Raw genomic sequence first — 288,358 nt, 5'->3', positions numbered from 1 at the left:
AGCACTTGAGAAAAATGTGTATTCTGTTGTTTTTGGATGGAATGTCCTATAAATATCAATTAAGTCCATCTTGTTTAATGTATCATTTAAAGCTTGTGTTTCTTTCTTTCTTTCTTTCTTTCTTTCTTTATTTATTTATTTTGCGGTATGCGGGCCTCTCACTGTTGTGGCCTCCCCCATTGCGGAGCACAGGCTCCGGACGCGCAGGCTCCGGACGCGCAGGCTCAGCGGCCATGGCTCACGGGCCCAGCCGCTCCGCGGCATATGGGATCCTCCCAGGCCGGGGCACGAACCCGTATCCCCTGCATCGGCAGGCGGACTCTCAACCACTTGCGCCACCAGGGAGGCCCTCCTTAGTTATTTTTATTTTGGATGACCTGTCCATTGGTGAAAGTGGGGTGTTAAAGTCCCCTACTATGATTGTGTTACTGTCGATTTCTCCTTTTATGGCTGTTAATATTTCCCTTATGTATTGGGGTGCTCCTATGTTTGGTGCATAAATATTTACAATTGTTATATCTTCTTCTTGGATCGATCCCTTGATCATTATGTAGTGTCCTTCTTTGTCTCTTCTAGTAGTCTTTATTTTAAAGTCTATTTTGTCTGATATGAGAATTGCTACTCCAGCTTTCTTTTGGTTTCCATTTGCATGGAATATCTTTTTCCATCCCCTTACTTTCAGTCTGTATGTGTCTCTAGGTCTGAAGTGGGTCTCTTGTAGACAGCATATATATGGGTCTTGTTTTTGTATCCATTCAGCCAGTCTGTGTCTTTTGGTGGGAGCATTTAGTCCATTTACATTTAAGGTAATTATTGATATGTATGTTCCTATTCCCATTTTCTTAATTGTTTTGGGTTCGTTATTGTAGTTCTTTTCCTTCTGTTGTGTTTCTTGCCTAGAGAAGTTCCTTTAGCATTTGTTGTAAAGCTGGTTTGGTGGTGCTGAATTCTCTCAGCTTTTGCTTGTCTGTAAACGTTTTAATTTCTCCATCAAATCTGAATGAGATCCTTGCTGGGTAGAGTAATCTTGGTTGCAGGTTTTTCTCCTTCATCACTTTAATTATGTCCTGCCACTCCCTTCTGGCTTGTAGAGTTTCTGCTGAGAGATCAGCTGTTATCCTGATGGGGATTCCCTTGTGTGTTATTTGTTGTTTTTCCCTTGCTGCTTTTAATATGATTTCTTTGTGTTTAATTTTTGACAGTTTGATTAATATGTCTCTTGGTGTATTTCTCCTTGGATTTATTCTGTATGGGACTCTCTGTGCCTCCTGGACTTGATTAACTATTTCCTTTCCCATATTAGGGAAGTTTTCAACTATAATCTCTTCAAATATTTTCTCAGTCCCTTTCTTTTTCTCTTCTTCTTCTGGAACCCCTATAATTCGAATGTTGGTGCGTTTAATGTTGTCCCAGAGGTCTCTGAGACTGTCCTCTGTTCTTTTCATTCTTTTTTCTTTATTTTGCTCTGCAGCAGTTATTTCCACTATTTTATCTTCCACCTCACTTATCCGTTCTTCTGCCTCAGTTATTCTGCTATTGATCCCATCTAGAGTATTTTTTATTTCATGTATTGTGTTTTTAATCGATGCTTGATTCATCTTTAGTTCTTCTAGGTCCTTGTTAACTGTTTCTTGCATTTTGTCTATTCTAGTTCCAAGATTTTGGATCATCTTTACCATCATTATTCTGAATTCTTTTTCAGGTAGACTGCCTATTACCTCTTCATTTGTTAGGTCTGGTGGGTTTTTATCTTGCTCCTTCTCCTGCTGTGTGTTTTTCTGTCTTCTCATTTTGCTTATGTTACTGTGTTTGGGGTCTCCTTTTTGCAGGCTGCAGGTTCGTAGTTCCCGTTGTTTTTGGTGTCTGTCCCCAGTGGCTAAGGTTGGTTTAGTGGGTTGTGTAGGCTTCTTGGTGGAGGGGAGTACTGCCTGTGTTCTGGTGGATGAGGCTGGATCTTGTCTTTCTGGTGGGCAGGTCCACGTCTGGTGGTGTGTTTTGGGATGTCTGCGGACTTTTTATGATTTTAGGCCACCTCTCTGCTAATGCGTGGCGTTGTGTTCCTGTCTTGCTAGTTGTTTGGCATAGGGTGTCCAGCACTGTAGCTTGCTGGTCGTTTAGTGAAGCTGGGTGCTGGTGTTGAGATGGAGATCTCCGGAAGATTTTCGCCGTTTGATATTATGTGGAGCTGGGAGGTCTCTTGTGGACCAGTGTCCTGAAGTTGGCTCTCCCACCTCAGAGGCACAGCACTGACTCCTGGCTCCTCAATTTGGGATGATTTGTTGTCTATTCATGTATTCCACAGATGCAGGGTACATCAAGTTGATTGTGGCGCTTTAATCCGCTGCTTCTGAGGCTGCTGGGAGAGGTTTCCCTTTCTCTTCTTTGTTCTCACAGCTCCTGGGTCTCAGCTTTGGATTTGGCCCCACCTCTGCATGTAGGTCGCCGGAGGGCGTCCGTTCTTCGCTCTGACAGGACAGGGCCAAAGGAGCAGCCTCTTCGGGGGCTCTGGCCCACTCAGTCTCGGCGGGAGGGAGGGGCACGGAGTGCGGGGCGAGCCTGCAGCGGCAGAGGTCGGCGTGACGCTGCACCAGCCCGAGGCGCGCCGTGTGCTCCCCCAGGGAAGCCGCCCCTGGATCCCGGGACCCCGGCAGTGGCAGGCTGCACAGGCTCCCGGAAGGGCGGTGTGGACAGTGACCTGCGCTCGCACACAGGCTTCCCGGCGGCGGCAGCAGCAGCCCCAGCGTCCCACGCCCGTCTCTGGGCTCCGCGCCTTCAGCCGCGACTCACGCCCGTCTCTGGAGCTCCTCCACGCGGCGCTCTTAATCCCCTCGCCTCGCGCACCAGGAAACCAAGAGGGAAGAAAAAGTCTCCTGCCTCTTCGGCAGCTCCAGAGTCCTCCCGGACTCCCTCCCGGCTAGCTGTGGCACACCAGCCCCCCTCAGGCCGAGCTCTCGCCGCCAGCCCCTGTCCTTTCACTGCGCTCAGACCGAAGCGCGAGCCCCAGCTCCAGAGCCGCCCGCCCCAGCGGAGGAGCAGACAAGCCTCTCGGGCTGGTGAGCGCCACTCGGCACCGCTCCTCTGTGTGGGAATCTCTCCGCTTTGCCCTACCCAGGTATGTGGGGAGTTTCTTGCCTTTTGGGAGGTCAGGAGTCTTCTGCCAGGGTTCAGTAGGTGTTCTATAGGAGTTGTTCCACGTGTACCTGTATTTCTGGTGTATCTGTGGGGAGGAAGGTGATCTCCGCGTCTTACTCTTCCGCCATCTTACCCGGAAGTCCCATTGGTAGGCCTTTGAAAGGGGCACCGTCACCAAGGCCTGACTGAGGCATTGTCTCGGCTAAGCCCGTCACCTCACGCAGAAACACTGCTTACCAAAGGGGCCTCACGGAAGCGCCTAGTTTCTCATGTGTGTTTCTTTTCATCCCGGTAGAAGGGGCTGCTACCCAGGCTACGTGTCCACAACGACAGTTGAGCCTGATGGGAAAGAATTATTTATCCTTTTGAAAGCTAGGATGCTTGAGGCCGAAAGACTGAATAAAAAGCCCTGCGCTCCTCACCTACTACACCCTGCAGGAATACCCGGGGAGGAACGCAGGGTTTCCTCAAAGAAAGAGCGTGTTTGCAATTTCTTGCTAGGAGCACATCCAGCAGTTGACTTCATCTAGGGCGAGTGTCAGCTGAGCGCCAGGCTCAAAGTAAGGTGCAGGAACATGGTGGTGGACGTGTGTACCACAAGTGGCATCTGTGCCTGCTGAGCACCCTCGAGCAACATGGGTCTTTGGGCTCTACTGTATGGGACGCAGAAGGCCGGGCAACAAAGTCTTTCCTCCATTGGAGAGCTAGATTTCCAGAGCTTGGAAGAAGCCTGAAGATCACGTTTCTAACCGGGCTTTGGGGCAATGCAATGGAGCCTCATTTTGTAAACCTGAGGCTCTTTGAGAGAAACGCCATGCTTGACCGGCTTCTCGGCATTCACACCTGACCTCTTGCTCCCGCAAGCAGCACCTCGACCCCAGACACAGTGAGAGAACTGTGCAGTCGTCCTCGGAAGTTTGCTAGCCCTTTGCAAGATATACCGTGACCGGGGGGAAACGAAGGCGTTCCCTTACTCGTGCAATTCAGGAGGGACACATGTTTCCCAAAGTGCTCTCAGGGAAGGGGGCCAGTGTGCGACCCGTGTCTCTTTTGGCTGCTCGGGCACTTCAGCTACATGAGCTGGGTGTCAGTCGTGAAAAGGGCGTCGGACGAGAAAAGTGAAATTTGGCCTGTTGGCAACCCAGAGAGCTGCGTCCTCAGAGCTCCCTGAAAAACAGTCCCGTCGCCTGTCTTGGATTCGCCATAGGAGTTCCCTGGGAGGCAAAGTGAGGCAGAGTGGGTTTTCTCGAAAGAACGTGGGTGCATGCCGTTCAGTGCTCGGAGCTCATCCCCAAGCCTTCTGGCTCGTGGTTAGGAAACCTGCCCACATGCTGCAAAAGGAAGGTCTGCGTGTGCCATGGCAAGTGTTGGAGTGCATTACGGTTCCCGAGAAGGCTTAGTGAATGTGCTGCTTTAACTCTGGTAGGCCTCTCAGGACTGCGAGTTCCCTCGCTCCTGGACCCGGCTCGTGGACGAGCACGGGGTCCCAAACGTGTTATCTGTGGCCTCCGAGCAACCTCCAGCCCCATGGGTCATTGCCTTCCACTCTAGGCATGCAGAGGGCACGGCACCACGCGACCTGCTCTGGCAGAGAGCCAGATCTCCACCTCTGGAAACCAGTATCAGGAACACGGTGGCGGACGGTGTCACGTGCAATGCTTGTCAGACTCCCAGCGAAGTTCTGAAATGCGCTGAACCTTACTCGCTGATTAGCATTGCTTCGACGAACTCCAAGCTGACGACCCCTTTACCTCAAGCAGAAACGTGACTTTGGAACCAGCCCGAAATGATGGACGCATTTTCCGAAGCACTGCTAGGCCACTGAACTTTCCAGTGTCGCCAAGGCCTGACTGAAGCACTGTTCTGGCTAGGCACCCCACCTGTCGCAGTCCCTCTGCTTACAAAAGTGTCCTCACGGGAGAGCCTAGTGTGTCGCATGGCGCTCTGGTCCCTGGGCAGAAGGTGCCGGTCCACAGGCTGGAGGTCCACGTAGAAGCTGGAGCCTGAAGGGTCAAGCATTATTTTCCCCTTTGGAAAGCAGGAGACTTGGGGCAGAAAACGGAAGGAAAAGCACAGGGGTCGCTCATCCTGGACACCCTGCAGGAATTCCCCGGGAGGAAAAGTGAGATTTCTCGAGAGAAACAGTGCGCCTGCCAGTCCTTGCCCGGAGCTCATCCAGCAGAGTACTTCAGCTAAGGCGATAGTCAGCAAAGGAAGGGGCAGGGTTACCATCAGCAGAGTTGATGGTCACAAGTTGACCCGAGGCTTTCGTCACTGAAGTGCTGTAATGCTGGTGTGCCTTTCACAAGTCTGAGGAGCGCCTCGTCGGCACCGTTTACCCAGGAAAGTCACTGTGTACCGAAAGTGTCGTCTGTGCCTTCTGAGCAACCTCCAGCCCCATGGTCTTTGAGCTCTTGGTATGCAGAAGGCCAGGCAACAAAGTGTTTCCTCTGTCAGAGAGCTGGATACCCAGAGCTTACAGGACTCTCCAGGCACACGTTTCTCCCTGGTCGTCCGGGCAAAGCAAGGGGGACCGCAGATTGTAAACCTGAGCTGCTCTGTGAAAGCCTGCGATTACAAGGCTTCTCGAAATTTATAGGGGACGTCTTGCTCCCACAAGCAGCACGTCGACTTCTGGTCCAGCTGGAGAAATGTGCTCTCATCCTCTGATGATTGTTAGGCTGTAGTGCGGCAAGGAAAGTCCGCATATGCCTTGGTCAGCGCTCGAGGGTGGCAGCTTCCAAGAAGCCTTAGTGAGTGCAGTGGCTGAATGCCGTTATGTACACTGCTGTATCCCAACCCAGCACAGCTGATGACAGTGATAGCCTCTATTGCTAGAGCAACATAGACAGAAAGATAGGTGATATCTGTCTAAGCCCGTGTGATCTGTAGTAACTCCTTTCACCCTTTTAACATCTTCACTTGGGAGTAACGAGTACTAGCCCACTCTCGGATGAGGAAACTGAGCCTCAGAGGGGTTAGCTGATACCCGTACAGGTAGCAATCCAGCAGTGCTCCACAGCCCACCACTCCCCACCACGCTCCTCAGCAAGACTGGCTCACACTGGAATTGCCCTTTTTACAGTTCAAAACCTCTGTGAGACAGATGACTCCCTCTGCCCTGTGCAGTTCCCCCACCATACTTGTCAGTAGCAATTGTGATGTAATAGCCCACAGGGCAAAGGCATTTTTCTGTGCTGGCATCAGCCCTCTGGGAGTTGAATGGTGACAGTAAAATGCGGTTCAGCAGGCTGAGCGTGGAGGTGTGGATGAGCACTGGGGTGGCAGGACCCAGGCTGGCCCAGAGCCCTGGCGCCCACACCCTCAGCCAGCTCTGTGCCCCTGTCCCCCGTCTCCCGTCGTCCCCCCACCCCGGTCCATAGTGCCGTGAGCCCTTCGAGGTGTGCCTGCCTTTACCCTAAGGCATGACTGTGGGTGGGAAGTTGGAAGCACTAGGGCTATGCTTAATTTGGGGGTGTTTTTTGTTGTGGTTGTGGGTTGAATGTGCTGTTGTTTATATCTACACGTCTCTTGGAGACCTCTCCATTAGCTAGAGAGCACTTTCTGGTAGTTAGCGCAGTTACTTGCAGGTGAAGTCCAAGGAGCACCCAGTTGGTTTCCCAAGAGCTGAGAGCGGGCGCCTAGGAGGACAGAGCAGATGTTGCACATAGTGTTGAGCTAGACCCCCCGTGGTTGAGAAAATAGTCTCCTTGCTTCCAGCAAACGCTGGAGGTGGGGGGGAGCCCCCTAACCCCAACTTTTGGGTTAGGGTTGAGAAAGTAGACTCCCGCTTCCAGCAAATGCTGGAGATGGGGGGGCGGGGTGCTGCTGCACCGGCCGTGGAGGGTGGGGCTCCGAGCCCCACCTGTGAACTTGGCATCATTTCCAGCACTCTCCCTTTGGGACCAGAGACGTCAAAAGACCCTCGTTGGTCCTCTAAGAGTTTCCATTTTGGTTTGGTGGCTCTGAGGCCTGGACCAAGGGGCACTTGATCCATACTTTTTTAGGCTAACTGGCCTTTGATTGCACAGGAAGCTTTGGGAATGTTTATGGTCGGATTTGTTTTTTTCTTCAAATGTAAATTTCAATATGTAGATTACACAGATCACCAGTGTTGATGCTGAACATTGTGACAAGCAGATAGATGAACACTTTCAACTTTGAATCCAACTTTCTGGGATTTCTCTGGGCAGAATTTTATTTTATTTTATTTATTTTATTATTTTTTTTGCGGTACACGGGCCTCTCACTGTTATGGCCTCTCCCGTCGGGGAGCACAGGCTCCAGACGCGCAGGCTCAGCGGCCATGGCTCACGGGCCTGGCCGCATGTGGGATCTTCCCAGTCCGGGACACGAACCCGCGTCTCCTGAATTGGCAGGCAGACTCTCAACCACTGCTCCACCAGGGAAGCCCTCTGTGCAGAATTTTAAATGTTGGGATGATGGCCCAGTTGGGAGATGTGGTAGCTTAAACCTTTTAAAATTGAAGGACAGTTTGCTTAACCAGATAAGGGTGTGGTTTGGGAGGGTTTCCCTGAAGTTTTGTCTTCAGCATTCTTGGTTATTTTCTTCTGCTTAGCCAAAGATACCATGTGCAGTATAAAGGCTGTCTGAGCTTTATGTCATGATAATCTGGTTCTGGAAGTTTAGAAACACACTCTGGCTTCAGATGCACGTTAAATAGATCACTTGCGTGGCCAAAGACCTCAAACCTTTCCCTCCTGGGAAAAAGGCTTCTATTTCTTAGGCTAAAACGCCAGTGTGCTTGTGCCTTTAGCGGTGATGGTTAAATTTTCTATGAATTGAATAAGTCATGTTTTTTAAAAAGTTAATGAGGCATTTAATTAATGAACAACGTCGGGCTTATGGCCTTTATGGTTACATTTTGCGGGTAATGGCATTCGGCTTATAGCCGCTGAACAGAGAGCTGTCCGACAAGAGCAGTTTGACTTTGCTGGGGAATGGCTGGGCTGCCCTTCAGACACTCCCGTTTATTTCTAGCGGAGAAAATAAACCAAGGAATGTGTTGCATCGACAGACTCGCCCCGCCTCTTCACCTTTCAGTTAGAGAAAGTGTTGGTGGCGACGGTTGCCATCCATTTAGAGGCCATCACCCTCCTAGCTAGGAGAGTGTAGTTAGCCCACTTGACCCCCAACAGAGAAGGCCTGAGGGATGCTCGTCACAGCTGGATTGCACCCCTCTAACTGGGGCCCTCTTGGGCCTTTTGAATCTTCCCAGCTGACCAGGTACCAAAGACCTGAGTTATAGGTCTAGTACTTCATGTGAATTGAACTTGGGGTTTAATATCTCTGGGCCTCAGTTTCCAAGTGTTGAATGAGGATAGTACTGCCTTCCTTTCCTGCTATCTCCTGGGTTCCTGTGGGTGACAGAAGACGTCCTCATCTGGGGAAATGAGAAGCACTGTGTAAACAGTGGGATCGACGTGGTTGAGTTAGGACAGCCCGTGGCAAAAAGTCTGACCTGGCCGTGGGGCTACTGCTGCCTTTGCTGCCATCTTCCAGGAGAAGAGAGTTGACTTACCCATCAGCTTGGACGGCCTTTCATTTCCGGGTACCCTTGAATCTGCCCTAGTAGTGATGAAGGTTTCCAGGCGAAGGCCGTGATTGTCACAGCAAATAAACCCTGGGTTGAGTAAATTGATCTGTGCACAGCAGTTGGTGGCGTCCAGACCTGATCCCAGAGCCACGTGACAGGGCCTCTCCCTGGCTGGGGCACACAACTCATTAGCTTGCAGCCGTCCACTCAAGTCTGGCTAGTGAGGGCCTGCTAAAAGAGCAGCAGCTTCATGCGGTATCCTGGATACCAGGGCTCGGGGCAGGTGGCCTGGGAGCCCAGAGGATTGTGGGCTTTCTGGCAGGTTGGGATGTAAACGGAGAAACGCATTCATGGGCGTGCCTTTTCTCTTCCTCCTCTTGTTTTGGAAGGGAGCTGCTGCAGTGACCTGAAGTAACAGGGCACCGATGGCCAGGTTTACCAGCATGCCCCATTAGGTTCACGTGGTAAGCAAATGGAACATTCTAGTTCGCTCCCAAGTGAGTGGTCACCTTTGATTGGCGTGTCCTCCAAAGGGTATAAAAGGTTTTACAGAACCCATCTCGCACTTATGGACGGCTAGAATGACCCCCGTTTTGGGTTTAACAGATGAGTTACCTGAGAGATGTTACAAGGAGGCCTGTTCTGACCCCATCCCATCCCCCCTTACCCAGCAGACCATGTGTTGGGCCACATGCACGTTCTGCCTACTCCCAGCTCTCAGAACCTGACAGCTCTCTGCTGGGCACGACTTACCCAGTATAAACGGTATAACGTGTTTTCTGGTGGCAAATGCTTTCGATGTGTCTGAAAACTTTCTAAAGGTAATAAAACATTGAATAAATTCCTGCTCTGCTTACTGGGAGTGGTTCATATTGATATTTTAACAAGCCAAAGAAATAAGGTTAATAACAGTGATTCCAATGCACAGTGTTGACACAGAACATCTCCGGGGTGGCGGGGCGGTGAACGCTTTATTTGATTCTTGAAATATGGAGGTTGCAGCCTGTGTTGTATCAGGTTCCTGTCATTAACTTGAGTAAATATGAAAATATTAGACTGATTCTGCCCCGAGAGGGTGGAGTGAGGCAAAATAGAGGGTGGGGTTATTGGAGGCATTTTGTGTCATTCCTCGAGGATGGAGGGAGAGAGCTTCTCTTTAACTCTACTTAACATACAGACAAGAGCATCTGAGGCCCAGGTTCTGATTTGGGGTCTTAACAGGGGGCGCGAGGATGTAGCTGACCTGGGTGTCCCTGCTTCTCTAAGCTGGGGAATGTTCTCCGGCTGATTTAAGCTCTCTTTAAGTGTTGGTCATCCATACTTTTATCTAAACTTGTGTTATCGTCCACTGCCACCGACTGAACAGACCCATCAAGTGAGAATGGTCTGTGCTTGGCAACGTGTCATCTAAGATGTTAGCAGCCGTGACACCTCTGTACTGGTCACGTTGGCCCCTGGGCTGAGGGCTTTCATCGCTATCCGAATGTGTCCTCTCAGCAGCCCTGTGGAAGCTTGGAGAAGTTCAAGGGTAACTTGCCCATGGCCAGGCCACTGGTGCAGCAGAGCCTTAGACAACACTGTCTGCATCTCCAAGCCCTTCTCACGCACTCTCGCCCCCCACCAGGATGCCTGCCACCTGCCCGCGCCATGGTGGGCTTTTGGCCCCAAGGATGTATGCCTTTGAAAGTGGGCACCGCCAAGCTATGGGGAGGTCACCCTTACAAGGTTCACTGTATGGTGGTCTGATGATATCTCCTCTCCTCTTCCCGTAGGAAGTGGTCTTGTACTGCCTGGAGAACAAGATTTGTGATGTGAACCACTGCGACAATGTGGCTTACTGTGCCCTGCATGAGGCTTGTGCAAGAGGTTGGCTCAACATCGTACGACACCTCCTTGAATATGGCGCCGATGTCAACTGCGGTGCCCAGGATGGAACCGGGTCAGTGGCGGTCTTGCTCTTGGCCTGGCCCTGCTGGGGCATAGGCAGTGGTTCTCAGGGTGTGCGGGGAACCCCAGAAGGAAAGATGGAGAGTGAGTGCCCTGTAAGCACACTGATGGCGGAGTCCTCTAGAATGGAATCGGACAGATCTTTCTGGCAAATTTACATAGAACTTTAAAACTCTGTGACGCTCTTATGGACAGAAGTCCCTGAAAATGTTGAGCCTGCATGAATAATCAGGGGTGTTCTCTTTTAAGACCCTGGACTCTTCACCAGCGTCTGTTGAATCTCAATCTTTAACATATATGTGAGTTGAAAGTTCCAGGAGTACAGACAGGTCCAGTGGCAACTGGCTTGATAGGACCTGCCGTGTCCACCCACATCCCCGGGCCTGGCCCCCACTCTGTCCTTGACCTCGGTTTATTGGCCAGAGGCCCAGGTCTGAGTCAGCCCAAGCATCTTCCTGGTTGTACCTGGGATGCCACCACGAGGCAGGGCACTGGGGCTTTCCTGACAGTCATAAAATTAGCAAAACCGTATTTGGTGGTTCATGGTTTCTAAATAGCATCCTTTCTGGATGGGACTGCGGACAGTGTTCCTGACCCCAGCGGACACGGGCAGGAGGACTCTGTACCCTCCTGAGAACTCGCCCTGCCTGTCGACTGCTTCTGGGCGAGAGGGTTGATCACTCATCTCCAAGTTGGTTTCAGGAGAGGTTCCACTTTGCCCCTAGTTTCTTTTACAAACTGCACTTTTGGGGTTTTGTTTGTAATGGTATAACAATGGTTTGTCGTATCTGCTTCCGTGATGCTGGGGTTCTTGCCCCCACCCCGCCGTACGTTACCTTCTTACAGTCTGTCACTATTGAAGTTCATTGGAAACGTTTTCATCGTGGCCTGAGTTCCTCCTTGGGCCATGCATTAAGAGAGATTTGCATTGAAGAATTAGGCCTGAGATGGTCCCTTCACCTGTCCCGTAAAGGGTTATGTGTTGAAATAACAGAGTAATTTGTCGCAGCGACCGTACACTCACCTCCTCAGTGAAATAGCGCGCCTATGAGGCTTGGCCGCACATACTCGATTTTGCCCCGTGTCCGTAGAAGCAAGCGTCGCGTGCACAGGTGTAATCCCCCGCACCTCTCCTAGGCCTCTCCACGATGCTGTCAAGAATGATCATCTCAAAATTGTCCGCTTGCTCCTCTCCTACGGTGCTGATCCTACCCTGGCTACGTACTCAGGTAGAACCATCAAGAAAGTGAACCACAGCGAACTTCTGGAGAAGTTCTTAACAGGTACGGCAGAGGTCAAGACACGGTCTTGTTCAAGCATCTAGACGGTGACTTCACAGCCTTTCACCTGGGTTCCCCCTACCCCCACCCCCCGTTTACTCTAAGTGACCCTTTACTGGGAAAAGCGGCCCAACGTTAGTCTGTCAAAGAAGAGATACATACTTTGAGTTTTGCAAGGTGGGGGGCTGGAAAACTCTTAGCTAGCCAGGCTAGCTTTTGTTTGGCAGGCTGGGGCGGTGAGGCGGGCAGTCCCTCAGGAAGGCGGGTGGACGCGTGGGGAGGTTTCAGTCAGATACCTGGAGGCGTGTGCGGTGGGACTTGTCAGGAGGTGACACCAGCCCCAGCGTGAGATGTTCCCGAACTCCAGCAGCATTTGCCTCTTACCAGCAGGCGTTATCTTGTTTCTCTCTCTCTCTCTCTCTCTCTCTCCCCCTCTCTCTCCAGACTGTTTAAATAACCTGCAGGCTCCTGACGACGGTAACCCCGGTTGCTCTTCGGAGTTCTCTGGCAGCTGTGTGTGTGGTGAGCAGCCTTGTTCGTTTCAGTTGGGCTTGTGGGGGTGGGGGTGGTGGGGGTGCTGTGAGCAGGGCTTGCTTGGGAAAGAATTTTTCCAGGGTCCTTTTTGGAGAACAGCTGGAACCTTGCTCCAGCTTACTGACCTCTCTCTTGTTTGCCCCCCCCCGGTTAAAACCAGATGATGAAAGTGGTTACGATGTTTTAGCAAATCCCCCAGGACCGGAGGACCAGGATGACAGCAACGAGGCCTATGGTGACCTATTGGAATTTGAATTTTCCGAAAGCCCCCTTTTGCCGTGTTATAACGTCCTGGTGTCCGTCGCTCAGGGGTGAGCGTGGCCAGCGTGTGGTCGAGAGCCAGCCCAGCTGCTCTATGGGGTGGCAGGAGTTAGAAATCCCCTTCAGCAGATGAGGGTGGATGGGTTGGGGGGTGAGTGAATTCCTCACCAAGTGTCCACCGACCTCACAGAATGCAGTAGAACTTTTCCAGAAAAATTTGGGGGGTGGGAGGGCTCCCCAGCCGACTGCCCTCATTGGAACACACCCCTAGAGCCCAAAGGACACGGGAGTCAGCCACTGCAATTACACAGTTTCAGTCACTAAACTCTTGGGGAAGGGATCCTCCCCAAACGGGTACCATAGGGGCCTTCCAAGGCACGTGAGGTCCACGGGACGATACTGATGTACCCTCTTCTCGTATAAGATTAGAGAAAGCCGTATGTGGCACCTGGGATCTTATGTGTCTTCAGATTTGCTTAGATCGAGTCTTGTCCCCACAGTCGGGCCACTGTGCCCCATGACCAACCCTTCGGAGTGAACACATCAGGAGACCTTGCTCTGCTGTGTGTTGACCCCGGTGCTTAAGGAGTAGCATCCTCCTTGGACCCTGAGGCTGGGAACGTGTCTGCCTTTGTGGTGACATTCTATTTGGGATAGAGATCATAAAGCGTGGCAGGGTATCAGGAAGGATTGTACCACCTCCCTTCTCGAAAAAGCCTCACTCCCGGCAGCATTGAGGGGTGGGTTGGAGGTGTGGGAAAGGAAAGGAAAGCCAGGTGACCTCGAGTGTTTCTCATGCTCTCTCCGTGAGGGCCGGAGGAGAGGAGAGGTCAAAGAGGTGTTTTGCCATCTCCCTTGGGTTGGCATACAGACTGGTTTTCCCCAGTGACTAGAACGGGGACGGGGTGCACTTACTTGGAGAGGGGTGACCTGAGTTGTGGCCAGAGCCAAGGCAGCACTGGGGAGGCCTGCAACGAGGCTCGTTCAGGGGCGCTGCTCCTGCTTTTGTCTAAGTTGGCTGATCCGCCCTAGGTGGTCTCTTAACACATGCACATGAGTCCAGAGTTCCCCCGCTAGAAGTAGATCTTCCAGGCTTCCCTGGTGGCTCAGTGGTTAAGAATCTGCCTGCCAGTGCAGGGGACACAGGTTCGAGCCCTGGTCCGGGAAGATCCCACACGCCACGGAGCAACTAAGCCTGTGCGCCACAGCCACTGAGCCTGCGCTCTAGAGCCCGCGAGGCACAACTAGAGAAAGCCCGTGCGCAGCAACAGGCCCAACGCAGCCAAAAATAAATAAATAAATAATTTTTTTTAAAAAAAAAAAGAAGAAGTAGATCTTCTAAGGACAGTGAGAAGTGGGGTGGGGGTGGGGTAATCAAAGTGGAAGCAGCAGGCCCTTTCACCGCCAGGAGACGGGTAGTTCATAGTTGGGAGCGCTTCTCATTTTGCCGGAAACTCAAACCACTGTCCTTTCTCTGGTGCAGGCCTCGTAACTGGCTGTTGCTCTCAGACCTGCTCAAGAAACTGCAAATGTCCTCCTGCATATTCCGCTGCAATTTCCCAAATGCGGAAATTGTCACCATCGCGGAGGCCGAGTTCTACCGGCAAGTGTCAGCAAGTCTCTTATTCTCTTGCCCCAAAGACCTGGAGTCCTTTAATGAAGAAAGTGAGGAGCTCTTAGATCTGGTGGAGTTCACGAACGAGCTTCAGACTCTGCTGGGCTCATCCGTGGAGTGGATCCTCCCCAGAGACCTGGACTCAGACGACGACTGGTGAGCTCGCCGGGGCCCGCCGTGTACAGTGTGTCATGGTGTTATAATACGACTATTTCTGTAAAGAAAAGACACTATGAGACACGACTCCAGTCGGAAGGACTTTGAAACATGTTTTTTTCTTTTTAAACTTTTAAGTCAGTTTTTATGAAGTTGTTAATAAAGTTTCTCTACTTTTCAATGTACACATGCTTTGGAATATGTTTGTTTTTACTCGGAACAATTTTTTCTTTTTTAAGGAGAAAAAAAAGTAAGGAAAAGGAGCTCCACACTTTGACTTAATTTCATACAAAGCTCCGATGACAGAGGCCATAACTGTTGAGAGTGTGGTCAGAACCGTGTGGTTGGTTTGGGGGGTTGAATTCGGGGAAGGCACTTGGCAACGTTGTAACTTTATGTTTTGTTTACAGAGTACCTGCTCAGGCCAGGTCAGTGCTATTGGATGTGATCCAGTAGTGTGTAATATAAATTCAAACCATATCCACACACAACAACTAATTGTATGAAATTTTTATATCCTAATTTAAAAGCTGTGAAATTAGTTTTCACACATCAAACCGGATTGTTTATATGTTTAAACATTTTATGCTCTTATTTAAAGAAGACTTTCAGCTATTTTTTTCTGTACCCTGTAAGATACTGAAAACTAACATAATATGTTGAGGTTGCTTGAAATTGTACATAAAACTAAAATTTTCTGAATTGTGTGTTTATGTTTGAAGTCTGTGTTTTAACTTTGTAAGTAAATTCTCTGCCTTTGTATTTATATTTTACAAAAATTTTCTTAAAAGGCAATAAACGTGTTGAGGAAAGGAGAAAATGGAAGTAAGTACCTTGTTTCCTATGTATTTTCCTAAAACATTACTGTTGTCACAATTTGTTTTAAAGTGGTGTTGATGGTCGGTTCCCTACAGCTAACTTTAGGGCAATTTATAGTCTCTATAAACTGAAACAGACTAGAGGATTTCAGGGGAGTGAGACTCTGAAGACAATTTGAAGTTTTGTCCTGAAAACTCAATTCATAGACATATATGTTGATGTTTCTCAGATCCTTCTCAACCTTATCTCCTCTGATGCCGTAGTAGGCTTTTACATTGCCTTTGACCTTGATGGACTACAGTAGCTTCATCATGGCCAACCCTTTATCTTTAGGAATACTTTTTCCAGAAACAGGACTTCCATTGTGTCACTTCTCCCTCCAGACCCCGTGTTTTTCTGTTACCTTTTAACATGAAGTCCAAACCTGCTTGGCCCAATAGTCAAGGCTTGTAGTTTTGACCACTCAGCTACTCTACTGCTCTTACTTCTTGCAGCAGTATCCCTGTTGGGTACTATCAATTTCCATCCTACATCCTTTTTTTTTTTTTTTTTTTTTTTTTTTTTTTTTTTGCGGTGCACGGGCCTCTCACTGTCGTGGCCTCCCCCATCGCGCAGCACAGGCTCCGGAAGTGCAGGCTCAGCGGCCATGGCCCACGGGCCCAGTAGCTTCACAGCATGTGGGATCCTCCCAGACCGGGGCACGAACCCATGTCCCCCGCATCGGCAGGCGGACCCCCAACCACTGCGCCACCAGGGAAGCCCCATCCTACATCCTTTTAATTCCTTCTTTCAGTGCAGAGTCTAGAGACCTGAAAACTACTAGGCTCCCTTGCCGCTAGGATTCTGAATGGTTGGTTTGGAAGGCAGAGCGAGGTAGAGGCATCTTCCTGTTCTGCTTGCTGCTGGTAAGAAGGGTTAGGGAGACATGCTGGCCAGTTTTAGTGACTCGATCAGCCTTCCAACACTGGTCTTCAGCTTTGTGGGTAATGAGACACAGTAGTGATTGTGGTGATGCCTGGATGACAACCTCAGCAGACTGTTCTTAAATCCAGTGGTTCTAGTGTCATCCCTGACTCACATTCCTCCAGCCCTCCCAAAGATTTTATAAGCATCTGATTCCTTGTATCAAATCCATCTGGGATCAGAATGCCCTTAGTGCTTTTCAGTCTTGCAATAAACCCTGAGAACACCTAGGCAGAGCAGACGGAAGGGGCCATGGAGATGATGTACTTGAGTGGGGTCATAAAGTATGCAGAGGGAGGGGACCTGCAAGCTCTGTGACCTGGCAGGTGGGAAAAGTGAGCCGTGTTTGGGAATGGGGAAATCCAGCACTGTCAGAGGTGGAAATGAGAGAGAGCACATTGTTGGTGAGCACCAAATGATGCTTGGGATGTATCCTGAAGACAAAAGGGAACCAACAGTGTTCTTGATTTACTAATTTTTTGATCATAAAAAAAATACACTTTCATTGTTTTAAAAAAAATCCCAGCATTTCAGAAATAGAGGTTCTTGTCATCCCAAGCCAACCCTTCCTCCCATTCCCCACGTCAGAGTTAAAACCAGTGTTCACAGTTTGCTGGATATTGTTTATTAGGAAATCATCTCAAACAACAGGAGAGAAAGACTAAATAGCAAGACCTTCAGAAACGATCGAAACGAAAGAACACCAGTGAGCCTGAACGTCTATAGATAATAAGGGGCTCCCGAGAGCCCAAATAAAAGCAGTGACAAACTCCAAGATATTTGGCTGTTTGTATTTGCATTTGTGCTGGTGGTACAGGGGGGGCCTGAGACCAACTGAGGTTCTATCCTGGATGAAGATCATTTTATTAATAAAGCCAAAAAAATAAGTGGGAGCCACAGGTTTAAGGGGTGCAGGGGAAGTAAGTAATGGGCTTGGTTTAGGACACATTTAAGGTTGTGGCCATGGGTAAAGAGGAGGTACCACAGGTGTAGACGCACGCGCCCCCCGCCCTCCCCCCCCCAACGGGAGCAGAGGGAGTGCACCCACTGGGTGTAGAGGGGCTCTGCACAGTGAAGCTATGGTATAAATGAGGTCATGCTGGCTGCAGCGGGCTCCCAGGTATAGATTCACTCATACTGCTTACCCAGGTGGAGAGGAGAAATATGGTTCTTCTGAAGGTGCCTCTAAAGGTCAAGGTCATTCCCTTTGTCTGGTCCTACCTCCTGGCTACAATGTGGTTGTGACTGCTGTAGCCACAGCACCCACCCTGGACCATGAAGCATGGAAGTCAAGCACTCAATGTATTTGGAGGAGCCTGGGTACCTGAGGACCTAGTGGCACAGAGCCACCATACCAGCCCTGCCCTGCTCTGCCTGCCTTTTTATGTTGGAGAAAAATAAACAGTTCTGTTGAAGCCACTGTTATTTTGAGTTTTTCTACGACTCCCACCAAATCTAATCTTAATATGCTTAGCATCTGTGTGTACTTGGGCATCTTCCTCTTTCAGTCTCATCAAATTGGCCCAATCGTGTAACAGCAAAGGGGTGAAAACACCCAAATCACCATCAGTCGGGCCCTGTCTGAAGTAACAGTGGTACATCTGCACAGTGGGTACTGTGCAACTGTACAAGGAATTGAGAGCTAGCTCTAAACTGCTTTAGAAATGGTTACCTCTGGGTAAAGAAGAACGAGCTGCCAGGAAAAGGGGTGGAAACTTCACTTCTCTGAATGTTCGTATAATATCGATTTGACTTTAGAGTTTACATAATTATAAACCAAAAGCAATGTCAAATCAAAAAGCAAAATGAAACTAACCTTAACTATCCAGTCGGAAGCATAACCACATGGAAAGGAACTACTTCAAGTGACTTTAAAACACAATAAAGTGATTGTATAATCCCTTGCCCTAAGGACAAAAAAGTACAGAAACGGTTTAGATTATTTTCACTAATCCTATCCTTGGCGATAATGTCAGCATTGTTGTACTGACACTGTCCTGTTTGTGTCGTGAGATGAAGCAAAAAGTGTTTGGCATGGTTGAGACCTGGGGTTTTTAGCATGGGAGAAGGAGCTACAAATACAGGATTGGTGAGGTTGAATAGAAAGTGTGTAGTCCTTGGGAACTCCCTGGCAGTCCAGGGGTTAGGACTCCATGCTTTCACTGCTGAAGGTGTGGGTTCGATCCCTGGTTGCGGAACTAAGATCCCGCCAGCCACGTGGTGCGGCCAAAAAAAAGAAAAAAGAAACGAAAAGAAATTGTGTAGTCCTGAACTTGAATTAGAAGTATCAGTATGCACTCATGATGAATTAAAAAAAAAAAAAAAAAAAGCCGTCGGGCTGGGTTGGAGGTTGGGAGACGTCCCCGGCCAAGTGCTCGGGGCACAGGCGGCTTGGCTGCCACGGGGGTGGCCTGAGAAGACCTTCCACTCCTGCCCCGGCTGCTTCTCAAGCCAGCGCCACCATCTAGGCCCTGGCAGCGCAGCCAGCCTTGCAAACAGACGGAATCCTGCCGGCCGTTCACTCGGGCCAGGCAGCCCGGGTCAGGTCGGGACAGGCCGGCTTCGGCCTCCCCTCCCCTGACTGGGCGAGGCCCCTCCAGGCCCGAACCGTGTGAGCCGAGGGCTGGAGGCCTCCAGCCAGGAGAAGGTCCTCCCGCCCCTGCGCAGCCCCCGGGGCACGGGTGTGACCCTGGAGCTTAACAAAGGGCCTTCAGAGCTCCTTTGGGCCTCGGGCTGGCGGAGGGAGCGGTGGGGCCAGGGGGAGAGGGGCGGTACGGCGGCCCAAGTGGACCCGTGAGGCCCCACGCCCCGCCGGGCTGGGTCTGCCGGGCCCGCCGCCCTCAAGGAAACCACCGAGGTGGCATTGCCGGGACCGCTGGGCACTCCCGAGGACCGTCCTGGGGTTCGGGCGGCTCGGAGGCCGGCGAGCCTCCTGCCCAGCCCCGCGGGCCCGGCTGTCGTGCCCGACCCAGCGCGGGCTCCACCCGAGTGCGGTCTTCCCAATAAAAGCTGGAATTCCCGGCTGGGCTCAGACAAAGAGGGACCACGGCAAATCGACGTCGCGGGCAAACCAAACCCAAGCCGAGTTTACGCGCGCGTCTGGGGTCACATAGGCGCCTGCTAATCCTCCCTACGCTGGCCGTCCCCGCACGGTCTCCTCAAGGGGGAAAAAAAAAGGGAAAGAAAGCATACCTCCCCTTGATTCCGCCCAGAGGCCGAGCTTCGCACTTCTTTCGGTTCAGTCTCTCTCAGTTCACTAGGCCCTGCGCCACCTTAGCAAACAGGGCTTAGAGGAGCGCAACATCCCTTGCTTCCGACCCAGAATGCAAAGCTACTCCTCTTTTTCCTCCACCATCCATCCTCTCAGGGACCAGAACTCAAAAATCTTTCAGAAATCCTCCTACCTGCTCAAGACATACTCTCTTCCCCACTCTAGATGCGAAGAAACTATAACCAGAAGCAATCTTAGTAACCAAGGGCCATCCACCCTTAGCTAGGCACCGTCGCCCTCAGTTTCCCTCTAGCCGAAGACACAGTATTTCCCAGTGAATGAGTGTGCGAATGTGGTTGTGTGGCCCACACTTCCGTGCCCTGCTCTGTCTCACCGGGCAGGAAAATCTTCATCAGGCATTGAGGAGTTTTTGTCATTCAGCCTGTGTATCTAAGCATGGATGTATGCATGTGAATGCTTTTTGTGTTTCCAAGTGACCCTCTTCACACCTTTAAATGGGCTTTTGTCTCTCGAACGAACTTACAGAAATTCTGCTCCAGTTTCCAGCTCAACAAAGTCTGGGATTTTCTCCTAGAATCTCGCTCTAGGTCTCAGTATTTGCATACCCATGTTTACATTCCTCGCGGCCAGTTCTTTCTCTCTTCTGTATCTCTTGTTCCATGTGGGCACCAGAGCCCAAGTGTCTTGATTTGTCTCTGCACATGTCATTCAGGCGCACATCCTAATCTGTGCATTCCTGTCTAACACGTACACCTCCCCACGACTTACATTCTTGCTTTGCCTATAATGGGGTTCGTTCCCAGACCAATATGGGTTTGCAGTTTAATGTAACTAGAGGATCCCCTAAGACTCCAAACCCTAAAAGGAAGAGGAGGGGGAAGGAGAGAGGAGTGTGACTAATGATTCATTTCTCTATAGGGTAACCCACCCACCAACTTCTACCTCAGGGAAAGAACGAGACCAATGCCTGCAGAGTTGTATTAAATTTTTAGACCCATTCAATGTTGACCCCATGGATGTGTATACAAATGATCGATCTTGTACACATCGCTGTCCAACTCCTGTTTGGAGGCTGCCTCCGTGCACATATCTTATTTGAACTCTCCACAAGTTCACGGTTAAAAGTGTTTTTATTTACATAGACAACTCAAGGACCCCTTTGCTCTCTCCGACGCATACCTGTACGCACTGGACAGGCATTTCAGGCTTGGGTCTTTGGTAGGCAACACTCTCGGTCACAGGCCCCACTGACTAAAGCTCTGAGCAGACCTTCACATACTGGGCCGCTGGGAACGGTAAGGTCTAACCTCTGCATCTCCCCAACTCAGTTCCTTAAGTGAGGGTGCCCACTGTGTGTGTTCACACCTTCCCCATTGAGAAGTATCGGGTCAAATTAGATCGCCTAGCAGCTGCGTTTGGTTCGTCGAAGAATCGAGCCCAATGTACCAGGATGTGAGACTGCATACACAGAAGAGAAAGGAAAACCCCAAGCCCAGACTCCCGCCTCCTCTCCCCAGGGGGCTACTTTGCCTCTAGGAATTTCTACTACACTCCCCACCCCCACTCTCCCTATCGTCTTTAAAGGGTTAAGAGAAACCCTCGCAGCCTTCCCTCCACCCTGGTCGCTGGGCCCGAAGACTCGCTCGCTCACGGGAGTCTGCCGCCGCCTCCGCGGCCCGCCCCCCCCTTCCCGTCCTTCAGCCGGGAGGGAGCCTGCATGCCTGTCTAGACCCGTCTATCACAGGCACACCAACAACACCCGCGAGAGCGTGGAAACCCTACCCAGGTCCCCCTGCCCGCACGGTTCCCGGCGGACAGAAAGCTGGAGCGTGACCGCGCCTGCAGGGTCGGGGTGGGACTCTACGGGCTCGGGCTGCCCCGAGCGCACAGCGGGTCCGCCCCAGCCCCGGCCCACAGCGCTCCCGCCGGCCCGGCTGCCGGGGGCACAGTCACAGCTCTGCGCGCTGGGCAGTCCTATTTTTATCTTGTCCCTCTCCCTTCAGTCTTTAATCTGATGCACAAATAACTGTTGAAACCAAGTACCTTTAGGAGTAGCAGCCCATAGGAGGGCAGGAAGCACGCTCTGGGGGTTCAGCTGGCCTCAGTGCGAGGCTGAGGGCCTCAAGTCCTAATAAACTCACACCACCTGCCTTTCCCTGCTTCCTCAAACTCCCACACTGGGAACATTTTGCTGGGAACACCAGTGGCTGGTGGCCTGGGCCAAGACCAGTGCGGCCCCGCCTCTCTGGTTTTCAATTTCCAGGTCTAACGGGAATTTGTGTGTCTGTTCACGGGATATCAGCCCTCCCCCACTGTTAACGTATCTCAGATGTCTACACTTTCTTCAGCGCTGTGATGTATGTGCTGGTGCAGAAAAGGGGGATGTCTTCTGCAGAGGACTCAAGGTCAGGAAGCACACGGCAGCTTGTTCAAGTGGACAGGGCACATCGCTTGTCCAGTCCCAACTCCCCGCCTCTGCTCCTGAACTAGACTACTTCCTCAAGCCGAAATGGAACTTTTCCGGCCCTGTCCTTTGAGCTCTCTGGTCTCCCTCAGTCAATCCCTGCAGAGCCTCACAATCATGAGGAAGCTTCTCTCAACAGCCGAGCTAAATCCTTCTCCTCCAATGCACTCATTTCTTCTTACCACCTTCTCAGACCTGGGGGCTCCTCCACTTGGTGTGCAGTATGGAATGAAGCAGTTTGACAAAGCTGCTGCCCTTGGGCACTCAGCAGGCTCCATTCCATCCAACCCCCTGCAGGGGATTTCAACCTCATCAGTCCCTAGTGTCTCAGAGGCACGTCTCCAGTTGCCCCTGGCAGTACCTGGCTGCTGCCTCCTCACGTTTTCCCCTCTCTTTGCTTGATCCTCCGTGCCCACTCCCGCCCTGGCCCCATCCAGCTGGCTTGGGCTGTGCTGACTTTGGCACAGGTCTGCAAAATTTCTGTGGCTCCCTGAATCCCTGCCCCTCCACAGAGAGCAGCCAGACTAACATCCTGCTCACAACACAGCCATTCCCCAGGGCCCACTCAGATGATGCAGAGAACCTGAGGCTGATGCAGCAGTGGGTGGCACCCACCACATGACAATCGTGCTTTATAAACATCCCTTATTCAAACCCATTCTGAGTCTTGCCTCTGAGATTCTGGTCACTGGGCAGGTCCCTATTTCTCTTCCTAAAATGGACACAGTCTCTGCATTTTCAGGGCAATTTACGAGTCCCTTCCCACACACTGATTTCACTCAATTCTCACAACAATCCTATGAGGCAGGCAAGACTGGTTTTAGCCCCATTTTACTGAAGGGGAAGCTAAAGCCCAAAGAGATTATGTGACTTGTTCAAGACCACACATGCAAGGGATGGTAGTAGGATCTGAAGCCAGGTTTTCCAGCTCCTGGTCAGAAGGGGCCGTCTGACAATGGGGGAGCTGATAGGCCTGGGTTCAAACCCTAACCCCACCGCTTATTGGCTGTGTGACTTGGGCAAGTTACTTAGCCCCTCTGAGACTCAGCTTCTGCACCTGTAACACGAGGGTGCCGCCCCCCTTACAGTGTTTTCGAGAAGCAAATGAGATAATGGACCTAGGGTATGCAGCAGGCACCCACTTAATGCTAGTCAGAACGGCCCACACCCCATATCCTGCCAAAGGCCTGTCAGAGCTTGGGATCTGTGAAAGCACCCTCACTCTTCTCCTGACACCCAGGCCCTCCCTTAGCATTCTGCAAACAGATACACAGATATAAGTAGGACAAAGCAGCTTCCCACAGCCAATTTTTCCTCAAGCCCTAAGCATACAGAACATTCTCACGAGTGGAGCTTTCAGGAACCAGTCTCCTCCCACATGGCCAGCCACCACCAGGCACTTCAACAGCAAGTCCAGTTTCAGACCAAGGCCACAGCGAGAGGCCAGCTGGGCCAGGGCAGGCCCATCCCCCTCTGATGCCAGTTCCAGTAGTTGGTGCTGATTTACAGATGTTTTCCTTACCACTTTCATATCATTATTTAATTTTTACGTTAAAAGCATTCATTTACTTTCTAATATTCACAGGCCAATTTTTCTTCTACCTCTCATCTCTACACCCAATATAACTGAGTTGGGTGGGAAACAACTCTAAGTTGTCTCTCCTTTGAGGTATGAGCCCACCTTTCCTGGCCCAGTCTCAGCAAGAACCTGGAGCATCAATCTTGAGAGGCTCAGGGCAGGAACTGGATTTCACTTCTGACTTCCAACTTATAGTCAGGGAAGAAATGGGCAAACTCATTTCTCCATGTCTTGGGAGTGCAGGAACTAAAGCTACTCATGAGATGGAAGACTGACCAGCACAGAGAAGTTGGTCTGGAGCAGAGGCATGGGCTCCGGAGTTACAAACCACATAATACCCCTTCCCACAACGAGCTTCCCACCTACTTCTGTCTTAGACTTTGGTTTCACTGACATTTTATGAAATGCCACGTGATTCAATCTTAGTTTCAGTGAAGCAAAATAACTCTCACATCAGAGCTACTCTTCAGTTAGGAAAACATATTTGTAGAATAAAAACCTGTAATTAAATCGCCTTTCATTTTTAAGCAGAGGTTATGGATGGGGCAAAAGGTTTTAACATCAAAAGAAAAACTTGCAAAGGGCCCTCGACACCCATTGTACAGGCTGTTAGGAGCCTGCTAACACTCAGGAGTTCTGCCCTGATGTGGACAGCCATTCCCGGGCCAGAGCAAGAGCCCTGAGCGAATGAAGGGTTGATTGCTGGCTGACCCTTGGGAGTTCTAGAACAACATACACAGCATACACGCACTTACAGGAGTTTAGCCAATCACACCTGGGATCCCTTGGGATGTGAGTTGAGTAGCTTTGACCAATGGGAAAGAATAAATGGCCTCAACCATAACAGACATGCCCCAACAAGAGAAATTACTATGCCTGCTAAGTTTGCCCCCACCTCCCCCATCATAAACATTCTTTTTGTTGCATCAACATTTGGGGTTTTTTTTTATTTTTTATTTTTTTTTATTTTTGCGGTATGTGGGCCTCTCCCGTTGCGGAGCACAGGCTCCAGACGCGCAGGCTCAGTGGCCATGGCTCACGGGCCCAGCCGCGCCGCGGCATGTGGGATCTTCCCGGACCGGGGCACGAACCCGTGTCCCCTGCATCGGCAGGCGGACTCTGAACCACTGCGCCACCAGGGAAGCGCTGCATCAGCATTTTGGATCTAGTACCTTCTTCAAGCCAAAATTGAAAACAGAAAAACAAAAAACCAGAAAGGTCTGAGAGAACTGGAAAACACTTCAGGTCAGATGGTAAAAGAATACCTTGACCTTGAAAATGGTATTTTCCTCCTCTTGTTGGGGGCTATGCTGGGTGGCATGTTTCCAGGGAATCTGGAAGCGTTTGGAGTCCCTATGTAGCCAGATGAGCCCAGGGTACAGGCCACTATCCACTTGGGCCACCAACCAGGGCTTCAGCCGAACTCTGCGGGGGTGGAGAGCCATGATCTGGGTTGGGGGGAGGGGGAAGAAATGGGGAGAGGAGAATTAGGCCAGCCCCTGGGAAAAGGTCCCAGCCACTGTTCCCATATGATAGAGCTACAGTTCCATTAGATTACAGCAAAGAAACTAAATACGGGAATAAACTGTGCCAGGTGGGGAAGAAAAGAAAACAGGTTAAAAGGTTCTTTTGATGCTTATTCCAAAGCCATTTATTTATTTATTTATTTATTTATTTATTTATTTATTTTTTTTGCGGTATGCGGGCCTCTCACTGCTGTGGCCTCCCCCGTTGCGGAGCACAGGCTCCGGACGCGCAGGCTCAGCGGCCATGGCTCACGGGCCCAGCCGCCCCGCGGCATATGGGATCCTCCCAGACCGGGGCACGAACCCGTATCCCCTGCATCGGCAGGCGGACTCCCAACCACTTGCGCCACCAGGGAGGCCCCCAAAGCCATTTATTTTTCATGCTCTAGCCAAATCAGACTTACCACGTAAGTAGATCACATTTCTTCTATTTAAATCCTGAGGCAGAAAAATAAAGAGATGATGTCATCCCTGCTGGAAAACAGTCCTTCCGCAAGTACCAAGGGAAGAGAAGAGAAATTGCTCTTTTCAATCTTATCTCAGGAGAAGGAAGAAAAAAGTTACGGAAATAGCAGGTATATAGGCAAGAACTTGAAGCATGCTCTCTTTTTAGACAACTAAGGTGAATGGGAATATTTTAGTAAGAAATGACACCATCAGGATGAGAGAGAAGTAGGCGAGGGACGGTCCCTGGTTCCAAAGTCCTCACTTACATAGATGAGCAGGCAGTGTATCCACAGGGATCTGAGAGCTGGGCCTCAAGTCAGTTTTCCTTTCTCTGGGCCACCCAAAGTTTCTGCACCAAAAAAAAAAAAAAATGCGGGGTGTGGGGGTCTGAGCTGGTTATCCCCACGACAATCCAGTGTCTAGGAGAAGGCTTGGGAGCACTGGAGACAAAGTGTAAGAACCCTGCCCTGTATCTGAGTCTGGTAAAGCTAAGATGCCCTAGAATGATCAAATACCACAGTTCCTAACCCTATAGAGTACTAAAGCCAGTCATAAGACAAGCTCTGTACTGCTGGGACAGCCTCCTCACCTGGGTCTGTTTACCTCCCCACAGAGGCTGAATTGAACTGATTGGTTGCTGGAGCCAGCCTGGGTAAAGTCTGCAATTGATTCTCATAAAGGGCATAGCGTAGCAGATAACATTGGTGGCAGCGGCCCGGCACTCACAGCGGGGAAACAAAGGCCTGCCCAGACTGGGTGCCTAAAGGAAAAAGCAGTTACCGGAGAAGTGTTTGCCTGGGGTGTTGTGTTTAGATTTTTTGGCGTTCTCATTTCTCTTTGTTTTTACTTCGGGTGAGAAAGACAGGCCTGCAAAAGAACGTTCATTCAACAAATATTTGTCCGTCAGCTACTGTGTGACAAGGGCGACATTAGTTACTAAACACAATGTTCTCATCAGACTCCCTGAAGAAATCCACATTGGAATTGCTCAAACATCCACTGACCTGAGAAAAGGAAGATAAATAAGTCACCTTCCCACCCAGAAAGATTCCCACCTGGATCGCGGTTCAGAACCCAAACCAGCTGAGTCAGCCAAAGGCTCCCCCGAAGGCTCCCCCTCGGAGGAACTTAGCTTAAGGGGTGGGTCCTAAGGCCACTTCTCTCCCCAGACAGGCTCCCAACAAATGGGAAAACTGAAACCCAGCTCGGTCACTGGCACTTTAAGAGCGAGGCAGGACCTGCTCTCACCTGAGCCTTCTGACCCAACTACCAAGTTCTGCAACTGAAACCTTCCCCCCTGGGGGCAGCTCACAGTGGGTAGGTGAGGTAGCACCCGGTACTCAAGTGCCCCCCACCCCCATGTTCTTGGCCTCGGTGTAGGTTGCTCTGTAGGACTGCAGAGTCAAGCTATCAAACCATGGAGAACATTTACCTTATAAGGAGGAGGGAATGCATATTCTCCCCAGGGCAAGTTCTAGCCTTCTCTTCCTCAGTCCTGGCCTGCGGGAAGGGGGATGGGGTAAGGGAAGAACAAAGAGAACAGGGAAATGGGCAGCAAACTGGTCCACCTAGTGAGGGGCTTTCGAGAATTTCTGTTGCAATATTGGTCAGTCTTTTGTCGAGGCCTGGCAGACACGTGAAATCCACCTCTTGACGGATCATGGACTTTGAAGAAAAGGGCTTATCCTAGTTGATCCACAGCACATCAAAAAAAAATTAAGGCAACCAGGCCAACGCAAGGAACTGCACAGAGTGCTGGGGAGGGAGAGGCAGCCACCCTTAGAGGTCGATGCCTAAGTTCTAGAGCCCTGTGTTCTCAGCATTCTCCCAAGATGGCAGTACACAGGAGCAACGCTGCCCCAGCCTCCTCCTCCTCTATGCCCCACCTCCATCACAGCTAACCCTCTCCACCTTCTGAAAGTCCACCGAGATCTCCTCCACCTGCCACCCAGCACCTAAGACTATAAGAACAGGCAGAGAGGCAAACTTTGGAAGCAACCAAGATCACAGAGAAAAATATCTAATTAGACATTCATAGGTTGCAATAGCAAGTAGCCATTAACATCGAGGCATCTGAAGAATGTTTACTGGATTTGGGAAAATGTTTAAATATGTACTTAAGGGGGAAAAAGGCATCATACAATATTGACTGTATAGTAGTATCTCCATCTTGTAACAGGACGCGCACTTGTGTACATAAGCACAGAGAATTTTTGAAAGGGAAACAAATAATACATCGATGCGACAAGAAGTTCTTAGTGGTTACCTGGTGATAGGACTGTGGGTGAATTCTTTACGTGTCTAAGTACTTTTATATACGATTCACATTTTCCTACAACGCTGTGTGTCGATTCACAACTTAAAAACAAAACACAACAAGTAGTATTCTTTTTATCCACAGGAAGCTAAGACATTTCTTGGTCACTGGGAGATATAAAAGATGATGGCCTTCAGCTAATGAAACCATGGTAACAACAATCCTCTATGTACATAGGATTAACAGTTTTTTCATGTGCTTTTATTTAATGTGTCTGATTTCATCCTCATAATGAAATGATCATTCCCATTGTTATCATCCCCATTTTACAGCTGGGTTAACTGAGGCACAGCAAAGTGTTTTATCTGGGGCCTGGACCCAACACTTCTCAGTCAGAGTGTGCTGTACCATATCCTGCCACTGCACGCAGCCTTCTAAGTCCCTCCCTTCTTCTATACACCAAGAAAGTAAATGAAAGACATCAACAAAGATCCAAGCAGCATGGAGGGCCAACGAAGTGGTTAGGGAGGAGACTGCATGACACCCACCCTTAAACACACCTAAACCAGAGTTCTCTTTCAGAACACTCTCACCACCCAAATCCCAATGCCCACAGAACAAGCTTAGCCTACTTTAACTCAGCTCTGGCATCTCTAGCTGCCATCACAGCAAAATTCAAAGCCTGTGTCTCCAACAGGTATTCAACTAGCCAAAGAACAAAGATTTAACCCACCCACTCCCCTCATACTGGGCACTGAGCAGGGACACTATCAACCTCCCCAACGCATAAACCACCCAATCTCACACCCCCATTCCAGGGAACAGGTCCCCTACAAACACCTGTACTCCACCTCTGCAGCCCCTGCCCAGACTAGTTTCCAGGAACACGGCCACCCCAAAGCCAAGATTCAGTCGTCAGTGGTTTTGCTCAGAGTAAAACACACACCCTCATTTCTTGCAGACAGGCCTCCGGAGTGGTCCTGCTTTTTCCCTTCCTCCTGGAGAGACCTGAAATGCCATCTTCCAAGTTCCCCAGTCTTTCCTCCGTTTAGTTTAGCCCTGTTTAGGGGTAAATTCTGGGCCTCTAGACATAATTCCCACACCCTGCCTCCCTGCTTGATTGAAGTTGGCGGCTGGAGAGGGAGCTACAGGGTAGAGGTGCTGCTGTCACCCAGGAGACAAACATCGAAAACTACTCTCCTGGGTCGGCATCAGCTTTCACCAACCCCTACTCAAACGCCTTCTTCCTCTCCCTTCCCTGGCTTCCACTTCTGACATCCACCAAGAGAGCAGGGCTGGGGTAGGGATGACCCCTTTACCACACAGCAGGCTCCCTGTAAACAGTGGCACCCTGGGCCTGCTTTCCAGTCAGGCCTGGAAGACTTTCCCCACTTCTCTATACCAGCCCTCCAGCCCTTTCAGGCGAAGAGGGCCTCACCCCCAGAGCAACCACGCCCGGTGCCACCCTCGCCAGCACGTAGCTTCGCTACTTGGAAATTCACGGGTGTCTCTCAGGCCCAGGGCAGGGGCCTGACTGTGCTAAACAAATCCCAGGAGAGGAAACAAACTGGCTAAACTTACTGGCCGGCCCGACACGCAATTTCCCAAAACACCCACCAAGGTCAAGCGCCGGCCGGCCTGGGAAATCCCCTCTTCGGGATCCAGGGGCCTGCGGAGCGGTGAGCTGGGAGGACCAGCGTGGTGGAGGAGCCTTAGCGCTCCCCGACGGCTGGTGGGTAGGGGCCCGAGAGCGTCACACTCCAGTTGGGCGGGAGGGAAAGGGAGTCGACAAAAGTAGGGGGTCGGTAAGGGCCCAGCGCCCCCGGGCTAGGACCGCCCGAAAGCTACCTGAAGCAGAGCGATGGGCACCCAGCCCTACAGGCTATCCCCAAACAAACAGATGTCCTTAAGCAAGCTTTCCTCACCCCCACAAACTCTGGAGGGGACGCTTCTTCACCGGCGGGCGTGTCCTCCCTCCCTCAAGCGAGGCTCCAGACGTTGGCGTCCCCACCTTTCTTCAATCCGGCTGCCAGAAGCGAACGTCCCTCCGAACCAAGTCTCCAGTTAGGATCACCCGTCGCCACTGCTCTCCTCGGCCGCTTGGGCAAGCAACACCTGGCTCTGCGCAGGTAGGGACTGCAGGCTCCGCTCCCGGTCCCACACCGGCCCTCACCTTACCCGCCCAGGTGAGCCAAGCTCACGTCAGCGCCTCGCCTCGGGACGCCGCGGACCCATCTGCCGTCCCCCCACGCCTCCCAGGTGTGGCCACGCCCCCTTGCGTTCAGGATTGGCGGGTTGCGAGAAATATGATACTCCGTGTTCCTGGGCAGCCCAGCACCCCACCAGCCCCTTCCCCACCGCCCTCCCCCGCTTCTAATCCGGGCTGAGAAAATTCCGGGACTGGGGTCCAGACCTGACCCCTTGGGGCTAGTGGTCTTCTGAACTGGAAGCGACTGGGAGGAAAAATAAGTCGAAAAGACTTAGATCTAAGTCGAGAAGGTGCCTCCCTTCCTTCATGCCCCATAATCCCCCTGCGATGTGGAGACAGTTAACTACAAATAAGGATTTAGAGATTCTGTGTTGGCCCTAATACCTGTGGGCCTGTATAAGTGGAGTGGGGTATGGGGAAGGGAGGGACTCGGGACACTTGGTCCCTTCTGAGGGAAGACCTGTGGCTTACAGGGCAGGAATTCTGCCTTCACTCTGCCTTTTACCCCTTTGACCCCGAGTGAGTTGCTTAGCTGCTCAGTTTCATTTCCCTCATTTATTCAATGAGAATAATAGTCCTGCCTTTCCCAAATACTATCAGGTAATGATTAAAAGCATGGCCTCTGGAGCCAACTACTGAGATTCAAATCCAACTCCATCAGTTACTACAGACTTGGGCAAGTTTTTTAAGCTGTCTGGGCCTCAGTTTCTTATCTGTAGAAGGAGGTAAATAATAGTACCTACCTCAAAGGCATGTTGTGGGCATTCAAAAAGTTACTTCATATAAAGTGCTTGGAACAGTATTTGGCACTTTCCAAGTGCAGTATAAATACCATTTTTATTGGTGTGAGGATAAAAAGTACCATATTGGCATTGCCTCATGGAAGAAACAGACATCTACTGTTACCTGAAATTCAAGGCCTGTATGTCCCTTAACAGGTGCTTGATAAAAGTTCTCTCACCTTTCCCACTGCAGAGAACTCCGATCCATGTAAAGTGCATGCTTACAGTGAGCTGTGTACTAGCACATGAGATGTGGAAGCACTAGGCTGTCACAGGTAAGAAGGGGCATAAGCAGGGTACTTAGGTTTTGGAGTTTAAAGCAATGTGTGAGAGAACGTGATGGAGTAGTGTTATGACTGAATTGTGTCCCCCCCAAATTCAGATGTTGAGGTCCTATAACCTGCAGTGTCTCAGAATGAGATCGTGCTTGGAGATAAAGTCTTCACAGAGGTAAGCAAGATGAAATGCAGTCATTAGAGTGCGCCCTAATCAAATACAACTTGTGTCATTCTTTAAAAAAAAGGAAATTTGGACACAGAAACAGATAGGCATTGAGGGAAGATGTTATGAAGAGATGCAGGGAGAAGACAGCCATCTTCAAGCCAAGGAGAGAAGCCTGGGACAGATCCTTTCCTCACTCAAAGTCCTCAGCAGGAACCAACGTTACAGACACCTTGATTTTGGACTTCTAGCCTCCAGAACTGTAAGACAATAAATTTCTGTTGTTTAAGCCAGCCAGTCTGTGCTACTTTTTTTGCAGTAGCCCTAGTAAACTAATACAGATGGGTTGGAGAGCTCCAGATTTGGTAATACTGTGGACTTGATTCCTAGTCCCAATTCAGCCTAGGGACATAGCTAGCAAAGGCCTGGGAAGGCAGCAAGGCCCAGATCCTGACTCAGGCAGCCTCTGTCTCAGTCACTGCTTGTGGCCACTCTTCCGTTCACTTAGGGGAAGGGAAGGGCTATCTCGTCAGCACAGCCAGCCTATTACTGCTGATGAGCTCACCGGACAAGCCATATCTTCCATCAGGCCCAGGGCTGGGCTCCTGAGACCAAGCAAACAGTCCACTGCAGGTATGTGTGATGGAGGAAGACCACCAGGAGAGTGTCATTTGAGGGGAGCCAAAAGCCCAATGGCATACGAGTATGAGTGCACACACGGACATTCACTTTTCCAGTAGCTGAAATTACCATAACTAAGGTGATTTCTTAGTGATCTTCTTTGGAAGACACATTTTTTTTTCTTCTGCTCTGTGTGGCTTGTGGGATCTTAGTCCCCTGACCAGGGGTTGAACCCTGGGGCCACAACAGTGAAAGCTCCAAATCCTAACCACTGGACCACCAGGGAATTCCCTGGAAGACACAGAGTTTAGAATCAGAAAATTCGAGCTGGGAGGGCCCTTCAAATCCTCTAGTCTAGGGATGAAACTGGCTTAGAGATGTTTGTTTGACCCACACGTTTTTTGGTTTTTTACTTTTTTTTAAATTTTTTGGCTACATTGGGTCTTCGTTGCTGTGCGTGGGCTTTCTCTAGTTGCGGCAAGCGGGGGCTACTCTTCGTTGCGGTGAATGGGCTTCTCATTGTGGTGGCTTCTCTTGTCACAGAGCACGGGCTCTAGGTGCATGGGCTTCAGTAGTTGCAGCACACGGGCTCAGTAGTTGCAGCATGCGGGCTCAGTTGTTGTGGTGCATGGGCTTAGTTGCTCCACAGCATGTGGGATCTTCCCGGACCAGGGCTCGAACCTGTGTCCCCTGCATTGGCAGGAGGATTCTCAACCACTGTGCCACGAGGGAAGTCCCCCACACAGTCTTTTAAACATTGGGAGATTTCACATAAACATCCAGATCCTTAGCATCTCTTGAAGAGTCAAATGCTCTGGACAGCCTAGGTCAGCATTTCCAACAGGCAGCAGCTGCCCATTTAGAGGGAGTCTACAGGTAGCAGTCAGGACAACCCCATCATATTGGATTCACTCATTTACTTTAATTTCCCGATTCTGTAGGCATATGAGTTTGCAACCTCTAGTCCAAATATCCCTTTTTTAAAGGTGAGAAAACTGAGGCCCAAGGAGGTCAAGTGATTTGCTTAAGGTCACATAGCAAATTAGCCACAAAGCCAAGACTAGAACCCAAGCCCAGAGCTCTTCCCACTTGGACCCTGTTCAGCACCCCAGCCAGACTCTATTCTGACTGTGCTGCACCGGTCGTTAATTTTTTTTTTTAAGTTACCCATGCATCTAGACACTGTCGATATTATGGTGAACAACTCCTGTGTCACCCTACTGAAGAATCAGTGAAAGGGAATAAAGCAGGAGGAATTAAGGTAGAGATCAGGAGGAAACTCCTGGCTCCTCAAATGATGAGAGCTGGCAATAGGCTACCCTGAAGTCTCCTTTGCTTGAGACATACCTCATCTGCTTGGTCTGAGGAATAAGAACATCTTGTGAGTCTCTGCAAGGGCTCTAGAGGAATCAGTTCTTCTATGTTCTCAAAAGAGCTCTCACGGGATTCAGACTTCCCCAGTGTGGCTTGAGCCTGCAGTGTTCCCAGCATTTTGCCCTCCGTCCCTGCTCAGGTGAGGCATTACTGAGTCACTTGTGAGTCTGAGTTTCAGGCAGTGGGATGTACGTTTGAGCACAGAGGCCGTGATTCATAACTACAGGGAATCAGGGAATTTCCCTCTCTGGCTCCCAGGCAACTCTTACCTGGTGAGGAGGGGTCTTTTTCACCACCCTGTGGCTTTGGTCTCTGCAATATCAAATATAGGACACTAAAGCCCAAAGCCCAAATGTGACCTAAATCCCACCCTCTTCTTGGCAGAGTAGAGGGCATGGCAACTGGAACCTTTCCCAATGGCTCGGTACAGTGGAGAGTGTTCCTGGAATCAGTGACAGCAAATAATCTCAGAGACTGGGCTGCACGTCAGTGGAGCTCCTGAAGAAGGGGTAGGGACTTCAAGCTAAACAATCCAATTCTGTGCTCTCTCAGAGGAACTCAGACCCCAGCCAGCCTCTGGAAGGCAATTCTGGAACCCACCAGGTCTACCCCAAGTCCTTTCTGGGCCCTGGCTTATCTCTGGCTCCATCAAGTGTTTCAAGGTACTGGGGCCACCGATGGGCCTAACACATGGCCTGAACAACAACCTAAATTGTAGTGCACATTGCTGTTGCCCCTTCCTCTGTCCCCTTACCCTCCATAGACTGCATCCCAGAATGCAATTCAAATCCTAGAATCACTGAGCTTTCTGCAACGGAAGCTGCAGCAGAAATCCATAAATGAATCTATCTCACTTTCCAACCCAGACAATGAAACAGACTTTGGCCTGGGACTTTAGGAGAATTCTCCACTAACGTGTTCAGAATTACTTGTTTCTGACTCTCTTCCACTCCTTGGACCAAGCTGAGCACTGGTAAGTGTTCTCAGAGAAGCAGCTTTCTTTATTCCAAACTTGGATCTGTATAAGAGGAGGAGGAGGAAAAAGAAGGCTCAGTAACTCCCTTGGAAGTACGCTGCCCACCTGGGGCCATCCCTCCAAACTTCTTCCCTTCAGCACCAATCTAACAGCCCACTTCCATCTCCCCTGGCAAAGAAAGTTGTCACTGGACCTGCAGATAAAAGAGCCAAACAAGAAGTTACAAGTACCATGAACGTGAGGGTTCATAGTCCTGATTTCAAATATGTTTCCCTGTTGGGACAGAGCAGTGTCCTGATTTTGACTTTGGTCAGCACCAAACTACCCATCCTTTGATTATCTATGGCTATGATATGAGATCGTGGATATGAAAGCTCTCTGAAATTGGACAAGTGCTGTGTGGATGGGAGGGCTTCTCACTGCTATTATCTGCTTTTTGTTTCCTCCTGTAAATCATTCTCTCCAGGCCTCAGTCAAGTCCTTGAGGGCAGCAAGGCACAGGCCAGACAGGAACTCCTGTAAGTCAGGAGCTCCTGGCACAGGGCTAGGGGCAGGGTGATCTGCACGAGCAATGGAGAATGTGTTGACTTCAGAAAAATAAGTTATCTGGGGATACAGGATCATTGGGGGTCAGTGAGATGAAAAACTGGACTTCTGTTCAGTAAGACTGATTGACCAATGTGTTTTATCATGTCTCCCTCCCCAGGCCATTCCAGTAAAATGACAATGAAGGAATAAAAAAAAAAAAAAGATTTTAACCCACAAGGTTAAGAGAGGACAAAAGCACAGGCGGGGAGATAAGATGGATGAAAGATTTCAACAGGAAAAATTAGGAGATGAAATATTATGTTAACAAAAATAAGGAGTGGGGAGGGCTGATATTTTGATTATAAAGCTTTCAGTACTATTTAATTTTTAAAGCAGATATATATAAAATTTAAGAAAAATATTATTATAAGTATTTTTTTTTTTTAAAGAAAGAAGCAAGAGCACCTGGGACTCAGGAGAGACCTGGGTGTCAGATCTTTCTTTGGTACTTGGTGACAGCAGAGCTTGTCACCGTCTCTGTCTGAGCCTGAGCCCCTTTATCTGAAGGAGCTGAACCACTGCCACAATCACCTTCTAGTTCTAACAGTTCCTAGTTCTACACGTAACTTATAGCGGCAGCACTGACGTCCTCAGAAGAACAACGTGTGCTTTGGAATTAGTCACAAGTTGTCTCAGATTTCCCCTCTTTCAATTCCTAGCTGTGTGAGCTGGCTGGGCCTCAGTTTACTCAGCTCATGCATGAGGATACTGCCTATTTCTCAGGACTGACAGAAGGAATCAATGAAATAAGTAAAGCAACAAATAAGTGAAGCAGCAAATGTATGTTTTCTCAACTGCTGCACCTCCCATATTTAGGCAAGGATCTGGCACAGTTCTGGTCACCAGGCATTGGTTTAATGAAAACCTGAAGAGTTCAGAAATGAGTCACTGTATTATTTATTCTTGGGGTAGGGAGAATGTGAAGCACCTCATTTCTGTTGATTGTATTAGGGGCAAGGTCCAAGTGTGGATATCAGAGCCTAGTGAGTAATTCCTTTGAGGAGAGGTAGCTAACTAAAGGGTAGACAAGGGAGGGCATGAATGAGAGGTTCTTTGACCAAGTACCCTCCATCCCTCCACCCCTCCACTGTGGGAACTTTCTCTTAACAGTGTCCACATACACAACCTCAACCTAGATTAGCCTCCTATTCCATTACCTGTCATTCTGCAGAAAAGGTAAAGATGGTGTCCACAGGGATTTCCTCTCTCTTGAGTGGCTCTGGACTGGCACACTGATTTTCCACACTATGGGCTGCCTTCCACACTAATTTCTCCACATCACTTAAAACTTTGGTTGCATAGCATTCAAACAGGTCATTCGATCTGGATGCTGCTCCTAGACACCTACAGCTCGACCCCCCTCCTCAATTCCCACAGTCTGAATCCCAATTTGTCTGAGTTGAACTGAGGCCTACAAGGTGACTACATGCCATGGAGGGTTAACCCAATCCAGGAAGAAAGGGAAGATGTACATACAGATATAAGAGTTCAGTGTTGATCTCGTGTAAGCCCTGACCACGAGCGCATCCGGGTCAAGATCAAAAAGGATTTATATCTTTTCTAAGACAGACCCAAACCAGAGCCCTGGGCCCATCCCACATGAGACACAAGCATCGTTCCTTCATTCTTCCTTCAGTAAATATTTATTCAGCGCCTCTTATATGCCAGACAAAATCCCTGCCCTCATGAAACTTACTGCCTCCTACTGTTTTCTTTTATTCCCACTGAAGCCCTCTGTTTAAACCTTCCCATGTGTATCCTTCTACTACTGTGGCCCCATCCTATCCCCTACCTTAATCTATCCTAAGCCCCTTTGTGAACTCTGATTGGTTTACTCCATCTGGTGATTTCCCAATGTTTATTGAATCAAGAAACTTGATTCACTCATCCAACAAATGTTTATTGCATGTCTACGATGCGTCAGGCTCTGTTCTAGGTGCTGGGGATACAGCAGTGAGCATGAGAAACAGATAAAAACTTCTGCTCTTAGAGTGCTTATATTCTAGTGGGGGAGATAGACAATAACCAAGATAAACAAGTACGACAAGTAAAGCATGTTAGTTGGTGATAAGTTCTAAGAGCAATAAGGCAACAGGTCAGGAAGTGGAGGGGGCGAGGGAGAAGTAAAATTTTAGATAGACTAACCAGCAAGAAGAAGACATCTAAGTAAAGATCTAAGAAAATGAAGGAGGGAACCCTGGGGATAGCAGAGGGAATATGGGTCCAGAAAGAGAGGCTGGCAAGTGCAAAGGCCCTGAGGTAAGAGCACACTTTAAAGGATGAGCAGGGAGGTCAGAATGAGACCCAGTGTCTGGCAGAGTGAGGAGAGAGGGGAGACGGTTGGGATGTGAGATCTGAGATCTAATAGCTGCAGCTTTTACTCTGATAGAGATAGGGGGCCACTAGGGGCTTTGAGCAGAAAAGTGACGTGGGGTGACTTGTTCTGCAGGATCACTCTGGCTGCTGTGTTCAAAATAAAGAGAAAGGAGAAAATGGCCAAGGAGGGAGATGAGTTGGAAGGCCCCTTGCTGGCCCTCTTCTGTTTGTCCAATCACATCTTTTACTATTCTGCTACCCTGTAGCCCTAACAGACTCTTCTTCCCTGAACACACTTGGCAGCGGCTGACCTATCATCCTTGATGAAGTGGCCTCCACTTCGAATAATAATAACAACTGGAATAATAGCTGCTACTTATCCAGCATCAATAATTCCATTCAATTTTTTTAAAGTATTGTCTAATTTCGCTTACAGACATTATTTCATTTAATGTTTATATTTTGTCCCCACTTATTGGGAAAGCTGAGGCTTTTTACAAGTTGCCACCAATTGGAAAGTCCCTGGGCCCAACCATAAGATAAAGAACACTTGATTCCCTTTTGGTCTCAAGTGGACCATTTGCATCTTTATGGGTCTCCAGACCATATGACCCTCTGGGCATTTCCTCACAGGAAGCCTGCAGAAAGGGAGAGGGAGGTGTTTAGGATGACCCTTAAATGTCAATATTAATTATCTGGAGAGAAAAACAGAAACAAAGGACATTTTAGGCAAAGAAAATAGCACTGCACAGGTTCAGAGGTACCACATGGGAGGGTCAGGAAACTGCAGTTTACTGGTGTGTAGCATTTATAGGGATGCATTAGGCAGGAAACAGATCTGGAAGGCCTTGAATGGAATGTCATATCAAAGAGCTAGACTTTCTCCTATTTACAGTGAGGGAACATTGAAGGGGTTTAGGTAAACAAACAAGTAAACAAAAATATTGTTCAAGCTTTAACAAGGTAAGAGTGTCCGGGAATGTTGAGGACTGTGTCTACTTGGAAAGCATGCATTCCTTGTAAAGGAAGCAGCCAGAGTTCTGGCTGATGGTTGCTGTACAGAAAGACAGGCCCAGTTTTGCCACTGGGAAATCTAGATTTTTATATAAATCTTCCAATTTTTTATATGTTTGCAACAAGTTTTTAAAAAATTTTGATTACGTATAAAATTTTAACTGTATATAAAACCCTGCATAGGAGCTGCCCTCTGGGGGCTTCTGCCTGGAGTATAAGTAAGCTCCAGGAGGACAGGGACTTTGTCTTATTTCCACTGTGTTCTCAGTTCTTGCCACAGAGCCTGGCACACAGTAGGTGTTCATACATGTTTGCTAAATGTATATGTATGTGTTAGTTATTAGTATTCGTATTGTACACTTGAGGAAACTGAGGCTCATGGAGGACAATAGATGACACGGGAAGTGGCCACACTCAGGTTCAAGTTCAAATCTCTGAACTTGGAAATAGACAAAATGTCTTGCAAGAAAGATGGATTGGGCTTCCCTGGTGGCGCAGTGGTTGAGAGTCCGCCTGCTGATGCAGGGGACACGGGTTCGTGCCCCGGTCTGGGAGGATACCACATGCTGCGGAGCGGCTGGTTCCGTGAGCCATGGCCGCTGAGCCTGTGCGTCCAGAGCCTGTGCTCCGCAACGGGATAGGCCACAACAGTGAGAGGCCTGTGTAGCGCCAAAAAAAAAAAAAAAAAAGAAAAGAAAGATGGATTAAGGTAGACTAAGAGTAGAAGAGTAGAAACAGCTCTTCGTCAGACCCTTACACCACCCCCATCCCCTATCCAGGATGTGGGGACAGCTCAGATGTCCTGTGTGTGGCTCCACTTGATTTTCACCCCCCTGGGAAACTTCTGATGCCATTCTCTGGGACTGTTTTCCCTCTCTTATCTCATTCAGACCTAGGAATCAGAGATGAGGCAGCCCACTCACCACCTGTCCCTCCCCAGCACAGTGACATCTGTAAAACGTTGAGTTGCTAGCAGTAGCAGTTTCTTCTGGGTCTTTCAAATCCAAACAAGGACCCACCAGATCTTGCTGTCCAGGAGCCTGGATGACTAAATCCCTAGGGGTACCAGGTAGCTACAAGGCTTTTTCTGATCTAGTTCACTCTCTTACAAACATTATTAGCAGAGCTGCTCATGGCTGCTGCATACATAGAAATGAAAGGAGGTGGGCTGTACAGCAGAAACTAACACAACATTGTGAAGCAACTCTACTCCAATAAAAATTAATTTTACAAAAAGAAAGGAAAGGAGGTGGGAAAACAATAGAGCCAGTGAAGGGGGATTTGGGGAAATAGAATATCAGTGTTTGAGGCTTCTAAAATCAGAGTCAGGATTTCTGCTAAGATCTACTCAGTTGCCATAAAATCAATCCTTCCTTTCCCTCTTTCTTCCTCTCTTCCTCCCTTCATCAAATCAGACAATAGTTTAGTCAGTCAAGAAACATTTGTTGTTCAGTGTTCAACAGACTCCCATAATTGGCAGGGAATGATTTGAATGATGCCCATGAACTGTGTCACATTTTATTCATATATTCATACACTTTCAGTTTATTCAGAAAGGATAAGGAGAGAAGGAAACACTAGCATGTTTTGCCAACTATTACAATTCACAGGGGAAAGCTGTTGTTCCTCTCTACAATTCTGGGAGTAATTTACCAATTTCTGTACTCTTTCCAGAAGCTTGTATTTGAAGGCACAGTCACGGCTCAGTGCACTGATTTCTGTGCCAGAACCCCATGCACTGCATTGCTGGCCAGTCAGTTCATCTTGCACACATTCATTTTCCTTAAGTGGATTTATTTTCAAGTCCATCGGGGGATTTTTCTTAAATTTAATCTTTAAAAGAGTCTTATCCAAGGTAAATGGATAAATTACCAGCTGGTAAATGGTGAGTAGGAAGCTGGCCAGGCCCAATCTGCCTGCTCCTGTGTCCTTTGCATTAGGTCATGGAGGGGAACCCAAGCTTTGGAATGTTAATCTTGCCCACGGGCCTGAAGTAATATCCCAGGATGTGAATGTGCATGACCATGTGTCTGTCCTGGGGGCGTGAAGAAGGCAAGATGCTCTGTCCTTGACCCTGACTGACTGAACCCAGGGGCTGGATCTGGAGGTTTAGGGGCCGGGGAACCTCTCTCTAAGTGCTTCAATGTCTGGAGGCCCCAAGAGTTTCGCTGTTTCAGAGCAGGCATGGCCAACTCCCAGTTGCTATTCTGCGCTGTGGAACGTGCCAGCTTGTCTTCCCTTCCCGCCCAGCCTGGGAAACCAGAGGCGTTTCTAGCTCAGTCCCAGACCCGTCCTGGTGGCCTGGATTCCACTGCCTAGGCAGAAAGCTCAGCTCAGCCCAGGGACCATTTCTCCCTGGGTTTTGTCACAGAGGAATTTCTATTCCAGCAGTTCAGGGCGATGGGGGTGGGTGGGTGGCCACGGGCTTCTTCTCCCTTAAGCTACAGAGTGGTGGGGTGCATATCAGTGTGTAGAGAAGGAAAGAGGGGAGGGAAGGGAAGCTTGAGACATTCCATCCCTGAGGTTGTTTCATCCCCAAATCCAAGGCAAATAAGGGAGTTGGGAAGGCTGGACTGTCTGCCCAGCAGCCCAGTCCTGAATCCCTGAAAGGAGGACTTTCTCGCATTCCTACAGGTGGGTGGGAAAGAGACTGGGTCTGGGCAGGTCTGGAGAGCACCTGTTCCCTGTGGCTTTGGGGGAACACATCCCGACTCACTGAGCTCTCAGGTAGGAGTCTCTGGGTAGGAAGCCCAGCCTCTGATTGTGCAGGGGCTGTGTGTGTGTGTGTGTGTGTGTGTGTGCAACAAATAATTGTATAGTGCATCCATGTACTTTTTGCTTATCTGAAATTCAAGTTTAACTGAACTTATCTGGCAACCCCAATATAGGGGGCAGGACTTGGTTGAACTGGACTGAGGCTGACACTCCATCTCCCTGCCTCTCCAATTTCAGGGAGGCAAGGGCCAGTTTCTGGACACATAACCCTGCCTTGACCTGCTCCCCACCCTGAAGCAAGAGAATTCCTTGGGCATTGCCTGTCCCACACAGCTAGGGCCCCTCGGACTTCAGACTTCAGTTCTGAAACTCCAGAGACTTTCATGTCAACCGGTAATGCTCCGTCCTGGAGTCCCTTTGAAGATGAAAAGCTCTCCTGAGAACTGAAGTGCTCTGTTATTGTAATTAACATAATTAACAGCACTTTTGCTCATAGCCCTGTAGGAAACTGGGGGACTTTGCTTTTTGTAAGAAATACCTACCTGACTCTCCCAGGAGATGGCCAACCTCTTCTAATCCAATACGAGGGTAGATGTCCCTGCCAGCCCGTGTCTGCTCCCACCTACCCTGACTTAGCCTTGTCTTTTTATTTGTTCAGATGGTTTTTCACTACAACAAGGCACCCGGCTCTCCAGGCACAGTAGCCACCCTCTCCTGGGAGATGTCTGTGCCTTCTTGATGAATGGTAAAGCCTGGAGTAAAGCCTTTTGGTAAATGGTCTACCCTAGCTCTGGAACGGACAGAAGGGGTGCCAGCTGCTGCCATCTCACTTCTCAACCCAAATGCCCTGACCACTAGGAGCAAACTCTTCCTTAATGCCAGGAATCAGGTTGTTGCTATGTAGAGTGGCCATGTGGGAGGTATATAGCATTTCCTTCTGAAGGTAGCTGGTCATACAGTGGTAACCAGGGTAGCTAAAGGTCATGCCCAGGGGCCTTGTCCAGAGTCTGTTGTCTTAATTATTTATTTCTAGGAGTGCATCCTTCTGCTTTCACCAAGGAGGTGATCAACTCTTGCACAGGAAGAGCCAGAGCATTCCATTCCCTAAAGGTGTAGCATAGAGGAGATACTCAGCATTGCTAATTGGGTTGTGAAAAATTGATGTTTGTGATAGACCAAAGAAGCATGTCTGCCTCTCTCTGGATTCCCAGGGCTCTCAGCAGCTCTCTCTGGGTTTCCTGGCATACCTACTGTACGATTTTTATCTGGCCTGTTACGTGATTGTAAAAACTTACAGAAGTGTTCTATGTTGTTACTACTGGCAGTGCAAGGCCTCTGCCCAAACTGGCTGAAGGGTCAAGAACTTTAGACAGTTGACTCTGATGACAGCTAGAGGTTATAAAATTTCCCTGTCACCCCAAATCTGTCTTCAACACCTTGGTATTGTCCTACCCTAGATTCTCTTAGGAAATCACAAGAAGGAAAATTAGAGTCCTGGAACTCAGTAGAATGCGCTTTCAGGTCTTTATAGCCTGTTCCTCCCCCCACAACATACACACACACACACACACACACACTCATCTGCGAGTGGCAGAGTCAACTCCTCCCCACCTTCCTATTTCATTCAGTTTAATTTAATAGGAACTTATGCTTAGACAGCAAATGATGCTCAACAACAATAATGGCTCACATTGAGCTTTGTAGATCTAGTCTCTTTGAGATTCAGAGTCACCAGAACATGTCAGATGAACTAGAGGGGTCCTGACAAGGCTCAATGACAGACAGTTGTGACAAGGCCACTGAAATGACCTTCACCGTAAGACAGTAGTGACCTAGGGCCTGGAGCCCATCATAGGGGTGAGTTGGCTCTGGGTACAGCATGAGGCTGATGCTGAAGCCTCCTTCCAACCCACCTGCCTTGACACTATGGGTGTGCCAAGGGAAATGGCCATGCACTCATCAAGTGAAGAACTCGGACCCTAAAGAGCTATACCACTGGGAGCTAGTGGCATGCCTGAGACTGAGTATAACAAATTGGGGGGAGTTGGGGAAGGCACAGGGAGGGCTGGGGAGAATGTCTGCTCTTGCCCCATGGAGCACAGCCAGGCTTCAGCAGTGACTGCTGATGAATGTAACCAGGACTGACCCTTTGGACTGGGTCAACATCATTGAGAGACTTGGCCAAACCAGAAGGAAGACTGAACTCCTTGCTAATCTACTCATGGAGAAACTTGGTGTCTTAGTCCATTTGGGCTGCTATAACAAAGTACCATAGACTGGGTGGCTTATAAACAACAGATATTTATTTCTCACAGTTATGGAGGCTGGGAATTCCAAGAAGATTTGGTGCCTGGTGAAGACCAACTTCTAAGTTCTTAGAAGGCCATCTTCTTGCTGTGTCCTCCCATGGTGGAAGAGACGAGGTTGCTCTCTGGAGTCCTTTTCATAAGGGCACTAATCCCATTCATGAGGGCTCCACCCTCATGACCGAATCACTTGCCAGAGGCCCCAGCTCCTGCTACCATCACATTGGGGGTTAGGATTTTGACATATGAATTTGGCAATGGGGCGTGGGGACACAAATATTCAGTCCATTGTACTCGGTGTCATTGGGATTCCAACTTTAAAAGAGACTTGGTCCCTTTAGTTAAAGGCTGAAGTACAGGGACAACTTTGAAGAGCAGTTATTCTTCAAATAATAAATACCCTTTGAGGGAAATAAACCTTAACTATCTTTTCTAAGAGAAAAAGCTAGTGTTTTCTTCATTTTTGAATCAGGGCTACACAATTGTCTAATTTTATTTTCTTTTAATGAGTCTTCATGGTCTTTTTGTTTTGGGAAGAACAAACACTGGTTCCTGGGTATATTCCTGGCTGGTTGAAGAGAATGTCCTCCTTGGATCCCAGCTGACAGTGCTCAACACTTACCCATGCTGCCCTCATCTCTTTTCCTGCCTTGTTCCAGATACATTCACTGTCATCCACCCCAGCCATCAAAGAGACTACAGTACAGTTACTTTAGGATTGGAGGACACAATGATCCAAACATTCATCTGGCTCCAAAATCCCCTCTTCAGGCAGAGCTGGAGGAGTTCTAAGTCTGCAGAATGAAGGTAGTCCGCCTTCAACACTGACTTACAAGTAGCTTTGCAATCTGCCTTTGTGGAATTTTCAGTGCAAGAATTTATGGTAAACTCATGAAGGACATCTTTAGCTGCAAACTTTATTTCTAAAATTTTTAGTTCTAGTCAGAACAAATGCACAGAGAGGAAAACAAGGAGAAATAAAAACCACAAGAAGATGCTAGAAATCTTCTTCATGAGAAATGTATGGTTGTTCAATATGGGAAAGGCTGACATTCTTGGGGCTTCACTATCTGAATAAGAAAAGCTGCCCCCAAAATGCAAGGTAAATCAGCGCCCAAGGAAAAAGATTAAGATCACTGAAGCCTCCCACACCAGATGTAACAGGCTGGGCAGTTAAGCCTGTGATGGGAGAACCACACCAGGGAGTGATTTGCTAACAGTCAAAAGTGGGAGAACATAGCAGCTGCTGTCAATGTGAGCTAAGAGGCAATTATAGATTCACTTTCATTCAAGATGGTAATTCTTAACTTCATTTTTTTAAATGTAGGACCGTAGTCTATATCCTGAGGATTTTTTCCCCTACTTCTTTTCTCCTAAAGAAAAGCATTCTCATAAACTGTCATGTAGGTTAACTGGTGGTGCTCAGAAAAGTCATGAATTTTATGGGCAAAGTGGCATGTAAAAGGTTAATGAGAAAAAAAAAAACCATCACATTTAAGTCAGGCCATCGCAGGCTGGATTAATCACTCCACCTCTGTTCTCTCGGTGCATGGCTCTTACTTTCATTCAAAAATTTATCATGTTGTGATGTCATGGACAATCATCGGCTTCTAGGACTCCTCCTTCCCTCAGGGCTCTGAGCTCCCTGAGGCCAGGGCCTCTGTTTTATTCTTTCTCATAAACTCCCTTGCCACTCAATATATGCCCAGTGTACAGTAATGCGTAATCAGTGATTACTGAACAAATACCCTCCAGGTCCTATACTAGTTCCAGTGGCATATATGAAGTCTAAACTCATTTTGTACTTACTGTGACGGAGATTTGCATCCAGATCCAACTGAGTCCAATACCCTCAGTCTTAAGCCCTTTGTAAACCTGCCTTTCCTGAGACCGATTGATCAGTAAATGGGAGAAGATATCAGCTTTCCTGCTCCCCAAATGGCTTCTCCTTCTCCATCACCTTGCTGGTTCTTCCTCATCCCCCCCAGCCCCTGAAATTTACAAGCCCCCAGGGTTCAGTTCTCAGGCTCCTTCTCTGTATTTACACGTCGTGATCTCATTCAGTCTCATTCATATGCTGACCACTCCCATTTGGGCATCCTGGACTCTCCCCTGAATCCCAGATGTGCATGCATATTTGACTGCCTCCAGGACCTCTTCACTTAGATGTCTAATAGAAACCTCAAATTTAGTGTGTGATTTGAATGATCTTGACATTTTTTTTTTGATATACCAAAGTAATAAATGCTGTTTATGACTTCTTTAAGTTTACATAGTGCTCCAACATATTAATACCCTCTGAGCTTCAAAAAACCAAATACATTTACAGTAGTATTATCAGTCATCAAAATGACAGGGAAGGAAACTTTACCTTGTGAGAATGCACAAATGTTCTCATTAAGGCAGCATTGACCCAGACGATCATTTAGTATCTGTCAAGATGGATAAAAGGGTCTCTGAGCCACAGGAACGGAGGGAGAACAGAAGCAGTTAACAGCGATGGGGAGCAGGGCCCATTAGCTTGGCCCCTATGATCCCCTGATGTTGTATCCACGCCCCACACAGGAACTAGCATGGATGGCGTGGATTTCACAAAGTGAATTCACTCCAGTCTCAACTGAGAATAATTCTATCAGGAGAGACTTGAAAGACTAGTTTCAAGAAATGTTGAGAAGTGGGAGGAAGCCTTTGGTAAAAACAGGAAAAAGGTCTTCCCTGGTGGCGCGGTGGTTGAGAGTCCGCCTGCCGATGCAGGGGACGCGGGTTCGTGCCCCAGTCCGGGATGATCCCACGTGCCGTGAAGCGGCTGGGCCCGTGAGCCATGGCCGCTGAGCCTGCGCGTCCGGAGCCTGTGCTCCACAACGGGAGAGGCCACAACAGTGAGAGGCCCGCGTACCGGAAAAAAAAAAAAAAAAAAAACATGAAAAAGTCTCCAAAGTCTTTTGGAGGTGGGCAGCATCAGTAGCGAATCGGCTGCTCCAGGAAGGCGTCGGAAAGGAAGATTTAATGTCCTTGTCACCCGTACAGACATCACCGTGATTTCGCTGAAGTCCAAATCGGTTCACATAACCCCCTTGCTTGAAATCCTTTAAGGGTTCCTCACCTTACATGGGATTGGGCCTCAATGCCTCAGCAAGGCATGCAAGGCCTTTAGTGGGCTGAATCCTCACCTGTCCGTCTCTCCAACCTCTCTACTCCCAGCCACCCACCTCAGCAACAGGGTCCACAGACAGTTCTCCAAACACATCTTTCCACCTTGCTCATGCTATTCCCTCTCCCTGGAACCTTCTTTCCCAGGAAACCCTGACTCAGTGCATCCTCTGTGCAACTCCCCATGACCTTTCCTCTCTCCTCCACAGCAAGAGGAGCTTCTTTATCTTCTGGGTTCCTAAAACCCTTTGTAGACACCCTTCTAATCTAGCCCATGACAACATAATTATTTGTTAATTGCTTTGTCTCCCCCAACTAGACTATGAGGTCTTTCAAGGGGAAAGCCTGAGGTCTGAGCTTTTTAAATCATTAATGCCTAACATTATGACAGGAACATGGTAACTGTTTAGAAAATGTCTGATAAATGAATGAAGGTTTGCCTGCTAAGCCTCTGCCAGAAAAATGTGAAAAACAGAATGTAGTTACACCAACATTCCACTAGAGAGAGGGAGGTAAAACTTTATCCCCTCTAGTGTAGCATTTTAGCCTTGTTCTCAGTCAGATGAATATAATCTGATAAAATATTTCAGTTTTAGGCTAGGCCTAATATAAAACAACCTCTGATAAGCTTGAGGAAACATAATTATTACAGGTCACTCTATGCCAGGCTCTGGGTTTGACAATGGATAGTTCTTCTGGGTACAGATGAATAGAAAGTGTAGGCACTATATATAATAGTGTTTTACATTTTCAAGTTATGTAGAGTGCATTGAAATGCATTACAAAGCTTTTCTCTTTTCAGACATAATCTCGTTATCTAAAACATGCTCCACCTAGAAAGCTCATTGCTCCTTACACAATAAATGCTGTGGAATCCGATGACTACCCAGCTCTCTAGTTTCCTGTTGCCCTATATCCCTCATACCCTGTCTTGAACACACACACATGCTGTTCATGAAGTCAGCTGAAACAACTCATACCGCCTAAAATCTAGAACCTAGATTAATCTCAAGTTCAATACCGATGTTCAATGAATGTGACAGGCTGACAAACGCTCAAAGGCAGCAGGTGACCCTCCCCCCCGGCCCCCAACCCCCAGCAGCACCAAAACCCTGACTGAGCTGCTTCCTTAGCACCCAGCATCTATCAGTTTAGCATTTATCACAGTGTATCATAATAGTCTGCATACTTATCCATACCTGGATGAGGCTGAGAGCTCCTTGAAGAGGCTGGAATGGATCTTATTCTTTCCCCCAGCCTCAGCTACTAGCACAGCACCTGGCACATGGTGTTTCGTACATTTTTTTTAAATGAATAAACAAGCTCATTTCATTATACAGGTAGCGAGAGACTGATTTCTGCCAGCACTCTCAGGAAGAGGCTGGATGGCTTTGGGGTGTATACAGACATGTATGCATGCATGTGGTGGAGGAGACTGTCTGATTTGAGGCATCTAGGAGGAGACAGATGTGTGGGTGCACACACACCTTCCCCAGAATCTTCCCAAATCAGTAGCTGAGGTGTCGGAGCTTTCATAATTAGAGAGTCATACCTTTGGATTATTTATGGCTCCCTGTCAACATATCTTGAACACATGTGCCCTTGTTACCACTTATATTATCACATAAATTTCAAAACTCAAACTTCCCCAGCATCTGATCTGTATCCTCAAATTGTGCTCCTTCCCCACCTTCCCATTCCTGCTCTGTTGAGAATCTCAGATAGACTCCTGTTTACTTTCTGTGGTTTGTATTAGGACATAGTTTGTCTTTTCAAATACATCACTATATGTCAAATAAGCTCTTTCCAATCATGTACACCATAATATTTGCAAGGGATTAAAACACATCAATTTGTATAATTCCATGAGTTCATAATGATACTAAAAATTTAAAAAAAACTTGACTGGTCAACATTAGAAGATCCAGTGAATTGACTCCTTGTGTTGAAAATTAGTAAATGAAGGGAGAGAATCAAGCATTTCTTCTGCTTTTCCTATACAAACAGTACCACTGGGTAAGCAAAATTTAGGGGAAGGAAAAGCTTGCTTTCATAGAAATAGTCCAGCAAGTAAGTGAAGAAGAAATGATAGAATTAGAATATCACCTCATGATAGAATTAGAATGTGACCTCTAATGAATTCACGAATTTAGACATTGACTACCAATGACTGGTAACATCACAAAATGAAAGGCAACCAGACGGTATACGCCTCCTGATGGAAGTATAAAATATCAGCTATAATGAAATCTGATCAAAGTTCTAAATCCCACAATGTATTCGCGAGAAACACAGAGAACAGCAGAACATGTTCAACTAACAGTGTAAAAAAAAAAAAAAGACGACATTTATGAGACAATCAGAAATCTGAATACTGACTGGTTATATGATGATATTAAATAATTGTTATCATCTTTTTTTTTTAGGTGAAATAGTGCCATTGTAGCTATGTTAAAGAAAGAACTCTTATCTTTTAGATATTTAGAAATAAATATTTACAGATAAAATAATACAATGTCTGGGATTTGCTTCAAAAATAATACAGGGGGGCCTCCCTGGTGGCGCAGTGGTTAAGAGTCCGCCTGCCGATGCAGGGGATACGGGTTCGTGCCCGGGTCTGGGAGGATCCCATATGCCGCGGAGCGGCTGGGCCCGTGAGCCATGGCCGCTGGGCCTGCGCATCCGGAGCCTGTGCTCCGCAACGGGAGAGGCCACAACAGTGAGAGGCCCACATACCGCAAAAAGAAAAAAAAAAAAAATACAGGGGCGGGAGTTAGGGGTAGTGGGTGGGCATATAAATGAAACAAGATGGCCTTGCATTGAAGCCGAGGGATGGGAACATGGGAGTGTATTATACTGTTTTGTCTACTTTTGTATATACTTGAAATTGTCCAAAGAAAAAGTTTTTAATAAAGAAAAACGAACACTTTTCTGAATATTCTGACCATCTTGTCTTAAGGGACAGCCACCCCCCTCCCACCCCTTGAGATCGTTATCCTAGGGAGTCTCCCCAAATTGAAAATACCCAAGGAACATTAATTCATCAGCCTCTCTTTACAAACTAGTCTAAAAGATTATTTCCTGGATTGTTTTTACCCCTGAAAATACTGAGTCCCTGAGGGCAAAGGGCAAAGAAAACCCTGCAGGAGGGAAAAGGAAGGGCTGAGCGTGAGAAGAAGAAAGGGAAGAACAAACTTTGCCTTTATTACAATTTTACCAGGGCCTTCACTAGTTGGCACATGCATCTTCTTTGTGTGGGTTTTACTAAGAGAACTTTCACTGGAGGCATGAAAAATATGTTGAAATTCCGAACTCTCAGGTTAAAATTTCACAAGGCATCCCCTTTTATGTTGTCAAAGGCTAATATAAATATTTTCAGAAGCGGGCTCAGTGAGCCAATGATGAGACCACTTGGGTGGAGCTAGGGCACAGTTGTGTCTGAACCTGGGAACAGTCTAGACCTGTCCATAGGACTACAATGCCATGGAAAGCAGGAGAGAGTAAAGAGTCACATCAAGTGCTCAAGAGTATAGCTTTTTAGAGCAGATCTCTGGAAGAACACCAAGAAACTGGTTGCCTCTGGGGAGGGAAGCTGGGGCACTTGGAATAGGGTGGGAGGAGACAAAACATTGTATGACTGTATTGTCATAGCCAGGTTATACTGTGGTTAGTGCCTTAGTATGTATGATGACATTTGCAAGCAGCCTTTTGTTTACGTAAGTGACTGTACTTTTTATGTTGAAATGAGACAGAAGACAGGTGTGTGTTTGTTTCTCGGTTCCTTGGCTGGGCCACCTGCTGGCACTACCTGCTATTTGCATATTTTCTTGATCCTCCCTCCCCTTGCCTCCCTCCCCCACCCTAAGCTCCCAGAATCTAATTAGGAGTAGATGGTCCCCAGAACGACAAAACTAGGATTTGAATAGTTGTAGTGCGACTTGTATAGGTGTGACATAGTATTGGACAAAGGTCAAATTCTCTCACAGACGCTCCTCTAATAGCAGAGCCAGTGAACACTGGCTTTGATGGCTCCTATTTTACCTTAAATATTCAGGTGAATTCTGTGGTTTATGATTGACATTGTAAGTTACTATTAGAAAAAAAGTGTCTCTGTGTTTATCCTGTGGTTTTTGTTTTGTTTTGTTTTTTCGGTACGCGGGCCTCTCACTGTTGTGGCCTCTCCCATTGCGGAGCCCAGGCTCTAAACGCGCAGGCTCAGCGGCCATGGCTCACGGGCTTAGCCACTCCGTGGCATGTGGGATCTTCCCAGACCTGGGGCACAAACCCGTGTCCCCTGCATCGGCAGGCGGACTCTCAACCACTGCGCCACCAGGGAAGCCCTATCCTGTGGTTTTTAAGTATCCCTGCACACTCTGCCTGTCTCTAGAGTATTAAGTCCAGTTGTGCTGTTTTTACCTCTTTGTTTATTGAGGTTATTATTTACTTGCATTAAAACGTGCCAATTTTAAAGGTACAGTTTGATTAATTTTGGTAATTGTATACAAGGTGTAACCACCACCACGATCCAGATATAGAAAAGTTACTTACCCTTTAAAAGTTTTCCATCCCAATTTGCCCCAATTCAGTTTTGAGACACTTGATTGAGTTTTACTGCTTTCTCTAACATCGACTCTCCGGGTGATTTAGGAAAGTCACTTTACCTCTCTGGATGTGTTTTTGCTTTTATAACATGAAAAATGCCAGAACAGATTTGTTACCAAGGGCCCTTGCAATCCTTTCAGAATATGAGGGGGTAGGGTAAGGTCGGGAATCTCAGCCTTGCGTCCCCATGCTTCACATAGCACACTCATGTGGCAGATCCTAGTGGGAAAAGCCTGTGGTCGCATCAGAGAGAATTAGGTTTCCATCTGCTCCCTTGCTAGTGTGTATATAACCTTTTGTAAGCATCAGCTTTCTCATCTCCAATATCAGGCTTATTAACAAGGCCTATTTGTTTACTATTGTGAGGATGAATTGAGATGCACCGGCAGCCTTAAATGTTAGTTGGTATTTGTATTATGGCATAATATAAAGGCACTGCATTCAACCATCTCAGTTACTACACGTTTATGCAGGCTGATTCTCACAACCAAAACAGACGCACAAAGTACACCCACCCATTTACCCACGTGGGGAAGCCCGAGGCCTGCCTCCCTGCCTTCCTTACGGGGCTCAGAGAAAAGCTGCGCAGGCGTGCACGTGCTTCCAAAGAGCCTCGCTAGGGGGCGGAATGGGAAATAGGAAGTTCTAACGCCTGTCGTACAAGCGCGACGTAAAGCGGGTCTGCTTTATGGCACCCTGCTTCCGCCGTAAAGCGCCGTTGGCAATCCCGCGTGAGTGGGTTGACGAGACTACTTCCAGGTGAAAAACGCGATTCTTGGAGTTTGACTGACTTGACGTCTTCCCCATGGGCAAACGCGGGAGCCGGAGCCGGAGCCAGAGCCAGCTGCTCAACTCCCTAACTAAAAAGCAGAAGAAGCATCTAAGGGATTTCGGCGAGGAGCATCCCTTCTATGACAGGTATGGAGAGGCAAGGCTGGGACCGGCGCTGCCGGCGTCCTTTCCCGGTGGGAGCCCGCGTGTCCCCGCGTTTGGTCCGCCGGTACCCCGGGGGTAGTGACAGGGCAGCTCCCGCCGCGTCCCACGCTGCCCCGGCGCCGGCCTAGCTCGCCCGGGGATCCTGGTGGCTTCCCGCCTGAGATGGGGTTCTTCACCGGTCTTTCTACCTTTTGTTGAGGCTGTAGTTTTATGCTAGACGGCACGCCTCCTGTGTGGCGACTGGGCAGAGATTTTATAAGCTTGTTTTCGTTTTATATGCTTTTAAAGAATTGCTTGGGGGCTTCCCTGGTGGCGCAGTGGTTAAGAATCCGCCTGCCAACGGAGGAGACAGGGGTTCGAGCCCCGGTCCGGGAAGATCCCACATGCCGCGGTGCAAGTAAGCCCGTGCGCCACAACTGTTGAGCGAGCCTGCACTCTAGAGCCCGCGAGCCACAACTACTGAGCCAGGGTGGTGCAACTACTGATGCCCGCGAGCCTAGAGCCCCTGCTCCGCAACAAGAGAAGCCACCGCTCGCCGCAACTAGAGAAAACCCGGGAGCAGCAACGAAGACCCATAGCAGGCAAAAATAAATAAATTAAATAAGTTAAAAAAAATAAACAAAGAATTGCTTGGGACCCTCGACATCACCTATCTATTCAATGACCATGAGGAAACTAATGTTTGGGTAGTTGTGGGTTCCTCTATAAGTGTCCAGACTCTCAGTGATGATCTTAGTGCTCATCCCACCCCTTTGGGCTGCTTTATCAACCGTTAGAGGGATAGTCTACTTAAGAAATTTGCTAGAAAAGGTGAACCCCGAGGGCTTTTATTTGCCAAAATTTCCTATCTTCTGGATGAGAGCCTGTTACTGTGTGACTGTAGTATTTGTCATGTTGTCTTGTTAGACTTTTTCATTTGTCTATTATTATCTATTTGACATATCCTTACAAAACCTGTCCAAATGCATATGGAGTTTTTACTTGACAATCGATATAATGTATTTATAACGGTATAGCCTGCCATGTTCATTTAAAGTTGTATCATTAGACTTTTCCTAATTGCTACATACTAGTAGTTAAAGTTTAACATTGCCTGTTTCTTCTCAGGGTTTCCAGAAAGGAAGCAAAACCACAGACTTGTCAACTGGTAATGCTTTATACCTTCTTTATGATAGTAGATTCTGGACTGTTACTTTTAAGATTATATATGGTAATAAAGTTTGGCTACATTTCCACTCTTTTTGATTTTAGATGTAAGCTATATTTTAGTAATATTGCTTAGTTTTAAGTGCAGATGTCTGTTAAAATGCCATTGTGATAACTAATGTAGTATAGAGTATGAAACTGTCCTGAGAGAGTAGCCTGTTAGAACCTGTTAAGGAGGCTTACCAGAGGGCTCTTGGTGAATCCTAAGAGGGAATGTCTTGTTTGCTTAACATAAAATAGAGTGCAAAATCATCAAAGGTCTTATTTCATTACCACAGATTCAGAAATAAAGTACACTTTTTTGTTGTAAGTTTTCCTGTTGCTCCTTTAAAGGTGCCAAATGTCTGACACATAGGTTAGATCGCCTTATAACCTAAAGCTCTGTGTGTTTAGTTTGCTGTCTTCCCATATGGAACATTAGCAGTTCAAAGAAGAGGAAGAGCTTCTAGAATCATAGCTAGATTAGCTGTTTTAAACAAATTTGGTGCTAGGTTTGGTTGAATAGATAGGATTGCATATTTGCAGAAAAGCTAGTTTTTATTTAGAAAAGTCTGAACTTGGTTCCACTGTGGGCCTGATGATAGTCGTGGGGTAGCAACAAGAACAATATAATTTTTGTTTTAAAAATCCCCATTTTCCTTTTAGTCAGAGAGTTTAGATACTTCAAGTTCTGAAAGTGAAGCAGAGAGTGAACCAGAACAAGTTTCTGGTTACAACAGACTACTTGCCACGTTAAAGGATGTTTCCAAGGAAGATGAGGAGGAGGACGAGGAAGAAGACAGTGTTATAGATGCGACAGAAATGAATCTTGAAGATGGCGATAGTGACGACATTGTGGAGGAAGAGATGGCAGTAGAGTCTACTGACATGCAGAAGAGTAAGTGTCTTTGATGTGGGTTTATCATCTTTGCAGGGACCACAGACAGATTGCCCCAGGGGCAGGGTGCCTTGTACCATAGAGCTGGGTGAAAGCACATGGATTCAAAGCAGAGATTCTTAACATTGTTGGGCTCTGTGATATCTTCAAGAATCTAATGAAAACACAGGACCCTCTGGCCATAAAAATGCAGAAATGACATTTTTGCTTATGATTTCCAGGATTTCATCAATCCTACTTCAAATTCCCCTGATTGAGAGGAAAGGGAACATAATTCTGTTTCTGTAATGGTCTCAATTTATGAAAGAGATGATTGTTCCTGCCTTAGAGGAACCAAGTTTAATGGAAGATAGACATAAAATATACAAAACTTTTCAAGCATCAAATCTGAATGGAACCGATAAATATAAGGTGTTAAAGAGATGCAAAGTGGTCACGTGCTGCCAGGGTAAATGAGGGGAGGCTTTAGAGAAGAGCTGGGATTGAAAGCTTAAAGGAACTGTGTCTCACTCAGACATCTAGGTGACTTTTTTTTTTAATTATTATTAATTTATTTACTTTTGGCTGCATTGTGTCTTTGTTGCAGTGCGCCGGCTTCTCACTGTGGTGGCTTCTCGTTGTGGAGCATGGGCTCTAGGCACGTGGGCTTCAGTAATTGTGGCACACGGGCTCAGTAGTTGTGGCTCGTGGGCTCTAGAGCACAGGCTCTGTAGTTGTGGCGCACGGGCTTAGTTGCTCTGCGGCATGTCGGATCTTCCCAGACTAGGGCTTGAACCCACATCCCCTGCATTAGCAGGCGAATTCTTAACCACTGTGCCACCAGGGAAGTCCCCATAGGTGACTTTTTAATTTATCTTTAAAATCAACTTGATTGAAGTATGAATTACATTCAACAAGGTGTACCCATTTTAAGTATGTAATTTGATAAGTTTTTAAAAATGTGTATATCTATATTGTCACCGCCAAAGTCAAGATACAGAACACTTCCAATACCTGCAAAAAGTTCCTTTTTGTCCTTTTACAGTCAGTTTCCCAGGCCTGGCATCAGGCAACCACTGACATGCTTTCTTTCACTATGTATTAGTGTTTTCTATTCTAGAAATTCATATGAATGGAAGCATACAATAAGTACCCTTTTGCATGTGGCTTCTTTGGCTCCTGATGTTGTTTTGACTCATCCGTGTAGTTCATATTAGTAATTCATTTCTTTTTATTACTGGAATAGTAGTCCATTGTCTGAATACATCTGGGTAACTTTTTATATTCTATTATCTTAATGCCTATTTGCCTTACTGTATTTTTTTCTATACTTTAGTGTTTCACACACCATTCTTAGTATTTTCATTCATCACTTGTACTCGGATAAAAAAAACCGTTGCCTCAGACTTAGGGATTTTTTTGTTTAATTTTGTTGGTTTTCCAGTTTTCTTTCATGTTTTAGGTTTTTTAAAATGAAAAGTTTGGTTTTTTAATTATAAAAATAATATATATTTACTGTAAAAATTTAAGAGGGTAATATAGTTCACGTATATCTCATCCACCCTGGGATGAACACCTTTAACATTTTATAGAACCTTCCAGACTACTTTTTTATAGATATATGAGTGAATATATATTTGTGTGTATGTGCATAATGGTCTCATACATTTCTGTAAGTTACTTTTTCTTTAATAACATAACGTGTGTAACTCTGGGTTCACATTAGCTTAATCACATAGTATTCCATTGTCAATAATATGTGGTAATTTAATTAGTACCCCTTCGATAGAAATGACGAAATCATTTTTTCTAGTTATTTGTTATATCAACGCTGATTTGAACATCTTTACATGTACCGGGTCAGCAGTCAAGCTCAATTTTGAAACTTATGTCTTCTACCTGAATTTGCTTAAAAGTAAATGATAGCCTAAGGAATTAGATTTCATTTGTCAACAGAAGTGTAATTATATTTATGAGTAGTAAATAATTTCACAAAATGTTTTATCAAAACTGCACATGCGGCCTTACCTGCTGACCCTAAGGGAAAAGATGGGCATGGGCCACCTGGCACATCAGAGGAATCCCCAGAGGAGTTTACAGATGCAAAACATGAGTCACTCTTCAGCCTAGAAACCAAATTTCTCGAAGAGGAAAGAGGAGGCAACTGTTCTCTGAAAGCATCACAAGGTCAGAGCACAGCTCATGTTGTTTGAATTCAGCTGGTGCTTAGTATGGGTGGTTGTGGTCTAATACCTGTTAAATCTCTTGTTATTGGAATGAGCAGTAATAGAAACAGATAGTTTAGCAGCTAGATGTAGAGCTGGAAAGAAATGCTTCTCCGAGACCTTTTGTGTTTTTCAGGGTTAGGCAGTGTTGCGAGTGGGCGCGGCTGTTCATGAGGACAAACAGTTGAACAATGATAGCAGGGAAGGCCAGTTCCTCAAAGCTCACGATCCACAGCTGGGGTCAGGGGAAGACTTCTGATTTTTTTCCCCAAGCAGGGAAGGGAGAGAAAGAGGAGAAAAGTACTTTGCATTTTTCTCTCTATCCTTCACTTGCTCTTCCTTACTGGAGCAGTAATTTTACAGATTTGTGAGACCTGGCAGTGGCTAATCTGATTGGTCCTTATTACCAGGAAGCACCTCAGAAGCCAGAAAGCTCCACCCTGTCTCCCCAGTCTCTCTCTTTATTTTTGGCTGCATTGGGTCTTTGTGGCAGTGCGTGGGCTTCTCACTGTGGTGGCTTCTCTTGTTGTGGAGCGCAGGCTCTAGGCACGCGGGCTTCAGCAGTTGTGACATGCAGGCTCAGCAGTTGTGACACACGGGCTCAGTAGTTGTGGCTCGCTGGCTCTAGAGCTCAGGCTCGTAGTTGTGGCACATGGGCTTAGTTGCTCCGTGGCATTGGCAGGCGGATTCTTTTTTTTTTTTTGCAGTTCGCGGGCCTCCCACTGTTGTGGCCTCTCCCATTGCGGAGCACAGGCTCTGGACGCGCAGGCTCAGTGGCCATGGCTCACAGGCCCAGCCGCTCTATGGCATGTGGGATCTTCCCAGACCGGGGCACGAACCCATGTCCCCTGCATCAGCAGGTGGACTCTCAACCACTGCGCCACCAGGGAAGCCCGGCAGGCGGATTCTTAACCACTGTGCCCCTGGGGAAGTCCCCATAGGCAACTTTTTAATTTAACTTTAAAATCAACTTTATTGAGGTATGAATTACATTCAACAAGGTGGACCCATTTTAAGTATATAATTCGGTAAGTTTTGACAAATGTGTATATTTATATTGTCATCGCCAAAGTCAAGATACAGAACACTGGGCCATGCCTCTGTCCCCATGACTGTTACTTAGACAAGCCTGTGGTAGGCTGAGGCAGGGCTCTGCTGTCTCTCAGGTCCTGTGTCTTAGCCTGTGCCTGGGTGGGCAAGTCAGGTTGGTCTCATTCTGGGTCCTGACTGCCTTTTTTGGTCCCAGTGCCATTCTTCAACCAGCTGTGCCACTGAAGTTGAAATTTTAATCCTCATTTGGTTCTGTTAGCTATTCTAGACAAGAGGAAGAAGTAGCAGGTAGAATTTGGGCAAAAACCGCGTTCTGAACTCAAAAAAAGTTAAAAAAAACACAAAAACCCTGGAGGAAACATTAGGAGGCTTGACTGTCCTAAAGTTTCTCTGGTTGTTTGGTCTGTACTGATATATTATCACCTAGAATTCTTATTTCCTGTTGTTCACCTTTATCTTAGGTCTTAATATAAGGTGCACTGCATTTGAAGTTTTACTACCTGGGTCTTTGAATGGGTCATTTAACTTTGCTTCTTACATGAGTGGGGCTGGAAGAGAAGGTTGGGTGGCCAGTGCAGAGCACTGACCCTGCCATTTTGATCATTTGTTCACCTCAGTTGAGTGTTGAGCATTTACATTTGTCTTCCAGTGCAGGTTAAATCAGACATGGAACCTGCCCTCAGGGATCCTGCAGTCTAGTTAGGTGAGGTAGGACATGCACATATATGTGTTGGTGTGGGTAACTGAGGGCAGGGTGGGGCGCTTGAGAGAAAGTGATGACTGTCTATAGGGGACCAGAGATGGCTTCTTTGGAGCCAGAACTGTGCCTGACACAGTAGGCTCTTGGGAAATAGTTACTTATTGTGAGTCAGGGGGTAACATTCAACGGATACTATTTGGATATATAGAAATGCGGTGAACAAGAGGATAGAATTTTCAGTTAAAGGAAGGAAAGCCACAGTGGCAGAAGAATTTGAGAGCCATGTAATTCATAAATTACATTAGAGAGGTAGGTTAGAGGTGTATGTTGAATTTTAGACCGAGAAGTTTCTTCAGAGGTTTTTGAGGTGGGGAATAATGTGATTAAAGAAATGCTTTAGGGAGCTGGACCTGTCAGAAACTTTTAAGCTCTGGACTGGGATAAATGATGGGGAAAGTTGATGGGGAAAAAGATGAGTTAACATCATGAAAACAGGATGTCATTCACAGGGGAAGACTGGAAAATCACTGTCATTTGCCCTAAGTGTTCTAATATTCTTTATTTCTGAATTAGATCCATTTGCACAACATGTAAACAAAGAACTGAAAGAAAAAGAAATCCAGGCTGTTGCCACAAATCCCAAAACTACCCACCAGCTAAAAGTAAGCATTGTTCCATCATCACAGTTACAAATGGAGAAAAGCAGTGGTCTTGGGTTTTAGTGGTCTCCCTGAATGTATGATACACACCCGTGGCAGATGGCTTGATAGGGAGCAAGATAGAGGAAGACTGGGAGAGCCCAGTAAGGCACAGGCATAGCTAGAAAAGGCACTGGGAAGCTGGAAGGTGGGGACCAATAAGATAAGAATGCTTTGGAGACAGGTGCACCAGGGTTTAGACCAATGTCTGCAAGGGGCTATCTCATGACCTAAGGCAAGTTAATCTACCTTTTTAATCTTCACTGTTCTCATCTGTTAGAGGGGGACAGTAATGCCTGCATCAAAATAAAGTAATTTAGTTTACTGGAAGATATGTACGAAGTGTTCAGTCAAACAGTAGCTACTGCTGTTCATTTGTTTGAAATATCTGAGATAAGTTCACACCTAAATTATTCAGTATGGAGCAGTTTTTGCTTCTTTTTTTGGTGATTTTTTTTTCACCACTGATGCTATTCATAAGAATTGGTCATCCTTGTTTCATTGAAATTTTTATTGAGATAATAATTATAGATGCAGTTGTAAGAAATAATACAAAGGTATCCCATGTGCCCTTTGCCCGGTTTCCCCCAATGGTAGCATCTTACAAAACTGTAGTACAATATCACAAGTAGGAAATTTCCACTGATACAACCTACCTGTCTTATTCAGATTTCCTCACTTTTGCTCCTGCTCCTTTGTGTTATTTAGTTCTATACTGTTTTATCACGTGTAGGTTGCCCTGGCTACCACCACAGTCAACATACAGAGCATTTCCAGCACCATCAAGATCCCTCCTCTTCCCTGGTGCCATTTTATAACCACACCCACCTCCCTCCCCCCATTCCTAACCCTTGGTAACCACTAATCTGTTCTCCATTTCTATAATTTTGTTATTTCAAAAGCGTTATATAAATAAAATCATACAGGTTGGCTTTTTTCACGCAGCATAATTCCTTGGAGATTCATCCCAGTTGTTGGCATATATCAATAGTTAATTCTTTTTTATTGCAGAGGTCATCCTTTCTTTATTGCTAAGATCAGCAGTTTTGTTACAGTGCAAAAATTCCCAGACTGGTGTTCCACAAAATATTATTCTTTACGATTCTAATACATGTCTCCAAAAAGAAAAAAAAATCCAAAACAACAACAAAAACCTTGTTCCATGTCCAAGTAAATTTGGAAAACTGGGTCAAACAAAGTGGAACGGAGTCCTTTCTACAGGACTCAGCAGAACCTTAGTGTCCGATCTGCATGTGACTCTCCCTGAGGGGGATTAGGTTTTGTGGTGGTTACCGAAGTTATTTGACCGTTGGGCCTCCTTTTCTTTTGTCTAGAGTAAATTTTGACTTCCTACAGTGTGGTCCACAGGACAGTTTGTGACCCACTGATCTAGTGAAGAGCTCACAAGGTTTCTAAAGTCAGAAACCTTGGGCTCTAACCCTTAGCTCTGTTCTCCTCTGTTTGTCTGAATCCTATAACCTCTGAACCTCAGCATTTCCTAAACTGCAAGAAGAGCATTATAGTGTTTAGCTTGTAAGGTTGTTGTGAGGATAAAGTGAGAGGATCTGTAAGTTGTGAAAGGCCTTGGTAAATTATAAAGCACTATATGAATGTAAGGTACTATAATTCATTTCTAACTTAGTTCTTGATCATTTCTCCCACAGTGGCCCATCCTGGGCCAGCTTGTCTTTTCATCCAGGTTTCAACAGTTGGAAACCTTTAAACCCACAAAGGACATTGACTTAAAGTCACTTCATCTCCAGAAGCCTCTGGAATCCACCTGGATCAAGACCAACAGCCAGTTCCTCTCTGGTCCCCCAAATTCAAGTAGCCCCTTCACACCCCTCCAGAAAGAGCTCTTCTTAATTATGAATTCTTACCGGGACCTGTTCTACCCAGAAAGGACTGCCCTGAAGAAAGGGGAAGAGATCCGCCATGTGTACTGCCTGCATGTGATAAATCACGTTCTCAAAGCCAATGCCCAGGGGCTTGCCAACAACAGCAGATGCCGAAGCCAGAAACTTGGGTTGGGTGATGATGATGACTTCAGGGACCAAGGGCTAACGAGGCCCAAGGTGAGTGGCAGCAGCAGAACTTTGCCCTCAAGGAGGCTGTAAGGCTCTAACATATGGGTCCTGGCACTTAGCAGGTTCTCAGATGGTTTAATGATTGGAATAATGAATGAGTCCAAGAATGAGCATATTAGATGGGCCAGGTAATGTCACAGCAGTGCTGCAGACAGCTCAGTGGACTGTCTCTAACAGCAGATGTAACTGGAAAGTGGAGTAGGAGGTACCTCCATGATAATTCTCTCCTTAAAGATAAACCCTGATCCTACATAAGTAACACTCCACTATAAATCTCTTCTTTGTGATTGTCAGAGCTGGATGGGACCTTAAGGAGCCTTTTATTCAGTCCCTACATATTACACCTGTGGACAGAGACCCAGATTTGTAGAGGACCTTGCTAAAGAGAACCAGGGAAAAAGTAGCAGAGACAGGACTAGAACCAAGTATTCTCTTCACTAAGCCACATAAATATGTAAACCTTGGAAAACAAAATCCCTGTTTTTGCATTGTATCATTATTACTGCTTAAAGTGATGATTACATTTATGTGGCTCATAAGCCTAAGCTCCAGTGGATTGGGAGCTTACATCGTTTAATTCTGTCTACATTTTTCATGATGTCCTGGAGCTAGATCCTGTGCCACCCATACCCCCTTACCCCTTAGCCTCTGTGTCTGTATTGAAGAAGCCTCATCTTCTTAGATTCTTCTCATTGGGCTTAATAGGATTTTAGGATTTTAATACTGATATGGCTCTTAGAGATTTCTTAGTCCAACCCTCTTGTTTGATAGTTGGGGAAACCAAAGCCTAGACACTTACTTAGTGTGACAGCCGGGACAGTAACTTGGCCCTCTTCAAAACTGATCCATCATCCCTGCACTGTACCAAACTGAATCACTACACCCCTCTGGCTGTGCTGGTTGCCTTTCTGAGAAACTACCTCAGAATCTTGAACATCAGGGTAATAAGATTATCTGTTTCCATTTAGAATTGCAAAATAGAATATGAGGTAGATTACCCATGAATCACATTCAGAGTTTGGTGAATTGCCTGATCTGACTGGGGTTATATCCATTGATTATATTGTTTACACAAGGGTAGTTAGAAGGTAATCATTTGTTAAGCATCTTCTGGTTTTTTTCCTCAACAGTTAAAATTAAGCACTTTTGGAAATGTTTGGAAAACTGAATCCTATATTTCCCATTGAAATATCATCTTATTTCAGAAATCCTTTATCATCATTTCTGAAAAATGTACTAGGAAATGTACTAGAAAAGTAATGATACTTTAGTCCTTTCCTTACTAGCTTTATTCTCTACTTAATACATCTAATTCATTTGTTCAGCATATTCCTTGGGTCTTACGGATCAAAATACTGAACTAAGTTCTGTGGGAGACAGAAATGAGTAACATTTCTTGTCCTCAAAGAGCTTTGTGTGTTTATGCCCTTGGGTTTTTGCTAATGGACACCTCTGTTAACGGCATTGACTTACCTCAAAAAGTATTTCTGGGCTTCCCTGGTGGCGCAGTGGTTGAGAGTCCACCTGCCGATGCAGGGGACACGGGTTCGTGCCCCGGTCCAGGAAGATCCCACATGCCACGGAGCGGCTGGGCCCGTGAGCCATGGCCGCTGAGCCTGTGCGTCCGGAGCCTGTGCTCCTCAGCGGGAGAGGCCACAACAGTGAGAGGCCCGCGTACCGCCAAAAAAAAAAAAAAAATTCTACATTCTGCTTAAGAATTGCGCCCCCCACCCCAAGGAGCCATGAGATTGAAGTCCATAGGACATGGTGCTGTGGGTCGGAAAGATGCTCAGCCTTCAGTACTGAGCCAGGTCCTGTGTAAAGGGGGTGACACGGATGTGGTCCTTGGCCAGGGGCTGTGGAACAGAGGGCTCCTTAGGTCCCCAGCAGGCTCACCTCGAGCTGTCCTTCCTTCCCCTTGCCCCTCCAAGGCTGCCCATCACTCCTTCCACAGGTGCTGATAGTGGTGCCATTCCGGGAAGCTGCTTTGCGGGTGGTACAGCTCTTCATCAGTCTTCTTGAGGGCGACAGCAAGAAGAAAATAATTGTAAGCAACAAAAAGAGGTTTAATGGAGAGTATGGCTCAGATCCCAAGGAGAGACCACCCAACCTGAAGAAGCCTGAGGATTATGAAGCTGTATTTGTCGGCAACATCGATGATCACTTCAGGACTGGTAATTCCTCCTTGTCAAAACTGAGACGCTGAGGGACCTGAGGTGTGAGGTGCACATAGCTGGAAGCTAGAAGCCTGGAATTAGGCATTCTTTCAGAGGGTCACTGTCTCAGCCTCCTAGCAGAACCAGGACGCATTTGAGACCACTTGTCTGCCAGGGGAGAGTCTTGCCTTGGCTAATGGGGTACATACTTGGCTAATGGGATGGAGTGTCTGTGAAGGCATGTATGAAAGGCACCTGCATGTTTATAACAAATGTCTCAGCATGCCTATAGCTGGTAGCTCACAGTCAATGCTACAGGGCTTCTTGGGGGAGTTGGAGGTGATGGGGCTGGGTGGGTCAGTCTGGGGAAGATGAATAAACTAGAGCATCTGTACGTAATGGACTTCCCTCCTGCCTGCCATGTGGAGTGCCCACACCTGAATTATCTCCACTCTGGACTTACTGACTCCCACCCAGCTTTGCACATTTTTGCTTGTTTGTCATTCAGCTCCCATGTACTTGGTTGCTTGTTCATTGAAAAAGTTCCTGGAAAATATTTATTAGTCACATATGCCCATTTACCGCTTATTAAGCATCTACTATGTGCCAGGCACTGTTAAGCTGGAGATATGGAATTAAAAGTTACTGTTAAGCAAGTCCAGCCTTAAGACAAATCAGACAGTATGGGATGAGATGTGTTACGGTTAGAGGATAGTGGGTGTTCTAGTGAAAGTATTTAAAGCAAATATCCTTACTCAAAATGGGCTCAGGACTGTTAGGGAAGGCCTTCTGTTGGAGGTACCATCCATACTAAGTTGAAACCTGAGTCAGATTTAGCCAGGTACAAAGTGGAGCGATGAGAGTGGAAGAAAAAGTTTCAGACAGGAAACGGCAAGTGTGGAGGCATCAGGGTGAGTAAACCGGCATGACTTAAGATTCAGAGGCTTTAGGATGGCTGGAGTGTGCGTGCAAAGGGATTAGAGCTTATGGTTAGTTTTAAACATATGCAGGTGGCCAACAAGGAGCTGATAAATCAGTCTTTTGTTTAATTGATATATAATTGACGTATTAGTTTCAGGTGTACAACATAGTGATTCAATGTCTATATACCTTACAAACTTATCACAACAATAAGTAAAGTTACCGTTTGTCACCATACAAAGTTAATGCAATATTATTGACTATATTCCCCATGGCATACATTGGATCCCTGTGACCTGTTCACTTTATAACTGGAAGTTTTATACCTCCTGATCTCCCCCATCCATTTTGCCCACCCTCCAACCCTCCCCTCCCTGCTGGCAACCACCAGTCTGTTCTCTGTATCTATCCGTCTGGTTTTTTGTTTTTTAGATTCCACATATAAGTGAAATCACATGCTATTGATATTTGTCTTTGTCTGACTTATTTCACTTACTGTGATACCCTCAAGGTCTATCCTTGTTGTCACAGATGGCAAGATTTCATTCATTTATGGCTGAGTAATATTCCAGTGTGTGTGTGTGTGTGTGTGTACACCACATCTTTATCCATTCATCATCTGTGGACACTTAGGCTGCTTCCATATTCCATATCTTGGCTATTATAAATGTTGCATTGAACGTAGGAGTGCATATATCTTTTTGAATTAGTGGGTTTTTTTCTTTGGATAAACACCCAGAAGTTGAATTGCTCAATTGTATGGTGATTCTATTTTTAATTTTTGAAGAACATCCATACTGTTTTCCGTAGTGGCTGCACCAATTTACATTTCCACTAACAATGCACAAGGGTTCCCTTTTCTCCACATCTTTGCCAGCATTTGTTATTTCTTGTCTTTTGGATAAGACCTATTCTGACAGGTTTGAGGTGATATCTCATTGTGGTTTTTTTTTTCTCTCTGTGCTTTGGTTAATAGCAACTTATAATACATGGTGGCTGTAAGAATTTATAACTCCAAAATCACAGCCTATCATTTTATATTATTTCATTTTGATCACAGCACTTACTAGCCACCTGATACATTCTTCTTCTTCTTTTTTTTTTTTAATTGGAGTAGGTATAGTTGATTTACAATGTTGTGCTCATTTCTGCTGTACGGCAGTGACTCAGTTATACACATATATACATCCTTTTTTATATTCTTTTGCATTATGGCATATCCCAGGAGATTGGATATAGTTCCCTGTGCTATACAGTAGGACCTTGTTGTTTACCCATTCTAAATGTAATAGTTTGCATCAACTAACCCCAGACTCTCAGTCCATCCCTTTCCCCACCCCTGACCTTAGCAACCACAGGTCTGTGAGTCTGTTTCTGTTTTGTAGATAGGTTCATTTGTGCCATATTTTAGATTTCATATATACATGATATCATATGGTATTTGTCTTTCTCTTTCTGACAGACTCCTCTTAGTATGATAATCTGTAGTTGCATCCATGTTGCTGCCAAATGGCATTATTTTGTTCATGTTTATGACTGAGTAGTGTTCCATTGTATATATGTATCACATCTTTATCCATTCATCTGTCAATGGACATTTAGGTTGTTTCCATGTCTTGGCTATTGTGAATAGTGCTGCTATGAATGTAGGGGTGCATGTATCTTTTTGAATTATAGTTTTGTCCAGATACATGCCCAGGAGTGGGATTGCTGGATCATATGGTAATTATATTTTTAGTTTTCCAAGGAAACTCCATACTGTTTTCCATAGTGACTGCACCAACTTACATTCCCACCAACAGTGTAGGAGGGTTCCCTTCTCTCCACACCCTCTCCTTTGTTATTTGTAGACTTTTTAATGATGGCCATTCTGACCAGTGTGAGATGGTACCTCATTGTAGTTTTGATTTCTCATTGTGATTTTGATTTGCATTTTCCTGATGATGAGTGATGTTGAGCATCTCTACATTTGACTGTTGGCTATCAGTACGACTTCTTTGGAAAAATGTCTATTGAGGTCCTCTGCTTTTTTTTTTTTCTTTTTTTTTTTTTTTGCTGTACTCGGGCCTCTCACTGTTGTGGCCTCTCCCGTTGCAGAGCACAGGCTCCGGACGCGCAGGCTCAGCGGCCATGGCTCATGGGCCCAGCCATTCCACGGCATGTGGGATCCCCCTGGACCGGGGCATGACCCCGTGTCTCCTGCATCGGCAGGTGGATTCTCAACCACTGCGCCACCAGGGAAGCCCCCTCTGCTATTTTTTAATTGGATTGTTTCGGGTCTTTTTTTTTTGCGGTTTTTTTTTTTTTTTTTTTTTTGCAGTACGCGGGCCTCTCACTGTTGTGGCCTCTCCCATTGCGGAGCGCAGGCTCTGGATGTGCAGGCTCAGCGGCCATGGCTCACGGGCCTAGCCGCTCCACAGCACGTGGGATCTTTCCGGACCAGGGCACGAACCCATATCCCCTGCATCGGCAGGCGGACTCTCAACCACTGCGCCACCAGGGAAGCCCTGTTTGGAGTTTTTTGATAATGAGTTACATGAGTTCTTTATATATTTTGGATCTTAACCCCTTACTAGATTTACAAATATCCTCTCCCATTCAGTAGATTGCCTTTTTGTTTCATTGATGGTTTCCATCGCTGTGCACAAGCTTTTTAGTTTGATGTAGTCCCATTTGTTTATTTTTGGTTTCATTGTCCTTGCCTGTGGAGTCAGATCCAAAAAAATATTGCTAAGACTGTTGTCAGGGAAGTTACTGCCTATGTTTTCTTCTGGGAGTTCTGTGGTTTTCAGGTCTTACGTTCAAGTCTAATCCATTTTGAGTTGATTTTTGTAGATGGTGTAAGCTAGTGGTTCAGTTTCATTCTTTTGCATGTAGCTGCCTAGTTTTCCCATCACCATTTGTTGATGAGACTGTCTTTTCTGCATTGTATATTCTTGTCTCCTTTGTCATAGATTAATTGACCATATAAATATGGATTTATTTCTGGGCTCTCTGTTCTGTTGATCTGTGTCTGTTTTTGTGCTATTACCGTACAATTTTGATTACTGTAGACTTGTAGTGTAGTTTAAAATCAGGGAGTGTTATACCTTCTGCTTTGTTCTTCTTTCTCATAATCAGTTTGGCTATTCAGGATCCTTTGCAACTCTGTACAAATTTTAGGATTATTCTAGTTTTATGAAAAATGTCATGGGTATTTTGATAAGGATTGCATTAAATCTGTAGATTTCTTTGGGTAGTATGGACTTTTTTTGAATTTTATTTATTTCTTTATACAGCAGGTTCTTATTAGTTATCCATTTAATACATATTAGTATATACATGATCTCCCAATTCATCACACCCCCACCCCCACCACCACTTTCCCCACTTGGCGTCCAGTATGGACATTTTAACAGTACTAAGTCTTCCAATCTATAAGCATGGTGTATTTTTTCATGTTTCTGTCATCTTTAATTTCTTTCATCAATACCTTGTAGTTTTCCAAGTACAAGTTTTTTACCTTCTTGGTTAGATTTTTTCTAGGTATTTTATTCTTTTTGATGCTATTGTAAATGGATTGTTTTCTTAATTTCTCTTTCTAATAGTTCATTATTAATGTATATAAACACAACAGATTTTGTTAATTTTGTATCCTGCAACATTACTAAATTTATTTATTAGTTCTGACAGTTTTTTGGTGGAGTCTTTAGGGTTTTCTCCATAAAGTATCATGTCATCTGCAAATAGTCAGTTTTACTTCCTCCTTTCCAATTTGGGTATCTTTTATTTCTTTTTCTTGCCTAGTTGCTGTGGCTAGGATTTCCAATACTATGTTGAATAAAAGTGGCAGAAGTGTGCATCCTTGTCTTGTTCCTGATTTGAGAGGAAATGCTTTCAGCTTTTCACCACTGAATATGATGTTAGCTGTGGGTTTATTGTATATGCCTTTGTTATGTTGAGATACATTCCCTCTATACCCACTTTGTCAACCCATCCTTGCATCCCTGGAATAAATTCTACTTGATTATAGTGTATGGTCCTTTTAATGTATTGTTGGATTCAGTTTGCTAATAATTTGTCAAGGATTTTTGCATCTGTGTTTATTAGGCACAGTAGCCTGTACATTTCTTTTTTTGTGGTGTTTCTGTCTGGTTTCAGTATCAGGGTTATGCTGGCCTCATAAAATGAGTTTGGAAGTGTTTCCGCCTCTTCAGTTTTTTGAAATTGTTTGAGAAGGATAGGTAATAAATCTTCTTTAAATATTTCGTAGAATTTACCATGAAGCTCTCTGGTCCTGGTCTTTTGTTTTTGGGGAGCTTTTTGATTACTGATTCAATCACATTACTAGTAATTGATCTATTCATATTTTCTGTTTCTTCATGATTCAGTTTTAGAAGATTGTGTGTTTCTAGGAATTTATGTATTTCTTCTAGGTTATCTGACTTGTTGGTGTATAATTGTTCGTAGTAGTCTCTTATGATACTTTGTATTTCTATAGTGTCAGTTATAGCTTCTCTTTCATTTCTGATTTTATTTGGGCCCCTTCTCTTTTTTTCTTATTGAGTCTGACTAAAGGTTTGTTAATTTTGTTTATCTTTTCACAGAACCAGCTCTTAGTTTCATTGATCTTTTTTTTGGTCTCCATTTCATTTATTCAGTATTTCTCAACTGACTTCTATTATTTCCTTCCTTCTTTGTTGGAAGTTTTTTCCTTTCAGCATATTTGAACATATCATGCCATCTCCTTCTGGACCACAAAGTTTCTGATGAAAAATCAGCTGATATTCTTATGGGGATTCCCTTGTCTGTAATTAGTTGTTTTTCTCTTGCTGCTTAAGATTCCCTCTTTACCTTTGCCTTTTAACATATTAATTATAATGTGTCTTGGTATGAATCTCCTTGGGTTCATTTTGTTTGGCACTCTTGGTTCTTGCTGGACCTGAATGTGTTTCCTTCACCAGGTTAGAGACATTTTTAGCCATTATTTCTTCAGATAAGTTTTCTGCCCCTTTCTTTCTCTGTCCTCCTTCTGGGACCCCTATAATGTGGATGTTAGTGCCCCTTTCTCTCTCTTCTTCTGCGACCCCTTAACACCGATGATAGTACACTTGATGTTGTCCCACAGTTCCCTTAAACTGTCCTCATATTTTAAAAATATTTTTTCTCTTTGCTGTTCTGTTGGGGTGATTTCTACTACCTTGTCTGCCAGGTCACTGATCTGTTCTTTTCTACCATCTAGTCTGCTGTTGATTCCCTCTAGTGTATTTTTCAGTTCAATTATTATAATCTTCAGCTGTGTGAGTTCTGTTTAGAACTTTCTTATATTTTGTCTCTTTCTTGAGTTTCTCACTGTGTTCGTTCATTCATCTCCCAAGTTTGGTGAGCATCTTTAGGACTATGACTTAGAATTCGTTATCAGATAAATCACTTACATCTGTTTCATTAAATATTTTTTCTGGGGTTTTATCTTGTTCCTTCATTTGGAACATGTTCCTCTGCTTCCTCATTTTGCTTCACTCTCCGTGTTTGTTTCTGTGTATTATGCAAAACAGTTACTGCCCCGTCTTGAAGGAGTGGCCCTGTGTGGGAGATGAACTGTATTTTTAACTTTTCCCTAGTTCTTGGTCATCTTATAAACTCTGTTTGTTTCACTCCCATGGAGTCTAGAAATGCAGTCTCACCCCCATCTGCCTGAGCCTGGTGCTCAAGGAGTGTCCCCTGTGTGGGCTACATGCGATTGTTGCCTCAGGTCATGTCCCGCGAGTGGCATGAGATGGGGTAGGCGTGGCTGCTCGTTGTCCATGTTTGTCAGTGCTGCACACAGGCAGTGCAGGGCCGTGGGGTAGAGGGTACTCACCCACCACCACTGTTAGCAACTTAGAGTGAGAGTGCAAAAAAGTGGCACCCACCAGTGCCATCAAGGTAGAGGGAATTTGTAAAAATGGCATCTGCCAGCATTCTGTCCCCAGAGAGTCCCAGCCAACTTCTGCCCCTCTGGTAGATGCTTTAAGATTAGCAAGTGAATCTCTTTCACATATGATCTGGGCTCTTTACAGACTGCTACTTGTTGCTTAGGAAAGAGATGTGGGCAGGAAATACAGATTTTTGTGATGATAATGTTAAAGCCATAATTAGTGAATATATTTACCCAAAGCTTTATGTAGAGCGAAAGTGAACTTGTGGGTGAATCCAGGGATTTGTTGAAGAGCTCTTTGAATATGGAAAAATAGATAAGGACCAGGTCAGTAATAGAAGTAAGTGTTAAAGTGATAGAAACCACCAGTAAGGAAAAGAACATTTCAAGGAGGGTGTGCTTATGCGTTCGTGACAAGAAACACTAAAGTGCCATTGAATTGGTAACTGAGAGCTGTTGGTGACCTTGGCAAGAGTCATTTCAGTGGTGTCCTGAGACTCAGAGGCAGATTGCAGTGCATTAAGGAGTGAGTGGGAGATTTTAAAGTAGAGATAGTTTTTTGGAAGGTTTGCCAGTGAAGGAAAAGAAGAGGGTGGGAGCTAGAAGGGACCATAGATGCAAAGGAGGGATGATGATGATGACGATGATGATTTTAATAATTAAAGCAGTTTGAGCACAATTACATGCAAAGGGGAAGATGTGGAAGGTACAAGGGGAGGCTGCAGTTTGAGAGGGTGGAAGCTAATGGCTTGGTGGTGACTCATGAACTGATGTGTGCTTGGCTGTTTTGTGTATAGGAGTGGCAATACTGCAGAGAAGCATCCGACTTTATGCCCCCTTCTATTCGTCAGACATCCTCATTGCCTCCCCTCTGGGCTTGAGGACCATCATTGGTGGAGAAGGAGAGAAGAAGAGAGATTTTGACTTTCTGTCTTCTATTGAGCTTCTCATCATTGATCAAGCTGACATTTACCTGATGCAGAACTGGGAGCATGTCTTGGTAATGCTGGTCATTAACATTTAGAGACAAGAAGCTCAGTGGTTTGAGTCTGAAATGGTTATTAAAGTCCAGATTAAAACTCAGCTTGGAAATGGAAATATTCCACATTTTCCAATTTGAAAATGGGAAATGTTGTCCCCTCTTCTACCCACAAGTTGGTCAGTAAAGCATCCAGAAAGATAAAAATTCTTGTCAACATTTTCAAATCTCCAGAAAAGATTTCTTCCCCTTAAAAGTTGCTTCTAGTAATAGACCAGTTTAGTGTGGTTGGTTGGTTGGTTGGTTGGTTGGTTGGTTGAAATCCCTCCTCACCAGGAATGTTTTTATCTAAAATAGTTCCTCCTATTTATGCTCGTTCTCTTTTGTTTGGTCTTCAGTGGAGATGGGAAAACATTGCTCATGATTTCTTAATTTGTGATGTTTTACGGAGAAATGTAAGATGTTTTTGTCCCCCTACTGTAATTTGTACTATAATTTTTTTTCTCCCTCTCAACATACTCTGCAATGTTTTGGGGTTTAGGATTGTGCTTTGGAACAATCCTCATCACAGAACTATAGGTTTATTTTTATAAGGCATGTGAGAATTTACCTTTTCTACAACCCCAGGACTTGGAGTAAGTTTGGGACAGATAAAGGGGAGTACTTATTTATAAAGTAGGGAATAAACTTATAGTACTTGTGACCCTTCAATATACATTACAAGGTAAAAATATGATTAAAATAGAAAAGGCACGTCGATGGTTGAGTCATCTTTATTTTGAGCGAAAGGCACGTGTAGTCACTCAGGGAATTTTCTAACGTTTTGGGAACCAAGTCATGGAAGGACAGCAGCTCTGTTTTCCGTGTCATTTCCCTTCTTGTCCAAGTCTGGAACTGAGTTGCTTATAGAGTGACCAGAGTGGCATTTCAGAATTTCCTTTAAAAGAAATATTCTGTATAGGTAGCATCTTGATCCTTTTTGAAAGATCCACAAGGTAGCCAGTTTGAGCTTTTCTTGTTGTTCGCTGGACTATGGGCAAGTCACTCACCTATCTGAGCCTGTTTTCTTGTTGTAATTTGGGAGATGATAGTATCTACTTCATGGGGTTAAATAAGATGATGGGCTTATAGAAAGGTTAGCAACGCCCAACAGGTAAGTGTTCAATAAGTATTAATGGAGTATTATTTCTGCTCAAAGCATGTGATGAACCACATGAACCTACTGCCCTTGGACTCACATGGGGTGGACTTTTCTCGAGTGCGCATGTGGAACCTCAATAATCGGTCCAAGTACTATCGTCAGACGCTGCTGTTTGGGGCCCTGCAGGATGCCCAGATCAACTCTGTGTTCAACAAGTACTGCGTCAATGTGCAAGGCCAGGTGGGTTCTCTCCTTTCTCTGAATTTTCATGAAGTATTGTGTATTGTTTGGGTCATGAGGCAGAAGGAGAGGACAGCATTTGGTCAATAATGGGGATACCTCACTTCCTAATGTTCTCACTGACACCTGGCAGGTGGCTGTGAGGAACGTCCCGATGACAGGCTGCATCAGTCATGTCCTGGTGCAGCTCCCACATGTCTTCCAGAGGATGGAACCTGAAAACCTAGCTTCAGTGATTGATGCCATGTACCCTCCCCTGTCCCATTGGATCCCTGGGGGTCACAGAAAGGGATTTTACTTGGGCATTCAAATTTAGAATTGTATTCCATGTTGGCTTTATTAGTTACCATTTATGAAATGAAATGAGATAATTGAATCCAATCATGCCATTGACAGAGGAGGACACTGAAGGCCAGAGAAATGGTGTGTTGTCCTAGTTCCAATAGTGTCAGGGTTAGTAAATCAAGGGTACTTTCCCCTAGACTGTGGCATTTTAAAATTACATTAATTTTTTAATGCCTCATGTCAACAACTTAATTCTAAGCCCTTCAGGGCAAGAACTGTTTTTCTAATTCTCTGTGTAATTTCCCTCCGTCTTCTCATTGTGTTTAGTCAGGGGACCCATGGTAGCAGAATGGTGCTTAACACATGGTAGGTGTTCAGTAATTATTTGTTGACTGACTGACAACTGAATGAATGAATGATACAGTTACGTACTTCCTAGAATAATTCTCTGGGATATACCAGCATCACATCTATTCTTTATGATGAATAGTGTTGGCACTTACTTTTTGATGCGCTTAACAAGTTTTATCCCTATATAATCTCTTTGCAATGAGGTAGGCCAAATTGGCCTCTTAGGGGAGGTAGAAGGAGATTGTGACTTGCCCAGGGTCATGCAGTTGGCAGTGACACTATGGCTCACCTCTAGACCACTGACTCTGCCCTTTGCCTTTCAAATCAGGTTTAACTTTTTCGTCAACAAGATTGTGCCTCAGTATCGTGATGCAGTCATGTCTCACGCGCTTATCTATGTCCCCTCCTACTTTGACTTTGTGCGTCTCCGAAATTACTTCAAGAAGGAGGAACTGAACTTCACTCATATCTGCGAGTACACCCAGAAGTCTGGTGTCTCCAGGGCCAGACACTTCTTCCTTCAAGGAGAGAAGCAGTTCCTGCTCCTCACAGAGCGCTTCCATTTCTACAAAAGGTAAAGTAGGGCCAGGTTTCAAGTGTCCTCTCTGGAGGGTCTGCTTCCAAGTGCATGGTGGGCTTTGCTGTGTTATAAGGTCCTCCCTTGCTTCACCTCCTGCAGACAAGCCAGAGTTTGGGGGGCTGGACAGACTTTTCTTGATTGGTTGGTTGGTTTTCTTTCAAAATGGGCATTGTTGGAAAAGGTGGTAGAAACGAATGAGTGACTACAGCATAACCTGTATATAGATCTGAGTGGGTCCATACTTAGGGTACCTCCTGTAGCTGTGGGTATACCCCTCAAGAAAGACATTACAGAGTTGAGCAGCTCTCAACACAATACAGGAAAGGGAGGAACCTGTCATAGAAGCACAGATGAAACACTGGGGACTGTGTGGTCTGTGGAGATGGAAGTTGAGTACAGGGTCAGTGTTCAGAAAGCTCTCATTTGTCCTGAGGCAGTGCACACACACTTCTGCACCAAGGAGAACCAGGACTAAGGGGCTCCTTGAAGTTTAGGAGAAGCAAAAGGTGAGGGGCTTAGAGGTGAATATTTAAGGGCTTCAGGGTTTTCTTCTTGCTGGCATCAGTATTTGCTTTGTTCCAGTGAGTTGTTATTTTCATTCATGTTGGAAATGGTATTTTGGGGGAGTTTGCACTCAGCAGGTCTAAAGAGCCCTTAGTTTTCCAAAAGCTTGATACATCAAAGCAAGTCCTTTAAATGAAGTGGATGGATTGGAAAACTTCCCAGCGTGATTGTCTGTAGCAAGTGTGAACTAAGCTGGGATGAGGACTGCTCTCAAGTAGCAGCTTTTCAAGGAGAGGGCATGATGTCAAAGGAGCCCTTTCTCTTAAGTAGGCACGACAGTCTTCTGTCTTACACTGTTCATTTATTGACCAAACTGTTTTGTCCCCAAAGTCACTATAAAGACAAACCAAACACGTGCCATTAGCTTTGTACCCTGGACCAGGTTAGTGGGTGTTTAAGTTGAATGGAGATAATCTGCAACTGCCAATTATCTCAAGGTTCCCAGCTATAGATTTTTTTGCTTGAGAGGTCACCAAGGTGACAATGGGTATTTTGATCTGCAGTGTCTCTGTGATTTGATTTTTTCATTTGACCTTGGGAAAAGTACATGTATTTAACACTTTAGTATCCAGCTTTAAAATTCTGTATTTATATTCTCTATGGAAGTAGGCCGTGTTAGACATATTGCAGTTCATTTGTGAGCTAGCAAAAAACTTTCAACCTGAGGATTTGTTTTCTTTGGGGAGATGAAACCAGTAGAATCTTAGGATGGGATGGGCATTTGGTCATGATGGCCCTCCTGAGGGGAGGACAGTTCACAGTTCTTTCTCTGAGCATTATCAGTGGGTTAGCACAGGAAGGATTCTTAAGCAGGGGGCAATCAGAAACTCTGGAGGTAGGATTTCTGGAGGTGGGAAACGCTAGTGGGGTGTTTCTGAGTGCTCCCTGCCCCAGGGAGAACCCCAGTTTTAGAAGTAATAGACCTCGTCTTTATAGACTGTATGCAGGAGCCAGCCTTGCAAGTCAGTTGTGGTTGCCTCATTTATCTTTAACAGTTGTCAGGTAACATAGACATCGGGAATGTCCTTAGTTTTAGGTCCTGTCACAGTGTTACGCCATATTTGTAGGGGTCACCGAAGACCCAAAGCACATACAGGAGAGGAGGAAGGCAGGGGAAGAGGTGCAGAAGACCATGGGAATTGTTACTAACTGCCCCTCTGAAGAGGTTCTGGTCACGTGCTCTTATTTCCAGGAGATGCCTGGTCTCTACTGTGGACGAATTGGTACTAAGAGAGATTTTCTTGGGTTTTAAATATAATACCTATTGGAATTGGTTTTGTTGTTTTATTTTGCTTTAAAAATACTCTCATTATAAGAGTATTACACAATTATTGTAGAGAACCTAGAAAATCTAGGTTAAAAAAATGGGATCACCTATAATCTTACTGATATAAATACCCATTTTGGTGTATTTCTTTCCTGTCTCTTTGATGTAAATAACGTGCACGTGCACACACACACAGACACAGGCATTTTAAAAAGGACACCAACATTGGGATCACAGTGTACACATTTGGATTTTTTTTCTTTTATCTTGAATGTTTTATGTGCTTATTGAAAAAAAGCTTAAATAAGTTAGCATTTTGGTATATACTTGTATGTTATGGATGTATTTTTAAGTTAATATATATATAGTTCTACTATATCCTGCCCCCGCTCCAACTTTTTATTTGGGAAGATTTCATTTCAAAAGACATTGTAAGACTATCCCAGTGAACATCTCTAACTCCTTCCACTTAGGCTTCACCAGCTGTTAGCATTTTGCCACATTCTCACGCACCCACATTCTCTGTCTCTCCTTCTCTCTTTCCACTCACATCTCTTATTTTTTCTTCCTGAACCATTTGAGAGTAAATTATGGGAAGCTTCATGACACTTAACTCCTAAATCTTTCAGCCTGTAGAGCTTAAAAACAACATTCTTTTATCTGACCACAACACCATTAACATACCACTTGACATTACTGCAGTTACCATCTAATATTTAGTCTGTATGCAAATTTTCCTAGTTGTTCCCAAAATGACTATTACAGCTGTTTCTCACCACCCCCCCCACCCCAATCCAGGATTTAGTTAAGAATCCTACATTGCATTTGTGTGACATGTTTCTTTAGTCTATTTTAGCAGTTCTCAAGCAGGAGCAGTTTTGCTCCCCAGGGGACATTTGGAAATATCTGGAGACATTTTTGGTTGGTACAGTTGGAGGGTTATTCTAGTGGTCTAGTGGTTCAAGCGGGTCAAGGCCTGGGTGCTGCTAGACGTCCTACAGTGCACAGGACAGCCCTTACAACAAAGAATTACCTGGCTTAAAATGGCAGTAGTGCCAGGGTTAAGAAACCCTGATCTAGAATAATTCTCTGCCTTTGTTTCTTGCTGTGATACTGATATTTTTTGAAGAGTCCAGTCCAGTTTCCTGTAGAATGTCCCACATCTGGATTTGGCTGTTTTCTTATTATTTAGATCAGTGTTCCCAAACTTTGCCACATATTAGAATCCCCTTGGGGAGCTTTTAAAAATCTGAATGCCCTGGTCATACTGCAGTATCAATTAAATCATGGTGTTTGGGGATGGGGACCAATTACAGGTACTTTTAAAAAACAAATAGGTGGTTCAGTGAGCATCAGAGTTCGGGGACCAAAGATTTAAACATTATTTTAGTAAGAATTCTACATAGAGGATATTGTGTACTTCCCCCTGCATCTCCTCAAGAGGCCCAGGGTGTCAGTTTGTCCCATTTTTGGTGATACTAAATGTAGTCACTTGGTCAAGGTAGGTCTGCTAAATCTTTACATTGTAAAAATACCTTTTCTGTGTAATTATAAGTAATCTTTAAGGTGTGTAGAGCATCCTTTTTAATGGTTGCATAGTGTTACATTGTATGGGTATATAATTAACCCAATTTCCTTTTAATGGGCATATTGATTTGTTGTTTTCTGTTATTATATACAATAATGCCAAGAGCATCCATATGCGTAGTTGATGGCATAGTTGCCTAGGCATTTCCTTAGGATAAATTTGGAAAGGAAAACTTATTTGTTCAAAAGCTGTACCCAGTTTAAAATTTGCTGTGTGTTGCCACTCCCATCTTCTCCCCTCCCCGGTGAAATACACACTCACAATAATTTATATTCCATTAGCCTATTTCTGTAAATTCTGTAAATATTTCTGTAAATTCTCTTTTTTCCAGTGACTTGATAGTCAAAATGATACCTCATGGTTTTAATGTCTTTTTCTTGCTTTTCTGTGTTTTTTGTAATTGTCAGTTGAATGTAGTGCCTGAGTAAGTAATTGGCCTGGTCGCCTCTTCTGTCAGGCCACTAGTGTGGCAGTTGTGAATCTAGTTAGGATTTGGTTGTTACCGTCGTTGCCTTCTATTTACCACAAACTGCCAGTTCCTCCAGCAGACAGTGGCCCACTGTGGGGCCCAGTGCTGGAGGGCCTTGTCTCAGCGTCCTGCTCCCCTCTCAGCTTTCACCATGCCCTGCACCCCTGTGCCGAGGGAGAGCCTCTCCCACGCTCCGGCCCCTCCCCCAGCAGCAGGCTGCTCCTGCTCGCTCTTCCCCTAAGGCTTGAAGTGGGGCAGTTGTTCTCCTCCTGGTCCAGCTCAGATGCAGGCAGGTTCTGTCCATCCTGGGCTTTGGAGCTGGCACTTTCTCAGGGCTCCTGCACGACCCTCCATGGTGGCCAGCCTCTGCCTTGTTCTACGAGGGGTCTTGGTGAGAAAGAGTTCCCTGCATCTCTGCAGTGGTGGCAAACATCTGCTTACATCAGTGCAGGATCTTGGGCTGAACAGGCTTCATGCCCTTTCCCCAGTCTTCATGCCCTTTCCCCTTTCCCCAGACTGCTGTTTTTACTGGATGTAAGTCCTGTGGTGGGGAGGGATGGGGTGAGGGGTTAATGCTCCTCCCTTAGGGCACACAGTTTTGCTGCTTCTGACTTCACCCTGGCAGTTGACCTTTGCCCCTCTCACTGGCTTCAGGCTTTAGCTTCATATACAACATGGCTCTGGGAAGAGAGTGAGTTTTCATGTCTGCACCACCATCGGGGTTTCTCAGGTCTTCTGCCTTGCTTCCAGTCTTTCCAGGGCTCCCAGTGGAGACCTTTGGAAAAGCCATCATGACTGTGAAGTAAAGGAGTGTCCGGGAATCCCAGGGATTCTGAACTGTCATGCAAGCCCATAATTGCCCTTTAAGAACTTGTTAAAAGTGTAGCTTTTTTCTTCCTACCCACTTTCTTAGCAGCTGCCCTCTTCCCCACTGTGCTCTGCCAAAGGTGAAGTGGTTCATATGTCCTGTCTTTCTTCAGACCATCTTGTCACTCTTTGGAATTCAGTCAGTGATGGGCTGAAGCTGGCACATACCAGCTCTTAAGGTATAGTTGCACATCTCTTCCCAGTTCCAAGTTCAGCAACATGACACTGGTAGCTTGAAATGGAGTATTTACACCACAGAAATTGGCAAATGCTTCAAATCAGCACCTATCCTCCCCCACTGAGAATCAGTTGTTAAACACACACCAGGGCACCGTTGAATCAGTTCACTTGGTTGCCCTGTGACATCAGCTGTCTAGGCTCAGGAAAAGGAACACTGTTGTAGATTATCTTTTTCTTGTTAGCATGGGAGTAGTATTCTCTTGAGTTTTCTACATACTAAGCAGAAATGGAACTCTGTTTTTGTTTGTTTTGATAACTACTGAGGCAGAACTGTGTTTTTTCAACATCATTAGCCATTAAAATTTCTTTATGGAAAGAGGATGTGGAAAGCTGATCCAAGTAATGGACTGCAGTTATATTTTGGGAGAGGAGGGTCTCCAGAGAGATCAGGATGAGCCAAGGGATAAAAAGACAAGGAAAACTTACCGTCCATGAATAAAATAAAATTCCCGAGGGAGTCTGACATCAGCCCTGTATGAGAGTCTAACAGGAAAAATCAGAACCTTGTCAACGTATAAAATCTTTGGTCATGGAGCCCAAGAGGGAATGATTGATCTCAACCCGAACCATAAGGCGCGTCCCTAGGGTCTGCACCCTCCCACACCATGCAGCCCTGTGCAGCAGGGAAAGAAGCGAGGAAGCTGTTGAAATTAATTGCCTTCCCATAATGCCTAATGGGTCCTCGGGCAGGATTTTGTAAATGGGTGAACCTGGGACATCTGCCATGGAATTATTAACATGTCTACAGAATGACAAGAAAAGACTAATGGGAGTGCATTTACAGTTTATGCTGTTTATTTTATGTACTGGGTCTGGTCTGACCTCATCTCCATTACAGAACACTGTTTTGCCTGATTATAATTAGGATAATGTTAAATTGGAAATGCCTGCTTTTCAAATTTTCTGCGACAGATTTCTAATCCTTGTCTGCTATTCTTCCCCACCCTACCTCAGTCTGCTCAGATTAGGCTCAAGAAGTGCAAATTCATTTTATCACTATCTTAAGCCAAACATTAGGAATTCAAATACACTGTCACAAAAAATGAGCCCCTCCAGCTCAAATTAGAGTAACTTTTGGTCTGTGTGTTATTTGTGCCATGGTCTTTCTCCTTGCATGAAACAGCGAGAGTGACTATGTCCCTGTAAAAACTCTTCGGTGGCTTTTCCATAAAATTTCTCATGTAGACATAGCCTCTCTTTCTCCTTCTAACACATACACAATAAAAGGCATCAGGAACCTGATTTTCTGTGAACTGCCAACATATCCCCACTTCTACAGTGAAGTCTGTAACATGCTGCAAGCCACCACCAGAGGAGAGGAAGCTGCCTGGGCCTGCACTGTCCTCTACTCCAAGTACGATGCCCAGAGGCTGTCTGCTGTGGTTGGGGTGGAGCGGGCTGCACAGATGCTGCAGTCCAAGAAGAACGTCCACCTCTTCATTACTGGAGAGAGATGAGAATTGGTTGGACAGGAAATGGTGTTTGGTGTGATATGTCATGCTTGATTCTGTGTCTCTTGGACCTGATTCTGATCACTTACACAAAGAAGGGCTGCAACAAGGAAGGAGCACCAGGCAGGTTCTTAGCAGATACTTCTTTCTTTTCAGACCATATATACCTGAAAAGTTCCGTGTAAACCATATTTTGGTAAAACCCATCTTTCAGAGGTCAGGAGAGAGCTCATGGAACTCTGAGAAGTTGGTAGAAGGAATCTTCTACTTGTGAATTTTTTTGTACGCCATAAATTCTTTGGTTGTGATTTCACCTCTAATTTATTAACACTTGGTAAATTCTTTCAGATTTGCCTGTTTCTATTTGACACCTTCTTAAAGTGAGGCATGCATTTCTTTGCTTGTGAGAACTGGTTATGAGAAATTGGAATACTTCTTGCTGTTGAATATTATCTTAGTTTTGGATCGCAAAGGTTTTGCAAAACTGTTATTTTTCCCCAGCCAAACTTTTTTAAACCTTAAATATTCTATTTTAATTCAACCTAGAAGAGCACATTCGTTCACTGATCTTTTTTTAACTCCTAAATGTTTTAATGAAAATATATACTTAAAAATCACATTATATAAAATAACATTAATTTCTACCTTATTTCAAGAAATAATTTTATGAAATTCTTGATGTCGCAAATTCATCGTCAACATCACTGTCTTCATTGCTATAGTCATTTTTTAAGTCATATAACATAAAAAGGAAAAGAAGTTACACTTTTAAAAACATTTTTAGGGAGTTCCCTGGCGGTCCAGTGGTTTGGGCTTGGCGCTTTCACTGCCGAGGCCCAGTTTCAGTTCCTGGTCAGGGAACAAAGATCCTGCAAGTTGCACAGCGTGGCCAAAAAAAAAAAAAAAAAAAAAAATTGAACTATTCTCCGACAGAAAAATTACCAATTCAGAACCTGAATCGTCTGAAAATAAATTGCCAAGTTGCTGGGCCTGTCACTCCTAAAAATCACTCCTGAATTTAGTATGTATTTCATGTAAACAAGGACATTTTTCTATGTAACCTCAAAACAACCGTCAAATCAGGAAATTGCCACTAATCCTTGGGCCCCATTCAGATTTTGCCAAATGTCCCAATAATAACCTTTATAGCAAAAGGATGCAGTTCAGAGTTACATACTGCTTTGAGTTGTCATGTCTCTGTAGTGGCCTTTATTCTGAATGGTACCTCAGCTTTTTCTTGGCTTTCTTGACCTTGACACTTTATTTTTTTAATTTTTAAATTAAAAATTTTTTAAACATCTTTATTAGGGTATAATGGCTTTACAATGGTGTGTTTCTGCTTTATAACAAAGTGAATCAGCTATACATATATCCCCATATCTCCTCCCTCTTGCGTCTCCCTCCCACCTTCCCTATCCCACCCCTCTAGGTGGTCACAAAGCACCGAGCTGATCTCCCTGTGCTATGCAGCTGCTTCCCACTAGCTATCTATTTTACACTTGGTAGTGTATTATAAATCCGTGGCACTCTCTCACTTCGTCCCAGCTTATCCTTCCCCCTCCCCGTGTCCTCAAGTCCATTCTCTACATCTCCGTCTACCTAGCCTGCCCCTAGGTTCTTCAGAACCTTTTTTTTTCAGATTCCATATATATGCATTAGCATATGGTATTTGTTTTTCTCTTTCTGAGTTACTTCACTCTGTATGACAGTCTCTATGTCCATCCACCTCACTACAAATAATTCAATTTCATTTCCTTTTATGGCTGAGTAATGGACATTGACACTTTAGAAGATTACAGGCCAGTTACTTTGGATGGTGTTTCCTGTCATATTAGGTTAGGTTAGGTTTAGTTTATGCATCTTTGGCAGGAGCAGCATACAAGCAATGCTGCGTCTTCCTCGCTGCATCTCTTCAAGCGGTGCATGATTTCCACCTGTCCCATCATTATGACACTAACTGACCACTTGTTTAAGGTGGTGCTTGCCAGACTTTTCCACTATAGAATCACTCATTCCCCCTTTATTAATTTATATTAATATTACAAGTATGGATTCTTCAGTTTTTATTCAGTGGGTTGTAATTGGTTATTATCATTATTCCTTTAGATGCTTAAATGGTTTCAGATATGGCCAGCAGGAACACCTTCCAGCTGGCTCCTGTGTCTTCTTGACACATCCCCCTTTAACTTGGGCATTTCTTTATTTTCTGACACTATAAGACATTCCAAGTTTGTCTTGTACTTTCCCTATTCCAGCCCTGCTTTCTTTAGTGGAAAATTATCTTAAAGCGAAGATTTGAGTGCTAAGTGTACCCAGTACAGTTGTGGAGCCACTGGTCCCAGGCCATCTCAGTGGTCAGAGTTTGGGAATATCTGCATGTGTGTATATGTATACACATACCTATGTGCCCATGATATCTAAATTTATTTCTGTATCCATATATTGAAAACCATGAATTTACACCTTACCTCCAATTTCAGACTAACAACACAGGGCTCCTTTTTTCTCCCTTTCCAAACTTGTAACTCCCTTGTCAGATAGACATGTGGCTCCCATTAGGCTCAGTGGAACAACCCATATTGGTACAGATTTTCTTCCTCTTGGACATGCTTAAAATTGCTCATCAAAAAAAAAAAAAAGTGAAATCACTTTTGGGGTACTTTTCCTGCTAGATATTTAAATAGGCATTTTTATTTGTCTCTCAACATGGAGAGTAGAACTATTCATTCCATATATAGATGGGTTCCTAAAGTTTTGCAAATTTATAGGCTTAAGCCAGCCAAACTCATGGTACAAAGAACATTTTCTTAAATATATATGTTTAAAATGGAGTATAGTTGATTTACAATGTTGCATTAGTTTCAGGTGTACAGCAAAGCAAATCAGTTATACATGTATCCACTCTACAAAGAATTGTCTTATCCATAGAGTGCCCTGTGGTTATTGGCATATTTGTGCTGTGTTTACCATAGAGCCTGTGTATTATGAGAAAAGAAACGAGTTATTTGCCTAGTTCAGAGATATGAGGAAGAAGGGACTCTGATTACCCCCATCTTCTATTTCCATATTCTTTTCCCTGTGAATTGTAGCTAATTCATGGCTTTCATTATCACTATTCACAAGACTCTCAAATCTCCATCTTCTCTGGACCTCCACTCACATGTGAGCCTGGATTTCAAGTCTATGTATAGCCCCAGAAATACATGTTTTTTTAAGCATCCCTACTGATTTTAATGCTAGCTTGTAGCCAGCTAGCTAACTGCTTCTCGCCTACAGAGAACACTGAGGGTTTCAAGTGCGAACCAAGCAGTATTGCTTCTGTTCCTGGCTCAGCACCTGGGAAAGAAGGTAAGCCTCAGCAGTGGCCCTGACTCCTGAGTTGATTGCAAAGAGTTGACTTTTTGGAGTGGTTTCATTAAAAGCATGCCTTAACGTCAGGTCTCTCACACAAAATAAGGGAGAGAAGAGGGTCTACTGGACCACGGATAATGACACCTGAGCTGGAATTATACACAATCATGATATTTCTTAGCAAGGCTCATCTTCAGCAAGCAAGTACCTATATAGTGCTGGTAGAAAACAGACAAAGGAATGGTCCCAATCCTGGGAAGAGGTAGAATTTTAAGGTAGGAAAAGGAACTTAACCAGAAAGTAAGAGTTTTAAACTTTTTTTTTTCTTCCCATAGTAATAACAACTTAGCACTTTTCTCTTTGAGGGGAAAAAAGCTTTGAGTCATGAATGCTTTCTGCAGCTGGCTGCACCATATGCAGTATTCAAAAGACAAGAACTAGCTAATCATAGAGAACCAGCGGCAGCTTAACAGCCCTCTGCTGGCTTCCAAAGGGCTTATAATTGAGTGCAGATGGTCCCGGCAGGATGGGTATGAATCCCTGCTGACTCCTCACATCCCAGAGGGCCAAGGGGGGCTCATGAAGCCTCCCAGCCCTGATTGTGCCCTTGTGGGAGCCACTGAGGAAGGAGGGGAGGCAGGTGGTGTGAGAGCCTGCTGGCTGCCTTCTGCCCAGCCTTCCCTTGGCTGCGTGAACAGATCTTCAGGCTGCAGAGTGTAGCTTTGATGAGTCTAGGGTCTCAAGATTATAGAAGTCCTGGGGTAAGGGAGCAGGGTTGGGGCTTCTTTATAATCATTGGAAGAGCCTCATTGTGTAACCTGCAGGTGGCTGCAGGGCGCCAGAGCCTCACGGAGGAGGGGTGTGGTGGGCACTGCACAGCCTGCTGCTTTCAGGGAGCATCCTCCTGGGGGTGGGGCCCTCACAGCTGGCCCGGCCTCTCCTTCCCATCTCTTTCCCAGCTTCTCTCTTTAAAGGAGTCATGGTAGTCATCCTTGCACCATTCACAAAAAGCTTTTCTGGCTTTTCTAGCTAAACAATTCTAAACAAATTTCAGTCTGCTTTTAATACCAGAGTCAGTGAATTGGGAGTAGATACACAGATAATCCAAAATTCATGTAGTCTTTGGAGGGAGAAAGAGAGAAGACAGCTCCCTCTCCTTTCCTTGGGGCCTAGCCATCCCTCCCACGTGAACCTACCACGTCTAGCTGACAGCACAAAGTGCATTTCTTTCTAAAGACTTGTAGTTCTTCCTCTTATACCATATGCTCTAGCCAGAGATGCAATAAAATTCTATGTATTTTATGTCCTGTTTCTGAGCTGAACACGCGTTCCTATCCCCTCATCGATTGCCTTGTTTCTGTGAGGACCCTCCTTTCTTCAGATGTGGGAAGGAGTTCTCTCTGCATTGCTTGCATTTCAGTATAATTCCTGGATTTGCCTTTCACCTCTGGCCACGTTGCCATCATTCCTGTGGGAGGTGAGAGCATGAGAAAGAACAGAGGTCTGGACCTCAATCCAACGGGCTGGCTGTCTCAATAGTTAAGAGTCCTATGCGCCAAAGGAGTCAGGGCTGAGGTTGGATTGCTACAAGGCTTGCTCGCCCTGAACAGAGAAATCTGAACCTGGTGGGCAGCTCCACCTAGGTGTCACCCTCACTGCTGGGCGGAACACCTGCACTTGCTTGTCCTCCTGGCTCCCACAGTGGGTGGGGCATGGCACAGTCCGGGCCAAGTTGTCATGGTCTTCAGGCTTGGGCCTCTGCAGCTGGCTGGGACTGGTGGGAGCTGTAGCGTCAGCTGACAAGGGGAAAGAAGGCAGTCTTTGCTGCTTGGCTGATTTGGAAGCTGTGCCCAATTCCTGCCCATCTGTTCTCCCAACTGAGCCAAGGCCAAAGCTGTCTAGCTCTTGCCAACCCAGGGAATGACATGGAGCCCTGTGTCCTGCAGCCCTCATTCTCACTGCACCCTGCAGCCCCTCTCATCTGTCAGTTTGACTCCCCACAGAGATGGCCCTGGGCTCACAGCTGCTGTTTGCCCACAGATGTTCATGGATTTCTGCCTTTTGTGTTCATCATTTTTCAAAACCGGCCCTGAGCTGGGTGCTGACACCAACATTACCACCAACCCACTGTGACTCTGTGCAGGTCCTCCTGGCCACCTCTCAGCTTTCTCATCTTTAGAAAGCGGGGTACAATCTCCACTATCCTGACAGAGGGACATGAGAGAAAGTAGAAGAGACTGCTGTTGTTTGCCCTGTACTCACCTCCTACTTCCCTAGTAAGAGGACCCTGGATTTTATTGGGTGACAAAGTGCCCAGTCCCCCTTGCGGTAGGGTGTGGCCAGGCAAAAGAGCACTAACCTTGGGGCAGGGTTAGGTGAGCTCTTTGAAACTGGTAGGAACACCACTTTTTCCTCTTGTTCTTCCCTTTTTCCTGCCTGCAACACAGAAGTGATGGTTGAAGCTCTAAAGGACAGAACTCTGTGCACAGAAGATGGTGGAGCCAAAGGGCAGAAGGAGCCTGGCTCTCAGGTCATATCCTGAAGCTGCATCCCAGCTCTGCATGGTCTCTCTTCACACTTTTCTGTGAAAACCTAAATCCCTCATTTGTTTCAGCCACTGAGGCCAGGCAGTATTGTTGGCCTCAGGCTGTATTGCCGAGTTCTAACGGCTACAGAGGACAAAAATGGGATCACAAGTCCTGAAGTCCAAAGGCTCTGCCTATTCTTTCTTCTTTTTTCTTGTCTCTGCAGGAACCAGCATAGAGATTGTGCTTCAAGGTTGACGCCTGGCCATTTGGTGACAGTGCGGAGTGAGCGCTAAGACGTGTCTGGCTTTGTGCCATCACTTCCGTCATCTCCAATCCAACTGGATCTATAAGAATGAGGGAGGACATATGTCTCCTCACAGGGTTTATGGAAACTGATGGTGGCAGAAAAATAACTGGCAAGAAAACAGACTTCAATTCTCTGAAAGTTGGCGACCACCTGTTTTTCATTTCTTTAGATGTATTTCAAAGCAAAACTAGGAAATGGGTCCAGATCCCCAGTTTGGTAGCAACTTAGAGGTCTTGTGGTCCAATCTGCTGCTTGACCCCTGAGTCGCCTATAGGTTGTCTCTGAGAGGGAGATCAGCTCAGTGCGTTGTGACCACCTAGAGGGGTGGGAGGGAGAAGCAAGAGGGAGGGGATATGTAGATATATGTATATGTATAGCTAATTCACTTTGTCATATAGCAGAAACTAACACAACATTGTAAAGCAATTGTACTCCAATAAAGATGTTAAAAATAAAAACAGGACTATCATACAGAGTGAAGTAAGTCAGAAAGAGAAAAACAAATATATATTAACATATGTGGAATCTAGAAAAATGGTATAGATGATCTTATGTGCAAAGCAGAAATAGAGACACAGATGTAGAGAACAAATGTATGGTTCCAAGGGAGAAGGGGTGGTGGTGGGATGAATTGGGAGATTGGGATTGACATATATATACTATTTTTTTAATACTTTTTTAAACACCTTTATTGGAGTATAATTGCTTTACAATGGTGTGTTAGTTTCTGCTGTATAACAAAGTGAATCAGCTATACGTATACATATATCCCCATAGCTCCTCCCTCTTGCGTCTCCCTCCCACCCTCCCTATCCCACCCCTCTAAGTGGTCTCGAAGCACTGAGCTGATGTCCCTGTGCTATGTGGCTGCTTCCCACTAGCTATCTGTTTTACACTTGGTAGTGTATATATGTCCATGCCACTCTCTCACTTCATCCCAGCTTACCCTTCCCCCTCCCCATGTCCTCAAGTCCATTCTCTACGCCTGTGTCTTTATTCCTGTCCTGCCCCTAGGTTCTTCAGAACCATTAAAATTTTTTTTTCTAGATTCCATATATATGCATTAGCATACGGTATTTGTTTTTCTCTTTCTGACTTAATTCACTCCGTATGACAGTCTCTAGGTCCATCCACCTCACTACAAATAACTCAATTTCGTTTCTTTTTATGGCTGAGTAATATTCCATTGGACATATATACACTATTAATACTATGTATAAAATAGATAACTAATGAGAACATACTGTATAGCATAAGGAACTCCCCTCATTGCTGTGTGGTGACCTAAATGGGAAGAAAATCCAAAAAAGGAGATATATGTACATGTATAGCTGATTCACTTTGCTGTACAGCAGATACTAACACAACATTGTAAAGCAACTATATGCCAATAAAAATTCATTAAAAAAATAACAGGATCTGAACCCAGGTAGTATGATTCCCCCAAACCCACATTGTTTTTCACTAGTTGATGCTTCTCTAAAACAAAAACAAAAAGCACTCGATTGTAGCTATTATTATTACTACCCCTTTAAAAGGAGAAATCTGAAATTGTTGAACTCTTAAAAAGACAGGATTATAATGCTTTCTTGGTGGTGGTAGCGTTGTTATAAACAAACACTAAGTTGTTTTGTATGCCATCCTTCTGGATTGTATGACATTCTAAAGGGCGGTCTAGGCTTCTGAGGAGCTTAATGCCTCATATAGCAGATGATTATTGAAGGCATATTTTTAACTTGTTTGCTGCTCTGTTTATCCTTGGTCCATCGAGCTTTACCCAGGGAAATTAAATTCTTAATATCAGGCCAAATAAAAATTAAGAAGATACCTTTTCTTGAAACATGCACCTACACGGAAAAGCAGCATAACAGTGTTTAAAATCATGGACACTGAAGCAAGGCTGCCTGGGTTCAAATCTTTGCTTTGCTACTTTCTAGTGATTTTTATGAAATTGCTTAAACTCTCTGTGTCTCAGTAGCCACATCTGTAAAATGGGCTTATGGTAATAGTAATACCTGTCTCTAGAGTTGTTATAATAATTAAGTTACTTAATCCATGCAGGGTACTTAGAACTGCTTGGCACATAGTCACTGCTCAGTCAGTCTGAACTAGTATTACATACAGACCTTCCGTCCCACAGCACAAAGCTAAAAGAAAACAAAGGAAAGTCGTGGGGCATCAACTTCTGTTTTGGGTTATTCTTGTCTATAAGCCTTATTCTTTTTAAGTGAGTGAAAAAGAAATTTTGAGAGAGAGGGCTTCAGAAAATAGCTGTGGGGATTTTACTCAGCAAATTCCAGGGCTTAAGGACAAGGAAGTGTGACATTTTAATGAGTTATAAACACCAGGTGGTGCTGTAAACAAGTTCAGTAACAGGCTCTTCACCTCCCCTCTGGCTGCCTCTGGGCTGCCACTGCCCTGTGCCCTCTTGAGCTGAAGAGACCCAGAAATCCAAGCCTCTTTTTTTTCTTCTTCTTCTTTTTGAAACAATTCCAACACATAGGAAATGTGAAAATTCAAAGACAGTTACAAAAACTTGTGGTATACTTTAATTGTTTATAAGTTAACCCCTTTTAAAAATGATTCCACAAATAACATGTTTATTTCAGGAAACAGTTTGTATAGAGCAGTGTACATTATGTTTTAAGAAATGGAAAATCACTACTAGGTGCAATCCATAATTAAACTCACAGATAACTGTTAAAAATTAACATTTTAAACACCCCAAATTATAATAATTTGATGAATAACTTCCTTTGGGAATCCAACCAAATTTGTACATATGAGGCCCAAGTCAAATGGTCCCCTGCTTCCCCTTTACCAAGCTCCGGCTACACCTTTTGTGCAGAGAAAAGATTGGGCACATGACTTGGAATTCTGGTTGCTTGTCTGAACCTTCATTATAGCGGGGGTCAGAGTTTTCCTCATAGAGAAAACAAAACTGCTGGGTACTTTCCTAGCCTCTTATCCACCCACCTCTTCCAGGCCTGGCTTGTCACTCACTACCTTCTTGAGACTATCCATTTCCATACCTGCCCCAGAGCAGATGCCCTCCTAACACTTCCTCCCTCTTTGGTCCTCCTCTTGGGAATAGTATTTCCCAGACCAAAAGATAGCAGGAGGCCATGGGGAAAGAGAAGTAAGTTAATATTTATTGAACACCTACTATGGGCCAGGAACTGTCCTGGGTGCTTCATCTGCATCATCTCATAACAACCGTAAACCTAGTATCTGTCACCATTTTTTTCATGTGGGGGAAACATGCTTGGAGAAATTAGATATCTAAGGCTTCCAAAGTTAAACAGCTAGTTAGTGGCCAATGCTGCATGTTTTTTCTGTTATCCCCATGAGACTGAGAAGGAGGTCAGGACTAGCGGCTCAGATGGCGATGAATCTGCAGGGGATTCTTTCAGTCTGTGGCCACGTCTGGTCCATTTTATTAAGCCCAGCAACTCTTAAGCATGAACTCTTCTCTCTGACTCCCTTCCCACGGCTTTACTTAGTTCAGGCCTTTGTTAGCCTCTTCCTGTGGTACAGTCCAGACTTTGGAACCTGCTAGCTTAGGCTTCAATCCCAGCTTTACCTTTTACTGGGTGTGTGACCTTTGTCAAGTTGCTTGCCTTTGTCTTACCTCAGTTTCCTTATTTGTAAGACGGAGATAATGACATCTTTCTTAGGAAGGAAAATTGTGAGGTTGAAATGAAACCACATAAGTACTTATAGATCTCATCAAATCCCGTTCTCTCCCTTTTGCTTGGACTGCCTACTGATTCATCCATGCTACAAATATGTACTGTGCACCCACCATGTGCCAGGAATTCTTTTGGGCACATAGGATAGACCTGCTTCCTGCACTTGGAGAATTAGAGTGCATGGGGGAGACAGAAAATAAACAACGAGAAGCTAGATAAAAATATAATTTCAGATGGTGCTAAATGCTGGAAGAAAATAGAGCAAGGTCAATGGATAGAGATCTTTGGCTATCTTGTTTCCTCTGCACAGAATGCCCTGTCGCCACTGTGGAACTCTTACTTTTCAAGACCCCCTTCAAATGATCCCCTGCCCCCGTCTACGGCCATACCACCCTGAACGCGCCCGATCTTGTCTGATCTCGGAAGCTAAGCAGGGTCGGGCCCGGTTAGTACTTGGATGGGAGACCGCCTGGGAATACTGGGTGCTGTAGGCTTTTTGGCTCCCGCTGCGGCTCCGCCTTCTCCTTTAGACGCCCGCGGCGGTGGCCGCCAGCTCCACCCCCCGCCGGGCACAGCTGCAGGCCCCACCGCCTCCGGCCCCTCCCACCACAGCGCGCCAGAGGGGGCGCTCCATGCGGCCAGAAGGCGGCCCTACAAGGCGGCCGCACCCCAGACGCTCCCGGGGTGGCTGGCCCGGACCCAGACTCCGCCGCGGGCCCGGGTGCTGTCCGTGCGGTCCGCGAGCCCCTCGACCTGCACCTGGCCGCCCCCACCGGCGCCCAGCCCCGGCGCCGCCACCTGTCCGCCGGTGTGGCTCTCCACAGCTCCCTCCGGATAAAGGCCCCCATCCGCCGTTTCGCCACGGCCGGGGGCGGGAGCGGGGGCCGGGGCCGCTTCCCCGGGCCTGCCGGCCACCAGGGCGCTGGGTCCTGTGCTCGGCGGGTGCCGTGGGGGCAAGGGTGGCCTTGCTGGGGCTGAGGGGCCGTGCCGACTCAAAGATGGCTCCCAGTGGCTTCGGGCCAACGGCTGTCAGGCAGGAGGGCCGGCCAGGACTGCGGCTGGGCTGCGCCTAGCGCCCTGTGGGCGGGCAGGGGGGGATGGCCAAGGGACCGCGGGCCCCGGGCCCTGAAGCCTCCAGGGCGGCGTCCCTGTGAGCGTCAAGCGGGATCGGGGGCGAGGCGCCAATCGCCAACGGGCCTGGAGGGTGCCTCCCGCCCTGGGCTGCGAGGTCGGCCACCACTCCGCCACCCCCGGGTCCCCGAGCCCTCCTGTCGCCAGCCTGGGCGGGCAGTAGGGCCCTGACGGAGAGGGCTGGCCGCCGGGCTGGCAGAACAGCGCAAGCGCCAGCGAAGCTGGCCCTCAGGAGGCAGCCCGCGGCCCCTGCCGCCGTCTACGGCCATACCACCCTGAACGCGCCCGATCTCGTCTGATCTCGGAAGCTAAGTAGGGTCGGGCCTGGTTAGTACTTGGATGGGGGACCGCCTGGGAATACCGGGTGCTGTAGGCATTTTGCCTCCCGATGCGGCTCCGACAGAGGGGGCGCTCCATGCGGCCAGAAGGCGGCCCTGCAAGGCGGTCGCACCCCAGATGCTCCCGGGGTGGCTGGCCCGGACCCAGACTCCGCCACGGGCCCGGGTGCCGTCCGTGTGGCCCGCGAGCCCCTCGACCTGAACCTAGCCGCCCCCACCGCACCCAGCCCCGACGCCGCCACCTGTCCGCCAGTGTGCCTCTCCACAGCTCCCTCCGGATAAAGCGCCCCATCCGCCGTTTCGCCAGGGCCGGGGGCGGGAGCGGGGGCCGGGGCCGCTTCCCCGGGCCTGCCGGCCACCAGGGCGCTGGGTCCTGTGCTCGGCGGGTGCCGTGGGGGCAAGGGTGGGCTTGCTGGGGCTGAAGGGCCGTGCCGAATCAATGGTGGCTCCCAGTGGCTTCGGGCCAACGGCTGTCAGGCAGGAGGGCCGGCCCGGTCTGCGGCTGGGCTGTGCCTAGCGCCCCGTGGGCGGGCAGGGTTGGATGGCCAAGGGACTGCGGGCCCCGGGCCCGGAAGCCTCCGGGACCGCTTCCCTGTGAGCGACGTTCGGGATTTGGGGCGGGGCGCCAAGCGCTGAAGGGATTGCTGGGTCCCGCCCGCCCTGGGCTGGGAGGTCGCGCCCCCTCCGCCATGGCCTGGTACACGAGGCCTCCGTTCCCTTTCCTGGGCGGGTGGCGGGGCTCTGCCGGGGCGGGCTGGCCGCGGGGCTGGCGGTAAGGCGCAAGCGCAAGCGAAGCTGGGCCTCAAGAGGCAGCCCGCGGCCCCCGCCCCCGTCTACGGCCAGACCACCCTGAACGCGCCCGATCTCCTCTGATCTCGGAAGCTAAGCAGGGTCGGGCCCGGTTAGTACTTGGGAGACCGCCTGGGAATACCGGGTGCTGTAGGTTTTTTGCCTCCTGTTGCGGCTCCGCATTCTCCTTTAGTCGCCCGCAGCGGTGGCCGCCAGCTCCGTCCCCCGCCGGGCACCGCTGCAGGCCCCACCGGCTCCGGCCCCTCCCACCACAGCGCGCCAGAGGGGGTGCTCAATGCGGCAAGAAGGCGGCCCTGCAAGGCGGACGCACAACCAGACGCTCCCGGGGTGGCTGGCCCGGACCCAGACTCCGCCGCGGGCCCGGGTGACGTCGTGCGGCCCGTGAGACCCTCGACCTGCACCTGGCCGCCCCCACCGACGCCCAGCCCCGGCGCCGCCACCTGTCGGCCAGTGTGGCTCTCCACAGCTCCATCTGGATAAAGCACCCCCTCCGCCATTTCGTCACGGCGGAGGTCGGGAGCGGAAGCAGGGGCCAGGTCCGCTTCCCCGGGCCTGCCGGCCACCAGGGCGGGTGGTAGGTGTAGACGGTTACAGGTGCAGACGGTTCGACAGAACCTCTTTCTACGCTCTTGTAGCCAAGTCATGGCCACCAGTCAGACTGCCTCCTGGCCATCCTGCAGGGCACAGAGCTCAGCAAAGGGTATCCACCCCTTCTACAGCAATGTCAGTCGGCTCACCGGCTTTGGCGAGGTAAGGACCCGGCTTCCGTACCCTGCCCCACATGAATGTACAGCCCCGCCTGTTCCCTACAGATAAATACACACAAGATAAATGCAGCCCTCATGCCTTCTCCCCATCCTGTCCCTGCAGAAGGTGGTGGCAGAAATGAACCGCCTGGGCACGATGGTGGACTTGGCCCATGTCTCGGATTCTGTGGCACGGCGAGCCCTACAAGTGTCACAGGCACCTGTCATCTTCTCCCACTCAGCTGCCCGGGGTATGTGCAAGAACACTCGCAATGTTCCTGATGATATCCTGCAGCTTCTGGTGAGAGACTGCCCTGGCCCTCAAACCTAAAGCAAGAGATTCAAACCAGGAGCCCTTGAACCTGAGCCTCTTCTCTCTCCATTTCCTCAAACGCCAGGTTAAATATCTTCTGCCCCCAAAACCCACGGTCCACAGCCCCTGAACTCTTCAGCCCTAGGTGGGGGTCTAGGTGGTAAGATACTCCTCCAAACCCGGAAACCCAGGGCCAACACACCACCCAGGCCAGGGCTGCGGCTCCTCCATTCACACAAACCCAGAGAGGAGATGACTCTGACCTCAAAGCCAGGGATGAACACCTTCCTCACAGGGGCCGAGAGAGTGAACAGGCAGCTGGCTGTGCTGGGGGCCAAGCTGACTGTCCACGGGTCCGCCCCTGCAGAAGAAGAACGGTGGCATCCTGATGGTGCCCTTGTCCGAGTGGGTGCTGCAGTGCAACCCGTTAGCCAACGTGTCTACTGTGGCAGGTGAGCCTCACCCTGGGCTCTCTGAAAACTCGGATTTGGAGCTGAAGCTGGGTCCAAATTTAGGGAGGATTTCAGAAGAGCCCCAGTGGTTTGACCCACCTACTGGCAATAGGTACAGCACCCAAAAACCCAAGAATGGACAGTACACAGCACCTTGGTGCCACGTGGAACTGGAGCCACAGAATCAAAACTGCGATACGGATGGGTATCAGGGAGGCTGTCAGACACTGCTTTATGTCAAACACATAAAGAAGGTATCCACTATCAGAACCGTTGGTTGACTGACTTTTTTTCACATCTTTCTGACAAAATTCGTGACGTTGTGAGTACCACAAGCGTCATTACACTTCTGTTCAAGATGTAATCTCAGGCTCACAATCATTGTTTAGCTTCTGTATATTGCAGTGTACATAAAGGTCTGTATTAGTCTGGTTGGGCTGTTAGAGTGAAATACTATAGACTGAATGACTTAAACAGCAGAAATTTATTTTCTCACAGTTCTGGAGGGTGGAAGTCCAAGATTAAGGCATTGAATACCATAAGAATTGGTTTCTGGTGAGAATAATCTTCCTGGCTTGCTGACGGCTGTCTTCTTGCAGTGTCCTCACACGGCCTTTCCTCTACGAGCAGAGGGAGAGAGATCTCTGGAATCTATTCCCCTTCTTATAAGGACACCATCAGTCCCTGTCAGATTATTACCTCACCCATATGACTTCAGTTAACTTCAGTTACCTCCCTAAAGGACCTATCTCCTATCTTCTACAGTCAAATTAGGAGGGGCTCCAACATATAATTTTTCGGGGGACACAATTCAGTCCATAACAACAACTTAAGATAGCTTTCTCTGATTTTCAGTCTTTCACTAATACCTCCCTCTTTGTCTACGAGTTATTCAAGTTTCCTTAATTTTTTTTTTAATTTTCTTACATTATCCCTTCCCTTTAAATGCTGTCTTCACTTCTTAATTGGCATTTCTTGCAAATGAAGGCACCTTTCCTCACAATATATTGATTACTCTCCCCACTGTAACACAGCGTCTTCTCCCATGACTTTCCTGAAATGGTTCCACTTTTGTTCATAAAAGTTTAGCCATCCATTCAGATGCTTTATTTTCAGTTCCCATAGCATTTTGCCTTTGGGAAACAACTGACTCCATTAAATGGTGCTTCTTTTAAAACTACCTTCCTTTATGTTTTATAGCAATCTTATGATTTCTGTTGGCATACCACCTAGCTTCTTTCTGATCATTCTTTTTATTTTTATTTTTCAGTTGTTACTCTCCTCACTCCTTAGCGTTAGATACTACATACAGTTGGCCTTCTTCTCACCTCTTATATACTCTCTCTCTTACTCCAGCAGCTTTGTTTACCATTTAATATATTATCTGCCAGGCGCCTTCCATCTGTTACCAACATCTCTCCCTCTGTCTTTGTCATTTCCGCCTTCGCTATGCTCTCTCAGCTCTCGCAGGCAGATCTATTGAACACAGGAATCTCAGTGGAAAATACGAGTACGTTATTTTTCTACTGAGTAAAGCCCTTACAGATCACATGGTCCTGATCCATCTTGCAGCCACGTCATCTGGACTATTTGCCCTCCCATGTCACAATAGCAGAGGACCAGACAAGAGGGACACTGGCTCCTAATGACCTCAGCTCAGAAGTGATACACTTGATTCTGCTTCTTTGCCACTGGCCACAACGAATCAAAGGAAAACAGTTGAACTACAAAGGAGGACGAAAAATGTAGATAAGCACATAGGATATTTGATGAGCACTATCTCGAGGTGACATCACCTCCCATCAAACTTTTATTTCACAGAGAAAACACAGACTATAAAGCAAAAACACCCCAAACTACCTTCTTCTCTTTACGTCCAAGAATAGCTTTTTGACATAGTTTATAAATACCTATTCTCACTTCCTCAGTATCTTCCATTCATTTTCACACCTCATTGGTATTGTTAAGGTTTTCCTCTTTAGAGATTTTATTTTGGCCCCCTCCCATTAAAAAGCTGCCCCCCTTCCATTAAAAATTACTCTTGCTTGATGCCAAGTAACTCTCTAGTTACCTTTTCTCTCTTCCTAATTTCACAGTGCAGTTGATCAAAAATTGTATTTATTCTCATTGTCTGTATTTTCTTATCTTTATGTACCTCGTGACTCACACAATTTTGCTCTTTTCTTTTTTTTTTTTTTTTGCGGTATGCAGGCCTTTCACTGTTGTTTCCCATTGTGGAGCACAGGCTCCGGTGGCGCAGGCCCAGCCACCACGGCTCACGGGCCCAGCCGCTCCGCGGCATTTGGGATCTTCCCGGACCAGGGCACAAACCCATGTCCCCTGCATCGGCAGGCGGACTCCCAACCACTGCGCCACCAGGGAAGCCCTGCTCTTTTCTTCTTACTTATCTGCACTGGAATTGCATTCACCAACATTTAATTTGTGATTAAATTGAGTGAATATTGTTTGGTCATTCTGTCACCTTTCAGCAATGTTTGATTTTGTTGATCAAACTTGTCATCTCAGAAAAATCTTTCACCTTAACAACAGTAGCATCTTAACCTGCTACTTCTTCCTCCTGCCTCTGGACATCCTTATCTCTTTCATTGGGCACTCTCACTCTGCCCTCTGCCAAAAGATGTGTATTTCTCAGAAGCTCTCTTCTGCCCTTGATAGATGGTCTCATCTACTCTTGTGATTCCAGCCACCATATATATCACAGATCTTGACCTAAAACTTACATCTCTCTCTCCTGAGTCTCTTACAAACTTAGCTAATTGCCAACTGAACAACTCTGCCCAAATATAACATGGACACTTCAAATTAATTATGTGACGTTACTGAACGATTAATTTTACCTTCAATACTTACTTCCACTATTCATCTCTCTACATCATTTAGACCACCACTATTTGTACACTTGTCCAAGTTGGATACTGGGGGAACACGCAAGACTCTGGACTCTGACAACCCTCAGAATGGGAGAAAATAGTTGCAAACGAAGCAACTGACAAGGGATTCATCTCCAAAAAATATAAACATAAATAAATTTGTAAACTATATAAGCAACTCATGCAGATCAATATCCACAAAAACAACCCAATGAAACAATGGACGGAAGACGTAAATAGACATTTCTCCAAAGATGGCCAACAAACACATGAAAAGATGCTCAACATCACGAGTTATGAGAGAAATGCAAATCAACACTACAAGGAGGTATCACCTCACACCGGTCAGAATGGCCATCATCAAAAAATCTACAAACAATAAATGCTGGAGAGGATGTGGAGAAAACGGAACGCTCCTACACTGTTGGTGGGAGTGTAAATTGGTACAGCCACTAGGGAGAGCAGTATGGAGGTTCCTTAAAAAAACTACAAATAGAACTACCATATGACCCAGCAATCCCACTACTGGGCCTATACCCTGAGAAAACCATAATTCAAAAGGAGTCATGTACCAAAATGTTCACTGCAGCTCTATTTACAATAGCCAGGAGATGGAAACAACCTCAGTGTCCATCGTCGGATGAATGGATAAAGAAGATGTGGCACACATATACAGTGGAATATTACTCAGCCATAAAAAGAAACGAAATTGAGCTATTTGTAATGAGGTGGATGGACCTAGAGTCTGTCATACAGAGTGAAGGAAGTCAGAAAGAGAAAGACAAATACCGTATGCTAACACACACACACAACATATATATATATATATGGAATTGAAGAAAAAAAATGTCATGAAGAACCTAGGGGTAAGACAGGAATAAAGACACAGACCTACTAGAGAATGGACTTGGGGATATAGGGAGAGAGAAGGGTAAGCCATGACAAAGTGAGAGAGTGGCATGGACATATATACACTACCAAACGTAAAATGGATAGCTAGTGGGAAGCAGCCGTATAGCACAGAGAGATCAGCTCGGTGCTTTGTGACCACCTAGAGGGGTGGGATAGGGAGGGTGGGAGGGAGGGAGATGCAAGAGGGAAAGATATGGGAACTTATGTATAACTGATTCACTTTGGTATAAAGCAGAAACTAACACACCATTGTAAAGCCATTATACTCCAATAAAGATGTTAAAAAAAGAACACTTGTTTTTTCTTTTGTTTTGTTTTTTGTTTTTTACCTTTTAGTTTAAATTTTAGTTCCTGCCCCCAAACATCCATTAAGCCCCCAGGAGAAGGAAAAGGGGATGTGACTAGCAATAGAGAGAAACTTTCTTCACAACAATGGCCATGGCAAGCTTAGGCACTTTTGGTGAAATCTCTCTGGGAAGTACTGGCAGAGGAATAAAAGGCAAACTGACACAGAAGTATTGCCTGGTGTGCATTTCCAGGCTCTGCCTTCTTTCTCATGTCTTGGCGGCAGGTGGAGGAAGAGGAGAAAAGGTTAAAACTTTTGTATCAACCGGCAGAATAAGCTTATAACATCCTCTCACTAGCTCTGCATGGGTTCTAGTCTCTGCAGCACTACATAAGCTTTGCCCAAAGTAATGAACAGTTGAAAGTCCAATGTAATACTTCACCAAACAACTTAAAAATGCTTGCACACTGGAAAGGATTCAGTTGCAGAGAACACAAATGGACCCAGAGCAACTTTTGCCAAAAGAGAATATTGTGCTAAATGTACAGCCATAGCTCTTTTCCATATGAAGAAACAGTCAGAAGGATAAAAGAACTTGGTCAAAATCACACAAGCAAGTAGGACAGAATCTGGTCTGTCTGTCGTAAGGGTTGTGTTCTTTAACCACCAGGCTAGCTTTTCCCAAACCTGATGCATGCACAGAATAACTATACACCTCTGTTTGCCTTGACTATTCCCTGTTTATACGTATGCCTGCTGCAGTTTTTAATATTGCCCACTTTGACTCCCCAAAGCAACCGAGAACACACAATAATTTGGTCACTCTATCCATGGACCACTGTGGTGGGACTGCCCAGGAAGCTTAAAAGTGCAGCCTCCCGAGCCCTACTCCAGATCTAGAGAAGTTTTCTTAGGGTTGGCTCAAGAATCCAGGTACAAGTCTTTTTCAGTGCTTTTGTGAGTCTCTCGCTCTCGTAAGTTAATAAACCATTTATTCCGCCTTCCCCAGATGCCCAGCCAGGTCCTGTTAAGGTAGGAGTTCCCCCGCCACATCACAGGGATGCTCCCAGTCAAGTAATCTCTGGAGCCGTGGAGAATCTGAATGGTCTCATGCTGGCCCACCTGCCATGACAAACCTCCTCCAGAGCATTCCCCTTCACAGTTTACATTCTACCACTCCCAAAGGCAGTCCGCTCCAATGAGGCCTGACTTCGTCTGTCCTAACGTGTACCCGCTGATTCAAGCAGTTTAGGAAGAGAAGGTGCTGTGCTTCTCAACCACGGTGGCCCAACCTCTAAAATGGTAGTCGAAGCAGTCTCTACCTCCTGGGAACAACGCCTCTGCAACAGCCCCATTAAACGAATGTCCCATCTTTGCTTTTTCAGGGTCGGCCAACGGGGAGTCCCCTCCTCAAGAAGGTTCTCTCTCATTGCCACACTATCAGAGGCTGCCCCGAATGTGCTTGCTTCCTGTGGGCCTGATCAGGCTAAGGGCAGAGTTGTCTCTTTCCTGCTCTGAGGCGGACCGAATCGCCTTAGTAACACCTCTTCACACTGTTGACCATGCTTCTCACGGGGGCTGCTGCTGAGTCTTTATCTCATCCTTTCATGGTGGAGAGAGAGGATTCTAATGACTTTTACTTCTAGGGGAGAGGGGCCTGTAGCGATTATGTTGTCATTTTGTATTATGTCCTTTTGTCATGAATTTGTTTTCAATTTCATGTTAAAATGGGCCCACCATTCCCACTTTGTGAGGTCATTCAGCACCCGCATTTTGCACCTTTAACATCTCTCTCAGTATCACTTGGAAATGTTTGAAATGGCAGGAGCTTGTCCTCACATTCCTATCAGCTGTAAACCCGGAGCCCCGACATGAACCTAACCATTGAGCAGAACGCCTCTCCACTACCTGTGTACCACTGCGAAGGCCCCTTAACCTCTTGGTTTTTTTAAGTCCTCAGTTGTAAAAATTTCAGGGTGCGATGAATTTATATTGGGGGCAGGACAAGGTCGAGAAGAGTGTGTCTTTGCTTTTATTCTTCCAAACTGGAATGTCTTCCCTCTCTTCCCCATGGGTCCAAATCTCACTTGTCCTTCAGGCCCACTGCAAAGGAGCCTTCCCTGATTCCCCAGTCCACACAAATCTCTGCCTCTTAGGGTAAGTGCCATACAACCTAGCTGTCTCGTCTCTTACGTTAATCTTGCCTCTCAAGCCAATCACAGAATGTGGGTCTCTCTTGCCCTCCTGTGGCCCCTGGGGCTGTGCCAGACCACCAGCACGCCCCACCTGGGGTGTCTACTAGACTACGGCATTGGTGGGGAGGCCCAGGTGTGAGGGGCCAGGCAGAGTACCTCTGCCTCTACCCTGTTCTCCTCCAAAAAACTGCCCCTCCTCCTGAAGCCTGCCCCTCAAGTCACAGGTTCCATATATGACCTCACTGGGTAGTGATGCCCTCACAGGCCTTCTCACAGATTCCATGGTAACAGATTCCATGGTAACTGACAACCAAACAGATTCGCATCTGGTGGAGAACTGGTAGGGAAGTTTCTCTGACTGTCAGAGACAATGTCGGATTTCATAGGCTATATATACTCAACCCTGTGCTCTGTTCCCTGGGTGGGCAGTGCAGCAGGTACACCCAGACCGGCCACCTCCACAGGAGGTATGGGATACAATCCACCTCACCTGGCTGGCACATGTTTTTGTGGGGCCTGCCAACTATGTACAACTGAGCACACTCCCACATGTAAGTAATACCAGTGACCTGGGACACCTTCAGGGACCCACAGGGCTCACTGCTGAGGACAAGTGAAAGGTCATCCCTGGACAAGTGTGCAGGACGGTTCTAAGCTTTATAATGTAGCCTTCCCCTTTGGGCTACAGGATGCTTCCATTCAGACCCTTTCCTGAATGGCCTCTCAGCAAAAGACAAGTGCATTTTTGTTGGCAAACGGTAAATGGAGCAGTTTGAGGAAGAGGGCCACAATTAGAAGCACACCTTCAAACCCAGGCACCTCTGTGCTGTCATGCAGACATCTCTATCGGTCCTCTCAGACACATCCCATACTGAGTTGCTGAGTACTCGGGGACAGGGTGGTGCCATATTGATGGGAAGACCGGAAGAATGAAGGGGGGGGGGTGATGAAGTGCTAATGAGACTGGAGGGCTGAGGAGATGGTGTCCCAGGAGGCTGCGTTGATGTGAGCCTAGACTTGGTACCCAGACCCCGGTTCTGAGTCTCCTGATCACTCTGCCTCAGTATTTAGCCTTGTTCTAATCTAGATAAAAGTACCAGAGGGCTAGAGTTCAGTGTGGTTGAAACAGGCAGTATAACTGGGGCCCAAGAGGGGTTGCCAAGGTGAGAGGGGTTCTTAACAGATTTGTATTAGATTATTTCTTTCCAAAACTTGAAAGACATTTCCATTAAAGCCTCAGAAGTGACAGACTGCAAGAAATGTTTTCTCTGTTATGGAAGGGAGAGATGGAGAGGATCATGAGTGCAATTTCTTTCGGGTTCTACTGTTTTCCCTGGAAGCGGTGAAGAGACTTCCTCATCTGCTGCAGCCGTAGGCTCTAGGGATTGCTTTTGCAGCCAGTGTCCCTTCTCTAGGGACTCATAGAGGTGATGGGCCAAGGCTGTGTTTTGGATGTCAAGTAGATTAAAGGTCTTCAGCCAGAAACTGGGAGAGACATGAGAGGGGGAAATTGTGGCAGGAGACTGTGCACAGCACAAGTGACTGATCAGTTCTGGTTTTCTCTGCAGCAGCAGTGGCTCCCGTTTGTCCTCCCACACCCGGGCACTACCATGTCCTCTACCGAGGGTGTGGAGAAACGCAGTTGGGCTGGCATGGGGAGACATACTGCCTGGTTGGTGGCTACCGGGCCTACGGGGATGTTCCTTTGGCCCCACCAGCAAAGGTGGAAGCAGTGAAGCCAGTCCCCAGACGTGCTCCCAAACGAAAGCACTCTTCAGAAAGTTCGGACGAAGAGCTGGGCTGCTCCAGACCCAAAAACCGGCGACTGGAGCATGGTGGACCTGCTCCCTGAAGCAAGAACAGGATGGAGAGTCAGGCAGCATGCACCCTGCCCCGAGGTTCACATGCTCCTTTACTGCCAGCCCTTTCTGTCCCCAGTGGGGTCCCTTACTGCTCAATAAAATGTTGGTGTGTAACAGATTTCTAGGGTCGCCAGTGCTCAGACTTAGGTCACTACCCCTGTGCTAGGCACTCCTGCCACCTGGGAAAGGTTCCAAAGGTGGAACAGCTCCAGGGGGTGCCAGGGATCAGAGCAAAAACTTGAGAGGCTGGGGATGAAGGAGTTTGGGCACAGTCCCTAAAGCATCTCTGTGGTTGAGCTTCTGTGAGAAGGCACATCCCCAGAGAGAGAGAGAGAGAGAGAGAGAGAGAGAGAGAGAGAGAGTGTGTGTTGAGGAGAGGGGGTCTCTAGAGGAGGCAGCTACGGGGAGGGCCTGAGGCTGGAAATGGGGAATGGCGTGTGGCCTCTGAGTAAGCACAGGCACTTAAGCCCTTGAGGTTTCTGGGAAAGCTAGAGCCACGAGGGCCACGAGATAAGGCAAGTGTAGCAGCAGAACCCAGGTGCCAGGTCTTTCCTCAGAACCTATACTTCTCCACGAGGCCGGGCCTTCCACGCTGAGGTAGGAGGGATCCTGGCCAGAAGGTCAGCCAGCAGCTCTGGGAGGAAGGTTGCTGCGGTGGGGGCTCTGCTGCCATGGAAATCACTTCATTTCCTTCCACTCAAATAGCCTGCTGACTGGGTTCCTGCTCTGTTGAGTAAAAGGGTCGCTGACTCTCCCCAGAAGGTCGTTCAGTTCACATCCCCAAAGTCCCTCTATTCAGGCCCTGGGGAGGTGTAGCGACTCCTGAGGGCGCTCTTTCCTGAGGCTGGCTGACAGAAGTGGGAGAGGTTCCTGACAGTTCCCAGGCGCTGGTTGAAGTCCCCAGAGAATGGTTATGAAGGTTGGGGAGTCAAGTAGGTGGAGAGAGAAGGTCGGGCGCAGAGGGCCCCTTCCTGAATCCCGAGTTCACATGGTTACCCCCCCATTTCCAGAAACTATCTCTTCCCCCACACCAGCCCCCATGGCCCAGTCCCGGGAAACCGGGAGCCCAGAGCACTTGTGGCCACAGAGACACTGGCACGCAGCCCTCAGGGTGTGCGGGGCCGGCTGCAGGCAGCTGGGGACAAGGTGTGCTCCCGGGAGGCCTCCTGCTGAACGTGGCCCTCTGAGAGAAGCACCACAGCTTGGACAGGAAGGTTAAAGGCCGGGGAGAGCAACCTAGGGCGCCCCCTCGGAGCAGTGGGAGTGGGAAGAGGGGCAGGGGTGGAGGGAACCCGCGATGGGAGGCGAGTGGGCTCTCCGCAGAGGCCAGCTTAGCCCGCAGGAGCTGCCTGTGAGCAGTGGGCGGGAGGGCACTGCCGCCCTGTGGCTGCTGGGCTTCCCGGATCGCGGCTCTCTGCGCACGGGTCGCAGGGTCCTGTGACTCTGTATCCCCTCCCTCAAACCGCCCCCCTCGCGAGGCCGCGTCGCTGGGTGCCCTGTGTCGACAGGCAGAACCCCACTGCCCGCCCCTCTCAGACCCGCCTCGGCCCGCCTCGATGGTCCCCGCGCACTCAGCCAGCGGCCTCTGCTGTGTCTGCTGCTCCTGCTGGGTCTGCTGCTGCGTCCGGTTACCCGTGAAGACCACGCCGGGCACCTCCAGCACCCCAAGTCCGCGGGAGCGCACGCGGGCCCTGATGCGGGACTTCCTGCTTGTGGACGGGTGGCTGCAGTGTGTGCAGGCTGCTGGGGGCCGCTGGGGGCCTAGCCCGGCCCCGGGCAGGGCAGGAGGTCCGGAGCATGCAGAGCTAGTGGGGAGGTTCCCTCACACCACCCCTGGATGTCCTCTCCATCATCTATGGATGCCCTTCCCCTTCTCTGTCATCCCCTCCCTGGTGGGAACCCCTCAGCCCAGGCCTCAGCTGCTCCTAGTTTGGTCTGTGTGACAGTGGGAGGTGGGGGACCCACAGGCTGGCCCAGGCCAGGCAATGTGTCCTGCCTCATCCCAAGACCTAAGGAGCCCACCTATTTGCCTTGACCTCCCTCCAGCCACAACGACATGCCCCTGGTCCTGAGGCAGTTTTACCACCACGGGATACAGGATGTTAATCTGCGCAATTTCTGCCATGGCCAGACCAGCGTGGACAGGCTGAAAAATGATCTCGTGGGTGCCCAGGTACCAAAGGGACACACAAGGTGCCACCATGGCTGCTGGGGAATGTGGGGCAGTTTGGGGGCCTCAGAGACCACAGGTTAGTCACATTGGAACTAAGTTACCATAGTGACCTAGAAAGTGCCATGCCATGGATGCTGGGGGAACAGGGGTCACAGTGAGCCAACCTGATGGGCATCCAAGTACCACAGAAAAAGCAACGCATTACATGTGACTTCTGGGCACACTGAGTGTTGTGCCAGCTGAGGAGGCGATGAGAAGCCCAAGGAGCTCCAAAGCCCAAACTAAGCCCTTGCCTTCCCTCAGTTCTGGTGAGCCTACATCCCATGCCGGACCCACGAACGCGATGCTGTGCGCCTCACCCTGGAGCAACTTCACCTCATCTGCCTCACATGTGCCTCCTATTCTGAGCTGGAGCTTGTGACCTCAGTTAAAGGTAGACGGGGGACTTCCCTGGTAGTCCAGAGGTGAAGACTCCACGCTTCCACTGCAGGGGCCTCGGGTTTGATCCCCAGTGGGGGAACTAAGAGCCCTCATGCTGCGTGGCACGGCCAAAAAAACAAAACAAAATGGTAAAGTGACTGGTGGTGGTAGGTGTTAGGGACTTCAGTTAGCTACCCCTGCCTCTGAAAATGATCTTCTGACCTACCTGCCCCCAGCTCTCAACAATACCTGGAAGTTGGCTAGCCTCATTGGTGTGGAGGGCGGCCACTCACTGGACAGGGGCCTCTCCATCTTGCGTACCTTCTATGCGCTGGGTGTGCGCTACGTGACACTCACCCACACCTGCAACACGCCCTGGTGAGCACAGTGCAGATGGTAAGGGCCCAGTGAGGCAGGGATCTGCCCAAGATCACGCTGGGGCCCAAAGCAAGTTTACCCCTGGGATCCAGCCCTGAACCTGGGGTTGGGAGGGGAATGGAGGTTTGCAGAACAAGACTGAATCCCCAGAAGGGCCCTCCTACTGCCAGGCACAGCCCAGTTTGGGTCCCTCCTCTTGCATCAGGGAGTTGCAGGTGTAGACGGTTCGACAGAACCTCTTTCTACGCTCTTGTAGCCAAGTCATGGCCACCAGTCAGACTGCCTCCTGGCCATCCTGCAGGGCACAGAGCTCAGCAAAGGGTATCCACCCCTTCTACAGCAATGTCAGTCGGCTCACCGGCTTTGGCGAGGTAAGGACCCGGCTTCCGTACCCTGCCCCACATGAATGTACAGCCCCGCCTGTTCCCTACAGATAAATACACACAAGATAAATGCAGCCCTCATGCCCTCTCCCCATCCTGTCCCTGCAGAAGGTGGTGGCAGAAATGAACCGCCTGGGCACGATGGTGGACTTGGCCCATGTCTCGGATGCTGTGGCACGGCGAGCCCTACAAGTGTCACAGGCACCTGTCATCTTCTCCCACTCAGCTGCCCGGGGTATGTGCAAGAACACTCGCAATGTTCCTGATGATATCCTGCAGCTTCTGGTGAGAGACTGCCCTGGCCCTCAAACCTAAAGCAAGAGATTCAAACCAGGAGCCCTTGAACCTGAGCCTCTTCTCTCTCCATTTCCTCAAACGCCAGGTTAAATATCTTCTGCCCCCAAAACCCACGGTCCACAGCCCCTGAACTCTCCAGCCCTAGGTGGGGGTCTAGGTGGTAAGATACTCCTCCAAACCCGGAAACCCAGGGCCAACACACCACCCAGGCCAGGGCTGCGGCTCCTCCATTCACACAAACCCAGAGAGGAGATGACTCTGACCTCAAAGCCAGGGATGAACACCTTCCTCACAGGGGCCGAGAGAGTGAACAGGCAGCTGGCTGTGCTGGGGGCCAAGCTGACTGTCCACGGGTCCGCCCCTGCAGAAGAAGAACGGTGGCATCCTGATGGTGCCCTTGTCCGAGTGGGTGCTGCAGTGCAACCCGTTAGCCAACGTGTCTACTGTGGCAGGTGAGCCTCACCCTGGGCTCTCTGAAAACTCGGATTTGGAGCTGAAGCTGGGTCCAAATTTAGGGAGGATTTCAGAAGAGCCCCAGTGGTTTGACCCACCTACTGGCGATAGGTACAGCACCCAAAAACCCAAGAATGGACAGTACACAGCACCTTGGTGCCACGTGGAACTGGAGCCACAGAATCAAAACTGCGATACGGATGGGTATCAGGGAGGCTGTCAGACACTGCTTTATGTCAAACACATAAAGAAGGTATCCACTATCAGAACCGTTGGTTGACTGACTTTTTTTCACATCTTTCTGACAAAATTCGTGACGTTGTGAGTACCACAAGCGTCATTACACTTCTGTTCAAGATGTAATCTCAGGCTCACAATCATTGTTTAGCTTCTGTATATTGCAGTGTACATAAAGGTCTGTATTAGTCTGGTTGGGCTGTTAGAGTGAAATACTATAGACTGAATGACTTAAACAGCAGAAATTTATTTTCTCACAGTTCTGGAGGGTGGAAGTCCAAGATTAAGGCATTGAATACCATAAGAATTGGTTTCTGGTGAGAATAATCTTCCTGGCTTGCTGACGGCTGTCTTCTTGCAGTGTCCTCACACGGCCTTTCCTCTACGAGCAGAGGGAGAGAGATCTCTGGAATCTATTCCCCTTCTTATAAGGACACCATCAGTCCCTGTCAGATTATTACCTCACCCATATGACTTCAGTTAACTTCAGTTACCTCCCTAAAGGACCTATCTCCTATCTTCTACAGTCAAATTAGGAGGGGCTCCAACATATAATTTTTCGGGGGACACAATTCAGTCCATAACAACAACTTAAGATAGCTTTCTCTGATTTTCAGTCTTTCACTAATACCTCCCTCTTTGTCTACGAGTTATTCAAGTTTCCTTAATTTTTTTTTTAATTTTCTTACATTATCCCTTCCCTTTAAATGCTGTCTTCACTTCTTAATTGGCATTTCTTGCAAATGAAGGCACCTTTCCTCACAATATATTGATTACTCTCCCCACTGTAACACAGCGTCTTCTCCCATGACTTTCCTGAAATGGTTCCACTTTTGTTCATAAAAGTTTAGCCATCCATTCAGATGCTTTATTTTCAGTTCCCATAGCATTTTGCCTTTGGGAAACAACTGACTCCATTAAATGGTGCTTCTTTTAAAACTACCTTCCTTTATGTTTTATAGCAATCTTATGATTTCTGTTGGCATACCACCTAGCTTCTTTCTGATCATTCTTTTTATTTTTATTTTTCAGTTGTTACTCTCCTCACTCCTTAGCGTTAGATACTACATACAGTTGGCCTTCTTCTCACCTCTTATATACTCTCTCTCTTACTCCAGCAGCTTTGTTTACCATTTAATATATTATCTGCCAGGCGCCTTCCATCTGTTACCAACATCTCTCCCTCTGTCTTTGTCATTTCCGCCTTCGCTATGCTCTCTCAGCTCTCGCAGGCAGATCTATTGAACACAGGAATCTCAGTGGAAAATACGAGTACGTTATTTTTCTACTGAGTAAAGCCCTTACAGATCACATGGTCCTGATCCATCTTGCAGCCACGTCATCTGGACTATTTGCCCTCCCATGTCACAATAGCAGAGGACCAGACAAGAGGGACACTGGCTCCTAATGACCTCAGCTCAGAAGTGATACACTTGATTCTGCTTCTTTGCCACTGGCCACAACGAATCAAAGGAAAACAGTTGAACTACAAAGGAGGACGAAAAATGTAGATAAGCACATAGGATATTTGATGAGCACTATCTCGAGGTGACATCACCTCCCATCAAACTTTTATTTCACAGAGAAAACACAGACTATAAAGCAAAAACACCCCAAACTACCTTCTTCTCTTTACGTCCAAGAATAGCTTTTTGACATAGTTTATAAATACCTATTCTCACTTCCTCAGTATCTTCCATTCATTTTCACACCTCATTGGTATTGTTAAGGTTTTCCTCTTTAGAGATTTTATTTTGGCCCCCTCCCATTAAAAAGCTGCCCCCCTTCCATTAAAAATTACTCTTGCTTGATGCCAAGTAACTCTCTAGTTACCTTTTCTCTCTTCCTAATTTCACAGTGCAGTTGATCAAAAATTGTATTTATTCTCATTGTCTGTATTTTCTTATCTTTATGTACCTCGTGACTCACACAATTTTGCTCTTTTCTTTTTTTTTTTTTTTTGCGGTATGCAGGCCTTTCACTGTTGTTTCCCATTGTGGAGCACAGGCTCCGGTGGCGCAGGCCCAGCCACCACGGCTCACGGGCCCAGCCGCTCCGCGGCATTTGGGATCTTCCCGGACCAGGGCACAAACCCATGTCCCCTGCATCGGCAGGCGGACTCCCAACCACTGCGCCACCAGGGAAGCCCTGCTCTTTTCTTCTTACTTATCTGCACTGGAATTGCATTCACCAACATTTAATTTGTGATTAAATTGAGTGAATATTGTTTGGTCATTCTGTCACCTTTCAGCAATGTTTGATTTTGTTGATCAAACTTGTCATCTCAGAAAAATCTTTCACCTTAACAACAGTAGCATCTTAACCTGCTCCTTCTTCCTCCTGCCTCTGGACATCCTTATCTCTTTCATTGGGCACTCTCACTCTGCCCTCTGCCAAAAGATGTGTATTTCTCAGAAGCTCTCTTCTGCCCTTGATAGATGGTCTCATCTACTCTTGTGATTCCAGCCACCATATATATCACAGATCTTGACCTAAAACTTACATCTCTCTCTCCTGAGTCTCTTACAAACTTAGCTAATTGCCAACTGAACAACTCTGCCCAAATATAACATGGACACTTCAAATTAATTATGTGACGTTACTGAACGATTAATTTTACCTTCAATACTTACTTCCACTATTCATCTCTCTACATCATTTAGACCACCACTATTTGTACACTTGTCCAAGTTGGATACTGGGGGAACACGCAAGACTCTGGACTCTGACAACCCTCAGAATGGGAGAAAATAGTTGCAAACGAAGCAACTGACAAGGGATTCATCTCCAAAAAATATAAACATAAATAAATTTGTAAACTATATAAGCAACTCATGCAGATCAATATCCACAAAAACAACCCAATGAAACAATGGACGGAAGACGTAAATAGACATTTCTCCAAAGATGGCCAACAAACACATGAAAAGATGCTCAACATCACGAGTTATGAGAGAAATGCAAATCAACACTACAAGGAGGTATCACCTCACACCGGTCAGAATGGCCATCATCAAAAAATCTACAAACAATAAATGCTGGAGAGGATGTGGAGAAAACGGAACGCTCCTACACTGTTGGTGGGAGTGTAAATTGGTACAGCCACTAGGGAGAGCAGTATGGAGGTTCCTTAAAAAAACTACAAATAGAACTACCATATGACCCAACAATCCCACTACTGGGCCTATACCCTGAGAAAACCATAATTCAAAAGGAGTCATGTACCAAAATGTTCACTGCAGCTCTATTTACAATAGCCAGGAGATGGAAACAACCTCAGTGTCCATCGTCGGATGAATGGATAAAGAAGATGTGGCACACATATACAGTGGAATATTACTCAGCCATAAAAAGAAACGAAATTGAGCTATTTGTAATGAGGTGGATGGACCTAGAGTCTGTCATACAGAGTGAAGGAAGTCAGAAAGAGAAAGACAAATACCGTAGGCTAACACACACACACATATATATATATATATGGAATTTAAGAAAAAAAATGTCATGAAGAACCTAGGGGTAAGACAGGAATAAAGACACAGACCTACTAGAGAATGGACTTGGGGATATGGGGAGGGCGAAGGGTAAGCCATGACAAAGTGAGAGAGTGGCATGGACATATATACACTACCAAACGTAAAATGGATAGCTAGTGGGAAGCAGCCGCATAGCACAGAGAGATCAGCTCGGTGCTTTGTGACCACCTAGAGGGGTGGGATAGGGAGGGTGGGAGGGAGGGAGATGCAAGAGGGAAAGATATGGGAACTTATGTATAACTGATTCACTTTGGTATAAAGCAGAAACTAACACACCATTGTAAAGCCATTATACTCCAATAAAGATGTTAAAAAAAGAACACTTGTTTTTTCTTTTGTTTTGTTTTTTGTTTTTTACCTTTTAGTTTAAATTTTAGTTCCTGCCCCCAAACATCCATTAAGCCCCCAGGAGAAGGAAAAAGGGGATGTGACTAGCAATAGAGAGAAACTTTCTTCACAACAATGGCCATGGCAAGCTTAGGCACTTTTGGTGAAATCTCTCTGGGAAGTACTGGCAGAGGAATAAAAGACAAACTGACACAGAAGTATTGCCTGGTGTGCATTTCCAGGCTCTGCCTTCTTTCTCATGTCTTGGCGGCAGGTGGAGGAAGAGGAGAAAAGGTTAAAACTTTTGTATCAACCGGCAGAATAAGCTTATAACATCCTCTCACTAGCTCTGCATGGGTTCTAGTCTCTGCAGCACTACATAAGCTTTGCCCAAAGTAATGAACGGTTGAAAGTCCAACGTAATACTTCACCAAACAACTTAAAAATGCTTGCACACTGGAAAGGATTCAGTTGCAGAGAACACAAATGGACCCAGAGCAACTTTTGCCAAAAGAGAATATTGTGCTAAATGTACAGCCATAGCTCTTTTCCATATGAAGAAACAGTCAGAAGGATAAAAGAACTTGGTCAAAATCACACAAGCAAGTAGGACAGAATCTGGTCTGTCTGTCGTAAGGGTTGTGTTCTTTAACCACCAGGCTAGCTTTTCCCAAACCTGATGCATGCACAGAATAACTATACACCTCTGTTTGCCTTGACTATTCCCTGTTTATACGTATGCCTGCTGCAGTTTTTAATATTGCCCACTTTGACTCCCCAAAGCAACCGAGAACACACAATAATTTGGTCACTCTATCCATGGACCACTGTGGTGGGACTGCCCAGGAAGCTTAAAAGTGCAGCCTCCCGAGCCCTACTCCAGATCTAGAGAAGTTTTCTTAGGGTTGGCTCAAGAATCCAGGTACAAGTCTTTTTCAGTGCTTTTGTGAGTCTCTCGCTCTCGTAAGTTAATAAACCATTTATTCCGCCTTCCCCAGATGCCCAGCCAGGTCCTGTTAAGGTAGGAGTCCCCCCGCCACATCACAGGGATGCTCCCAGTCAAGTAATCTCTGGAGCCGTGGAGAATCTGAATGGTCTCATGCTGGCCCACCTGCCATGACAAACCTCCTCCAGAGCATTCCCCTTCACAGTTTACATTCTACCACTCCCAAAGGCAGTCCGCTCCAATGAGGCCTGACTTCGTCTGTCCTAACGTGTACCCGCTGATTCAAGCAGTTTAGGAAGAGAAGGTGCTGTGCTTCTCAACCACGGTGGCCCAACCTCTAAAATGGTAGTCGAAGCAGTCTCTACCTCCTGGGAACAACGCCTCTGCAACAGCCCCATTAAACGAATGTCCCATCTTTGCTTTTTCAGGGTCGGCCAACGGGGAGTCCCCTCCTCAAGAAGGTTCTCTCTCATTGCCACACTATCAGAGGCTGCCCCAAATGTGCTTGCTTCCTGTGGGCCTGATCAGGCTAAGGGCAGAGTTGTCTCTTTCCTGCTCTGAGGCGGACCGAATCGCCTTAGTAACACCTCTTCACACTGTTGACCATGCTTCTCACGGGGGCTGCTGCTGAGTCTTTATCTCATCCTTTCATGGTGGAGAGAGAGGATTCTAATGACTTTTACTTCTAGGGGAGAGGGGCCTGTAGCGATTATGTTGTCATTTTGTATTATGTCCTTTTGTCATGAATTTGTTTTCAATTTCATGTTAAAATGGGCCCACCATTCCCACTTTGTGAGGTCATTCAGCACCCGCATTTTGCACCTTTAACATCTCTCTCAGTATCACTTGGAAATGTTTGAAATGGCAGGAGCTTGTCCTCACATTCCTATCAGCTGTAAACCCGGAGCCCCGACATGAACCTAACCATTGAGCAGAACACCTCTCCACTACCTGTGTACCACTGCGAAGGCCCCTTAACCTCTTGGTTTTTTTAAGTCCTCAGTTGTAAAAATTTCAGGGTGCGATGAATTTATATTGGGGGCAGGACAAGGTCGAGAAGAGTGTGTCTTTGCTTTTATTCTTCCAAACTGGAATGTCTTCCCTCTCTTCCCCATGGGTCCAAATCTCACTTGTCCTTCAGGCCCACTGCAAAGGAGCCTTCCCTGATTCCCCAGTCCACACAAATCTCTGCCTCTTAGGGTAAGTGCCATACAACCTAGCTGTCTCGTCTCTTACGTTAATCTTGCCTCTCAAGCCAATCACAGAATGTGGGTCTCTCTTGCCCTCCTGTGGCCCCTGGGGCTGTGCCAGACCACCAGCACGCCCCACCTGGGGTGTCTACTAGACTACGGCATTGGTGGGGAGGCCCAGGTGTGAGGGGCCAGGCAGAGTACCTCTGCCTCTACCCTGTTCTCCTCCAAAAAACTGCCCCTCCTCCTGAAGCCTGCCCCTCAAGTCACAGGTTCCATATATGACCTCACTGGGTAGTGATGCCCTCACAGGCCTTCTCACAGATTCCATGGTAACAGATTCCATGGTAACTGACAACCAAACAGATTCGCATCTGGTGGAGAACTGGTAGGGAAGTTTCTCTGACTGTCAGAGACAATGTCGGACTTCATAGGCTATATATACTCAACCCTGTGCTCTGTTCCCTGGGTGGGCAGTGCAGCAGGTACACCCAGACCGGCCACCTCCACAGGAGGTATGGGATACAATCCACCTCACCTGGCTGGCACATGTTTTTGTGGGGCCTGCCAACTATGTACAACTGAGCACACTCCCACATGTAAGTAATACCAGTGACCTGGGACAACTTCAGGGACCCACAGGGCTCACTGCTGAGGACAAGTGAAAGGTCATCCCTGGACAAGTGTGCAGGACGGTTCTAAGCTTTATAATGTAGCCTTCCCCTTTGGGCTACAGGATGCTTCCATTCAGACCCTTTCCTGAATGGCCTCTCAGCAAAAGACAAGTGCATTTTTGTTGGCAAACGGTAAATGGAGCAGTTTGAGGAAGAGGGCCACAATTAGAAGCACACCTTCAAACCCAGGCACCTCTGTGCTGTCATGCAGACATCTCTATCGGTCCTCTCAGACACATCCCATACTGAGTTGCTGAGTACTCGGGGACAGGGTGGTGCCATATTGATGGGAAGACCGGAAGAATGAAGGCGGGGGGGTGATGAAGTGCTAATGAGACTGGAGGGCTGAGGAGATGGTGTCCCAGGAGGCTGCGTTGATGTGAGCCTAGACTTGGTACCCAGACCCCGGTTCTGAGTCTCCTGATCACTCTGCCTCAGTATTTAGCCTTGTTCTAATCTAGATAAAAGTACCAGAGGGCTAGAGTTCAGTGTGGTTGAAACAGGCAGTATAACTGGGGCCCAAGAGGGGTTGCCAAGGTGAGAGGGGTTCTTAACAGATTTGTATTAGATTATTTCTTTCCAAAACTTGAAAGACATTTCCATTAAAGCCTCAGAAGTGACAGACTGCAAGAAATGTTTTCTCTGTTATGGAAGGGAGAGATGGAGAGGATCATGAGTGCAATTTCTTTCGGGTTCTACTGTTTTCCCTGGAAACGGTGAAGAGACTTCCTCATCTGCTGCAGCCATAGGCTCTAGGGATTGCTTTTGCAGCCAGTGTCCCTTCTCTAGGGACTCATAGAGGTGATGGGCCAAGGCTGTGTTTTGGATGTCAAGTAGATTAAAGGTCTTCAGCCAGAAACTGGGAGAGACATGAGAGGGGGAAATTGTGGCAGGAGACTGTGCACAGCACAAGTGACTGATCAGTTCTGGTTTTCTCTGCAGCAGCAGTGGCTCCCGTTTGTCCTCCCACACCCGGGCACTACCATGTCCTCTACCGAGGGTGTGGAGAAACGCAGTTGGGCTGGCATGGGGAGACATACTGCCTGGTTGGTGGCTACCGGGCCTACGGGGATGTTCCTTTGGCCCCACCAGCAAAGGTGGAAGCAGTGAAGCCAGTCCCCAGACGTGCTCCCAAACGAAAGCACTCTTCAGAAAGTTCGGACGAAGAGCTGGGCTGCTCCAGACCCAAAAACCGGCGACTGGAGCATGGTGGACCTGCTCCCTGAAGCAAGAACAGGATGGAGAGTCAGGCAGCATGCACCCTGCCCCGAGGTTCACATGCTCCTTTACTGCCAGCCCTTTCTGTCCCCAGTGGGGTCCCTTACTGCTCAATAAAATGTTGGTGTGTAACAGATTTCTAGGGTCGCCAGTGCTCAGACTTAGGTCACTACCCCTGTGCTAGGCACTCCTGCCACCTGGGAAAGGTTCCAAAGGTGGAACAGCTCCAGGGGGTGCCAGGGATCAGAGCAAAAACTTGAGAGGCTGGGGATGAAGGAGTTTGGGCACAGTCCCTAAAGCATCTCTGTGGTTGAGCTTCTGTGAGAAGGCACATCCCCAGAGAGAGAGAGATAGAGAGAGAGAGAGAGAGAGAGAGAGAGTGTTGAGGAGAGGGGGTCTCTAGAGGAGGCAGCTACGGGGAGGGCCTGAGGCTGGAAATGGGGAATGGCGTGTGGCCTCTGAGTAAGCACAGGCACTTAAGCCCTTGAGGTTTCTGGGAAAGCTAGAGCCACGAGGGCCACGAGACAAGGCAAGTGTAGCAGCAGAACCCAGGTGCCAGGTCTTTCCTCAGAACCTATACTTCTCCACGAGGCCGGGCCTTCCACGCTGAGGTAGGAGGGATCCTGGCCAGAAGGTCAGCCAGCAGCTCTGGGAGGAAGGTTGCTGCGGTGGGGGCTCTGCTGCCATGGAAATCACTTCATTTCCTTCCACTCAAATAGCCTGCTGACTGGGTTCCTGCTCTGTTGAGTAAAAGGGTCGCTGACTCTCCCCAGAAGGTCGTTCAGTTCACATCCCCAAAGTCCCTCTATTCAGGCCCTGGGGAGGTGTAGCGACTCCTGAGGGCGCTCTTTCCTGAGGCTGGCTGACAGAAGTGGGAGAGGTTCCTGACAGTTCCCAGGCGCTGGTTGAAGTCCCCAGAGAATGGTTATGAAGGTTGGGGAGTCAAGTAGGTGGAGAGAGAAGGTCGGGCGCAGAGGGCCCCTTCCTGAATCCCGAGTTCACATGGTTACCCCCCCATTTCCAGAAACTATCTCTTCCCCCACACCAGCCCCCATGGCCCAGTCCCGGGAAACCGGGAGCCCAGAGCACTTGTGGCCACAGAGACACTGGCACGCTGCCCTCAGGGTGTGCGGGGCCGGCTGCAGGCAGCTGGGGACAAGGTGTGCTCCCGGGAGGCCTCCTGCTGAACGTGGCCCTCTGAGAGAAGCACCACAGCTTGGACAGGAAGGTTAAAGGCCGGGGAGAGCAACCTAGGGCGCCCCCTCGGAGCAGTGGGAGTGGGAAGAGGGGCAGGGGTGGAGGGAACCCGCGATGGGAGGCGAGTGGGCTCTCCGCAGAGGCCAGCTTAGCCCGCAGGAGCTGCCTGTGAGCAGGGGGCGGGAGGGCACTGCCGCCCTGTGGCTGCTGGGCTTCCCGGATCGCGGCTCTCTGCGCACGGGTCGCAGGGTCCTGTGACTCTGTATCCCCTCCCTCAAACCGCCCCCCTCGCGAGGCCGCGCCGCTGGGTGCCCTGTGTCGACAGGCAGAACCCCACTGCCCGCCCCTCTCAGACCCGCCTCGGCCCGCCTCGATGGTCCCCGCGCACTCAGCCAGCGGCCTCTGCTGTGTCTGCTGCTCCTGCTGGGTCTGCTGCTGCGTCCGGTTACCCGTGAAGACCACGCCGGGCACCTCCAGCACCCCAAGTCCGCGGGAGCGCACGCGGGCCCTGATGCGGGACTTCCTGCTTGTGGACGGGTGGCTGCAGTGTGTGCAGGCTGCTGGGGGCCACTGGGGGCCTAGCCCGGCCCCGGGCAGGGCAGGAGGTCCGGAGCATGCAGAGCTAGTGGGGAGGTTCCCTCACACCACCCCTGGATGTCCTCTCCATCATCTATGGATGCCCTTCCCCTTCTCTGTCATCCCCTCCCTGGTGGGAACCCCTCAGCCCAGGCCTCAGCTGCTCCTAGTTTGGTCTGTGTGACAGTGGGAGGTGGGGGACCCACAGGCTGGCCCAGGCCAGGCAATGTGTCCTGCCTCATCCCAAGACCTAAGGAGCCCACCTATTTGCCTTGACCTCCCTCCAGCCACAACGACATGCCCCTGGTCCTGAGGCAGTTTTACCACCACGGGATACAGGATGTTAATCTGCGCAATTTCTGCCATGGCCAGACCAGCGTGGACAGGCTGAAAAATGATCTCGTGGGTGCCCAGGTACCAAAGGGACACACAAGGTGCCACCATGGCTGCTGGGGAATGTGGGGCAGTTTGGGGGCCTCAGAGACCACAGGTTAGTCACATTGGAACTAAGTTACCATAGTGACCTAGAAAGTGCCATGCCATGGATGCTGGGGGAACAGGGGTCACAGTGAGCCAACCTGATGGGCATCCAAGTACCACAGAAAAAGCAACGCATTACATGTGACTTCTGGGCACACTGAGTGTTGTGCCAGCTGAGGAGGCGATGAGAAGCCCAAGGAGCTCCAAAGCCCAAACTAAGCCCTTGCCTTCCCTCAGTTCTGGTGAGCCTACATCCCATGCCGGACCCACGAACGCGATGCTGTGCGCCTCACCCTGGAGCAACTTCACCTCATCTGCCTCACATGTGCCTCCTATTCTGAGCTGGAGCTTGTGACCTCAGTTAAAGGTAGACGGGGGACTTCCCTGGTAGTCCAGAGGTGAAGACTCCACGCTTCCACTGCAGGGGCCTCGGGTTTGATCCCCAGTGGGGGAACTAAGAGCCCTCATGCTGCGCGGCACGGCCAAAAAAACAAAACAAAATGGTAAAGTGACTGGTGGTGGTAGGTGTTAGGGACTTCAGTTAGCTACCCCTGCCTCTGAAAATGATCATCTGACCTACCTGCCCCCAGCTCTCAACAATACCTGGAAGTTGGCTAGCCTCATTGGTGTGGAGGGCGGCCACTCACTGGACAGGGGCCTCTCCATCTTGCGTACCTTCTATGCGCTGGGTGTGCGCTACGTGACACTCACCCACACCTGCAACACGCCCTGGTGAGCACAGTGCAGATGGTAAGGGCCCAGTGAGGCAGGGATCTGCCCAAGATCACGCTGGGGCCCAAAGCAAGTTTACCCCTGGGATCCAGCCCTGAACCTGGGGTTGGGAGGGGAATGGAGGTTTGCAGAACAAGACTGAATCCCCAGAAGGGCCCTCCTACTGCCAGGCACAGCCCAGTTTGGGTCCCTCCTCTTGCATCAGGGAGTTGCAGGTGTAGACGGTTCGACAGAACCTCTTTCTACGCTCTTGTAGCCAAGTCATGGCCACCAGTCAGACTGCCTCCTGGCCATCCTGCAGGGCACAGAGCTCAGCAAAGGGTATCCACCCCTTCTACAGCAATGTCAGTCGGCTCACCGGCTTTGGCGAGGTAAGGACCCGGCTTCCGTACCCTGCCCCACATGAATGTACAGCCCCGCCTGTTCCCTACAGATAAATACACACAAGATAAATGCAGCCCTCATGCCCTCTCCCCATCCTGTCCCTGCAGAAGGTGGTGGCAGAAATGAACCGCCTGGGCACGATGGTGGACTTGGCCCATGTCTCGGATGCTGTGGCACGGCGAGCCCTACAAGTGTCACAGGCACCTGTCATCTTCTCCCACTCAGCTGCCCGGGGTATGTGCAAGAACACTCGCAATGTTCCTGATGATATCCTGCAGCTTCTGGTGAGAGACTGCCCTGGCCCTCAAACCTAAAGCAAGAGATTCAAACCAGGAGCCCTTGAACCTGAGCCTCTTCTCTCTCCATTTCCTCAAACGCCAGGTTAAATATCTTCTGCCCCCAAAACCCACGGTCCACAGCCCCTGAACTCTTCAGCCCTAGGTGGGGGTCTAGGTGGTAAGATACTCCTCCAAACCCGGAAACCCAGGGCCAACACACCACCCAGGCCAGGGCTGCGGCTCCTCCATTCACACAAACCCAGAGAGGAGATGACTCTGACCTCAAAGCCAGGGATGAACACCTTCCTCACAGGGGCCGAGAGAGTGAACAGGCAGCTGGCTGTGCTGGGGGCCAAGCTGACTGTCCACGGGTCCGCCCCTGCAGAAGAAGAACGGTGGCATCCTGATGGTGCCCTTGTCCGAGTGGGTGCTGCAGTGCAACCCGTTAGCCAACGTGTCTACTGTGGCAGGTGAGCCTCACCCTGGGCTCTCTGAAAACTCGGATTTGGAGCTGAAGCTGGGTCCAAATTTAGGGAGGATTTCAGAAGAGCCCCAGTGGTTTGACCCACCTACTGGCAATAGGTACAGCACCCAAAAACCCAAGAATGGACAGTACACAGCACCTTGGTGCCACGTGGAACTGGAGCCACAGAATCAAAACTGCGATACGGATGGGTATCAGGGAGGCTGTCAGACACTGCTTTATGTCAAACACATAAAGAAGGTATCCACTATCAGAACCGTTGGTTGACTGACTTTTTTTCACATCTTTCTGACAAAATTCGTGACGTTGTGAGTACCACAAGCGTCATTACACTTCTGTTCAAGATGTAATCTCAGGCTCACAATCATTGTTTAGCTTCTGTATATTGCAGTGTACATAAAGGTCTGTATTAGTCTGGTTGGGCTGTTAGAGTGAAATACTATAGACTGAATGACTTAAACAGCAGAAATTTATTTTCTCACAGTTCTGGAGGGTGGAAGTCCAAGATTAAGGCATTGAATACCATAAGAATTGGTTTCTGGTGAGAATAATCTTCCTGGCTTGCTGACGGCTGTCTTCTTGCAGTGTCCTCACACGGCCTTTCCTCTACGAGCAGAGGGAGAGAGATCTCTGGAATCTATTCCCCTTCTTATAAGGACACCATCAGTCCCTGTCAGATTATTACCTCACCCTTATGACTTCAGTTAACTTCAGTTACCTCCCTAAAGGACCTATCTCCTATCTTCTACAGTCAAATTAGGAGGGGCTTCAACATACAATTTTTCGGGGGACACAATTCAGTCCATAACAACAACTTAAGATAGCTTTCTCTGATTTTCAGTCTTTCACTAATACCTCCCTCTTTGTCTACGAGTTATTCAAGTTTCCTTAATTTTTTTTTTTTAATTTTCTTACATTATCCCTTCCCTTTAAATGCTGTCTTCACTTCTTAATTGGCATTTCTTGCAAATGAAGGCACCTTTCCTCACAATATATTGATTACTCTCCCCACTGTAACACAGCGTCTTCTCCCATGACTTTCCCGAAATGGTTCCACTTTTGTTCATAAAAGTTTAGCCATCCAATCAGATGCTTTATTTTCAGTTCCCACAGCATGTTGCCTTTGGGAAACAACTGACTCCATTAAATGGTGCTTCTTTTAAAACTACCTTCCTTTATGTTTTATAGCAATCTTATGATTTCTGTTGGCATACCACCTAGCTTCTTTCTGATCATTCTTTTTATTTTTATTTTTCAGTTGTTACTCTCCTCACTCCTTAGCGTTAGATACTACATACAGTTGGCCTTCTTCTCACCTCTTATATACTCTCTCTCTTACTCCAGCAGCTTTGTTTACCATTTAATATATTATCTGCCAGGCGCCTTCCATCTGTTACCAACATCTCTCCCTCTGTCTTTGTCATTTCCGCCTTCGCTATGCTCTCTCAGCTCTCGCAGGCAGATCTATTGAACACAGGAATCTCAGTGGAAAATACGAGTACGTTATTTTTCTACTGAGTAAAGCCCTTACAGATCACATGGTCCTGATCCATCTTGCAGCCACGTCATCTGGACTATTTGCCCTCCCATGTCACAATAGCAGAGGACCAGACAAGAGGGACACTGGCTCCTAATGACCTCAGCTCAGAAGTGATACACTTGATTCTGCTTCTTTGCCACTGGCCACAACGAATCAAAGGAAAACAGTTGAACTACAAAGGAGGACGAAAAATGTAGATAAGCACATAGGATATTTGATGAGCACTATCTCGAGGTGACATCACCTCCCATCAAACTTTTATTTCACAGAGAAAACACAGACTATAAAGCAAAAACACCCCAAACTACCTTCTTCTCTTTACGTCCAAGAATAGCTTTTTGACATAGTTTATAAATACCTATTCTCACTTCCTCAGTATCTTCCATTCATTTTCACACCTCATTGGTATTGTTAAGGTTTTCCTCTTTAGAGATTTTATTTTGGCCCCCTCCCATTAAAAAGCTGCCCCCCTTCCATTAAAAATTACTCTTGCTTGATGCCAAGTAACTCTCTAGTTACCTTTTCTCTCTTCCTAATTTCACAGTGCAGTTGATCAAAAATTGTATTTATTCTCATTGTCTGTATTTTCTTATCTTTATGTACCTCGTGACTCACACAATTTTGCTCTTTTCTTTTTTTTTTTTTTTTGCGGTATGCAGGCCTTTCACTGTTGTTTCCCATTGTGGAGCACAGGCTCCGGTGGCGCAGGCCCAGCCACCACGGCTCACGGGCCCAGCCGCTCCGCGGCATTTGGGATCTTCCCGGACCAGGGCACAAACCCATGTCCCCTGCATCGGCAGGCGGACTCCCAACCACTGCGCCACCAGGGAAGCCCTGCTCTTTTCTTCTTACTTATCTGCACTGGAATTGCATTCACCAACATTTAATTTGTGATTAAATTGAGTGAATATTGTTTGGTCATTCTGTCACCTTTCAGCAATGTTTGATTTTGTTGATCAAACTTGTCATCTCAGAAAAATCTTTCACCTTAACAACAGTAGCATCTTAACCTGCTACTTCTTCCTCCTGCCTCTGGACATCCTTATCTCTTTCATTGGGCACTCTCACTCTGCCCTCTGCCAAAAGATGTGTATTTCTCAGAAGCTCTCTTCTGCCCTTGATAGATGGTCTCATCTACTCTTGTGATTCCAGCCACCATATATATCACAGATCTTGACCTAAAACTTACATCTCTCTCTCCTGAGTCTCTTACAAACTTAGCTAATTGCCAACTGAACAACTCTGCCCAAATATAACATGGACACTTCAAATTAATTATGTGACGTTACTGAACGATTAATTTTACCTTCAATACTTACTTCCACTATTCATCTCTCTACATCATTTAGACCACCACTATTTGTACACTTGTCCAAGTTGGATACTGGGGGAACACGCAAGACTCTGGACTCTGACAACCCTCAGAATGGGAGAAAATAGTTGCAAACGAAGCAACTGACAAGGGATTCATCTCCAAAAAATATAAACATAAATAAATTTGTAAACTATATAAGCAACTCATGCAGATCAATATCCACAAAAACAACCCAATGAAACAATGGACGGAAGACGTAAATAGACATTTCTCCAAAGATGGCCAACAAACACATGAAAAGATGCTCAACATCACGAGTTATGAGAGAAATGCAAATCAACACTACAAGGAGGTATCACCTCACACCGGTCAGAATGGCCATCATCAAAAAATCTACAAACAATAAATGCTGGAGAGGATGTGGAGAAAACGGAACGCTCCTACACTGTTGGTGGGAGTGTAAATTGGTACAGCCACTAGGGAGAGCAGTATGGAGGTTCCTTAAAAAAACTACAAATAGAACTACCATATGACCCAGCAATCCCACTACTGGGCCTATACCCTGAGAAAACCATAATTCAAAAGGAGTCATGTACCAAAATGTTCATTGCAGCTCTATTTACAATAGCCAGGAGATGGAAACAACCTCAGTGTCCATCGTCGGATGAATGGATAAAGAAGATGTGGCACACATATACAGTGGAATATTACTCAGCCATAAAAAGAAACGAAATTGAGCTATTTGTAATGAGGTGGATGGACCTAGAGTCTGTCATACAGAGTGAAGGAAGTCAGAAAGAGAAAGACAAATACCGTAGGCTAACACACACACACATATATATATATATATGGAATTTAAGAAAAAAAATGTCATGAAGAACCTAGGGGTAAGACAGGAATAAAGACACAGACCTACTAGAGAATGGACTTGGGGATATGGGGAGGGCGAAGGGTAAGCCATGACAAAGTGAGAGAGTGGCATGGACATATATACACTACCAAACGTAAAATGGATAGCTAGTGGGAAGCAGCCGCATAGCACAGAGAGATCAGCTCGGTGCTTTGTGACCACCTAGAGGGGTGGGATAGGGAGGGTGGGAGGGAGGGAGATGCAAGAGGGAAAGATATGGGAACTTATGTATAACTGATTCACTTTGGTATAAAGCAGAAACTAACACACCATTGTAAAGCCATTATACTCCAATAAAGATGTTAAAAAAAGAACACTTGTTTTTTCTTTTGTTTTGTTTTTTGTTTTTTACCTTTTAGTTTAAATTTTAGTTCCTGCCCCCAAACATCCATTAAGCCCCCAGGAGAAGGAAAAGGGGATGTGACTAGCAATAGAGAGAAACTTTCTTCACAACAATGGCCATGGCAAGCTTAGGCACTTTTGGTGAAATCTCTCTGGGAAGTACTGGCAGAGGAATAAAAGGCAAACTGACACAGAAGTATTGCCTGGTGTGCATTTCCAGGCTCTGCCTTCTTTCTCATGTCTTGGCGGCAGGTGGAGGAAGAGGAGAAAAGGTTAAAACTTTTGTATCAACCGGCAGAATAAGCTTATAACATCCTCTCACTAGCTCTGCATGGGTTCTAGTCTCTGCAGCACTACATAAGCTTTGCCCAAAGTAATGAACAGTTGAAAGTCCAACGTAATACTTCACCAAACAACTTAAAAATGCTTGCACACTGGAAAGGATTCAGTTGCAGAGAACACAAATGGACCCAGAGCAACTTTTGCCAAAAGAGAATATTGTGCTAAATGTACAGCCATAGCTCTTTTCCATATGAAGAAACAGTCAGAAGGATAAAAGAACTTGGTCAAAATCACACAAGCAAGTAGGACAGAATCTGGTCTGTCTGTCGTAAGGGTTGTGTTCTTTAACCACCAGGCTAGCTTTTCCCAAACCTGATGCATGCACAGAATAACTATACACCTCTGTTTGCCTTGACTATTCCCTGTTTATACGTATGCCTGCTGCAGTTTTTAATATTGCCCACTTTGACTCCCCAAAGCAACCGAGAACACACAATAATTTGGTCACTCTATCCATGGACCACTGTGGTGGGACTGCCCAGGAAGCTTAAAAGTGCAGCCTCCCGAGCCCTACTCCAGATCTAGAGAAGTTTTCTTAGGGTTGGCTCAAGAATCCAGGTACAAGTCTTTTTCAGTGCTTTTGTGAGTCTCTCGCTCTCGTAAGTTAATAAACCATTTATTCCGCCTTCCCCAGATGCCCAGCCAGGTCCTGTTAAGGTAGGAGTCCCCCCGCCACATCACAGGGATGCTCCCAGTCAAGTAATCTCTGGAGCCGTGGAGAATCTGAATGGTCTCATGCTGGCCCACCTGCCATGACAAACCTCCTCCAGAGCATTCCCCTTCACAGTTTACATTCTACCACTCCCAAAGGCAGTCCGCTCCAATGAGGCCTGACTTCGTCTGTCCTAACGTGTACCCGCTGATTCAAGCAGTTTAGGAAGAGAAGGTGCTGTGCTTCTCAACCACGGTGGCCCAACCTCTAAAATGGTAGTCGAAGCAGTCTCTACCTCCTGGGAACAACGCCTCTGCAACAGCCCCATTAAACGAATGTCCCATCTTTGCTTTTTCAGGGTCGGCCAACGGGGAGTCCCCTCCTCAAGAAGGTTCTCTCTCATTGCCACACTATCAGAGGCTGCCCCAAATGTGCTTGCTTCCTGTGGGCCTGATCAGGCTAAGGGCAGAGTTGTCTCTTTCCTGCTCTGAGGCGGACCGAATCGCCTTAGTAACACCTCTTCACACTGTTGACCATGCTTCTCACGGGGGCTGCTGCTGAGTCTTTATCTCATCCTTTCATGGTGGAGAGAGAGGATTCTAATGACTTTTACTTCTAGGGGAGAGGGGCCTGTAGCGATTATGTTGTCATTTTGTATTATGTCCTTTTGTCATGAATTTGTTTTCAATTTCATGTTAAAATGGGCCCACCATTCCCACTTTGTGAGGTCATTCAGCACCCGCATTTTGCACCTTTAACATCTCTCTCAGTATCACTTGGAAATGTTTGAAATGGCAGGAGCTTGTCCTCACATTCCTATCAGCTGTAAACCCGGAGCCCCGACATGAACCTAACCATTGAGCAGAACACCTCTCCACTACCTGTGTACCACTGCGAAGGCCCCTTAACCTCTTGGTTTTTTTAAGTCCTCAGTTGTAAAAATTTCAGGGTGCGATGAATTTATATTGGGGGCAGGACAAGGTCGAGAAGAGTGTGTCTTTGCTTTTATTCTTCTAAACTGGAATGTCTTCCCTCTCTTCCCCATGGGTCCAAATCTCACTTGTCCTTCAGGCCCACTGCAAAGGAGCCTTCCCTGATTCCCCAGTCCACACAAATCTCTGCCTCTTAGGGTTAGTGCCATACAACCTAGCTGTCTCGTCTCTTACGTTAATCTTGCCTCTCAAGCCAATCACAGAATGTGGGTCTCTCTTGCCCTCCTGTGGCCCCTGGGGCTGTGCCAGACCACCAGCACGCCCCACCTGGGGTGTCTACTAGACTACGGCATTGGTGGGGAGGCCCAGGTGTGAGGGGCCAGGCAGAGTACCTCTGCCTCTACCCTGTTCTCCTCCAAAAAACTGCCCCTCCTCCTGAAGCCTGCCCCTCAAGTCACAGGTTCCATATATGACCTCACTGGGTAGTGATGCCCTCAAAGGCCTTCTCACAGATTCCATGGTAACAGATTCCATGGTAACTGACAACCAAACAGATTCGCATCTGGTGGAGAACTGGTAGGGAAGTTTCTCTGACTGTCAGAGACAATGTCGGACTTCATAGGCTATATATACTCAACCCTGTGCTCTGTTCCCTGGGTGGGCAGTGCAGCAGGTACACCCAGACCGGCCACCTCCACAGGAGGTATGGGATACAATCCACCTCACCTGGCTGGCACATGTTTTTGTGGGGCCTGCCAACTATGTACAACTGAGCACACTCCCACATGTAAGTAATACCAGTGACCTGGGACAACTTCAGGGACCCACAGGGCTCACTGCTGAGGACAAGTGAAAGGTCATCCCTGGACAAGTGTGCAGGACGGTTCTAAGCTTTATAATGTAGCCTTCCCCTTTGGGCTACAGGATGCTTCCATTCAGACCCTTTCCTGAATGGCCTCTCAGCAAAAGACAAGTGCATTTTTGTTGGCAAACGGTAAATGGAGCAGTTTGAGGAAGAGGGCCACAATTAGAAGCACACCTTCAAACCCAGGCACCTCTGTGCTGTCATGCAGACATCTCTATCGGTCCTCTCAGACACATCCCATACTGAGTTGCTGAGTACTCGGGGACAGGGTGGTGCCATATTGATGGGAAGACCGGAAGAATGAAGCGGGGGGGTGATGAAGTGCTAATGAGACTGGAGGGCTGAGGAGATGGTGTCCCAGGAGGCTGCGTTGATGTGAGCCTAGACTTGGTACCCAGACCCCGGTTCTGAGTCTCCTGATCACTCTGCCTCAGTATTTAGCCTTGTTCTAATCTAGATAAAAGTACCAGAGGGCTAGAGTTCAGTGTGGTTGAAACAGGCAGTATAACTGGGGCCCAAGAGGGGTTGCCAAGGTGAGAGGGGTTCTTAACAGATTTGTATTAGATTATTTCTTTCCAAAACTTGAAAGACATTTCCATTAAAGCCTCAGAAGTGACAGACTGCAAGAAATGTTTTCTCTGTTATGGAAGGGAGAGATGGAGAGGATCATGAGTGCAATTTCTTTCGGGTTCTACTGTTTTCCCTGGAAACGGTGAAGAGACTTCCTCATCTGCTGCAGCCGTAGGCTCTAGGGATTGCTTTTGCAGCCAGTGTCCCTTCTCTAGGGACTCATAGAGGTGATGGGCCAAGGCTGTGTTTTGGATGTCAAGTAGATTAAAGGTCTTCAGCCAGAAACTGGGAGAGACATGAGAGGGGGAAATTGTGGCAGGAGGCTGTGCACAGCACAAGTGACTGATCAGTTCTGGTTTTCTCTGCAGCAGCAGTGGCTCCCGTTTGTCCTCCCACACCCGGGCACTACCATGTCCTCTACCGAGGGTGTGGAGAAACGCAGTTGGGCTGGCATGGGGAGACATACTGCCTGGTTGGTGGCTACCGGGCCTACGGGGATGTTCCTTTGGCCCCACCAGCAAAGGTGGAAGCAGTGAAGCCAGTCCCCAGACGTGCTCCCAAACGAAAGCACTCTTCAGAAAGTTCGGACGAAGAGCTGGGCTGCTCCAGACCCAAAAACCGGCGACTGGAGCATGGTGGACCTGCTCCCTGAAGCAAGAACAGGATGGAGAGTCAGGCAGCATGCACCCTGCCCCGAGGTTCACATGCTCCTTTACTGCCAGCCCTTTCTGTCCCCAGTGGGGTCCCTTACTGCTCAATAAAATGTTGGTGTGTAACAGATTTCTAGGGTCGCCAGTGCTCAGACTTAGGTCACTACCCCTGTGCTAGGCACTCCTGCCACCTGGGAAAGGTTCCAAAGGTGGAACAGCTCCAGGGGGTGCCAGGGATCAGAGCAAAAACTTGAGAGGCTGGGGATGAAGGAGTTTGGGCACAGTCCCTAAAGCATCTCTGTGGTTGAGCTTCTGTGAGAAGGCACATCCCCAGAGAGAGAGAGAGAGAGAGAGAGAGAGAGAGAGAGAGAGAGTGTTGAGGAGAGGGGGTCTCTAGAGGAGGCAGCTACGGGGAGGGCCTGAGGCTGGAAATGGGGAATGGCGTGTGGCCTCTGAGTAAGCACAGGCACTTAAGCCCTTGAGGTTTCTGGGAAAGCTAGAGCCACGAGGGCCACGAGATAAGGCAAGTGTAGCAGCAGAACCCAGGTGCCAGGTCTTTCCTCAGAACCTATACTTCTCCACGAGGCCGGGCCTTCCACGCTGAGGTAGGAGGGATCCTGGCCAGAAGGTCAGCCAGCAGCTCTGGGAGGAAGGTTGCTGCGGTGGGGGCTCTGCTGCCATGGAAATCACTTCATTTCCTTCCACTCAAATAGCCTGCTGACTGGGTTCCTGCTCTGTTGAGTAAAAGGGCCGCTGACTCTCCCCAGAAGGTCGTTCAGTTCACATCCCCAAAGTCCCTCTATTCAGGCCCTGGGGAGGTGTAGCGACTCCTGAGGGCGCTCTTTCCTGAGGCTGGCTGACAGAAGTGGGAGAGGTTCCTGACAGTTCCCAGGCGCTGGTTGAAGTCCCCAGAGAATGGTTATGAAGGTTGGGGAGTCAAGTAGGTGGAGAGAGAAGGTCGGGCGCAGAGGGCCCCTTCCTGAATCCCGAGTTCACATGGTTACCCCCCCATTTCCAGAAACTATCTCTTCCCCCACACCAGCCCCCATGGCCCAGTCCCGGGAAACCGGGAGCCCAGAGCACTTGTGGCCACAGAGACACTGGCACGCAGCCCTCAGGGTGTGCGGGGCCGGCTGCAGGCAGCTGGGGACAAGGTGTGCTCCCGGGAGGCCTCCTGCTGAACGTGGCCCTCTGAGAGAAGCACCACAGCTTGGACAGGAAGGTTAAAGGCCGGGGAGAGCAACCTAGGGCGCCCCCTCGGAGCAGTGGGAGTGGGAAGAGGGGCAGGGGTGGAGGGAACCCGCGATGGGAGGCGAGTGGGCTCTCCGCAGAGGCCAGCTTAGCCCGCAGGAGCTGCCTGTGAGCAGGGGGCGGGAGGGCACTGCCGCCCTGTGGCTGCTGGGCTTCCCGGATCGCGGCTCTCTGCGCACGGGTCGCAGGGTCCTGTGACTCTGTATCCCCTCCCTCAAACCGCCCCCCTCGCGAGGCCGCGCCGCTGGGTGCCCTGTGTCGACAGGCAGAACCCCACTGCCCGCCCCTCTCAGACCCGCCTCGGCCCGCCTCGATGGTCCCCGCGCACTCAGCCAGCGGCCTCTGCTGTGTCTGCTGCTCCTGCTGGGTCTGCTGCTGCGTCCGGTTACCCGTGAAGACCACGCCGGGCACCTCCAGCACCCCAAGTCCGCGGGAGCGCACGCGGGCCCTGATGCGGGACTTCCTGCTTGTGGACGGGTGGCTGCAGTGTGTGCAGGCTGCTGGGGGCCGCTGGGGGCCTAGCCCGGCCCCGGGCAGGGCAGGAGGTCCGGAGCATGCAGAGCTAGTGGGGAGGTTCCCTCACACCACCCCTGGATGTCCTCTCCATCATCTATGGATGCCCTTCCCCTCCTCTGTCATCCCCTCCCTGGTGGGAACCCCTCAGCCCAGGCCTCAGCTGCTCCTAGTTTGGTCTGTGTGACAGTGGGAGGTGGGGGACCCACAGGCTGGCCCAGGCCAGGCAATGTGTCCTGCCTCATCCCAAGACCTAAGGAGCCCACCTATTTGCCTTGACCTCCCTCCAGCCACAACGACATGCCCCTGGTCCTGAGGCAGTTTTACCACCACGGGATACAGGATGTTAATCTGCGCAATTTCTGCCATGGCCAGACCAGCGTGGACAGGCTGAAAAATGATCTCGTGGGTGCCCAGGTACCAAAGGGACACACAAGGTGCCACCATGGCTGCTGGGGAATGTGGGGCAGTTTGGGGGCCTCAGAGACCACAGGTTAGTCACATTGGAACTAAGTTACCATAGTGACCTAGAAAGTGCCATGCCATGGATGCTGGGGGAACAGGGGTCACAGTGAGCCAACCTGATGGGCATCCAAGTACCACAGAAAAAGCAACGCATTACATGTGACTTCTGGGCACACTGAGTGTTGTGCCAGCTGAGGAGGCGATGAGAAGCCCAAGGAGCTCCAAAGCCCAAACTAAGCCCTTGCCTTCCCTCAGTTCTGGTGAGCCTACATCCCATGCCGGACCCACGAACGCGATGCTGTGCGCCTCACCCTGGAGCAACTTCACCTCATCTGCCTCACATGTGCCTCCTATTCTGAGCTGGAGCTTGTGACCTCAGTTAAAGGTAGACGGGGGACTTCCCTGGTAGTCCAGAGGTGAAGACTCCACGCTTCCACTGCAGGGGCCTCGGGTTTGATCCCCAGTGGGGGAACTAAGAGCCCTCATGCTGCGCGGCACGGCCAAAAAAACAAAACAAAATGGTAAAGTGACTGGTGGTGGTAGGTGTTAGGGACTTCAGTTAGCTACCCCTGCCTCTGAAAATGATCATCTGACCTACCTGCCCCCAGCTCTCAACAATACCTGGAAGTTGGCTAGCCTCATTGGTGTGGAGGGCGGCCACTCACTGGACAGGAGCCTCTCCATCTTGCGTACCTTCTATGCGCTGGGTGTGCGCTACGTGACACTCACCCACACCTGCAACACGCCCTGGTGAGCACAGTGCAGATGGTAAGGGCCCAGTGAGGCAGGGATCTGCCCAAGATCACGCTGGGGCCCAAAGCAAGTTTACCCCTGGGATCCAGCCCTGAACCTGGGGTTGGGAGGGGAATGGAGGTTTGCAGAACAAGACTGAATCCCCAGAAGGGCCCTCCTACTGCCAGGCACAGCCCAGTTTGGGTCCCTCCTCTTGCATCAGGGAGTTGCAGGTGTAGACGGTTCGACAGAACCTCTTTCTACGCTCTTGTAGCCAAGTCATGGCCACCAGTCAGACTGCCTCCTGGCCATCCTGCAGGGCACAGAGCTCAGCAAAGGGTATCCACCCCTTCTACAGCAATGTCAGTCGGCTCACCGGCTTTGGCGAGGTAAGGACCCGGCTTCCGTACCCTGCCCCACATGAATGTACAGCCCCGCCTGTTCCCTACAGATAAATACACACAAGATAAATGCAGCCCTCATGCCCTCTCCCCATCCTGTCCCTGCAGAAGGTGGTGGCAGAAATGAACCGCCTGGGCACGATGGTGGACTTGGCCCATGTCTCGGATGCTGTGGCACGGCGAGCCCTACAAGTGTCACAGGCACCTGTCATCTTCTCCCACTCAGCTGCCCGGGGTATGTGCAAGAACACTCGCAATGTTCCTGATGATATCCTGCAGCTTCTGGTGAGAGACTGCCCTGGCCCTCAAACCTAAAGCAAGAGATTCAAACCAGGAGCCCTTGAACCTGAGCCTCTTCTCTCTCCATTTCCTCAAACGCCAGGTTAAATATCTTCTGCCCCCAAAACCCACGGTCCACAGCCCCTGAACTCTTCAGCCCTAGGTGGGGGTCTAGGTGGTAAGATACTCCTCCAAACCCGGAAACCCAGGGCCAACACACCACCCAGGCCAGGGCTGCGGCTCCTCCATTCACACAAACCCAGAGAGGAGATGACTCTGACCTCAAAGCCAGGGATGAACACCTTCCTCACAGGGGCCGAGAGAGTGAACAGGCAGCTGGCTGTGCTGGGGGCCAAGCTGACTGTCCACGGGTCCGCCCCTGCAGAAGAAGAACGGTGGCATCCTGATGGTGCCCTTGTCCGAGTGGGTGCTGCAGTGCAACCCGTTAGCCAACGTGTCTACTGTGGCAGGTGAGCCTCACCCTGGGCTCTCTGAAAACTCGGATTTGGAGCTGAAGCTGGGTCCAAATTTAGGGAGGATTTCAGAAGAGCCCCAGTGGTTTGACCCACCTACTGGCAATAGGTACAGCACCCAAAAACCCAAGAATGGACAGTACACAGCACCTTGGTGCCACGTGGAACTGGAGCCACAGAATCAAAACTGCGATACGGATGGGTATCAGGGAGGCTGTCAGACACTGCTTTATGTCAAACACATAAAGAAGGTATCCACTATCAGAACCGTTGGTTGACTGACTTTTTTTCACATCTTTCTGACAAAATTCGTGACGTTGTGAGTACCACAAGCGTCATTACACTTCTGTTCAAGATGTAATCTCAGGCTCACAATCATTGTTTAGCTTCTGTATACTGCAGTGTACATAAAGGTCTGTATTAGTCTGGTTGGGCTGTTAGAGTGAAATACTATAGACTGAATGACTTAAACAGCAGAAATTTATTTTCTCACAGTTCTGGAGGGTGGAAGTCCAAGATTAAGGCATTGAATACCATAAGAATTGGTTTCTGGTGAGAATAATCTTCCTGGCTTGCTGACGGCTGTCTTCTTGCAGTGTCCTCACACGGCCTTTCCTCTACGAGCAGAGGGAGAGAGATCTCTGGAATCTATTCCCCTTCTTATAAGGACACCATCAGTCCCTGTCAGATTATTACCTCACCCTTATGACTTCAGTTAACTTCAGTTACCTCCCTAAAGGACCTATCTCCTATCTTCTACAGTCAAATTAGGAGGGGCTTCAACATACAATTTTTCGGGGGACACAATTCAGTCCATAACAACAACTTAAGATAGCTTTCTCTGATTTTCAGTCTTTCACTAATACCTCCCTCTTTGTCTACGAGTTATTCAAGTTTCCTTAAATTTTTTTTTTAATTTTCTTACATTATCCCTTCCCTTTAAATGCTGTCTTCACTTCTTAATTGGCATTTCTTGCAAATGAAGGCACCTTTCCTCACAATATATTGATTACTCTCCCCACTGTAACACAGCGTCTTCTCCCATGACTTTCCCGAAATGGTTCCACTTTTGTTCATAAAAGCTTAGCCATCCAATCAGATGCTTTATTTTCAGTTCCCACAGCATGTTGCCTTTGGGAAACAACTGACTCCATTAAATGGTGCTTCTTTTAAAACTACCTTCCTTTATGTTTTATAGCAATCTTATGATTTCTGTTGGCATACCACCTAGCTTCTTTCTGATCATTCTTTTTATTTTTATTTTTCAGTTGTTACTCTCCTCACTCCTTAGCGTTAGATACTACATACAGTTGGCCTTCTTCTCACCTCTTATATACTCTCTCTCTTACTCCAGCAGCTTTGTTTACCATTTAATATATTATCTGCCAGGCGCCTTCCATCTGTTACCAACATCTCTCCCTCTGTCTTTGTCATTTCCGCCTTCGCTATGCTCTCTCAGCTCTCGCAGGCAGATCTATTGAACACAGGAATCTCAGTGGAAAATACGAGTACGTTATTTTTCTACTGAGTAAAGCCCTTACAGATCACATGGTCCTGATCCATCTTGCAGCCACGTCATCTGGACTATTTGCCCTCCCATGTCACAATAGCAGAGGACCAGACAAGAGGGACACTGGCTCCTAATGACCTCAGCTCAGAAGTGATACACTTGATTCTGCTTCTTTGCCACTGGCCACAACGAATCAAAGGAAAACAGTTGAACTACAAAGGAGGACGAAAAATGTAGATAAGCACATAGGATATTTGATGAGCACTATCTCGAGGTGACATCACCTCCCATCAAACTTTTATTTCACAGAGAAAACACAGACTATAAAGCAAAAACACCCCAAACTACCTTCTTCTCTTTACGTCCAAGAATAGCTTTTTGACATAGTTTATAAATACCTATTCTCACTTCCTCAGTATCTTCCATTCATTTTCACACCTCATTGGTATTGTTAAGGTTTTCCTCTTTAGAGATTTTATTTTGGCCCCCTCCCATTAAAAAGCTGCCCCCCTTCCATTAAAAATTACTCTTGCTTGATGCCAAGTAATTCTCTAGTTACCTTTTCTCTCTTCCTAATTTCACAGTGCAGTTGATCAAAAATTGTATTTATTCTCATTGTCTGTATTTTCTTATCTTTATGTACCTCGTGACTCACACAATTTTGCTCTTTTCTTTTTCTTTCTTTTTTTTTTTTTTTTTGCGGTATGCAGGCCTTTCACTGTTGTTTCCCATTGTGGAGCACAGGCTCCGGTGGCGCAGGCCCAGCCACCACGGCTCACGGGCCCAGCCGCTCCGCGGCATTTGGGATCTTCCCGGACCAGGGCACAAACCCATGTCCCCTGCATCGGCAGGCGGACTCCCAACCACTGCGCCACCAGGGAAGCCCTGCTCTTTTCTTCTTACTTATCTGCACTGGAATTGCATTCACCAACATTTAATTTGTGATTAAATTGAGTGAATATTGTTTGGTCATTCTGTCACCTTTCAGCAATGTTTGATTTTGTTGATCAAACTTGTCATCTCAGAAAAATCTTTCACCTTAACAACAGTAGCATCTTAACCTGCTACTTCTTCCTCCTGCCTCTGGACATCCTTATCTCTTTCATTGGGCACTCTCACTCTGCCCTCTGCCAAAAGATGTGTATTTCTCAGAAGCTCTCTTCTGCCCTTGATAGATGGTCTCATCTACTCTTGTGATTCCAGCCACCATATATATCACAGATCTTGACCTAAAACTTACATCTCTCTCTCCTGAGTCTCTTACAAACTTAGCTAATTGCCAACTGAACAACTCTGCCCAAATATAACATGGACACTTCAAATTAATTATGTGACGTTACTGAACGATTAATTTTACCTTCAATACTTACTTCCACTATTCATCTCTCTACATCATTTAGACCACCACTATTTGTACACTTGTCCAAGTTGGATACTGGGGGAACACGCAAGACTCTGGACTCTGACAACCCTCAGAATGGGAGAAAATAGTTGCAAACGAAGCAACTGACAAGGGATTCATCTCCAAAAAATATAAACATAAATAAATTTGTAAACTATATAAGCAACTCATGCAGATCAATATCCACAAAAACAACCCAATGAAACAATGGACGGAAGACGTAAATAGACATTTCTCCAAAGATGGCCAACAAACACATGAAAAGATGCTCAACATCACGAGTTATGAGAGAAATGCAAATCAACACTACAAGGAGGTATCACCTCACACCGGTCAGAATGGCCATCATCAAAAAATCTACAAACAATAAATGCTGGAGAGGATGTGGAGAAAACGGAACGCTCCTACACTGTTGGTGGGAGTGTAAATTGGTACAGCCACTAGGGAGAGCAGTATGGAGGTTCCTTAAAAAAACTACAAATAGAACTACCATATGACCCAGCAATCCCACTACTGGGCCTATACCCTGAGAAAACCATAATTCAAAAGGAGTCATGTACCAAAATGTTCATTGCAGCTCTATTTACAATAGCCAGGAGATGGAAACAACCTCAGTGTCCATCGTCGGATGAATGGATAAAGAAGATGTGGCACACATATACAGTGGAATATTACTCAGCCATAAAAAGAAACGAAATTGAGCTATTTGTAATGAGGTGGATGGACCTAGAGTCTGTCATACAGAGTGAAGGAAGTCAGAAAGAGAAAGACAAATACCGTAGGCTAACACACACACACATATATATATATATATGGAATTTAAGAAAAAAAATGTCATGAAGAACCTAGGGGTAAGACAGGAATAAAGACACAGACCTACTAGAGAATGGACTTGGGGATATGGGGAGGGCGAAGGGTAAGCCATGACAAAGTGAGAGAGTGGCATGGACATATATACACTACCAAACGTAAAATGGATAGCTAGTGGGAAGCAGCCGCATAGCACAGAGAGATCAGCTCGGTGCTTTGTGACCACCTAGAGGGGTGGGATAGGGAGGGTGGGAGGGAGGGAGATGCAAGAGGGAAAGATATGGGAACTTATGTATAACTGATTCACTTTGGTATAAAGCAGAAACTAACACACCATTGTAAAGCCATTATACTCCAATAAAGATGTTAAAAAAAGAACACTTGTTTTTTCTTTTGTTTTGTTTTTTGTTTTTTACCTTTTAGTTTAAATTTTAGTTCCTGCCCCCAAACATCCATTAAGCCCCCAGGAGAAGGAAAAGGGGATGTGACTAGCAATAGAGAGAAACTTTCTTCACAACAATGGCCATGGCAAGCTTAGGCACTTTTGGTGAAATCTCTCTGGGAAGTACTGGCAGAGGAATAAAAGGCAAACTGACACAGAAGTATTGCCTGGTGTGCATTTCCAGGCTCTGCCTTCTTTCTCATGTCTTGGCGGCAGGTGGAGGAAGAGGAGAAAAGGTTAAAACTTTTGTATCAACCGGCAGAATAAGCTTATAACATCCTCTCACTAGCTCTGCATGGGTTCTAGTCTCTGCAGCACTACATAAGCTTTGCCCAAAGTAATGAACAGTTGAAAGTCCAACGTAATACTTCACCAAACAACTTAAAAATGCTTGCACACTGGAAAGGATTCAGTTGCAGAGAACACAAATGGACCCAGAGCAACTTTTGCCAAAAGAGAATATTGTGCTAAATGTACAGCCATAGCTCTTTTCCATATGAAGAAACAGTCAGAAGGATAAAAGAACTTGGTCAAAATCACACAAGCAAGTAGGACAGAATCTGGTCTGTCTGTCGTAAGGGTTGTGTTCTTTAACCACCAGGCTAGCTTTTCCCAAACCTGATGCATGCACAGAATAACTATACACCTCTGTTTGCCTTGACTATTCCCTGTTTATACGTATGCCTGCTGCAGTTTTTAATATTGCCCACTTTGACTCCCCAAAGCAACCGAGAACACACAATAATTTGGTCACTCTATCCATGGACCACTGTGGTGGGACTGCCCAGGAAGCTTAAAAGTGCAGCCTCCCGAGCCCTACTCCAGATCTAGAGAAGTTTTCTTAGGGTTGGCTCAAGAATCCAGGTACAAGTCTTTTTCAGTGCTTTTGTGAGTCTCTCGCTCTCGTAAGTTAATAAACCATTTATTCCGCCTTCCCCAGATGCCCAGCCAGGTCCTGTTAAGGTAGGAGTCCCCCCGCCACATCACAGGGATGCTCCCAGTCAAGTAATCTCTGGAGCCGTGGAGAATCTGAATGGTCTCATGCTGGCCCACCTGCCATGACAAACCTCCTCCAGAGCATTCCCCTTCACAGTTTACATTCTACCACTCCCAAAGGCAGTCCGCTCCAATGAGGCCTGACTTCGTCTGTCCTAACGTGTACCCGCTGATTCAAGCAGTTTAGGAAGAGAAGGTGCTGTGCTTCTCAACCACGGTGGCCCAACCTCTAAAATGGTAGTCGAAGCAGTCTCTACCTCCTGGGAACAACGCCTCTGCAACAGCCCCATTAAACGAATGTCCCATCTTTGCTTTTTCAGGGTCGGCCAACGGGGAGTCCCCTCCTCAAGAAGGTTCTCTCTCATTGCCACACTATCAGAGGCTGCCCCGAATGTGCTTGCTTCCTGTGGGCCTGATCAGGCTAAGGGCAGAGTTGTCTCTTTCCTGCTCTGAGGCGGACCGAATCGCCTTAGTAACACCTCTTCACACTGTTGACCATGTTTCTCACGGGGGCTGCTGCTGAGTCTTTATCTCATCCTTTCATGGTGGAGAGAGAGGATTCTAATGACTTTTACTTCTAGGGGAGAGGGGCCTGTAGCGATTATGTTGTCATTTTGTGTTATGTCCTTTTGTCATGAATTTGTTTTCAATTTCATGTTAAAATGGGCCCACCATTCCCACTTTGTGAGGTCATTCAGCACCCGCATTTTGCACCTTTAACATCTCTCTCAGTATCACTTGGAAATGTTTGAAATGGCAGGAGCTTGTCCTCACATTCCTATCAGCTGTAAACCCGGAGCCCCGACATGAACCTAACCATTGAGCAGAACGCCTCTCCACTACCTGTGTACCACTGCGAAGGCCCCTTAACCTCTTGGTTTTTTTAAGTCCTCAGTTGTAAAAATTTCAGGGTGCGATGAATTTATATTGGGGGCAGGACAAGGTCGAGAAGAGTGTGTCTTTGCTTTTATTCTTCCAAACTGGAATGTCTTCCCTCTCTTCCCCATGGGTCCAAATCTCACTTGTCCTTCAGGCCCACTGCAAAGGAGCCTTCCCTGATTCCCCAGTCCACACAAATCTCTGCCTCTTAGGGTAAGTGCCATACAACCTAGCTGTCTCATCTCTTACGTTAATCTTGCCTCTCAAGCCAATCACAGAATGTGGGTCTCTCTTGCCCTCCTGTGGCCCCTGGGGCTGTGCCAGACCACCAGCACGCCCCACCTGGGGTGTCTACTAGACTACGGCATTGGTGGGGAGGCCCAGGTGTGAGGGGCCAGGCAGAGTACCTCTGCCTCTACCCTGTTCTCCTCCAAAAAACTGCCCCTCCTCCTGAAGCCTGCCCCTCAAGTCACAGGTTCCATATATGACCTCACTGGGTAGTGATGCCCTCACAGGCCTTCTCACAGATTCCATGGTAACAGATTCCATGGTAACTGACAACCAAACAGATTCGCATCTGGTGGAGAACTGGTAGGGAAGTTTCTCTGACTGTCAGAGACAATGTCGGACTTCATAGGCTATATATACTCAACCCTGTGCTCTGTTCCCTGGGTGGGCAGTGCAGCAGGTACACCCAGACCGGCCACCTCCACAGGAGGTATGGGATACAATCCACCTCACCTGGCTGGCACATGTTTTTGTGGGGCCTGCCAACTATGTACAACTGAGCACACTCCCACATGTAAGTAATACCAGTGACCTGGGACACCTTCAGGGACCCACAGGGCTCACTGCTGAGGACAAGTGAAAGGTCATCCCTGGACAAGTGTGCAGGACGGTTCTAAGCTTTATAATGTAGCCTTCCCCTTTGGGCTACAGGATGCTTCCATTCAGACCCTTTCCTGAATGGCCTCTCAGCAAAAGACAAGTGCATTTTTGTTGGCAAACGGTAAATGGAGCAGTTTGAGGAAGAGGGCCACAATTAGAAGCACACCTTCAAACCCAGGCACCTCTGTGCTGTCATGCAGACATCTCTATCGGTCCTCTCAGACACATCCCATACTGAGTTGCTGAGTACTCGGGGACAGGGTGGTGCCATATTGATGGGAAGACCGGAAGAATGAAGGCGGGGGGGTGATGAAGTGCTAATGAGACTGGAGGGCTGAGGAGATGGTGTCCCAGGAGGCTGCGTTGATGTGAGCCTAGACTTGGTACCCAGACCCCGGTTCTGAGTCTCCTGATCACTCTGCCTCAGTATTTAGCCTTGTTCTAATCTAGATAAAAGTACCAGAGGGCTAGAGTTCAGTGTGGTTGAAACAGGCAGTATAACTGGGGCCCAAGAGGGGTTGCCAAGGTGAGAGGGGTTCTTAACAGATTTGTATTAGATTATTTCTTTCCAAAACTTGAAAGACATTTCCATTAAAGCCTCAGAAGTGACAGACTGCAAGAAATGTTTTCTCTGTTATGGAAGGGAGAGATGGAGAGGATCATGAGTGCAATTTCTTTCGGGTTCTACTGTTTTCCCTGGAAACGGTGAAGAGACTTCCTCATCTGCTGCAGCCGTAGGCTCTAGGGATTGCTTTTGCAGCCAGTGTCCCTTCTCTAGGGACTCATAGAGGTGATGGGCCAAGGCTGTGTTTTGGATGTCAAGTAGATTAAAGGTCTTCAGCCAGAAACTGGGAGAGACATGAGAGGGGGAAATTGTGGCAGGAGGCTGTGCACAGCACAAGTGACTGATCAGTTCTGGTTTTCTCTGCAGCAGCAGTGGCTCCCGTTTGTCCTCCCACACCCGGGCACTACCATGTCCTCTACCGAGGGTGTGGAGAAACGCAGTTGGGCTGGCATGGGGAGACATACTGCCTGGTTGGTGGCTACCGGGCCTACGGGGATGTTCCTTTGGCCCCACCAGCAAAGGTGGAAGCAGTGAAGCCAGTCCCCAGACGTGCTCCCAAACGAAAGCACTCTTCAGAAAGTTCGGACGAAGAGCTGGGCTGCTCCAGACCCAAAAACCGGCGACTGGAGCATGGTGGACCTGCTCCCTGAAGCAAGAACAGGATGGAGAGTCAGGCAGCATGCACCCTGCCCCGAGGTTCACATGCTCCTTTACTGCCAGCCCTTTCTGTCCCCAGTGGGGTCCCTTACTGCTCAATAAAATGTTGGTGTGTAACAGATTTCTAGGGTCGCCAGTGCTCAGACTTAGGTCACTACCCCTGTGCTAGGCACTCCTGCCACCTGGGAAAGGTTCCAAAGGTGGAACAGCTCCAGGGGGTGCCAGGGATCAGAGCAAAAACTTGAGAGGCTGGGGATGAAGGAGTTTGGGCACAGTCCCTAAAGCATCTCTGTGGTTGAGCTTCTGTGAGAAGGCACATCCCCAGAGAGAGAGAGAGAGAGAGAGAGAGAGAGAGAGAGAGAGAGTGTTGAGGAGAGGGGGTCTCTAGAGGAGGCAGCTACGGGGAGGGCCTGAGGCTGGAAATGGGGAATGGCGTGTGGCCTCTGAGTAAGCACAGGCACTTAAGCCCTTGAGGTTTCTGGGAAAGCTAGAGCCACGAGGGCCACGAGATAAGGCAAGTGTAGCAGCAGAACCCAGGTGCCAGGTCTTTCCTCAGAACCTATACTTCTCCACGAGGCCGGGCCTTCCACGCTGAGGTAGGAGGGATCCTGGCCAGAAGGTCAGCCAGCAGCTCTGGGAGGAAGGTTGCTGCGGTGGGGGCTCTGCTGCCATGGAAATCACTTCATTTCCTTCCACTCAAATAGCCTGCTGACTGGGTTCCTGCTCTGTTGAGTAAAAGGGCCGCTGACTCTCCCCAGAAGGTCGTTCAGTTCACATCCCCAAAGTCCCTCTATTCAGGCCCTGGGGAGGTGTAGCGACTCCTGAGGGCGCTCTTTCCTGAGGCTGGCTGACAGAAGTGGGAGAGGTTCCTGACAGTTCCCAGGCGCTGGTTGAAGTCCCCAGAGAATGGTTATGAAGGTTGGGGAGTCAAGTAGGTGGAGAGAGAAGGTCGGGCGCAGAGGGCCCCTTCCTGAATCCCGAGTTCACATGGTTACCCCCCCATTTCCAGAAACTATCTCTTCCCCCACACCAGCCCCCATGGCCCAGTCCCGGGAAACCGGGAGCCCAGAGCACTTGTGGCCACAGAGACACTGGCACGCAGCCCTCAGGGTGTGCGGGGCCGGCTGCAGGCAGCTGGGGACAAGGTGTGCTCCCGGGAGGCCTCCTGCTGAACGTGGCCCTCTGAGAGAAGCACCACAGCTTGGACAGGAAGGTTAAAGGCCGGGGAGAGCAACCTAGGGCGCCCCCTCGGAGCAGTGGGAGTGGGAAGAGGGGCAGGGGTGGAGGGAACCCGCGATGGGAGGCGAGTGGGCTCTCCGCAGAGGCCAGCTTAGCCCGCAGGAGCTGCCTGTGAGCAGGGGGCGGGAGGGCACTGCCGCCCTGTGGCTGCTGGGCTTCCCGGATCGCGGCTCTCTGCGCACGGGTCGCAGGGTCCTGTGACTCTGTATCCCCTCCCTCAAACCGCCCCCCTCGCGAGGCCGCGCCGCTGGGTGCCCTGTGTCGACAGGCAGAACCCCACTGCCCGCCCCTCTCAGACCCGCCTCGGCCCGCCTCGATGGTCCCCGCGCACTCAGCCAGCGGCCTCTGCTGTGTCTGCTGCTCCTGCTGGGTCTGCTGCTGCGTCCGGTTACCCGTGAAGACCACGCCGGGCACCTCCAGCACCCCAAGTCCGCGGGAGCGCACGCGGGCCCTGATGCGGGACTTCCTGCTTGTGGACGGGTGGCTGCAGTGTGTGCAGGCTGCTGGGGGCCGCTGGGGGCCTAGCCCGGCCCCGGGCAGGGCAGGAGGTCCGGAGCATGCAGAGCTAGTGGGGAGGTTCCCTCACACCACCCCTGGATGTCCTCTCCATCATCTATGGATGCCCTTCCCCTCCTCTGTCATCCCCTCCCTGGTGGGAACCCCTCAGCCCAGGCCTCAGCTGCTCCTAGTTTGGTCTGTGTGACAGTGGGAGGTGGGGGACCCACAGGCTGGCCCAGGCCAGGCAATGTGTCCTGCCTCATCCCAAGACCTAAGGAGCCCACCTATTTGCCTTGACCTCCCTCCAGCCACAACGACATGCCCCTGGTCCTGAGGCAGTTTTACCACCACGGGATACAGGATGTTAATCTGCGCAATTTCTGCCATGGCCAGACCAGCGTGGACAGGCTGAAAAATGATCTCGTGGGTGCCCAGGTACCAAAGGGACACACAAGGTGCCACCATGGCTGCTGGGGAATGTGGGGCAGTTTGGGGGCCTCAGAGACCACAGGTTAGTCACATTGGAACTAAGTTACCATAGTGACCTAGAAAGTGCCATGCCATGGATGCTGGGGGAACAGGGGTCACAGTGAGCCAACCTGATGGGCATCCAAGTACCACAGAAAAAGCAACGCATTACATGTGACTTCTGGGCACACTGAGTGTTGTGCCAGCTGAGGAGGCGATGAGAAGCCCAAGGAGCTCCAAAGCCCAAACTAAGCCCTTGCCTTCCCTCAGTTCTGGTGAGCCTACATCCCATGCCGGACCCACGAACGCGATGCTGTGCGCCTCACCCTGGAGCAACTTCACCTCATCTGCCTCACATGTGCCTCCTATTCTGAGCTGGAGCTTGTGACCTCAGTTAAAGGTAGACGGGGGACTTCCCTGGTAGTCCAGAGGTGAAGACTCCACGCTTCCACTGCAGGGGCCTCGGGTTTGATCCCCAGTGGGGGAACTAAGAGCCCTCATGCTGCGCGGCACGGCCAAAAAAACAAAACAAAATGGTAAAGTGACTGGTGGTGGTAGGTGTTAGGGACTTCAGTTAGCTACCCCTGCCTCTGAAAATGATCATCTGACCTACCTGCCCCCAGCTCTCAACAATACCTGGAAGTTGGCTAGCCTCATTGGTGTGGAGGGCGGCCACTCACTGGACAGGAGCCTCTCCATCTTGCGTACCTTCTATGCGCTGGGTGTGCGCTACGTGACACTCACCCACACCTGCAACACGCCCTGGTGAGCACAGTGCAGATGGTAAGGGCCCAGTGAGGCAGGGATCTGCCCAAGATCACGCTGGGGCCCAAAGCAAGTTTACCCCTGGGATCCAGCCCTGAACCTGGGGTTGGGAGGGGAATGGAGGTTTGCAGAACAAGACTGAATCCCCAGAAGGGCCCTCCTACTGCCAGGCACAGCCCAGTTTGGGTCCCTCCTCTTGCATCAGGGAGTTGCAGGTGTAGACGGTTCGACAGAACCTCTTTCTACGCTCTTGTAGCCAAGTCATGGCCACCAGTCAGACTGCCTCCTGGCCATCCTGCAGGGCACAGAGCTCAGCAAAGGGTATCCACCCCTTCTACAGCAATGTCAGTCGGCTCACCGGCTTTGGCGAGGTAAGGACCCGGCTTCCGTACCCTGCCCCACATGAATGTACAGCCCCGCCTGTTCCCTACAGATAAATACACACAAGATAAATGCAGCCCTCATGCCCTCTCCCCATCCTGTCCCTGCAGAAGGTGGTGGCAGAAATGAACCGCCTGGGCACGATGGTGGACTTGGCCCATGTCTCGGATGCTGTGGCACGGCGAGCCCTACAAGTGTCACAGGCACCTGTCATCTTCTCCCACTCAGCTGCCCGGGGTATGTGCAAGAACACTCGCAATGTTCCTGATGATATCCTGCAGCTTCTGGTGAGAGACTGCCCTGGCCCTCAAACCTAAAGCAAGAGATTCAAACCAGGAGCCCTTGAACCTGAGCCTCTTCTCTCTCCATTTCCTCAAACGCCAGGTTAAATATCTTCTGCCCCCAAAACCCACGGTCCACAGCCCCTGAACTCTTCAGCCCTAGGTGGGGGTCTAGGTGGTAAGATACTCCTCCAAACCCGGAAACCCAGGGCCAACACACCACCCAGGCCAGGGCTGCGGCTCCTCCATTCACACAAACCCAGAGAGGAGATGACTCTGACCTCAAAGCCAGGGATGAACACCTTCCTCACAGGGGCCGAGAGAGTGAACAGGCAGCTGGCTGTGCTGGGGGCCAAGCTGACTGTCCACGGGTCCGCCCCTGCAGAAGAAGAACGGTGGCATCCTGATGGTGCCCTTGTCCGAGTGGGTGCTGCAGTGCAACCCGTTAGCCAACGTGTCTACTGTGGCAGGTGAGCCTCACCCTGGGCTCTCTGAAAACTCGGATTTGGAGCTGAAGCTGGGTCCAAATTTAGGGAGGATTTCAGAAGAGCCCCAGTGGTTTGACCCACCTACTGGCAATAGGTACAGCACCCAAAAACCCAAGAATGGACAGTACACAGCACCTTGGTGCCACGTGGAACTGGAGCCACAGAATCAAAACTGCGATACGGATGGGTATCAGGGAGGCTGTCAGACACTGCTTTATGTCAAACACATAAAGAAGGTATCCACTATCAGAACCGTTGGTTGACTGACTTTTTTTCACATCTTTCTGACAAAATTCGTGACGTTGTGAGTACCACAAGCGTCATTACACTTCTGTTCAAGATGTAATCTCAGGCTCACAATCATTGTTTAGCTTCTGTATACTGCAGTGTACATAAAGGTCTGTATTAGTCTGGTTGGGCTGTTAGAGTGAAATACTATAGACTGAATGACTTAAACAGCAGAAATTTATTTTCTCACAGTTCTGGAGGGTGGAAGTCCAAGATTAAGGCATTGAATACCATAAGAATTGGTTTCTGGTGAGAATAATCTTCCTGGCTTGCTGACGGCTGTCTTCTTGCAGTGTCCTCACACGGCCTTTCCTCTACGAGCAGAGGGAGAGAGATCTCTGGAATCTATTCCCCTTCTTATAAGGACACCATCAGTCCCTGTCAGATTATTACCTCACCCTTATGACTTCAGTTAACTTCAGTTACCTCCCTAAAGGACCTATCTCCTATCTTCTACAGTCAAATTAGGAGGGGCTTCAACATACAATTTTTCGGGGGACACAATTCAGTCCATAACAACAACTTAAGATAGCTTTCTCTGATTTTCAGTCTTTCACTAATACCTCCCTCTTTGTCTACGAGTTATTCAAGTTTCCTTAAATTTTTTTTTTAATTTTCTTACATTATCCCTTCCCTTTAAATGCTGTCTTCACTTCTTAATTGGCATTTCTTGCAAATGAAGGCACCTTTCCTCACAATATATTGATTACTCTCCCCACTGTAACACAGCGTCTTCTCCCATGACTTTCCCGAAATGGTTCCACTTTTGTTCATAAAAGCTTAGCCATCCAATCAGATGCTTTATTTTCAGTTCCCATAGCATGTTGCCTTTGGGAAACAACTGACTCCATTAAATGGTGCTTCTTTTAAAACTACCTTCCTTTATGTTTTATAGCAATCTTATGATTTCTGTTGGCATACCACCTAGCTTCTTTCTGATCATTCTTTTTATTTTTATTTTTCAGTTGTTACTCTCCTCACTCCTTAGCGTTAGATACTACATACAGTTGGCCTTCTTCTCACCTCTTATATACTCTCTCTCTTACTCCAGCAGCTTTGTTTACCATTTAATATATTATCTGCCAGGCGCCTTCCATCTGTTACCAACATCTCTCCCTCTGTCTTTGTCATTTCAGCCTTCGCTATGCTCTCTCAGCTCTCGCAGGCAGATCTATTGAACACAGGAATCTCAGTGGAAAATACGAGTACGTTATTTTTCTACTGAGTAAAGCCCTTACAGATCACATGGTCCTGATCCATCTTGCAGCCACGTCATCTGGACTATTTGCCCTCCCATGTCACAATAGCAGAGGACCAGACAAGAGGGACACTGGCTCCTAATGACCTCAGCTCAGAAGTGATACACTTGATTCTGCTTCTTTGCCACTGGCCACAACGAATCAAAGGAAAACAGTTGAACTACAAAGGAGGACGAAAAATGTAGATAAGCACATAGGATATTTGATGAGCACTATCTCGAGGTGACATCACCTCCCATCAAACTTTTATTTCACAGAGAAAACACAGACTATAAAGCAAAAACACCCCAAACTACCTTCTTCTCTTTACGTCCAAGAATAGCTTTTTGACATAGTTTATAAATACCTATTCTCACTTCCTCAGTATCTTCCATTCATTTTCACACCTCATTGGTATTGTTAAGGTTTTCCTCTTTAGAGATTTTATTTTGGCCCCCTCCCATTAAAAAGCTGCCCCCCTTCCATTAAAAATTACTCTTGCTTGATGCCAAGTAATTCTCTAGTTACCTTTTCTCTCTTCCTAATTTCACAGTGCAGTTGATCAAAAATTGTATTTATTCTCATTGTCTGTATTTTCTTATCTTTATGTACCTCGTGACTCACACAATTTTGCTCTTTTCTTTTTCTTTCTTTTTTTTTTTTTTTTTGCGGTATGCAGGCCTTTCACTGTTGTTTCCCATTGTGGAGCACAGGCTCCGGTGGCGCAGGCCCAGCCACCACGGCTCACGGGCCCAGCCGCTCCGCGGCATTTGGGATCTTCCCGGACCAGGGCACAAACCCATGTCCCCTGCATCGGCAGGCGGACTCCCAACCACTGCGCCACCAGGGAAGCCCTGCTCTTTTCTTCTTACTTATCTGCACTGGAATTGCATTCACCAACATTTAATTTGTGATTAAATTGAGTGAATATTGTTTGGTCATTCTGTCACCTTTCAGCAATGTTTGATTTTGTTGATCAAACTTGTCATCTCAGAAAAATCTTTCACCTTAACAACAGTAGCATCTTAACCTGCTACTTCTTCCTCCTGCCTCTGGACATCCTTATCTCTTTCATTGGGCACTCTCACTCTGCCCTCTGCCAAAAGATGTGTATTTCTCAGAAGCTCTCTTCTGCCCTTGATAGATGGTCTCATCTACTCTTGTGATTCCAGCCACCATATATATCACAGATCTTGACCTAAAACTTACATCTCTCTCTCCTGAGTCTCTTACAAACTTAGCTAATTGCCAACTGAACAACTCTGCCCAAATATAACATGGACACTTCAAATTAATTATGTGACGTTACTGAACGATTAATTTTACCTTCAATACTTACTTCCACTATTCATCTCTCTACATCATTTAGACCACCACTATTTGTACACTTGTCCAAGTTGGATACTGGGGGAACACGCAAGACTCTGGACTCTGACAACCCTCAGAATGGGAGAAAATAGTTGCAAACGAAGCAACTGACAAGGGATTCATCTCCAAAAAATATAAACATAAATAAATTTGTAAACTATATAAGCAACTCATGCAGATCAATATCCACAAAAACAACCCAATGAAACAATGGACGGAAGACGTAAATAGACATTTCTCCAAAGATGGCCAACAAACACATGAAAAGATGCTCAACATCACGAGTTATGAGAGAAATGCAAATCAACACTACAAGGAGGTATCACCTCACACCGGTCAGAATGGCCATCATCAAAAAATCTACAAACAATAAATGCTGGAGAGGATGTGGAGAAAACGGAACGCTCCTACACTGTTGGTGGGAGTGTAAATTGGTACAGCCACTAGGGAGAGCAGTATGGAGGTTCCTTAAAAAAACTACAAATAGAACTACCATATGACCCAGCAATCCCACTACTGGGCCTATACCCTGAGAAAACCATAATTCAAAAGGAGTCATGTACCAAAATGTTCATTGCAGCTCTATTTACAATAGCCAGGAGATGGAAACAACCTCAGTGTCCATCGTCGGATGAATGGATAAAGAAGATGTGGCACACATATACAGTGGAATATTACTCAGCCATAAAAAGAAACGAAACTGAGCTATTTGTAATGAGGTGGATGGACCTAGAGTCTGTCATACAGAGTGAAGGAAGTCAGAAAGAGAAAGACAAATACCGTAGGCTAACACACACACACACACACATATATATATATATATATATATATGGAATTTAAGAAAAAAAATGTCATGAAGAACCTAGGGGTAAGACAGGAATAAAGACACAGACCTACTAGAGAATGGACTTGGGGATATGGGGAGGGCGAAGGGTAAGCCATGACAAAGTGAGAGAGTGGCATGGACATATATACACTACCAAACGTAAAATGGATAGCTAGTGGGAAGCAGCCGCATAGCACAGAGAGATCAGCTCGGTGCTTTGTGACCACCTAGAGGGGTGGGATAGGGAGGGTGGGAGGGAGGGAGATGCAAGAGGGAAAGATATGGGAACTTATGTATAACTGATTCACTTTGGTATAAAGCAGAAACTAACACACCATTGTAAAGCCATTATACTCCAATAAAGATGTTAAAAAAAGAACACTTGTTTTTTCTTTTGTTTTGTTTTTTGTTTTTTACCTTTTAGTTTAAATTTTAGTTCCTGCCCCCAAACATCCATTAAGCCCCCAGGAGAAGGAAAAGGGGATGTGACTAGCAATAGAGAGAAACTTTCTTCACAACAATGGCCATGGCAAGCTTAGGCACTTTTGGTGAAATCTCTCTGGGAAGTACTGGCAGAGGAATAAAAGGCAAACTGACACAGAAGTATTGCCTGGTGTGCATTTCCAGGCTCTGCCTTCTTTCTCATGTCTTGGCGGCAGGTGGAGGAAGAGGAGAAAAGGTTAAAACTTTTGTATCAACCGGCAGAATAAGCTTATAACATCCTCTCACTAGCTCTGCATGGGTTCTAGTCTCTGCAGCACTACATAAGCTTTGCCCAAAGTAATGAACAGTTGAAAGTCCAACGTAATACTTCACCAAACAACTTAAAAATGCTTGCACACTGGAAAGGATTCAGTTGCAGAGAACACAAATGGACCCAGAGCAACTTTTGCCAAAAGAGAATATTGTGCTAAATGTACAGCCATAGCTCTTTTCCATATGAAGAAACAGTCAGAAGGATAAAAGAACTTGGTCAAAATCACACAAGCAAGTAGGACAGAATCTGGTCTGTCTGTCGTAAGGGTTGTGTTCTTTAACCACCAGGCTAGCTTTTCCCAAACCTGATGCATGCACAGAATAACTATACACCTCTGTTTGCCTTGACTATTCCCTGTTTATACGTATGCCTGCTGCAGTTTTTAATATTGCCCACTTTGACTCCCCAAAGCAACCGAGAACACACAATAATTTGGTCACTCTATCCATGGACCACTGTGGTGGGACTGCCCAGGAAGCTTAAAAGTGCAGCCTCCCGAGCCCTACTCCAGATCTAGAGAAGTTTTCTTAGGGTTGGCTCAAGAATCCAGGTACAAGTCTTTTTCAGTGCTTTTGTGAGTCTCTCGCTCTCGTAAGTTAATAAACCATTTATTCCGCCTTCCCCAGATGCCCAGCCAGGTCCTGTTAAGGTAGGAGTCCCCCCGCCACATCACAGGGATGCTCCCAGTCAAGTAATCTCTGGAGCCGTGGAGAATCTGAATGGTCTCATGCTGGCCCACCTGCCATGACAAACCTCCTCCAGAGCATTCCCCTTCACAGTTTACATTCTACCACTCCCAAAGGCAGTCCGCTCCAATGAGGCCTGACTTCGTCTGTCCTAACGTGTACCCGCTGATTCAAGCAGTTTAGGAAGAGAAGGTGCTGTGCTTCTCAACCACGGTGGCCCAACCTCTAAAATGGTAGTCGAAGCAGTCTCTACCTCCTGGGAACAACGCCTCTGCAACAGCCCCATTAAACGAATGTCCCATCTTTGCTTTTTCAGGGTCGGCCAACGGGGAGTCCCCTCCTCAAGAAGGTTCTCTCTCATTGCCACACTATCAGAGGCTGCCCCGAATGTGCTTGCTTCCTGTGGGCCTGATCAGGCTAAGGGCAGAGTTGTCTCTTTCCTGCTCTGAGGCGGACCGAATCGCCTTAGTAACACCTCTTCACACTGTTGACCATGTTTCTCACGGGGGCTGCTGCTGAGTCTTTATCTCATCCTTTCATGGTGGAGAGAGAGGATTCTAATGACTTTTACTTCTAGGGGAGAGGGGCCTGTAGCGATTATGTTGTCATTTTGTGTTATGTCCTTTTGTCATGAATTTGTTTTCAATTTCATGTTAAAATGGGCCCACCATTCCCACTTTGTGAGGTCATTCAGCACCCGCATTTTGCACCTTTAACATCTCTCTCAGTATCACTTGGAAATGTTTGAAATGGCAGGAGCTTGTCCTCACATTCCTATCAGCTGTAAACCCGGAGCCCCGACATGAACCTAACCATTGAGCAGAACGCCTCTCCACTACCTGTGTACCACTGCGAAGGCCCCTTAACCTCTTGGTTTTTTTAAGTCCTCAGTTGTAAAAATTTCAGGGTGCGATGAATTTATATTGGGGGCAGGACAAGGTCGAGAAGAGTGTGTCTTTGCTTTTATTCTTCCAAACTGGAATGTCTTCCCTCTCTTCCCCATGGGTCCAAATCTCACTTGTCCTTCAGGCCCACTGCAAAGGAGCCTTCCCTGATTCCCCAGTCCACACAAATCTCTGCCTCTTAGGGTAAGTGCCATACAACCTAGCTGTCTCATCTCTTACGTTAATCTTGCCTCTCAAGCCAATCACAGAATGTGGGTCTCTCTTGCCCTCCTGTGGCCCCTGGGGCTGTGCCAGACCACCAGCACGCCCCACCTGGGGTGTCTACTAGACTACGGCATTGGTGGGGAGGCCCAGGTGTGAGGGGCCAGGCAGAGTACCTCTGCCTCTACCCTGTTCTCCTCCAAAAAACTGCCCCTCCTCCTGAAGCCTGCCCCTCAAGTCACAGGTTCCATATATGACCTCACTGGGTAGTGATGCCCTCACAGGCCTTCTCACAGATTCCATGGTAACAGATTCCATGGTAACTGACAACCAAACAGATTCGCATCTGGTGGAGAACTGGTAGGGAAGTTTCTCTGACTGTCAGAGACAATGTCGGACTTCATAGGCTATATATACTCAACCCTGTGCTCTGTTCCCTGGGTGGGCAGTGCAGCAGGTACACCCAGACCGGCCACCTCCACAGGAGGTATGGGATACAATCCACCTCACCTGGCTGGCACATGTTTTTGTGGGGCCTGCCAACTATGTACAACTGAGCACACTCCCACATGTAAGTAATACCAGTGACCTGGGACACCTTCAGGGACCCACAGGGCTCACTGCTGAGGACAAGTGAAAGGTCATCCCTGGACAAGTGTGCAGGACGGTTCTAAGCTTTATAATGTAGCCTTCCCCTTTGGGCTACAGGATGCTTCCATTCAGACCCTTTCCTGAATGGCCTCTCAGCAAAAGACAAGTGCATTTTTGTTGGCAAACGGTAAATGGAGCAGTTTGAGGAAGAGGGCCACAATTAGAAGCACACCTTCAAACCCAGGCACCTCTGTGCTGTCATGCAGACATCTCTATCGGTCCTCTCAGACACATCCCATACTGAGTTGCTGAGTACTCGGGGACAGGGTGGTGCCATATTGATGGGAAGACCGGAAGAATGAAGGCGGGGGGGTGATGAAGTGCTAATGAGACTGGAGGGCTGAGGAGATGGTGTCCCAGGAGGCTGCGTTGATGTGAGCCTAGACTTGGTACCCAGACCCCGGTTCTGAGTCTCCTGATCACTCTGCCTCAGTATTTAGCCTTGTTCTAATCTAGATAAAAGTACCAGAGGGCTAGAGTTCAGTGTGGTTGAAACAGGCAGTATAACTGGGGCCCAAGAGGGGTTGCCAAGGTGAGAGGGGTTCTTAACAGATTTGTATTAGATTATTTCTTTCCAAAACTTGAAAGACATTTCCATTAAAGCCTCAGAAGTGACAGACTGCAAGAAATGTTTTCTCTGTTATGGAAGGGAGAGATGGAGAGGATCATGAGTGCAATTTCTTTCGGGTTCTACTGTTTTCCCTGGAAACGGTGAAGAGACTTCCTCATCTGCTGCAGCCGTAGGCTCTAGGGATTGCTTTTGCAGCCAGTGTCCCTTCTCTAGGGACTCATAGAGGTGATGGGCCAAGGCTGTGTTTTGGATGTCAAGTAGATTAAAGGTCTTCAGCCAGAAACTGGGAGAGACATGAGAGGGGGAAATTGTGGCAGGAGGCTGTGCACAGCACAAGTGACTGATCAGTTCTGGTTTTCTCTGCAGCAGCAGTGGCTCCCGTTTGTCCTCCCACACCCGGGCACTACCATGTCCTCTACCGAGGGTGTGGAGAAACGCAGTTGGGCTGGCATGGGGAGACATACTGCCTGGTTGGTGGCTACCGGGCCTACGGGGATGTTCCTTTGGCCCCACCAGCAAAGGTGGAAGCAGTGAAGCCAGTCCCCAGACGTGCTCCCAAACGAAAGCACTCTTCAGAAAGTTCGGACGAAGAGCTGGGCTGCTCCAGACCCAAAAACCGGCGACTGGAGCATGGTGGACCTGCTCCCTGAAGCAAGAACAGGATGGAGAGTCAGGCAGCATGCACCCTGCCCCGAGGTTCACATGCTCCTTTACTGCCAGCCCTTTCTGTCCCCAGTGGGGTCCCTTACTGCTCAATAAAATGTTGGTGTGTAACAGATTTCTAGGGTCGCCAGTGCTCAGACTTAGGTCACTACCCCTGTGCTAGGCACTCCTGCCACCTGGGAAAGGTTCCAAAGGTGGAACAGCTCCAGGGGGTGCCAGGGATCAGAGCAAAAACTTGAGAGGCTGGGGATGAAGGAGTTTGGGCACAGTCCCTAAAGCATCTCTGTGGTTGAGCTTCTGTGAGAAGGCACATCCCCAGAGAGAGAGAGAGAGAGAGAGAGAGAGAGAGAGAGAGAGAGTGTTGAGGAGAGGGGGTCTCTAGAGGAGGCAGCTACGGGGAGGGCCTGAGGCTGGAAATGGGGAATGGCGTGTGGCCTCTGAGTAAGCACAGGCACTTAAGCCCTTGAGGTTTCTGGGAAAGCTAGAGCCACGAGGGCCACGAGATAAGGCAAGTGTAGCAGCAGAACCCAGGTGCCAGGTCTTTCCTCAGAACCTATACTTCTCCACGAGGCCGGGCCTTCCACGCTGAGGTAGGAGGGATCCTGGCCAGAAGGTCAGCCAGCAGCTCTGGGAGGAAGGTTGCTGCGGTGGGGGCTCTGCTGCCATGGAAATCACTTCATTTCCTTCCACTCAAATAGCCTGCTGACTGGGTTCCTGCTCTGTTGAGTAAAAGGGTCGCTGACTCTCCCCAGAAGGTCGTTCAGTTCACATCCCCAAAGTCCCTCTATTCAGGCCCTGGGGAGGTGTAGCGACTCCTGAGGGCGCTCTTTCCTGAGGCTGGCTGACAGAAGTGGGAGAGGTTCCTGACAGTTCCCAGGCGCTGGTTGAAGTCCCCAGAGAATGGTTATGAAGGTTGGGGAGTCAAGTAGGTGGAGAGAGAAGGTCGGGCGCAGAGGGCCCCTTCCTGAATCCCGAGTTCACATGGTTACCCCCCCATTTCCAGAAACTATCTCTTCCCCCACACCAGCCCCCATGGCCCAGTCCCGGGAAACCGGGAGCCCAGAGCACTTGTGGCCACAGAGACACTGGCACGCAGCCCTCAGGGTGTGCGGGGCCGGCTGCAGGCAGCTGGGGACAAGGTGTGCTCCCGGGAGGCCTCCTGCTGAACGTGGCCCTCTGAGAGAAGCACCACAGCTTGGACAGGAAGGTTAAAGGCCGGGGAGAGCAACCTAGGGCGCCCCCTCGGAGCAGTGGGAGTGGGAAGAGGGGCAGGGGTGGAGGGAACCCGCGATGGGAGGCGAGTGGGCTCTCCGCAGAGGCCAGCTTAGCCCGCAGGAGCTGCCTGTGAGCAGGGGGCGGGAGGGCACTGCCGCCCTGTGGCTGCTGGGCTTCCCGGATCGCGGCTCTCTGCGCACGGGTCGCAGGGTCCTGTGACTCTGTATCCCCTCCCTCAAACCGCCCCCCTCGCGAGGCCGCGCCGCTGGGTGCCCTGTGTCGACAGGCAGAACCCCACTGCCCGCCCCTCTCAGACCCGCCTCGGCCCGCCTCGATGGTCCCCGCACACTCAGCCAGCGGCCTCTGCTGTGTCTGCTGCTCCTGCTGGGTCTGCTGCTGCGTCCGGTTACCCGTGAAGACCACGCCGGGCACCTCCAGCACCCCAAGTCCGCGGGAGCGCACGCGGGCCCTGATGCGGGACTTCCTGCTTGTGGACGGGTGGCTGCAGTGTGTGCAGGCTGCTGGGGGCCGCTGGGGGCCTAGCCCGGCCCCGGGCAGGGCAGGAGGTCCGGAGCATGCAGAGCTAGTGGGGAGGTTCCCTCACACCACCCCTGGATGTCCTCTCCATCATCTATGGATGCCCTTCCCCTCCTCTGTCATCCCCTCCCTGGTGGGAACCCCTCAGCCCAGGCCTCAGCTGCTCCTAGTTTGGTCTGTGTGACAGTGGGAGGTGGGGGACCCACAGGCTGGCCCAGGCCAGGCAATGTGTCCTGCCTCATCCCAAGACCTAAGGAGCCCACCTATTTGCCTTGACCTCCCTCCAGCCACAACGACATGCCCCTGGTCCTGAGGCAGTTTTACCACCACGGGATACAGGATGTTAATCTGCGCAATTTCTGCCATGGCCAGACCAGCGTGGACAGGCTGAAAAATGATCTCGTGGGTGCCCAGGTACCAAAGGGACACACAAGGTGCCACCATGGCTGCTGGGGAATGTGGGGCAGTTTGGGGGCCTCAGAGACCACAGGTTAGTCACATTGGAACTAAGTTACCATAGTGACCTAGAAAGTGCCATGCCATGGATGCTGGGGGAACAGGGGTCACAGTGAGCCAACCTGATGGGCATCCAAGTACCACAGAAAAAGCAACGCATTACATGTGACTTCTGGGCACACTGAGTGTTGTGCCAGCTGAGGAGGCGATGAGAAGCCCAAGGAGCTCCAAAGCCCAAACTAAGCCCTTGCCTTCCCTCAGTTCTGGTGAGCCTACATCCCATGCCGGACCCACGAACGCGATGCTGTGCGCCTCACCCTGGAGCAACTTCACCTCATCTGCCTCACATGTGCCTCCTATTCTGAGCTGGAGCTTGTGACCTCAGTTAAAGGTAGACGGGGGACTTCCCTGGTAGTCCAGAGGTGAAGACTCCACGCTTCCACTGCAGGGGCCTCGGGTTTGATCCCCAGTGGGGGAACTAAGAGCCCTCATGCTGCGCGGCACGGCCAAAAAAACAAAACAAAATGGTAAAGTGACTGGTGGTGGTAGGTGTTAGGGACTTCAGTTAGCTACCCCTGCCTCTGAAAATGATCATCTGACCTACCTGCCCCCAGCTCTCAACAATACCTGGAAGTTGGCTAGCCTCATTGGTGTGGAGGGCGGCCACTCACTGGACAGGAGCCTCTCCATCTTGCGTACCTTCTATGCGCTGGGTGTGCGCTACGTGACACTCACCCACACCTGCAACACGCCCTGGTGAGCACAGTGCAGATGGTAAGGGCCCAGTGAGGCAGGGATCTGCCCAAGATCACGCTGGGGCCCAAAGCAAGTTTACCCCTGGGATCCAGCCCTGAACCTGGGGTTGGGAGGGGAATGGAGGTTTGCAGAACAAGACTGAATCCCCAGAAGGGCCCTCCTACTGCCAGGCACAGCCCAGTTTGGGTCCCTCCTCTTGCATCAGGGAGTTGCAGGTGTAGACGGTTCGACAGAACCTCTTTCTACGCTCTTGTAGCCAAGTCATGGCCACCAGTCAGACTGCCTCCTGGCCATCCTGCAGGGCACAGAGCTCAGCAAAGGGTATCCACCCCTTCTACAGCAATGTCAGTCGGCTCACCGGCTTTGGCGAGGTAAGGACCCGGCTTCCGTACCCTGCCCCACATGAATGTACAGCCCCGCCTGTTCCCTACAGATAAATACACACAAGATAAATGCAGCCCTCATGCCCTCTCCCCATCCTGTCCCTGCAGAAGGTGGTGGCAGAAATGAACCGCCTGGGCACGATGGTGGACTTGGCCCATGTCTCGGATGCTGTGGCACGGCGAGCCCTACAAGTGTCACAGGCACCTGTCATCTTCTCCCACTCAGCTGCCCGGGGTATGTGCAAGAACACTCGCAATGTTCCTGATGATATCCTGCAGCTTCTGGTGAGAGACTGCCCTGGCCCTCAAACCTAAAGCAAGAGATTCAAACCAGGAGCCCTTGAACCTGAGCCTCTTCTCTCTCCATTTCCTCAAACGCCAGGTTAAATATCTTCTGCCCCCAAAACCCACGGTCCACAGCCCCTGAACTCTTCAGCCCTAGGTGGGGGTCTAGGTGGTAAGATACTCCTCCAAACCCGGAAACCCAGGGCCAACACACCACCCAGGCCAGGGCTGCGGCTCCTCCATTCACACAAACCCAGAGAGGAGATGACTCTGACCTCAAAGCCAGGGATGAACACCTTCCTCACAGGGGCCGAGAGAGTGAACAGGCAGCTGGCTGTGCTGGGGGCCAAGCTGACTGTCCACGGGTCCGCCCCTGCAGAAGAAGAACGGTGGCATCCTGATGGTGCCCTTGTCCGAGTGGGTGCTGCAGTGCAACCCGTTAGCCAACGTGTCTACTGTGGCAGGTGAGCCTCACCCTGGGCTCTCTGAAAACTCGGATTTGGAGCTGAAGCTGGGTCCAAATTTAGGGAGGATTTCAGAAGAGCCCCAGTGGTTTGACCCACCTACTGGCAATAGGTACAGCACCCAAAAACCCAAGAATGGACAGTACACAGCACCTTGGTGCCACGTGGAACTGGAGCCACAGAATCAAAACTGCGATACGGATGGGTATCAGGGAGGCTGTCAGACACTGCTTTATGTCAAACACATAAAGAAGGTATCCACTATCAGAACCGTTGGTTGACTGACTTTTTTTCACATCTTTCTGACAAAATTCGTGACGTTGTGAGTACCACAAGCGTCATTACACTTCTGTTCAAGATGTAATCTCAGGCTCACAATCATTGTTTAGCTTCTGTATACTGCAGTGTACATAAAGGTCTGTATTAGTCTGGTTGGGCTGTTAGAGTGAAATACTATAGACTGAATGACTTAAACAGCAGAAATTTATTTTCTCACAGTTCTGGAGGGTGGAAGTCCAAGATTAAGGCATTGAATACCATAAGAATTGGTTTCTGGTGAGAATAATCTTCCTGGCTTGCTGACGGCTGTCTTCTTGCAGTGTCCTCACACGGCCTTTCCTCTACGAGCAGAGGGAGAGAGATCTCTGGAATCTATTCCCCTTCTTATAAGGACACCATCAGTCCCTGTCAGATTATTACCTCACCCTTATGACTTCAGTTAACTTCAGTTACCTCCCTAAAGGACCTATCTCCTATCTTCTACAGTCAAATTAGGAGGGGCTTCAACATACAATTTTTCGGGGGACACAATTCAGTCCATAACAACAACTTAAGATAGCTTTCTCTGATTTTCAGTCTTTCACTAATACCTCCCTCTTTGTCTACGAGTTATTCAAGTTTCCTTAAATTTTTTTTTTAATTTTCTTACATTATCCCTTCCCTTTAAATGCTGTCTTCACTTCTTAATTGGCATTTCTTGCAAATGAAGGCACCTTTCCTCACAATATATTGATTACTCTCCCCACTGTAACACAGCGTCTTCTCCCATGACTTTCCCGAAATGGTTCCACTTTTGCTCATAAAAGTTTAGCCATCCAATCAGATGCTTTATTTTCAGTTCCCATAGCATGTTGCCTTTGGGAAACAACTGACTCCATTAAATGGTGCTTCTTTTAAAACTACCTTCCTTTATGTTTTATAGCAATCTTATGATTTCTGTTGGCATACCACCTAGCTTCTTTCTGATCATTCTTTTTATTTTTATTTTTCAGTTGTTACTCTCCTCACTCCTTAGCGTTAGATACTACATACAGTTGGCCTTCTTCTCACCTCTTATATACTCTCTCTCTTACTCCAGCAGCTTTGTTTACCATTTAATATATTATCTGCCAGGCGCCTTCCATCTGTTACCAACATCTCTCCCTCTGTCTTTGTCATTTCAGCCTTCGCTATGCTCTCTCAGCTCTCGCAGGCAGATCTATTGAACACAGGAATCTCAGTGGAAAATACGAGTACGTTATTTTTCTACTGAGTAAAGCCCTTACAGATCACATGGTCCTGATCCATCTTGCAGCCACGTCATCTGGACTATTTGCCCTCCCATGTCACAATAGCAGAGGACCAGACAAGAGGGACACTGGCTCCTAATGACCTCAGCTCAGAAGTGATACACTTGATTCTGCTTCTTTGCCACTGGCCACAACGAATCAAAGGAAAACAGTTGAACTACAAAGGAGGACGAAAAATGTAGATAAGCACATAGGATATTTGATGAGCACTATCTCGAGGTGACATCACCTCCCATCAAACTTTTATTTCACAGAGAAAACACAGACTATAAAGCAAAAACACCCCAAACTACCTTCTTCTCTTTACGTCCAAGAATAGCTTTTTGACATAGTTTATAAATACCTATTCTCACTTCCTCAGTATCTTCCATTCATTTTCACACCTCATTGGTATTGTTAAGGTTTTCCTCTTTAGAGATTTTATTTTGGCCCCCTCCCATTAAAAAGCTGCCCCCCTTCCATTAAAAATTACTCTTGCTTGATGCCAAGTAATTCTCTAGTTACCTTTTCTCTCTTCCTAATTTCACAGTGCAGTTGATCAAAAATTGTATTTATTCTCATTGTCTGTATTTTCTTATCTTTATGTACCTCGTGACTCACACAATTTTGCTCTTTTCTTTTTCTTTCTTTTTTTTTTTTTTTGCGGTATGCAGGCCTTTCACTGTTGTTTCCCATTGTGGAGCACAGGCTCCGGTGGCGCAGGCCCAGCCACCACGGCTCACGGGCCCAGCCGCTCCGCGGCATTTGGGATCTTCCCGGACCAGGGCACAAACCCATGTCCCCTGCATCGGCAGGCGGACTCCCAACCACTGCGCCACCAGGGAAGCCCTGCTCTTTTCTTCTTACTTATCTGCACTGGAATTGCATTCACCAACATTTAATTTGTGATTAAATTGAGTGAATATTGTTTGGTCATTCTGTCACCTTTCAGCAATGTTTGATTTTGTTGATCAAACTTGTCATCTCAGAAAAATCTTTCACCTTAACAACAGTAGCATCTTAACCTGCTACTTCTTCCTCCTGCCTCTGGACATCCTTATCTCTTTCATTGGGCACTCTCACTCTGCCCTCTGCCAAAAGATGTGTATTTCTCAGAAGCTCTCTTCTGCCCTTGATAGATGGTCTCATCTACTCTTGTGATTCCAGCCACCATATATATCACAGATCTTGACCTAAAACTTACATCTCTCTCTCCTGAGTCTCTTACAAACTTAGCTAATTGCCAACTGAACAACTCTGCCCAAATATAACATGGACACTTCAAATTAATTATGTGACGTTACTGAACGATTAATTTTACCTTCAATACTTACTTCCACTATTCATCTCTCTACATCATTTAGACCACCACTATTTGTACACTTGTCCAAGTTGGATACTGGGGGAACACGCAAGACTCTGGACTCTGACAACCCTCAGAATGGGAGAAAATAGTTGCAAACGAAGCAACTGACAAGGGATTCATCTCCAAAAAATATAAACATAAATAAATTTGTAAACTATATAAGCAACTCATGCAGATCAATATCCACAAAAACAACCCAATGAAACAATGGACGGAAGACGTAAATAGACATTTCTCCAAAGATGGCCAACAAACACATGAAAAGATGCTCAACATCACGAGTTATGAGAGAAATGCAAATCAACACTACAAGGAGGTATCACCTCACACCGGTCAGAATGGCCATCATCAAAAAATCTACAAACAATAAATGCTGGAGAGGATGTGGAGAAAACGGAATGCTCCTACACTGTTGGTGGGAGTGTAAATTGGTACAGCCACTAGGGAGAGCAGTATGGAGGTTCCTTAAAAAAACTACAAATAGAACTACCATATGACCCAGCAATCCCACTACTGGGCCTATACCCTGAGAAAACCATAATTCAAAAGGAGTCATGTACCAAAATGTTCATTGCAGCTCTATTTACAATAGCCAGGAGATGGAAACAACCTCAGTGTCCATCGTCGGATGAATGGATAAAGAAGATGTGGCACACATATACAGTGGAATATTACTCAGCCATAAAAAGAAACGAAACTGAGCTATTTGTAATGAGGTGGATGGACCTAGAGTCTGTCATACAGAGTGAAGGAAGTCAGAAAGAGAAAGACAAATACCGTAGGCTAACACACACACACATATATATATATATATATATATATATGGAATTTAAGAAAAAAAATGTCATGAAGAACCTAGGGGTAAGACAGGAATAAAGACACAGACCTACTAGAGAATGGACTTGGGGATATGGGGAGGGCGAAGGGTAAGCCATGACAAAGTGAGAGAGTGGCATGGACATATATACACTACCAAACGTAAAATGGATAGCTAGTGGGAAGCAGCCGCATAGCACAGAGAGATCAGCTCGGTGCTTTGTGACCACCTAGAGGGGTGGGATAGGGAGGGTGGGAGGGAGGGAGATGCAAGAGGGAAAGATATGGGAACTTATGTATAACTGATTCACTTTGGTATAAAGCAGAAACTAACACACCATTGTAAAGCCATTATACTCCAATAAAGATGTTAAAAAAAGAACACTTGTTTTTTCTTTTGTTTTGTTTTTTGTTTTTTACCTTTTAGTTTAAATTTTAGTTCCTGCCCCCAAACATCCATTAAGCCCCCAGGAGAAGGAAAAGGGGATGTGACTAGCAATAGAGAGAAACTTTCTTCACAACAATGGCCATGGCAAGCTTAGGCACTTTTGGTGAAATCTCTCTGGGAAGTACTGGCAGAGGAATAAAAGGCAAACTGACACAGAAGTATTGCCTGGTGTGCATTTCCAGGCTCTGCCTTCTTTCTCATGTCTTGGCGGCAGGTGGAGGAAGAGGAGAAAAGGTTAAAACTTTTGTATCAACCGGCAGAATAAGCTTATAACATCCTCTCACTAGCTCTGCATGGGTTCTAGTCTCTGCAGCACTACATAAGCTTTGCCCAAAGTAATGAACAGTTGAAAGTCCAACGTAATACTTCACCAAACAACTTAAAAATGCTTGCACACTGGAAAGGATTCAGTTGCAGAGAACACAAATGGACCCAGAGCAACTTTTGCCAAAAGAGAATATTGTGCTAAATGTACAGCCATAGCTCTTTTCCATATGAAGAAACAGTCAGAAGGATAAAAGAACTTGGTCAAAATCACACAAGCAAGTAGGACAGAATCTGGTCTGTCTGTCGTAAGGGTTGTGTTCTTTAACCACCAGGCTAGCTTTTCCCAAACCTGATGCATGCACAGAATAACTATACACCTCTGTTTGCCTTGACTATTCCCTGTTTATACGTATGCCTGCTGCAGTTTTTAATATTGCCCACTTTGACTCCCCAAAGCAACCGAGAACACACAATAATTTGGTCACTCTATCCATGGACCACTGTGGTGGGACTGCCCAGGAAGCTTAAAAGTGCAGCCTCCCGAGCCCTACTCCAGATCTAGAGAAGTTTTCTTAGGGTTGGCTCAAGAATCCAGGTACAAGTCTTTTTCAGTGCTTTTGTGAGTCTCTCGCTCTCGTAAGTTAATAAACCATTTATTCCGCCTTCCCCAGATGCCCAGCCAGGTCCTGTTAAGGTAGGAGTCCCCCCGCCACATCACAGGGATGCTCCCAGTCAAGTAATCTCTGGAGCCGTGGAGAATCTGAATGGTCTCATGCTGGCCCACCTGCCATGACAAACCTCCTCCAGAGCATTCCCCTTCACAGTTTACATTCTACCACTCCCAAAGGCAGTCCGCTCCAATGAGGCCTGACTTCGTCTGTCCTAACGTGTACCCGCTGATTCAAGCAGTTTAGGAAGAGAAGGTGCTGTGCTTCTCAACCACGGTGGCCCAACCTCTAAAATGGTAGTCGAAGCAGTCTCTACCTCCTGGGAACAACGCCTCTGCAACAGCCCCATTAAACGAATGTCCCATCTTTGCTTTTTCAGGGTCGGCCAACGGGGAGTCCCCTCCTCAAGAAGGTTCTCTCTCATTGCCACACTATCAGAGGCTGCCCCGAATGTGCTTGCTTCCTGTGGGCCTGATCAGGCTAAGGGCAGAGTTGTCTCTTTCCTGCTCTGAGGCGGACCGAATCGCCTTAGTAACACCTCTTCACACTGTTGACCATGTTTCTCACGGGGGCTGCTGCTGAGTCTTTATCTCATCCTTTCATGGTGGAGAGAGAGGATTCTAATGACTTTTACTTCTAGGGGAGAGGGGCCTGTAGCGATTATGTTGTCATTTTGTGTTATGTCCTTTTGTCATGAATTTGTTTTCAATTTCATGTTAAAATGGGCCCACCATTCCCACTTTGTGAGGTCATTCAGCACCCGCATTTTGCACCTTTAACATCTCTCTCAGTATCACTTGGAAATGTTTGAAATGGCAGGAGCTTGTCCTCACATTCCTATCAGCTGTAAACCCGGAGCCCCGACATGAACCTAACCATTGAGCAGAACGCCTCTCCACTACCTGTGTACCACTGCGAAGGCCCCTTAACCTCTTGGTTTTTTTAAGTCCTCAGTTGTAAAAATTTCAGGGTGCGATGAATTTATATTGGGGGCAGGACAAGGTCGAGAAGAGTGTGTCTTTGCTTTTATTCTTCCAAACTGGAATGTCTTCCCTCTCTTCCCCATGGGTCCAAATCTCACTTGTCCTTCAGGCCCACTGCAAAGGAGCCTTCCCTGATTCCCCAGTCCACACAAATCTCTGCCTCTTAGGGTAAGTGCCATACAACCTAGCTGTCTCGTCTCTTACGTTAATCTTGCCTCTCAAGCCAATCACAGAATGTGGGTCTCTCTTGCCCTCCTGTGGCCCCTGGGGCTGTGCCAGACCACCAGCACGCCCCACCTGGGGTGTCTACTAGACTACGGCATTGGTGGGGAGGCCCAGGTGTGAGGGGCCAGGCAGAGTACCTCTGCCTCTACCCTGTTCTCCTCCAAAAAACTGCCCCTCCTCCTGAAGCCTGCCCCTCAAGTCACAGGTTCCATATATGACCTCACTGGGTAGTGATGCCCTCACAGGCCTTCTCACAGATTCCATGGTAACAGATTCCATGGTAACTGACAACCAAACAGATTCGCATCTGGTGGAGAACTGGTAGGGAAGTTTCTCTGACTGTCAGAGACAATGTCGGACTTCATAGGCTATATATACTCAACCCTGTGCTCTGTTCCCTGGGTGGGCAGTGCAGCAGGTACACCCAGACCGGCCACCTCCACAGGAGGTATGGGATACAATCCACCTCACCTGGCTGGCACATGTTTTTGTGGGGCCTGCCAACTATGTACAACTGAGCACACTCCCACATGTAAGTAATACCAGTGACCTGGGACACCTTCAGGGACCCACAGGGCTCACTGCTGAGGACAAGTGAAAGGTCATCCCTGGACAAGTGTGCAGGACGGTTCTAAGCTTTATAATGTAGCCTTCCCCTTTGGGCTACAGGATGCTTCCATTCAGACCCTTTCCTGAATGGCCTCTCAGCAAAAGACAAGTGCATTTTTGTTGGCAAACGGTAAATGGAGCAGTTTGAGGAAGAGGGCCACAATTAGAAGCACACCTTCAAACCCAGGCACCTCTGTGCTGTCATGCAGACATCTCTATCGGTCCTCTCAGACACATCCCATACTGAGTTGCTGAGTACTCGGGGACAGGGTGGTGCCATATTGATGGGAAGACCGGAAGAATGAAGGCGGGGGGGTGATGAAGTGCTAATGAGACTGGAGGGCTGAGGAGATGGTGTCCCAGGAGGCTGCGTTGATGTGAGCCTAGACTTGGTACCCAGACCCCGGTTCTGAGTCTCCTGATCACTCTGCCTCAGTATTTAGCCTTGTTCTAATCTAGATAAAAGTACCAGAGGGCTAGAGTTCAGTGTGGTTGAAACAGGCAGTATAACTGGGGCCCAAGAGGGGTTGCCAAGGTGAGAGGGGTTCTTAACAGATTTGTATTAGATTATTTCTTTCCAAAACTTGAAAGACATTTCCATTAAAGCCTCAGAAGTGACAGACTGCAAGAAATGTTTTCTCTGTTATGGAAGGGAGAGATGGAGAGGATCATGAGTGCAATTTCTTTCGGGTTCTACTGTTTTCCCTGGAAACGGTGAAGAGACTTCCTCATCTGCTGCAGCCATAGGCTCTAGGGATTGCTTTTGCAGCCAGTGTCCCTTCTCTAGGGACTCATAGAGGTGATGGGCCAAGGCTGTGTTTTGGATGTCAAGTAGATTAAAGGTCTTCAGCCAGAAACTGGGAGAGACATGAGAGGGGGAAATTGTGGCAGGAGGCTGTGCACAGCACAAGTGACTGATCAGTTCTGGTTTTCTCTGCAGCAGCAGTGGCTCCCGTTTGTCCTCCCACACCCGGGCACTACCATGTCCTCTACCGAGGGTGTGGAGAAACGCAGTTGGGCTGGCATGGGGAGACATACTGCCTGGTTGGTGGCTACCGGGCCTACGGGGATGTTCCTTTGGCCCCACCAGCAAAGGTGGAAGCAGTGAAGCCAGTCCCCAGACGTGCTCCCAAACGAAAGCACTCTTCAGAAAGTTCGGACGAAGAGCTGGGCTGCTCCAGACCCAAAAACCGGCGACTGGAGCATGGTGGACCTGCTCCCTGAAGCAAGAACAGGATGGAGAGTCAGGCAGCATGCACCCTGCCCCGAGGTTCACATGCTCCTTTACTGCCAGCCCTTTCTGTCCCCAGTGGGGTCCCTTACTGCTCAATAAAATGTTGGTGTGTAACAGATTTCTAGGGTCGCCAGTGCTCAGACTTAGGTCACTACCCCTGTGCTAGGCACTCCTGCCACCTGGGAAAGGTTCCAAAGGTGGGACAGCTCCAGGGGGTGCCAGGGATCAGAGCAAAAACTTGAGAGGCTGGGGATGAATGAGTTTGGGCACAGTCCCTAAAGCATCTCTGTGGTTGAGCTTCTGTGAGAAGGCACATCCCCAGAGAGAGAGAGAGAGAGAGAGAGAGAGAGAGAGAGAGAGAGAGAGTGTTGAGGAGAGGGGGTCTCTAGAGGAGGCAGCTACGGGGAGGGCCTGAGGCTGGAAATGGGGAATGGCGTGTGGCCTCTGAGTAAGCACAGGCACTTAAGCCCTTGAGGTTTCTGGGAAAGCTAGAGCCACGAGGGCCACGAGATAAGGCAAGTGTAGCAGCAGAACCCAGGTGCCAGGTCTTTCCTCAGAACCTATACTTCTCCACGAGGCCGGGCCTTCCACGCTGAGGTAGGAGGGATCCTGGCCAGAAGGTCAGCCAGCAGCTCTGGGAGGAAGGTTGCTGCGGTGGGGGCTCTGCTGCCATGGAAATCACTTCATTTCCTTCCACTCAAATAGCCTGCTGACTGGGTTCCTGCTCTGTTGAGTAAAAGGGTCGCTGACTCTCCCCAGAAGGTCGTTCAGTTCACATCCCCAAAGTCCCTCTATTCAGGCCCTGGGGAGGTGTAGCGACTCCTGAGGGCGCTCTTTCCTGAGGCTGGCTGACAGAAGTGGGAGAGGTTCCTGACAGTTCCCAGGCGCTGGTTGAAGTCCCCAGAGAATGGTTATGAAGGTTGGGGAGTCAAGTAGGTGGAGAGAGAAGGTCGGGCGCAGAGGGCCCCTTCCTGAATCCCGAGTTCACATGGTTACCCCCCCATTTCCAGAAACTATCTCTTCCCCCACACCAGCCCCCATGGCCCAGTCCCGGGAAACCGGGAGCCCAGAGCACTTGTGGCCACAGAGACACTGGCACGCAGCCCTCAGGGTGTGCGGGGCCGGCTGCAGGCAGCTGGGGACAAGGTGTGCTCCCGGGAGGCCTCCTGCTGAACGTGGCCCTCTGAGAGAAGCACCACAGCTTGGACAGGAAGGTTAAAGGCCGGGGAGAGCAACCTAGGGCGCCCCCTCGGAGCAGTGGGAGTGGGAAGAGGGGCAGGGGTGGAGGGAACCCGCGATGGGAGGCGAGTGGGCTCTCCGCAGAGGCCAGCTTAGCCCGCAGGAGCTGCCTGTGAGCAGGGGGCGGGAGGGCACTGCCGCCCTGTGGCTGCTGGGCTTCCCGGATCGCGGCTCTCTGCGCACGGGTCGCAGGGTCCTGTGACTCTGTATCCCCTCCCTCAAACCGCCCCCCTCGCGAGGCCGCGCCGCTGGGTGCCCTGTGTCGACAGGCAGAACCCCACTGCCCGCCCCTCTCAGACCCGCCTCGGCCCGCCTCGATGGTCCCCGCGCACTCAGCCAGCGGCCTCTGCTGTGTCTGCTGCTCCTGCTGGGTCTGCTGCTGCGTCCGGTTACCCGTGAAGACCACGCCGGGCACCTCCAGCACCCCAAGTCCGCGGGAGCGCACGCGGGCCCTGATGCGGGACTTCCTGCTTGTGGACGGGTGGCTGCAGTGTGTGCAGGCTGCTGGGGGCCGCTGGGGGCCTAGCCCGGCCCCGGGCAGGGCAGGAGGTCCGGAGCATGCAGAGCTAGTGGGGAGGTTCCCTCACACCACCCCTGGATGTCCTCTCCATCATCTATGGATGCCCTTCCCCTTCTCTGTCATCCCCTCCCTGGTGGGAACCCCTCAGCCCAGGCCTCAGCTGCTCCTAGTTTGGTCTGTGTGACAGTGGGAGGTGGGGGACCCACAGGCTGGCCCAGGCCAGGCAATGTGTCCTGCCTCATCCCAAGACCTAAGGAGCCCACCTATTTGCCTTGACCTCCCTCCAGCCACAACGACATGCCCCTGGTCCTGAGGCAGTTTTACCACCACGGGATACAGGATGTTAATCTGCGCAATTTCTGCCATGGCCAGACCAGCGTGGACAGGCTGAAAAATGATCTCGTGGGTGCCCAGGTACCAAAGGGACACACAAGGTGCCACCATGGCTGCTGGGGAATGTGGGGCAGTTTGGGGGCCTCAGAGACCACAGGTTAGTCACATTGGAACTAAGTTACCATAGTGACCTAGAAAGTGCCATGCCATGGATGCTGGGGGAACAGGGGTCACAGTGAGCCAACCTGATGGGCATCCAAGTACCACAGAAAAAGCAACGCATTACATGTGACTTCTGGGCACACTGAGTGTTGTGCCAGCTGAGGAGGCGATGAGAAGCCCAAGGAGCTCCAAAGCCCAAACTAAGCCCTTGCCTTCCCTCAGTTCTGGTGAGCCTACATCCCATGCCGGACCCACGAACGCGATGCTGTGCGCCTCACCCTGGAGCAACTTCACCTCATCTGCCTCACATGTGCCTCCTATTCTGAGCTGGAGCTTGTGACCTCAGTTAAAGGTAGACGGGGGACTTCCCTGGTAGTCCAGAGGTGAAGACTCCACGCTTCCACTGCAGGGGCCTCGGGTTTGATCCCCAGTGGGGGAACTAAGAGCCCTCATGCTGCGCGGCACGGCCAAAAAAACAAAACAAAATGGTAAAGTGACTGGTGGTGGTAGGTGTTAGGGACTTCAGTTAGCTACCCCTGCCTCTGAAAATGATCATCTGACCTACCTGCCCCCAGCTCTCAACAATACCTGGAAGTTGGCTAGCCTCATTGGTGTGGAGGGCGGCCACTCACTGGACAGGGGCCTCTCCATCTTGCGTACCTTCTATGCGCTGGGTGTGCGCTACGTGACACTCACCCACACCTGCAACACGCCCTGGTGAGCACAGTGCAGATGGTAAGGGCCCAGTGAGGCAGGGATCTGCCCAAGATCACGCTGGGGCCCAAAGCAAGTTTACCCCTGGGATCCAGCCCTGAACCTGGGGTTGGGAGGGGAATGGAGGTTTGCAGAACAAGACTGAATCCCCAGAAGGGCCCTCCTACTGCCAGGCACAGCCCAGTTTGGGTCCCTCCTCTTGCATCAGGGAGTTGCAGGTGTAGACGGTTCGACAGAACCTCTTTCTACGCTCTTGTAGCCAAGTCATGGCCACCAGTCAGACTGCCTCCTGGCCATCCTGCAGGGCACAGAGCTCAGCAAAGGGTATCCACCCCTTCTACAGCAATGTCAGTCGGCTCACCGGCTTTGGCGAGGTAAGGACCCGGCTTCCGTACCCTGCCCCACATGAATGTACAGCCCCGCCTGTTCCCTACAGATAAATACACACAAGATAAATGCAGCCCTCATGCCCTCTCCCCATCCTGTCCCTGCAGAAGGTGGTGGCAGAAATGAACCGCCTGGGCACGATGGTGGACTTGGCCCATGTCTCGGATGCTGTGGCACGGCGAGCCCTACAAGTGTCACAGGCACCTGTCATCTTCTCCCACTCAGCTGCCCGGGGTATGTGCAAGAACACTCGCAATGTTCCTGATGATATCCTGCAGCTTCTGGTGAGAGACTGCCCTGGCCCTCAAACCTAAAGCAAGAGATTCAAACCAGGAGCCCTTGAACCTGAGCCTCTTCTCTCTCCATTTCCTCAAACGCCAGGTTAAATATCTTCTGCCCCCAAAACCCACGGTCCACAGCCCCTGAACTCTCCAGCCCTAGGTGGGGGTCTAGGTGGTAAGATACTCCTCCAAACCCGGAAACCCAGGGCCAACACACCACCCAGGCCAGGGCTGCGGCTCCTCCATTCACACAAACCCAGAGAGGAGATGACTCTGACCTCAAAGCCAGGGATGAACACCTTCCTCACAGGGGCCGAGAGAGTGAACAGGCAGCTGGCTGTGCTGGGGGCCAAGCTGACTGTCCACGGGTCCGCCCCTGCAGAAGAAGAACGGTGGCATCCTGATGGTGCCCTTGTCCGAGTGGGTGCTGCAGTGCAACCCGTTAGCCAACGTGTCTACTGTGGCAGGTGAGCCTCACCCTGGGCTCTCTGAAAACTCGGATTTGGAGCTGAAGCTGGGTCCAAATTTAGGGAGGATTTCAGAAGAGCCCCAGTGGTTTGACCCACCTACTGGCAATAGGTACAGCACCCAAAAACCCAAGAATGGACAGTACACAGCACCTTGGTGCCACGTGGAACTGGAGCCACAGAATCAAAACTGCGATACGGATGGGTATCAGGGAGGCTGTCAGACACTGCTTTATGTCAAACACATAAAGAAGGTATCCACTATCAGAACCGTTGGTTGACTGACTTTTTTTCACATCTTTCTGACAAAATTCGTGACGTTGTGAGTACCACAAGCGTCATTACACTTCTGTTCAAGATGTAATCTCAGGCTCACAATCATTGTTTAGCTTCTGTATATTGCAGTGTACATAAAGGTCTGTATTAGTCTGGTTGGGCTGTTAGAGTGAAATACTATAGACTGAATGACTTAAACAGCAGAAATTTATTTTCTCACAGTTCTGGAGGGTGGAAGTCCAAGATTAAGGCATTGAATACCATAAGAATTGGTTTCTGGTGAGAATAATCTTCCTGGCTTGCTGACGGCTGTCTTCTTGCAGTGTCCTCACACGGCCTTTCCTCTACGAGCAGAGGGAGAGAGATCTCTGGAATCTATTCCCCTTCTTATAAGGACACCATCAGTCCCTGTCAGATTATTACCTCACCCTTATGACTTCAGTTAACTTCAGTTACCTCCCTAAAGGACCTATCTCCTATCTTCTACAGTCAAATTAGGAGGGGCTCCAACATACAATTTTTCGGGGGACACAATTCAGTCCATAACAACAACTTAAGATAGCTTTCTCTGATTTTCAGTCTTTCACTAATACCTCCCTCTTTGTCTACGAGTTATTCAAGTTTCCTTAAATTTTTTTTTTTAATTTTCTTACATTATCCCTTCCCTTTAAATGCTGTCTTCACTTCTTAATTGGCATTTCTTGCAAATGAAGGCACCTTTCCTCACAATATATTGATTACTCTCCCCACTGTAACACAGCGTCTTCTCCCATGACTTTCCTGAAATGGTTCCACTTTTGTTCATAAAAGTTTAGCCATCCAATCAGATGCTTTATTTTCAGTTCCCACAGCATGTTGCCTTTGGGAAACAACTGACTCCATTAAATGGTGCTTCTTTTAAAACTACCTTCCTTTATGTTTTATAGCAATCTTATGATTTCTGTTGGCATACCACCTAGCTTCTTTCTGATCATTCTTTTTATTTTTATTTTTCAGTTGTTACTCTCCTCACTCCTTAGCGTTAGATACTACATACAGTTGGCCTTCTTCTCACCTCTTATATACTCTCTCTCTTACTCCAGCAGCTTTGTTTACCATTTAATATATTATCTGCCAGGCGCCTTCCATCTGTTACCAACATCTCTCCCTCTGTCTTTGTCATTTCCGCCTTCGCTATGCTCTCTCAGCTCTCGCAGGCAGATCTATTGAACACAGGAATCTCAGTGGAAAATACGAGTACGTTATTTTTCTACTGAGTAAAGCCCTTACAGATCACATGGTCCTGATCCATCTTGCAGCCACGTCATCTGGACTATTTGCCCTCCCATGTCACAATAGCAGAGGACCAGACAAGAGGGACACTGGCTCCTAATGACCTCAGCTCAGAAGTGATACACTTGATTCTGCTTCTTTGCCACTGGCCACAACGAATCAAAGGAAAACAGTTGAACTACAAAGGAGGACGAAAAATGTAGATAAGCACATAGGATATTTGATGAGCACTATCTCGAGGTGACATCACCTCCCATCAAACTTTTATTTCACAGAGAAAACACAGACTATAAAGCAAAAACACCCCAAACTACCTTCTTCTCTTTACGTCCAAGAATAGCTTTTTGACATAGTTTATAAATACCTATTCTCACTTCCTCAGTATCTTCCATTCATTTTCACACCTCATTGGTATTGTTAAGGTTTTCCTCTTTAGAGATTTTATTTTGGCCCCCTCCCATTAAAAAGCTGCCCCCCTTCCATTAAAAATTACTCTTGCTTGATGCCAAGTAACTCTCTAGTTACCTTTTCTCTCTTCCTAATTTCACAGTGCAGTTGATCAAAAATTGTATTTATTCTCATTGTCTGTATTTTCTTATCTTTATGTACCTCGTGACTCACACAATTTTGCTCTTTTCTTTTTTTTTTTTTTTGCGGTATGCAGGCCTTTCACTGTTGTTTCCCATTGTGGAGCACAGGCTCTGGTGGCGCAGGCCCAGCCACCACGGCTCACGGGCCCAGCCGCTCCGCGGCATTTGGGATCTTCCCGGACCAGGGCACAAACCCATGTCCCCTGCATCGGCAGGCGGACTCCCAACCACTGCGCCACCAGGGAAGCCCTGCTCTTTTCTTCTTACTTATCTGCACTGGAATTGCATTCACCAACATTTAATTTGTGATTAAATTGAGTGAATATTGTTTGGTCATTCTGTCACCTTTCAGCAATGTTTGATTTTGTTGATCAAACTTGTCATCTCAGAAAAATCTTTCACCTTAACAACAGTAGCATCTTAACCTGCTACTTCTTCCTCCTGCCTCTGGACATCCTTATCTCTTTCATTGGGCACTCTCACTCTGCCCTCTGCCAAAAGATGTGTATTTCTCAGAAGCTCTCTTCTGCCCTTGATAGATGGTCTCATCTACTCTTGTGATTCCAGCCACCATATATATCACAGATCTTGACCTAAAACTTACATCTCTCTCTCCTGAGTCTCTTACAAACTTAGCTAATTGCCAACTGAACAACTCTGCCCAAATATAACATGGACACTTCAAATTAATTATGTGACGTTACTGAACGATTAATTTTACCTTCAATACTTACTTCCACTATTCATCTCTCTACATCATTTAGACCACCACTATTTGTACACTTGTCCAAGTTGGATACTGGGGGAACACGCAAGACTCTGGACTCTGACAACCCTCAGAATGGGAGAAAATAGTTGCAAACGAAGCAACTGACAAGGGATTCATCTCCAAAAAATATAAACATAAATAAATTTGTAAACTATATAAGCAACTCATGCAGATCAATATCCACAAAAACAACCCAATGAAACAATGGACGGAAGACGTAAATAGACATTTCTCCAAAGATGGCCAACAAACACATGAAAAGATGCTCAACATCACGAGTTATGAGAGAAATGCAAATCAACACTACAAGGAGGTATCACCTCACACCGGTCAGAATGGCCATCATCAAAAAATCTACAAACAATAAATGCTGGAGAGGATGTGGAGAAAACGGAACGCTCCTACACTGTTGGTGGGAGTGTAAATTGGTACAGCCACTAGGGAGAGCAGTATGGAGGTTCCTTAAAAAAACTACAAATAGAACTACCATATGACCCAGCAATCCCACTACTGGGCCTATACCCTGAGAAAACCATAATTCAAAAGGAGTCATGTACCAAAATGTTCATTGCAGCTCTATTTACAATAGCCAGGAGATGGAAACAACCTCAGTGTCCATCGTCGGATGAATGGATAAAGAAGATGTGGCACACATATACAGTGGAATATTACTCAGCCATAAAAAGAAACGAAATTGAGCTATTTGTAATGAGGTGGATGGACCTAGAGTCTGTCATACAGAGTGAAGTAAGTCAGAAAGAGAAAGACAAATACCGTAGGCTAACACACACACACATATATATATATATATGGAATTTAAGAAAAAAAATGTCATGAAGAACCTAGGGGTAAGACAGGAATAAAGACACAGACCTACTAGAGAATGGACTTGGGGATATGGGGAGGGCGAAGGGTAAGCCATGACAAAGTGAGAGAGTGGCATGGACATATATACACTACCAAACGTAAAATGGATAGCTAGTGGGAAGCAGCCGCATAGCACAGAGAGATCAGCTCGGTGCTTTGTGACCACCTAGAGGGGTGGGATAGGGAGGGTGGGAGGGAGGGAGATGCAAGAGGGAAAGATATGGGAACTTATGTATAACTGATTCACTTTGGTATAAAGCAGAAACTAACACACCATTGTAAAGCCATTATACTCCAATAAAGATGTTAAAAAAAGAACACTTGTTTTTTCTTTTGTTTTGTTTTTTGTTTTTTACCTTTTAGTTTAAATTTTAGTTCCTGCCCCCAAACATCCATTAAGCCCCCAGGAGAAGGAAAAGGGGATGTGACTAGCAATAGAGAGAAACTTTCTTCACAACAATGGCCATGGCAAGCTTAGGCACTTTTGGTGAAATCTCTCTGGGAAGTACTGGCAGAGGAATAAAAGGCAAACTGACACAGAAGTATTGCCTGGTGTGCATTTCCAGGCTCTGCCTTCTTTCTCATGTCTTGGCGGCAGGTGGAGGAAGAGGAGAAAAGGTTAAAACTTTTGTATCAACCGGCAGAATAAGCTTATAACATCCTCTCACTAGCTCTGCATGGGTTCTAGTCTCTGCAGCACTACATAAGCTTTGCCCAAAGTAATGAACAGTTGAAAGTCCAACGTAATACTTCACCAAACAACTTAAAAATGCTTGCACACTGGAAAGGATTCAGTTGCAGAGAACACAAATGGACCCAGAGCAACTTTTGCCAAAAGAGAATATTGTGCTAAATGTACAGCCATAGCTCTTTTCCATATGAAGAAACAGTCAGAAGGATAAAAGAACTTGGTCAAAATCACACAAGCAAGTAGGACAGAATCTGGTCTGTCTGTCGTAAGGGTTGTGTTCTTTAACCACCAGGCTAGCTTTTCCCAAACCTGATGCATGCACAGAATAACTATACACCTCTGTTTGCCTTGACTATTCCCTGTTTATACGTATGCCTGCTGCAGTTTTTAATATTGCCCACTTTGACTCCCCAAAGCAACCGAGAACACACAATAATTTGGTCACTCTATCCATGGACCACTGTGGTGGGACTGCCCAGGAAGCTTAAAAGTGCAGCCTCCCGAGCCCTACTCCAGATCTAGAGAAGTTTTCTTAGGGTTGGCTCAAGAATCCAGGTACAAGTCTTTTTCAGTGCTTTTGTGAGTCTCTCGCTCTCGTAAGTTAATAAACCATTTATTCCGCCTTCCCCAGATGCCCAGCCAGGTCCTGTTAAGGTAGGAGTCCCCCCGCCACATCACAGGGATGCTCCCAGTCAAGTAATCTCTGGAGCCGTGGAGAATCTGAATGGTCTCATGCTGGCCCACCTGCCATGACAAACCTCCTCCAGAGCATTCCCCTTCACAGTTTACATTCTACCACTCCCAAAGGCAGTCCGCTCCAATGAGGCCTGACTTCGTCTGTCCTAACGTGTACCCGCTGATTCAAGCAGTTTAGGAAGAGAAGGTGCTGTGCTTCTCAACCACGGTGGCCCAACCTCTAAAATGGTAGTCGAAGCAGTCTCTACCTCCTGGGAACAACGCCTCTGCAACAGCCCCATTAAACGAATGTCCCATCTTTGCTTTTTCAGGGTCGGCCAACGGGGAGTCCCCTCCTCAAGAAGGTTCTCTCTCATTGCCACACTATCAGAGGCTGCCCCGAATGTGCTTGCTTCCTGTGGGCCTGATCAGGCTAAGGGCAGAGTTGTCTCTTTCCTGCTCTGAGGCGGACCGAATCGCCTTAGTAACACCTCTTCACACTGTTGACCATGCTTCTCACGGGGGCTGCTGCTGAGTCTTTATCTCATCCTTTCATGGTGGAGAGAGAGGATTCTAATGACTTTTACTTCTAGGGGAGAGGGGCCTGTAGCGATTATGTTGTCATTTTGTATTATGTCCTTTTGTCATGAATTTGTTTTCAATTTCATGTTAAAATGGGCCCACCATTCCCACTTTGTGAGGTCATTCAGCACCCGCATTTTGCACCTTTAACATCTCTCTCAGTATCACTTGGAAATGTTTGAAATGGCAGGAGCTTGTCCTCACATTCCTATCAGCTGTAAACCCGGAGCCCCGACATGAACCTAACCATTGAGCAGAACACCTCTCCACTACCTGTGTACCACTGCGAAGGCCCCTTAACCTCTTGGTTTTTTTAAGTCCTCAGTTGTAAAAATTTCAGGGTGCGATGAATTTATATTGGGGGCAGGACAAGGTCGAGAAGAGTGTGTCTTTGCTTTTATTCTTCCAAACTGGAATGTCTTCCCTCTCTTCCCCATGGGTCCAAATCTCACTTGTCCTTCAGGCCCACTGCAAAGGAGCCTTCCCTGATTCCCCAGTCCACACAAATCTCTGCCTCTTAGGGTAAGTGCCATACAACCTAGCTGTCTCGTCTCTTACGTTAATCTTGCCTCTCAAGCCAATCACAGAATGTGGGTCTCTCTTGCCCTCCTGTGGCCCCTGGGGCTGTGCCAGACCACCAGCACGCCCCACCTGGGGTGTCTACTAGACTACGGCATTGGTGGGGAGGCCCAGGTGTGAGGGGCCAGGCAGAGTACCTCTGCCTCTACCCTGTTCTCCTCCAAAAAACTGCCCCTCCTCCTGAAGCCTGCCCCTCAAGTCACAGGTTCCATATATGACCTCACTGGGTAGTGATGCCCTCACAGGCCTTCTCACAGATTCCATGGTAACAGATTCCATGGTAACTGACAACCAAACAGATTCGCATCTGGTGGAGAACTGGTAGGGAAGTTTCTCTGACTGTCAGAGACAATGTCGGACTTCATAGGCTATATATACTCAACCCTGTGCTCTGTTCCCTGGGTGGGCAGTGCAGCAGGTACACCCAGACCGGCCACCTCCACAGGAGGTATGGGATACAATCCACCTCACCTGGCTGGCACATGTTTTTGTGGGGCCTGCCAACTATGTACAACTGAGCACACTCCCACATGTAAGTAATACCAGTGACCTGGGACAACTTCAGGGACCCACAGGGCTCACTGCTGAGGACAAGTGAAAGGTCATCCCTGGACAAGTGTGCAGGACGGTTCTAAGCTTTATAATGTAGCCTTCCCCTTTGGGCTACAGGATGCTTCCATTCAGACCCTTTCCTGAATGGCCTCTCAGCAAAAGACAAGTGCATTTTTGTTGGCAAACGGTAAATGGAGCAGTTTGAGGAAGAGGGCCACAATTAGAAGCACACCTTCAAACCCAGGCACCTCTGTGCTGTCATGCAGACATCTCTATCGGTCCTCTCAGACACATCCCATACTGAGTTGCTGAGTACTCGGGGACAGGGTGGTGCCATATTGATGGGAAGACCGGAAGAATGAAGCGGGGGGGGTGATGAAGTGCTAATGAGACTGGAGGGCTGAGGAGATGGTGTCCCAGGAGGCTGCGTTGATGTGAGCCTAGACTTGGTACCCAGACCCCGGTTCTGAGTCTCCTGATCACTCTGCCTCAGTATTTAGCCTTGTTCTAATCTAGATAAAAGTACCAGAGGGCTAGAGTTCAGTGTGGTTGAAACAGGCAGTATAACTGGGGCCCAAGAGGGGTTGCCAAGGTGAGAGGGGTTCTTAACAGATTTGTATTAGATTATTTCTTTCCAAAACTTGAAAGACATTTCCATTAAAGCCTCAGAAGTGACAGACTGCAAGAAATGTTTTCTCTGTTATGGAAGGGAGAGATGGAGAGGATCATGAGTGCAATTTCTTTCGGGTTCTACTGTTTTCCCTGGAAACGGTGAAGAGACTTCCTCATCTGCTGCAGCCGTAGGCTCTAGGGATTGCTTTTGCAGCCAGTGTCCCTTCTCTAGGGACTCATAGAGGTGATGGGCCAAGGCTGTGTTTTGGATGTCAAGTAGATTAAAGGTCTTCAGCCAGAAACTGGGAGAGACATGAGAGGGGGAAATTGTGGCAGGAGGCTGTGCACAGCACAAGTGACTGATCAGTTCTGGTTTTCTCTGCAGCAGCAGTGGCTCCCGTTTGTCCTCCCACACCCGGGCACTACCATGTCCTCTACCGAGGGTGTGGAGAAACGCAGTTGGGCTGGCATGGGGAGACATACTGCCTGGTTGGTGGCTACCGGGCCTACGGGGATGTTCCTTTGGCCCCACCAGCAAAGGTGGAAGCAGTGAAGCCAGTCCCCAGACGTGCTCCCAAACGAAAGCACTCTTCAGAAAGTTCGGACGAAGAGCTGGGCTGCTCCAGACCCAAAAACCGGCGACTGGAGCATGGTGGACCTGCTCCCTGAAGCAAGAACAGGATGGAGAGTCAGGCAGCATGCACCCTGCCCCGAGGTTCACATGCTCCTTTACTGCCAGCCCTTTCTGTCCCCAGTGGGGTCCCTTACTGCTCAATAAAATGTTGGTGTGTAACAGATTTCTAGGGTCGCCAGTGCTCAGACTTAGGTCACTACCCCTGTGCTAGGCACTCCTGCCACCTGGGAAAGGTTCCAAAGGTGGAACAGCTCCAGGGGGTGCCAGGGATCAGAGCAAAAACTTGAGAGGCTGGGGATGAAGGAGTTTGGGCACAGTCCCTAAAGCATCTCTGTGGTTGAGCTTCTGTGAGAAGGCACATCCCCAGAGAGAGAGAGAGAGAGAGAGAGAGAGAGAGAGAGAGAGAGTGTTGAGGAGAGGGGGTCTCTAGAGGAGGCAGCTACGGGGAGGGCCTGAGGCTGGAAATGGGGAATGGCGTGTGGCCTCTGAGTAAGCACAGGCACTTAAGCCCTTGAGGTTTCTGGGAAAGCTAGAGCCACGAGGGCCACGAGATAAGGCAAGTGTAGCAGCAGAACCCAGGTGCCAGGTCTTTCCTCAGAACCTATACTTCTCCACGAGGCCGGGCCTTCCACGCTGAGGTAGGAGGGATCCTGGCCAGAAGGTCAGCCAGCAGCTCTGGGAGGAAGGTTGCTGCGGTGGGGGCTCTGCTGCCATGGAAATCACTTCATTTCCTTCCACTCAAATAGCCTGCTGACTGGGTTCCTGCTCTGTTGAGTAAAAGGGTCGCTGACTCTCCCCAGAAGGTCGTTCAGTTCACATCCCCAAAGTCCCTCTATTCAGGCCCTGGGGAGGTGTAGCGACTCCTGAGGGCGCTCTTTCCTGAGGCTGGCTGACAGAAGTGGGAGAGGTTCCTGACAGTTCCCAGGCGCTGGTTGAAGTCCCCAGAGAATGGTTATGAAGGTTGGGGAGTCAAGTAGGTGGAGAGAGAAGGTCGGGCGCAGAGGGCCCCTTCCTGAATCCCGAGTTCACATGGTTACCCCCCCATTTCCAGAAACTATCTCTTCCCCCACACCAGCCCCCATGGCCCAGTCCCGGGAAACCGGGAGCCCAGAGCACTTGTGGCCACAGAGACACTGGCACGCAGCCCTCAGGGTGTGCGGGGCCGGCTGCAGGCAGCTGGGGACAAGGTGTGCTCCCGGGAGGCCTCCTGCTGAACGTGGCCCTCTGAGAGAAGCACCACAGCTTGGACAGGAAGGTTAAAGGCCGGGGAGAGCAACCTAGGGCGCCCCCTCGGAGCAGTGGGAGTGGGAAGAGGGGCAGGGGTGGAGGGAACCCGCGATGGGAGGCGAGTGGGCTCTCCGCAGAGGCCAGCTTAGCCCGCAGGAGCTGCCTGTGAGCAGGGGGCGGGAGGGCACTGCCGCCCTGTGGCTGCTGGGCTTCCCGGATCGCGGCTCTCTGCGCACGGGTCGCAGGGTCCTGTGACTCTGTATCCCCTCCCTCAAACCGCCCCCCTCGCGAGGCCGCGCCGCTGGGTGCCCTGTGTCGACAGGCAGAACCCCACTGCCCGCCCCTCTCAGACCCGCCTCGGCCCGCCTCGATGGTCCCCGCGCACTCAGCCAGCGGCCTCTGCTGTGTCTGCTGCTCCTGCTGGGTCTGCTGCTGCGTCCGGTTACCCGTGAAGACCACGCCGGGCACCTCCAGCACCCCAAGTCCGCGGGAGCGCACGCGGGCCCTGATGCGGGACTTCCTGCTTGTGGACGGGTGGCTGCAGTGTGTGCAGGCTGCTGGGGGCCGCTGGGGGCCTAGCCCGGCCCCGGGCAGGGCAGGAGGTCCGGAGCATGCAGAGCTAGTGGGGAGGTTCCCTCACACCACCCCTGGATGTCCTCTCCATCATCTATGGATGCCCTTCCCCTTCTCTGTCATCCCCTCCCTGGTGGGAACCCCTCAGCCCAGGCCTCAGCTGCTCCTAGTTTGGTCTGTGTGACAGTGGGAGGTGGGGGACCCACAGGCTGGCCCAGGCCAGGCAATGTGTCCTGCCTCATCCCAAGACCTAAGGAGCCCACCTATTTGCCTTGACCTCCCTCCAGCCACAACGACATGCCCCTGGTCCTGAGGCAGTTTTACCACCACGGGATACAGGATGTTAATCTGCGCAATTTCTGCCATGGCCAGACCAGCGTGGACAGGCTGAAAAATGATCTCGTGGGTGCCCAGGTACCAAAGGGACACACAAGGTGCCACCATGGCTGCTGGGGAATGTGGGGCAGTTTGGGGGCCTCAGAGACCACAGGTTAGTCACATTGGAACTAAGTTACCATAGTGACCTAGAAAGTGCCATGCCATGGATGCTGGGGGAACAGGGGTCACAGTGAGCCAACCTGATGGGCATCCAAGTACCACAGAAAAAGCAACGCATTACATGTGACTTCTGGGCACACTGAGTGTTGTGCCAGCTGAGGAGGCGATGAGAAGCCCAAGGAGCTCCAAAGCCCAAACTAAGCCCTTGCCTTCCCTCAGTTCTGGTGAGCCTACATCCCATGCCGGACCCACGAACGCGATGCTGTGCGCCTCACCCTGGAGCAACTTCACCTCATCTGCCTCACATGTGCCTCCTATTCTGAGCTGGAGCTTGTGACCTCAGTTAAAGGTAGACGGGGGACTTCCCTGGTAGTCCAGAGGTGAAGACTCCACGCTTCCACTGCAGGGGCCTCGGGTTTGATCCCCAGTGGGGGAACTAAGAGCCCTCATGCTGCGTGGCACGGCCAAAAAAACAAAACAAAATGGTAAAGTGACTGGTGGTGGTAGGTGTTAGGGACTTCAGTTAGCTACCCCTGCCTCTGAAAATGATCATCTGACCTACCTGCTCCCAGCTCTCAACAATACCTGGAAGTTGGCTAGCCTCATTGGTGTGGAGGGCGGCCACTCACTGGACAGGGGCCTCTCCATCTTGCGTACCTTCTATGCGCTGGGTGTGCGCTACGTGACACTCACCCACACCTGCAACACGCCCTGGTGAGCACAGTGCAGATGGTAAGGGCCCAGTGAGGCAGGGATCTGCCCAAGATCACGCTGGGGCCCAAAGCAAGTTTACCCCTGGGATCCAGCCCTGAACCTGGGGTTGGGAGGGGAATGGAGGTTTGCAGAACAAGACTGAATCCCCAGAAGGGCCCTCCTACTGCCAGGCACAGCCCAGTTTGGGTCCCTCCTCTTGCATCAGGGAGTTGCAGGTGTAGACGGTTCGACAGAACCTCTTTCTACGCTCTTGTAGCCAAGTCATGGCCACCAGTCAGACTGCCTCCTGGCCATCCTGCAGGGCACAGAGCTCAGCAAAGGGTATCCACCCCTTCTACAGCAATGTCAGTCGGCTCACCGGCTTTGGCGAGGTAAGGACCCGGCTTCCGTACCCTGCCCCACATGAATGTACAGCCCCGCCTGTTCCCTACAGATAAATACACACAAGATAAATGCAGCCCTCATGCCCTCTCCCCATCCTGTCCCTGCAGAAGGTGGTGGCAGAAATGAACCGCCTGGGCACGATGGTGGACTTGGCCCATGTCTCGGATGCTGTGGCACGGCGAGCCCTACAAGTGTCACAGGCACCTGTCATCTTCTCCCACTCAGCTGCCCGGGGTATGTGCAAGAACACTCGCAATGTTCCTGATGATATCCTGCAGCTTCTGGTGAGAGACTGCCCTGGCCCTCAAACCTAAAGCAAGAGATTCAAACCAGGAGCCCTTGAACCTGAGCCTCTTCTCTCTCCATTTCCTCAAACGCCAGGTTAAATACCTTCTGCCCCCAAAACCCACGGTCCACAGCCCCTGAACTCTCCAGCCCTAGGTGGGGGTCTAGGTGGTAAGATACTCCTCCAAACCCGGAAACCCAGGGCCAACACACCACCCAGGCCAGGGCTGCGGCTCCTCCATTCACACAAACCCAGAGAGGAGATGACTCTGACCTCAAAGCCAGGGATGAACACCTTCCTCACAGGGGCCGAGAGAGTGAACAGGCAGCTGGCTGTGCTGGGGGCCAAGCTGACTGTCCACGGGTCCGCCCCTGCAGAAGAAGAACGGTGGCATCCTGATGGTGCCCTTGTCCGAGTGGGTGCTGCAGTGCAACCCGTTAGCCAACGTGTCTACTGTGGCAGGTGAGCCTCACCCTGGGCTCTCTGAAAACTCGGATTTGGAGCTGAAGCTGGGTCCAAATTTAGGGAGGATTTCAGAAGAGCCCCAGTGGTTTGACCCACCTACTGGCAATAGGTACAGCACCCAAAAACCCAAGAATGGACAGTACACAGCACCTTGGTGCCACGTGGAACTGGAGCCACAGAATCAAAACTGCGATACGGATGGGTATCAGGGAGGCTGTCAGACACTGCTTTATGTCAAACACATAAAGAAGGTATCCACTATCAGAACCGTTGGTTGACTGACTTTTTTTCACATCTTTCTGACAAAATTCGTGACGTTGTGAGTACCACAAGCGTCATTACACTTCTGTTCAAGATGTAATCTCAGGCTCACAATCATTGTTTAGCTTCTGTATATTGCAGTGTACATAAAGGTCTGTATTAGTCTGGTTGGGCTGTTAGAGTGAAATACTATAGACTGAATGACTTAAACAGCAGAAATTTATTTTCTCACAGTTCTGGAGGGTGGAAGTCCAAGATTAAGGCATTGAATACCATAAGAATTGGTTTCTGGTGAGAATAATCTTCCTGGCTTGCTGACGGCTGTCTTCTTGCAGTGTCCTCACACGGCCTTTCCTCTACGAGCAGAGGGAGAGAGATCTCTGGAATCTATTCCCCTTCTTATAAGGACACCATCAGTCCCTGTCAGATTATTACCTCACCCTTATGACTTCAGTTAACTTCAGTTACCTCCCTAAAGGACCTATCTCCTATCTTCTACAGTCAAATTAGGAGGGGCTTCAACATACAATTTTTCGGGGGACACAATTCAGTCCATAACAACAACTTAAGATAGCTTTCTCTGATTTTCAGTCTTTCACTAATACCTCCCTCTTTGTCTACGAGTTATTCAAGTTTCCTTAAATTTTTTTTTTTAATTTTCTTACATTATCCCTTCCCTTTAAATGCTGTCTTCACTTCTTAATTGGCATTTCTTGCAAATGAAGGCACCTTTCCTCACAATATATTGATTACTCTCCCCACTGTAACACAGCGTCTTCTCCCATGACTTTCCTGAAATGGTTCCACTTTTGTTCATAAAAGTTTAGCCATCCAATCAGATGCTTTATTTTCAGTTCCCACAGCATGTTGCCTTTGGGAAACAACTGACTCCATTAAATGGTGCTTCTTTTAAAACTACCTTCCTTTATGTTTTATAGCAATCTTATGATTTCTGTTGGCATACCACCTAGCTTCTTTCTGATCATTCTTTTTATTTTTATTTTTCAGTTGTTACTCTCCTCACTCCTTAGCGTTAGATACTACATACAGTTGGCCTTCTTCTCACCTCTTATATACTCTCTCTCTTACTCCAGCAGCTTTGTTTACCATTTAATATATTATCTGCCAGGCGCCTTCCATCTGTTACCAACATCTCTCCCTCTGTCTTTGTCATTTCCGCCTTCGCTATGCTCTCTCAGCTCTCGCAGGCAGATCTATTGAACACAGGAATCTCAGTGGAAAATACGAGTACGTTATTTTTCTACTGAGTAAAGCCCTTACAGATCACATGGTCCTGATCCATCTTGCAGCCACGTCATCTGGACTATTTGCCCTCCCATGTCACAATAGCAGAGGACCAGACAAGAGGGACACTGGCTCCTAATGACCTCAGCTCAGAAGTGATACACTTGATTCTGCTTCTTTGCCACTGGCCACAACGAATCAAAGGAAAACAGTTGAACTACAAAGGAGGACGAAAAATGTAGATAAGCACATAGGATATTTGATGAGCACTATCTCGAGGTGACATCACCTCCCATCAAACTTTTATTTCACAGAGAAAACACAGACTATAAAGCAAAAACACCCCAAACTACCTTCTTCTCTTTACGTCCAAGAATAGCTTTTTGACATAGTTTATAAATACCTATTCTCACTTCCTCAGTATCTTCCATTCATTTTCACACCTCATTGGTATTGTTAAGGTTTTCCTCTTTAGAGATTTTATTTTGGCCCCCTCCCATTAAAAAGCTGCCCCCCTTCCATTAAAAATTACTCTTGCTTGATGCCAAGTAACTCTCTAGTTACCTTTTCTCTCTTCCTAATTTCACAGTGCAGTTGATCAAAAATTGTATTTATTCTCATTGTCTGTATTTTCTTATCTTTATGTACCTCGTGACTCACACAATTTTGCTCTTTTCTTTTTTTTTTTTTTTTTGCGGTATGCAGGCCTTTCACTGTTGTTTCCCATTGTGGAGCACAGGCTCCGGTGGCGCAGGCCCAGCCACCACGGCTCACGGGCCCAGCCGCTCCGCGGCATTTGGGATCTTCCCGGACCAGGGCACAAACCCATGTCCCCTGCATCGGCAGGCGGACTCCCAACCACTGCGCCACCAGGGAAGCCCTGCTCTTTTCTTCTTACTTATCTGCACTGGAATTGCATTCACCAACATTTAATTTGTGATTAAATTGAGTGAATATTGTTTGGTCATTCTGTCACCTTTCAGCAATGTTTGATTTTGTTGATCAAACTTGTCATCTCAGAAAAATCTTTCACCTTAACAACAGTAGCATCTTAACCTGCTACTTCTTCCTCCTGCCTCTGGACATCCTTATCTCTTTCATTGGGCACTCTCACTCTGCCCTCTGCCAAAAGATGTGTATTTCTCAGAAGCTCTCTTCTGCCCTTGATAGATGGTCTCATCTACTCTTGTGATTCCAGCCACCATATATATCACAGATCTTGACCTAAAACTTACATCTCTCTCTCCTGAGTCTCTTACAAACTTAGCTAATTGCCAACTGAACAACTCTGCCCAAATATAACATGGACACTTCAAATTAATTATGTGACGTTACTGAACGATTAATTTTACCTTCAATACTTACTTCCACTATTCATCTCTCTACATCATTTAGACCACCACTATTTGTACACTTGTCCAAGTTGGATACTGGGGGAACACGCAAGACTCTGGACTCTGACAACCCTCAGAATGGGAGAAAATAGTTGCAAACGAAGCAACTGACAAGGGATTCATCTCCAAAAAATATAAACATAAATAAATTTGTAAACTATATAAGCAACTCATGCAGATCAATATCCACAAAAACAACCCAATGAAACAATGGACGGAAGACGTAAATAGACATTTCTCCAAAGATGGCCAACAAACACATGAAAAGATGCTCAACATCACGAGTTATGAGAGAAATGCAAATCAACACTACAAGGAGGTATCACCTCACACCGGTCAGAATGGCCATCATCAAAAAATCTACAAACAATAAATGCTGGAGAGGATGTGGAGAAAACGGAACGCTCCTACACTGTTGGTGGGAGTGTAAATTGGTACAGCCACTAGGGAGAGCAGTATGGAGGTTCCTTAAAAAAACTACAAATAGAACTACCATATGACCCAGCAATCCCACTACTGGGCCTATACCCTGAGAAAACCATAATTCAAAAGGAGTCATGTACCAAAATGTTCATTGCAGCTCTATTTACAATAGCCAGGAGATGGAAACAACCTCAGTGTCCATCGTCGGATGAATGGATAAAGAAGATGTGGCACACATATACAGTGGAATATTACTCAGCCATAAAAAGAAACTAAATTGAGCTATTTGTAATGAGGTGGATGGACCTAGAGTCTGTCATACAGAGTGAAGGAAGTCAGAAAGAGAAAGACAAATACCGTAGGCTAACACACACACACATATATATATATATATATGGAATTTAAGAAAAAAAATGTCATGAAGAACCTAGGGGTAAGACAGGAATAAAGACACAGACCTACTAGAGAATGGACTTGGGGATATGGGGAGGGCGAAGGGTAAGCCATGACAAAGTGAGAGAGTGGCATGGACATATATACACTACCAAACGTAAAATGGATAGCTAGTGGGAAGCAGCCGCATAGCACAGAGAGATCAGCTCGGTGCTTTGTGACCACCTAGAGGGGTGGGATAGGGAGGGTGGGAGGGAGGGAGATGCAAGAGGGAAAGATATGGGAACTTATGTATAACTGATTCACTTTGGTATAAAGCAGAAACTAACACACCATTGTAAAGCCATTATACTCCAATAAAGATGTTAAAAAAAGAACACTTGTTTTTTCTTTTGTTTTGTTTTTTGTTTTTTACCTTTTAGTTTAAATTTTAGTTCCTGCCCCCAAACATCCATTAAGCCCCCAGGAGAAGGAAAAGGGGATGTGACTAGCAATAGAGAGAAACTTTCTTCACAACAATGGCCATGGCAAGCTTAGGCACTTTTGGTGAAATCTCTCTGGGAAGTACTGGCAGAGGAATAAAAGGCAAACTGACACAGAAGTATTGCCTGGTGTGCATTTCCAGGCTCTGCCTTCTTTCTCATGTCTTGGCGGCAGGTGGAGGAAGAGGAGAAAAGGTTAAAACTTTTGTATCAACCGGCAGAATAAGCTTATAACATCCTCTCACTAGCTCTGCATGGGTTCTAGTCTCTGCAGCACTACATAAGCTTTGCCCAAAGTAATGAACAGTTGAAAGTCCAACGTAATACTTCACCAAACAACTTAAAAATGCTTGCACACTGGAAAGGATTCAGTTGCAGAGAACACAAATGGACCCAGAGCAACTTTTGCCAAAAGAGAATATTGTGCTAAATGTACAGCCATAGCTCTTTTCCATATGAAGAAACAGTCAGAAGGATAAAAGAACTTGGTCAAAATCACACAAGCAAGTAGGACAGAATCTGGTCTGTCTGTCGTAAGGGTTGTGTTCTTTAACCACCAGGCTAGCTTTTCCCAAACCTGATGCATGCACAGAATAACTATACACCTCTGTTTGCCTTGACTATTCCCTGTTTATACGTATGCCTGCTGCAGTTTTTAATATTGCCCACTTTGACTCCCCAAAGCAACCGAGAACACACAATAATTTGGTCACTCTATCCATGGACCACTGTGGTGGGACTGCCCAGGAAGCTTAAAAGTGCAGCCTCCCGAGCCCTACTCCAGATCTAGAGAAGTTTTCTTAGGGTTGGCTCAAGAATCCAGGTACAAGTCTTTTTCAGTGCTTTTGTGAGTCTCTCGCTCTCGTAAGTTAATAAACCATTTATTCCGCCTTCCCCAGATGCCCAGCCAGGTCCTGTTAAGGTAGGAGTCCCCCCGCCACATCACAGGGATGCTCCCAGTCAAGTAATCTCTGGAGCCGTGGAGAATCTGAATGGTCTCATGCTGGCCCACCTGCCATGACAAACCTCCTCCAGAGCATTCCCCTTCACAGTTTACATTCTACCACTCCCAAAGGCAGTCCGCTCCAATGAGGCCTGACTTCGTCTGTCCTAACGTGTACCCGCTGATTCAAGCAGTTTAGGAAGAGAAGGTGCTGTGCTTCTCAACCACGGTGGCCCAACCTCTAAAATGGTAGTCGAAGCAGTCTCTACCTCCTGGGAACAACGCCTCTGCAACAGCCCCATTAAACGAATGTCCCATCTTTGCTTTTTCAGGGTCGGCCAACGGGGAGTCCCCTCCTCAAGAAGGTTCTCTCTCATTGCCACACTATCAGAGGCTGCCCCGAATGTGCTTGCTTCCTGTGGGCCTGATCAGGCTAAGGGCAGAGTTGTCTCTTTCCTGCTCTGAGGCGGACCGAATCGCCTTAGTAACACCTCTTCACACTGTTGACCATGCTTCTCACGGGGGCTGCTGCTGAGTCTTTATCTCATCCTTTCATGGTGGAGAGAGAGGATTCTAATGACTTTTACTTCTAGGGGAGAGGGGCCTGTAGCGATTATGTTGTCATTTTGTATTATGTCCTTTTGTCATGAATTTGTTTTCAATTTCATGTTAAAATGGGCCCACCATTCCCACTTTGTGAGGTCATTCAGCACCCGCATTTTGCACCTTTAACATCTCTCTCAGTATCACTTGGAAATGTTTGAAATGGCAGGAGCTTGTCCTCACATTCCTATCAGCTGTAAACCCGGAGCCCCGACATGAACCTAACCATTGAGCAGAACACCTCTCCACTACCTGTGTACCACTGCGAAGGCCCCTTAACCTCTTGGTTTTTTTAAGTCCTCAGTTGTAAAAATTTCAGGGTGCGATGAATTTATATTGGGGGCAGGACAAGGTCGAGAAGAGTGTGTCTTTGCTTTTATTCTTCCAAACTGGAATGTCTTCCCTCTCTTCCCCATGGGTCCAAATCTCACTTGTCCTTCAGGCCCACTGCAAAGGAGCCTTCCCTGATTCCCCAGTCCACACAAATCTCTGCCTCTTAGGGTAAGTGCCATACAACCTAGCTGTCTCGTCTCTTACGTTAATCTTGCCTCTCAAGCCAATCACAGAATGTGGGTCTCTCTTGCCCTCCTGTGGCCCCTGGGGCTGTGCCAGACCACCAGCACGCCCCACCTGGGGTGTCTACTAGACTACGGCATTGGTGGGGAGGCCCAGGTGTGAGGGGCCAGGCAGAGTACCTCTGCCTCTACCCTGTTCTCCTCCAAAAAACTGCCCCTCCTCCTGAAGCCTGCCCCTCAAGTCACAGGTTCCATATATGACCTCACTGGGTAGTGATGCCCTCACAGGCCTTCTCACAGATTCCATGGTAACAGATTCCATGGTAACTGACAACCAAACAGATTCGCATCTGGTGGAGAACTGGTAGGGAAGTTTCTCTGACTGTCAGAGACAATGTCGGACTTCATAGGCTATATATACTCAACCCTGTGCTCTGTTCCCTGGGTGGGCAGTGCAGCAGGTACACCCAGACCGGCCACCTCCACAGGAGGTATGGGATACAATCCACCTCACCTGGCTGGCACATGTTTTTGTGGGGCCTGCCAACTATGTACAACTGAGCACACTCCCACATGTAAGTAATACCAGTGACCTGGGACACCTTCAGGGACCCACAGGGCTCACTGCTGAGGACAAGTGAAAGGTCATCCCTGGACAAGTGTGCAGGACGGTTCTAAGCTTTATAATGTAGCCTTCCCCTTTGGGCTACAGGATGCTTCCATTCAGACCCTTTCCTGAATGGCCTCTCAGCAAAAGACAAGTGCATTTTTGTTGGCAAACGGTAAATGGAGCAGTTTGAGGAAGAGGGCCACAATTAGAAGCACACCTTCAAACCCAGGCACCTCTGTGCTGTCATGCAGACATCTCTATCGGTCCTCTCAGACACATCCCATACTGAGTTGCTGAGTACTCGGGGACAGGGTGGTGCCATATTGATGGGAAGACCGGAAGAATGAAGGCGGGGGGGTGATGAAGTGCTAATGAGACTGGAGGGCTGAGGAGATGGTGTCCCAGGAGGCTGCGTTGATGTGAGCCTAAACTTGGTACCCAGACCCCGGTTCTGAGTCTCCTGATCACTCTGCCTCAGTATTTAGCCTTGTTCTAATCTAGATAAAAGTACCAGAGGGCTAGAGTTCAGTGTGGTTGAAACAGGCAGTATAACTGGGGCCCAAGAGGGGTTGCCAAGGTGAGAGGGGTTCTTAACAGATTTGTATTAGATTATTTCTTTCCAAAACTTGAAAGACATTTCCATTAAAGCCTCAGAAGTGACAGACTGCAAGAAATGTTTTCTCTGTTATGGAAGGGAGAGATGGAGAGGATCATGAGTGCAATTTCTTTCGGGTTCTACTGTTTTCCCTGGAAACGGTGAAGAGACTTCCTCATCTGCTGCAGCCATAGGCTCTAGGGATTGCTTTTGCAGCCAGTGTCCCTTCTCTAGGGACTCATAGAGGTGATGGGCCAAGGCTGTGTTTTGGATGTCAAGTAGATTAAAGGTCTTCAGCCAGAAACTGGGAGAGACATGAGAGGGGGAAATTGTGGCAGGAGACTGTGCACAGCACAAGTGACTGATCAGTTCTGGTTTTCTCTGCAGCAGCAGTGGCTCCCGTTTGTCCTCCCACACCCGGGCACTACCATGTCCTCTACCGAGGGTGTGGAGAAACGCAGTTGGGCTGGCATGGGGAGACATACTGCCTGGTTGGTGGCTACCGGGCCTACGGGGATGTTCCTTTGGCCCCACCAGCAAAGGTGGAAGCAGTGAAGCCAGTCCCCAGACGTGCTCCCAAACGAAAGCACTCTTCAGAAAGTTCGGACGAAGAGCTGGGCTGCTCCAGACCCAAAAACCGGCGACTGGAGCATGGTGGACCTGCTCCCTGAAGCAAGAACAGGATGGAGAGTCAGGCAGCATGCACCCTGCCCCGAGGTTCACATGCTCCTTTACTGCCAGCCCTTTCTGTCCCCAGTGGGGTCCCTTACTGCTCAATAAAATGTTGGTGTGTAACAGATTTCTAGGGTCGCCAGTGCTCAGACTTAGGTCACTACCCCTGTGCTAGGCACTCCTGCCACCTGGGAAAGGTTCCAAAGGTGGAACAGCTCCAGGGGGTGCCAGGGATCAGAGCAAAAACTTGAGAGGCTGGGGATGAAGGAGTTTGGGCACAGTCCCTAAAGCATCTCTGTGGTTGAGCTTCTGTGAGAAGGCACATCCCCAGAGAGAGAGAGAGAGAGAGAGAGAGAGAGAGAGAGAGAGTGTTGAGGAGAGGGGATCTCTAGAGGAGGCAGCTACGGGGAGGGCCTGAGGCTGGAAATGGGGAATGGCGTGTGGCCTCTGAGTAAGCACAGGCACTTAAGCCCTTGAGGTTTCTGGGAAAGCTAGAGCCACGAGGGCCACGAGATAAGGCAAGTGTAGCAGCAGAACCCAGGTGCCAGGTCTTTCCTCAGAACCTATACTTCTCCACGAGGCCGGGCCTTCCACGCTGAGGTAGGAGGGATCCTGGCCAGAAGGTCAGCCAGCAGCTCTGGGAGGAAGGTTGCTGCGGTGGGGGCTCTGCTGCCATGGAAATCACTTCATTTCCTTCCACTCAAATAGCCTGCTGACTGGGTTCCTGCTCTGTTGAGTAAAAGGGTCGCTGACTCTCCCCAGAAGGTCGTTCAGTTCACATCCCCAAAGTCCCTCTATTCAGGCCCTGGGGAGGTGTAGCGACTCCTGAGGGCGCTCTTTCCTGAGGCTGGCTGACAGAAGTGGGAGAGGTTCCTGACAGTTCCCAGGCGCTGGTTGAAGTCCCCAGAGAATGGTTATGAAGGTTGGGGAGTCAAGTAGGTGGAGAGAGAAGGTCGGGCGCAGAGGGCCCCTTCCTGAATCCCGAGTTCACATGGTTACCCCCCCATTTCCAGAAACTATCTCTTCCCCCACACCAGCCCCCATGGCCCAGTCCCGGGAAACCGGGAGCCCAGAGCACTTGTGGCCACAGAGACACTGGCACGCAGCCCTCAGGGTGTGCGGGGCCGGCTGCAGGCAGCTGGGGACAAGGTGTGCTCCCGGGAGGCCTCCTGCTGAACGTGGCCCTCTGAGAGAAGCACCACAGCTTGGACAGGAAGGTTAAAGGCCGGGGAGAGCAACCTAGGGCGCCCCCTCGGAGCAGTGGGAGTGGGAAGAGGGGCAGGGGTGGAGGGAACCCGCGATGGGAGGCGAGTGGGCTCTCCGCAGAGGCCAGCTTAGCCCGCAGGAGCTGCCTGTGAGCAGGGGGCGGGAGGGCACTGCCGCCCTGTGGCTGCTGGGCTTCCCGGATCGCGGCTCTCTGCGCACGGGTCGCAGGGTCCTGTGACTCTGTATCCCCTCCCTCAAACCGCCCCCCTCGCGAGGCCGCGCCGCTGGGTGCCCTGTGTCGACAGGCAGAACCCCACTGCCCGCCCCTCTCAGACCCGCCTCGGCCCGCCTCGATGGTCCCCGCGCACTCAGCCAGCGGCCTCTGCTGTGTCTGCTGCTCCTGCTGGGTCTGCTGCTGCGTCCGGTTACCCGTGAAGACCACGCCGGGCACCTCCAGCACCCCAAGTCCGCGGGAGCGCACGCGGGCCCTGATGCGGGACTTCCTGCTTGTGGACGGGTGGCTGCAGTGTGTGCAGGCTGCTGGGGGCCGCTGGGGGCCTAGCCCGGCCCCGGGCAGGGCAGGAGGTCCGGAGCATGCAGAGCTAGTGGGGAGGTTCCCTCACACCACCCCTGGATGTCCTCTCCATCATCTATGGATGCCCTTCCCCTTCTCTGTCATCCCCTCCCTGGTGGGAACCCCTCAGCCCAGGCCTCAGCTGCTCCTAGTTTGGTCTGTGTGACAGTGGGAGGTGGGGGACCCACAGGCTGGCCCAGGCCAGGCAATGTGTCCTGCCTCATCCCAAGACCTAAGGAGCCCACCTATTTGCCTTGACCTCCCTCCAGCCACAACGACATGCCCCTGGTCCTGAGGCAGTTTTACCACCACGGGATACAGGATGTTAATCTGCGCAATTTCTGCCATGGCCAGACCAGCGTGGACAGGCTGAAAAATGATCTCGTGGGTGCCCAGGTACCAAAGGGACACACAAGGTGCCACCATGGCTGCTGGGGAATGTGGGGCAGTTTGGGGGCCTCAGAGACCACAGGTTAGTCACATTGGAACTAAGTTACCATAGTGACCTAGAAAGTGCCATGCCATGGATGCTGGGGGAACAGGGGTCACAGTGAGCCAACCTGATGGGCATCCAAGTACCACAGAAAAAGCAACGCATTACATGTGACTTCTGGGCACACTGAGTGTTGTGCCAGCTGAGGAGGCGATGAGAAGCCCAAGGAGCTCCAAAGCCCAAACTAAGCCCTTGCCTTCCCTCAGTTCTGGTGAGCCTACATCCCATGCCGGACCCACGAACGCGATGCTGTGCGCCTCACCCTGGAGCAACTTCACCTCATCTGCCTCACATGTGCCTCCTATTCTGAGCTGGAGCTTGTGACCTCAGTTAAAGGTAGACGGGGGACTTCCCTGGTAGTCCAGAGGTGAAGACTCCACGCTTCCACTGCAGGGGCCTCGGGTTTGATCCCCAGTGGGGGAACTAAGAGCCCTCATGCTGCGCGGCACGGCCAAAAAAACAAAACAAAATGGTAAAGTGACTGGTGGTGGTAGGTGTTAGGGACTTCAGTTAGCTACCCCTGCCTCTGAAAATGATCATCTGACCTACCTGCCCCCAGCTCTCAACAATACCTGGAAGTTGGCTAGCCTCATTGGTGTGGAGGGCGGCCACTCACTGGACAGGGGCCTCTCCATCTTGCGTACCTTCTATGCGCTGGGTGTGCGCTACGTGACACTCACCCACACCTGCAACACGCCCTGGTGAGCACAGTGCAGATGGTAAGGGCCCAGTGAGGCAGGGATCTGCCCAAGATCACGCTGGGGCCCAAAGCAAGTTTACCCCTGGGATCCAGCCCTGAACCTGGGGTTGGGAGGGGAATGGAGGTTTGCAGAACAAGACTGAATCCCCAGAAGGGCCCTCCTACTGCCAGGCACAGCCCAGTTTGGGTCCCTCCTCTTGCATCAGGGAGTTGCAGGTGTAGACGGTTCGACAGAACCTCTTTCTACGCTCTTGTAGCCAAGTCATGGCCACCAGTCAGACTGCCTCCTGGCCATCCTGCAGGGCACAGAGCTCAGCAAAGGGTATCCACCCCTTCTACAGCAATGTCAGTCGGCTCACCGGCTTTGGCGAGGTAAGGACCCGGCTTCCGTACCCTGCCCCACATGAATGTACAGCCCCGCCTGTTCCCTACAGATAAATACACACAAGATAAATGCAGCCCTCATGCCCTCTCCCCATCCTGTCCCTGCAGAAGGTGGTGGCAGAAATGAACCGCCTGGGCACGATGGTGGACTTGGCCCATGTCTCGGATGCTGTGGCACGGCGAGCCCTACAAGTGTCACAGGCACCTGTCATCTTCTCCCACTCAGCTGCCCGGGGTATGTGCAAGAACACTCGCAATGTTCCTGATGATATCCTGCAGCTTCTGGTGAGAGACTGCCCTGGCCCTCAAACCTAAAGCAAGAGATTCAAACCAGGAGCCCTTGAACCTGAGCCTCTTCTCTCTCCATTTCCTCAAACGCCAGGTTAAATATCTTCTGCCCCCAAAACCCACGGTCCACAGCCCCTGAACTCTTCAGCCCTAGGTGGGGGTCTAGGTGGTAAGATACTCCTCCAAACCCGGAAACCCAGGGCCAACACACCACCCAGGCCAGGGCTGCGGCTCCTCCATTCACACAAACCCAGAGAGGAGATGACTCTGACCTCAAAGCCAGGGATGAACACCTTCCTCACAGGGGCCGAGAGAGTGAACAGGCAGCTGGCTGTGCTGGGGGCCAAGCTGACTGTCCACGGGTCCGCCCCTGCAGAAGAAGAACGGTGGCATCCTGATGGTGCCCTTGTCCGAGTGGGTGCTGCAGTGCAACCCGTTAGCCAACGTGTCTACTGTGGCAGGTGAGCCTCACCCTGGGCTCTCTGAAAACTCGGATTTGGAGCTGAAGCTGGGTCCAAATTTAGGGAGGATTTCAGAAGAGCCCCAGTGGTTTGACCCACCTACTGGCAATAGGTACAGCACCCAAAAACCCAAGAATGGACAGTACACAGCACCTTGGTGCCACGTGGAACTGGAGCCACAGAATCAAAACTGCGATACGGATGGGTATCAGGGAGGCTGTCAGACACTGCTTTATGTCAAACACATAAAGAAGGTATCCACTATCAGAACCGTTGGTTGACTGACTTTTTTTCACATCTTTCTGACAAAATTCGTGACGTTGTGAGTACCACAAGCGTCATTACACTTCTGTTCAAGATGTAATCTCAGGCTCACAATCATTGTTTAGCTTCTGTATATTGCAGTGTACATAAAGGTCTGTATTAGTCTGGTTGGGCTGTTAGAGTGAAATACTATAGACTGAATGACTTAAACAGCAGAAATTTATTTTCTCACAGTTCTGGAGGGTGGAAGTCCAAGATTAAGGCATTGAATACCATAAGAATTGGTTTCTGGTGAGAATAATCTTCCTGGCTTGCTGACGGCTGTCTTCTTGCAGTGTCCTCACACGGCCTTTCCTCTACGAGCAGAGGGAGAGAGATCTCTGGAATCTATTCCCCTTCTTATAAGGACACCATCAGTCCCTGTCAGATTATTACCTCACCCTTATGACTTCAGTTAACTTCAGTTACCTCCCTAAAGGACCTATCTCCTATCTTCTACAGTCAAATTAGGAGGGGCTTCAACATATAATTTTTCGGGGGACACAATTCAGTCCATAACAACAACTTAAGATAGCTTTCTCTGATTTTCAGTCTTTCACTAATACCTCCCTCTTTGTCTACGAGTTATTCAAGTTTCCTTAATTTTTTTTAAATTTTCTTACATTATCCCTTCCCTTTAAATGCTGTCTTCACTTCTTAATTGGCATTTCTTGCAAATGAAGGCACCTTTCCTCACAATATATTGATTACTCTCCCCACTGTAACACAGCGTCTTCTCCCATGACTTTCCTGAAATGGTTCCACTTTTGTTCATAAATGTTTAGCCATCCAATCAGATGCTTTATTTTCAGTTCCCATAGCATTTTGCCTTTGGGAAACAACTGACTCCATTAAATGGTGCTTCTTTTAAAACTACCTTCCTTTATGTTTTATAGCAATCTTATGATTTCTGTTGGCATACCACCTAGCTTCTTTCTGATCATTCTTTTTATTTTTATTTTTCAGTTGTTACTCTCCTCACTCCTTAGCGTTAGATACTACATACAGTTGGCCTTCTTCTCACCTCTTATATACTCTCTCTCTTACTCCAGCAGCTTTGTTTACCATTTAATATATTATCTGCCAGGCGCCTTCCATCTGTTACCAACATCTCTCCCTCTGTCTTTGTCATTTCCGCCTTCGCTATGCTCTCTCAGCTCTCGCAGGCAGATCTATTGAACACAGGAATCTCAGTGGAAAATACGAGTACGTTATTTTTCTACTGAGTAAAGCCCTTACAGATCACATGGTCCTGATCCATCTTGCAGCCACGTCATCTGGACTATTTGCCCTCCCATGTCACAATAGCAGAGGACCAGACAAGAGGGACACTGGCTCCTAATGACCTCAGCTCAGAAGTGATACACTTGATTCTGCTTCTTTGCCACTGGCCACAACGAATCAAAGGAAAACAGTTGAACTACAAAGGAGGACGAAAAATGTAGATAAGCACATAGGATATTTGATGAGCACTATCTCGAGGTGACATCACCTCCCATCAAACTTTTATTTCACAGAGAAAACACAGACTATAAAGCAAAAACACCCCAAACTACCTTCTTCTCTTTACGTCCAAGAATAGCTTTTTGACATAGTTTATAAATACCTATTCTCACTTCCTCAGTATCTTCCATTCATTTTCACACCTCATTGGTATTGTTAAGGTTTTCCTCTTTAGAGATTTTATTTTGGCCCCCTCCCATTAAAAAGCTGCCCCCCTTCCATTAAAAATTACTCTTGCTTGATGCCAAGTAACTCTCTAGTTACCTTTTCTCTCTTCCTAATTTCACAGTGCAGTTGATCAAAAATTGTATTTATTCTCATTGTCTGTATTTTCTTATCTTTATGTACCTCGTGACTCACACAATTTTGCTCTTTTCTTTTTTTTTTTTTTTTTGCGGTATGCAGGCCTTTCACTGTTGTTTCCCATTGTGGAGCACAGGCTCCGGTGGCGCAGGCCCAGCCACCACGGCTCACGGGCCCAGCCGCTCCACGGCATTTGGGATCTTCCCGGACCAGGGCACAAACCCATGTCCCCTGCATCGGCAGGCGGACTCCCAACCACTGCGCCACCAGGGAAGCCCTGCTCTTTTCTTCTTACTTATCTGCACTGGAATTGCATTCACCAACATTTAATTTGTGATTAAATTGAGTGAATATTGTTTGGTCATTCTGTCACCTTTCAGCAATGTTTGATTTTGTTGATCAAACTTGTCATCTCAGAAAAATCTTTCACCTTAACAACAGTAGCATCTTAACCTGCTACTTCTTCCTCCTGCCTCTGGACATCCTTATCTCTTTCATTGGGCACTCTCACTCTGCCCTCTGCCAAAAGATGTGTATTTCTCAGAAGCTCTCTTCTGCCCTTGATAGATGGTCTCATCTACTCTTGTGATTCCAGCCACCATATATATCACAGATCTTGACCTAAAACTTACATCTCTCTCTCCTGAGTCTCTTACAAACTTAGCTAATTGCCAACTGAACAACTCTGCCCAAATATAACATGGACACTTCAAATTAATTATGTGACGTTACTGAACGATTAATTTTACCTTCAATACTTACTTCCACTATTCATCTCTCTACATCATTTAGACCACCACTATTTGTACACTTGTCCAAGTTGGATACTGGGGGAACACGCAAGACTCTGGACTCTGACAACCCTCAGAATGGGAGAAAATAGTTGCAAACGAAGCAACTGACAAGGGATTCATCTCCAAAAAATATAAACATAAATAAATTTGTAAACTATATAAGCAACTCATGCAGATCAATATCCACAAAAACAACCCAATGAAACAATGGACGGAAGACGTAAATAGACATTTCTCCAAAGATGGCCAACAAACACATGAAAAGATGCTCGACATCACGAGTTATGAGAGAAATGCAAATCAACACTACAAGGAGGTATCACCTCACACCGGTCAGAATGGCCATCATCAAAAAATCTACAAACAATAAATGCTGGAGAGGATGTGGAGAAAACGGAACGCTCCTACACTGTTGGTGGGAGTGTAAATTGGTACAGCCACTAGGGAGAGCAGTATGGAGGTTCCTTAAAAAGCTCAAAATGGATTAAAGACTTAAATGTAAGGCCAGAAACTATCAAACTCTTAGAGGAAAACATAGGTAGAACACTCTATGACATAAATCACAGCAAGATCCTTTTGGACCCACCTCCTAGAGAAATGGAAATAAAAACAAAGATAAACACATGGGACCTAATGAAACTTCAAAGCTTTTGCACAGCAAAGGAAACCATAAGCAAGACCAAAAGACAACCCTCAGAATGGGAGAAAATATTTGCAAATGAAGCAACTGACAAAGGATTAATCTCCAAAATTTATAAACAGCTCATGCAGCTCAATAACAAAAAAACAAACAACCCAATCCAAAAATGGGCAGAAGACTTAAATAGGCATTTCTCCAAAGAAGATATACAGACTGCCAACAAACACATGAAAGAATGCTCAACATCATTAATCATTAGAGAAATGCAAATCAAAACTACAATGAGATATCATCTCACACCAGTCAGAATGGCCATCATCAAGAAATCTAGAAACAATAAATGCTGGAGAGGGTGTGGAGAAAAGGGAACACTCTTGCACTGCTGGTGGGAATGTGAATTGGTACAGCCACTATGGAGAACAGTATGGAGGTTCCTTAAAAAACTAAAAATAGAACTACCATATGATCCAGCAATCCCACTACTAGGCATATACCCAGAGAAAACCATAATTCAAAAAGAGACATGTACCAAAATGTTCATTGCAGCTCTATTCACAATAGCCCGGAGCTGGAAACAACCTAAGTGTCCATCATCGGATGAATGGATAAAGAAGATGTGGCACATATATACAATGGAATATTACTCAGCCATAAAAAGAAACGAAACTGAGCTTTTTGTAATGAGGTGGATAGACCTAGAGTCTGTCATACAGAGTGAAGTAAGTCAGAAAGAGAAAGACAAATACCGTATGCTAACACATATATATGGAATATAAGAAAAAAAATGTCATGAAGAACCTAGGGGTAAAACGGGAATAAAGACACAGACCTACTTGAGAATGGACTTGAGGTTATGGGGAGGGGGAAGGGTAAGCTGTGACAAAGCGAAAGAGAGGCATGGACATATATACACTACCAAACGTAGGCTAGAAAGATAGTGGGAAGCAGCCGCAGAGCACAGGGAGATCAGCTCGGTGCTTTGTGACTGCCTGGAGGGGAGGGATAGGGAGGGTGGGAGGGAGGGAGATGCATGAGGGAGGGGATGTGGGAACAGATGTATATGTATGACTGATTCACTTTGTTATAAAGCAGAAACTAATAAAAAAAAAAAAAAAAAAAAAAAAAAAAAAAAAAAAAAAAAACTACAAATAGAACTACCATATGACCCAGCAATCCCACTACTGGGCCTATACCCTGAGAAAACCATAATTCAAAAGGAGTCATGTACCAAAATGTTCATTGCAGCTCTATTTACAATAGCCAGGAGATGGAAACAACCTCAGTGTCCATCGTCGGATGAATGGATAAAGAAGATGTGGCACACATATACAGTGGAATATTACTCAGCCATAAAAAGAAACGAAATTGAGCTATTTGTAATGAGGTGGATGGACCTAGAGTCTGTCATACACAGTGAAGTAAGTCAGAAAGAGAAAGACAAATACCGTAGGCTAACACACACACACATATATATATATATATGGAATTTAAGAAAAAAAATGTCATGAAGAACCTAGGGGTAAGACAGGAATAAAGACACAGACCTACTAGAGAATGGACTTGGGGATATGGGGAGGGCGAAGGGTAAGCCATGACAAAGTGAGAGAGTGGCATGGACATATATACACTACCAAACGTAAAATGGATAGCTAGTGGGAAGCAGCCGCATAGCACAGAGAGATCAGCTCGGTGCTTTGTGACCACCTAGAGGGGTGGGATAGGGAGGGTGGGAGGGAGGGAGATGCAAGAGGGAAAGATATGGGAACTTATGTATAACTGATTCACTTTGGTATAAAGCAGAAACTAACACACCATTGTAAAGCCATTATACTCCAATAAAGATGTTAAAAAAAGAACACTTGTTTTTTCTTTTGTTTTGTTTTTTGTTTTTTACCTTTTAGTTTAAATTTTAGTTCCTGCCCCCAAACATCCATTAAGCCCCCAGGAGAAGGAAAAAGGGGATGTGACTAGCAATAGAGAGAAACTTTCTTCACAACAATGGCCATGGCAAGCTTAGGCACTTTTGGTGAAATCTCTCTGGGAAGTACTGGCAGAGGAATAAAAGGCAAACTGACACAGAAGTATTGCCTGGTGTGCATTTCCAGGCTCTGCCTTCTTTCTCATGTCTTGGCGGCAGGTGGAGGAAGAGGAGAAAAGGTTAAAACTTTTGTATCAACCGGCAGAATAAGCTTATAACATCCTCTCACTAGCTCTGCATGGGTTCTAGTCTCTGCAGCACTACATAAGCTTTGCCCAAAGTAATGAACAGTTGAAAGTCCAACGTAATACTTCACCAAACAACTTAAAAATGCTTGCACACTGGAAAGGATTCAGTTGCAGAGAACACAAATGGACCCAGAGCAACTTTTGCCAAAAGAGAATATTGTGCTAAATGTACAGCCATAGCTCTTTTCCATATGAAGAAACAGTCAGAAGGATAAAAGAACTTGGTCAAAATCACACAAGCAAGTAGGACAGAATCTGGTCTGTCTGTCGTAAGGGTTGTGTTCTTTAACCACCAGGCTAGCTTTTCCCAAACCTGATGCATGCACAGAATAACTATACACCTCTGTTTGCCTTGACTATTCCCTGTTTATACGTATGCCTGCTGCAGTTTTTAATATTGCCCACTTTGACTCCCCAAAGCAACCGAGAACACACAATAATTTGGTCACTCTATCCATGGACCACTGTGGTGGGACTGCCCAGGAAGCTTAAAAGTGCAGCCTCCCGAGCCCTACTCCAGATCTAGAGAAGTTTTCTTAGGGTTGGCTCAAGAATCCAGGTACAAGTCTTTTTCAGTGCTTTTGTGAGTCTCTCGCTCTCGTAAGTTAATAAACCATTTATTCCGCCTTCCCCAGATGCCCAGCCAGGTCCTGTTAAGGTAGGAGTCCCCCCGCCACATCACAGGGATGCTCCCAGTCAAGTAATCTCTGGAGCCGTGGAGAATCTGAATGGTCTCATGCTGGCCCACCTGCCATGACAAACCTCCTCCAGAGCATTCCCCTTCACAGTTTACATTCTACCACTCCCAAAGGCAGTCCGCTCCAATGAGGCCTGACTTCGTCTGTCCTAACGTGTACCCGCTGATTCAAGCAGTTTAGGAAGAGAAGGTGCTGTGCTTCTCAACCACGGTGGCCCAACCTCTAAAATGGTAGTCGAAGCAGTCTCTACCTCCTGGGAACAACGCCTCTGCAACAGCCCCATTAAACGAATGTCCCATCTTTGCTTTTTCAGGGTCGGCCAACGGGGAGTCCCCTCCTCAAGAAGGTTCTCTCTCATTGCCACACTATCAGAGGCTGCCCCGAATGTGCTTGCTTCCTGTGGGCCTGATCAGGCTAAGGGCAGAGTTGTCTCTTTCCTGCTCTGAGGCGGACCGAATCGCCTTAGTAACACCTCTTCACACTGTTGACCATGCTTCTCACGGGGGCTGCTGCTGAGTCTTTATCTCATCCTTTCATGGTGGAGAGAGAGGATTCTAATGACTTTTACTTCTAGGGGAGAGGGGCCTGTAGCGATTATGTTGTCATTTTGTATTATGTCCTTTTGTCATGAATTTGTTTTCAATTTCATGTTAAAATGGGCCCACCATTCCCACTTTGTGAGGTCATTCAGCACCCGCATTTTGCACCTTTAACATCTCTCTCAGTATCACTTGGAAATGTTTGAAATGGCAGGAGCTTGTCCTCACATTCCTATCAGCTGTAAACCCGGAGCCCCGACATGAACCTAACCATTGAGCAGAACACCTCTCCACTACCTGTGTACCACTGCGAAGGCCCCTTAACCTCTTGGTTTTTTTAAGTCCTCAGTTGTAAAAATTTCAGGGTGCGATGAATTTATATTGGGGGCAGGACAAGGTCGAGAAGAGTGTGTCTTTGCTTTTATTCTTCCAAACTGGAATGTCTTCCCTCTCTTCCCCATGGGTCCAAATCTCACTTGTCCTTCAGGCCCACTGCAAAGGAGCCTTCCCTGATTCCCCAGTCCACACAAATCTCTGCCTCTTAGGGTAAGTGCCATACAACCTAGCTGTCTCGTCTCTTACGTTAATCTTGCCTCTCAAGCCAATCACAGAATGTGGGTCTCTCTTGCCCTCCTGTGGCCCCTGGGGCTGTGCCAGACCACCAGCACGCCCCACCTGGGGTGTCTACTAGACTACGGCATTGGTGGGGAGGCCCAGGTGTGAGGGGCCAGGCAGAGTACCTCTGCCTCTACCCTGTTCTCCTCCAAAAAACTGCCCCTCCTCCTGAAGCCTGCCCCTCAAGTCACAGGTTCCATATATGACCTCACTGGGTAGTGATGCCCTCACAGGCCTTCTCACAGATTCCATGGTAACAGATTCCATGGTAACTGACAACCAAACAGATTCGCATCTGGTGGAGAACTGGTAGGGAAGTTTCTCTGACTGTCAGAGACAATGTCGGACTTCATAGGCTATATATACTCAACCCTGTGCTCTGTTCCCTGGGTGGGCAGTGCAGCAGGTACACCCAGACCGGCCACCTCCACAGGAGGTATGGGATACAATCCACCTCACCTGGCTGGCACATGTTTTTGTGGGGCCTGCCAACTATGTACAACTGAGCACACTCCCACATGTAAGTAATACCAGTGACCTGGGACACCTTCAGGGACCCACAGGGCTCACTGCTGAGGACAAGTGAAAGGTCATCCCTGGACAAGTGTGCAGGACGGTTCTAAGCTTTATAATGTAGCCTTCCCCTTTGGGCTACAGGATGCTTCCATTCAGACCCTTTCCTGAATGGCCTCTCAGCAAAAGACAAGTGCATTTTTGTTGGCAAACGGTAAATGGAGCAGTTTGAGGAAGAGGGCCACAATTAGAAGCACACCTTCAAACCCAGGCACCTCTGTGCTGTCATGCAGACATCTCTATCGGTCCTCTCAGACACATCCCATACTGAGTTGCTGAGTACTCGGGGACAGGGTGGTGCCATATTGATGGGAAGACCGGAAGAATGAAGCGGGGGGGGTGATGAAGTGCTAATGAGACTGGAGGGCTGAGGAGATGGTGTCCCAGGAGGCTGCGTTGATGTGAGCCTAGACTTGGTACCCAGACCCCGGTTCTGAGTCTCCTGATCACTCTGCCTCAGTATTTAGCCTTGTTCTAATCTAGATAAAAGTACCAGAGGGCTAGAGTTCAGTGTGGTTGAAACAGGCAGTATAACTGGGGCCCAAGAGGGGTTGCCAAGGTGAGAGGGGTTCTTAACAGATTTGTATTAGATTATTTCTTTCCAAAACTTGAAAGACATTTCCATTAAAGCCTCAGAAGTGACAGACTGCAAGAAATGTTTTCTCTGTTATGGAAGGGAGAGATGGAGAGGATCATGAGTGCAATTTCTTTCGGGTTCTACTGTTTTCCCTGGAAACGGTGAAGAGACTTCCTCATCTGCTGCAGCCATAGGCTCTAGGGATTGCTTTTGCAGCCAGTGTCCCTTCTCTAGGGACTCATAGAGGTGATGGGCCAAGGCTGTGTTTTGGATGTCAAGTAGATTAAAGGTCTTCAGCCAGAAACTGGGAGAGACATGAGAGGGGGAAATTGTGGCAGGAGGCTGTGCACAGCACAAGTGACTGATCAGTTCTGGTTTTCTCTGCAGCAGCAGTGGCTCCCGTTTGTCCTCCCACACCCGGGCACTACCATGTCCTCTACCGAGGGTGTGGAGAAACGCAGTTGGGCTGGCATGGGGAGACATACTGCCTGGTTGGTGGCTACCGGGCCTACGGGGATGTTCCTTTGGCCCCACCAGCAAAGGTGGAAGCAGTGAAGCCAGTCCCCAGACGTGCTCCCAAACGAAAGCACTCTTCAGAAAGTTCGGACGAAGAGCTGGGCTGCTCCAGACCCAAAAACCGGCGACTGGAGCATGGTGGACCTGCTCCCTGAAGCAAGAACAGGATGGAGAGTCAGGCAGCATGCACCCTGCCCCGAGGTTCACATGCTCCTTTACTGCCAGCCCTTTCTGTCCCCAGTGGGGTCCCTTACTGCTCAATAAAATGTTGGTGTGTAACAGATTTCTAGGGTCGCCAGTGCTCAGACTTAGGTCACTACCCCTGTGCTAGGCACTCCTGCCACCTGGGAAAGGTTCCAAAGGTGGAACAGCTCCAGGGGGTGCCAGGGATCAGAGCAAAAACTTGAGAGGCTGGGGATGAAGGAGTTTGGGCACAGTCCCTAAAGCATCTCTGTGGTTGAGCTTCTGTGAGAAGGCACATCCCCAGAGAGAGAGAGAGAGAGAGAGAGAGAGAGAGAGAGTGTTGAGGAGAGGGGGTCTCTAGAGGAGGCAGCTACGGGGAGGGCCTGAGGCTGGAAATGGGGAATGGCGTGTGGCCTCTGAGTAAGCACAGGCACTTAAGCCCTTGAGGTTTCTGGGAAAGCTAGAGCCACGAGGGCCACGAGATAAGGCAAGTGTAGCAGCAGAACCCAGGTGCCAGGTCTTTCCTCAGAACCTATACTTCTCCACGAGGCCGGGCCTTCCACGCTGAGGTAGGAGGGATCCTGGCCAGAAGGTCAGCCAGCAGCTCTGGGAGGAAGGTTGCTGCGGTGGGGGCTCTGCTGCCATGGAAATCACTTCATTTCCTTCCACTCAAATAGCCTGCTGACTGGGTTCCTGCTCTGTTGAGTAAAAGGGTCGCTGACTCTCCCCAGAAGGTCGTTCAGTTCACATCCCCAAAGTCCCTCTATTCAGGCCCTGGGGAGGTGTAGCGACTCCTGAGGGCGCTCTTTCCTGAGGCTGGCTGACAGAAGTGGGAGAGGTTCCTGACAGTTCCCAGGCGCTGGTTGAAGTCCCCAGAGAATGGTTATGAAGGTTGGGGAGTCAAGTAGGTGGAGAGAGAAGGTCGGGCGCAGAGGGCCCCTTCCTGAATCCCGAGTTCACATGGTTACCCCCCCATTTCCAGAAACTATCTCTTCCCCCACACCAGCCCCCATGGCCCAGTCCCGGGAAACCGGGAGCCCAGAGCACTTGTGGCCACAGAGACACTGGCACGCAGCCCTCAGGGTGTGCGGGGCCGGCTGCAGGCAGCTGGGGACAAGGTGTGCTCCCGGGAGGCCTCCTGCTGAACGTGGCCCTCTGAGAGAAGCACCACAGCTTGGACAGGAAGGTTAAAGGCCGGGGAGAGCAACCTAGGGTGCCCCCTCGGAGCAGTGGGAGTGGGAAGAGGGGCAGGGGTGGAGGGAACCCGCGATGGGAGGCGAGTGGGCTCTCCGCAGAGGCCAGCTTAGCCCGCAGGAGCTGCCTGTTAGCAGGGGGCGGGAGGGCACTGCCGCCCTGTGGCTGCTGGGCTTCCCGGATCGCGGCTCTCTGCGCACGGGTCGCAGGGTCCTGTGACTCTGTATCCCCTCCCTCAAACCGCCCCCCTCGCGAGGCCGCGCCGCTGGGTGCCCTGTGTCGACAGGCAGAACCCCACTGCCCGCCCCTCTCAGACCCGCCTCGGCCCGCCTCGATGGTCCCCGCGCACTCAGCCAGCGGCCTCTGCTGTGTCTGCTGCTCCTGCTGGGTCTGCTGCTGCGTCCGGTTACCCGTGAAGACCACGCCGGGCACCTCCAGCACCCCAAGTCCGCGGGAGCGCACGCGGGCCCTGATGCGGGACTTCCTGCTTGTGGACGGGTGGCTGCAGTGTGTGCAGGCTGCTGGGGGCCGCTGGGGGCCTAGCCCGGCCCCGGGCAGGGCAGGAGGTCCGGAGCATGCAGAGCTAGTGGGGAGGTTCCCTCACACCACCCCTGGATGTCCTCTCCATCATCTATGGATGCCCTTCCCCTTCTCTGTCATCCCCTCCCTGGTGGGAACCCCTCAGCCCAGGCCTCAGCTGCTCCTAGTTTGGTCTGTGTGACAGTGGGAGGTGGGGGACCCACAGGCTGGCCCAGGCCAGGCAATGTGTCCTGCCTCATCCCAAGACCTAAGGAGCCCACCTATTTGCCTTGACCTCCCTCCAGCCACAACGACATGCCCCTGGTCCTGAGGCAGTTTTACCACCACGGGATACAGGATGTTAATCTGCGCAATTTCTGCCATGGCCAGACCAGCGTGGACAGGCTGAAAAATGATCTCGTGGGTGCCCAGGTACCAAAGGGACACACAAGGTGCCACCATGGCTGCTGGGGAATGTGGGGCAGTTTGGGGGCCTCAGAGACCACAGGTTAGTCACATTGGAACTAAGTTACCATAGTGACCTAGAAAGTGCCATGCCATGGATGCTGGGGGAACAGGGGTCACAGTGAGCCAACCTGATGGGCATCCAAGTACCACAGAAAAAGCAACGCATTACATGTGACTTCTGGGCACACTGAGTGTTGTGCCAGCTGAGGAGGCGATGAGAAGCCCAAGGAGCTCCAAAGCCCAAACTAAGCCCTTGCCTTCCCTCAGTTCTGGTGAGCCTACATCCCATGCCGGACCCACGAACGCGATGCTGTGCGCCTCACCCTGGAGCAACTTCACCTCATCTGCCTCACATGTGCCTCCTATTCTGAGCTGGAGCTTGTGACCTCAGTTAAAGGTAGACGGGGGACTTCCCTGGTAGTCCAGAGGTGAAGACTCCACGCTTCCACTGCAGGGGCCTCGGGTTTGATCCCCAGTGGGGGAACTAAGAGCCCTCATGCTGCGCGGCACGGCCAAAAAAACAAAACAAAATGGTAAAGTGACTGGTGGTGGTAGGTGTTAGGGACTTCAGTTAGCTACCCCTGCCTCTGAAAATGATCATCTGACCTACCTGCCCCCAGCTCTCAACAATACCTGGAAGTTGGCTAGCCTCATTGGTGTGGAGGGCGGCCACTCACTGGACAGGGGCCTCTCCATCTTGCGTACCTTCTATGCGCTGGGTGTGCGCTACGTGACACTCACCCACACCTGCAACACGCCCTGGTGAGCACAGTGCAGATGGTAAGGGCCCAGTGAGGCAGGGATCTGCCCAAGATCACGCTGGGGCCCAAAGCAAGTTTACCCCTGGGATCCAGCCCTGAACCTGGGGTTGGGAGGGGAATGGAGGTTTGCAGAACAAGACTGAATCCCCAGAAGGGCCCTCCTACTGCCAGGCACAGCCCAGTTTGGGTCCCTCCTCTTGCATCAGGGAGTTGCAGGTGTAGACGGTTCGACAGAACCTCTTTCTACGCTCTTGTAGCCAAGTCATGGCCACCAGTCAGACTGCCTCCTGGCCATCCTGCAGGGCACAGAGCTCAGCAAAGGGTATCCACCCCTTCTACAGCAATGTCAGTCGGCTCACCGGCTTTGGCGAGGTAAGGACCCGGCTTCCGTACCCTGCCCCACATGAATGTACAGCCCCGCCTGTTCCCTACAGATAAATACACACAAGATAAATGCAGCCCTCATGCCCTCTCCCCATCCTGTCCCTGCAGAAGGTGGTGGCAGAAATGAACCGCCTGGGCACGATGGTGGACTTGGCCCATGTCTCGGATGCTGTGGCACGGCGAGCCCTACAAGTGTCACAGGCACCTGTCATCTTCTCCCACTCAGCTGCCCGGGGTATGTGCAAGAACACTCGCAATGTTCCTGATGATATCCTGCAGCTTCTGGTGAGAGACTGCCCTGGCCCTCAAACCTAAAGCAAGAGATTCAAACCAGGAGCCCTTGAACCTGAGCCTCTTCTCTCTCCATTTCCTCAAACGCCAGGTTAAATATCTTCTGCCCCCAAAACCCACGGTCCACAGCCCCTGAACTCTTCAGCCCTAGGTGGGGGTCTAGGTGGTAAGATACTCCTCCAAACCCGGAAACCCAGGGCCAACACACCACCCAGGCCAGGGCTGCGGCTCCTCCATTCACACAAACCCAGAGAGGAGATGACTCTGACCTCAAAGCCAGGGATGAACACCTTCCTCACAGGGGCCGAGAGAGTGAACAGGCAGCTGGCTGTGCTGGGGGCCAAGCTGACTGTCCACGGGTCCGCCCCTGCAGAAGAAGAACGGTGGCATCCTGATGGTGCCCTTGTCCGAGTGGGTGCTGCAGTGCAACCCGTTAGCCAACGTGTCTACTGTGGCAGGTGAGCCTCACCCTGGGCTCTCTGAAAACTCGGATTTGGAGCTGAAGCTGGGTCCAAATTTAGGGAGGATTTCAGAAGAGCCCCAGTGGTTTGACCCACCTACTGGCAATAGGTACAGCACCCAAAAACCCAAGAATGGACAGTACACAGCACCTTGGTGCCACGTGGAACTGGAGCCACAGAATCAAAACTGCGATACGGATGGGTATCAGGGAGGCTGTCAGACACTGCTTTATGTCAAACACATAAAGAAGGTATCCACTATCAGAACCGTTGGTTGACTGACTTTTTTTCACATCTTTCTGACAAAATTCGTGACGTTGTGAGTACCACAAGCGTCATTACACTTCTGTTCAAGATGTAATCTCAGGCTCACAATCATTGTTTAGCTTCTGTATATTGCAGTGTACATAAAGGTCTGTATTAGTCTGGTTGGGCTGTTAGAGTGAAATACTATAGACTGAATGACTTAAACAGCAGAAATTTATTTTCTCACAGTTCTGGAGGGTGGAAGTCCAAGATTAAGGCATTGAATACCATAAGAATTGGTTTCTGGTGAGAATAATCTTCCTGGCTTGCTGACGGCTGTCTTCTTGCAGTGTCCTCACACGGCCTTTCCTCTACGAGCAGAGGGAGAGAGATCTCTGGAATCTATTCCCCTTCTTATAAGGACACCATCAGTCCCTGTCAGATTATTACCTCACCCTTATGACTTCAGTTAACTTCAGTTACCTCCCTAAAGGACCTATCTCCTATCTTCTACAGTCAAATTAGGAGGGGCTTCAACATATAATTTTTCGGGGGACACAATTCAGTCCATAACAACAACTTAAGATAGCTTTCTCTGATTTTCAGTCTTTCACTAATACCTCCCTCTTTGTCTACGAGTTATTCAAGTTTCCTTAATTTTTTTTAAATTTTCTTACATTATCCCTTCCCTTTAAATGCTGTCTTCACTTCTTAATTGGCATTTCTTGCAAATGAAGGCACCTTTCCTCACAATATATTGATTACTCTCCCCACTGTAACACAGCGTCTTCTCCCATGACTTTCCTGAAATGGTTCCACTTTTGTTCATAAATGTTTAGCCATCCAATCAGATGCTTTATTTTCAGTTCCCATAGCATTTTGCCTTTGGGAAACAACTGACTCCATTAAATGGTGCTTCTTTTAAAACTACCTTCCTTTATGTTTTATAGCAATCTTATGATTTCTGTTGGCATACCACCTAGCTTCTTTCTGATCATTCTTTTTATTTTTATTTTTCAGTTGTTACTCTCCTCACTCCTTAGCGTTAGATACTACATACAGTTGGCCTTCTTCTCACCTCTTATATACTCTCTCTCTTACTCCAGCAGCTTTGTTTACCATTTAATATATTATCTGCCAGGCGCCTTCCATCTGTTACCAACATCTCTCCCTCTGTCTTTGTCATTTCCGCCTTCGCTATGCTCTCTCAGCTCTCGCAGGCAGATCTATTGAACACAGGAATCTCAGTGGAAAATACGAGTACGTTATTTTTCTACTGAGTAAAGCCCTTACAGATCACATGGTCCTGATCCATCTTGCAGCCACGTCATCTGGACTATTTGCCCTCCCATGTCACAATAGCAGAGGACCAGACAAGAGGGACACTGGCTCCTAATGACCTCAGCTCAGAAGTGATACACTTGATTCTGCTTCTTTGCCACTGGCCACAACGAATCAAAGGAAAACAGTTGAACTACAAAGGAGGACGAAAAATGTAGATAAGCACATAGGATATTTGATGAGCACTATCTCGAGGTGACATCACCTCCCATCAAACTTTTATTTCACAGAGAAAACACAGACTATAAAGCAAAAACACCCCAAACTACCTTCTTCTCTTTACGTCCAAGAATAGCTTTTTGACATAGTTTATAAATACCTATTCTCACTTCCTCAGTATCTTCCATTCATTTTCACACCTCATTGGTATTGTTAAGGTTTTCCTCTTTAGAGATTTTATTTTGGCCCCCTCCCATTAAAAAGCTGCCCCCCTTCCATTAAAAATTACTCTTGCTTGATGCCAAGTAACTCTCTAGTTACCTTTTCTCTCTTCCTAATTTCACAGTGCAGTTGATCAAAAATTGTATTTATTCTCATTGTCTGTATTTTCTTATCTTTATGTACCTCGTGACTCACACAATTTTGCTCTTTTCTTTTTTTTTTTTTTTTTGCGGTATGCAGGCCTTTCACTGTTGTTTCCCATTGTGGAGCACAGGCTCCGGTGGCGCAGGCCCAGCCACCACGGCTCACGGGCCCAGCCGCTCCACGGCATTTGGGATCTTCCCGGACCAGGGCACAAACCCATGTCCCCTGCATCGGCAGGCGGACTCCCAACCACTGCGCCACCAGGGAAGCCCTGCTCTTTTCTTCTTACTTATCTGCACTGGAATTGCATTCACCAACATTTAATTTGTGATTAAATTGAGTGAATATTGTTTGGTCATTCTGTCACCTTTCAGCAATGTTTGATTTTGTTGATCAAACTTGTCATCTCAGAAAAATCTTTCACCTTAACAACAGTAGCATCTTAACCTGCTACTTCTTCCTCCTGCCTCTGGACATCCTTATCTCTTTCATTGGGCACTCTCACTCTGCCCTCTGCCAAAAGATGTGTATTTCTCAGAAGCTCTCTTCTGCCCTTGATAGATGGTCTCATCTACTCTTGTGATTCCAGCCACCATATATATCACAGATCTTGACCTAAAACTTACATCTCTCTCTCCTGAGTCTCTTACAAACTTAGCTAATTGCCAACTGAACAACTCTGCCCAAATATAACATGGACACTTCAAATTAATTATGTGACGTTACTGAACGATTAATTTTACCTTCAATACTTACTTCCACTATTCATCTCTCTACATCATTTAGACCACCACTATTTGTACACTTGTCCAAGTTGGATACTGGGGGAACACGCAAGACTCTGGACTCTGACAACCCTCAGAATGGGAGAAAATAGTTGCAAACGAAGCAACTGACAAGGGATTCATCTCCAAAAAATATAAACATAAATAAATTTGTAAACTATATAAGCAACTCATGCAGATCAATATCCACAAAAACAACCCAATGAAACAATGGACGGAAGACGTAAATAGACATTTCTCCAAAGATGGCCAACAAACACATGAAAAGATGCTCGACATCACGAGTTATGAGAGAAATGCAAATCAACACTACAAGGAGGTATCACCTCACACCGGTCAGAATGGCCATCATCAAAAAATCTACAAACAATAAATGCTGGAGAGGATGTGGAGAAAACGGAACGCTCCTACACTGTTGGTGGGAGTGTAAATTGGTACAGCCACTAGGGAGAGCAGTATGGAGGTTCCTTAAAAAAACTACAAATAGAACTACCATATGACCCAACAATCCCACTACTGGGCCTATACCCTGAGAAAACCATAATTCAAAAGGAGTCATGTACCAAAATGTTCACTGCAGCTCTATTTACAATAGCCAGGAGATGGAAACAACCTCAGTGTCCATCGTCGGATGAATGGATAAAGAAGATGTGGCACATATATACAATGGAATATTACTCAGCCATAAAAAGAAACGAAATTGAGCTATTTGTAATGAGGTGGATGGACCTAGAGTCTGTCATACAGAGTGAAGGAAGTCAGAAAGAGAAAGACAAATACCGTAGGCTAACACACACACACACACACATATATATATATATATGGAATTGAAGAAAAAAAATGTCATGAAGAACCTAGGGGTAAGACAGGAATAAAGACACAGACCTACTAGAGAATGGACTTGGGGATATGGGGAGGGGGAAGGGTAAGCTGTGACAAAGTGAAAGAGCGGCATGGACATATATACACTACCAAACGTAAGGTAGATAGCTAGTGGGAAGCAGCCGCATAGCACAGGGAGATCAGCTCGGTTCTTTGTGACCGCCTGGAGGGGTGGGATAGGGAGGGTGGGAGGGAGACGCAAAAGGGAGGGGATATGGGAACATATGTATATGTATAACTGATTAAATTTGTAATAAAAAAAAAAACTTAAAAAAAAAAAAAAAAATAAATAAAAAATAAAAACTAAAAAAAAAAAAAAAAAAAAAAAAAAAAAAAGCCAGGGATGAACACCTTCCTCACAGGGGCCGAGAGAGTGAACAGGCAGCTGGCTGTGCTGGGGGCCAAGCTGACTGTCTACGGGTCCGCCCCTGCAGAAGAAGAACGGTGGCATCCTGATGGTGCCCTTGTCCGAGTGGGTGCTGCAGTGCAACCCGTTAGCCAACGTGTCTACTGTGGCAGGTGAGCCTCACCCTGGGCTCTCTGAAAACTCGGATTTGGAGCTGAAGCTGGGTCCAAATTTAGGGAGGATTTCAGAAGAGCCCCAGTGGTTTGACCCACCTACTGGCAATAGGTACAGCACCCAAAAACCCAAGAATGGACAGTACACAGCACCTTGGTGCCACGTGGAACTGGAGCCACAGAATCAAAACTGCGATACGGATGGGTATCAGGGAGGCTGTCAGACACTGCTTTATGTCAAACACATAAAGAAGGTATCCACTATCAGAACCGTTGGTTGACTGACTTTTTTTCACATCTTTCTGACAAAATTCGTGACGTTGTGAGTACCACAAGCGTCATTACACTTCTGTTCAAGATGTAATCTCAGGCTCACAATCATTGTTTAGCTTCTGTATATTGCAGTGTACATAAAGGTCTGTATTAGTCTGGTTGGGCTGTTAGAGTGAAATACTATAGACTGAATGACTTAAACAGCAGAAATTTATTTTCTCACAGTTCTGGAGGGTGGAAGTCCAAGATTAAGGCATTGAATACCATAAGAATTGGTTTCTGGTGAGAATAATCTTCCTGGCTTGCTGACGGCTGTCTTCTTGCAGTGTCCTCACACGGCCTTTCCTCTACGAGCAGAGGGAGAGAGATCTCTGGAATCTATTCCCCTTCTTATAAGGACACCATCAGTCCCTGTCAGATTATTACCTCACCCTTATGACTTCAGTTAACTTCAGTTACCTCCCTAAAGGACCTATCTCCTATCTTCTACAGTCAAATTAGGAGGGGCTTCAACATATAATTTTTCGGGGGACACAATTCAGTCCATAACAACAACTTAAGATAGCTTTCTCTGATTTTCAGTCTTTCACTAATACCTCCCTCTTTGTCTACGAGTTATTCAAGTTTCCTTAAATTTTTTTTTAAATTTTCTTACATTATCCCTTCCCTTTAAATGCTGTCTTCACTTCTTAATTGGCATTTCTTGCAAATGAAGGCACCTTTCCTCACAATATATTGATTACTCTCCCCACTGTAACACAGCGTCTTCTCCCATGACTTTCCCGAAATGGTTCCACTTTTGTTCATAAAAGTTTAGCCATCCAATCAGATGCTTTATTTTCAGTTCCCATAGCATTTTGCCTTTGGGAAACAACTGACTCCATTAAATGGTGCTTCTTTTAAAACTACCTTCCTTTATGTTTTATAGCAATCTTATGTTTTCTGTTGGCATACCACCTAGCTTCTTTCTGATCATTCTTTTTATTTTTATTTTTCAGTTGTTACTCTCCTCACTCCTTAGCGTTAGATACTACATACAGTTGGCCTTCTTCTCACCTCTTATATACTCTCTCTCTTACTCCAGCAGCTTTGTTTACCATTTAATATATTATCTGCCAGGCGCCTTCCATCTGTTACCAACATCTCTCCCTCTGTCTTTGTCATTTCAGCCTTCGCTATGCTCTCTCAGCTCTCGCAGGCAGATCTATTGAACACAGGAATCTCAGTGGAAAATACGAGTATGTTATTTTTCTACTGAGTAAAGCCCTTACAGATCACATGGTCCTGATCCATCTTGCAGCCACGTCATCTGGACTAATTGCCCTCCCATGTCACAATAGCAGAGGACCAGACAAGAGGGACACTGGCTCCTAATGACCTCAGCTCAGAAGTGATACACTTGATTCTGCTTCTTTGCCACTGGCCACAACGAATCAAAGGAAAACAGTTGAACTACAAAGGAGGACGAAAAATGTAGATAAGCACATAGGATATTTGATGAGCACTGTCTCGAGGTGACATCACCTCCCATCAAACTTTTATTTCACAGAGAAAACACAGACTATAAAGCAAAAACACCCCAAACTACCTTCTTCTCTTTACGTCCAAGAATAGCTTTTTGACATAGTTTATAAATACCTATTCTCACTTCCTCAGTATCTTCCATTCATTTTCACACCTCATTGGTATTGTTAAGGTTTTCCTCTTTAGAGATTTTATTTTGGCCCCCTCCCATTAAAAAGCTGCCCCCCTTCCATTAAAAATTACTCTTGCTTGATGCCAAGTAATTCTCTAGTTACCTTTTCTCTCTTCCTAATTTCACAGTGCAGTTGATCAAAAATTGTATTTATTCTCATTGTCTGTATTTTCTTATCTTTATGTACCTCGTGACTCACACAATTTTGCTCTTTTCTTCTTACTTATCTGCACTGGAATTGCATTCACCAACATTTAATTTGTGATTAAACTGAGTGAATGTTGTTTGGTCATTCTGTCACCTTTCAGCAATATTTGATTTTGTTGATCAAACTTGTCATCTCAGAAAAATCTTTCACCTTAACAACAGTAGCATCTTAACCTGCTACTTCTTCCTCCTGCCTCTGGACATCCTTATCTCTTTCATTGGGCACTCTCACTTTGCCCTCTGCCAAGAGATGTGTATTTCTCAGAAGCTCTCTTCTGCCTTTGATAGATGGTCTCATCTACTCTTGTGATTCCAGCCACCATATATATCACAGATCTTGACCTAAAACTTACATCTCTCTCTCCTGAGTCTCTTACAAACTTAACTAATTGCCAACTGAACAACTCTGCCCAAATGTAACATGGACACTTCAAATTAATTATGTGATGTTACTGAACGATTAATTTTACCTTCGATATTTATTTCCACTATTCATCTCTGTACGTCATTTATACCACCATTTGTACACTTGTCCAAGTTGGATACTGGGGGAACACTGAAGACTCTGGACTCTGACAACCCTCAGAATGGGAGAAAATAGTTGCAAATGAAGCAACTGACAACGGATTCATCTCCAAAAAATATAAACATAAATAAATTTGTAAAATATATAAGCAACTCAAGCAGATCAATACCAAAAAAACAAATACCGTATAATATCACTTATATGTGGAACCTAGAAATATGGTACAGATGAACTTATTCGCAAAGCAGAAATAGAGACCCAGATGTAGAGAAGAAACACATGGATACCAAGGCGGGGGGAAGGGGGGGATCAATTTGGAGATTTGGATTGACATATATACACCAGTATGTATAAAATAGATAACTAATGATAAACTATGGTACAGCACAGGGAACGCTACTCAATGCTCTCTGGTGACCTAAATGGTTAGAAATATTAAAAAGAGGAAATATATGTATAGGTATAACTGATTCACTTTGCTGTACAGCAGAAACTACCACAACGTTGTAAAGCAACTATACTGTAATAAAAATTAATTTAAAGGAATAATAAAACTCTGGACTCTGTATAATCATCCCTCACCTTCACAATTAATTCAGTAACCAAGTACTCTCTAACCTAAATTCCTACTATCTCTCAATATTGTCTACTTGTATTCAAGCCTCTTGCCACTACTCGGTTCTGAGCTACATTTTCTCTTATTTATGGAACATAAACAGTCTCTTAACTTTTAACAGAATAAATCTTTTAACAGAATAAATATTCATTGAGTACCTACAACACTGGTAAATAAGGACATTGTTCACATGCAGTTTACAATGTAGTAGGGACAATGAACTATAAAATAGAACTATACCTCTCATAGGTAACTGGACAGCCAAGTTTTATAAGAACACGTAGAAAGGGAATTTAATCTCTAATGGAAGTCATGAAAAGCCAGAGATTCAATGTTTATTTTGAAACTTGTATGATGAGAGTGCATTAACCAAGGATTGAATGAGTAAAGTATGATACAAATTGATGACATTACCTGGAGAAAGTTCAGCAGTAAGAGAAGTCTAACCCTGAAGTTTACTGAGTATTGCTGAAAATCTATGGAAGAAGGAGATGCTAAGTAAGGATAGAGAAAGCAGATGAGGGTGGACTAGTAGGCAAGAGCACAGTGCTTGAAGCCTTTTCCCCAAAATTAAAGAGAAGCTATCAAAGAGCTCTAAGCCGTTGAGTGAAATTTAGGTTGCAATGCAGAGAATAAACAAGACAGAAATAATACTGGAGTCAGGGAAAAAGTGAACTGGGATGTTACATCTGAGTAAGAAATGTAAAAGATATGACAATGGACATAGAGAAGAATGGACATATGTGTGTGTGTGTGTGTGTGTGTGTGTGTGTATACATACATACACACATATATGTGTGCATATATATGTATGTGTGTGTGTGTGTATATATATATATATATATATATATATATATAGTATAATTATGACAACTCTTAGGGATTGTTCCAGAGTTTAAGGGAGGGGAGAAGAGTCAAGAATGACTCTCAGTTTCTTGCTTGGTTAACTGGGTTAAAACAGTTTGCAATAAAAAAGATTTAGCTTAAGTCATTTAATCACTTTAAGTGCATTCTGAATCCTATACAAATAAGTTTGAGAAATTTAAGAAAGTTGTGTTTCCTTAAGTTTTGCATATCTTTTGTTATTCCATGTAAATTCCCTTCTTTTTCATATGATTAAAGAAAAGTTACGAAAAAATAAGAGAGAAATGAGAGAAAATAAGATCTTATGAAAAATTATGAATGATCTTCATCTGTTTTTGTGCTTACTGTAATTTCTTATTGTTTATCTCTCTATATACATATTCTGAGATATCTTCTCAGACCTGCTGAATCAATCTGTGAGGAGTGAGTTTAACTAATCACTCAGATGAACCTAAAATTGGTTCATCTACAGGAATAACCAACATAAGAGAGTAGTCATGGTAGTCTCAAAATTAGAGAAGACTTCCCAATTATTCCCATTATGTCCAAGAGAGAACATGAGCAGGTACTTCAAGTATCCGAACTTCGTATGATTAGATTCTGCAAAAGCATTTTAAATAGGAAAAATTCATAGAAGAAAGGTTAAGACAAAACTTCCCCAGGATAAAATGGATCCCATATTTTCACCAGATGCCTTTACTTAGGAAAAAGAAATGTTAAAGAATTGTAACAGTATCCAACCTGGAAAACAAAATACAGAAATTTTCACCACTAAGCCTGAGCTCTGTACAACTCTGATTTAGTGTTTTTTCAAGCCTTACGCAGCAGTCTCTATTTTTAAAATATTTATAAGTAACCCATTTTGTAGGAAAACACCTAACTTTCATCATAAGAATTATGACACTTTATACTTTTATTCCAGCCTAACTTTTATACTCTATTTTCTACCATTTGGCAACTTATACCCTACGCTCTAGTCAAAACAATCTCCTTTACAATCACTTAAACATATTGTGTTGGTTCTCAAGTCCAGGATGTTCCTTCTGCCTGGTATGCCCCTGACCTTCTCTCCACGTGGAACATTCCTACTGACATTCAAAACCTAATTCCAAACCCCCTCATTGTTGGCATTCTCTTTAATATCCCCTAGCAGGGTTAGTGACTCCAAGTTCTGTTTTACAAAGTTACATTTTTATGATCTATTTATTTAATAGCCTCTCCCTATTTGATTGTAATGAGTTGCTTATGCATCTCTCACACTCTCTTTTGAGTTCCTCGGCCTTTATTTTTTCTTTTATCTCTTACCCATAAGCACAGTGCTTGCCCCATAGTACATGCTCAACGTGTTGGCTGAGTGAAAAAAGACACTTTGTAGCTCTAATCATTTGTGAAATGTCATTTAAAATGACATCAGATTACCCTTTGTTTCCTAACTTAATTTCTAGTACTATAGAATGTACACTCAGAACACTGTCAGTGGCCTACAGAAACAGTGTTCTCACTGGACTTCATGCATATAGTCAACCCCCTTATAACTTTCTCTGGCATACAACAGCCAGACATGTTCTTAAAAAAAAAAGATGTACCAACCCCTCACCTATTGGAAAACTTCCAGAAGCTCTCCATTCCTTATTGTATCTTTTCTACTTGATTTTTCAAATACCTCTGTCTTACTTCATCTATTCAGAACTGGCTTTTCTACCTTTGGCTTTCATTTTCAATTTCATTCATATCATTATCTGCACTTACCCATAGAACCTAAGCATATTTCAGTTTCTTATGCAAGTTTCCTCACTAGAGGTCAAAGGGGCAAGGACTATTGTGATAAAATATTAAATAAATAGACGATAGGACTTTGTTCTATTGGTCTGGGGAAATTACTACCTGAAACAAAAGAATTCTGGAAACTGAAGGCGTCAGACCAGTCAGTTTTGTTTACTTCAGACTCAAATCAATGTCTTGTCTTTACCTGAGCTCTGGTTACATTTAGAAAAAAGTACTGTAAATACAGTGAATGAGCAAGGCCACTATCTGAGACGTGTCTGGGTCCTTAGTATAGTAACTGGGGGAATGGTAAGCATTGGTCAATGTTTGCTGATTGATGACTCAATAGATCTGGTTAAGCCTCACCATCAGAATTCCAGATTTTTTAACAAGCTTCTCAGTCTTTTCAACCCAAAGAAAAAACTAAAGAAAACCAGATGACAAGAATTTCAAATTGTAAAATATCCCGATTGTCAAATTTAAATAGGGATATCCTGTGCAATGGAGAGGCTGGCTGGTGCCAATTTCACATTTTGTTCCCTAGTGTCTGGACGAAGCCTGCTCTGCCAGTGAGCTGACAGGTCGAGAGCACTCCAACTTCCACAGACACCCGAGAACTTTCTATTTTTCATGGTCTTCCTACCTTACCTAAGGGAAGGACTATATTCACAATGAAAAGAGTTATGATTCATCAACAGTAGAGAGATTCTTCCACTTTCTGGGTGCCCACGTTAAAAGTCTGGTATAGTCAACACTCCCTCTAACATAGATCATGTATTGAAATGAGAAAACTATCACCTAATATGGCCAGAGAGGTGAAGGGACTTGGCCCAGCTGAGCCCAGGAGACACCTCTAATTCAAAACCTCAACCATTAATGTAGTGATTGTGATCAAGGAGACTTACAGCACATAAGAGATTCAAAAAGCATATTAATCCACCTCTGGCAACACTGCCAGTTTAAAAGAATGATTAACCTTCTCTCCCACTTGATTCAACCTGGCTATGTATTATACCACTCTAAATGCTAGCAGACTCTATGCTTATGGCTTCCATTAGGTAGCACTTAGTATACATGAAAACTTTCTTCAAGAACTAATTACTTTTGAAACCATAAACATTTCAGTTGGGAAAAGTGAAAAAGAAAGGAGGTGCAAGTAAAGGGAACTAGGAAAAAATAAGAAAATACCCTCAAATATAAACATGTTGATTCAAAAAATAATTTAATGGGGATTTAAATGATACGAGGTGAGCATTTATTCTGTTTCTGCTTTAAATAAAGCATTCTGTTCTATTTGTTAGGTGTTGTACTTGTTTAGGATCTAATGTCTGTTAAAAACCTCTCGAAAGAGATGTATTCATTCTGGTATCCTAAGCACCTATCTGGATGAAAAGCACAAGCAATGGGAAGTCATGGGGCATAATGGACCTTGCAAAGGCTCTGAAATCCATCTCTTACTTATGGTCTTTGAGACTCAGCCTCCTCCTCTATGTAGTGTTCATAAAACTTAGTGGAGATAGAACACTAGGGACACAGAAGGTCAAAGGAGGTATTTACTACGACTTTCCAAATATCTTCCTTTAGGAAAACAAATATATTTTATTTGCAATGAGGCTTTCTTGTGAATTTTATTCTTCTAAAGAAGAATGTTTTTAGTGAACAATTGATTCGTTTGCCTCCCTGTGCTACAATATTCAGGTAGGGGTGGTTTTCTCTCAAGCAGTTACCTCCATGTGATTTGTACATCAGACCTTCCTAAAAGCATGTTTTCCTGCTCTTTCGTTCCACCCCATCCCAGCTCTACTTAAAATATTGTGATCCTCTATTAAAATGCACAGAACCCTGGGAAAATAAGGAGAAGCAAAATGTTTGTCACTGCCAGCTCTGGTATGCATATATCAGAGGCTAAATTATAACTGATGAAGACAGAAATGGGACCCATATCTGTCTGACTTCAGAAACCAGAAGTGTAGCTACTACAAGCTGATGAATTGGAACTCAGGTCAAGGCCTAGAGTGGAGAGGAGTCTTCTGATCAGAAGGGGAAAGTAAACAAAGGGCAGCATTTAATTATTTAATAATAAGTAAGAGAATGACTAGGGTGTTTTTACAGAACAGGATATAATATGGAAATAAAATCCCCCAAAGTGACACAGAAACATAATGCAATCCTCTTAAGCTACAACCCTTCCTAAACCAAACCATACCATTCTCTTCACACATCCTGGAAAGTCAAAAGAAAGGGGATACTGATCTGCATCACACTGGCATTAGAAGCAGATCTAGTTTTAATGAAGTTTTACTTCATGGACTGAAGTTTCCCCCCAAAAAAGGGTAAGCTTTTTTCTCAAGAAACATCACTGTGTAATAATCAAGGAGCCAGGGATGGTGGTATTAATTGTTCTAAGTACAGGGATTTGTTTTGCAGAAAGAAGTACCAATCAGAAAGAGAACTGACCAATAATTACTTAACAAAACTGCTTCAGAAGTAGATTTCTAAATCTACTTTTAGATTGATAGTTAGAAAAATCTTACTAAGTTTATTCATTTAGAGAAAATCTGTGCAAGCCTCTGAAACCAAGAGGTATTGTATCAAAAGAGATAAGGTCACTAGACACTTATGTAAGAGCTACTTCTTCCTCAAATGGCCACCATATAGTCATTTCTGACTATTACATTACCAAGAAGTAACAGTGCACCTTTAGGAAACTAGTATGAAAGAAAAACATAATAAAATTTTTTGCAGGTGACTCTTTGATCTCATAGGTGTGTGTTAATTTTCCAAAGTTGGGACTGGATCCTGCCTTTACAAAATGCTCCCTGAAACATCACATTGAAAATCTTCTCTTTTACTCCTTATTGTAAACACTGTATATGCTTTTAAGAAGACCAATAAAAAATATGGACTATGGGGCTTCCCTGGTGGCGCAGTGGTTGAGAGTCCGCCTGCTGATGCAGGGGACACGGGTTCGTGCCCTGGTCCGGGAAGATCCCACATGCCACGGAGCAGCTGGGCCCGTGAGCCAGGGCCGCTGAGACTGAGTGTGCGGAGCCTGTGCTCCACAACGGGAGAGGCCACAGCAGTGAGAGGCCCGCGTACTGCAAAAAAAATATATATATATATATATAGATAGATATATATATATATCTCTATATATATCTATATCTATATATATATCTATATATATATAGAGAGAGAGAGAGAGAGAGACAGACAGACTATGAAATTATTTTTCCAGTAGTGAAATTGTGGAGAATACATCTTGCATTTCTACTGTATTCCCGCAGAAAGAGGAAGTTCTTTCCACAAAGACTCTCATCAATGTTAACTCTGGGAGAGAAGTATTTGTAGTTGTCTCATGCTTTGTGGTGAGAGACTCACACTTTTTCCCCTGGCTCTATTGTGGGAAACAGGTCACACTTTGGGCTGAGAATTCATACTGTGGTCAGAAAAGAAAGAAACAAAAAATACCCTCATTAACACTGCTCTTTAACAAGTTCAGCAAATGGGCTTCAGGCATTCTAAACAGCAGCAATTAAAAAATAACTTTAGATTTCATACATTTCTTCCAGTAGGATGAAAAGCTGAGGTATGTTAACTTTAATTTTATGGTTTGGGTGAATACCGAGTTCGATTACTCCCTGTCAAAGCAGAAATCGGCCTCTTACAGGGAATAAGTGCTAATTAAGCAAAACAGAGTAAGCATGTTATATGAAGTATATTTGATTCTTTCCTGTGCACTTTGGCTGCACAAGCTCTAACCACAGTTTCCGGAGCGACCATCAGTGCTCCCTAAGAATGCCAATGCAGTGATCCGTCCAGTTAGTGGGGTGCAGAGACCAGTCAGAATGCTGATGCTTTCCACAAAGGAGATGGGGCTAGGGAGGCAAATGCAATCAGGGAGTATTAGCTCTGTCTTGTGTGCCTGCTACAAAACCGTGTCCTCTCAAGACTGCTCTATCCCTTCTTTGCTTTATATGTGTAAGTTTGTATATGTAAGCTTTACAAGTCTCTCATAAGAGAAAACTGAAAATGCCCAGGAAAAACACAAAACTGCTTCAACAGAGAAAGGTCTCTCTGTTCCAGTTGAAGAGGATATAGAGTTAATAACAGGAAATATCCATCCCCTGAAACTGTATGAAACATGGATGCTTCCACAATTTCCTCAAGGTCTCACTGACCAGGCTATAAGTAATTTTAAATATTATTTCTTATGATTATGGTTGATAAAATGTCTCAGTGGTATGCTAAAAATCTTTAACACTTGTTGACCTTTTTTCTTGATAGCTTTCCTCCTCCCAGGCTCCAGCCAACAGTAGCAGTAACAGATATCCAGATCTTAAGAGGATAGAAGTATAATGGTGCACTGAATATGGAAAGGAAGAACCAGTAATGGTTCCTATACATTCATAACGCGAATCAGCATCAAACTAAGCTTCCCCAAGAAGAAGCTGACAGCAAATAGTTTCTCCTCTTAATGAACTGAGGAAACAACTTTGAAGTTATCCGTAGCCACCGCTTCTGAAGCGACCAGTAGCTTTGCAACTATTAGTTTACTTGTATTAGATTAATTTATATTAGAGTTTATTTAATGCAATTGCTCACAAATTTTAAACCATTTTGTAGAGTAGTGTTCTGTATCTGTTTAAATGAAATGCTTTCCTAAGCTCAAGATCAGTGTTTTTATGTTGTGTAAATTATGAAATTACTGTGGAATATCTGGTAAACTTGATAGGAAACCCCAGATGTCAGCACTTTGCTGGGCAAGATTTAAAGTGGCCCACACCGTTAACCTCATCAGGAGCAGTAGCAGTGGGCTAAGTCATAAGGGCATGCCCATCTATTACACTCACCCAGGATACTGTGAGTGAGAATCAAAGGGCAGTCAGACAGGGACCCCTATGCTCAGATTCCACTGCCAAGAAATGGCCTAAGTCAGCTCTTGTTGTTGAAGAAAATAACCCTTTAGGAATCAGACTGAATCCTATTTTAAGTTTTAGAGGAGGAAGGATAGTATTTAAACATTGATGAAATGTGCCTCTCTTTTTTTATCAGCACAGAAATTTATTTGAATTCAAAAGAACATGGTTATATTTAGCATAGTGTAATAATTATCTAAAGCACATATCATCGTTGGCTCTGAAACAGTTCTAAAGATGTCATTCTTTTGAAGTCAAAAAATATGCAGTAAAAATGGACAAGGAAGCAAAAATATGAAAAAAAACAAGTTTGCTGAGTATGGGAAGTTGTTACAAGAGGGGCACAACAAGATAATGTAACAGAGTCCAAATTACATAACATGCAGCAAGGAGTTCTCTTGCTTTAACAACTCCTAGAAAATAAACCAGTAATCTCAATGCAAGAATATCACCACTGGGTTATTTAACAGGACAAATTTTCTGAGGGACACAGGTAGTAATTCACTATACTTCCCCTTTCTCTAATATCTTTTCTCACACCAATTTCTTTTCTTTCCTCGAGGATAGATTTTATCCTGTTGGAAACAATTTTAGTTTTATTTGTAAAGTGGAGTAAATAATATCCTGAGTGAAGTAGGCAGCGTTTTAGCTGAAGATGCTCAGGAATCAAACTTTTGAAAAAGGCCAATCAGCTAGCTAGCTAGCAGTTACCATCAGTGGCTTGCAGAAAAAAAAATTACAGATGATATGTTTGCTACATAGATAAAAAGAATAAGCAGTTTAGAATGGGTGAAAAATCCCAGGATCTATTGTGACCTAGACCAGAGGTCCCTAACCTTTTTGGAACCAGGGACCGGTTTCCTGGAAGCAAATTTTTCCAGGGAGGGGGGGCAGGGTGTGTGAGGTTCAGGCGGTAATGTGAGCCATAGGGAGCAGCAGATGAAGCTTAGTTGGCTTGCTTGCGACTCACCTCCTGCTGTGCAGCCCGGTTCCTAAGAGGCTGTGGACTGGTACCCGTCCAAGGCCAAGGGGTTGGGAAACCCTGACCTACACACTCTAAAGCAGACAGTTGACCTTTGATTAAGCCCATTTTCCTGTGGAGTGAGCCATAAGGGGCTCCAAGACACAGTTTGGTTTCAATGTTTCAGTGTTCACAGCCAGAGGGCAAACTCAGAATGTCTCCTCCTCTTGCAAAAACTGAACCACGGATGAGAAGTCTTTTTTTTTTTGAGTAGCCCTTCACGCACAACATCCCTGCAGATCTGATGGGCTTGACTGCCCAGAAGGACTGGGCTCTTCGTGCTAGTAGCAGAGTCTCATGCTAATCCCAGATCCTTAGCCATGAGTGTTGCTCCGAATCTGCCCTGATAGTAATTAGCCGAGGGAACTCCATCCATCACCCCAGGTACAGGATTATAAGTGTCACTTGACCAACATTGTCCTGAGCTCGTATTTAGGATTTTAGCCAAGAGTTTTGGGTCAAACCCTAATCTGAGTCCCAGATTCATAGCTTCAGCAGTTCCAATCCTACTAATAGCTAACAGCAAGTTTTTGCAGATCTTCGAAGCCTGGCCAGTCCCAACAGCTCCACGATGCACCACATGGGAGCCCATGCACCACAGCAGCTCAACCCCTCCCATCCTAAGTGTGAGGTGGCCAGATTGAGCCATTCCCACACTACCAGAAACAGGGGCATCCGTGAAAACCGCTCCCATTTTCTCAACTTCTTTGGCCAATTCTCTGAAAACCATAGGATCAACAGTACTGGAATCTATTAATAGTGAGTCTTTCTTCACTTTTTTTTGAATTCCATTTGCTCCACAATAAGCTTCTAGCACGTTGATGCATTGTAATAATTCTGTCACCTTTTTCGGCTACATCCCCTGCAGAAGACACTACTGGGTTCACTTGCATCTAGAAGCTCTTTGCATGAATCAGGGAACACATCAACAACAGTGAGTGGCTAGCCATGTTTCATGAGCTCTTTTGCCACTGGATTCCCCACGTTGCCTACTCCAATGAATCCAACTGGAGTCTTGGAAGCTACTGACCTAGAACACAGTGCTGCAAGGCTGGCCACCACTGGCTGCTGCAGACGACTCCCTGTACCGGAGGCCGGAGGTGGCTCCACGGAGACGGAAGGAGGCTGCCACGCTGCCCGCGCCCCTCCTTCCCACGGTGACCTCCTCGACTCCCGGCTCACCCACTGGCTGCTATAGGGTGCGTGATGCGGAGGGCCGGCTCGGCTGTGGCGATTCTTAATACCTCTTTGGTACTAGGTTACACATACAATTTCACCTAGTGAGCGATTTAACAGAAGGAATTTTTTTCTACGGCATTTTTGTGGCACAGCAGATAGAAGCAAGGTCACTATTTCTTTGAAAAACTGAATTAAAAATTTATAGAAAGTCATTCTACAAATATGCTGAGTAAAGAAATGTGAAAATTGATGCGATGGAGGAAGAGTGCTAGACTTCCCTGATGCTCCACTGGCACCTTTCTTCTGGTGTCAGAACATGGTTGTGTAACTCCTTTAATCCCAGTGGATTTTCCAAAAATTCCAGAATCTTCAGATTTTGGTAGCCCCTGTTTACTGCCTTTGCCCCCCCCCATGCCAAACCCCACACCACCCCGCACACATTTATTTTTTACCAGTTGTCCTCCGGGGTGTTTTTCTTTATATAGTTATTGCAGCAGTTTGTTAGACTACTGACCCCCAGGGCAAATGCCCCTCCCCCCCGTTTTCTTACCCTGTGTAGTTTTGTTCACCTTGACCTGGGCTTGGTCACGTGACTTGCTTTGGCCCAGCGGCATATCAAGAGCTGAAGCTTGGAGAGTACTCGTGCTTTAGGGCTTGTCCTCATGGAAACCTGACATGTTAGGAAGCCTGGCTAACCTAGTGGAGACTAGGCACAGGCCACAGCCAGCACCAATGGCCAGACATGTGAATGCAACCAGCCCCAGTCCAGCAACCAGATGATGGCAGCCTCAGTAGTCACCTCAGGTGAAAGCAAGATAGATCCACCCAGGGGATCCCAGCCCATTCTGCTGATTCGCAAACTGTGAGGAGATAAAGTGCCTGCTGTTTTAAACCACCAAGCTTAGGAGTAGTTCATCACACAGGAAGAGATATAACTATCTTCACTGTTAGATTATCTTCCCATTTTATACCATGTTTCCCCTCAAACGACTGTTCCTTTATCCAAGATTCTAGAAAAGAAATAACAACTGATGAGGCTGATAGAGCCTTAACATTTTTTAAAAGTTTTGTAAACTTTTAAAATAACTATGTTAATAAAATCAATATTTATTTGATCACAAAATTATTTTCTTCAGTTGCCTTAAGAAGTAATGCAGAATTGTACTAAGTTTATACATTTGGAGGCTCTAAAAATGTGTTATTCCTTGGATTCAAGTCCTAGTGTACTTTATGTGGGCATTCACGTTTGCAAAATGATTCCAGGAAAGTTGCGATTTCATTTTACAACTTTGGCCTAAGGAGTCTTATGATATTTTACCTGAGAAAAAGAACACATTAATTCCACTTTCAGCTATTAAACCCATGGCTTCCTGTATTTTCTAAATTCCCTATCAGTGAAGAAGACTATGTCTAGCGTACAAGACTGTCATGATTAGGAGGAAGGTAGTACAGAAAGAGCCCGTCAAATTAGGCATTGCCCAGTCATGTCAGTATACTAACGTGGCGAGCCACAGGCAGCTTGAAGCCTGGAAAAAAGACAGATACAGTGTAATGATTATCCTAAGGATCCGGATAATGATTCCCATGATTTTGTTTTAAATATTAATGGCAGAGGATTCTGGGGAAATGGTGGTGGCTACAGAGAAGATTTTTATCCCTGAATATGCCACCCCTCCCCTAAATACACAACCCCCCACCCCCACAAAGAAGAAAGAAAAGCATCTAGGATAGCAAGATCAAAAACCCACAGACAACATTTACAACAAGGTGTCCACATGAACTGCAACATACAGCCAGGTAGGAACAAACCAACAACAGGAAAAAGACCTACATATGTGTATCCCAAGGTGTGTGGGAGGAAGATGAGGGAAGGACTCTCTCTCTCTTTCAGGAGAGCCAAAGGTTACTATGGTTCACGAACTCAGTGAGATTGAAAAACTCACTGAGAACAGCGGCAGAAACCGGGATTGAATGTTGCAGGCTCCACTTTGCAGCTGAGTGCAAGAACTTTGAAATGTTCTGAGGATGCCAAGTGTTCTGGGGTCTGTGAAACCTTGACACCTATCAAACCAAAGCACCATTCCAGAACAAATCCCCATACTCAACAAGGACAGGAAAGAGGAGGCCTGGGTAAATGGGCATAGGAGGGCCGAGGAGGAAGATTTTAGAAATTTTAAGGTCATTTTTAAAAATTATGTTGTGGGGCTTCCCTGGTGGCGCAGTGGTTGAGAGTCCACCTGCCGATGTAGGGGATACGGGTTCGTGCCCCGGTCTGGGAAGATCCCACATGCCGCGGAGCGGCTGGGTCCGTGCGCCATGGCCGCTGAGCCTGCGCATCCGGAGCCTGTGCTCCGCAACGGGAGAGGCCACAGCAGTGAGAAGCCCGCGTACCGCAATAAATAAATAAATAAATAAATAAATAAATAAATAAATAAATAAAATTATGTTGTGAAAATAATAGAAGATAGTGAGCCCTGGAGTTCTGAAGCTAGAAATTATATTCTGATCTATGTTTCCCTCCTAAAGTGGAAACTTATTTCATTTAAAAATGAGTGACAGAAGAGTATTCCATTCATATCCTGTAGAAAATCAGTGAGAAAAAAAAAAGAAAAAAGAAGGGTGAAAAGAAAGTTCCAGCAAATCCTGAAAACGTCACAGAAAGACACGTCCACAGAACAAATGAAATTTATTGCCTGATATTGCGGAAAAAGTAAAAGAAATTTTCAAAGGAATAGAAACTGGTTTTAAGAAAAACATAAAAGAAATTAGAAAAATTCAGAAATGAAGTGATTGGAGAATAGCAAGATTTGAAAAGGTGAAAAATTCAGTAAGTAATTTGTTTAAAAAAAATCATGTCTTGAGAGAAGGTTAAACTAGAAGGAACACAAGTTTGAATAAACACAGTGGATAATGTCTCCTTGGAGAAACAGCTGATTTCAAATCCAGCATAACAAACGAACAAGATGTTCCTTTTACATCTTGTCATACAAGACAGCTGGGAAGACTTCAAAGACTACTGTGGTTCTGTGGAAAGGACTCAGGAGCCAACTTGAACAGGATCCGTGAACCTAAGAGGGGACAATCTCTGCATCGATATTTATAACAACCTCACTGAAAACAACAACAAAGAAAGAAAATACCTCATTAGTCATCTTTGGAAGAATCAACCTTTCTCTCTCTTGTTTTTTCTTTTTTTGTAAAACTGGTAAATAAAATAAAAGAAACATTTATTCTTCCTTTCCTAATTAAACTGTAACTCAGGGCAACCAAATAGTTGATGAAATAATGTTCTAGCTAGTAAATGAATAATCATCTAGTTAGTAGAATATCACCATTTGGTACCCTTAATAAATTAATGGATCTAGACATTGATCATTAATGGCTGCAACGTCACAGTAAGACAGACACTTTATAGTTCCTTTTGGAATTCATCAATATTATCTATGAAGTAAACTTGACAAAAAAATCACACCTGAATTATGTCAGTGCTCTAGATCTATCTACCAACTGACAGTAAATACATGGGCCAAAGGAGCATGATAAATATATAAGCAGAAAGGGGATGCAATCAGCATAATCCAGACAGTTGGGAACCCTACTGGATGAATGCTTTGAATTCAAGGACAAATACTTGCAAGAAAAATGAGCAAATTGAGTTCTTTTAAACCTATACTTTAAAAGAAATTGTGTTTGGATCAGCAATCAAATAAATAATGGTTATTAAAATAAAAATACATTTATAGGACAATCAAGGAAACATGAACTGACTGGCTATTTGTTGATATTAAGGAATCATTATTATTTGCGGATGTGTGATAATGACATAGTTGAGCTTAAAAAGGGCAGTTCTTGCATTTTAGAAATATGGATACTGACGTTTTCACTGCGAAAAAGAAATCTGGGATTTGCTTTAAAATTGCTGGGGATGATGGTGGTAGTAGTAAGAGAGGGTGTAGAGAAAATCTATTGGCCTGAAATTGACATTTGATGAGAACAATTGATGAAAGTTTCTACTTCTTTCTTTTTACTTCTGTAGATGTTTGAAATTTTCCATACTAAAACATGTTTTATAAATGTAGATGGCTTGCAATTTGCTCTTCTGAGCTCTCAGAAGGCAAAAAGCCATTCTTAAATTAGGAGCTTTCTTCTCTAGCCAAGAATTCTAATGATAATTTTGTCCCAACTGGCCAGTGCACTCAGATTGCTCTGAGATCTGTTGGTGGGAAAAAAATCAGCACAAACAATAAAGAGGCTCTTTAGTCTTAGAAAAAAACAACAAAGAGTAAAGGCTGCTGCTAGGTCTGGGGCAATAGTGTAGTTACCAGTATAAGACAAAATATTAGTTTCTTCCAAAATCCACTTGTTACTCCTGTGTATACTTTTGCAGCAAAGTATCTTTTCTACATTGTCAGCATTAAAGTAAATTTACTATTTAGGTAGCATTTAAATTATCATATACTCAAAGCCTAGAAAGAATCCCCTAGGCTGAAATGACATTAAATCTTATTTTGGCCATTGCAGTGTATTCTCCAGTCTTACTTGCTTTGTCTATAACTGCCGTAAAAAGGTGTGAGGAAATCTGCCAATATTAATGCCAGGATTCAAAATGAGTTCTTTGTAGCTTGCTTCCTTCAGGATCTTCTGCCCTCAGACCCATGTATTTACTTAATGCCTCAGATTATTGTATATGTCACATCTTTCCAACTAGAAGACAAGCTCCTTTAAGGGCAGTGACTAGTCTCATCAACATCGAATTTACTCCAACACCAGTGCTTTCAAAATATGTGTTGCTTAGTATATGTCTGATCGTAAGAAGTTATAGAAACAATTCTACTCTAACTAAATAATGATGATACTACTACTACTATTTCTACTATTACTGCTAATAAAATGTATGAAAGAGTATAAATAGGAAAATAAAGATCACACTGGAAATCCCAGACTATAAAATGAATGATCCCAAAGCCACTGGCCAATCCATCGACTGTAAACAGTTACTTGTGAATTGGTCAACATTTAAATGCATAATTGAGAGAAGGGTTAAAACAAATTTTATTACCAAAAAACACAATTTTTATACCTACAATGTTTGAGCTCAACTAACCTGTAGTTTTAACAGAAATAGATGAGATTCAAAGTATTCATTCAGTTTCCTAAGTGATCCATTCCCTATCTTTCCTTATGAAACAATCAGTTACAACTCTAATAATTTGTCAAGGATTCACCACTCTCTACTTCCTTTATTTTCCAAGGTTTGGTATCATTACAGAATCAAGTCCTTTGGCGGAATTTAATAGTTTCAAAATCCCTCATCAATATTATTCACTGGGATAAAATAATATGAAAATTTAACAAACACTGACTATGTGCTGAGAAATGATCCTTCAGTGATTCACTCAAGGTGGAGACTAGCATTCAGGCTACACCTGAGGTAGAACTTGAATTCCAAAGTGGACCTTCAAACCACAGCTCATCTTCTCTTTTTAAAACCATCAGAAATAAGCCTGTTGCCTGACCTTTGAGATTCTGCAAAGAGACCATATTTAGATCTTTTGTCTCTTTTAACTTCCCTAGTCCCCTTCTCTACTTTCAGAATAGTGATTCCCAGATAAGTACAATGAGTTCAAACAGTGTGGTTAAAGGGGTAATTAGTCTGCTCTGCAGCCAAGTTACTCACAGAATAAATAAGTTGGCTTTCACATTTGTTAGCTTCTTCCTGGGCTTTGTTTAGAGGGGTCTCAGCTCAAGCAAGCAACCTGTCAGCAGCCTGAAATAACTCTGTGGAAATCTAATGGCATATATGTAAAATATGTCTATGAAACCTTTTATTCAACCTTAGGCGCATAATTTTACTACTTCTTTAGGCCTGGAAAAGGATATTCAGCTACAAAAGGACAGAAAAGAAAATGTGTATAATACCTCATGCCCTCCTCACACCCTAGAACCTTATTTTACCCCCGTTTCATCAGAAAATGATGTATACTGTAAGAAACATTTTTAAAATTATTTGATCAAATATTTAAGTGCACTAAGTCTCTGTATTTATTAAAGCAAATATAGTTACCTTTCTGTCCCTTTCTAAAAGAAAGCAAAAGATACAGTTCTTTTTTCTTAAGACTCAGGGTTTATGGATATTAATTATTACACTATATTGACACCCAGACATGTTTATAGGAGGCTTTTGAGACATACAGAGCTATTTATTCCCATACCAAATGGCACTTCTTTTTCCTCTGCCTTCTGCTTGTATTTTTTCTGTTGCGATTATATCCTACTGAGGCTGCTACATGTCTTTGTTTGAGTTGAGGTTCTAAAGGTAAGACTGTATAGTCTCCTTTTTACAGAATAATAATGGGTTTTATGACTGTTTGCCTTCAGAAGCCTCTTTTTCCACTCATTCTCATTTCATATCTATGGTGAGGTGTCGAAAACAGATGAGTTAGTTCTGAACTGGTGATATATAAATCAATTATTATTTGATTCATATTCAAAGCAGCTCCTCCTAAAATAGCGGCCTTCCTGCCTGTGGGATGTAGTCTAACCTACTGCCTGGATCTACACCCACCAACATCCATATTTTGTCTATTGTTACCTTGGACACTTGTAGGAACTGAGTGAGTTTCTATTTCTATAGTGTCCATTGACAGACAAATGAATAAAGAAAATATGGCACATATGTAGAATGGAATGTTATTCAGCCTTAAAAAATATGGGAATCTTGCCATTTGCAACAACTTGGATGAACCTTGAGGGCATTATGCTAAGTGAAATACGTCAGAGAGAGAAAGACAAACACTGCATAATCTCACTTTTACGTGTAATCTAAAAACGCTGCTCTCACAGAAACTGAGTAGAATGGTGGCCGTCAAGGGGTGGGGAGTGGAGGAAATGGGGAGTTGTTGGTCAAAGGGTATAACCTTCCGGTTATAAGATGAATAAATCCTGGGAGTCTGATATACAGCATGGCGACTATAGTTAACAACACTCTATTGCATACTCAAAAGTTTCTGAGACAGTAGATCTTACATGTTCTCATCACACACACACACACACACAAAAGGTAATTAATTGTGTAAGGTCATGGATGTGTTAACTAACTTTATTGTGGTAATCATTTTGCAATATATACGTGTATCAAATTATGATGTTGTACACCTTAAACTTATACAGTGTTATATGTCAATTACATCTCAATAAAACTGGAAAGAAGAAAAAGATTCACATGGAGAAGGGTGAGGCTGGTAGAAAAAAGCCACTGCCTTGAGCAGTACCGAGGTGGGCGGAAAGCCATGGGCCTCTATTAGCACTGCTGGGTAGGTTCTGTTCCCACGTGTGGGGAGGGGTAGGACAGCACAGCTGTGATCCTTACTGCAGACCCTAGGCAGCCTCAGGCAACTTTTCAAAGTTGGATGCTGAAAACCAATAAATGAAATTATAAGGAAGAATTACATAAATGCCTTTATTCTACTTTTGGTCCTCTTGGCAACTTTTTCATCTAAAAGCTGCACCCTGCAGTTCTCAAAGCAGGAACATTAACATGGATCAGAAGTTTCCAAACTTTTCATCATCAACCCCTACACCAAAAGAAAAGTTGAAATTTTATGACCCCTAGTATATGAAGTATCTTGTGTGTTTTTAATATTTATCAAGAGAACATTTAACAGTTACCTACTATGTGCCAAGAGAAAATAAAAATAAGACACAGACTTTCAATGCAGACTTTGTTCCGGTATTATTCTTCGTTTTGACTTCAGTATAAGAACTATTGAGCTATTTGCTGTCCCAGTAAGGGGATAAGCAGATGATTACAGAATCCTGTGATCTCTTCCCAAGTTTGCAACTATAGGGTCGGTCCTAGACTTGCTCAATAACTTTGTATTTTGATTTAAGAGGAAACTAAAAGACCTTCCTGTCCCAAAGTAACTCTGCTTTGTGGAGACTGGAGGTGCCCTGCAATTGACTCAAGATACTGTTTATTTGTTTAAACAGTTCAATGAGTAGTTTCGATTTAACAAGTGAGCACAAATTTTCACAACATTACCTACCCCATGACATAGCTCAGACGAAAACTCTGAGGGAAAGGAAAACTATATGGGCAAAAAGCCCAGGTTCCATCCACTGTACATGGGATATTGATAGGTTTGTAAAACTTACAGAGGTACCTGGAGGTACCCAGGAGCCCTGGGTATTCAGTATACAGATCAGCAAAGGATGGTGGAAAATAAGACGACACCAGGTCAGGGGACAAATTAAGCAGGTGAAGCTGGTCCTTTATACTCTTTTCCCTTCTGATACACCACTGCTCTGTCATGTCCAGAATATGTTCTGTATCCTCAGTAGACCTACACACACACACACACACACACACACGTGTAGCACACAAACATGCACACATGTATGCATGTACACATACATGGAGTCCCCAGTCTTCTCAGTTAAAATTCAGCTTGTAGTAACTAAAGAAAATGTATAATGCTCTATATTTTATAGATTTTAAAAATACTTGCACTTTAAGAGAAAACTTTTCATGTCTGAAAATCCCTTCTCACGAAGGAAGTTATTTCTGATATTGGAGGTTGACAGTTTCACAGAGAAAACTTCAGGAGCACAGAGATATGCCTGACCCTCTCCCCACGCACCATCTGGGGAGAATTCACCAACAAAGAGGCTCAATCCCTCTGCTAAGTCAAAATCAAGTATACCAACATCATTATTTCACAGAGAATACCCTACCTCATGTTAGGCATTCATATGTATTTTATTTGTTGAAGAGAGGAAGAAGATATAAAGGAGGGAATCATCCGAAATTACAGAGGACAGCATTTAAGTCAATATAGATATTTAAATTTAAGGTAAAATTAAATGATATGAAATTATATGTGGAGTTTTATTTACTAAAGAATATTTTGGAAAGTTCAACTCCTATTTTCACTTATATTTTCAGAGAAGGTATTTGGTCCAAATGAAGAATACCTTCAATTATTGTTCTTTTATTGCAAGCAAAAAAGGATTTATACTTCTTTTCATGAAATATGGTTGTTTGACAACAGAAGGATAAATATTTTATATTTTTGGAAACAACAGTCAGGCTACTGATATTCTTAATTAGTTTCAATAAATCTGAATGCTTCTTATCATCTACTCTTTAGCTTGTACCTGAGGAGTTGAATACCTCCGGGAAGATACGTGCTCCAGACCCGTAAATATGCAGTTCACAGAGCCCACCACCAGAGGGCAATAAAGAAGTCAAATCTTGAAACCATGCAGTGAAAATAGTGGGAGTTTAAATAAAAGCAACATTTCACAGTATGCTTTTCTGACCAACGTTATATCTAATAACTTAATGGATTGTATGTACATGGATTCTGAAAAGTCAGCAGCACACTTCACTGGTCAATTTCTATGATAAGGGGAACGTAATTGGAGTGTAGAAAAACCGTATACTTACATCTTAAAATTCCACCCCTACAGAATCTACTACTCACTATTGAAAAATGGTAAGAAGAATAGCTTTCTGTGTCTCAGTCACCAGTTAACATTTTCAAGAGTAGAATTTATCTTCCTATGATGCTCAAATACACAGGAAAAATGCATATCTAGGACAATGGATAAACTCTATATGACATGTGAAAATAATTATTCAAATGGAAAAAGTAAAAGATATACAAGGAACAGTTTTATATGCATTAGTGTGGATATATACATAAAGAGGCTCTAAGAAACATAAAAATCACTTCCAGGAAGTAATTTTAGGTAGAAGAGAATTAACATGGATGAGGAAGAAAAGGGAGTTGGTTTTAAGATAGTTTCATTTACTTGTTTTTTTGTGTTTATTTATTTGGTCTTTGGAATATAAGGAAACAGTGGCTTTCACATCTGTATCCCAGTGGAACAAAGGGACCGAGGTCTATACTGGAGCCCAGCGATTGTTTGACTACCTTGTAATAATACTGGTGAAATACAGCCAAATCATTTGAACTACAAGCATCCTCTCTGACAATAATCTTAAGACATCAACATTATAAATTAAAGAAAGGAAAGAGAGAATACTGTTTTCTTTAGAGAGAAAATACAGATTCTGGATCAAATCAATAATGTCAGCAGGGCTTCCCTGGTGGTGCAGTGGTTGAGAGTCCGCCTACCGATGCTAGAGGACACGGTTCGTGCCCTGGTCCAGGAAGATCCCACACGCCACGGAGCGGCTGGGCCCGTGAGCCATGGCCGCTGAGCCTGCGTGTCCGGAGCCTGTGCTCCACAACGGGAGAGGCCACAACAGTGAGAGGCCCGCGTACAGCAAAATTAAAAATAATAATAATAATAATAATGTCAGCAAACCTCATGGGTATAAAATATTCTGCTGCCTATCATTTAGATCATGCCTCTAGAAGAGGGAAACTGGGTGATAATTTCCCCAGATTTTATATTTAATTCAAATATTTTAGATAAGAGGCATCTCTAGTAAAACACTGTATCATTGATTTTTTCCAATAGGATAGCTCACAGGAGTTCCTCTTTCCTTCTCAAATACATATGGGGAAATGGAGGTGGGTGTGGGTTAGAGGAACTATCTAAATAGAGCATAGTAATCAACAGTTTGTTTTTTAAACATAGAAATTTCTATTTAAATTGTTTCCAGAGACAGAAACACACAGAGACAATTCCATGTGACAACAGTGGAAGAGACCAGAGTGATGCAGCTGCAAATCAAAAAATGCCAACACCAGTGATTGATGGCCACCACGAGAATCTGGTTAAGACAAAGAAGGATCCTCCCCTCGAGGCGTCAGAAAGAACATGGCCCTCTCAACACTCTGAGTTTGATCTTCTGGCCTCTAGAGCTGTGATCAAATAAATTTCTGTTCTCTTAAGCTAACAAGTTTGTGGTATCTTGTTATGGTAGCCCTAGAGATAACAGTATTTGATTCCTGAGATGGCAACTGTATTCTGACTATGTAATGACTATTCCAAGATGATCAACAGACACAAAGATAAAGAAAGGCAAAACTGAGACTAAGCCCAGTTCTTTTTATTCCCAGAATAATAAATGATTTTTTAATTAATTTAGATCTTTATCTAACCCCTCTGCTTTTCAAAAGACTATGTGCGACCAATCAAGTATTAATATGTCATACTTTCATTTTAATTCATCTCAAATTATTTCTTATTCCCCTTATGAGTTCTTACTTGACCCATGAATTATTTAGGAATATATTGTTGAATTTCCATTTGTGATTTTCAACAAATTTCTTTCTGTTAACGATTTCTTATTGCATTCTGTTGTCATCTGAGAGCACTCTTTTTATTGTTTATATCCTTTAAAATGTACTGAAATTTGTTTTATGGCCTAGCATATAGTATATCCATGTGCATTTGAAAAGAATGTATATTCTGATGCTGTTGGGTGGAATGTTTTATAGATGGCTGTTAGGTCTAGTTGACTGATAATGTTGTGCAAGTTTTTTTATTTTCTTGTTGATTTTCTGTCTGTTCTGCTATTGAAAGAAAGGTATTAAAGTATCCAACTATTATTGTAGAACTGTCTGTTTCTCTTTTCCTTTGTGTTGATTTTGCTTCATTGTATTTTGAAGTTCTGTTGTTAGGTGCATATAAGTTTATAATTATTATACATTCTAGATGGTATAATCATTTTATCATTTTAAAATATCTTTGTCTCTAGTAAAAATTTTCATCTTAAAATATATTTTTTCTGATATTTTCTTAGCCACTCCAGTCTTGTTGTTGTTGTCTTGTTTTGTTGTGTTGTTACTGTTATGGTATATCTATTCCAACCCTTTTACACTTCACCTATATATTTTCTTGACTCTAAAGTGGGTCACTTTCTTGTTGATGTTATATACATATATAACTGTATATTACATTCAAAAATTACATATATAATAACAAATTATGGCAGACTTTGAACTGGACCTTTTTTTTTTTTTTCGGTACGCAGGCCTCTCACTGTTGTGGGCTCTACTGTTGCAGAGCACAGGCTCCGGACACGCAGGCTCAGTGGCCATGGCTCACAGGCCTAGCCACTCCAAGGCATGTGGGAGCTTCCCAAACCAGGGCGCGAACCCGTGTCCTCTGCATCGGCAGGCGGACTCTCAACCACTGCGCCACCAGGGAAGCCCTGAACTTCACTTTTAAATGAGTATGATTTAGACAGTAGAGCTTCCCTACCAAATGCAAATAACTCACTTGAACTCTCTTTTTTGTAAAGGACAGACCAATTCTTCCAAGGGGAAGTCTTTTTTTTTTTATTAGTTTCTGCTTTATAACAAAGTGAATCAGTCATACATATACACCTGTTCCCACATCCCCAAGGGGAATTCTTGAACTCATTAGATATGTGATATTCATTATAATTAGTTGCATTTAACACCACAGAAAGGACTTGATCAAAGGCTATTTTACTCTTTTCTTCCTCACTGGATGATTAGCTAGGTTCATTTTTAAATGAAAGATATACTCTAAATATTTAAATGTAGGGCATCTCTTCCTTTCAAATCTCAGAAAGAAAGGTGTGCTTCAGTTTCCCTGCAGAAAGCTCTAGTATCTTGCCCCCCTTTTGAAAGAGGAACTAATCCTTCTTTCTCTATTCTTCTTTGTCTTCTTCCCTTCATCAGCAATGAGCCTCTTTATCATTTTTGTCAGCCCAAAGAATAATTTTTCTCTTTCCAGGCCATTCAAAAATTGTACACTACAAAGTAAATGGAAAGAGCTTTATTTATAAAAATAAAACAGCTATGGCATTAGTTCTTAAAGAGTATAAAATTTTGATCCCTCATTCCAACAAAAAGTCTTGTTAGCATTTAGGGTTCAATGAGAGGCAATAAACAAAAATGTTTTGGTGACTCATTTGACATCTTTACTAATAGGTTTGAATTCATAATGGTGAATATCAGACATATTTGTGTTAGGCAATTAAAATTAAATTATATCTAGACATATTTTAAATTACCATATTAACATTAACAAGTAATCTTAGAACTCATCTTGAAAGTAAAAGGTACTTTTATACTTTATAATGAAAAAATCAATAAAATGTGCCTTTATGCAGAGAAAATGTAATTATAATACCAATTAATGCTAACTGGTCACTTTTTTATTGAAGTAGAGTTGACATACAATATTATGTTAGTTTCAAGTATTCAACATAGTGATCCAACATCTAAATACATTTGAATTGGTCACCATGATAAGTCTAGTAACCATATATCACCATACAAAGTTATTGCAGTATTACTGACTATATTCCTTATGTGGTATATTGCATCCCCAAGACATTTATTTTATAACTGGAAATTTGTACCACTTAATCCCCTTCACCTATTTCTCTCAGTCCCCTATCCCCCGTCCCCTCTAGTAATCACCAGTTTGTTCTCTGTATCTACAAGCTTGTTTCTCTTTTGTTTTCTTTGTTTTATTTTTTAGATTTCACATATAAGTGAAATCATACAGTATTTGTTCTTCTCTGACTCATTTCACTTAGCACACCTAGTACTCTAGGTCAATCCATGTTGTTGCAAGTGAAGATATTTCATTCTTTTTTATGACGAAGTAATATTTCATTATATATATGTGTATATATACACCACATCTTCTTTATCCATTCATCTATTTATGGACACTAGTTTCTTCCATATCTTGGCTATTATAAGTAATGCTCCAATGAACAGAGGGGTGCATACATCCTTTCTTATTAGTGTTTTTGTTTTCTTTGGATAGATACTCAGAAGTTGAATTGTTGGATCATATGGTAATTCTATCTTTAACATTTGGGGGAACCTCTGTACTGGTTTCCATAGTGGCTGCACCAATTTACATTCCCACTAACAGTGCACAAGGGTTCCCTTTTTGGTGATGGCCATTCTGACAGGTGTAAGGTGATATCTCACTGTGGTTTTGATTTGCATTTCCCAGATGATTAGTGATATTGAGCATCTTTTCATGTGTCTTTTGGTCATTTGTATGTATTCCCAAAGCAATGTAACCCCGATCAAAATACCAATGGTATTTTTCACAGAATTAGAACAAATAATCCTAAAATTTGTATAGAATCATCCACGCAAACAAACAAAAAACCTCCAATAACCAAAGCTATATTGAGAAAGAAAAACAAAGCTGGTGGTATGACATGCACTGATCTCAGACTATACTACAAAGCTATAGTAATCAAAACACTATGGTATTAGCATAACAACAGACACATAGGTCAGTGGAATAGAATAGAGAGCCCAGAAATGAACCCACAGTTATGTGATCAATTAATCTACAACAAAGGAGGCAAGAACATACAATGAAATAAAGGCAATAAATGGTGTTAGGAAAATTGGACAACTACTTGCAAAAGAGTGAAACTGAATTATTTCCTTATACCATACATAAAAATAAATTTAAAATGGATTAAAGACTCACATTTAAGACCTGAAACCATAAAACCCCTAGGAAAAATACACTGACATCGATCTTAGCAATATTTTTGGGGGTCTATCTGCTCAGGCATGGCCAACAGAAGTAAAATTAAACAAGTGTGATTATATCAAACTGAAAAGCTTTTGCAGAGAGGAGAAAACCATCACAAAATGAAAAGGTAACTTACTGAAAGAAAGATTTTTTCAAATGATATATCTGATAAGGAGTTAATATCCAAATTATCTAAAGAAATCATACAATTTAATATCAAAACCCCCCAGATATTCCAATTTAAAAATGGGCAGAGAACCTGAACTGGTTACTTTTTAAAGTGTTTGATACAGTACTTAGATGCATTCTTTTCTCATTAGCCTTGAATATCAATACTCTTTAACATCTCCGTTTATAAATGAAGAAATTAAGGAATGGAGAGATAAATGACTTGTCTAAGGTACAAAGCTTATTACAAAAAAGATTATACTAAACCAGACCTCTGATTCAGATTCCTATACTTTAATCATTATGGCTTACTGCAGAAGATTAGAGACAGAATTTGACATTGAAAGCTTAGATTCCAGTTTTTAATGAGACTTCTTCACCATGCCTTTATGTCTAAGGAAAAAAATCTGGTCTGTACTGCCATTAATGATAATACTGCTTTAGAGAAATGTTCTGGAGGGAAAGGATATTATTCAAATTTATTTTTAAAGTATTTTTTTTTGGTTTGACTTTGTTTCTTAATTTTCTCATGCTAGGATGGGAGGGCAAACAAAACCTAAACTAACAATACCAACTATACGTGTGTGTGTGTGAGTGGGCCTGTACTTATAAGTATGAAAATACAACTTACAAGAAAAAGCAAGGCCAGAATCTATAAGGCTAAGGATTTTGACTTTATCTTAGACACAAGAGAAAGCAATTAAATGAAAAGACAGTTGTGTAGATACTAGGCTGTTCAAGTAGAGCAAAGGAGAAATGGTAGTGGCTAAGATGGTGGCAATGAAGATGAAGAGAAACATTATATATGTGAAAAGAGAGAGAGAGAGAGAGAGAGAGAGAGAGATGAGATTCCAGAGAACCTAATGATGCAGTCTATGCAGAAAGTGAAGAAAAGGAAGGAATTGAGGATCTTTCCCAGGTTTTTGCATTGAGTTACTTTTTGTGTGAATCATGGCACCATTCACTGAGGAAGAAAAGATTTGCAGGATGGGACAGTTTGGAAGAAGGAATAATTGAAGTTTCATTTTAGACATGTTAGTTGTAGAGACGTCAAGCAGTGTTCCTCATATTTCTCCAATGAAAAGAATCACCTGGGGATCTTATTGCACATATGGATTATCACCTTTTCTGCTAGAACTTCTGGTTTGGTAGTCTGAGTTGAACACAAAGTACTGGATTTTCTCACACTGCAGAAGAAAAAAAACACACTGAAGGAGGTGGGAAAGAGCTAACCTAAGTAACTTTGGAAAACAGTATTTTAATATACTGTAATTAACCATGCACAATATATACTGAAAAGCTAAAGACAAAAAGAAATGTACACAAATATTGAACTTGTTAGTAAATTTATTTTTCACACGTGTACAGGTTAATGATTTTTAAATATTTTATGTGTATTCCAGAATTGAGCAAATGACTAAATAGACTGCAAATAATGAGAATCAGGTTTCTAATTGTTAAAGAGTGACAAATAAGGAAAGGGTAAGGGAGGCTAGAATAAACTCTGTGGTGCTGGATTGGAATCAAGGTATCAATTTGAATTCATATATCAATTTGAAGTTATATATATATGTAGATAGATGATAGATAAGCTGTGTGTGCGCACACGTGTGTGTGTATACACACACACCCAGATAGATAATATGAAAATAGAGATACTTGTATATTTTTATGTATTCGTATATATATTTTTAGCTCTCTCTGCTGAAAACACAATGAGGTAGCTTGGATAGTGATAAATCCACCTCATACCAAGAGTCTGGTTTCTGAATACCATTATTAATGCAAGGAACAAGAACTCCATGGAGAAATGACTGATTCAAGGCTGAGACAGAGGAAAGTAAAAGATGGGTCTGGAGCATGTTGTGGTGTCAGAAAGTAAGATATTAATCCAAAAATTGTATGGCCATGTAGGAAAAATATAGGAGACAGCTGGAAGGAGTACCAGTGACCAAATATGGAACACTTTGAGAAACAAAACTATTAATGATAGTAATAAATTTTAACCCGTAGAATAAAATAAATATCCACAAGTTCACACTGATGTATGTATATATATAAACAAATAACCAGATAAATACACAAATGAATGAGAAGAACAGCTCTTTCTTATACTCAAATTATAGTTAATAAATGTAGAGGGAATGATAGGAATAGAAAATGAACAATCATCAAACACCACAGTAACTGGTGGAGTCAAAAATTATTGATGGATGCTAAAATTAGTATGGGAAAATTAAACAAGAAGCAGAATATTTGAACAATCTCAAATAATTACAAAGGGAAAAATAGTGATTTTGCAGCTATCATTATAACTAAGTCATCAAAGTTAGCATCCCCCAGTAGTGAGACATACAGATTTGTTTGTACCTTTAATATGTACTGAAAATGGCATAATATCTCTCCTGAAGTGTTCTTGTCAAGAAATTCATATCCTCAGTCTAACCATGAGAAAATATCAAACAAACCCTATTTGAGAAAAATTCTACAAAATGACTGGATAAGATTTTCCATTAGTTCAAGGTCATAACAGACAAAAAAAGACTGAGGAACTATCCCAGATTAGAGAAGAATGGGGAGATATGACAAGCAAATGCAATAAGGGATCCTAGATTTGAATCTGGACCACAAGACAATAGGCAATATTTGAATACAAGTCTATAAATCATTAGTAGCATTGTGACAATGTAAACTTTCTGCTTTCAATAATTATACTCTAGTAATATAAAATGTTAACATTTGGGGAAGCTGAGTAAAGGGTATGTGGGAACTCATACTGCTATGTTTGAAGTTTTTTGATAAATAAGATTTGATAACACAGTTTTATAAAAACTTAGTTTGGACATTTCTGAACCTCTTTTTTGTTTCCTTATGGAAGAAAGTTGCTTGTTTAGGGATAATACTAATTCAATGGGGGTAAGATTTACATAGGACCAACCCTAACATTCATAGTGTGTGGCACAGGAAACAACTTTGAATGGCCATTTCAAGGAACAATATACTTAAGTGTATACAATGAGTAAAATGGATGAACTACACAAATTAATGAGTTGAAAAACCATAGAATCATAGAATTTTCTCACTGTAAAGGCTCTTACTTTCATAACTTTTCATAACTTTTCAGTTCCTATGGGTAAATACCAAAGAGCAGGATTACTAGATCACTGTATGGTAAAAGTACGTTTATTTTGTAAGCAACTGCCAAGTATCCCGCTAGCCACAAATGAGAATTCCAATTGTTCTGCATTATCACCAACTTCGGTATTTCAGTTTTGGGATTTTAGCCATTTAAATAGGTGTGTAGTGGTATCTCATTATTGTTCTAATTCAAAATTCACTGATGACATGGAATGTGCAGCATCTTTTCATATGCTTATTTGCCATGTGTCTATTTTCTTTGTTTAACCATAGTAGTTTTGTTGTTTTTTTTAAACCAAGGCCTGCTAACTCTTGTCCTCCTGTGTCTACTGATGTTGTCTTTTTTCTTTCTTTCTTCTTTTTTTTTTTTTCTTTTTGCGGTATGCGGGCCTCTCACTGTTGTGGCCTCTCCCGTTGCGGAGCACGGGCTCCGGATGCGCAGGCCCAGCGGCCATGGCTCACGGGCCCAGCCGCTCCGCGGCATATGGGATCCTCCCAGACCGGGGCACGAACCCGTATCCCCTGCATCGGCAGGCGGACTCTCAACCACTGCGCCACCAGGGAGGCCCTTTCTTTCTTCTTTTTTTGAACATTTGATCATTTAGTCTTTTTCCTGGTTATGTCCTATTATTTTTTATACTAAAATTGGGCTTAAATTATTTTAGGAAACTATAAAGATACCTCCACATTCTGGATGTTGTTATCTTTCTCTTGAAAAGATTTACTTTGGCCCATGGCAGACAGTTACTATAGGGACTGGTAACCTTAGTCCATTCTCAGTTTGAGCTCATTCAAAGCCGTTTTTCAGTCTGTGTGAAGGTTGGTCTATTTCTGTCTTGTCCTTCCTCTACGGGTGTTGCCCTTTGGGATTACAATGTGAATGTTTGGATTCTCCCTATTCCCAACTACCCTTGTATTTGTTAGGCTTTAAATGTAATGGTTCCCGCAGCCCTGTGAGACTAAAGATACACTTAGCTTGTCATTCCATTAGTTGTTGCCTTTAGCTTGAGCTGTTGCCCATTGGCTTCTGTGGTTACAGTCTTTTGAACTCTTTGGCTTTTCAGCTCCTAGGCTGTATGAGCTGAATCAGCAAATGCCCCAAGGACAAAAGCTGCACCAAGTATCAAGCTTGCGTCTGTGTTTCCCTTCTCTCCACAACTTGGCCCACATGTCTTGGTGTCTCTCTAACATTCAGATGCCAGCAAACAGATGTTTTCTTACTTTATCCAGCTTTTCTAAAATTTCTTTAGACTTCACCTGATCTTATGTTATTACTGAACTATCATCTCAATTACCCCTAGGAAGAAAATTTACAATTTTATGTTTTATTTTTTTATTTTCTATATTACCTCAGTTTCTGTAGAGGCCTTTTACCTCACTGTTCGGTCTAGTTCCTGTGTTAGCAGTAAGATGGAGATAAGGTGGAGGCTAAGAATACTGGGGGGAAATCACTGATGAATGATATGTCTCGTTCTTTTTGTTTTTTCCTCTCCTTATTTATTACTCTGGCAGCCTACACCTGCCTTTCTTCATTTGACCCAGTTGCCCAAATAAGAAACCCACTCTGGTAAAGACCTGACTTTACTCTCATCAATGTCTGCATGTTAGGATTAGCTAGATGTTGAACATCAAGCCAGAGTTCTTTGTGTGAGACTTTTGCAGACTTTTGTTAGCCCTTTAGTTTGCCTCTTGCAAATGCTGCTCAGATTGTTGAGGTTTTCTAAGATTCTGTAGGTCAAACCTCTCTACCTGCATACCAGATGAGCCCTTCTCTCTTTCCTGACTTCACTTGTGGGAGGTTAGCCCTCGGTTCTTCTTTTTCCCCATCCAATCATAATTGTTCATGAATTCCAAAAGGCCCTCAAAATATCTGTTGTCCCTTTCTCTCTTCTCTTTTTTATCAACACTGTTAAATATTAACCATATATTTGCATACCTCTTTCTTACTTACAGTGGAATATTGGAAGGCTCGATCATTAAGTGTGAGCCCCACCAAATTAGGGCTCATACAACACTCTCCTCCAGGCCAAAACTTTTGATATCCACTGGGGTTTTTTTATACTATCTTATATGTATCTAAATTTGTAATGATTTAGTTAATTCCTGAGTTACGTGACAATAAGAAATCAGTCAAATTAGCCCTACAGAAGTGCAGCTTAGACCTAGGGACCAGAACCAAGGACCACAAAAACCTGTGAACCAGTAAGTTTCACTTGTACTTCATGTTTAACAACTGCTGAGGGTGAATGGGAAGTGAGGGAAAAAGAGTTTAACTTCATATCACAGAAACTTGCACTAAAATGAAGAGGAAAATGACCCAGTTCCTGGTTCAAGTCCCTGTAATCTGCTTCAATAAATAATAACAGCACACAAGGAAAACAAACACTATATGATAGGAACAATGGATAATTAATTACCAGATCAGGGAGGACAGATTACACTTGTTATGGGATTTCATTAAAGAAGGATTCCAAAAAGTACTGGCTTCTTCTGAGAAGACTTCTCAGAACAGGTAGCATTTAAACCGAGTCTTGAACAAGTATATAGAGGGTAGGGAACAGGCCTTCCGGGCAGGGAACAGGCACAGTGTCAGGAATGGCACAAAGGCCTTATGGAATAGGGGACAAAACTGGCTGAACACAGGAGTGCTACGTGTTGGGGAATATGGGGGAAGGCTGGCTGAGGTTGGTTAAATGAAACATAATTAGATGGAAGAGAAAGTAGGTGGAAAGACACATGGAAGACTGTGGAAAGCCCCTGAAGATGGAGGTCAGCATAATAATATGAAGAACTCAGTGGTACTTTGACACTGTATGAATGTCTAGGTTTAAAAAATCAGGAAAACACAATAAAAGAATAAACTACTGATATAATGATATGTAACCAGAGGCCAGATACCAAAAATACACACTGTGTGTTTCCACGTATGTCATATATGGTGATAGATAGAGGTCAGCTTAGGTGTTGCCCTGGGAGAGTATGGAACAGAAAGAAGTAACAGAGAACCGTGTAGGCTGTTAGAAATATTTTATAATATCTTGATCTGGTGTTGGATACATGGGTGCATAGAGATGTAAAAATTCAGTTATTAGCAATGCAGTTAACCTACTAGAGTTTTTTTTAATGTATGCGTACATTAAAAAAAACTCTAGTAGGTTAATTAGGCTGTCAGTTGTATGAAGTAAATTTTGGTCAAGGAATAGCCAAGGTAGTAATGCAGTAATAAGTTATAAATGTACTCACTGTGCTCTAGAATGTCACAATTGGAATACAAGAAATATGTGTAAGAAAAAAAACAAGTATTGAATATTGATGGTTGGATGAGCTGAATAAGTTAGATCACTCTACTTTCAATTTAAGAACTTGGCCAGTGTTTGGATACCTTTGAACAAAGAAAAAAAAAGAAATACAATTTTTATTACGCATATGCTATGTATCAATCCCTGACTTATATTTTGACACATATAAACATGGGGAATATTGCACCTTGTAACTGAGACAATGAAGATGAGTGAGGTAGCTGGTTTTGACACTAGAGGCTGAGAAAACCATCAGCTCATAATCGTAAGAAGTCTGAAGTCGGAGGAAAAGAATCAAGAGGAAATAGTGGTTAAGTGCCAGGAGCTTCTGGAAACTCCATCAGAGATGAAGACTCCAGGATTGTTGAGCTTTCTAAGAGTCCCAATAACTCAGGTAAAAACAGAGGGCTTAAAACTGAATCCTGGGGATATATGGATGCATATAGCTGATTCACTTTGTTATACAGCAGTTATATAAACTAACACCACACTGTAAAGCAATTAGACTCCAATAAAGATGTAAAAAAAATTAGACTCCAATAAAGATGTAAAAAAAAAAAACAAAAAAACTGACTCCTTCAAAGTAACAATCGTTAGGACAAACAGTAAAGAATTATAAGAAAAATAATCACATGCCTGTCCCAACAGAGAAATAGCCTAAGCTCCATCTCACCATTTCTCCGATTGGCCTTTCACAAAATACAGTCCCATCAGCTGAATATAGGTTTGTCAAGTAACTGTGAGTAAGACTGAATTAAACAAAAATAAATCAATTCCTTCCTCCAAAACTTTTCAGAGTATGTAATGTAACAAAGTGAAACTTGAATTTCAGGTCGGGATGTAGAGTACGGCTCTTCCCAAATGCTTCTGTCTTGTAACTACATTAACATCATCTAAAACCAGTGTTCTGCAGGACAGAGATTGTGAAACGCTGCTCTCATCATGTAAGATATCAAGTCCTTCTGAAAATCCATTCTTCCTTCTGCCCTTTCTCGTGTTGTCCCTGTCACCTGGAATGTCTGTCCTAAGCTCCACCTGCCAAAACCCTACCCATTTTTAGGATCCAAGAGATAATAAAAGGCTTACATTACTGAAAGGCAGAGAAAGAAATCCCTTCCTAGGGATCTACATTTCCTTCCTAGGGAAAAGAAAAATTGTAAAGTATATCACAATGACCTTAAATCTGTGAATATAACTATGTTGTGTTACTTTGAGTTCTGTAAAGGTCAATGTGCTACAATATACATGGATATGAATGTTTGATCTCTTACAAGTAGAACTTACTGATAACTTTCATCATGAGCGAGGTTAATGATTAAGGGAGCCATTGTATTTGGCTCAGCCCTTATAACTAGGGAATATTAAAATTGGAAAGGTCCCTAGATAGTAGCAAATCTATCCACCTCATATTCTAAGTATGGAAACTGAGACCTTCATAGATTGGATATTTATATTAACAAAGGAAAAGGATATAAGATATTGGCAGACCTACCTTTTAGATTAAGAATTTTGAGATTTTTATAGAATACTAGGACATTATGTCCACTGATATTGAGACAATGTGTTTCTTAGTCATCATTTTCTATTGCACTGACCAAGCGAGGTGGCAGTCAGTAGTTGTACAAAGGGAAAAAGAGAACTTTAGGAACTCCCGATTTATATACGCAGGGGAATTCATCATTCATGTTATTGAAGCTAACTGGATGCAGTTTATCAGCTACCTTGAGGAATGCTGAAGTGAAGTGTCTATACAACTAACATGTTAGTGTGTGTCATGACCTCCCTGGTGTTCAAGTGAGTTAACGGTTAGCACTCAACTAGGCACTTAAGACTCCATTATAAATCTGGACGAAACGTTTATCTGTGGCATCTTTATTCTTCTTTGCTGCCCTTAGGCAGAATTAACCCTCTTCTGTTGGGTAAATTCAAGTATTAAACAGGGCTAAGGTTTCACAAGTTCTTTGGCCTAAACATGGGGGTAAGGGAGACCAATGAGCTGGAGTACTTCTAGATTTAAGAATGGTCAGATTGAGGAAGAAGAGTCTTATGCCAGAGTTGAAAGAAGACTGATTATATTTACCTATTTTTAAAAATTAAAACCCTTTTCAATGTTCTAAAGTGATCAGGAAGTACATGGGTATGCTAGGAAGTAAGGGAGTCAAGCAAGAATATTCTCTCAGAGTTTGTGGATGGCAATGAAGAGGAAAGGAAGATAGAGTCAATCCTAGAAAAGGTTTTGGTTGGCCATAATAATGAAGTCAAAAGGAGAAGAAGAAGAAGAAGAAGAGGAAGAAGAAGAATGACACACGCAATGGGAAAGAGAAAGCAAGAATAGAGAAGCGAAAGGGAGAGTAGAAAAATGAGACAAATTTGGGGAAGGAAATGAGGAAGAAAACTGGGTGAAAGAAGGAAGCACTGATGGTAGACCACTTGACACTCAAACATTAACACGATGCACATTTAAGATGTGCCATCAATGGCCATGGTCATTACCCTCAAATAGTCTACAGTATGTGTTTCAAAGACATTTATAAATTGAAAATGCCATTAAAATAGGTGCCAGGGTATAAGTGTTCATGGAATTATACGGGAGAATAAAAAGTCCCCCGTCAAAGAGCCTTCTGAGACATTGGGAAAAAAGGAAAAACCTAAAAAGCATAAGACTCTTCCTATTTTCATTTCCAATGATACATCCCAATCTTGATGATCAATCAGCGATTTAAATGTCAACCATAAACACAGTATTTTATGAGCTGCTATGCAGTATGCTATACTAGAGCAATAGAACAGAGAGGACCTCAAACCCTCTGTTCCCTCAAATTGAAAGGCACGCTTCCTGACCCCTCCAGACCACTACTGGACACAGGGAACACACACTGATGTTTCAGGACCCCACCCAGCAGTCACCTGCTTTGTGATTACTTCCATGACACACCCCCACTAACACCACTGACTTTCCTGCTCCTACGGGACATGACATATATTTCCTATTTTAACACATACCACAGTGCATTATGATTGCAGATAGATGTTCTAACAACTTAAAATAGAATGATGACTTTTTTGCTCTTTACATCTTGTTATTTCCCTACTCATAATACTTCTTGAAGAGAAACAATAAAAATATAAACAAACACAAAAAACAGATAATATACAAAACGTGTGCTTTGCACCTTAACACAAACTTAAGTAAAATTAGTTCTGACAGTATCCGGCATGACAAACCTCCATGGTACAAATGAGAATGGACCAAGGTTTGAGCAGGTACAGGAGACAATCCAGGCATGAACAACACCAAGGAAAGGTAGACAGACATGGTGTGTAGGAAATCACAAGACCAGTGCGATGGGAAGAGACTTAAACAAGACTGAAACTCACTTTCTAAACCTCCATCTCCAACTGGACAATTCGCAAGACACAGGTGCACCAAAGTAGCCAAATATTCAATCCCTTTAATGGGGAGGAACAGTTTAAAATTTTATTGCTTTAGTTTGCCCCAAAAGCAACTATCAAATGTTGGCAGGACACAATGAAGGCTTACCTTTGTTAACATAGTTAAGTCTCTCTCTCACACAACTAGCCCACTTGGCTCCACGTTCCTTAGCACACCCGACGCACTTACACAGCATTGATGAGCTTTAAACAACTGGAAGGTCACATCTTTATTTCTTACCGCAGGAACACAATATCTGGAAACTTTATTGCTATCAGAAGATAAAGCAAAATTATTGTAAAATTAGTCATTTAAACCATACATTTTATCACCATTAAAAAGCATCTGCTCTGTGCGAAGGATTAGAAATGACTCCTGTCCTTAAAGCCTCATTAAGGAGGAAGATCTAAAAACTCAAAATTTCAATGACATGACATAAAGAACCATAACCTTTATGCACAGAGGTGCCTATGGAGGCCAAAAGATATATCGAAGTGACGGCTTCATGATAACCCTGAAGTACAATCAAGACAGATGAGGCTATTCAGAGTTGGAGTAGGAGGTGCATTAACTGCACAGGGAGCACCTGTGCAAAGACACTCAAGCCTGACACCTGCTGGGCACTGTAAATACTGCAGGTGGGGATGACTAAAGACCAGGGGTCCAAGTGTGAGAAGAGACAGAAATGAAAGTGATGTTGGCCCAAGCAAGCCTGGGAGAAAGCATGGCTTGTATCCCACAGGTGGTGAGACCTGGGGCTACCACTGGCTGAGTAAGGGTGCCTCCGCTGATTAGAAAAAGGCGCCCCGCTGCTGAAGGACCGACTAGATAAAGGGAGTGATCACAAAACGCTCCCCTTCCTCAGGGCCACAGAGCACAGGAGGCTTGGCAAAGCACAGTTCAGATTACAGGCCTCTGTGCAGAGCACACACTGGGCGGCTAGTATGCAGTAACTCTGTGTGGGAAAGCCATTAGCAGCATTATTTTAGGCATATCTTGTCATGTTAGAAGATCACTCAACCCGAGTAGGCAGATGAACTTAGACGAACTGAGACCAGGGGCCGCGAAACCACCCAGGAGTTTCTACCATAGTCGGGGCAAAATGTAATGTGGGTGAAGAAGCAAATTTAGGAGGAGGCCAAAATTTACAAGCTAGACCCACTGGATGAAAGTCATAAAGAAAGTTCAGTGAAGGAATTCTGAAGAGAATGGGCTCTGCATTTTTCTTACAATCAATGTAAAACATTAGGCAAAATTAAGTACAGTGGCTTTTAAGGTCCCTTCCAGCTCTAATTTCTTTTGATTTCTAACTTATTACTCTGGTTAAGTAAAGTCCCTTCAGAGGTACAGAACAGTTCCTACATCTGATTGGGATGCAAAGAATAATCTGACTTCTCTTCACCAGGGGATGAGTTGAACTGTCCTTGCAGAAGAGGTAACACATGCTGAGAACCCCAGATCCTAGAAAAGGGCCAGGCACACGATAAGTATTCAGCTTTTTGAAAACAAATGAACAATCATTTCCTCTCCTACATCTTCACACCCTTTCTCTGCTGGCTGCTTTCTTTCAGCTTATAAACTTCCTCAATATACCCACTTAAAAAGCCCTCAGACCTATGATTCTTTGGATCTTCTTGTGGGTAACCTGAGTCTCTCCCATGCCTTCAAACACCTCTCCTCCCAAAAAGCCCAGATCTGAACCTTGGGCCCAGACCTGTCTACCAGGCCCCTCTAAAGCACTGAAGATGAAGTAAGATCCTCTCCCCACCCCCAATACCTTCCTACTGTGCTCTGTATCTCACAAAAAGATGCAGCTGTAAACTGTCACCCACGTTTGCTGCCCTCCCTTTTCTAACTGGTCACCAGGCCTCACCCATTCTCTCTCAGATCTGCAAAATGCAGTCCAACCTTTTATAACTTAAGTGGGAACCTTAAGATTACAATTCACCCTGCACCCAATCAAGTGCCTTGCACATGGAGGTCCGAGTGAGTCTCTAAACCAGAAGCCCATCTCACTGTTCTTTAGGATTTCCCACAGCCTTCAGGATAAACATCTAAACTTCTGACAGGACAAACAAGGCCCCCTTCTCTTGGGCCCCACTAAGTTAGTTTCCAGTATCAACTCTCATTTCTTTCCCAAACCCTGAGTTCCAGTCCTATACCTTAGTTTTGCCGTATTTTCTTATATTTCTCAAACTTTGACACACACTGCTCCCTCCTGCCACCCCAGGAGCTTCTACATATCCTTAGAAAGGATGGCACCTCCTCCAAGAAGCCTACCCTGAACTTTCCCTTCCAAGATTCTATGCTCTGCAAAGGGGAAAGATCGGGGGGAGGGATAAATTAGGAGTTTGGCATTAACATAGACACACGACTCTATATAAAATAGATAATCAACAGGGACCTACTGCATAGCACAGGGAACTCTACTCTATATCCTGTAACAAACTGTACGGGATAAGAATCTGAAAAAGAATGGATACATGAATAACTAAATCACTTTGCTGTACACCTGAAACTAACACAATATTGTACATCAACTAACCTCCAATATAAAATAATAATTAAATTAAAAAAAAAGATTCTGTGCTCTGTAGCACCAGCACTCACTTCTTCCAGAGCACTGACTACTGTGCTTGTGTTTACCTGCCGCCCAGTAGAAGGGGAGATTACCTAGGGCAGAAGCATCGTCTCCAGCAGCCCTTGGTTCTGACAACTCATTCAAGTGCCAGGCTACTTTACACACATAACCTGCTTAATTCATTCTAAGAACCCACAGAAAGAGTGGTTTTTAATGTCATTTTAGAAGTGTGGGGATTGCAGTTCAAAAGTAACCTGCCCAGGCCACAGACAGCATAAGCCCTGGAATTCAAACCCTAAGCTGCCTTCACACCAGTGCTCTTTCCACTATATGATACGACTACTGAAAAACAGATTTTTTTTTCCTGAACCCTGTTTTAATGGAAAGGAAATGAAGCTGGGAGATACCAATTTCCTAATCGCTTTGGCGTGTACCAGGCAAAGTCGTTCAACAGACCAGGTAACATCTGTGGAACAATTAATGATGCTCCAAACTGTCCTAAGTGTTCTACATTGTAGGGTCTACAAACATTAACACAGTGCGACCTTGTAACCTCCAGAGAGAGTGAGTCCTGTTCAGCCCATGCTACAGATGAGAACACTGAGACCTAGAAGCCTTAAGGCACTCGGCCGGGGTCACCGAGCAGGCAGGAGTCCTAGGCCGCACGCCCCATCCAGCACACACACACCCGGGCACTGGGCACCGGTTCTAGTGCCCACCCTCCACCTTGCACCATCTAAAACCCCGCTTTGCAGCGCCCACATGAGAGCCCCTGGAAGCGGGAAGTACAAAGCTGTCTCAAACAGATGAACCAGTTTGCAGGGCAGAAGTTGAGACACAGATGTAGAGAACAAACGTATGGACACCAAGGGAGGAAAGCCGCGGGGGGGTGGGGATGGTGGTGTGCTGAGCTGGGCGAGTCGGATTGACATGTATACACTGATGTGTATAAAATTGATGACTAATAAGAACATGCTGTATAAAAAAATAAAGTAAAATTCAAAAATCAAAAAAAAGAAGAATACTGTCTACTGTCCTCCACGCCCCCTGGAACACTCACTGTAAATATCCAGGAGGTGCTTGCAGAATGAATGAATCAATGAACAAACAAGCTCACTCATTTCAAAGGTGCAGTCACATGCGTAATCTGACCTTCTGAGAAGTTAAGCTTCTGGAAGGAGCCCATTTTCTTAATGTATTCAGCATCGAGTCATCACAAAACATGAACTCTTATAAAGTACTGCCCCCTCACCTCCCATGAGAGAGCAAAATTCCTCAGCAGGGAAATGGGAGGGTAGCAGACATTACCCACAAACTTTAGGAAGGCTGCGGCTCGCTGAGCACTTCACTAGGGCCCCTGAATGCCCGCCTGGTAGTAGGACAGACACACCAGGAATGGCTGCTGACCGGCAGAAAGAGCGCCCGGCCACGCAGGCAGCACACCCCGCACCCTGCCAAGCGAGGTCTGGCCAGCAAAGGAAAGACGCTCTCCACTGCAGAACCGCCCACCACTAGAAAGCCAGGTCCTGCCAGGGCCTGGACACACAAGGCCTTCCTTACAAGGGTTACACATCTGTGGCCTTGCTCTGCCTCGAGTAAAAGACAGTGACGGGGACAACGTGACCATCTCCAGATGAACTTCCAACTTCGTTTCAAGTGCCTGGGTGCTGGGTCACAGTGGATTTCTAAACTCTTCCAATATTCAAAAATATCCATTTCTAAGATGCAGGAGAGTTGTTAAACACACACTTAGCACAGACCCCAGTCCCACTCCTGAGTATTTTCTCAAGTGAGGTAAAAACCCAAGTTCACATGGAAAACTGCCCTGGGATGTTTACAGCAGCTTTATTCCTGATCCCCTCAAAACTGGAAACATCCCACAAGTCCTGCCACCCGCAGGCGAATGGACAAACGGAAAATGGAATACAACACAGCCAGAAAAAGGAGTGGCTTCTCATACCCGCAACAGCAGGGATGACGGACTTCCCTGGTGGTCCAGTGATTAAGACTCCACGTTCCCAATGCAGGGGGCCCGGGGTCCATCCCTGCTCAGGGAACTAGATCCCCCATGCCGAAACTAAAACATACTGCACGTGGCAATGAAGATCCCATGTGCCGCAACTAAGACCCAGCACAGCCAAGTAAATAACTAACTAAATAAATATTTAAAACAACAACAAAAAAAAACAAACCCGGGAGGAATCTCGCATAGGTTTTGCTGAGCCAAAGCAGCCAGAATCAAAAAGCTACATGCTGTTGTTCCGCTTATCTGACTTTCTGGAAAAGCCAAAACCTTAGGGACAGAGAGCAGATTAGTGGCCAAGAGGCTAGAGGCACCCTGGCGCCAAAGGGCAGCAAATGGGATGACAGGATTGCTCTGCCGCCTGATGGCGATCAAAACTCCTACAACTGTGCACTACAAGTGAACTATGCTTCACGGCTACTAAGGACACACAAATTATTACATTTTGAAAAATGCGCCGGCCAGCCATTCCGTGCATGACAAGTGCAGTAAGAGGGGCGGGGAGGCGAGGCAAGTGGATCAGCTGGAGTTCTGAAGGTTCTCCCCACTTTCAGTTTCCCTCCCCTGGCATGTCTCCCCGCCTGGCCCACTGCTGCTCAGGCCGCCCACCCGGGCCAACTGGAGTTACCCAACCGGAAAAGCCAGAGCCCAGGCTCAGCCACGCCTCCAGGCACAGGAAGGGCAAAAATAGAAAGCGCCAGTGCGCAGTGGAGGGCTGGAAACCCTCGGACCTCAGATAACTGCGGAGAACCGGGCCTCGGCGTCAACATCGGCTCCCAGGCGGTCCCAGCGTCCCAACCCCAACCCCGGTCGCGACACAGTTTCCACAAAACTGACACACACGGAGCCCGCGCGAGGGGCGGGTCGCGCGGGCTTCCCCGCCGGGTCGCCTGGAGGCCGGTCCCCCGCAAGCTGAGCGCACGAAAGGGCGTCCCAAAGGCGCCGGCCCAAGGCGCCCGCTGCGCTTTCCCTCCGGAAGGTGGGCTGAGGGGCCCAAGCGTAAACCCTGAGACAAGGTACACGCGCACCACGCCGCCACAGGGGACGAGAGGCCGGGCGCCCACCTGGCCGGACACCCTGCATTTCTGGAATCACCGGACTTCTGTGTAAATTTCCCTGTGGCGTGTCATTTTCCAAAGGCCACTCAAGATCAGGGGACGAAACGCCTCCTCTCCAAGTGTCCTGCCAGCCCACCCACTCAAGATCAGAGGGACAAAATGCCTAACTAAAACAAAACAAAACAGAAACACAAAAAACTGGAGAGAGGGAGGAAAGGGTGCCCTCAAAAATAAAAAAAAAACCTAAGCACGTTGACAGCGCTAAGAATAAACTACCAGGAAACAGAATCCCTACATGTCAGATCCTAAAGTACACAAGGGCAAGCCCGCCGGCAGTCCAGGCCTGGGGGGACCGGGGTCCCCAGCCCTGCAGAGCCAACCGCAGACCTGCTCGGGCGCCCCTCGGAAGCGCGGGGTCCCCGCAGCCGAGTCTGCGCCCCCGGCCGGCGCCGGCTCCCCTCTGCCCACCCTGCGCGCGGGGGCTGGAAACGGCCGCGGAGAACCACGGCGGGGGGGGGAAGGGGGGCTCCAAAGAAGGTCTGGCGACTCGAGTCGCTCCGTTTCTCGGTGGGCTCAGCGCGCGCCGTGGGGGAAGAGGGGCGGGGGTCCGGGAGGAGGGCACGGGTGGCACTTACGTAGACCTGCAGCGGCCACAGGCAGACGGCGGGCTCGGCCCCCACGAGCGACTCCAGCCTCAGCTCCAGCTTCTCCCCCATGTCTTCGCGTGCGGCCCCCGCACCGTGCTAGTCTGGCGGTTGGGGGAGGGGCGCGGCGCCGCCGGCGGGGGCGGGGCAAACGGGCAGGCGGGCGGCTGAGGGGAGGGGGCCTGGCCTGGGCCTCAGCCGCCGCCGCCGCCGCGCTCCCGTCCGGCCCCCGGCTACCTCTTTGTGGTCACAGGCCCCGGGCCTCCAGCGCTGCTGCGAACTCGGGCCGGCGTGAGGCGAGCACGGTGAGCCGGGGGCCGGGGCGAAACACTCAGGGCGCACGCGGCCCACCCCGTGGACTCGCCCGCTCTCACGACGCACGCACGCACGCACGCACGCACGCACGCATGTCTTCGGCTGCCCCCGGCCACCCCCACCGGCCCGAAGTGGGGACCCGAGGAGAGCCCTCGGGGCCTGGGGTGGCGGGTTCGACTCCCGCCCTTGACGTACCGTGACACACACAGCCCCCTCCCTCCCAATAAGAAGACTATAATTCCTCATTAAATATGACAGCCGGAATCCCTGCTTCTGTTCACAAAAATGCCGTGTATTTAGCCTATGCTAGGCACCAGACCGCGGACGCTCAGTACTGGCAAAAAAGGAAATGCCCTGCCCTCATGGCACTGCCATTTTAATTGGAATAGTAGTGACAGAGGTCAAGGGAGAAAATAAAGTGTCATCATCGCCACGGGGATGGTTAATCTCATGTGCGCACTGCGTGGGGCCCCGGCAACCACAAACATTATTCCAGATGTGGCCAGGAAGGTATTTTTCGGAAGAGATTAACACTGAAATTGGTCCATTTTGCGTAAAGGAGATTGTCAATGCCACGGCGTGGGTGGGCCTCGTCCATCAGTTGAAGGACTGGAGAGAAAAATGAGGTTCCTTAGAAAGAAGGAACTGTTCCTCCAATGGCCTTGGGACATCAGCTCTTCCCTGTGTCTCCAGCCCAGAGTCCTGCCCTGGCTTGCCTGCCTCACTGTCACGAGTCAACTCCTTAAAACAAAACTATATATGTAAAAATACTGAATATACACAAGCCTATTAATTTATATATGTGTGTATACATATTATATATGTATACACATGTTTATATGTGCGTGCGTCTGTAGTATATGTGTAAGTACTATACACAGTATACATACAAGCCTATATGTGTGTGTATATATTGTATGCATGTATGTATGTGTATATATGTAGTATACATATTATAAATGTGAACATGCTGTATATATACACACCACCATATATTGATATATGGGTGTGTGTATATATACAGTATATGTACACTGTATGTATGTATGTATACAGTGTATATTTATATATAGGTGTGTATATATGTTGTATACCTGTATGTGTATACGTTGTATAGGTATTATATGTATATATGTATATACTATATATAGACACACTTGTGTATGTATTTATATGTGTATTTACATGCACATATTTACATATAGGTGTGTATGTGTGTGTATACATTGTGTATATGTATGTGTATATATCTTATATATATGATATATGTATATATACGATGAATTTATATATACAGTACATATATATTTTTATGCTACATGCTTTTATATGTAGGTGTATATGTGTGTCTATATGTGTGTGTATGTATTGCATATATTATATATGTATGCATACTATATATATATATATATACACACCTAAATATCTATGTGTGTATATATGTATGATATATATGTACCTAGGTGTCTATTGCATGTTATACGTATGTGTACATACTGTATATATATAAACTATGCATTTTATGTGTGTATGTATAGTGTATATGTATGTGTGTATTGTATATGTGTGTATACATACTGTATATATACAAACTGTGCATTTTATATGTGTGTATATATGTGTGTGTGTTGTATGTACTCTATGTGTGTATGTCTGTATGCATACTGCATACACACACAGCTGTATATTTTTGTATGCATGTACATATGTACGTGTGTGTATATACACACACACACCCCCTGTGGATTCTGTTGGTCTGGAGAAGCCTCACTGATACGGACACTTATGACCACTGAGCACCTGCCCTTTGCCAGCCAGGGAGCCAAACGCTTGTCCTTTCGGTGTCTGCCTTACGTGTCACAAGTCCCGGGAGGGAAGGTGATGCCACTCCTAGCAGTTGAGGTGCCTCAGGGTCAGAGAGGTGCACAGGGCTGGGGGCTGGAGCCTGGTGGAGCCCAGGTGGAGTTCTAGCAGCAGTACAGCCTAGCAGTCCCACTTCCCCGGGTGCTTCTCACAAAGACGCCGAGGGAGAGACTGGGTCTGAAGGAGGGGATGAGGAAGCTTCCGTGGGTCCGCAAGCCCAGACCAAGGCTGACTCGTCAAGGGTGTTAGAGGTCAGGACTGTGGTTACCCTAGGGGTGGGGTTACACAGAGCCATTCCCATTCTGAAAAAGTATCCATTCTGCTCTTGTTTGTATGTTTACCCCCCTCCCCCAAATCTTTTACAAACAGATTCTCTTGGCTGCTGGGAGCACACACGGGGAAGTTGTGTGTGAGAGGGTGCATTCCAGGGGACAGGGAGGATAAGCACCCCACCCTTAGGGCCAGGAATGGCTCAGCTTTGTGAGCTAAGGATGGCCCGCAAGGTCCCAGAGAGAAGGGTCCCTACTCTGTCCCTGCTCCGTGCACCCCATTCCCAGCCTGAGAAGCCTAGAGCCACCCACACACACACACACCAGGGAGGAGAGCCAGTCTCTGGCTCACAGGCTGCGGCTCCAAGACTCCTGGCACTAGGAGCTCAGCTTTCATGCCCTAGGACAGGGCCAGAGCTGTTGTCTCCGGAAACTCTCTGTCTCTCGCCCGCCCACCCTCCCTCCCTCTTCCGCCACTTCCCCTCCCATTCCAGCTGTCCTGACCTCCACCCTGCATTTCTACACAGGATGGCTCACAGACAGCTGCTCCCTGTGTCCACTCACCACCATTCGATGGATGTCAAAGCAAGCCCTGAGGACTTCCCTGGAGGTCCAGCGATTAAGACTCCGAGTTTCCACTGCAGGGGGCGCAGTTTCGATCCCTGGTCAGGGAAATAAAATCCCACATGCCGCACGGCACGGCCAAAAAACTAAATGAATAAAAAATAAAGTTAGAGTGATGAAACAGCCCTAGTGGTGCTAGGATGGGACATATAGCTCTATGGTATAGAATAAAGGTCCAGAAACAGATATATGAGAACTTGATATGACAGAAAGTGGGGAAATTAAGGAGTTTTCAATAAATGGCATTAGGACAATTGCATATCCATGTGGGAAAAAGTAAATTAGGAAAAAAAAAAGCCAGCCCTGGTCAGGTGTGACCTTGGGCCCAGGGCCATTGGCACACGTTGTCGTGTGGGATGTTCCTCCTGAGACTCCTCCCTCCCTCCTGTGCCACTTTCCCCACCAGGTAAAGAACTTTGCCTGGTCAATAAGACCCTAGAGGTCCTTGGCCATTGCTATTGCAGTTGGAATTGTTACTGTGTTTACATAGGGTGACCAACACCCACCCCCAGTTTGCCCAGAACTGCTCAGGTTTGAGCGCTGGAACTGTGGGGAAACCCTCATTCCCGGGGAACCCCAGAAGGCTGGTCAGCCTATTTAGGATGGATCTGTCACTTGATCTCCCAACCCCCGAGAGCCAGAAAGGGAATCTCCCCCCTCCTTCCATTTTAACCTTCATTCATTCATCCACCCATCCCTTTATTCAACTCCTTTATTCAGCAAGTATTTATGAAGCATCTACTACACATCAGACACTCTTCTAGGTGCTGGGGACAGTAAACTGAGAAGGTGTGATTTATTACATAGGGATGATGTCTCGGAGACCACTGCAGGGCAGGGGAGCTGGGAAAGGGAAGGGGCAGTTCTAAATGCAGGCTCTGACGGGATTGGGGCAGACCTTGCCCTGGGACAGGCTGGTTGCTTCAACACAGCTGTCCTCACCCAGGGCCATCCTGCCCCCGCCTCCCCCAGTTTTTTGGTGATGTCTGGGAAAATCTGTGGTGGTCACTACTGGGGTGCAGAGGCCCCAGGAATCAAATGGGTGGGGGCAGGGATGCTGCTGAACCCCACACAGTGCCCAGGAGGGGCCCCCAGCAGAGGATGACCCATCCCAAATAACCCCAGTGCCATGGGGGAGACCCTGCACTAATATTACTCAGACCAGCTGGTGCCCCTAGATTCCTGCACAGGCAGGGACTCTAACCGGGTCACCTCTGTATCCCAAGGTGACCTAGAGTGGGGTAGCCAGGATGGCTGAGTATCAGGGGTGAAATGACAAATCTCTGTGCCCACTCTCCCCACCGCACCCCAGGGTCGATGGCCTCTATCTCCTCCCTGTGCAGGTAGCTTTTCCCTGAGCCATTTCTTCTTGTCAAAGTACCTGTCGCAGGTTGGGTTCCCCGAAGATGACGTTGAGAGCAAGGATTGGAGTGCAGGTGGTTGATGTGAGACGTGAAGACAACAGATACAGCTGCCATAGGGTCCCGCAATTCCACTCCTGGGCGTAGGTCCGGAGAAAACTCTAATTCAAAAATATACGTACACCCCTGGGATTTCCCTGGTGGTCCAGTGGTTAAGACTCCGTGCTTCCAGTGCAGGGAGCATGGGTTCCATCTCTGGCCAGGGAACTAAGATCCCACATGCCGTGTGACAAAAAAAAAAAAGAAAGAAAGAAAGAAGGAAAAAGAAAGAAAGAAAAGATACATGCACCCTAATGTTCATTGCAGCACTATTTACAATAGCCAAGATGTGGAAGCGACCTAAATGTTCACTGATGGATGAATGGATAAAGAAGATATGGTACATATATACAATGGATTATTATTCAGCCATAAAAAGAATGAAATAACGCTATTTGCAGCAATGTCGTGGATGGACCTTGAGATTATCATACTAAGCACTGTGAAGTGCCTGAGGCAGCCACTCAGAGCAAAGCGGCCACCAACCCTGCTGCAGCTGCCCGAACAGAGAGTGGAGGGCGAGGGAAAAATACGTTGGCTTCTCCCATCCCCCTGCCCTCCAACCTCTGGCCAATTTTTTCCACTGCCTGAACCTACCTGGGAAAGAGTTGGCGAGGAAATTTGGGCGATGGGGTTTGCAGGATCAGCCCTGTGACACGGAGCAGAGCAGTGGAAAGACAGGGAGCCGGTCTGAGGCCAACAGGCCAATGGCAGCGCAGTACCCACTTCTCCTTACCTCTCCTGTGCCACTGAGTGGAACCATCTTCATGCGTGACCTTTCTCTTCCCTCATCTCCCACATCTACCCATCCATCCTCTAAGGAGCTCATCCATTCTTCTCTCTTCCTCACAGCCTCCGCCATCACTCACTATCGTTACTGCAGCAAGCACCGTTCTGCCTTCTCCTGTCTCCAGACTCCCTCTTCTAATCAGTCACTACACTCCAGCCAGAAGGATTTTTCTCAAATGCCTATCTTACGTCACTCTGCCGCTTCGAGTCCTACAATGGCTGGCCCGTTGTGCTTAGGATCCAGTCCACGTTCCATGGCAGGACTTCATCATGCCTCCAGTCTCCCCTCCCCTGACATACGCTTCCATCCTCCACACTCCCACATCCTGAACCTCAGGCCCCTGAATTTCCTGGGGCGGCTCTCAAGTCAGGGCCTTCACACGTGCTATTCGCTGTCTTCACAGAGCCCTCCCCTATCCTGCACCTCTTCTGACTTAAGCCCTCTCATGTTGGCCTCAATGGCAGTACTTCTAGGAAGACGTCCCTGGTCCTCCTCACCTGTGTTCCCTTGCACCCAAGACTTTCCCCGGTGGTAGTGGTATCAGATTTAACAAACAAACCATGCAAGTTTAACCGGGTGTCCTGTATTTTATCTGCAACCCTACCTGATAGGCACTTGTTCCAGAGTATGACAATTGCATGTTGACATTTTAATTTCCCTACTAGGCTCCAAATCGCTTAAGGATAATGATCTTGTCAATACGATTCCCCATTTTGCTAACTAACTAGGTAAGGTTGGATGAATGGATCAGTGACTTGTGGATGGGAGTTTTTACTTGAAATCGTATAGAACTAGACTTCAGCCCTAAACAGGAGAGATGCTTAAGAGACTCAAGGGAGGCTAATGACAATTACTCACCCAAGTGGAGGCTCCTAGGTTAGTTCTGGGCCAGCCTCTCAGGGTGTAAGAGAAGAACTTGGAGGTGGAAACTGTACACTAAAGGGAAATGACCAGAAGGTATGACTGGCAATGATTATGTAAAGCTTTCAGCCTGCACAAAGCTAACAGACTAACTTCAGCTGGTTTGGGGATTGCTCTGGCTCAGTTCTGAGTCCTGCACACAGCTGGAAAGTTTATGCTCCTGCTGCTGGGGTTAAAACAGTGGAAAAGGCCAGAAGGGTGATGCCAAGGATCATCGTACTCTTTTGACCTTGCGATGGTTTTCTAATAGAAAGCTGAAATCTTGCTATTTTCAGACCCGGTACCCAAGGGCAAGTACGTCACAAATATGAAAAAAGTGAGAAAGGTGGAAGAAAGGCAAATTAGAGCCCACCATCTAAAGAGGCAGCCTCTACTGGCTGCAGACAAACCTCCATGCTGCAATGCAGGCCCAAATTTTCTCCCCCTTCAAGAAAAGACAGGAATCAAGATGTTAATGCTTCATCTCATGATTTTTTTTAACATGCCCATTAAGTCAATAAGTATTAAATGGTTCAAAAAGAACACAACTGTAAGTTTATTACTCCGTGCGGGCTTCCAACACTTTACGTGGAATCAACATGTGTCTCCAGGCTGAGATTCCCCTCAACTTGCAAACCTCAGGCAGATGCTGATTCAAATCCCAGAAGCCTCTAGTTGAAAATCAATGTCTGAGATGCTCTGCGGAATCTAGGGAAGCATTTGCTAATTTGCTCTGGGGCGAAATCTTCTATCAATATCAATCAGGCATGAATGTAGATAATTTTCCCACGCTATCAACATAGTCATCTATATGTTTAGTCAACATTTATTGACTATCGCATGGGGAGGTTTGGTGCTCAGTAAACAGTGGAAAGAGGCCCAGAAAAACGGGGTACACTCAGGCTTGAAATCCACCAGGTACACGCCTCTGCTGCCACACCAGTTATTTATATACTTATCTACTACTTCCATCCTAGTTGGTTAACAGTCTCTGCCCCAGCCCTAGCCCTGTGGGCCTCAGACCCCAGCAGTGGGCCACTCATCTGTGGCCACCTACGGCAAGGTGGTGCTTTCCTGGAGTCATCCTCCTTTGGCCACTTGTAATTTGGCCCTCTTTAGGGTACCATACTAGTTGTTCAATATTTTGAGCATCACACACCAACTCTCCAAAGAGAAAATAAAGTGATAAAGGTTCCCCCAAATGCTCACGTGGCTTTTGTCTCTCCCTAACCTCTTTTCTTGATTAACTCCTGCGCAACCATTCAGATCTCAACTCAAATGTCACTTCCCATTTCGCCGTCTGGACTGTGTCTCCCTGACATTTATTCTCGCAGGTCTGTTCTTTCACTTCATATCTTGTATCCATTTGCTTATTTGTTTGTCTGCCTCCCTGATGAAGCTGTAAACTCCATAAGGGCAACAAAAAGCAGAACTTATTTGGCAAACTGCACAGGCTTCTATATGGTTTACGTGGGATTGGCCACCTACCCAGCTCCAAAGATGGGTCCTGTTGTATTCCAGCCAGTTAGCATGTCCCTTCCTCCAGGTCCTACTCAATGGCACAGGAATGAGAACCTGATCTAAGGCAGCCCAAGCAGAGTGAGGCTGGACACTCTGGCAAGGAAAGCAGAGCTATAGACCCGTTCTGAAGAGGCAATGTCACCAATGTGGTTATCATGAAGCATGACATGAAGGAGGACAAAGACGCAGAGTCCCAGAAATGTGGCTCCAAAGGATACACAACATGGGCCTCTCGAGTAAACCAGATCTGGGCTGGCCCTTGTCTTTGGACTGTTCAGTTACATCAACCAATAATTTTTTTCTTTTTTTTTTTTTTTTGCTTTAGCCAGTTGGGACCAAGGTTTCTATGTACTGTGACCAACAAAATCCTAACTGATATATCTTGTCCCTGTATCCACAAGAACCTTGCTCATGGAAGACACCATATCTTGAACAATATGTCATTGGGAGAACTGGAGATGGCTTAATGGGGGAGGTGACTGGGTAACATCAGCTGGAGCCTTAATTTGAACATAGTTCTTTAGAAAATATGTTAGACTGCCCAAGATTTAAATTCATCAGAAATTCAGGAGTATTTTCCCCGGTGTGTTTTACAGCAGAATTGTTCCTACCTGAGGTTATTAACCTGCTCACCTGTCATTTCCTAAGAACTCCTAAAGATTTCTCCTTCAAATCCTGGACTTTCAACCTACAGAACCTATGGTTTTAAACTGGGGGAAGGGAACAGGAAAGAATGATTCAGCCTCTAGCCGCTTTTTACTTTGCTGGATAAGATCATTAATTTTTTCCCCCAGAATGACCTGTGACTTCCTACATTTCTTACATTTCAACTTCAAGTTTCATTTCTCGGGATGCCTACAGCTTTTCACCTGGCTAGATGGAAGCCAAGATTTTACTTTTCTCTTGGGGGCTATTCTGCTGGGCTAGAGTCATTAGAAGCAACTTTAACTTCAGGTTATTATAAATATCACATCTTTTAAAGCATAATCAGGCTATGTGGTTCATGATCTGGTTCTTAGATTAAAGGTCTGTGTGGCCAAAGGGCTGTACTTCTACAACTATTGAGAAATAAACAACCTTGACTAGTCAGGGAAGGAAAAGTCTGCAAGTCGGTCCCCATAGCCTGATCAGGGGATTCTTTTCCTCCTTCCCTGATTCACCAGAAAGCACACTTGCTCATACTGTTCACATTCTCAAAATATGTTTGTTACTCTCAGAGCTCCTGGAATACATATCCTCCAACGGTTGCCTTTTGTCAATGAACTGTTCTGCACAGCTCCACTGCTTATATTTTAGGATTTGTTTTCCTTTGGGAGAGAGAAGAGTGGCTTGTAAAACTACTAGTGGAAAATAAGCATTAAGAATCACTTCACCTTCTTCATCAAATAAATCCACCTGAATTACTGGTTCTATGAACCAGTATGTAATTCAAAAGTTTGATGAAGAACAGAATACTTTGAGTCTCAAAATATCTCTCCATAAATTACTTATTAACTACAAAGGGACAAATAATAACTTCACAGTGGAGAAAGTGCGGGGGCACCACCTTAACCAAGATGCTAATGAGACAGATGACCATCAAGGGGCTCCTGTAAGGATGCACAGAGAGACACACCGTCACCTCTGTGGAACCCCATCCAAAGCACAGAACATGAAAGAACCATGAGGAAACAGGACAAACCCAGAATGAGGATCATTCTACACAACAACCAGCCTATACTCGTCACAAACTCTCATAATATGAGGAACAAAGAGGCTGAAGAATTATTTCATACTTAGACCAAAGTGACATGAGAACTAACTGCAATGCATGATTGTAGACTGCTTCCTGGCCTGAAAAATTTAGCCATTAAGGATGTTACTGGAATAACTGGCAAAATTTGAATATGGATGGTAGATCAGTCAACAGTATCAATGTTAAATTTCTGACTTAGACTACTGTGCTGTGGTTTGGTAAGAAAATGTTGTTTCGCTTAGGAAGTAATCACTATTTCCAGGGAAAAGGGCAAAATGTGTCCTTACCCTTAAGGGGTTCAGGAGAAAAAAACATGTATATATGGAAAGACAGTGAATGCCAAAGCAAATAAAGCTAAATATTAATAATTGGTGAATCTAGGTAAAGCATATACAAGAGTTCTTTGTACTAATCTTGCAACTTTTCTTTAAGTTTGAAATCATATCTATAACTATATATCTACATCTATATAGATATATAAAAATCAACACACACAATTCAAAATAAAACGCATCATCCTAAAATCCAGCCTATTCTTCAGGTATTGTTGGCAATCTGAAGAGAAACAAAGGCTAGGATACCAAAAGGGATTGGGTCAGTAGATTCATTCATTAGGACCCTGAGTACTTTTCTACTAACTTAAATTATGCTTTCATTTGAATCAAACATTTTGGACTGCCTTCAACTTAGTGCCAATTACTTATACATTTAAACACTCAAAGGATGAATTCCATACTTTTCCCCAAGTGAGGCACAAGGCTGTCAGTATTCTCGTGTGCTAACAAGGAAGCAAGGCCAATTTCTATAACCTAACTATAGGACTTCTGGGTACGTAAATTTTTTCTCATATGCCCAGTTCCCTATTTTCTTAGAAAATCCAATTTGCTCTGGGATTTCAAATACCACAGGCTCTTGTTTCTGTCACAACAAACGAACTATTTTATTCTGTAGATTCTTAAAAAGAAATTCAATGAATCTTTGCTCACTGTTAGCTTTTCTAGATCTCTCCCAATATCTCTTTGATCAAGCTTTTCCACCCACTCTGGAATAATCCAGGGGTAATTAGAACTTCTTACCTTCTTTAGCCCAAAAGGACCCAATTCATCACAAGCTGTCATGGATTCTGATTCTAAATTACCAAGAGCCCCATTACTAACAGAGGCAGGGAATCTTCTTCGCAATTAAAGTGATTGATTTCTTTGCAGACGCAGTAGCATTTCACTTTTTAATTATGTTCATTCGGATCAAATGTGAGAAAATTCTTCCTCATTTTATTTTCCATCCAAAGAACACAATACAACAAACATTAATCCCAGAGTGATACAAGGCCAGACCTGCAAGGGCCTTAGGCAGAGCTGGACATCTATCAATGGGTCTTGTCCATTTTACAGGGTCTTAGTGGCTCCTTAAGCTCTAAAGGGGAGAAAAGGGACTAATTATTTGTTACATCACATACTTCACCTAAGGGCTGGCCAAACCTTCCAGCATCTGCTAAGTTGTGATGAGACAGCATTAGACGTTTAGATAAACATAGACTAGCGCCGAACAGAACAATTTTGTTTCTTGTGCAGGCAAAGAACAGAGCCACAGTGCTGGGGATAAAGCAGTGTGTGCAGGTAAACATAAGCAACGTGGGAACAAATCTGTTTTTTCTCACTTAGGTGGTATTAACATGGTTATGTGTTGTCAAATTTTGAAAGAGAAAAATAAACAAAAACAGTTTGGGAGAAGAAGGAGGACACTCCGGAGGATCTGAAGGAACGTGAGGCCACCAAGGCTTACACAGATTTCCCAAGGCCTGAAAGACACCTGTCTGTCCACTTTGCTTTTAACCTTAAAGACTGGCCAGTTGTGGCTCCCGCAGCCTGTAGACCTGGGGCCTGCATCCTTATCTCCCCTTCCCCACTCTCCACGTGGTCAGCAGACTGGCGTCCATTCACTCACTTGAGACATTCAAAGGTCAAGGTTTTCGCTCAATGAGTATCTTCCAGCGATCTGTGCTCCAGACAACAGTGACTACCCTTTGTCCTGGTATGAATGCAGTTGCTCGCCGTTTTCCAAACACTTTCACACATATGTAAAGAAGAGTCTGGGAGCCCTCCAAGATTTTAAATTTTAGTTTAAAATGAAATTATATAGTAAGCTTTTGAAAAATTAAAACATCCACGTATGTGAGATTGTACCTCTGCCTTTACTGCAGGCTGTTTGCAAAATTCAGGAAGCCCTGCCTTTCCATTCATTAAACACATAGTCGTTGAGCACCTCCTAAGGGCAAGGCAGGATGCCAGGTGATGGAGGTGGAGAAACAGGGCTTGTTCCTTGCTCCGATGGGGAAGGCACGTAAGCAGACACCCTCGGCACAGGAAAACACAGAATGGAGGTGCTGTGATGGGATAAAAGGGTCACGCTTATAAGAACAAAGGAAAAGAGCATCCTTCCAATGCAGGAGACACAAACAAGCTCAGGAGGTTGGCAGGTGTCTTGAAGGAACATCAGTCTTGCTGAGGGGGGGCAGAAACTCCAGGCTTACCCGACGTAGCACGGGCATATATGCTCGCCACATTCCAAGAACCAGAAACACAAGAAAGAAGAAGCCAGACCAGACACCACAAAGCTGTGACCGTTGGGCTCAGAAGTCTGGGATTTTTATGAACCAAGGAGGAGCATGAAGGGGAAGTGATGGTCCAACTGGCTGTGCTGGTAGGGGCAGGTGGGGGCAGATGAGGCTGCTGAAATGATCCACTGAGGGCTGACAGAGCTGGCTGTGGCAATGGGAATGGAAATAAGTGGAGATTCAAGAGATTTGGGGCCGGTACAAACCACAGGGACTTGGAACCATCATATGAATGGATGAGGAAGTAGGCAAAATAGACTCTGAGCACTATTATATGTGAACACTTGGATGGCGTCCATGGACTGGCCGGCTTTTGCTGTTGAAACATTTACTGTGTTTAAACAGTCACATCCTGCACTGAGCCCTTGTTTTAAGCTCTTCAAACATCCCTGAGATAAGTGGGGGAGTTATTTCAATCCTCCTTTTTACAGATGAGAGAACCATGACTGGCAAGGTTTAGCCCTAAGCAGGAAACCCAACTAACCCAACTAATTGGTGCAGAGCTGGGACGAAAGATCAGTGTAGTCCTCATTACACAATCCAGTGAAACACAAAGATGGCTCACAACTGTCCTAGTGGCATGTTTCCAGCCTAAGTGGGACAAAGTTCATACAACTTTATATCGTTAGCTGTGTTGTAAGGTGGTTTGTTGATAATGTCCATTCCAAAAGCCAACAGAAAGCTACCAGTACGCTGGATCATTAAAAACATGGAGGTACAGGACTCAAGTCTTACACGGTTCTGAAAAAAATACCCTTCACAGATGCTATTTTTAGACTCAAGTTTTCCCAGCATAAAGTTTTTAAAAGAACAATCCATCTAAAAAGCATGTAGGGCCTCCCTGGTGGCGCAGTGGTTGAGAGTCCGCCTGCCGATGCAGGGGATACGGGTTCGTGCCCCGGTCTGGGGGGATCCCATATGCCGCGGAGCGGCTGGGCCCGTGAGCCATGGCCGCTGGGCCTGCGCGTCCGGAGCCTGTGCTCCGCAACGGGAGAGGCCACAACAGTGAGAGGCCCACATAACGCAAAAAGGAAAAAAAAAAAAAAAAAAAAAGCATGTAAAGAAATTCATTGACAAAGGTTTAGATGTTTTAGGACTTTAATGTCCTTCACACGGTCAACATAAAACACTGACAATGGATGAACAATAGGGGAAAAGACTAGTCAGCAAAGATCTTCCTTCTTCGGCATCACTGGTCAAACACCAGAAGGAGAACAATCACGTGAAGCAACAGTAAGGGAATTTAACACAGATTTTTAGTTTAACAGCATAACTGAAAAACAAAACCAACCAACCAACCAACCAACCGATCTTCTACCCACTGAAAGGAAAGGAAAAGTGAATCAGGGAGCTTCCAAATCTTGTGAAGCAGCTTAAAAAGGGAGAGGGGAGGGGGAAGGGGAGGCACATGACTGTTGAGAACCTAACACTCTAATGCACAAGGTCAAGGATCCTAACAAATTCTCAAAGTCTCAACATATACCAACAAGAACCGTATTATTAGAAATATAAAGGCACAGAGATATAAATGCATAGATATATAAACTATTTGGTAGTAAAAACAGACCTTGCTATATAAACATATAGTAAGTCACTTCTATCGCTTTATGAGAACAACCGTATAAAGAAAGAATCCAGAAGACCCCACTGCTGTCATCTTGCAAAGGATCAAAATTCAGCACCTAGAGGGCCCCACCCACCCTCCATGCTGTGTGTCTGTGTTTCTCTAAAAATAATAACCTGCAATTGCCATATAATTAAACCCATAGGCAGCTTTGAATATGAGATCTAGGCAGAAAAAGTAGCAGCAAAGACAACAGTAGCTGGAATTTGGTAGAAAAGTAAGAGAAGACTTTTTAAAAGCTTCCAGTTCAAGTCAGAATTAAGGTTAAGTTTCAACAGCTTGGGATAGCTGTGGATGCTTTTCTGTTCTCTGAAAAAAGAAGAAAATCTATCATAAGTATGTTCATTCGAAAAAAAATACTGTGTTTTTTAGCCATGCCCAGGTGACTTTCAATTTTGTACACTGTTCAAGGGCAGAGTGTATATTAGTTAGGATGTGCTCATAGCTGGTGCATCTCCAAAAAATGATTCATGAAGGCTGCCAGCTTCTGACATCTTCGATGGTGACAGCATTATACAGAGAGGCCTGAATGCCTCCCATGGACCCAGAAGAACCACCGATGCAGCCGTTAAGAACAGGAGCATCTGGTTGAGCATCAGGATGACCCTCCTTCCCGTCACCAGCTCCTGCGAGAGTCACGGCACCTGAGGCCGTTGTGACCAACCTCCCACCTGAAAGCCCCTGCAGGTGGCCAGGAGCGTCACACATCTCAGTCATTAGAAAATTCCTTTCCAACGGCAGTGAAGGACCGTCATGCTCACAGGTAACCTAGGTTAGCTCAACTCTTCAATGAGCCTGCTGTGCAGGGGGCAGGGAGCGGGCAGCTATTCTCATGCGTGAAAACATACATCTTCCATGGAGCTCACAGAATTAACTACTCTCTCTGATGTTCAGGGGAGCAACAGTGTCTGTTCTTACACTGAACAGGCTTGTGCCAGCTGCACGAGAGAGGGGATGGCACCCTTTGTGCTGTCAGAGCAGAGATTTTCAAAGGAAATTTTGACCAAAGCTCCTAGAAGGTGCGCCCCCCCCCCATGCACTCGGCCGTGGAATCGTGCTAAGGGGCCTGTAAGCAGCAGCAGGAGCACCCCCGTAACAAACGGTCTTTCCCAACTAGTTACAATAACTGCTACTCCAGGATGGGCAGGCTCCTAGATGTGTCTCCTTCAGCGTCTGAAAACTAAACCAATTCTCTGACAAGCTTCTGGATGGGACACGTACTCACCACCTATGCCCTTTCAGGGAGATCATAGTGAGTTCAAGAGATTTGTCGAGAAATCTTTTTTCTAAAGCATCATCTCCTTTGGTGTTGCCAATGCAGAATGGAATATTCATCTTGCTTCTATTCTGGGCCTGCACTGGACATCTGAAAAACATGTTTTTTCTTCCAGCTATTTTTCTGCAATGTGCAACTGCCATTAACAAAGCAACAGAAAAGTTTTAAAAACCATTTTCCAGATGCAAACAAGAGATTAAAAAAAAGATCTGTGCCAGCACATTTATCATTTACTTAGGGAAATCACTCTTGCATATGGAACAGTGAGTTAACATTCTCTTATACGACTCATACTTAATTTCCAAGAGCCTCAGTTTCCTCATCTGAATATTAGCAATAATAATAATATCTCCATTTCATACTAGTTATGACAGCTCAGTGGTACAACATAGATGAAGCTTTCAACCCATGGCAGCCACACAGCAATGTGAATGACCCTTTCTCTACAAGGCTGCAGAGAAAAAAAATAAGTTGGTCCGAATAGTGGCGGTAAGATTTAAAAATAATGAGCAGCAGCTTTCAAAGCACTTAAAACACTGTATTGTCCCAAGCTGTGTGACCTTGAACAAGTTACTAAATCTCTCTGTTGTGCCTCTCTGATGTGAGGACTAAATGGCCACAAATTCTCTGAAGCCCTCCCAGCAAGAGGTGGGGTCTAGTGCTCCACACCTTTTGAATCTGGGCTGGCCTTGTGGACTTGCTTTGACCAAGAGACTGCAACAAGAGTGATGCTGTGCAACTTCCAAGCTGAGGCCTCAAGGGGCATGAGGCTTCTATACCTGCCCTCTTAAAACATCACTGCCATGGAAGCAAGCCCGAGCTAGCCTGCTGGAAATAACAGGCCCAGCCCACAGCCAGCACCAGCTGCCAGACAGATGAGGGGGGCCATTTAGACTCTAGGTGGATCACCAGATGACTTTGGTTGAATAAGTGATCTCAGATGAGACCAGCAGAAGAAACCACCCCACTGAGCCCAGCCCCACCTGCTGACTGAAAAGAATCCTGAGCAAAAGAAATGGCTGTGGTTTTCAGTCACAGTCTTGAAGTGTTCTATGATGCAAAAGTAGATAACTGATAGAATTTAGAACAGCATCTGGAACACATTCAATGCTATGTAAATATCGATTGAAGTCAACAGAGTTGTCTTTTCATTCTCCGCACCTTGCACAGGGATCATACAGACTCTCAAAAATGAATGGGTCAAGTTTCATCTAGGATACGTTAGTATTGGACTTCAGTTTCTGATTTGGAGAGTGAGCAAGCCAAAATTATCTTCCACTGACAACCAAAGGAGACAAACAGAAGAAGAGCTGACATGCTATTCTGGATTACAAGGAAAATATGTCATAACTCTCTCAATTTTCTCAAGCACATCCTATTTTATTCTTCCACTTCTACAGGGTGGGATTCATGAAAAGTAAACAGCAAAGAAAAGCAGTGTGAGGAAGCCCCCATTAAAAGCTATGCTCGGCCCTCAGGGCACACACATAATTCCTGTTAAAGTTAATAGGAGTCAAGTGCACGTCGACAGACAGAAGAGACGCAAGCAGAGAAACCAAGTATCTGGTAATAGGCTTTGAGCCTGAATTCTGGGCCCCCCTTTGCACAGGTAGTAGGTATCCTGGTTGACACTGACATTAAAAATGTAGTGTCTACCCTCTTTGATATTCTGCTGCCTCAGGCTCCCCAGGTGACAGTCCAATTATAGAGCTGGAGCAGCAAAAAGGACACGTGATTTAAGGGGAAAAATATTAAAAGGGGGAAGAATTAAGAACCTGGATTTACAAAGAATCTGTATTTACAGTCGTCCCCCACACATTTACCCATCCTACTGTGAACGTAGGTGGTATCCTGACAGCAACAATGTCATAACAACTAGAAATTGAAGATTAAATTTGCACGGTGCCTGAGAGTGTCCCTGCTGTGGGGCTGAGGGAAGGAAGAAAAAGATGAAGGGGAATCAGCTGCTCCCAACCTAGCAAGACGGCTGTGGAGGGAATTCAGATTCCACAGGATAAGCGCTGTGGAAGCACAGAGCTTAGCAAGTACCTCTGCCCAAGGGAAGGTTGAAGGTTTCAGTGGAAGGGAGGTGGGAAGGGTCAGGACAGGGGGAGACGAAGGAAAGGCATCTGGCAGACAGCTGTCTCTGCCAAGGCACGGGGGACCGCAGCAAGTTCTCTGCAGCACCTGGGGTGCTGGGTGCCTGGCTGGGGGCAGGACTGCAGACCGCAGAGGGCCCTGCAGACACGCTCTCCTGGGAACTGGATCCATCGGATCCTGGAGCACGAGGAGCAATCAGGTCTGCACAACAAGGAGTTCTGCGTTGTAGAAAAAGCACTAGGACACAGGGGCTGGAGGGTGGGGACACTGGGGGAGAGGCCTGCTAGAAAGCTCCCACAAAGAACTTTCTAGGTCAACAGAATTAGGGCTCGTGATCAAGACAGGGACACTGGGGAGTTTCAAGCATGGGCAGTAAGTGAAAATGCCAATAAGGACCCAACGGTCATATAAATGAGTATAACAGGCCCAACATGACAGACTCAGCACAAACCCCCTACGTGACCTGTTAACTGTGAGGGCCCGTTCTTTACTTCCACAGAGACACAGCCTCCCTTTTGCTTGAAACATACGGCCCTCCCAGCCTGTTTCTCCCACTTTCAGAGACACGGGGATTATGAAATAAGACATCTGGATTTAAATCATCTCCCCATGTTCCAGTAAGGGCTCAAATTGTGTGTTTTAAACCCTGTGAGCCACACCGAGCACTGCCGTGGGCTGTGCTGGGCCACCGCTCCCAGGACTTATCACTAAATCCCACAGCAGGGGCAGGGCCTGTGGCCGAATGAGTTGGGGGCAGGGAGAAGGTGCCAGGCTGACAGAGCGCTAGCAGTGGGCCGGGTGGGTGTGGAAGCAGCAGGTAATCCTGGGACTACAAAGCTTCCAGGACAGAGTCTGAGCAGCACTCCCCAGGGAGTCTAGGACGGAAGCTGATAAGGATGGTGGTGACTGGAAAAGCGGTGCCACAGTCAGTCATAGAAATTTAGGAAATCCTGAATTAACAGGGCTACATGGGTTTCTGGACTCAACTTCCTAGAGCGTCTCAAGAGCTCCGGTGAATCGTGAACTCCCAAGAGGATAATTCATACAGGAACAGAGTTTTCCCCAAATGCATGTGGCTGAAAAACCCACTGCATCTCTGGGATGAGTATTCTAGAATGCCCACTGAGAAACCCCTGGACTTCCCAAGGTACCAGAGGGGTGTGTGTGAGGGGAAAGGCACCACCTCAGCGCAAAACAGCATCTCACAAAGGTGGTGACGGTTAGTAGGGCGCAAGAGAACCGCAGGCAGCTGGCAAGCGATGACAAGACGCTCGTTTCAGTGGTGTCTGCTCCAGAAGACAAACCAGAAACAGGAAGGGTGCGAAGAGTGCATCCTGAGGTGAGAGAAGCCCACAAAACAGTCACTAGGACTCTCCTGACTGCCTAACTTTTAAATAAAAAATTAACTCTAAATTTGCACACGATTAGGAAAACTAGAGTAAAAATATAAAGATCTATTCCCTTCCATAGAGGTGGTTGCCAGTAACAGTCTTTTGTGCATTTTCAGGATCAGATACACAAATGTGTATACGTGTATATATGCGTGTTTCCGTATGTACATATATACATACATAGTATTTACAAATACAAACACTGTGGGTTTCTAAGTGGAATCATAGAAATGTCCTTTTCTACACCTGCTCTTTTTCCTTTTGACCTCATGACGTATCAGGTCATCTTCCCAGTTTGCTCACAGGCCTTCCCCATTCTCCACACACACGTTACTCCATACCACGGATGGATCCTAATTTCCTTCATCAGACCCCTCCTGAAGGACATCCGGGTTGTCTCTAGATTTTCCCCATTATGTAAGTATCCCTCATTGGACTTGCGGGTGCCTGATTTTATGCACACTTCTGTGCAAGGCAGAGTACTGGCAGAGGGCAGGTGCCTAGAAGTAAAAGTCTTCGGTCAAAGAGCAAGAGAGTTTTGCACTTTGATGGACGCTGCAAACCTCACTCCAAAATTGAACACATTTATTATACTTAACATAGGCAAAGTGTGTTTGTTCCCTCGTCTACACCAGATGTTATCAGTCTTTAGAATTTCTGCCCATCAGAGGGGAAGAAAATCCCATGGTTTTAATCTGCATTTCCTAAAGAAGTTGGCCCCTCTTCAACTGTCTAGTAGCCAGCTGTGTTTCTTCCGAGTTGTTTGCTCATACAGGTAGAAACCACCCCCTGCCTTTTTAAAATTTGCTTATCCTTTTTCATTTATTTGTGGGTTCTTCTCTATATCAACAGTAACCTTTATATGTTAATACACTACCGAACTTTGGTGTCTGTCATTTTGTTTTGTTTACGTCTTGAACTGTAGAAAAGTTTTAAATTTTCATGAAATTAAATACCTTTTACTTTATGGCTTCTGAGTTTTATGGCTTACTTAGGAAGGCTTCTGTACTCCCTACACTTACACAGAAATTCTCTCCTGTATTTTATATTTGCTTCTTGCATTTAGTTGCCTTTGCATCTTTTCGACTGACTAGAATTTGTGTATGCTATGATGCAAATATCTAATTTCTGTTTAAATGAATTATCAATGCTTCAATCAATCAATTAGACAAAAGTCAAGTTAGACTGTAAAATTGTCTAAGTTAAAATACAATTCTCAAGTAAACAGGGACCTGTTTCTGGACTTTTCCTCCGATCTCTGTTTCCCTCTGCCAGTGGCTTTATATATTAATAGATCGTATGTTAACATTACATTTTATTAATGTTAACATATATGTTTAAAATGTTTCATCTATCCTTTTGCACTAACTTTTTCAGGAGAACACTGAACTGGCTTCTAGATATTTACTAATTTTTGTGACTATTGCAAATGGGATCTTTCCTTGTTTTTCAGTGTTATTTCTGGCTTATGGGAAAGTAACTGACTTCTACTAAGACACAACTGATCACAATTCTGAACATGATCATTTCTAGTTTTTCCACTGATTCCTGCATTTTGAAAAAACAGTCATTATCATCTGTGATTTTTGTTGTTTCCTTAGTAAAGGCTCTGGAAACAGCCCCCCCCCCACCAATCTCCCCATGTTCTTATCCTGCCTGATCCCACTTCCCCGCTGCACCTGACCCTAACCTGTCTGCACTGCTATAAAACACTGTCTGTTCACAGGGTTCTGATGACAATAAAAGGTATTCATATCTGTAAAGTGCCAAGGGCTCTGCCTACTTTATTTTATTTTGGGGTTGTCAACAGACACATCACATGCTTCCCTCTTTCCTAAGGCCTGGACCCCACATGGAAGGGAGAAAAGGTGACCTCGTATCTGGATATGGATTTTGTCACTTCAAGAGCTTTATCATATTAAAATTAATATCTAATAAATATTAAACACTATGTGTCAGGAACATCCTAGGTACGTTCCATAAGAACCACAAATAATATTAACAGCTAACCGTTAAGGAAGTAATTAACCATTAAGGAATAACCATTAAAGCTGTTTTAATTTTAGCACACCAGAAAATATAAGGGGTATAAGTTCTAGTAGCGTTAAAAAAAAGAAAGAGGGCTTCCATGGTGGCGCAGTGGTTGACAGTCCGCCTGCCGATGCAGGGGACACGGGTTTGTGCCCCGGTCCGGGAGGATCCCACATGCCGCGGAGCTGCTGGGCCCGTGAGCCATGGCCGCTGAGCCTGCGCGTCCGGAGCCTGTGCTCCACAACAGTGAGAGGCCCGCGTACCGCAAAAAAAAAAAAAAAAGAAAAAAAGAGTTACCAATTCTAATAGTAGCTTTTCCTTTTCGACCACTTTCCAAAATTATAGTTCTCTTTTTCTGTCTAGAAGCTTTGGATGGTTCCTTCACCGATGGAGAAGTTATCCACTGGTACTGAGAGAGAAATGATAAATATGCCATTTAAGTTACAGGTAGTTTAGGAGGGTTTGATCTTCATTAGAAATTAAGATATTTTAAGTTAATAAAAGGTCTTCAATCTGCATTTCTGGGAAGCTAAATTAAAGCATCACACAACATTTTCAAAGACAGAAAAGCCATTTCATTTGACTAAAAACTTAGTTTTAAGATGGCAGAAAGTACCTTGATAATTTTCTTTTAAGAAGGAAAGAAAAACAAGCCATTAAAGAGAAATTCTTCCGAGAGAATTAAAACATGTTATATACCTCTGACTTGGCACTCCTTCCATTCTGGAGACCTTTTTTGGTAACTGCTTTCAGCACAGAATGATTTAAAGTAAAATAAATTGAAATTAGAGTAATTATTTCCCAATGAGTGGCTATTTCCATTTAAAACCAAAAGCCAACTAATTATTGCTTTTCCCATAAAATTAAATATGAAATCTACATTATGTAATTATACACTTATTTCCCCCTTTGTGTATTCTAATTTCTTCCTCAAAAACCTAAGATGCCATCTTGCAGACTGCCCACAGTGGCTACTATTTTGGCAGCAGCAAAGGCCGGCTTTAAACATTTTGCATCTAAAGTGGCTTTAGATACCTTTGGATAGAAAGTACAGTCTGAGCACCATCCAGACGCTTAGATACCTAAAGGGCATCCAAGATAACAAACCAAAGTCCTGATATATTCCCTCAAAAGCTGCTCCTCCCATCAGCCCCCTTCTTCTAAGTGATAGCACCCAGTTGCACACATAATCATCAACGACTTGTCTCCTTGTTACTATTTCCTTCATACCCCACATCTAACCTATCTGCAGGTCTTGATAGCTACACCCTCAAAACACAACCTGAATTCAACCACTTTTCACTTACTCCAAACTTCCAACCTAACCTAGGCCATAAACATCTCTTATTTGGAGCACTGTGACAGTCTCCTAACTGGTCTCCCTGTTTCTCTTCTTTATCCTCCCAAGTCCATTCTCTATACCAGGTCACCTTATTGAGATACTATTTGGATCATGCCTTTTTCCAGTTCAAACCCCTCTACTCATTTAGAATAATCCACATCTTTACTCTGGCCTTCAAGACTTTACAAGAGCAGACCGCTGGCTAGCTCCTTGACCTTATGTCATACCACACTCTTCTTCACTCGGTACTCTGGCCATGTTGGCCTCCTTGCTTTTCCTTAAATACTCCACCCACCTACATGCCTGCATACTCACTGCCTCCTTGTCCTGGAATGTGCTTACTCCAGTTCTTCCATGGCTTGCTCCTCTCTTCATTCATGTCTCTGTTCAAATGCCACTTCTCCAGTGAAGCTGCCCCCTAACAAACCTATCCAATGGAGTCCTACCTGCTCTCCCTCGCTCTCCTTACTTTAAGATATTTTTGCACTTCCTACCCTCTAAAATTATATTACGTATCTCTTTACTTATTTCTATCTGAACTCCCTCACTCTCCTTACTTTAAGGTATTTTTGCACTTCCTACTCTCAAAATTATATTACTTATCTGTTTACTCATTTCTATCTGAACTCCTTCACCAGAATGTAAGCTCCACGAGGGCAAGACTTTTGTCTGTCTGGTTCACTGCTTTATCCCTAGTGCCTAAACCCATATCTGGCACACAGAAGATATTTTAAAAATTGCTTGTGATTCTGACAAATGAATAAAGTGCTCCTGGCAAGAATTCAGAGGTTGCACAGGAAAAAATGCTCTTGGTGGAAGTAGGCTTAGTATCTAGGTTCACCTCTATTCAGAGTCGAGATAAGAACAATTTACAAGTAAAAATCACTTTAATTAGTACATTATCTGCTAAAAACATAAGGGAAGTGCAACACTAGAAAAGTACAGTTGAAGCTTGAACAACATGGGTTTGAACCTCGCGGGTCCATTGACACACGCATATTTTTCAATAAATATGTACTATCGTCCTACACGATCCAAGGTTGGTTGAATCCACAGATGTGGAACCACTGACTATAAACTTATACCCAGATTTTCAACTGCGTAGGGGTCGGCACCGCTAACCCCACATTGTTCAAGGGCCAACTGTGTGTGATGAGGAAAGTTAAACACATTAAATTTTAAAAAACTGTCAATACGTGAACAAATTCTTTTTGTTTTGCTACGTGTTTATCAATTTCAAAAAAGTGACCACATACCAACAAGTGGATTTTTCATTATATCCAGAACGAGCAGAGTTCTGTTGGTTTTAAGGGCCTTTAGTAAAGCCTTTGCTCCTTCACTGGTGAGGCCACACTGCTGCAGGTCAAGTGCTTTCGATGAAAAACAAAGGTCACTTCCTAACTCTACAGATTTAACATATAGACAACTCTCATTTTCTCACGTGTGGAAGAGTCCTGCACAAGACAAGTCATGGCAGGTTTGTAATTTTGGGTATGGAAAAAAACAGAAACGTATATGCACACACATAATGCATGATCCAATTTAAAAACCTCTTCTTGAATGTGCAATGATAACCGTGGCTTTAGTATCAATAAATCATCCAACATATTTTACAATTACAGAACTGAACAATAACTGTATATAACGTATGAGCAAAAAGCATCACAAAATGAATCTCAGTTCATAATTAGCAAGGGCGGCAGAGGCATGTAAACCTCACAAGCAAAACCTGGTGGAGCTCAGAAATGCACTGCATTCTTTTGATCATGATCTTCAGCTCCAAATCACACTTGAAACTAGCTAAAAGGGGAAAACAAAATAGAAGAAATGTAATAACTGTTAGTTTTAGAGGAAAAAAGGACAAGTCTAAGAGGATACAAATAATAACAAATTCAAACAATGTGTGAATAGAGAATACATAGTAAAAACCTATCATGAAAGTATGATGGTCAAGAACTCTCTCCATAAAAAGTCAGACAAAAACCAGAAAAACTGAACATGAATTCTAGTAGTTCTGGGGCTGAACAACCTACTCATTTAAACCAAAGGGATCATCACCAAAGCACAGGTATTAAAAAATATTACATGAAAGGAAACTACGATGAGTCTTTTTTTTAAGTGTTGTGTGGACCATCACATTAAAATAACTGGAGTCTTTCAACACCCCCATGGCACATAGAAATAGCAAGTAAGACATACGGATCTGACAGGATATGATACAACCCTTACAAACTCTCACTACAGAAGAATGGACACAGGGTATAATTAACCAACTAGCCAAATTAATACAAACAGCCAGTAAACCTCACCAGTAAATCAAATGAATACAAAATAAAACAAAATGTAGTTATTTTCCTATCAGATTAAGCCAAGATTCTGTAAGAAAAGCCTTTAAATAATGTCTATACCCTTTTGATCCAACAACTCTCTTTCTAAGAATTTAACCAAAAGAAATAGTCAGAGATATAGGTAAGGATATATATCAGAGTACTATTTGTAACTGAAAAACTGGACAAAGCTTATATACAAGCTTGGATAAGCTACGTGCACTGTGGCATATTCATATAATGAAATACTGAACAATCACAAAAAATGATGCAGGAGATGCAAATTTACTGACTTGCTAAAATGCTCATACTAAATTAATTGAAAAAAGTTATAAAATTTGGAGTAATCCCACTTGCATAGAAAATGGAGAGGTACTCATTTTTGTAGTTTTACATTTTTTTACAAGTGCTACAAGCCACTGTTTGTGAGAGGCAGGCTTCACATCTACTGTTGGGGTGGACTATAAATTGGCATAGCCTTTCTGGGTGGTAATTTGGCCATGTGTATCAAAAGTCTTAAAAATATGTCACACTTAGTCATTCCACTTGTAGTACCTTATTCTACAGAAGTAATCCCGATGGACACAGAGATGTATATACAACGTATTCACATTGTTTCTGACAGGGAAAAGCAAACTGTCTAAATCGAATTGCAAAGAATTGATTAAACTATGGGATATCAATACGACGCAATACTACATGATACATCATTAAGTGAAAAAAGCAGGAATATGAAATAGCAAGTATACTACAATTCTATTTTTGTAATCCCTAAGTGTACAAATATATTTTTGGAAAAAAAGACTGAAAGAATATACACCAAAATGAACAGTGATTATGTCTGGGTATTAAAATTATAGGTAATTGTTCTCTTGTTACTCTGTATTTTCTATAAAGGATATATGCAACTCTTAGAGAAAGTTTAAAAGCAAAATAAAAGCTATCAGTAAAATGAGGCTTTAAAAAAATCGTATCACAATAGTATCATGCCCAAAGCTAAGCATATTTCATATTAAAAATTCAATATTTTCAATTTTAGAATTTACCTCTAAGCCATAAATCCTCACTAAGAGATTCTGCCAAAGCACTTGCACCCAGGTCACCAATGAGCGTGGTGCAGTTCAGAGTGATGCGCCTCAAACCAGCCATACAGTCAAGATCAGGTCTCCTGGAATGAAGACTCTCAGCCCAGGTTTCTTCATGCTTTCTGGTAGTCTGATATGTCAAAGATTTAATGGGATGAAATTAAGATGCCTGAATAAGGAAACAGGGTGTGCCTACTGAGTATGGCTTATTATGTCAGAGATTTACACACACATACATATCAAGCATATATGCCAGGAGCATCAACCTGAGAAATTCAACAGTCACTTCTGGTTTACGAGTCCAGTGACCCAGATTCTACTCGGTCAGTGATTAGATTCTAGCCACTGGATAGCCTGTTTCTGAACACTTATGTAAAGTTGGACAACTCAATTACAGTCTATGAATTATTTTCCTTATCTTCTAAGTCAGGGAATTGGTTCTAAATTCTATCATTGCTGAGGCTCTAAATTTCATCATTCTGTCCTCCAGTGGTCTCCAAACACCTGACTGGGCAAACCATAAGAAAACTTTTTAATATGCATCTTATTTATTAACAAATTATATACACAAAGTTCCATACTTATAATTTATGTACATGATAAACTACACAGATTTTTAAAAATAATACAAAGGTTAAAATGTTCTAATATTTTCTTTTCCTAACTCCTAAGGCATTATTTTATTTTACTTATTTTTTATAAATATTTATTTATTTGTTTGTTTGGCTGTGCCAGGTCTTTAGTTGCAGCATGCCGGATATTTTAGTTGGGGCATGTGGGCTCTTAGTTATGGCAGGCACGTGGGATCTAGTTCCTGGAGCAGGGATCGAACCCAAGCCCCCTGCATTGGGAGCACATAGTGTTAACTGCTGGACCGCCAGGGAAGTCTCAAGCATTATTTTAAAAACTATATTTACAAAATGTATATCTCACATGCTACCTAGGGTGTGCACACAAGCTTTAGAGGCCTGGACTATGCACAGCCAGTTTGATGTGCCTTGGAAAAATAATGGTTTGACATTTAAGCAAAAGTACTGTCTTAAAGACATTCAGTTCTTTATATTCATAAAGTAAATTTGGGTAACAGGGAACACTGACTGTCAATGAAAAAAGTCTTATTACATTCTTGAAAAAATAAAAGACTCAAAGTGCCTTTGTTACTCTAAAAGGAAAATCATTAGTGTCATTTTTCTATTAACAATAACTTATAAAAGCTCCAAGGAGAAACAACAGCAATCACTTACACAGTGCTTAGTATGCGCCAGGCACTATTTATACAAATGAGTGCATTTAAACCTCATAATGAGGCATAGAGGTTAAGTGATTTGCCCATGGTCACTAGCTATGAAATGGGAGAAAGGGAATTTGAACCTAGGCCACTTGGCTTCAGCACCCAAGTTCTTGACTGCTTGCTACCTCAGGGGTCAATGGACTTGCCCTGTATAGGCTCAAAGAAGTTTTCAATTTTTAAAATCTAAATTTAAACATTTCCAGATTTGTGGGCTATACAGTTTCTGTTGCAACTACTCTGCCCCACTGGCGTAGGGTGAAAGTAGCCATAACTACCATGTAAACAATGGGTGCGACTATGTTCCAAAAAAACTTCCTTTACAAAACCAGGCAATGGGCTGCATCTGGCCTACCAGCCAGAGTTTACCTATCCCTGAGCTGCATCATCAAACTATTAAAAAGCCTTCATATCAAATTATTAAGTAACTTTAGGCCTAAATACAGTCATAATAACCACTGTAAAGTTTTAAGGTATTATTTTAAAAACTGTATTTACAAATTGCTGATGTACTGATTTTTATTAGTTTAAAAACTACAGCAGCTAATAAACACTTGATTCATTTAAGTCTTGAAGACTATAACGGCATAGTTTCTTCACAGTATTACAATAAATGTTTTCAGTAAAAAAAATACATGAAAGTATTATTAGGTATTATATATTAAATCTCTTATTTCTAAAATGAAGTGGACTATCTTTATTAAATGGTAGAATCCCAAACTGAAAAGTGGTCATATTCTTTCAGCAAAATGAAAGCTGCACTCACATGTATCAAAAGACAAAAATTAGGGCTTCCCTGGTGGCGCAGTGGTTGAGAGTCCGCCTGCCGATGCAGGGGACATGGGTTCGTGCCCCGGTCCGGGAAGATCCCACATGCCACGGAGGGGCTAGGCCCGTGAGCCATGGCCGCTGAGCCTGTGCGTCCGCAGCCTGTGCTCCGCGACAGGAGAGGCCACAACAGTACCGAAAAAAAAAAATACAAAAATTAACTGCCCTCTGTATCAATATATTAATGTGTTTCAATCACATATGTTTTCATGAAAGTTTAAACATAAAATCACCTTTAAGATCTAGGCCATGTGATCTGCTCCCTGCCATGTCAGAATACACCCCGTGAAGTTTACTTAACTTGTCTTAAGTGTGATAGAATTCTTTATACCTTGACAAATAACTAAAAGGAAAAAAAAATCCACACACACAGTAAGATGAAGAGCCCATACATTTGTCAATCTTGACTTATTTGCTTTTCTTGAGTCAATTGGAGGTTTATAGACACATTCTCAAAATCATTAACTACAATCTGCCCAAACAGGTAATGGACGAACAGATGCATTCTAAAACTTGTCAGTAACAAAGTGCTATTCCAGTTTACAGCAACAGTTTAATTCTATTTAGATACTAAAACTGAATACACTGAATACTGCAAACTTTATTCCCAACCACTCAGCAAAGTACTACATACCTTTTCAGATATAGGAAAAAAAAGAAAAAAAGAAAAAGCATAAGATTCTTCCTATTTTCATTTCCAAAGATACATCCCAATCTTCATGATCAATCAGTGATTTAAACGTCAACTATAAACCCAGTATTTTATTAGCTGCTATGCAGTATACTAGAGCAATAGAAGAGCGAGGACCTCAAACTCTCTGTTCCCTCAAATTGAAAGCAGGCTTCCTGACCCCTCCAGACCACTACTGGACACAGGGAAGGCACACTAATGTTTCAGGACCCAAACCAACAGTCACCTGCTTTGTGATTACTTCCATGACACACCCTCACCAACACCACTGAGTTTGCTGCTCCTACGGGACGTTACATGTATTTACTATTTTAACACATAACACAGTGCATCATAATTATGATTGCACATAGATGTTCTAACAATTTAAAGAGAATGATGACTTTTTTGCTCTTTATATCTTGCTATTTCCCTTCCCATAATATTTCTTGAAGAGAAACCATAAAAATATAGACAAACACAAAACACAGAAAATATACAAAATGTGTGGTTTGTGGCTTAACACAAAGTTAAGTAAAATTAGTTCTGACAGTATCCAGCATGACAAAATTTCATGGTACAAATGAGAATGGACCAAGGTTTGAGCAGGTACAGGAGACAATCCAGGCATGAACAACACCAAGAAAAGGTAGACAGGAAGTAACATGGTGTGTAGGAAATCATGAGACCAGTCTGATGGGAAGAGACATAAACAAGACTGAAACTCACTTTCTAAACCTCCATCTCCAATTGGACAATTCGCAAGACACAGGTGCACCAAAGTGGCCAATTTATTCAATCCCTTTAATATGGAGGAAGAGTTTAAAATTTTACTGGTTTAATTTGCCCCAAAAGCAACTATCAAATGTTGGCAGGACACAATGAAGGCTGACCTTTGTTAACATAGTTAAGCCACTCTCTCTCACAACTAGCCCACTTAGCTCCACGTTCCTTAGCGCACCCGATGCACTTACACAGCGTTTAAGAGCTTTACACAATTGGAAGGTCACATCTTTATTTCTTTTCACAGGAACACGACTTCTGTAAACTTTATTTCTGCCAGAAGCTAAAGCAAAATTATTGTAAAATAAGTGATTTAAAACACACATTTTATCATCATTAAAAAGCATTTAAAAAAAGCATCTGCTCTGTGCTAAGGATTAGAAACGACCCCTGCCCTTAAAGCCTTCATTATAACGAGGGACATGTGTAAACTCAAAATTTCAATCACATGAGATAAAGAAACATAACCTTTATGCACAGAGGTTCCTTTGGAGGCAGAATGTTATATCCAAGTGATGGCTTCATGATAACCCTGAAGCAGAATCTAGAAAGATGAGGCTATGCAGAGTTGGAGTAGGAGGTGCATTAACTGCACAGGGAGCACCTGTGCAAAGACACTCAAGCCTGACTCCTGCTGGGCACTGTAAATACTGCAGGTGGGGATGACTAAAGGCCAGGGGTCCAAGTGTGAGAAGAGACAGAAATGAAAGAGATGGTGGCCCAAGCAAGCCTGGGAGAAAGCATGGCTTGTATCCCACAGGTGGTGAGACCTGGGGCTACCACTGGCTGAGTAAGGGTGCCTCCGCTGATTAGAAAAAGGCGCCCCGCTGCTGAAGGACCGACTAGATAAAGGGAGTGATCACAAAAAGCTCCCCTTCCTCAGGGCAAAGAGCCCTATGAGGCTTGGCCGAACACAGTTCAGATTACACGCCTCCGTGCAGAGCACACGCTGGGCGGCTACTATGCAGTAACTGTGTGGGCAAGCCATTAGCAGCATTATTTTAAGCACATCTTTTTATGTTAGAAGATCACTGAACCCGAGCAGGCGGATGAACTTAGAGGAACTGAATCCAGGGGCCGTGAACCACCCAGGAGTTTCTGCCATAGTCTGGGCCAAATGTAATATGGATGAAGAAGCAAATTTAGGAGGGGGCCAAAATTTACAAGACAGACCCACTGGATGCAAGACATAAAGAAAGTTCAGTGAAGGAACTCTGAAGAGAATGGGCTCTACAATACATTTTTCTTACATTCAATGTAAAATATTAGGCAAAATTAAGTACAGTGGCCTTTAAGGTCCCTTCCAGCTCTAATTTCTTTTGATTTCTAACTTATTACTCTGGTTAAGTAAAGTCCCTTCAGAGGTACAGAACAGTTCTTATACCTGAATGGGATGCAAAGAATAATCTGACTTCTCTTCACCAGGGGATGAGTTGAACTATCCTTGCAGAAGAGATAACAGATGGTGTGAACCCCAGATCCTGGAAAAGGTCCAGGCACACGATGAGTATTCAGCTTTTTGAAAACAAATGAACAATCATTTCCTCTCCTACATCTTCATACCCTTACTCTGCTGGTTACTTTCTCACAGCTTATAAACATCCTCAAATATACCCACTTAAAAATCTCTCAGACCTATGATTCTTTGGATCTTCTTGTGGGTAACCTAAGTCTCTAACCATGCCTTCAAACACCTGTCCTCCCAAAAAGCCCAGATCTGTACCTTGGGTCCAGACCTGTCTACCAGGCCCCTCTAAAGCACTGAAGATGAAGTAAGATCCTCTCCCCACCCCCAATCCCTTCCTACTGTGCTCTGTATCTCTCAAAAAGATGCAGCTGCAAACTGTCACCCACGCTTGCTGCCCTCCCTTTTCTAACTGGTCACCAGGCCTCACCCATTCTCTCTCAGATCTGCAAAATCCAGTCCCACCTTTTATAACTTAAGTGGGACCCTCAGATTACAACTCAGCCTGCACCAAATCAACTGCCTTCCACATGGAGGTCCGAGTGAGCCTCTAAACCACAAGTCCATCTCACTCTTCTTTGGTGTTTCCCACAGCCTTCAGGATAAACACCCAAACTTCTGACAGGACAAACAAGACCTCCTTCTCTTGGGCCCCACTGAGTTTCCAGTATCAACTCTCATTTCTTTCCCAAACCCTGAGTTCCAGTCCTGTACATTAGTTTTGCCATATTTTCTTATATTTCTCAAACTTCAACACACACTGCTCTCTCCTGCCACCCCAGGAGCTTCTACATATCCTTAGAAAGGATGGCACCTCCTCCAAGAAGCCTACCCTGAACTTTCCCTTCCAAGATTCTGTGCTCTGCAAAGGGGAAAGGTGGGGGGGATACATTAGGAGTTTGGGATTAACATATACACACGACTCTATATAAAACAGATAATCAACAAGGACCTACTGCATAGCACAGGGAACTCTACTCCATAGCCTGGAACAAACTGTACGGGAAAAGAATCTGAGAAAGAATGGATATATGAATAACTAAACCACTTTGCTGTACACCTGAAACTAACACAATATTGTACATCAAATAACCTCCAATATAAAATAATAATTAAATTTTAAAAAAAGATTCTATGCTCTGTAGCACCAGAACTCACTTCTTCCAGAGCACTGACTACTGTGCTTGTGTTTACCTGCCGCCCAGTAGAAGGGGAGATTACCTAGGGCAGAAGCATTGTCTCCAGCAGCTCTTGGTTCTGACAACTCATTCAAGTGCCAGGCTACTTTACACACATAACCTGCTTAATTAATTCTAAGAACCCACAGAAAGAGTGGTTATTAATGTCATTTTACAAGTGTGGGGATTGTAGTCCAAAAGAAACCTGCCCAGGCCACAGACAGCATAAGCCCTGGAATTCAAACCCTAAGCTGCCTTCACACCGGTGATCTTTGCACTATATGATACGATTATTGAAAAAAAAAATTTTTTCCTGAACCCTGTTTTAATGGAAAGGAAATGAAGCTGGGATATATCCATTCCCTAATCGCTTTGGTGTGTACCAGGCAAAGTCATTCAACAGACCAGGTAACATCTGTGCAACAATTAACGATGCTCCAAACTGTGCTAAGTGTTCTACTTTGTAGAGTCTAGAAGCATTAACACAGTGCATCCTTGTAACCACCACAGAGACTGGGACCTGTTAAGCCCACGCTACAGAAGAGAGCACTGAGACCTAGAAGCCTTAAGGCACTCGGCCGGGGTCACCGAGCTGGCAAGAGTCCTAGGCCGCATGCCCGGTCTAGTGCACGCACACCCGGGCACTGGGCACTGGTTCTAGTGCCCACCCTCCACCTTGCACCATCGAAAACCCCGCTTCTCAGCGCCAACACGAGGGGCCCTGGAAGCGGGAAGTACAAACCTGTCTCGACAAGCCGTGGCTGGAAGAAGCTCTGGATACAGATCAGGGGCAGCGGGTGCTCAAGGAGCGGCGCCCAGTGCACCCCGCGGAGGCGGTCGGCCTTAAGTCCAGCGGGGCGTCCCGCAGGGAAGCGCGCACGGAGGGCAGAGGCACCAAGTCCTGCAGCGCGCACAGGTCCTCAGAGCGCGGAAAGAAGTCGGCCGCGCTGCCCCGGCGCAGCTTCACCGGGTGATCATGGCCCGAGCACGGCCTCGGGAACGCTGGCTGCGGACACGATGGCCACACCCGCCTGGGGGCCCCGGCCCCTCGGGCGCCCACCACCCGGCGGCTGCGGCCCCGCAGCGTGCGCAGGACCGGCGTCGCAGCCAGAAGACACAGGGCCACGGGCCCCAGTTACGCCAACCCCCGCATGCCGCGCTCCGGAGACCCCGCGTGGCCTGGTGTTGGCGCAGGCATCTAGGGCCTCCACGCCGCGGGGCTGGGGTTTACGTCAGCGGGCGGGACCGTTGGGGCGGGGCTCGAGGACGTCAGCACGCTCGCCGTGCGTCCGCACGCAGCCCTGTCTCCCATGGTGACGCGTCCTGAAGAGTAGGGGCTTGAGCTCTGAGACTCAGGCAGCCCGAAACGTACGAGGTGTGGAGACTTTGGGCTTTCCAAAAAGCGTTTGCTGACTCATCCAAACAAAACTGAGACCTGGTTGTATCGACGCATTTTAAAAGTAAACTCCCGTAAGTGTCTGTGCTCCCCCCACCCAGGAGAGAGCGTGCACTCCGTGAGGGACACACGAAAGGCTGAGTGAACGTCTGCCTGTGGTCCCTTACCTGGTGCACGGGTGTGTGAATTTATGCGGAGAGCTCTTAATTTCTGTAGTTTCTGCTAACTTGACACGGTAGTTGGCAAATGGTGACGTGTTCCATGCATTCAGGACATGATCGTGGTTACTAATAATCACTTTGTTTGGTACTGACAACTCCACAGAGAATTTACTACTGAATATCCACTTTCCAGAAGAGAAACTGAGGCGTAGGAAGTGAAGTGACTGAGTAAGAGTAAGGACTCAGACAACTGGTGTTAGTAAATTAACCCTGCAAGGAGGCCGTTAGCCTGTGGTGGCTCTAGTGATGCGGCCGCCTATGTAAACCAACAAAAATCTAAGCCTGTCAACGCCTCAGGGTGGCGAACACTGCTGAGGACAACGAGTCACAAACCACCAACTAGGCTTTAAAGTTATAACAGGTCAGTCATTTCCTTGCTTTGCTTCTGCCCTTTTAAAATAAACATCTCTGCAGCTCCTGTGGCTGGAGTGCTCCTCACCATTTCCACTTTGGTGGTGCCTGAATTGAATCTATTTTTGCTCACGTAAAGTCTTATTTTAAATATGCCTCAGTTTGTCTTTTAACATTGGTCGTAGAAGTTGGATTTGTGTCCAGTTTCTAGAACAGCGGTCGTTCTCTGGTCAGGCCTTAGGTGTTATGCATACAACGTTCCTCTTCTACCACCACCTTCTGGATGCCTCCACCCACTACCAGCTCCCGCGTATCAGATCCCCTAGATGTGGTCAGCAATGGCTTTCACATGCAGCATGCTCACATTATAATATCGCAGACACTCCTCCGTCCTCCAGCCAGCGTGTGAACTGAAACATTACCATTCCTGTTGAAGAGCCTGCTGTGACCACTTTCCCAAACACAGCCACTCCCCAGCTGACCCTGGGTAACCACTCTTCTGAACTTGGTCTCCATCACTGCATGGATGTCTTTCTATTTAGGCTACATTTTTAAGTATTCTTAAACCTCATATAGTATTCTACTATGTTTTCTCTTCTTACTTGCTTTTTTTAGTGTTATCTTTGCTAGGTTCATCCATGCTGACACGTAAAGATCTGTCTAGTTCATGTACTTTCCTCACTATGTAGGATTCCCATGTAGGGAAGTACAATAATTTATATGTGTTTTTTCCTGTTGATGGACATTTAAATTGTTTCCAATTTTCAGTATGATTTCTGTTTTAAAAAATTTTTATATACTTTCTAAAGGTCACTTTACATTTACTGTTATTACAAGATATTGGCTATATTCCCTGTGTTGTACAATACATCTTTTTTAATATACATTTATTTATTTATTTTTAGCTGTGTTGGGTCTTCGTTTCTGTGCAAGGGCTTTCTCCAGTTGCGGCGAGTGGGGGCCACTCTTCATCGCGGTGCATGGGCCTCTCACCATCGCGCCCTCTCGTTGTGGAGCACAGGCTCTAGATGCACAGGCTCAGTAGTTGTGGCTCACGGGTCCAGTTGCTCCGTGGCATGTGGGATCCTCCCAGACCAGGGCTCGAACCCGTGTCCCCTGCATCGGCAGGCAGACTCTCAACCACTGCGCCACCAGGGAAGCCCCTATAATACATCTTTGAGCCTATCGTACACCCAGTAGTTTACATCTCTCACTTCCCCACCCCGTATTGCCCCCTCCTCCCCCTCCGCACTGGCAACCATTAGTTTGTTCTCTATATCTGTGTCTCCCCTTCTTTTTGTTATATTCGGTAGATTGCTGTATTTTTTAGATTCCATATATAGGTGATATCCTACAGTGTTTGTTTTTGTTTGACTTATTTCACTTACCACAATGTCCTCCAAGTCCATCTATGTTGCCGCAAATGGCAACATTTCTTTCTTTTTTAAGGCTGAGTAGTATGCCATTGGTTATAGGTACCGCATCTTCTTTATCCAGTCATCAGTTGCTGACACTTAGGTTGCTTCCTATCTTGGTAATTGTAAATACTGATGCTCTGAACATTGGGGTGCATGTATCTTTTCAAATACGTGTCTTTGAAAACACATGTTTTTGTTCTTTTTGGATTTATACCCAGGAGTGGAGTTGCGAGGTCATATGGTAGTTCTATTTTTAGTTTTTGAGAACCCTCCATACTGTTGTCCACAGTGGCTGCACCAGTTTACATTCCGACCAACAATGTACCAGGGTTCCATTTTCTCTAAAAATTGTAAATTTTCTTCCTAGGGGTAATTGAGATGATAGTTGAATAATAACATAAGATCAGGCAAAGTCTAAAGAAATTTTAGAAAAGCTGGATAGAGTAGGAAAACTTCTGTTCACTGGCGTCTGAA

General features: G+C 46.3%; 11 protein-coding genes, 2 non-coding genes and 3 pseudogenes across 13 annotated transcripts; 14 read left to right on the top strand and 2 right to left on the bottom strand.

Annotated features, from left to right (window-relative positions):
- The first annotated feature begins 10,336 nt into the window (after positions 1–10,336).
- Positions 10,337–14,519, top strand: LOC132499929 (BCL-6 corepressor-like). The gene is made up of 6 exons (XM_060114592.1): positions 10,337–10,375; positions 10,462–10,628; positions 11,774–11,919; positions 12,361–12,438; positions 12,605–12,761; positions 14,195–14,519. The coding sequence occupies exons 1-6, from the start codon at positions 10,337–10,339 to the stop codon at positions 14,484–14,486; spliced, it is 879 nt and encodes a 292-aa protein (XP_059970575.1). The 3' UTR covers positions 14,487–14,519.
- Positions 14,520–51,544: 37,025 nt separating this feature from the next.
- On the top strand, positions 51,545–79,730 carry LOC132500134 (U3 small nucleolar RNA-associated protein 25 homolog). Its single transcript, XM_060115022.1, is given in 13 exon segments — positions 51,545–51,781; positions 52,907–52,946; positions 53,651–53,882; positions 55,878–56,048; positions 58,410–58,498; positions 60,199–60,609; positions 62,576–62,795; positions 70,392–70,594; positions 71,772–71,954; positions 72,088–72,200; positions 72,567–72,605; positions 72,919–73,169; positions 79,357–79,730. Coding segments are annotated over 13 exon segments (2,331 nt in total). The 5' UTR covers positions 51,545–51,668; the 3' UTR covers positions 79,623–79,730.
- Positions 79,731–89,869: 10,139 nt separating this feature from the next.
- On the top strand, positions 89,870–89,988 carry LOC132500444 (5S ribosomal RNA). Its single transcript, XR_009534036.1, has one exon. It is a non-coding gene; the product is annotated as a 5S ribosomal RNA (ribosomal RNA).
- An 894-nt stretch (positions 89,989–90,882) lies between these two features.
- LOC132500433 (5S ribosomal RNA) lies at positions 90,883–91,001 on the top strand. The gene has a single exon (XR_009534030.1). It is a non-coding gene; the product is annotated as a 5S ribosomal RNA (ribosomal RNA).
- Positions 91,002–91,794: 793 nt separating this feature from the next.
- On the top strand, positions 91,795–91,909 carry LOC132500455 (5S ribosomal RNA; annotated as a pseudogene).
- Positions 91,910–102,727: 10,818 nt separating this feature from the next.
- LOC132499928 (dipeptidase 2-like) lies at positions 102,728–114,846 on the top strand. The gene is given in 9 exon segments (XM_060114590.1): positions 102,728–102,854; positions 102,967–103,150; positions 103,477–103,603; positions 103,907–104,036; positions 104,260–104,401; positions 104,703–104,772; positions 104,893–105,069; positions 105,449–105,645; positions 114,684–114,846. Coding segments are annotated over 9 exon segments (1,317 nt in total).
- A 124-nt stretch (positions 114,847–114,970) lies between these two features.
- LOC132499927 (dipeptidase 2-like) lies at positions 114,971–127,089 on the top strand. Its single transcript, XM_060114589.1, is given in 10 exon segments — positions 114,971–115,024; positions 115,182–115,393; positions 115,720–115,846; positions 116,150–116,279; positions 116,503–116,644; positions 116,946–117,015; positions 117,136–117,312; positions 117,692–118,030; positions 122,874–122,896; positions 126,927–127,089. Coding segments are annotated over 10 exon segments (1,437 nt in total).
- A 124-nt stretch (positions 127,090–127,213) lies between these two features.
- LOC132499926 (dipeptidase 2-like) lies at positions 127,214–139,343 on the top strand. The gene is given in 9 exon segments (XM_060114588.1): positions 127,214–127,267; positions 127,425–127,636; positions 127,963–128,089; positions 128,393–128,522; positions 128,746–128,887; positions 129,189–129,258; positions 129,379–129,555; positions 129,935–130,224; positions 139,181–139,343. Coding segments are annotated over 9 exon segments (1,365 nt in total).
- Positions 139,344–139,467: 124 nt separating this feature from the next.
- LOC132499924 (dipeptidase 2-like) lies at positions 139,468–151,611 on the top strand. Its single transcript, XM_060114587.1, is given in 9 exon segments — positions 139,468–139,521; positions 139,679–139,890; positions 140,217–140,343; positions 140,647–140,776; positions 141,000–141,141; positions 141,443–141,512; positions 141,633–141,809; positions 142,189–142,478; positions 151,449–151,611. Coding segments are annotated over 9 exon segments (1,365 nt in total).
- Positions 151,612–151,735: 124 nt separating this feature from the next.
- Positions 151,736–163,877, top strand: LOC132499923 (dipeptidase 2-like). Its single transcript, XM_060114586.1, is given in 9 exon segments — positions 151,736–151,789; positions 151,947–152,158; positions 152,485–152,611; positions 152,915–153,044; positions 153,268–153,409; positions 153,711–153,780; positions 153,901–154,077; positions 154,457–154,746; positions 163,715–163,877. Coding segments are annotated over 9 exon segments (1,365 nt in total).
- A 383-nt stretch (positions 163,878–164,260) lies between these two features.
- On the top strand, positions 164,261–174,941 carry LOC132499922 (uncharacterized). The gene is given in 11 exon segments (XM_060114585.1): positions 164,261–164,424; positions 164,751–164,877; positions 165,181–165,310; positions 165,534–165,675; positions 165,977–166,046; positions 166,167–166,343; positions 166,723–167,061; positions 168,166–168,319; positions 172,280–172,431; positions 172,692–172,746; positions 174,658–174,941. Coding segments are annotated over 11 exon segments (1,794 nt in total).
- Positions 174,942–176,503: 1,562 nt separating this feature from the next.
- Positions 176,504–187,188, top strand: LOC132499921 (uncharacterized). Its single transcript, XM_060114584.1, is given in 11 exon segments — positions 176,504–176,667; positions 176,994–177,120; positions 177,424–177,553; positions 177,777–177,918; positions 178,220–178,289; positions 178,410–178,586; positions 178,966–179,304; positions 180,409–180,562; positions 184,527–184,678; positions 184,939–184,993; positions 186,905–187,188. Coding segments are annotated over 11 exon segments (1,794 nt in total).
- A 1,560-nt stretch (positions 187,189–188,748) lies between these two features.
- LOC132499920 (uncharacterized) lies at positions 188,749–200,737 on the top strand. Its single transcript, XM_060114583.1, is given in 11 exon segments — positions 188,749–188,912; positions 189,239–189,365; positions 189,669–189,798; positions 190,022–190,163; positions 190,465–190,534; positions 190,655–190,831; positions 191,211–191,549; positions 192,651–192,804; positions 198,076–198,227; positions 198,488–198,542; positions 200,454–200,737. Coding segments are annotated over 11 exon segments (1,794 nt in total).
- A 1,556-nt stretch (positions 200,738–202,293) lies between these two features.
- Positions 202,294–219,446, top strand: LOC132499919 (dipeptidase 2-like). The gene is given in 9 exon segments (XM_060114582.1): positions 202,294–202,457; positions 202,784–202,910; positions 203,214–203,343; positions 203,567–203,708; positions 204,010–204,079; positions 204,200–204,376; positions 204,756–205,094; positions 209,057–209,395; positions 219,375–219,446. Coding segments are annotated over 9 exon segments (1,560 nt in total).
- Positions 219,447–221,176: 1,730 nt separating this feature from the next.
- On the bottom strand, positions 221,177–222,619 carry LOC132499918 (3-hydroxyisobutyrate dehydrogenase, mitochondrial-like; annotated as a pseudogene).
- A 44,583-nt stretch (positions 222,620–267,202) lies between these two features.
- LOC132499917 (centrosomal protein of 78 kDa-like) lies at positions 267,203–285,810 on the bottom strand (annotated as a pseudogene).
- Between the last annotated feature and the right edge of the window lie 2,548 nt (positions 285,811–288,358).

Source organism: Mesoplodon densirostris, chromosome 12 (genome assembly GCF_025265405.1).
Source record: "Mesoplodon densirostris isolate mMesDen1 chromosome 12, mMesDen1 primary haplotype, whole genome shotgun sequence".
Taxonomy (NCBI): Eukaryota; Metazoa; Chordata; class Mammalia; order Artiodactyla; family Ziphiidae; genus Mesoplodon; species Mesoplodon densirostris.
The sequence above is the reverse complement of the archived record's forward strand: the minus strand, read 5'-3'. Positions and strand labels throughout refer to the sequence as shown.

What these genes read in the sequence shown, in the direction of transcription:
- LOC132499929 (XM_060114592.1), top strand. Translation starts at nt 10,337, where the DNA reads ATGGTGGGCTTTTGGCCCCAAGGATGTATGCCTTTGAAA. An exon ending in TCTGGAGAAGTTCTTAACAG is followed by an intron (nt 11,920 to 12,360) that starts GTACGGCAGAGG and finishes CTCTCTCTCCAG; the next exon opens with ACTGTTTAAATAACCTGCAG. An exon ending in CTGGTGTCCGTCGCTCAGGG is followed by an intron (nt 12,762 to 14,194) that starts GTGAGCGTGGCC and finishes TCTCTGGTGCAG; the next exon opens with GCCTCGTAACTGGCTGTTGC.